The 288,358-nt window shown below is 40.0% G+C and overlaps 3 protein-coding genes across 5 annotated transcripts; 1 reads left to right on the plus strand and 2 right to left on the minus strand.

The window, feature by feature from the left end:
* The first annotated feature begins 46,259 nt into the window (after positions 1-46,259).
* Positions 46,260-173,765, plus strand: EXOC2 (exocyst complex component 2). 2 transcript variants are annotated; one of them, XM_082046630.1, is made up of 28 exons: positions 46,260-46,465; positions 59,605-59,745; positions 64,027-64,203; positions 65,646-65,772; positions 76,241-76,354; positions 81,123-81,247; positions 93,073-93,153; positions 97,024-97,169; positions 97,281-97,362; positions 97,859-97,961; positions 100,774-100,892; positions 111,556-111,681; positions 115,474-115,598; positions 119,563-119,631; positions 119,882-120,039; positions 123,071-123,192; positions 126,120-126,181; positions 128,853-128,933; positions 129,862-129,921; positions 130,824-130,885; positions 131,789-131,855; positions 133,726-133,842; positions 137,912-138,053; positions 162,108-162,163; positions 165,469-165,591; positions 167,874-167,935; positions 169,298-169,357; positions 171,565-173,765. In XM_082046630.1, exons 2-28 carry the CDS (start codon positions 59,628-59,630, stop codon positions 171,656-171,658), a joined length of 2,778 nt encoding a protein of 925 aa, XP_081902756.1. In that variant the 5' UTR covers positions 46,260-46,465; positions 59,605-59,627; the 3' UTR covers positions 171,659-173,765. The 2 variants fall into 2 exon arrangements, with proteins under 2 accessions (XP_081902756.1, XP_081902757.1); XM_082046631.1 differs by having other exon boundaries at positions 46,260-46,455; positions 59,590-59,745.
* Positions 173,766-199,633: 25,868 nt separating this feature from the next.
* Positions 199,634-214,637, minus strand: IRF4 (interferon regulatory factor 4; the record flags this gene model as incomplete). Its single annotated transcript, XM_082045998.1, is given in 10 exon segments — positions 199,634-201,486; positions 203,535-203,647; positions 206,796-207,149; positions 208,452-208,559; positions 210,340-210,481; positions 211,044-211,132; positions 211,948-212,134; positions 212,592-212,889; positions 214,436-214,604; positions 214,607-214,637. Coding segments are annotated over 10 exon segments (1,635 nt in total). The 3' UTR covers positions 199,634-201,342.
* A 20,656-nt stretch (positions 214,638-235,293) lies between these two features.
* On the minus strand, positions 235,294-284,766 carry DUSP22 (dual specificity phosphatase 22). 2 transcript variants are annotated; one of them, XM_082045999.1, is made up of 7 exons: positions 284,172-284,766; positions 274,153-274,186; positions 265,585-265,667; positions 249,529-249,578; positions 244,289-244,363; positions 241,835-242,006; positions 235,294-238,958 (listed from the first exon to the last, which is right to left on the minus strand). In XM_082045999.1, exons 1-7 carry the CDS (start codon positions 284,229-284,231, stop codon positions 238,773-238,775), a joined length of 660 nt encoding a protein of 219 aa, XP_081902125.1. In that variant the 5' UTR covers positions 284,232-284,766; the 3' UTR covers positions 235,294-238,772. The 2 variants fall into 2 exon arrangements, with proteins under 2 accessions (XP_081902125.1, XP_081902126.1); XM_082046000.1 differs by lacking the exon at positions 284,172-284,766 and adding an exon at positions 280,265-280,549.
* Positions 284,767-288,358: the final 3,592 nt, after the last annotated feature.

Raw genomic sequence — 288,358 nt, forward strand, 5'->3', positions numbered from 1 at the left:
TCAGTTCTCAAATAATAAAGACCCAGGCTGTTTGAATTAATACAAACTGTCTTGGGTAAAATTAAAACAAAAATCTGACTACTTTTCCTACCATCACATAGTTGTGGGGGTTTTTTTGGTTGCATTTTCATGGGGGGTTTTTTGTTTGTTTGTTTGGGGTTTTTGTGTGTGAGTGTGTGTTTGTTTTGGTTTTGGTTTTTCTTTTTCTATGTATAACCTAATTTTGTTGAAGTTAAGCCAAAATTAAACTGTTGCAGGGCAGAAAACGTGTTGCCCCATCCTTGTGCTGCCGAACTCCTGCAGTGGCACTTATAAAATCTGGTTTCCCATTGCAACAGGGACTAGACAGGCAACTGTATCATATGGTGTGAACTTTGTGCTGGCTGGCTCCAGCTAATCAGAGCAGAGGCTCTTTCCTCCTGCCTCTTCCCTGCTCCCCAGGAAATCTGTGCCTGTTGCTGTTGATACGAACTGCTGCACACTGTGCGATAAAGTCTCACCTGTACAACAGCACTGGAAATGCCAGCACAGCAGAATTCACTCCTGTTGCTTTTAATAATGCTTTCCATCTATTTAGCACTGTCACAGATGGCTGTTCAAAGTGGAAATCAGAGGAGAAGGAGGCATCTTGATACGGTTTAGGTTTGTCTAGGTTCAAAAAAAAAAACCAAAAAACAAACCAGACACCAGACAGTAAGTTCTTTTGCTAGTTCAGTGGTCTTCATGGCATGATTCAAAAAGGCAAAGATGGAGGACCCGGGTAACTATAGACCAGTAAGCCTCACCTCCATCCCTGGGAAAGTGATGGAACAACTTACCCTTGGTGCGATCTCAAGGCGTATCAAGGATAACAGGGTCATTAGGGGCAGTCAACATGGCTTCACCAAGGGGAAGTCATGCTTGACCAAACTCATAGCCTTTTATGTGGACGTAACCAGGTAGATAGATGATGGCATAGTGGTGGATGTGGACTACCTTGATTTCAGTAAAGCATTTGACACAGTATCCCACAGCATCCTTGCAGCTAAACTGAGGAAGTGTGGTCTGGATGATCGGGTAGTGAGGTGGACTGTGAACTGGCTGAAGGAAAGAAGCCAGAGAGTCGTAGTCAATGAGGCAGAGTCTAGTTGAAGACCTGTATCTAGTGGAGTGCCTCAAGGGTCGGTACTGCGACCAGTATTATTCAATATATTCATCAATGACTTGGATGAGGGAACAGAGTGCACTCTCAGCAAGTTTGTTGATGGCACCAAGCTGGGAGGAGTGGCTGACACGCCAGAAGGCTGTGCTGCCATCCAGCGAGACCTGGACAGGCTGGAGAGTTGAGCGGCGGGGGAAAATTTAATGAAATATAACAAGGGAAAGTGTACAGTCTTGCATCTGGGTAGAAACAACCCCAGGTTCCAGTATAAGTTGGGGTATGACCTATTAGAGAGCAGTGTAGGTGAAAGGGACCTGGGGGTCCTGCTGGACAGCAGGATGACCATGAGCCAGCACTGTGCCCTTGTGGCCAGGAAGGCTGATGGCATCCTGGGCTGTATTAGAAGGGGGTGTTTAGTAGGTTGAGAGAGGTTCTCCTTCCCCTCTATTCTGCCCTGGTCAGACCACATCTGGAACATTGTGTCCAGTTGTGGGCCCCTCAGTTCAAGAAGAACAGGAACTGCTTGAGAGAGTGCAGTACAGAGCAACAAAGATGATTAAGGGAGTGGAGCTTCTCCCTTATGAGGAAAGGCTGAGGGAGCTGGGGCTCTGTAGTTTGGAGGAGACTGAGGGGTGACCTTATTAATGTTTACAAATATATAAAGGGTGACTGTCATGAGGATGGACCCAGGCTCTTCTCAGTGACAACCAACAGTAAGACAAGGGGTAATGGGTTCATACTGGAACACAAGAGGTTCCACTTAAATATGAGAAGAAACTTCTTCACACTGAGGGTGCCAGAGCACTGCAACAGGCTGCCCAGGGAAGTTGTGGAGTCTCCTTCTCTGGAGACATTCAAAACCCACCTGGTCACATTCCTGTGTCCTCATCTAGGTGTTCCTGCTCCAGCAGGGGGATCAGACTAGATGGTCTTTCGAGGTACCTTCCAATCCCTAACATTCTGTGATTCTGTGATACAATGACTGAAGCTGGGAGTCTAGATGTGGTACCATGCCCACTTTGGAGAGATGGGCTCCACCTTCTGGGATCTCAGCTTGAGCATCCACCACTCAAGCACTGTGAGATGTACTTGGCATTAGACACAACCAATTTCCAGCAAAGCACTTTAGCATATGCTGAAGCACGTGGGTGATCAGGGAAGGATTATTAAGATTTTAGGTGCAGTTATGAGCTGCTTTGAATCAGGTTGCTGTTTTCCATATACTTTTTTTTTTTTTTTTTTTTTTTTTTTATGAGGAGCATATAGAGTCTTCCTACTTTGTTCAGTTTGAGCCTGAGAGCTTTTTAGAGCTGCTGAGCACTCCTCCTTGCAGGAGGATTCAATAGGAACAGCAAATGCAGAATGCTTTAAAAAATTATATATTTCCAAGAAAACAGCAAAAAAGAGATGGCATTTCTGAAAACTTTTATCTTTAATGTGTAAAACAGAAACTGGAAAAAAGAATTCTAGTGAACTCCACTCCCAATATACCAACACAGTGTATCTGATTTCAGCCAGGCACAAATAAGCATGAGAGGATACAAGTTTCCTTCAAACTGATTTAGGATAGCAAGTGATTTATCACCATCTTGAGACAGAGTGGACTTGAATGAGCTTCCATGAGTCCAGGCATGGTTTGGACTTGACTCAGGGCCTGCTGAGCTCAGGGGAAGTCTTACTGACCCTCACCAGGCCAGGTTCTCCTCCTATTAATGTTAATGGGAGTTTTGCCTGGATTTATGTAGGAGCAGGTTCAGGCACAGACTTCTTACCTATACGAAAACTCTGCCACACACGTATACATCATACTTTAAATACGATACAAATATTAGTGAGTGGTTTAATTTCAATATATATTTCCCAACTCTCAAACAATGGTCTCGTAAGAAATAAGAATAAAAAACCCTAATAAATGACACATGGTTTTGCAAATACATAAATAACATGCTTAAATTATTCTTCAATTGTGTTTTAAGACTTACTTTTCCTAGCACCCCATCTTTCTAAGAGTGTTTCTCAATTAATTGAAAAGGAAGGTGGGGTACAGCCCCCAAAATCTTTTGTCCACTGTATCCCACCACTTTCCACCATCACAGTGATAATCATGAGCCCCAGATGCTGAGCTGTACTGGGTATGTTTCCCCAACAGCAACATCTGGATGTCTGGCAGAACCTCACAGCCTGTTGCACTGACAGCTGTTAAGTCCCTTGGAGTTGCTTCATGCTCCAGTAGCAGTACAGCTTTGCTATTCTTGGTCTGTCTGAGCAACCACGCTCCCACGGATGCTGTTTGCCTTTGATCCTCATAGCTTGGATCTTGGTCATTTTCTAATTCTTTAGAGAAATCCAGATCTCTTATTAGGATTCTTGGGCAGCAGTTGTAGCACAAAAAACATGCCAGCAGTCACCAAGTACATGGTGTAGTACCCTCTTTGGTAGGGACTCATGGCTCAGCTCCACAGGTGGGGTATTCAAACACTAGTGCCACTTTTCTTTCACAAAGTCCAGATTGCCTGGATAAAGGCACAACTCCTTACCCCAGCCCTGGGCAGCCACAGAGTGGGGGTGTCTTCATTGGGATGCTGGGAAGCAGAGGTCAGTCTGGAACAGGGTTTGTTTCAGGAATGTAGCTAGGAGCACTGACAGCAGCAAAGGAAGGGAGGGAAGTAGGCTAGCAGGTTTTTTTTTTTTAATACACACAGACACACATGAATGTACATTTAAATTTGCCATGTGTGCATTGCTATAAGCTAGCTGTGTGCTTCTCTGTCCTCCTGAAGACTTTGGGTCACCTGTGCTATTGCCTTGAGCAAAAAAAATATTAGAATTGGCTGATATTTTCTACCTCAGACTTTGGCTGCATTTTTTTTTTTTCTTTCAAAGCTTGAGAGGTACATTTGCAGCTTCTCTTTCCTCACCATCTCCTGTTTGCAATGAGCTGTAACGGGGGGGGGAATATTACAAGGAACAGGAGCAGTGCTGGGTGTGGAAGAAAGGGTTAAGTGGGCTGAGGTCTGAGAGGAAAGGTGCAAAGGAATTGGAAGCACAGTAATGTGGAGAAGAGCCAGCTGAGTTCTCCAGCAGAAGAAAAAACGCATAATTTTTGCCATTAATGACTGGTGTGTCTTGTACCGTGTTTGGAAATAGAGGCACATGGCAGGCAGCAGATAGAACGTGCTCTACTCTCATAGCACTGTTGTGACCAAGCAGTTAAAATAAGAAAAACAAACTTTCTTCTTCTAGCATTCAGCCACCTCTGAACCCTGTTACAAACCCTGTGCATAGCAGCCTTGTTGAAATCTTGCTCTGACACAAGTTTCTAGTTTGGCTCCAGTCCTCCCAAATACAAAACCTGCTTAATTTTGTTTGAAAAGTCCCTCAATTTTGAGCAATTTCCTATGCAAACAGTGATTCCCAATAAAATTTTGAAACTTCCCATGGAGCACATCCCTCTAAAAGTATTCTGGTCATGTCCCTTGCCTTTGATGGAAAAAGGCTACAGCTGTATAAAAAATACCAGTCTGATTTGGAACACATTTGAGCAAACCCACGTGCTAGAATTAATCAGCACAACTCCACTGAACGGGCTTAGCCTCTTCTGGAAAATATAACCTAGAACTTGGTTCCTCACCATTGCTCCTAGCAGTCAAAGATTTAAAGCAGTGTTCCAAGAATATTAGGGAAATGGACCACGGTTTCAAAGTCTTGCCTGCTAGAGCATGAGATGCCCACATTTTCTGCAGGGGTCGAGAAAACTAAAGGTCATGCTCTTCCTATGGAAATTTGGAAGAAATTCACTGCCTTTACTTCTATAGATGTGTAGTACATAGACATCCAATCCACACATGTACAGATACAGAGACATCAAATGGAGAATGGCTGTTGAGGAAGTCTGAATTTGCAAATATTACAGTGAGCTGGATGTAACTTTTACAAGTGATGTTGCTGCACTTTTTAATCTATTTAGTGCCATTAACTTTGAATTTATACCCAATTTCAACAGGTCAGTGCCTGATCTAACTAACCCTGCCTTTACATTGGCAATTGTTACATTGATAGAATTATGTCTGTGAATTGTCTCCAATCTCCTGCATGTTGAGAAATCCTGGATATTCCGTGGGCTGATTCAAGCTTAGATCATAACCATCACCCCCAGGGAAGAGGCAGAAATGTTTCTGAATTACAGGCATTCTATGAGCACTCACAAAGACAGATCTTCATAATCTGGAGGGCATCTTTTGCTAATTTTCAGCATTGAGGTAAATAGTTCTACAACAATTATATGACTGGTGTTCTAGTTGAGAGAGAATAAAGCTGTAACTGTGTTTTATATCGATATGATGTTGTTTTATCCTGTACAAACAAGCTGTATAGCAACAAATGTTATATTCAGAGTAGGTAGTTGCCACTGAAAGCAGGAATGTGAAAAAGTTCATTATGTTGCAAATGTCTTATTATATTTACAGTGCTGTTCTATTTAATAATAAGAACGGTTTGTATCACAGCAGGAGGGAACACATAAATGTTCTAAATTATGGCAAAACATGAAAGTAAATTGTTTTTTTCCAAGAGTAAGCAATTTTAGATCTGGTCAGAATATTAGAAAAGTATTTTTGTGCTTATTTATTTATTTATTGAGTTTACTAGACTATCATAAGTATTAACTGCATTATTGTATTTGTTCGTCTGATAAAAACACATTAGGAAAGAAATCCCTCCTTTAAAAAAACATTTATTAAGGCACAAAAATATATGTGGGCTATGTTTATAAGTGTATATTTTCTTCACATGAAAAAGAAAACCCACTGAATATTAATTAAAATATCCAGATTATTAAGATGCTCTGATTATTACCACAAACACTGGCCCTGGTTCAGGATAATTTTTAAATACATGCAGGTTTATTTTTTTCGGTGTCAGGGACTTTCCTGGGTTGTAGTGTGTGTGCATAAGCATTCTTCCCAATTTCAGATCCTCTCTTTGAATTAGCATTGGAAAAATCTTGTCTCCACATGCAAAGAAACCCAACATTCATAACACAGGTTCAGTTACAATACACAGTTTCTGTAGTCTGATTCTGCAGCTTCTCAGGGAATAGAAGATGTAGATATTTTCATATTATGCAAAGCTGCACGTTTAACTCACTGTTGTTTTAACCCCCCTGGAAGCTTGAGGCTGAAGTCTGTTTCCTTGCTGCCACAGAAGCTTTTCTTCTCTATTGTGTGAGTGTCCTGGGTTGTTATTGTAGGGTTGTGATCTCGGGCTGTTTGGCTAGCTGTGTTTCTTTTTTAGTTTCAGTTCAGTGAAGCATTTGATCTGAAACAAAGCAAGCTATATATAAACTGAATTAATAGAAGCTCAAATTCGTTGCCTGGTACCATTATATCTACCATTTCTGCATAAGGTGTTGGACCCACTATATCCATAGTTTCTACATATGTTTTTGATCTAAAGATGCATTCCCCACACAACAACTTTGAGGGCTGGTGAAGTTGCTTCAGTCCCCATTCAGCCCGAAGAAGCAGCCTGAAATGCCTCTTTCCTGGGAGTTTGAAGATGGAAAGTAAACTTTGCAGCACTGTGTGGATGAGGTTGCAGTCCCCTAGTGCACAACCTGAAACCCTAGTGAGCGGATACGCTCAGCTCATTAATTGCTACATGAAGAGACTTCAAGGGCTGCGTGTATAGTCCGTTACGGTGTCCCCGTGCACGCAACAGCCTGAGAAACACTCGTCAGAAATGTTTCCCAGATTTGGCAGATGTGAGGGAGGGCTGGCTTATGACAACCGGTTCAGCGGGAGCCCGCCCGCCTGGGGCGCAGACCCCGGGCCGGGGCGCGGAGCCGCCCCACTGCCGGCATTTTGGGGAGGTCTGGCCTGACCCCTACCGGCTGCGCGGCCGCGGCCCCCGCCCGGCCCTCGCCTTCCCCCCGGCGTTGCAGACATCTGCTTTGTGTGTCGCCTTTCTCTCCCCTGCATCTTAAGCAATTCTGGATCTCAGGATGCCGCTTCACAAAAGACGACTTAGAATCCTTGCGCTGCTTTTTGTTGTCCTGATGGAAGAAAATTTTTTTTTTACATGTTTGTGTTTTTTTAAGCGTTTGAAAAACATTTATTTTAAAAATATAAGCAACGAAAAAATATTTAAAATCTAAAATAGTGTCCCTAAAATGCATCACAGAGAAGTTAGCAATATAACATGTCTCCTCTTAAGAATTCCTGTTACATAAACTTGATCATCACCTTCTCCCAGGTTTTCTTTGAAAACATAGTAAAAGTGACTATTCGTTGCTTTTCAGCACATCTAACCTTTTTGACTCTCCAAAACAAAAGCTTTTAAGGTTTTCAACAGGTATTGGTTTGGGGTTTTATAAGAACACAAAGAAAACTCTGTCAGTGGAAATCTTTCAAAAGGAAGAAACCGATTTTTGGGAAGTCCAAATTGCTTGGATCAGACTGACACTTGGTGCCCTGAAAAAAAAGGAGGCAGAGTAACAGAGCAAGGAAGACAAAATTAAAAGGAAGAGAGGAAATGTAGAAAGAAGTGAGAAGATAAATATATTGATGCTAGTATTCTTTTTTCTAAAGATGTATTCTGAACAATCCTGAAGTATCTGTTTCTGTCTTTTTTTTTTTTTTTTTTCTTGAGCAAATTGGGAATTAATGGCATTACTCTACATATTATGTAGTGCTATATTACACAAGTGCTTACAGATCCAGTTCTGCTCTGGTACCCAGGAACTGGACACATCTTACATGCGTAACACTTGGTTTTAGTCTCGCATTCACTAGCTTTGGTCGATTTGCCATATGACTTACACGATGCGTGTGTAAATGAAAGGAGAATTATCTCCTTTTTTTTTTTCTTTCCCCAGTTCTGTTTTTAATAGAGAAAATCTGTAGAACTAAACTGAAGCCAGTGGAATAACAGTGGATTTGCATTGGTGAGCACAAAAGCAGCATGTTACATGTCCGGGAAAAAGAATCTCCCCATTCTGGTATAGATTTCCATTCAAGATTGTCAAGATATATCCAGAACATGTTAGGAAGCCTTCCTCATCTGAATTAGCAATGTCATATTTGTTATGTCACCATCTCTCTCTACTTTTGAAGGGACTTGCTGAAAAGGAAATCCCACGTTCTTGTCACACATATAAAGATAAGTAACGTTTCTGCTGGATTCATAATCAAAGAGCTCAGTGAAGTTGTATTCCCACAGTCTTATTTCTCCTTCTAATGTATTCCAAGCTTTTTTTTTTTGGTCTGAAAGTGTTGTTTACTTTTCATGAGACCTTTCCGAACAATTCCCACTAAATCAGGAGGGTGAAGTGAACGTATCTGGCTATTTTACAACCTTCTCCTAGTGGGCCATTTGCAAGTCTCTGCATTTTTCATATGAAATTTCTAATTGTGCTAGAACTGCAGCACTGAAGTTACCTGATTTCTGTGCTGAGTTTTCATGCAGCCACAGCTGCCTCTCTGACGGAGAGTGATTACAGCACAGCAGCAATGGGCTTAAGCTGCAGCCTCTGATTCGGGACCATGTTTTCACAACCCGTGTAAGCCCAAGTCAGGTTTCCACCCCCTCGCTGATGCCACTGAAAAGCTTGAAGTGTTTGGCACATGTTCCCATATGGAGTGCTACCTGCTTCTTGCATGCTCTGCCATTTCCTGGCCAAGGAATTCTTTGTATACACACTGCAAATACCACTACTGGTTACAGAGGTGTAGTTGGTTCCAGAGCAGGGCTACTGGCCTTGAAGAGGGGGAGAAGCAGGACTGTGCAATATGTACCCACAGAGAGGTAAACCATCCAAAAAAAGAAACCAAAAGATCAAGCAGAGGTTAGGGGATTTTTTTTGATGCAGTTCTTTTGCCTTTTCAGTCATTCTTCATGCTTTCTCACCAGTTGTCTCAACACCAGGTGTCTCTCAGTAATTAACTTAATCCGTAGTGTTATATAGATATAATCTAGATGTATTCCAGAATTATACAGAATCACAGAATGGTTGGGGTTGGAAGGGACCTCTGGAGATAATATAGTCCAACCCACCTGCTAAAGCAAGTTCACCCAGAGCAGATCACACAGGAATGTGTCCAGGTGGGTTTTGAATGTGTCCAGAGAAGGAGACTCCACAACCCCTCTGGGCAGCCTGTTCCAGTGCTCTGGCAGCCTCAAAGAAGTTAAATTGACCCAAAACTATTTAAATAGATAAATTAGAAAAGTTTGTTTATTATTAATTGCCAGGCCTCCCAGCTGGGAGGTTCCAACTCAGTCCCTCTAAAATGAGTAGTCTCTTATCTCAGACATCACTTATGGGACATCACACTCATATTGCACAGATATACGGGATATTTTTGGGCACTAAAAATTCTATTTTTATGGCACCTGCCTGTCCTTTGCTTTTGGAGGATTATAACCTTTGATTTGTAGTGCTGTGAAATGTGTTGCTGTGATTTGATTTTCCTTTATAAGGTAAGCTAAGTTCCATGAGCTATACCTTTCTTTAGGCAGTAAACATTTTGCCATTTCATACCTGATGCAAACAGGGCTCTTTAGCTTAAGCAAATCTAAAGCTGCATTAGCAGTATGATTGAGTAATAGAGGATGTGGCTGCATATAAGAAGGATGACCTTCAGGTCCTTGTTAGGCTTCACCAAAAAACATGTTTAACAAAGCTGTGCTCTGAGGAAAGTGAAGGACACAACCAAAAATGACATGGTTCTCTTTGCTCCCCATTTTAAAAAAGTCTTTAAATAGCACAACTGTTTTCTCTTTTTCACTCTTGTAAGCAGCAAAAGTGTTTTGGATCTTAAAAAAAATCCAATTCAGATCTTATTATGTGAGTATCTATGAGGTATGGTATGAAGAAGGTCAGCCTTGGCTGACTGAGGTGATTCCCTCCTGGCTCTAAAAAGTGTGAGAAGTTGTATGCTCCTAGTGAACCTTGATGGTGTTGATGAATCAAGTTAATAGAATTTTTAATAAAAGATACAACCAACAGAACTGAACCCACCACTGGTTTAAAACATGAAATAGATACTTACCTTATAAAGCTAGAAAGTGTTTGGTTGGTAGCCATGGAGATTTACAGGTGTTAAATTAGCCACAATGGGGTTGCCTAGTTCCCTGATGCAACAGAAATATTTTGAGACTTACAATGAAAAAAATTAATAAAGGCCTACAATATAAAGAGTATAAAGTTCAAACAAGACTGGAGAGTGCAAAGTTAGATCCGTATTTTGATGAAATTTCATAAAATGGGATTTTACACTGCATAATACTACCTGCTGCTTCAACTGAAATAAGGGACTTGGTTTGATATTTTCATTAAATGCAAAGTATTTGTGGATACTGGTGGCAATTAGGTGTTGCAAATGCAGTCACCAGTTTGAAACTGAGCATATAAAAAGTATTTTAATAAAAAATACAGTCACCTTGGTACCTGAATCTACCCTTATTGTATTGTATGGCAGACACTCTATCCATTAGGCTGCAGCCACAGGTTAACAAGAAGGGAAATTTCAAGGCATAGAATTAGCTACAGGAAAGCTTTCCTATTATTGAATGAATGCAATAAAGACACGGCAAAATTTACAAGGAAAAATTTAATCAAATATTGACTATAAAGGCTACAACATTCTATGTCTGTTCCATAGCTTATATCCAAATCTGTGTGTTGTTCAAAAGTCCATGCAAATTGGACTTAATTTACTTTGCATTCTCCTGCTTCAGGGATATAAAGCGAGGTCAATATTTTTCCTTTATTTTATCTATAAATGGTTTCCTAAATGGGAGCTTATTAAAAAGGAGGCAGGGTCAGGCTGTCCAGGACGTCAGAGTGATTATATCTTGGCAGCATCCGAAGAGACTGAGTCCAAGGGCCTGACTGTTCGTTAGCATCTAGCCAACACCCTGGATTCTGAATCCCCTTAAGAAACATGTGGACAGTGACAAGTGGACTCTTTCCCACTTCTATTCTCATCATTGTTGACAGCTGCCAACTGACAGTTTTTGGTATGTTACTTACCTTTGGTTGTGTAGATTGCTATTGGAACTGCCATACCTAACTCTGTCAGGGATCCCCAAGTTTCTCTGTTATGTTTCCACATTAACAAAAAAAATAGTTACTTTCAGTGCATATGTTTCTATTGTGAAATAAGAGAAGAAAAAGGAGAGAGTTTCTACAGGAGGCAGTGCCTTCTGTCCTTTTTCCCAGAAAGAGCTCTCAAGATGTAGGGGACAAAAAAGGTTGCTCTCTAGACAGTTTTTAAGAGTGTAAAGGTCCAATCCACACACACAAAAGCTAAACCAGTTTCATGTCCTGTCTCCCAGACATATAATAAATTCAGCTGGCTGTAGTTTACCAGTTGGAATGGTATTGCTTTTCCTATTGCACTGCATAACTATTCATCAGTGTGACTTGGACTGGAGCTGGTTGTGGAGATCCAACTTTGCCAGGTCCAGCTGTGCACAGAACCACTCTACAGCCTGTAGCTGTAGTGGAGTCTCCTCCTCTGGCACTCTTAGGAAGGGATACACCAGCACGTGATAACCTGTCAGTTACATTATTGCAGACACTTAAACCCTGACCCTGTAACCAGCAAATATGTATACACTTCTTGAGTGCCTAAGAGAATTCAGGTAAAAAGCAACAGATCCATCCAAATCGTCCCAGAGAGGTCTGGATGATGTTCTTATTAAAGATTCACCCTGGGTTTATCTCTGATCACATAGTTTTCTGGAGGATTTACATATCAGGGGACCTGCACTTAAATCATACCATCACAGGAACAAACTTGCCAACTCAAGAGGGAAGATGTATTAGAGGTAGCGATAGCATCCATGGGCCAGGTTTCAATGTCTTTTTTTCCAGAAAAAAAATCCCTTGGAAGCCAAAGGAAATTTTTGGCCCAAGGGAGACACTCCACATGAAGTGTTTTGCATGCTTTGATTTCTGCAGCGGTTTATAGATGAATGGCAGAATAATGACACAGGAAGGTATATTACTTAAGTGTAGACTGATGCAAATGCTTCTGAGACTTATCTGCTGTCTTCTTGCATCCTTGTTATCCTGCAACCCATGGTGGTCCACAGTAAGTTTGTCTGTATCCTGAGCCACTAAACAAAGTGACTTCTATTTACTTTAAAACCTGTGGTGTTGGTGTGCCAGCATTGTCAGTGACTCAGGCAGTGATTAAACACAGAAGTATTTTTCTCTACATTTATGAAACATGAAGATATTTGTTTTGATTCCATCACTGTCACCTCATTAGGCACCAGGAAAGTAAGGTTATACATTGAATCAGTTTTGCACTTGGTTTTGTTTACTTTTCATAAATTTACATGGTAATTCACCATAATAAAGTTCTTTGTTTGCACAAAGATATCAAAAGGCATCATCCATTGTTCTCCTTAATGTTACAGCTTTAGAATGTGCAGTGAAAATCTCTGCTTATATTGCAGTTGCATGGGGAACTTACCACAGTGTGTCACATCCCAGATATGCTCTGCTTTAAGAAACAGCAGAGAAATGACAAATAATGAGAAAAAAATGCAAAAATCCCTCCCCAAACCCTACCTCCTCTATTAAAATGTTTCCCGTCTTACCAAATTACTTCTCCTAAACTCTGTCTCATTCCATTTATGTTCCTTTTTCTTGGTCTAGCAAGTATCAATGAGGTACACTCCTGTAGGGCTCAGCCTTCTCTTGCCTATTAGCTGCAGTGTGCAAACGGGCTGTGCACAGTTGTTAGAGCAAGAAACATCTGCAGTGAAGACAACACAGAATTTGGACAGACTGTGCACATTTATCATTGGCAAACAACTGATCCTTTACCATTGCAAAGCACAAAGTGCCCTTCAGTCCCACTGTGCCTTAGCAGGTTTTGCATTCTGGGTGCCCTTCCCTACTGATTCAAATTGCTTGAGTTCTCTTAAGTGAAAAAGGTTTGTTCTGCCTCTAATTTCTGATACTGTTTGAAGTTTGCCAATATGTCATTTCTTTCTGCTATATAACTGGTACTGGATTTGCAGGCTATAGACAAAATTGTTCCGCTTACTCACTTCCAACATGTGGGAGTGAGGTATTGAGAGCAAAACAAAGCTTAGCTTAAGCTTCTGTTTCTTCTTTTCTCTTTCCTTTTTAGGACTGTTTATGTTTGCATGAGCTGCAGGGGGCCTGAAAGTACACTAGCTGATCTAGCGAGGTAGAAACCCCCCACAAATATCTGTGTGTTTTATTTGTGTCTCCTCTGAACTTTTTTGGGAAAAAAAAAAAAAAAAAGACAGATGACATTCTAGCCTGTACTTGCACCGGTCTCAGATAATTTCAATGAATGAAGAACACGTGGCAAGTGACATCTGGCCATGCTTTGCCATAGCGTATAACAAAAGCATCCGCTAAAAGATATCTTCTTCTGTGCAATGAGCCTGTGATAATTTTTAACCAACTATTCTTTTCTGGGTATTAAAAAAAGGCTTTCAACATTGATACTTTGAAAAACAGCAGGGATATTTTGAAAGTCTATTTTTCTTGAGAGTTCAGAAAATTTTTGCGGTTTTATGAGCAGGTATGGAACATATACTGTTAGGAATATGTAAAAAAATCTGGCGGGTTTAATTTGAGGGATTAAAGAATAAACATTATGGCATTTAAAAATAGGCTAACAATTAAACCTTCTAAAAGATACAGAAATCTTATATCTTTTGTGTACTGATGGATGGCATGATGACAAACAGTAAATTTTCTTAACTTTAATATTATACTCGTTCAAGTTAAGGGGTAATAAATTAACTATGTTCTGAAATCAATAAGATATGGAAAGATTTATCACACCATTTTCAACATGTGGTTTGTGGAGCATTGGTTGTACATCAATGACTTGCTGGTGGTCTTCACCCAGCAGACTGGATTACAGTGTCTGTAATGCAGGATGGATCTAACTCTTACAGTAGGCAGGAGTGGATACAGTGGATGCGGTGGACAGACCGAAGCCCTGCAGTGGAGGTGATCACTGCAACTACTGCAGCCCTGCCTGCAGCACAGGCAAGGGGTTGAACTGTGGTGCAGAGGGCAGTCACTTCAAACAGATCTGAAAATTTCAGCCAAGTTACAAAATCCATGGAGCAAGAAGTATCGGGATGTTAGGGTGGAACCATACCCAGGGAAAGGTCTTAGCACAGAACAGGGATGTTTTGGCAACCTCTCTTTCTGGAAGGAGCCTCCCTGTCCCAAGGGTCATGTCCCCAGGCTGGCCAGAGGCACGTTCACAGGTGGATGGGGCTGTCCTCCTTCACCCAGATGTTCGCCCTCCGCTCTCCCACTTCCAGAGGAACTTTCCTTGCCATCAGGGCTTCTCGTTGGACTTGATCCCAAATCCACAGAGTTTATGGAAAGATTCCTGCTAAGATCAACAGCCTTGATTTGAGTCAACTGCATGGAGGCAGTCTTGAACTTCAGGGGTTCAGAGTGGGGTCCTGAGCCTCCGTCAGGTGTCAGAGAGGTGACATAGATGGTGACAGGCACAGCAGTGCTTGTGAAGGGCCAGAGTTGTTTGAACTTGCTCTCTACCTTCCCTCTCTTGTGTTTTAGGGATTCTTATGGAAAACACATTTGTAATGTATTCAGTTGCATCTATGCAGGGGAGAATTAGATTGGCATAAAGGTAAACAACTGGCAAATTATTCATAAGTCAAAATCTGCCCCATGTTTTTTTGTTCCAAAACTTTAGAAATTAGAGACTGCTCACCAGATGTTATAAAAGAAATTACTAATTTAACTGCTAAACTGCTAAAAGGCTCACCCTGGTAATATTTCCTGCAGAAAATGTCTGCATCTTGTTAAATGTTTATTGAATACTGTAATTATATTACATTTGCTGTTAAACGATATTGACATTTTTGAATAAAAAGAGGGGGGTTTGTCTTTTTTTTTTTTTTTCTTTAAATCCAGGCAGGTTTTATAACGTGAACATCTGGTTGCAACCTAATGTGTGGCATTGAAACAAAAAAAACCAACTCCTTGCCCTCAAAGAAAAAAGCTTTCTGCCAATGCTTTTCTCCGTGTATTATTTTTTCAAAGTAGCTCCGGCTTTTGTAGCACCAGCTATGATTAAGTACCAGGACTTTCTCACTATCAGCAAATATTTAAAGGCAAGTAACCAGCAAAACTTCAGCAAGTTGATGGCTGGTGAAATAAGGATATATTTAGCAATGAAACAGCTGTTTCTTGAGCAATAACCCAGCTGTTAGGCTAGGAGAATACCTGTTAGAGTTATTAATCATATTAAAAAGCAGAAAAAAAGCCCCTGACTCTGGAAGGCATGAAACAGACATTTTAAGGGCACTTTTTTTAATAAAAAGGTAAGAAGTGTAAGAAAAACAAAAGGTGGAGAAGGTTTGGGAATCTTTTAGAAGTATATAAGTATTTAAATAGATGCACGTAATATTGCTACCAGCTACCTATCAAATTACTTTTCCTCATTCAGTGGATGATGTTCTCATAAAACACCTGCAAAATGCTCTGTGTCATAGTCTTTTCTGTATCCAGGCGCTCGACTAAATCTTTCTCTTGAATTACTGGGAAGGGTTCAGATGTGATGTTGGCTAACTGCACCACTCAGCGTACATTTATTTTTTCCCATTTCCCATTGGGTAACGGCAGACAGAAATTTGGCTCCCTTCAGTCTTGAGACCTATCCAGAACTAAAGGAATGTGATTTCTACTGGAGGTTCAAGTAAGGAATATGTATAAAATTCTACCATCTAGCCAAAATGTTAAAGACCGACCTTCTTTTACAGGGTTTCCTGGTCAGGCAGTAGATTTAATTAAGAGGACCAGTCAATTGCAGTATGCTTGCACCAAACAGATGTGGCACACAGCTCAAGTATTTAAATTGCAACTTGTGCTATTCATAAAGGTGTTACTGGCTGAGAACATCTTCAAAAGCAAAAGTTTCCTTGTATGCAGGTAGGACCCAATCCTGGATACTGTATATGCATAAGAAGTAATTCTAGTGGCTCCATTGTTATTCCAGGTGGTCCTACACTGCACAGCTGGAACCACCACAAGAAAGACTTAGAGACATACAAAGCACATGCTCTTTGGATAATGCATTAACTCACTAAACAGTGGACAGATACATTTCTTCTGGCTCAATTTTGGGGATTTTCTGACTGAGGGTATTCAAGTTTTCTTCTGCTTTATGTATCTTTAAAGAATAAGTCAATGGAATAAAACTCAGATATTTTAAACATCTTGGACCTGAGCTACATTTTTCAGCTGAAACTGAACATTGTGCTGTTTTTCAATCAGAATGCAGTATTTTGAACTGTCAAAATGAAATGTTTCCTATAGGGGAATCTGAATCAGAGTAGACAATGTAGTTTTTATACTCTTTTATTTCTATCATCAGTTTTTCTAAAAATATCCATATGAACAGAAACGTATCAATGTCAACAGTGAAAATAGCTCAGACTTCCATCAAATAATTAATTCATGCATTGAAGGCTACATGAACTTTCATAGCTAAAATCTGCTCCCATTTATCATGGTTTACATTTTTTGTATTAGAGTAATCTGCTTGATGTACTGCAGAATGACTCGAGGGTCTGGCACCGTTCCCTCCCAGCCTCATGTGATATAGGATGAACATGCATACTTTTGCCCTTGGACTGAATATACACCCCTTGCCTCACTGGATACCTTCCTTAAGAAAGCTTACCTTTCTCCTTGCAATCTTGTGACTTCTCCACACTTGAGAAGGTTTTGGGAAGGAGGCAATTAGGAGAGCACGTCATGAGCCCTTTTTCGGACACCACCAGCATTAACCTATCGGTGACTCCATGGCGTCTAGCAAATATATCGCTTCAGCAGCTAAGCCTATGATAAAAACGTTTGAACTCAGTAAATAATATGCCAAGGTATCACGTCCATATACACACAAACAGCTCACAGTAAGACAAATCAGCACTAATACTAAGATAACTTAATAGATAATAGATAATTCTTAGCTTCCAAAAGACATTTGTGTTTTCAGATTCTCTTTTTTGCCCAGAACAACACCATGACCTAACTTGCAGTTCTATTTTCACTTCAAGGGTTTCTTGCAACTCAAAGAGAAGACAAAGCTTGCATTGCAAGCAATACAAAAGCCCATATTAATTTCAGGCATGTGGGTGGGTGGAGTTTAAATCTGGTCCTTATGTTCCGGATGCCATAGTGTCACAGTTTATCCCATAGTGATTTATACACACTGACAGTATAGTACCTCACATAAAGCTAACATATATGAGCCAGGGAAAAGGGCTCCATAGAAAAGACACAAGTCAGTGAGGAGTAAATCTTGTCTCCATCACACACTGTGTTGCTCCACATCCTGTTTCAGGGTTGTGCAGTTTCATCCAAGGCTGTGGGGCAGCTCTGCAGGGAAGTGAGAGGGGCAGAAGACAGAAGACATGGTTTCACAGTGGGTACCAGAGGCTCTGGCAGGCTCAGTGTGAGTTTCCCACTGACTTCTGGAAAGGGCATCAGCTACAGGAATAGCAACACTGGTCACAAGACACCACCAATAGCAACAGATCTCATGTGTTGACTGTTTCGCCATTTTTTTTCTCTCTTGGAGGAAAATTAAGTGCTGTATATGATTTAATACATTACACTGTGTTTCTGCTGCTCTAAACTGGATATGGGAACATAAATGGCTTGGAAAAATGTCATCCCTTTCTCTGCAGGTAGGTGTCCATCAGCCTTGATATTGTGCAATGTTTCTCCTGGATTGGTAGTGGAATTCAAGATGTGGTTTGTAAACTGAAATTTGTCATGCTGAAGGCTTACCAGTGAGGTTTTGACAGCCACTTGGGACTGAATGGTCTTAATGATAAAAGTAATTTCTGAGATACTGCAAAGCTTCACATCGGGTGGTGGGAATTAGATGATCTTCCAGGTCCCTTCCAACTCAAACCATTCTATGATTCTATGATTATCCAGCAGGGAACTGAACTATCAATTCCTAAAGACTCTCATCTGATGCCTGCAGCAGGGCAAGAGAGAGGTGTGAAGTGGTAGGTCTGAAGTACAACTATGCTGACCAGATATCAGAGTCTGTGAAGTGGACCACATCACATTGCTGCCTTAGGTTTCTGCCCTCTGTGTTTCGTAAAACTAATAGGAACATCATTGTGAAATATTGGATTGGATTGGATTGGATTGGATTGGACTGGATTTATGCTGGCTGGGGAGTTATTTGGATAGAGGGAAGAAGGAGGACTGACCAGACAGATAGCTCATCCCAGAGGCTTCATTTCTTCCAGATGCCTTGTTAAAAATACTTCTCTAATTTCAATGACATATAATAAACATGTACATAGATATGTAATATCATAATTTCTTGATAGATATTTAGATGTATAGGGAAAGATACCATAAAAATTATATGCATATAAATTGTATTATAATAATATTATATTATTATATCACTATTATTATTAAAACCATAAACATTATAATAATTACTGTATTATGATTGTATTTACATTTGTGTAAGTTGTCATTATATTCATATATATGGATATGCACAGGCAGGCACACTATGAATGTGTGTATATATACTACAGAAAAATCTTGCCAATATTATTTACCTAATTTTTTTAGAAAAAAAAGTTAAAAAGAAAATTTTTAAAAATTACTTTATTTCATAAGTGTAATCCCTGAGAAAATTCTTTGTTTGTTGTTTCTGAGTCCTCTTCACCACTCTGGAGGAAATGTAGATGCCCTTTTCTTTTTAGAGATTATATGGTGTGTAAAAAGTTCTCGAGAACTTTTTAACCAGCCAAATCATTGCTGAGCAGCTATGCAATGTGCCAAAGGAGAATTAAGACATTTGCCAATATGTGAAACACATCTGACAAATACCCTGCTAGAATTCCCAAAGGAACCTTTCCTAAGGGCTGTTCAGTCTTTCTCATCCATCATATGGACAAGCACAAGCATATATTGTTATATCAATGTGGATGTTTCCTCTTCATGGGACAGATCCCAGAATTAGAGGGGAGTGTCTGTTCTCATGTCCCATCCTGATGCTGCATATTCTGCAATAGTCTGCATACATGCCAGTCTAAAAAGAGACAAATAGTAAAAAAAGTTGAGTTATTGCCATAATATAATATTTTCATTGTATGTAAGATGTCATCTTTTGTGAAGTTAGGCATTTTGGCAAATTAGCACTGTATTAATCCACAAGAAAAATTTGAAACAATTAATTTATCTGTAGTTTTAGTCCCTTTTTGTCCACAGATTTCTAGGCTGACCACAGCTGGAATGTCATTTTGCAGAGCTTTATATTTGTGCATTAATTTCTGATGCTCAGCTTTTGCTATTCACCTTCTTTTTTGCTCATTGCTGGTCAGTTGAGGGCCTTGCTTCTGTTGCCTGGCTGGATTCATGCACAAGAATTGCTCATGAAATACTTGTGAACGCATCTCTGTTCATGACATTAGAATGGGAACAGAATAGTATTTGAATGATGTACTTTCATTTTTAAGAGACTGTACCTTAGTAGCATTTATTAAATACCCTCATCTACATACTAACAATGTTTCACTAGTGTTTCTATTTAATTATGCACTTTTACAGAGCAAAGATACAAAGCTAGGCTTCAGGACTCAAAGCTTTGTTTTATGTAGTTTCTAAGAGCAGCTGAATCCAAGGAAAAATATACTAGAAAGTAGAAGGTGCCAGCTGTTAGTTGCTGCTTTTAATTGGATTTTTTTTATTCAAATATATTTTTCTTTCCATGAAGATTTCAAATGTGCTTCTTTGAGCAATGCCATCTGCAAGCTTTCTAAAGACAGTGATTTTTTTTTCTTTCAGATCTCAGTTCTTCAGAGACAAATCCATCCTAAATGTTACACTTTGAGTTTGGTCCCATTGACTTAAACAGTCAAAGAGGTAGTCAGTGGGGTTACAGTGTAAAGTCCCTGTTTGCCATCCTTTGCCAACAAATGCATGAGAAAGATGCACTGTGCCATATGAAAGTGTGTTACTTACTAGCAAGATATCTGTCTGCCTCCTAGCTTCCTACTGCTGGAGCAAAAGTCCTGTCAAAAGCAGCCTGCTGCACATGACACTGTGAAGAGAGAGGAAAAAAACAACCAACCAACCAACCAAACAAAACTCCTGTCCCCTTCAGTCTCTGGGCATAACATCTCCAAACTTCTGAATCAGGAATCCCAGACTGGGACTCCTCTTGAGTGGTGCAGATGACAGACAGGTTTCGTGCCTCTTTCCCTCTTTCCCACTGACCTGTACAAGGGGGTCAGTGACCATAACCTTGTAGTTCATCTCTTTCCACAGTTTAGCTTGATGCAATCAAGGACGTTGTATTCTTCTTACCTGAAGAATGATTGCATGCTCTAAATCTTCTCTATGTCTTCAACCGTTTCAGTTAGTCTAATAAAATATAATACCTCTCTCTATGCACCTGGCCTTGGTTATACCCTTAGACCATTGTAGCTACAAAATTACTTATTAAACATAGTGCACCTAAAAAAAATAACACATGCATTTTTTCTTTTAATTTTCTTATAAAGTTGAAGTGTCAACATTTTTATAATCCTTGAGTACTGTGAGAAAAAGCAGGATGTAGAAATGCTGGTGGTCTGATCCCTAATCGGTTTAAAAGGCAACAAAGATAGATTGTTTCTTTTAAGATGCTCCGGTCAACTTCTTTTCCTAACTCATAGTACTAATCTCTCATAGCAGCAACATTTCTGTACGGATCTGACTCATTGAAAAGGTCCTTATAAGGCTTTGTAGCTCCAAAACAGCTTCCTCTTAGTACCTACTTGTTTCTGGAAGAATCTTTTTTGTCATGTCATGCAAAGCAAAAAATTGAAGTCGATTTCTCTTTTTAGCATTCTCAGTCATTGCGTCTGTGCACTAGGACCAAGACCATAGCATTGTAGTGTTAGAAGGAGCAAATGATACACAGTCTTCGAAGTCAATGGAAGAACTGCTGGAAGTCCGGAGAAAGCTAAGCTGTTTATCTATTTTCAGTTATTTTGCAGGCACTGGGACAGAGACAAGTTTGCATTACATAGAATAAATATACGTGAGACACGACATCAGAAAATATGGATGGAAACAACTCTTTCTGCCACCAAAGCTGGTTCTCGGAGATCATTCTGCTGAAAGTCCACATGTAAGAATTTTAGAATAGGGGTTGCTCTCTCCAGCACCCTTGCATTTGCTGGGGAGGCAAAAGCAAGTTGAGTCCGTGATGGGAGTAATAGGAAGTTGGTGGAGTTTTAGAACTTTTCTTTGAGTAAGAGGTCTCCATGAGAGCTGAAAAAAACCTGATTTTTTTGATGGCACTGAAATCAGGTTGGAAGATAAACTGATATCTGAAACTATCTCTGGTTTGGATGAAACAGGTGTAAACCAAGCCTACAAGGATAAATGACATGTCTAAGTCAGGCTAAGTTTATGCTGTAGCTGAAGCACTGACAGCTGACCTAAGGGTAGAATTAATAACATCCTCTCTGTTTTGGTATATGAACTTCAGTCATGAACACTAAATCTGACCTAACAACAGCCCTGCCTCCAAAGGTCCCATCCCAACCAAATCACTCTGTTACTTTAAGTACGATTTTCTCATGCTGTAGTGTCTTTTGCAATACTGGTGAGTTATAAAAATTTCCAGGTTACATACATTCTACATCTTGAGGGATTTTCTGCAACTTCTCATCTCCTCTTTTCTCTTGTTCCTTTTACTGCATATTGTATACATATACACAAAATAAGCACCACTTGAAATTCTTCATTGCTAGCATTATCTGCACATAGACAGCCATCTGCCAGTTATGCTCTTTCTTTATAGAAACACAACTGTAATCTTTCTAAGCTAACACTAAGCCTCATTTATTTCTTTCAAGAATTGGAAGGACTTATAAATCATCATAATGGAAGATAGTAAAGACCATATTAAGCCAGTATCAGCCTGATGTAAATACTTCTTCTACAGAGCCATCAACCCTCTAACCGTTGTGCTCTCTGCTTATCCTCCAGTAACTGCAAAGCTGTTTTGGCTAAAATACACAGAAAGCTGTAGAAGTACCTTTCACCTGATATTGTGATATCTTCAGGCTCTTATGTAGGAAGGTGGTCTTATAATTACAGCATGGGACAAGCAGACCGAAGAGATTGCTTAATCCCCAGCCCTCACCCAGAGTGTTCTGCAGGACTTTGAACAACTCATCAAAGCTGCTAGAACTGGATGGACAGAGTTGGCCAGAGCTCAGTATGCACAAAACCTGTGAAGGTAAGGAATGAGGGAGGCAAAATTTTCTCTACCTTGGGTATGTATTGTCTTTGCTTCAAAGTAATAGGATGCACTTTACTGTTTCTAAAGATGATGTTTAACTATCCCATAGTTCGGTCACTATAGAAAAGGAATGTTTCCTAGATTGCACTGTAACGGTGGCTTTCTATGAAATTCTGTAGATAACTGCATGTGCCTTTTCTTTGCCTCCCTCCCTCCCCCCTGCTTCTTCTCAAATTATCCAGGAAGCTTTCTAGAATCTTTAGACCTATCATTCTAAAATGCATTGCATGGTTTGGCATCAGAAAGATAAAATGACTGAATGCATCAAATCAACATTTCACTATTGACAAAATGAGCTGTATTGTTATTAGATATTTGCATGCTTATTCTTTACTATTTCTCGCATAAATATATATATATATATTTTTTTTTTCCTCAGTGCTTTTATAAACCTCCAAATGATGTTAATTCCTTCTGCTGAGAGACGTAATTGTAGGTGTACTTTCTCCATGGAAACGATGAAAGCCATCTAGAATTACTGCCGAGTGAACTAGAGCAATCCAGGATTATGATGAATGGGAGTAGTGAATGACCAGTGACTGATGTAAGCACAACATTATTGAGTTTGAAGTGCCTGTAATTGGAAGGACATGATACTTCAACTGAACATTTCCATGTCAAACATGGGACCAATATGATATTCGTCTTTAAACACTGAAAGCTTTTGAGTGCGAAATCAGGTAATCACAAAATGGCATGTGGTTCCTGCACAGCAAGGCAACTCATCCATTGCATAGCTTCAGCAGAACAGGACTCATTTACATCAGGGCTGAATTTGTCAAGAGAGAACTAAAACATTGGGAAATGTTTCTTCAGAACTGGAGTTGACCGTTGTCACATAAAGTCCTCCCATCCCATTACAAAGTTTCAGTCTTATAACTAATCAATAGGTGACCATTTCTCCTACAGCTTCTCACACCTGCTAGATTTCACTCTGATATACATCATAAAATATTACTCTGTGCTCAGGTTGCTGCTTTGAATTTGAATTAATAGCTCTTTATTTTCTTTCTTAGCCCAGTAGAAGATATGGCTCACAGGCTACAGGGTGGCTACATCAGGATCTGTCAGGCGGCAGCTGGAAAGTTTGCCTCTAAGGGTAGTGTTTACAGAGCTGATGATCGTACTTAAAAGGATGTGACCCATATACAGGAAATCATGGAGATGAAGAAACCCTGTTTTTCTAGTAAAACTCATTTCTGGTGAAATCTAAGAGTTTCTGAGGCATAACTCAAACCTGATTGTGAGCAAGAGTAGGTAATAATAGAACATCACTTCAGGAGGATAAACCAAGCAGGTCAAAGTAATTTGCTTTAATTAGAGGAGATGGGAAGTGGAGACAATATTGATTTTTGAACACAGGACATCAGGAGTGCAGATCTTTACCTCCTGTACAAAGCAGTATGTATAATCAGAGTACTGGTGGCATAAAGTGGACCTTAGGTTCACCTCAGTCCTCATTTCCTGAGGCTCTTTTGACACCACTGAAGTATATTAAAGACAATCTTCTCTGGCAGTATTTCAAGAGACAAGGGATATTATGAAATACAGCAAGAGCAGAGAAAAATAAATTATTATCAGTAATGTCCTTTTAACACTGTGTGTGTAGAGGGGGAGTGTGAGCGTGTGCACACATGTAAGTAATCGGGATTTAAACTGATTTTAGATTTTAAATGCTGTCAGATGCACAAAACTAATATAAAAAATATTTCTGTTCTGCATTGCCCACATTTGGGTAAGCTTGGCTGGAAACAACTATGAGTACAAAAAAAAAGTATTAGAAGAGAAATACATATTGGTGCTGTTCCTTTAGGAGTTTCCAACTGGAAACTGGTTGTGGCATTTCATACAGGCTTTGTTACATCACTTTTCCTTTGCCTCCCTAAAGGAAAATAGATCAGAGCCAGCACACTGTATATATTAGCAGGTTGACATACTGGGCCATACTTGCACTTTATTGTAAATGTTTTTGGTACTTCTTCTAAGTCTGTGTTTACCTTGGGTATTTTCTTAGTTCACACATGTGAAATAACAGCTGGGACTTGCCAAAATAGAGCAGTCAAGTGCTGTACATGTAGTAGCTTTAAAACTAACACAGGTGTCCTAGATCCCTTACACAGAATAAACAGAAGCACACGATCAAGAGTGTGTCTAACTCTTCTCTTCTGGAAATGACGTGTCTTGAAATGCTTGATCTGACAATTACTGTGGTCTGTCAGGAAAGATGTATCACACGGGTAAAATGCCGTTGATTTCTACAAACAAGTACACCATCTTTTATTTTTTTTGGTTTTTTTTAGTAGAAATGTGGTATCATAATCTGCATCTACTGATTTCCACCCTTTTTCTTTTTTTCAAAGGAAAAGCAAGTACATTTAATGAGCTCAGTTCACTCCTGGGTCACACCAGAAGCGGAAGGACAAGACCTCCGTCACTGGAAAGACCACCCAGAGAGGAGAAAGCTGTGCTTGCCCAGGAGGGAGGTAAAGCAAGAAGGTCCCTACGGTTTTCCTCCAAAGCCCAAACCATGAGTTCCAGCAGAAGCCCAAGGGGCCCTGGCTTTGCAGAAGGGGCCTGTTTCTTTTCAGTGTGAATACACCTCATTTCCTTTGAGCTGGCAAGGCTGTCTGCGAACAAGAAAATCTACCACAATGAGCCACTAAGTTTTTTTTATAGTGGCTTTTTCTTTTGTTGGGAGTTTTTGTTTCTGTGATTTTTCATTGTGTCGCTGTTTCCATATCTGAAAGAGAAATAAAATAGGATATAGTACAGCAGCTGCAGCTACTATACACAGAGGAGGAACTTGTCATGGGTTTGCACAGCTGTAGCCAACTGGGATTGAGTCAACACTCAAGAATCCCACTGATAATGCACAGAATGAATGGAAATTCATGACAAAATTCAGGGAATTTTGTTCTCTGAGAAGGTTTGGCTCCACAAAGATGACATACGTAAAAGTTATGTGCCCGTAGGGACACCTGTGCCATCTTGTTGCCTGCATAACTGACTGGAAGCAGATAAACAAGCTAAGACACGTGCAAGAAAGAAAAGCGGCTGGTTGCTCCTAGCAAAGTGCTGTTTCTTCACAATGATACCATCCAGAGTAGCATCCAAAGTATTATAAGTGAAGACACTCACTTGGCAAGTTCACTTAAGAGGAAGTTGCATTTTGCATAGTAATTTCATTGATCTACGCTTTCTCACGAACGTATATGATTCATATTGTCTGTAAAGATAGAAATAAAGCTGTCGGAAAAGAACCGTCAATTCTCTGGAATCAATGTACTCAGTTTAAGAATTTTTGAGACTGTACAGAAGTTTCCAATACTAAAAATATAGCTAATTTTGACAAATACATTTACATTCTAGCTCTAGCATACGAGATCCTGTGAAAGTATCTGGGGGTTTGCAGTCACAAAAATAAAAGCTGTGAATTTATTTCTACTTACATTATGAAAAGGTTTTTGGTAAAGAATAGAGAGTATACAAAAATTACCTTAGAAAGGGTTAATTATGTAAATGTCTAATGCCAAAATAACTTGTTTTCACTGCAGGGCTGATCTAAACTAAACTTCAGATGTTGTCCATAGCTGCACTGGGTCTCTTTGCCTGAAAGGTTCTCTGCTTTTTCCAGCTGTACCAGTTGATCTGATGAAAAATATTGCTTCTTTCAGCTTACCTTGCTTTTTTTGTATGTATCACAGCTCAGTAAATCTTAGTGTTTTGTCATGACCTTTCTGTAGAGGTAAATGTGTCTTGGATTCAAACCTAGATTCCTAGATACTTTTCTTGTAGATAATGTAACACATTTAGTTTTCTACATTGTGCCTGGCCAGGACAGAATTAGTATGGCATTAATCAATTGCAGGAGGATCAAGAAAGTGGATTAGAGCTGCTTCACAACCAAGAAAGTTGATGATCCTGAAGGTAAACTCCCTTACTTGGTGACATGAGAATGCAAGATTTAATGAACTGCTTTGAGAAAAGTGTAAAGCCAGGCTGTGTCCTGGTTACCCAGTATATTCCAGTTATCCCTTGGGATAATTTTATTTTAATACAATGCCAGCTTTCTTTTTAATATGATCCTTGAAATTTCTTTTAGGCCACCTAAAATGTTATGGTTTTTTTCCTTCATCAATCAAAACATTTTTTTTTTAACTGCAGGATGTTTGTTCAGTAGAGCTTGCTGTTTTTCTTTCATTGATTTTCTTTTTAACACACGGTTGTTGAAAACTTAATTTTGAGTTTAGTCAGCTTTGTTCAAGATGCATTGCTATTTCAAGTAGGATTTGTGGTATGTTTTCTACAGTCCAGTGTAAGGGGTGTACAGCATGATGGATGGTGTTTGGAATGAAAAGCTGAATGAATACAGGCATTACCAAAGCTGCTCTCTTGATCTGAAAAGAGAGATCACTTTTTTTGTTACTTCTTGATAAGAAATTTATAGCAACACATTGTTGGAAAAAATTCCTTCTGAAAAATAAATGCAACTTTAGATTTAGCAGTAATATGCAGTTACATTTTTTTTGCCCTTTGTATAAAAACCTTGTTAACATAAAAATGTTTTCAAAGTGTGTGTGTGTTCCTGTTTTGACTTTGTGGTCACTTAGCTATCTTTCCATGTAAAATTCGCACTTCTTCCCCCAGAAGACCTTGCTCCTATCTATTTTCATGTTGCCCACCTAATGTTAGTAGCAAGCACTGGTTGTTGATACTTTTTATTCCTGCCTAGGAAAGATCATACAGTCCTTTAACACCTAACAGGTTAATTAGCCTTAGAGAATTGCATGTAGTGACCTAAATGCATGATGCCAAGTTTTCAGCAAGGCAATAATGTATTACTACCATCGGGTAACCTCCTGAAATTCAGTAAAGTGACGATAATCTCTTTTTCTCAGCTGGGAAAAAAAATTACCATCTTGTCCTACATTAGGGTTCAAGGAAATGTGGTCTATGAGCAGAGGGCTCTGCACTGTGATAATACCAGAGTCTGTGCATCCAAAGACATGGCAGACTACTGGCCAGGACTGAACCTGAGTGATCAGAAGGGGTGCAGCTCTAGCTGCAGGATGGTGACACATAGGAACCTGTACATGGAGTTCATTTTCTCAAAGCTCCTTGTCAGTTGTGTGGGTATATTTGGCCACAAAAAGCATCATGCTTGAGAATAAAATATACTAATGAAGCAGTATCTTTCAACACCACATCAATTTACATGCTTAATTTGAATACCGTGATTGTCTGCCTGGTGGCTTCATTAGTGTGGCATGAAATTAGCATGAAAAACTGCCAAGTCCTTGGTGTAAAACAATGAAACAAACCACCTCTTCCCACAAGCTCATTTTTGTTATAACTTCAAGAGGCTAAATTCTCAGCTAGTGTGAACCCTCATAGCCTCCCAATTCCAGATGTTGTCTTACACCAGCTGAGAATATGTCCCAAATATCTTTATGCTTCCTCCCCTAATAGTCCCACTTGGCAAAGAAGTGATAACAGCATTACGTGAAGGCAAAGCCTTCATAAGGTCATAAGGTCTCAGAGGAGAAAATACAGCCTTCCAAGCAGTTCAAAGGCTGGAGAAGTAGAAGTACACTGATCCAACAGCATAATCTTGAAATTACAGTGACATGTAGGAAAGTTAACTAATAGTTTCATCCTGACTAGCTAGGCACAGTCAGATTTGGTCTCCACATCTGCAAAATAAGTTGTTAGCCAATCTGATTATCTTGCTGATAACACGGAAATCTTGTGAACCCTCCATCTCACTCGAAGGGGCAACACGAAGAGTTTCCCAAAGGACCAGCACTAGTGGCTTGCTAGAGCAGCTCCTGTCACTGATTTCAGGAGATCCACTGCTGCTCTCCAAGAAACACATTTCTAGCCCTCATGGTTGAGGAGGAAAACCTTAAGACCTGGCACCCCAGCAGCTCAAAAAACAGAGGATAAATGAAATTAACCCTATTTTTTAAGTCAAAGCTGCTTTGGTTTTTACTTTCTTGCTTTCCCTCCAGCTGTGGCTGAATCCCAGGGCTGCTGTGCTCTGAACAAGAGGCAGGTGCCAGGGCCAGCAAGCGGATCTGGAGCCAGCTGAGCCTTCCTTTCCACTTCTCTTCCCTCTGCTCACCTCACACCTGCAGGCAGGGGACCGGGCAGGAAGACCCTCAGAATGACCCTCCAGCTGCAGTGAGTTGAAGCAAAGGATGGGACAAGGCTTAGTGCCAAGCTGTGCACACCAGCGTGATGAGGGCTGCACAGATATGTCTGCGTGCACTTGGCTGGACATCATCAGACTCAAGAACGTGCTGTTTGCCAGAGGCGCTTTTGACCATCCATAAGTAAGCCTAGTGCCTGCTTTCAGAAAAGGCTTTCAGACAGACGTACCCCTGAAGAGGAAAAAGGAAGTTTTGAAAGGTGGGATCTGAGGAGAGGAAGTGACTCATGGTCTCAGAGAGAGATGGGGCAGGGAGCGACAACTGGCTGAAGCAGCAGAAGTGATCCCCAACTGTGATGAGTCGTGGGAATGGGGGTGAGGAAGGAGCTATAGGCTGGGGGAGCCAAGCCTCAGGAACAGCCACAGTCCTGTTTGCCTCCTGGGCACAGGATTTTTAATGCATCCCACCATAGCGAGCTCCCCAGCTTACTGGGGTGTCTGGCTGAGCCATGCATGTAGGTTTGGAGGTGACTCCAGCCACCCTGCCAGCCAGCAGAACCTTGGTGGGTCCCATGGGGTGCCAACCACCGTGCCAAGAGCACGGCAGCCCTGTCTTCCCCTGCTGTGTGGGCACACACACCATGGCCCACTGCAGCCTCCAGCCATGGCTGCAGCCCTTCCCAGGACAGCCCAAGGGGGAGAAAAGGTGGCTGCGATTTGGGTGTAGAACAAGAGGCTTTTGCCTTCATTTTACATTTTCCAAATATCTGTCTTTTGACACTTTAAAGCAGTAAGAGCAGACATGGTTTGGGTTTATGGGGGCTCATGAGGGATGTGACATGGGAGTCATGTTTGGGACTTTTGCACTGGCACCTTGCAGAGCTTCTTTGCCAGGGCGGACTTTCTTCTACCAATGGGATGCCCTTTTTTACCTGACTGAGGCATGAGCTCTTTTCCTGCATCTTCTTCTGCACCTTGTAATCTCTGTAGCCTCTGGCAGAACAAGCCATCTCTCTTAATAAGGAAGCTCTAACAGTCAGGACTTTGTGAAAACTAAATGAGGAATTTCCTGGCTTTCAAACAATTTCCCCCCTTAATTATGATGTTCTAATAATATATTCTTTTTTTTTAATTAACTGATCTCTACTTGATCCCTCATGTGTGGAATACTCAAATAATAAACTGGCTGAAATTCTGTACTCTGTCTCTTACAAAGGAAGTAAGGCCACAGATAACATGATGTTACCTTTTGTTCCTTTTATTTATCTATTATTTATTTTTCTTTAACGAGTTGTCCTATGGACCAAGTAAGGTAGATCAGATGAGAGTGCTCGTTTTGGATGTTGAACTGGACCCTTTTTTGCTGAGAGCAGTAGCACTACAGGACTCACTCATCACTGCAGTGGAGATGTGCACTGCAGGAATATTACCAATCCAAGTTTTACTGTCTTTTGCTTTGTGACATTGACTAGTCTATTTGTAATGTGTGCGTAAACAGAATTGCATATTAGTTGAGCACTTCAAGCATTATTTAAAGCGTCTTCTTCCCCAGAGGACTACAGAGCTAGAACTGGGAAAGAACTATTTCCTCCATCGCTGAGGTCACAGGAGTGGAATTAAAACAAATGGTAAGAGTTTGCTGTAAAAACTGAAAATAACGCTCTACAATTACATCTGAAAAAGTTGCAGGTAATTATGTCCTGTGCACCTCCAGAGCCAAAGTGTCACAAAGACACACAGCTTCTTGCAGACAGCCTTAGGCAGTTATTAGTTGAAGCCTGGTTTGAAAAAGGTTGGAATGACTATTCGTCAAGGGAAAGATGTTTGCAAGATGTCTTTTCTTCTATGCCCGGAAAAAGTTTAGTGTGTTGTAGAGCCTCTCCTGAGAGTTAGCAAGTGTTAAGATTCAGTTCTTGGCTACAGCAAATGGAGCTCATTTAATCTTCATTAATTTCACTTGGTTGTTTAAAGAAACAGTGGGTTTATGTGTCAATTCCTGCTATCAAATCTTACCTTTTGTCTATCTTCCTTTTTGGCTTTTCTGTACTTTGAACTTTTCATGTTTTCCCAGATCTAGAAAACTAGAACTTGCATCCTGAAGATGTAAGTCAAGGGCAGACAAACTATATGTTTTCCCCAGTGACGACCTTAGCCATCAGCACTTCCAAGGGAGTAGACCCTGGCAACTATGTGCAGCAGCCCTTGAGGACAGCTTGTAAATAACATCACTTGTGTTTTTGTGCATCAGATAGTGTTACACAGATGCAACATCAGAGCTCTAAAATATGTTCCTAAATGCTTACATATTGTATGGTATGTGACTAACTACATCATTTCATCCTCACCTCTAACGTGTGTCTCTTGGCGTGCTAGAACTATTATAAGTTGTATGAATAATTGTCAGGATCAAATTTAAAAGGCTCTTTTAAAATAGTTCGGTATGTATCAAGTGTCACTGTCCAGAACTTGTACATCTATGTGGAACTTGGTGAATCAGCAATTGACGTATTTATTTGAAATCCAAAGACAACTTAATATTTAATCTGTTTTTTCATGGCCAACTCCAACATGCCCTTACTTAGATTTATGAGAGGTTACGAGCTCCCTCTGCTGGTTTTTGAAAACAAGAAAACTATTAGAGGAAAATAAATTAAAAAACCAGTAGTTTTCTGCATAAATTGTTGATTGTTTGCAGAAGGTTATATGCCTAATTCCGTCTCTGCCTGTCACCATACTTGTTTATAAGATGAGATAATTTTTTATTGAGGCATTTTACTGCAGTGATGTGTTTTGGGAGAGGAGAAATGCATATTGATAGATCACAGAGTGATGATGTTAATTCTGCCAAAGGGTTGTGATTTCATTAACAGTTCCACCAGCAAAACCTGTATGTGTCTGTTAGTACTTCACCTCCTTCTACTAGTTCTTCATCTCCTGCTACTGTAGAAAAATATATTTAAATCATTTTTTCCTTGGTAGCTGTTGTGGAAATTAATGATAATGTAAATGGAGAGTCAGACTCCACTCTTAAATAGCCATTTTCTCATTGTAGTATTTGTACCTGGAGGCTGATGGGGAAAAAAACAAAAATAACAAAAGAAAACAAAACAGAACCACAAACAAACAAACAAAACAACAAACACCACCACCACAACAACAACAACAAAAAAAACCACCACACATTGACATCAACAAGTTTCTCTTTCTCCCCAGGCTGAAATATATGCCCTTTGCTGGTGAAAAGTGAAGTCATATAGGAATGTTCCACATTAATTCACAGCTAATTACAAACATACTGAATATGCAAGGTGAAAATTGCTCCTAATCATGTTCTGCTTCTGTGGAAGTCAGTGCTGGTTTGCAGGAGGTCTGGCAGTGGGCTAGAGTTTCAGTGCAGGTGTGTGGGGGGGGTCAAAGCCCAAACTCTGCCAGGATGCTCAGATGCTGGATGTGCATCTGCTGCGACTGCTGCAGGAGCGTTTGGGCAGGTGACTATTGCAGCCCAGGAACGTATCTGGGACAGTCCCCTCAGCTTTTTTTGGATATTAGGAAAAGGCTCTTCCCCCAGAGGGTGGCAGAGCACTGGAACAGACTCCCCAGGGAGGCATCACGGCCCCAAGCCTGACAGTGTTCAAGAAGAGCCTGGACAACGCCCTCAGACACACGGTGTGAACTGTGGGGTTGTCCTGTGCAGGGACAGGAGTTGGAGTCGATGATCCTTGTGCATCCCTTCCAACTCAGGACAATCTGTGATTTACTATGATCACCTCCCAGGTTTTTTTTCCCAGAGTAATTGCATGATGGGTTGAAGAGGAAATGGAGAACTACCTTTGATCTGCAGGAGCCCAGAGGTATGGTTACCATTTCCTATAGATTTTCCTGCCTTCCATTCTGTTTGACATAAGCAATAGTTGTAGGGAAGGAGAGAAGGGAAGAAGACTTAGAATTGAGAGAGTTTTACTTGTGCAAAGGTGTGTAGTTCAAAATACCTCTGAATTTTTTTTTTTTTTTTTTAACTGTAATTTTTGGCTGACTAATTTGATCCTGCTGTCCCATTTGATTACAATTCAGGAAACAAATCAGTTGCATTAAAATAACATGACTTCCACCTTTTTTATTTTGATTGTATTAAGCAGATATTATTGGATAATTTGGTTACTGGCCATAGGAAATTGCCATTTAATTTAATATTAGAGTCAAATTTGGAGTTAGAAGAAGGTCCAAATCAGCCTATGTCATGTAATAAGGGATGAGCAAAATCCCGGCCCCATGACAAAAATTACAATGCTCCCATTTTCTTCTATGGAAACAGGACTTTTACCCAAATGGCGTAACTAAAAGTCTTGTTCTTCAACTCTACGTGTATAATTATATTTCTAAAATTTGTAGGTATTTCCCGTCAGGTGGCCCTCTGCTTCTGAGGGAAACTTACAGGTCTTATTTGCATATTACAATTAGGAAATATACCCCCCCACCCCTTTTCTTTTCATAAAAACTTTTACACCACCTAAGGATTTTGTTCAAAATTTCTTTCCTGAGCAGCAGCAAAGGGTTCAGTCTTGCAAGGTGCTGAGCACTCTGGCTCCCATCCAGCAAGACACTTAGGTATGTCCTTAATTTTAAACATGAATCTAACCTCCAGGACTTCACCCAATAGAAGCTAAAGAGCTCAGTATCCTGCAGATGCGACCCCCAAACCTTCTCTCCATTAGTCTTCTGCAGAGCTTCCATAGTTTTGTTATAGTAATATGGTAAGAATTAAGCCAATGGCATTTAAGGTATTGTTTTAAAAATACTGCACAAAGATAATATATGCTGTATTGTACAGTAGATCAGTTTTCAAACCAGGAAAATGAATTTTTCTGCAAGCTTCATCTCTTTTGTTTTTTCATACAATAGAGAACACTCTTGTAGCATCTTTTGTGGTTTTGATTATAGTATTTGTGATTCTTTAAATATTTATTCTTCAGCAGTCAAAAAACTTGGTGAAGGAGAACTTTATAAACATTTATCATGGATCAAGTGTTCACGTGGAAAGGAAATGAGGCTCTTTCTTCCTATAGGGAAGAAGTATCTTTTCATAAAAGCTGTGGCCTTAATTCGATAGAGCATCTTGGTTCAGGATTATGATTGAACATATACCCAGACTTACACACATGTTCAAGTTCTGTAAAAGTTGTCCAGACTCCCCAAAACACATAAATACTGCTGTGATTTGGTGCCTATCCCACTTAGCTGCCCACAGATCACTTCAGCAATATTAGATGTGCCATTTGGCATTCACAGCACGCAGCTCACCAGAAGACAGATGAGTAAACTCTCCCTTCACCACCTGAAGGATTTGTTTGCTTTGTGGTGACTGGCAGTAGTGTTGTGTGAAATACCACCAGGCAAATTCCATTTGATTAAATAATTATCTTGTATAACCAAAAAATGTACCATTATGTGTGAAAACAAATTAAAACTCCCCAAATTCCCTCCACTTCCTTCCTTGCTCCATTAATTGCACTTTCATAGGCAAATGACACAATCACTGACTTTAAACTAAAAAGGTTCCAGGGTAGGTATGGTACTTGGAACTTACAGTATTCTGTGCTGATTAAGATTTTTATACAGTTTATTCAAAACAGCTTCACCAAGAAGAGGTGGAAAGTGCATCACTCAGTGGACCCCAAACAGTTTTCAGCATATTCAGTCCCACAGAACTTTTCCAAGGGACAGGCTGGAACTGCAAGGAGATTGTTTCTGCCTCCTAATGCAGATAATTAAGGTCTCTTTTCGTGGCCCAGTTTTTTCCAAGCTCTATCTGGGCAGAATTCCCAGTGACTGTGGTGCAATTTGGACTGTTAAGGAGACTCATAGGGTGGCTTCCAGTTCTCTGAAGAATGACAGACAATGAAAATGGTGTGTATCTCATGAATAAGATCAACCAGGTACAGGCAGAGCTGTTATTTAAATGGGTGCCTGGGAGTCAGGGGAGCACAGCTGGGCAGCTCTGGCTGTGTGTGCTGACATGGGATCATGCCCACACAAGTACTGGGGTAAAAACATTATTAATACGCCCTGCTGATATCAGGATGGATACACAGAGAAATCTTGGCCTCACAGAGGCTGGTGGAAGATCCACCATCTCTTGCCCACTTGGACTCATGGCTGCACTTGCTTTGTGTGCTCCTCTGCTAGCCACACTCTGTAAAGACAACGAAGGTAACTGGGTCTGGCTAGTGGGATGAGGGTCTCCTGTGATGCTGCAGTGCCACCCTCAGCTGACAGCTGCAAAATCAGTTGGACACAGTAAAATAGGAGGACTTTTGTGGAGAAAGGTTGGCTGGATTCTTTAGGTGCATGGTCTTTCTCTTTAAGTTTCTTTCCTTTTTAATTTCATTCAGGATGAAGGTCTGGCACAGATTCTTCTGTCCTCAATGGGAGCCCTTCCTCCGATTTGCAGAAAGAGATGCAGTACTGTCTTTTGTGCTTTTTAGTTTTTTATTTTCTCAAGTGCTTTGTCCAACTCAGCCCTCAGATTTCTTCCATACACTACTTTGCCTGTAAAGGCTGTGCTAAAAGAAAAGTGTCTCATTCCTGATGCTGTGCAAATTTGCTTGATCGGGCAATATTTCTGGATTCAGGGCAGATTTACTCTGGAAGCGCTAGTCACTCCACCTTGGTTGGTATCTGTTAATGGTATCACTCCAGACAAGTCTGACCTGTTGAAATGTAACGTTTCTCATACTAGTTTCCCAAACTGGGGAGGTTGTTGCTATTTCAGGTGGTTTAAAAATATGTGCACAGTTTGTACTTTGAATGTTTAATAAGCTTAAAACATGAAGTATATAATGCAGCTTGAACTTTCTAGTGTTATTTCATCACCAAAAAAGCAAGGTCTTGAGGCTCAGCAATTGCCTTTGTCAGAATGTAAATTCCAGCATGTAATACCCAGGCTGTATGTTTCAGGAAATCAGTATTAACCTATTAGCATGCAGTTTTCCTTGGAGAAGAGCCATCTTCACACTGAGCCTGTATTCCTGCTTCAAACCTTCCTGTCACTGTTCCGTATCCACGACCCAGCCTAAGGCTGCCTTTGACGGTTCTCCAGCCATTTCCTGCATACTGCACTAGCACTAATTGAAAATTTGGGTGGCCTTGCTTATTTATTTTCCTGGAATGTAGTGGGTTATATTTTCATGGCACTTTCTCAGCAGTGCAAAGTTTCAATTTCAAAACCGTTGCAATATGAGGAAAAGTACCCCCTGAAATTAAGAAAAATAAAAAAAAACCAAAAACAAACACACACACACACAAAAACCCAGCATACCTTTGATTATTTTTTTACAGTAGTTCTTTTGTAAAAATACATAATGGAAAAAAAAAAAAAATCAGTGTTGCTTTTGTCTCTCAAGATCAGAGGCAAGAGCACCAATTTAAATATATGTACAAGATGTTCACATGCAGGCGCAATGAGGCATGAAACTTTAAATGTACAGATGCCGTGGAAATGAAAAGATAATATAACATGTATTCTTTGCAAGTCTTGCAGAGTTCAATAGCTACATAATGTGTGTGGAGGGAAGAGAGAAGCAGCCCCCCTGCACTCTCCGGGAAAATTCCAACCATGTCTGGATGTGCTGTTGGCACTAGCACCGTACTTTGCCTCCCTGGATTTCTGCAGGAATGTAATCTCACAGCAGCCAGGGTTAGTGTGTCACTGGTACCTCTGTATTTGTAGGTGCATGTGATTGGGTATGAGGGTCTGCATTAGACTTCAAGTTTTGATCAATATTTTCTCTGGTCTCTCCACAAAATTCCAAACCTACTTAATTTTTTTTCATTTCTTGCCTAATTGTTTTGTTTTATTGCTTGTGTGTGTGTGTGTGTGTGTGTGTGTGTTTTAAAGGTTGGTGCAACCAAGTCATCGTTAACCAATAGTACCCTGTTTGATCTTTTCCTGAAGATTACCCCATTTCCTTCTTCAAAAAGCCTAGATGTCCCCACTGGGGAAGTTCAGACTTGGAGCAGGCCTCTCCAGCCTGTTCCAAATACTATTTCCAAACTCCCTCGCTATACAGTTCTCACAGAGAAGGTTGATTTTGGCAGTCAAAAATGCCCCAAGCAGTCTATCAAAGTATCTCTCACGTGTGTACACTGTGCCTCATTACAATTAAATGTGAATTCTGGTTCAACTGGATGTTACAAGTTCCCTGAAGTGTAATGCAAGTGATTAAAGGAACAATTCCCTTTAAATTTATGGCTGGTTAGTTTTGCCTTGTAAATGTGAGCAGTGATCAATTAGGAAAAATGGAAGATGGTGCTCCCCAGGCCCCATATCTCCCCACTGAGGGTTCTTACCCTTTGTTGAGGGTGCAGCCACACCACCTGCTTGTCACTTGGCACTGCTGAGTCACAGCACAGAATTGCAGGGACACTACGGTGGGCACAAGGGGCCTTTTTAAAAGTGGGTTTACTGCCCATAGAGGAAATTCTTGTTGTATAACCACAGGAACATAATGTGCTTTAGAAGATCTTTCCTCCAGGCTTTTCTTTTTTTTTTTTTTTAACTGCTGTTGAAGATGGCACCAATGGGGTGTTGGGTTTTGGTGGTTATGTTCTGGAGGACAGAGCAGATACTGTAGCTGCCGGCTGGACCTCTTACAATCCTGGACAATAACAGTGATCACATTTGCAAATGACCATCAATGCTCTGATTTTGGTTTTGTATTTTTTTCTGCAAATATTCCTTTAAAGAAAACAGCAGAATTTCTGGTAGATCATGACTGATGTTGTCTTTAACTGCAACTAATAGCTTTGGGAAATGGAAAAGGGAAATAAAAATTATTTTAGTGAGTTTTCACATGCCATCACATGGGTTTTTTTTTCCTGTTGCTAGAAATATCTGCACAACCCAAAAAATTGTCATAACTGAGTCATGACACAGATCCTAAGTGAGCAAATCCAAGGGTGTCACCATAGAAGGCTAGCAAGTACATAAAAAGAGCCAAATATAAGCCTGATACTGATTCTAATGGTTGCATGGGGCTATAAGGCATCTTATGAACTTACTCAGTACATCCTGCCTCTTAAGGAACGACTGACTGCAGCACCAGGAATAGCATCATTCCTGTGGGTGCTTTATCTAGGCAGTTCTTCAAGGCTTCCAGTGAAAGAGGTTCAGTCTGTTTTCTATACCAGCATTTAATTGTCCCTGGTGTTACAGTTCTTCCTAACACTTCACCCAGGTGCTCTTTGCTGCAGTGTCTCCTATTTATGGTCATGTCCCTCTTAAGACATGGAAAACTGATGCTTAACCAGTACTGTCGGACTTTTATCAGGCTTTCAGAAGTGGGTGAAGGGTGCCCAAAAGTTGGATCTGGATGTGCAAAATACAATAAATAATAATAACAAATAACAAGTAGAAACGTGACAGAATGCTCATTATAACTGTATTCAGATATTGACCATAATGTATATTTTAAAATGTAAATCTTAAAGTAAGTTCTGAAAGTGTATCTGATGACCAGTCTCACTACCTCAAATGGGCAAGTCACACAAATAAAGTAAGTCAGAGTCTTAGATGTGGGCAGAACAGTATGGGGGGATGAATAAGGTGGAGTCCGATAGGCTACAGAAGTGCATGCTTAATTTTAAGTATTAGAGTTTAGTTCTTTTGGTAAAGTGAATAATAGACATGAATGTGTTTTAAAGTTAATAGGAATGCATAAGTGCTTTCTTGGATCACAGCCAGAGTGCTCAGCACATTGCAGGGCTAAATACAGATTTAACAGTCTAAATTTAGGCTTCTATGTTTTAAAACACTGACCAACATTCTTTTCAGAGATTTCTGTGGAAATTGCTGTAGATCTGAAGTCAAGGCCAAGTACCTCTCTCACATAAATGTAATTCTGCGTCTAAGAATAAGTGTCAATTAGAAACATTAAAGACTGGAACTGTAGTTCATTAGAATCAAATATTGTCAGGTATTTAATGGTTTTCAGATTAAGCTGTCTGATCTGGTACCTTTGATTGTACATTTAGGGCATAGATCAAAATCCACATATTAAAGTTAATTGCTTGTTTTATATATTAAAATATTTTTTGTCTCTAAAAGGAGCTTCATAATTATATCTAATTGATGTAAAATGCAACCTCTTGCTAATAGCATACAGTTGTGATACTAATTGGAACATAAACTATCTAAAAAGTTTGGTTTTGAAAAAAAAAATTATACTTGGCTCAGATTGCATAGTTTAACCAGGTGTTTTTTGCCATTCTTGTTCCCTTTTCCCCAGCCCTATTTTGTAATTTTCCCTTCCTTTTTCACCACATGAGAATTAGAGATCAGGAGGATGGCAGGTAGAAGAGAGGAAAGGAGAGTCTGGGAAACTTAAGAAGAAAGAAAAAATACAGTCAAGAAGGAGTTTAGAAATAGCTGGAAACCTTATTTATAATATTAAATACAAAACCCACTGTATAATTTCCTTTAGAATACATATGGTTTTGCAAGTTTGTGGGTATGTGATACACTTATTGTATTATCAGACCTGACTATGTATTGTTATGTATCAGTTGTCAAAAAACAGTCCCCCTTGTACTACATATTAAATAGTTCTAATGGCAAAACAGATCTGTCCCCAAAATGTGTGTACAGTAAAGCCATGTTCCTGCAAGAAGTTGCACATACACATCAAATTACAAGCTGATAGCTTGGGCAAGCAAACACTGGTAGTGGCAAAACCCAGCCGACCTTGGGCTGCTTATCACATCTCTCTACAGACACGTGTCGCAGAGCCACTGAGTGGGGCAAGTGAAAGAAACAACTTGGTTCCATCAAAATTAGACTGGCTGATAATTAAATAAATAGTTCTCTGTTAGTCTGGCTGATTTTCACTAGGATGCATAGGGAGGCCCTGGTTGCTCCTGGAACAGAGGTTTGCCCACTTCCAGCAGAGGGGAGCTGGTGTGTGCAGGCAGCGATGAACTGTCCCATGGTGTGTATAGTTCAGTTCAGAACAGGAGATCTGGTCTCTGCCCACACTCAATACAATTTCAGGAGTCTGTGAAAAAATATCAAATGAACAGCTTTTCCCTACTTATTCTTTAAAGCATGGAAATGAAAGCAGTCATGCCAGAGCTTGGTCTTGTGGAAAAGAGGGGTGGAATTTCACCTGGAATTTCAGAGACAAAATCTGTCAAATGGTCTTTGGAGCATTGCATTTGTTTACTTGTTTGTTTGTTTTCCCTTTGAGAAAGAAATGTGGTAAAATTTGAAGTTCATTTAAATTTCAACTTTTTACCTCCTATCTACTGTTTTAAAACACACACAGTACATGAAGGTTGGTTCCAAGACATATTTAAACTGATGCAACTTAGTAGTGACACCCTTGACAGAGCTGTGGTACACAGCATTGAATATTTTTAGCTGCACAAAGTAATTTAATAATTTGTTTTGTTGGTGCTGTTTAGAGAAATTATGCCTCTGGGTCAGTAGTGCACAGATTCCTTGGACAGGCCTTGAAAGGGAAGAATTAGTGTGGTGTTAGCCAAGAAAGTAAAACAGTGAGAGAATTTTATGTACTGTTGGAAATGGTTTAAAGTGCAAAAGACTTTATTTTTTGTTTGATGTGGAAAAAGTGACTGTACAAGTTCTGGAAGAAAACTCAAAATATTGTGTGCATTAATTTATATGTTGTTTCTCTTGAAGCATACCAGAAATCATCTGAGGAAAAACACTGATCAGTAAGCTGTTTCTTTCTCTCTCGCCTTTCAGCTAAGATAAATACATTTCACTTAATAATGAAGCTTTCTGGCTTAAACTCCTGGATAATGGTTAAAATGCTGCCAAGGTCAAATAACCTTTTTCTGTACTTATTTATTTCAAAAAGAAATAGAAGCATAAGATTTAAGTAGATCACTTTCTGGATGTTGGTTTGACAACATGGATCCAGGTGATTTTCAATTTAGGAGGAAGCAGAAAGCAGCTGGTCTTGGATGCGTAATACAACACAGGAAATCTGCCTGGAAACTGAAATATCTGTATGAATTTTTCATAAAATGTATGGCTGCCGCTAGAAGCCAACAGGAAGGCAGGAGGGCTCTGCAGAGGGATCTGGACAGACTGGAAAAATGGGCTGATTCCAATGGGATGAAGTTCAATAAGGCCAAGTGCCGGGTGCTGCACTTTGGTCACAACAACCCCCTGCAGCGCTACAGACTGGGCGCAGAGTGGCTGGAGAGCAGTCAGACAGAAAGGGACCTGGGGGTACTAATTGACAGGAAGCTCAACATGAGCCATCAGTGTGCCCAGGTGGCCAAGAAGGCCAATGGTATCCTGTCCTGTATCAAAAATAGCGTGGTCAGCAGGACAAGGGAAGTGATCCTTCCCCTGTACTCTGCATTGGTGAGGCCACACCTGGAGTATTGTGTTCAGTTCTGGGCCCCTCAGTTCAGGAAAGACATTGAAGTGCTGGAGCGAGTCCAGAGAAGAGCAACAAGACTGGTGAAGGGACTTGAGCATAAGACCTATGGGGAGAGGCTGAGGGAGCTGGGGTTGTTTAGTCTGGAGAAGAGGAGGCTTAGAGGTGACCTCATCACTCTCTATAACTACCTGAAGGGAAGTTATAGCCAGGTGGGGATTGGTCTCTTCTCCCAGGCAGTTAGCAATAGGACAAGGGGGCATGGGCTTAAACTCTGCCAGGGGAAATTTAGGCTTGATATTAGAAAGAAATTCTTTACAGAGAGAGTGGTCAGGCATTGGAATGGCCTGCCCAGGGAGGTGGTGGACTCGCCGTCCCTGGAGGTTTTTAAACTGAGATTGGACATGGCACTTAGTGCCATGATCTAATAAACGGACTAGAGTTGGACCAAGGGTTGGACTCGATGATCTCTGAGGTCTTTTCCAACCCAGTCGATTCTGTGATTCTGTGATTCTGTGAATGTTCCATCAGCGGATCAAGAAAGGAAAAGGAAGTGAAACCAATGAGGTGAATAAAGGTTGTACAAGGATTATATCTTTGTTAGAGTCAAGGACGAGTTTGGCTTCTTGGCTCTGCTCCTAGTTCTACTGTCATGGCTTTAGTGGCTTACGGATCTCCAGTTCAGAAGACACCTCTCATGGCCATGGAAGCAGCCCTCTTAATTACAATCAAGCTTAAAGTTAAGTACAGATAGAAAAAAAAGAAGGAGCTGGTGAGTTATAGATCAGGTTACTTCAGTTTGTAGAAATTATCGAGCAAACAATGTGTAAGCATAGAAGACAGACAGGCAAGTAACAATGAACATGGATTTGTGAAGAACAAATCTTAGTAGACCAATCTGATTTCCTTTTACAATAAGGTAATAGGTATTATACAAAGGAGAGAAGTACTAAAAAGTCATGTATCTTCATTTCAGTAATGCTTTTGGCAACTTTTTCAAAAATAAGCAAAGACAATATGGTCCAGATTGAAAATCCCATGTGGTCAGAAAAAGCAAGGCTGAAGAAGACTTAGCAAAATGGGGCTACCATCAAAATGGAGAGATGTACTGAAAGAGATTTCTCAAGGATCCGTCCTCTATCTGATGCTACTTATAAAACATGTGAGGAACAGAACAGAGACTAGGTTTGTTACATTTGGAGAGGACATGAAGAAGAGAGCAGCTAGAAGTGTGTTACAGAACACAATTAGAATTCAGAGGGATTTTGTCAAACTGGAGATTGTTTTTTAAGAAAAACACAAAATATAGTATTCAATATGTGCAAGCGTAGTCTATTAGACATAGCATCATCAGTTCCCCAGATACAGGAAGGGGAAAAGTAAACAGGATTACAGATGCATAGAAAAAATGTAGAGTGAATCACAGGCTAAACACGAGTCAATGCTTTTATACTGTTGTAAAAGGCAAATGCCATATGAAGGCAATAGAAACAGGAAGACAGCCTGTAAAGTAGGCATAGTAATTATTTTGTTCTGCTAACACATGATACGACTTCCATTTTAGTTTTTGCCTTTTTAAAAAACTGTTTTTCAGCTGGAGCATGCTTGGCTTGGGGCACTGCACTTCCAGAATGACATTGAGTGACTTGAGAAGAGTGCAGCAGAGATCAGGATTGATTATCAGTCCAGAAAACAATAAGTATCAGGATACTAACGGAACTGTTTGGATTAATGTGGAAATTAATATATAGGGTGCAGAGTCTTTAAATATGTAAAAGACAGCTACAGGGACGAAGCAAACAGTCCATTCTCTGAGGTCAGTAAAGACAGACCTTTCACTAACAGACTGAAATTGCGGCAGGGGACATATTCAGAGTACACATCAGAAAAAAGACCTTTAGTGATAAGGGTAGGGAAACACTGGAAAAGATTGCCTGAGGAGATGGCAAAAGCACCATACTGGGAAGACTTTAAGAACAAGATTGAAAAAACAGTTATGTTATAACAAAGGAATAGTTGATCCTATCTTGGGGCAGGGGAAAGGATCAGAAAGGGTGATTTCCTAAGGTCATTTTCAGCCTTCTGCTTCTTTGCTTTTCTTCTCTTCCTTTCCCTGGTTATAATATTCACCTCCCAAATTCAAACAGAAGTAGGGAGAGATCTGCTTTGGACGTTGACATGTCAAAAAAGTAAGGTGATAGCTGTAAGCTTGAAGACATTCAGAAAAGACAACAGTTCTGGAGAGGCCGTTATACAGTGTAGAATCAAAGTTAATCCATACAGTTTATCAAGCGAAGGTGAAGGAGTAAATCTGCTGTATTTTACAAACATCTTCAAAAGGAAGATCTTTCTGTTAACAAGAAGCAGGCTTGCAATGGACAGATGCTGCAGCGAGATGAATTTACCTTTCCAAACAACATTTATATTTCTATCAGTTAATTTTTACATGTTAATGTTTACATGTTAGGGTAGCATGGTATGTGTTAGGGTAACCACTGAGAAATCTTCAAAAGCACAGTGATGGGTTTGCCGTTTCTCCAATGCTGTAAAATAAAATGAAGTTGTCTTCCTAAGAACAACTACAAAAAGATCTTGGTGTGGGAATGGCTGGAGGAAATTATTCTACAGCTTTCAATATTCAGGGTAGACAAGATGATCATAATAGTCTCTCTTGGCTTTCATATCTGTTTATCCAACTTTGTAGAGAGATGTAATGCTTACAGATCACTGTCAAATCTGCATAAATGAATTAGAAAAAGGCATGAATGAGCAATTACTCTTGTGACCTCTATGAGGTATAATACTTACTATTTACCAGGTCATTATATTGCAACTTGTCATTTCTTTCCTCAGTTTTAAAAGCAAAGATTAATCTCTTTAACAGCATCTGGAGTTTCATGGAGTAATATATTTATATTAGCAGCATTATATATGACAGCAAATATATACTATATATTATGGTATATACATTGCAAGCTATATATATGAGATAGATATATGTATATTAACAGCACTAGTTTTCCTCCTTTTGTTCTAAAGAGAAGTGTAGGGTGGTGTTTCTTTTCTCCAGCGGGTCAAACCTACAGTTAGTCACCGTCAGCTTTGTTCTAGAGTCACTGAAGGGGTAGGTGATGGTTACCACATGGTCACCACACACCAGCTCGGAAAACCACCCACAGTAGATTCAACAAAGTACAGCATACAGGAATTTCTTCATCTACAATATTATCCAGGGCCCCTGCAGATCATAAAAGTCCTGGATGTGGCTCTTGGCAATAGGAGGATTTGCCTGTGTGGATGCTCATGATGAACCTACATACACCATTTATAAAATTTCTGTCATTGCAGACTTCGGTCTGGTTGTACTGTTCCGACAGGTTCCCCAGGACCAAGATCTGGATAAAGCCACTGCTGAGCAGCTGTTTAGAAACAGCAGGTTAAAATCTCTAAAAAGGGGGGGCTAGGTAATACTTCCGGAAGCAAAAGGCCTCACAGATTTTTCTCACTTCAGCTAATATTGGAGGGGTGGTGGGGGGGTGTCTCCTCAAGTTCAGGCTCCCTCTTCGTGATGATTCATCTCTTTAGGGCATTTGCACTTACAACAGAGACGAAGATGCAGCCAACTCCACAACAAGACTTCAGTCTGGCACTGAAGTTTGTCACTTCAACTAAAATTAAATTCATGCTCGTTTATTATGAAATCTTCTGGGTAGACAGTTCCCTTTATGGACCTCACTACAGTCCATGGGCTTTTGGGGCACTGGTATCCACTCCCAGAGGGCATCAGGCAGGCCTGGGATCCAGGTATGTAGTGTGCTGGATGGGGCCCTCTTTATCAACCAAAACTTCCAAAATAGGTGTTTTATTTGGTACATTCGATGACAGGCTTTTAATAAGAAAATGCAAACAAGATGTCATAGAGGAAAAACATCATTTTGAAATGGGTGGCAAATAGTTACACTTTTTTTTTAATGTCATGACAACTTTACTTTTGTTGGGGGACTGAAGAGCTCTCTTTCTGCACTGGATATTAGCAGACAACTGCAGAGTCATCAGTAAAAACTTTGGAGACAACTAGAGAAAAGACAGGTACTGGATGCTCTCATTTTTTTCCCCAGAGACATGCTGTGTAATGTTTTACAGAGCCTAGAAGAAAGAGTCACAAAAGTGCTGTTATTCATGTGACAAGATATTACAGCCTACTAATTTAACTTGGGTGTCTTTAACCTCTGAAAAAAAAGTGAGGAAAAATATGTTTCTTGGCCATAATGCTTCTTATGGTGCTTAAGTTCTTTGAGGTTTTAGGAGAAGTAATTTGTTTTCCCACTAGTGTCCAGCTCTAAGTCTCGTTTTGCAAAATTGAGGAATTGGTTCTTTCCTCTGTTTTCTCTCTCAACACTTTTCCTCTCCTTCCCACAAAGACTTTGCCTGAACTTGACTTTTGCAACTGCATTTCCAACAATCCCAGCAAAAGGGAGAGAGGAGATCTCCTGACCCTTTTGAAAATGAAAAACAGTCTCTGTTCAGAGGGCCCCTAGGTAGAGAGCCAGTTTGGTAAGAAACATTTTTACTTTTTTCACTGGAAAAGGAGAACTGATGCGCATTACTGATTGCTGAGAGCACGTGCCTGGGCCTTTCTCCATCACCCTTCCTTTCTCCACCTATGGAGGTGGCACCCCCAGGCTCTCCCCTTCCACCACAGCACAGAGGATCCCCACGCTGCCGCTGGATGAGCTTCAGCCTGCTGGGACCTCAGTAAAGTGCTCAGCGATGGGTTTATTAACATTATTATCGTTGTTGTTGTTGTCATTATGCTTGTGGTTGTCCAAATTGTTTATTTTATTATTTTATTTTATTTTAGTTTAGTTTAGTTTTATTTTTATTTGTAGTAGTGCTTTCCCTTGCTCCTCTTCCACCGGGGGACCTGACCTCGGTACTCTCAGCACCTTTATCAGCGTCCCTTCAAGGGCTTGATGGATGGACCGGGAGGGAGCAGGCACGCAGGGCGGTGCCCGTAAGGGGGCGGTGCCCGTAAGGGGGCGGTGCCCGTAAGGGGGCGGTGCCCGTAAGGGGGCGGTGCCCGTAAGGGGGCGGTGCCCGTAAGGGGGCGGTGCCCGTAAGGGGGCGGTGCCCGTAAGGGGGCGGTGCCCGTAAGGGGGCGGTGCCCGTAAGGGGGCGGTGCCCGTAAGGGGGCGGTGCCCGTAAGGGGGCGGTGCCCGTAAGGGGGCGGTGGCTTTTCCCTTCCTCCTCGATCGCTCCGTGCTCCATCGATTTTCTCGGGCAGCGGCTGGAGGTGCCTGTGCCCGCCGGACGCGGAGGCGCTGCTGGGAGCGCAGCTGCCCCAGGTACCGGATACGGACTCGGCGGCGGCCGGTGAGTGACAGTGTCTGGCCTCCCGCCCCGCTCTTCCTTCGCCGGGCTCTGCGGAGCCGACTCGCAGCGGGGCAGCTCCGGCTCCTTCTCCCCCCCCCCCCCCCTTCAGCCTCACCCCTCCTTCCTCTCCCGCTCCCCGCGGAGGTCGAGGCCCTCGCCCACCGGGCGGGGTCGAGTGTCGCGTCCCAGGCCCCGCCCCCGCCCGGGGAGCTGCGGGGGGAGCGCGGACGGGGCTGTCGTTAACGGCCGTTGGGGCGAGGGGGAGCGGCGCTCGTGTCTCGGTGTCTTGCGCTTCGCGGCCCCTCCTCAGCCTCCCTGGAGGCACCTGCTGGCCCCGCCCCGCGCGGGGCTGCCCCGGTACCGCCCCGTCAGCGCCGGCACGGGCCGTCTCCCACCCCCGCTCGTCTCCCGAGGCCAGAGGCTGGGGCAGGACGGCGGATGGGCGCCGGGCCCCGCCGAGCCGTTTGTGGAGAGAAGGAGGTGGTCACTTCCCGGCTGCAGCAGCTCGTTTTCCCTCCTTCTGCAGCCCCACGACGGCAGACGGGACACGGGTTGGGGAGGGGCGATACAGGGTGTCCTGTCGGCGGATGGGAGTTTGCTGGATGAGGGTGGCCCTGAGGGGTTGTGCTGGGCCGTGGGTGCGCTTGTGAGGGAGCCGTTCTGAAGCTGGCCCTGCGAGGCAGCGGGCGGGGCGGAGGTTCAGTGGCTTTTGCTTTTGTTTCTCATCGCTGACAGCGATGTGTTCAGAGCTCCCTGGCTGCTGGTTCTGTGATGAGACAAGGCTGGGCTAGAACGGTCTTAAATCTCAATGAAGTGTCTATGTGTGTGTGGCCCCAAATGACAGTGTACTTAAGCAAGTATGATAAAATACTACGATAATAAGGAATATGAGGAGAATCTTTTGTACTTTGAGGGTGCCAGAGCACTGGAATAGGCTGCCCAGAGAGGTTGTGGAGTCTCCTTCACTGGAGACATTCAAGACCTGCCTGGACACGTTCCTGTGTGATCTGCTCTGGGTGAACCTGCTTTAGCCGGTGGGTTGGACTAGATGATCTCCAGAGGTCCCTTCCAACCCCAACCATTCTGTGATTCTGTGAATGTGGAACAAATAACATATACTGGTTTGAGGTGATTTCTTTCATTGATACCCAACTGGAAGTGTTGTGCTACCTCTGTATTTTTATCTTTTACTTTCCACCCAGTTCTACATTTCTTCCTTATTTGGACTGTGTTGCAGTCCTGGAGAGTCCTGAGCTGGTTGACCAAACATCATTCCTCCTTCCCTCTTCAGTGTCTTAATTAGCAACCTGAAAAGGCTCTTATCAAGGGGAGTAGCTGTCCAAAAATGGGGATAATCGTTATTTCCAAAGTGGAGTTTCTCATTCTGTTCAGTTTTACTGGTTTTCAAAATAGCATTCCTTCTACACTTCCAGCTTTTCCTTCTTCTTCCTCATCCTGCCTCCCCACCCCCACCACTGCTTTTTCTATTTCCTGCAGTTTGCATGCCCATTGTGGATTAACAGCTTCCAGCCATATACTTTATAAAGTTTTGACTTGAAAGCTCGTGAAGTATTAAGCCATTTTAGCTCTGACAGAAAGTCAGATTAAATCTAAATTACAAATATTCTTAAAAATTTAGTCTGAAATCATAATCTCACTTCAATTTTTGAGGCTTTCTGATCATTCTTAAAATAAGTAAACAGTCTGTTTTCACCTTTAGTGAATTTGAACATATTTCATTACTGTAAACTTTGTTTTGTTTTTGCTTTTGATAAAGTTGTCAAAACAGTTAAAAGGCTTCTATTTGTGTGTTTTTTTTAATGTAAACTGCAAATAAACAAATTAGTGGCTTAGCAAAACAGGTCTGTTTTCTTACTTTATGTGTTGTTCACCTGAAGAAGTAAAGCTCTGTAATTCTTGGTTCCCTATTTCTATAGTGTCTATCACGGCTTGCACAGAGCCAGCAAGAAGTAGCAAAAGGCATGTCCTGCTGCTGATTTCTTTCCTGTGGATAGCTTAGTTTACAATTTTTGTGGTTTATGTCCACTCTCAGACAACAGTGTGTTTGCTTAGGTGGGATTTCTGCTGTCTTAAACATAACTTAAAACAGGATGCAATGATTTTCATGATACTGGTATTACTTATCTTAGTGAAAATATGATTAATTTATATTGTAATGGTAAGGTGTTTTTCTGATGTAGAAAACGTAAGGTTTTTTTAGTGTGCATCAGAGGTGAAATTATTTAATTATAAGCATATTACAGATTAGACTTGTACTTTTTTTTAAACAAAATACAAAGTTGTATTGTGTTTTCATGGCTGTCATTCAATAAATGACAATATTTTTACAGACTTGATAGGTTTTTTTAAAATACTGTAATTGCTTTATCAGATATTATTGATTAAGAACAGTCTAAAAGACATTTTTAGAATTCATTTGAAAATCTCTTAATGTTCTAGGTTATGAACTTATGTATTTTACTTTAAAGACTTTTTTTTTAAGACCTTGCCCTTTGAGCACTGGATATTGTGCAGAGAAATTGCTTTATCTTCACTGTTCACTAAGTATTTTTGAACCTGTAGTATTCAGGTTCTTTCTAAATTGTAGGATTTCTTGTGAATGAGCAGATATTTTTTTTCTTTTCCTAGCTGTTGAAAGCACTTCAGACAAAAATGGACAATAAAGTTGTTAAAATATGTAATCCACCAATTGTTTTCCCACGGTCCTACTAAAAAGAAACTATATCCACTCTGTTTTTTATTATGCTCTTCAGCACAGTGAAGGTGGACTAAGGCAAAATAAGTGGGTTGACTAGAAAGGCAGAGGCCACCAACCTCTTTAAGTGATGAAAACTTTTGGATATGTTATGTTAAACCATCCTTCATCAATTTATTTCAATGTATTGTTCTGTTTAGCTGTAAATCCGATAAGTCTTAAGCACTGTACTTAAAACTAAACATCAGTATTGAGTTGTTTTAATTTTGTTTATTCTGTGCTTTTCTGCTTTCCCTTATAAGAAAAAAAAAATAAAGTAACATCTTGATAGGATGGTGCCGGAAGACTAAATAGAAAAGGTGCTCTTACAATCATGGATTCTGACTTCAGAAAGTATCCATGAAATAATCTATGGTTACAGTTTTGTCCTGTGCTCCAGGTCAAAACAGCATCTGAAGCACAGACAGACATCACCTGCATAGGTTCTGGACGGCTGTACATCACTACTCAGCTATGCAAACAGGCAGAGAAAGTCTTCCACTGGAGTGGTCGGTAGTACTTCATTGCACAGTGAAGGACTGGAAAATACTACTCAAATGACTGTACATATTGCAGTGAACTTATTTTCTGTGTGGGCTTTTCAGTAAGAGTGGAATTTGCTGCTGTACTTAAAAGTACACTGAAGGTTCAAAATCCAAAACCGGCTAAGTTCGTATCTTTTAGCTGAAGTCAGATGTTGGTTCTTCATCTTAACTTTGACCTCATGTGTCTTGGACCACCTACATTCGGTAACTCTGTGCTGTGCAATGTTGTCTTTCAAATTACTTTTCCCAGGGGAGAAATATGGTGCTTAGTAACGGGGGAAGTCTTGTTTGTAAAAGTGCTGGTAGAATGAGGGATCTTTAGACAGCACATGCATAACACAGTCATGTCAAATTGATGTTTCATCTTCTGCACTGAACATGAAAGCAAAGGTCTGTGTTTACAGCTGGCAACATATCAATTTAAAAATAAAGCTGATTTAAATTTTTGTACTTTAACATGAAAATTATTTTTTAGTATTTGTGTCAGTGTTTCAGGGAAGTGCCTGAAAATAAGGATTAGTTATGTGATCGGTATGTTATACGCTCTGCATAGGGAAAGATAAGCTACGAATTTCATATTCTGCACAACACTGAATCAAACACCTTCCCTCTCTCCTATGGAGAAATTGTTTGTAATTGGATTTTTTGTATTATTTTGGAAGTATTTAGTGTTTTTTCTTCAAAAGGAAATTGATCTGTGTAGAAGTATGATCTGCAGACAGTATGTTCAGCGGTTTCAGTAGAAAATATTATGATTGCATACAGTGATGGGTGTGAAAGCCTGTGTTTCCATTCTAATTTTGTTTTGTTTCTAAGGAAAACAAATTTTCTGAAACACAGAGCTCTTAATGGTCCTGGTTTTCTCTTGGCCTTAAGAGAACTACAGATTCCAAGATTTTCAGTTTAATTCTCAAAAGCAGACCTTGGGCTATATTGTGCAGAAGCCAGTGTGAACTCTGGCAGTGTAAAAGTGTCTGTGGATCAGATTACAATATAAATTTTTAGATATATTTAGATTTGTATTTTTTCTTTCACTTCATGGATAACCCAGAAGCAATGTACCCTGTATTTGTAACCCTGTATTTGCAAGTTAATCAAAAAGCCTGTAGTAGTTTAAGATTTAGGGCTATGCTGGGCTAAAGTTCCTTTTTAAATGCCCACTTTTATATTGAGGACAAACTAAACTTTTTTTATTATTACTTTTCAAGATAATCTTAAAATGTTTCAATTAGAAAAGTGATTACCTTAAATTTTTTCTTTAAGAATTCTGTGACTCTTGTCTCCATTTCAATCTCACTGTTTTGTTTTGTTTTTTAAATTTCTGCTTTGCTTCTTGCTTGAAAACTGACCATTTGATTTTTGGCAAAAAGTGAAGGAGCTATGTATATAGCTGATGGGATTTTCTTCTGTTTCATTTTCATCAGCACAGAAAGCAAGGGAGCTTCTCTTTCTCACAGGACTTCACTACTCTGAAAGTGTGATAATTCCATACAGGACATGGGATTTTAAATGGATGAGTGGAAATGAAGACTGAGAGTATGTAAGGCAGAAGCAGGCTGAAATATGACAGAAAAATACCTGTGCATACAGGTTCTCACAGTGAAATACTTGAGTATGTGTTTGATGATATGAATAGAGAAAGATGCTGTAGTGTGTGGCTTGAGTACTTCCCAGAGCAGGGGCCAGAAAGTTGTGTTTCGGAGAGAACATGAAAAATACAGGAGTGTGAGTAACACAAGTGCATGTCTCATCCTTTAAATATTTTTGAAGCAAAAGGAACCACTGAAGTCACACAGCAAATATTAAACTTAGTGTTGCAGTCCTACCTACAAGCACCCAAGTTAAAACTTCAACCAGGTGATCTGTGTAATTACAGTGGTTGTATAATGTTTTTATAAAGAATAGTTACAGGGCTTAGAAAAAAAAAAAATCTATGGTTCTGTAGGAAAAAAAAAAATCCATCCCATTGGAATTTATTTAGTTTATTTTTATAAACTTCTGGATCTTTCTGAATGTATTTGCATAAACATATTTGAAAGGTTTTGATGTCTGAATTACTGTTTTCAAATTTCTGCCTGTGAACAACATGAGACAGAGAGATGATGAGGGTATTAAGATTCTTTACCATTTTCTTAAATTTCTGTGCATTATTTAAGATATTATGGATAACTTTAGAACAACAGAGGGATGAACCTTTTAATTGGTGGACAGTAAGGAAAATGACTTATAGACGAAGCAAATTTTGCTGGATGTTGGAAGTAGAAGAGATGTAGGAAAGCACATGCTCTGCGAGAATTTAGAAATTAATGGGAGATTTATGGCCATCTGTGATATGGTTTTGTGTAAAGCTGAGTTGACTTTTTTCTCTATATATGTTTATATAGAGATGTTTAAGGCTTTTCTTCACAACGTTGCTAGATTATAGCGATGTGTCACATAATAAATACAGAAGCTTTTAACCAAGTAGATGACTTAATATCTGGGGAGTTGTAATGAAATTTATAATGAAAATAGTGGAAATTTCGGGGAGAAACATCTGTGTACAGACTTTCTTAAATTACGTTTTCTTCTACACTATCGCCCTTTTCTAGCCAGTTCAGTACGATCAGAACAGATGTTCAGAAAACTTAAACTGGTTTGACTTAAGTCTTGGTAATGAATGGGTGCTGTAACATTGAATATTCTAGCAAAATTGTTCATTCAAGAACTGATATAAACCAGCGTGTAGACCAGATTAATAAATTGGTGTGAAGTTATGGAACTTTAAAGGTAACTTTAAAAAAAATGTATTGAATAAGGTGAAACATATTTAGGATTTTTTTCTTGAGGTTTTCCCCAGCAAAATGTCCTAATCCAAGTTTATAGGGCTAATATTGATGTTTGGATTATTGTGATATTGATAGTTTTGTGTAATAGGGGCACTTGGAGATTGTCATTGTCCCTTAGGTAAATAGATTTTGAGCTGAGGTGAAAATGTTACAGTGTGTTTCTCGGCTGTTCAGACTGTGTAGGTGGATTAAATTAAATTCATGTGCTGGTGAGTTTGATGGAGGAGGTATGTGTGTTAAAAGTAGCAGACTGGAGGGAAAGGGTTGGGTTTTTTTTAAAGTAGATTGACTAAAATAGATTTTTAAATTCTTGAAACGTTTTATTCAGCTTTTTCTGTTTGAATAGGTGATAAAATTGGCAGATGAAATGATTTTCTGAACTAAAGGAACCAAAGAATTCCCCACACAAGTCCAAATTTAAAATTCTATTCATCTGTATTATAGATTAATGTTCTTTTGAATCTATTTTTAGAGGCTTGCTATTTTTACTTTTTGCTGATAGGTCACAAACCCAGTGTCATATGTAGGCTCATTAATTTCCTTCAGTTTGTTTATGGTGTAAGATAGTAATGAACAAAGCTTCATTCTACAGTGGAATGTTTGTAGAAAAACTCAGCATATTGATGTTGTAATGGCATTTGTGCGGTTAATTGTTCTTTGCAGGGAATCTCTCCCCTCGCCAAATAAATAACCTGTCAAAATTCCTGATGTAAAAATATATCAGTATATAGGTATGCAGTACGTCACAACTGATAAGATGCTGTCATTTAATATGTACAAGGAAATAGATTTATACTGATCTAGATTTTTTTCTTTTTGACATGTGATAGATAAAAGGTTAATTGATGTTAAATGGATGCTTTGTTAGCCCTTCATCAGCTACTAAACTAGTACAGGAGGAGTGCAAATCATTACTACAAAAGGCCAAGACCAGTATATGTTTTCTTAGTGAGGTTTATAGGTCTTTTTTTATCCCTCCCTTCTTTCCCTCCTTCCCAACCACACAAAACATAACCAGCTGTAATGATAGGAGAGGAGAGCAAGCAGCTTTTTCTAAACACACACACACACACACACTCTTGCACTCCTGCCCCCCTTTTTCCTCCTCGTACCTCAGCAGAGTGACAGCTTCGAGATGTTGCGTGCGAGTGAGTTCAGCTGGTGCTGTGTGGTCCCGGTGTGTGGTCTCCGGCTCAACCCAGAGGCTGCTAACAGGGTGGATGAGAGAGAGCACCACTATTTACTTTAATTTATTTCGGATGCCGGAACTGTGCCCGGAGTTTCTCCTGCATTGGGTTCCCCAGTTAGTGCTGTCAATCCCTCGCAGCTGCAGCCCAGGCTGTGTCGGGCGCTGAACTCCTCTGCCGAGGGCTCCCACAGCATCTGCCTCAGGTCCAGCCTTTTAATCCCTTGTGACTCAGAAATGTTAATGGTATCGCTGAGTGCTGTGATTATTTTGCTTTCGCTCTGTCAAGATGTATAGCCATGAAGATGTACCTTGCTGGGTTAAGGAAAGCAGGACCTCTGAGATACTGATGAAATATGGGAGTATGGCTGTTGTGAAAGCAAAAGTGCTGCTCTTATTCCTTGGCTACCCTAAAACTAAATTTTCTAGTATGCCTTTCATGACTGATTGGAATATTCAGGAGCCTTTTTAAAAAGAGAAAGGCATGGTATTATGTCATTTAATACTCGCAATCTTTTTTCATCGTTTACCCTCTCCATCTCAAAACTTGCACATCTTCCCAAATTGAAACTGATTTTGGCATGTGATGTTGTCCTGTAGGTTAACATGTTTGTCAGTGTTAATATTGGCTTGAATCAACATGCCGGATATGACAGGCAAGACAAATGAGGCTTTGTTATTTCTGTGTGACGGTGAAATTACCCCCTTTTTTATGTTTGTTCATCTTTTCATTATAAGTAGCTTAGCGGTGTTTTGAAGAGTCTCCCCCCCCCGCTCCAAATATAAGATTCATGAGCACTTCTTGTTTAAATTGACAAGTCTTCTTTTATTATTTAAATAAACATGCATAGATTCTTAATATCACTTGGAATTTCAGCATTGTTTAGCTTATTCACTTCCCAGTCTTTTCTGGCAGGCTTGCAGGAATGGACTTTGTATTATTAATGCAGTGTTGAAGGCTGTGGAAATTCTAGGGCACTGAAGATCTCCAGAGGGGTTAATAAATGTCAGTTATTTTCACAATGCTGCTTTTTGGGTGCTTTTAAATCTTGGTTTATGTAGATTGTCTGTCTGAATTTATATTGTTGGGAAGATAAAACACAGCAAAGGTGGCAATAGTGTTTTTCATCATTTTGTAATGGGTTTGAGAACAAACATGTAGGAAGCTTTTACTTTGTCGTCCTTCTTGGGGTCATTTGCTGTGTCCCTTCACTGATTCTGTCATAGTGTGTTTTACTCAGGGTACTCTTTGGGTTTTCTAGTTAAAACAAATTATTAGATTTCTTTGGTAGAAGCACGAGTTTGTGTAGCTTAAGGTGAAAGGGCCATCATCTAGGTTCTGCAATCTGAGTATTTATTACTTGTTTAAAAAAGGGTGTTTCATAAATCTGTTAATTCAAAAAAACATTTAATGCTGTGATGTTAGTGTGACAGGAGTACCTCAGCTACTGGTTTCAGGCTCGTTTGTTTTTTTTAAAAACAACCAACAACGTCTGAGACATACTGTGATCTGAACATGACCAATGTCATTCCAGCTGCTCCTGCCTCAACATTTAAAAAATTGTAATTTGTCACATATATATGAGTGAGAACAAATAAATATTTGATACCTGAGGACTTGTGTGCTTGCTTGTAGCTTAGACTTTCCCAGCCATAACAAACAGGCTTTTTCTTTCCTCCCTTCCTGACAGCCTAGATTCCCTTTGCTAGATGACCATGGCATTTCCATTGACCTTGAGTCTGTCTGCCTCCAAGAGAGGCTGTCAGAAAGCACCACTGAAAACTTTAACTTGATTTTTGAGACACTGGAACCAACTTGCTGTCTTCTTTTATAAGTCAAACCCCGCTTTTTAAAACATTTCTACTGCTAATTTTTCCACTGGTGAAATTTGTGAGGTGGCACCTGATTGTTACTCATCTTCCAAAGTTATATGTTGTCCCGATGTTTGTAGTTTTCCTTTGAGATTTGAATTTACCAGCCAATTTAGTATCCTTAAATTCTGAACTTCTTTTGTTCACTTATTTCATATTCTGGTACATCTTCCAGAGCGGTAAGCAGTGCGCTGCTTTATAGCACAGATACAGTAGCTGTTGGCGTTTTGTGTTTCTTCTCTGCTCGCCATTGAAAGTTGAATGGGGAGCCCTATTTAAGAATTCTTGTTTTAAACCAAATGCGGGTTTACAAAAGCCAAAAAGCAACTAGGCTTAGATTTTCCCTTACATTGGGCCATATTTCACTTCTTCATTATTTGTTTATAAAGTTGCTTTTTTTTAGGATAAAGAATGAAGATGTCGCCTCTTTAGCAAGCTTGTAATGCTCAGAATTGTCTGGATTTTTTTTTTAACCAAACCTTCATGAGAGGACAGTTTATTTGAGCAGCTCATGTATGAACAAAGGTGATGTTTACGAAAGGCATATTTCAAGATGGCTTTGTAGTAGGTGGTCTTTGCAGAGGCTTTCTAACTCCTTGCGCTTTCATAACAAGAATTATGACAGAATAATAGAGAGAATAATATGAGCAAGATCATGAAAGCAGTCAAACAGATGTCATCCATGTTAAACTGTTGCAGAGATACTGTGAGGAAATGAAGTTTTTAAAAGAAAAGGGGCGGGGTGGAAGAGGAAAAGGGATTTCTGTTAGCATACAAAATTGTTCATTGCAAAAAAATAGTTTTGTTAACACTTCTTCAGTGAGCCTGGCTCCTTTGAGAAAATGTCTTGTGTAGAAAACTGTCTTTATGCAATCTTCCCTAGTCTGAAAAGAACCAGTCTTTCGGTAAGAAGGCTGCTTTTAAAATATATTATTATTTTATACATAATACCTATTTGTAAAGAATAGAACTTCTCTTCAGGGCAATGCACAGAATTGCAACAAAAGCTCTTAATTATATTTTCATAAAATGAAAAATATCATTATTCTTTCACCTTTGCCTTAAAGACATTTTAAAAAATTAAAAACTTGCTGTGGGCCATGATAGTAGACTGGCTAGGCTTCCCAATAAACAGTTCAGTCATTTTAGCTATTGACATGGTTCCCATAAGAAGGAGGAAAGGAAGTGCTATAAATGAATTGAAGGCTCCCAAGCATTTGTTTGATATTTGTAATAAGGTTAAATTCCATAAGACCCTTCATTTATTCTTTGAAATAAATGAAACCAAGTGCTGTTTAAAAACAACAACAATAATAATAGAGAATCTCAGTGCTGCAGTGCTTTTGTAATGTGTTGAGATTTACTGTGGTCTTCTCATTCCAGTGAGGTATTTTAAAGCAATTCTGCAGTAAATATGGAAATACTTTAGAAGAAATATTAGACCTCAGGAGGCTCAGCATTTTTATTACATTTATTCAGCTCATCATGAAGGGAGATCTAGTGCCAATTTCTGAAATCCAGAAAAATATGTTGTAATATTACTTTTGAATTTTGGTGCTGATTCAAACCAATTACCTGTGTGCTAGGTATTAATATTTTGAAAGAAACAATGACTGCAATGCAAGGGAACTGTAAGGGGGGAGCAGGGGGAGTGGAGCATAGAAAATCAAACAAATAATGCCAAAGTAGCTTCTGTTTTACTTGTTTTCCTCAAGATGTCTTCCTCTACCTATTACCACTGAGCTCCTGAAGATGGGTTTTTACATCTGTGTTACTAATAACACTTTACTAATAAAACTTTATGAAAAAATTGCTCAGAAGTTGTCTTACCGGTATCTGCTGCTTCCTGCAGAAGTTGACTAGGTTTGTGTGGGTGGTACAACCCCATTGCTTCTTTACAACTGTTGTTAAACTTCGAGCTCTGCTACGGATCTGTGACAAAAGCTGCAAAGACTACATAGATAAGATCATGAGGAATAGATGCAGTTTGTCCTCCATGTTCTAGGTAAACTTAGACACCTGATTCTTCTCTAACATCCTCTTTACATAGGACTCCAGAGGAAACTTCAGATTCTGAAAGGTCTGAACTTCTGTGCATATGCATCTTGTATAGGAATAAGCAAGACTTCGCCTGTAATTTTGGATTCTGATTGCTCCAGTATTAGGTTTAGCAACAGGAAGTGGGAAACTTATTTCTGTTGTGCTGCCCATTGTTTTGTCAGGCGATACTGTGGTAATGTAGCTTTGAATGCAGTGCAGTTGAGAGGAGAGCTGGGCAAGCCTGGTGACTCCAGGACTGGGGATCTTGACAGAACACTCGGTCTATCATTTTCTCCTGTGGCGAGGAAGTGGATCAACAGTAGCACAGGTGGGCTGTCTGGTCAAGAAGGCTCAGGGTAAGGAACAGGAGGTAAGGAAGAGGAATTACCAAGGTATCCAGATCTGAAAAGAGAATTGGGTTATTAACACCCCTCTCCCTCCCTGCTTGAATTTATGGATAAGAAGTCAGAAGGGAAAAAAGCAAGACTAGGACCTGGCCTCAGTTTTGAAGTGAGGTGAGGGGGAAAAAACAGTTTGGAGAAAAGATATAGGAGTAGGGCAGGAGGGACGGGACTCTTCTTGTCAGAGCACATCCTTCTCCTTCTTAGAAATAAATACATTTCCTGTAGGTTATTTTTGGTTCTTACCTTTCCAATGCAGATGGCTTCCTATTATAAACTGATCATAATAACTTTTTGAAGTTCCAGAATACCAAATGATTTTTTTTTTACTAGGAATTTTAAAGATGTTGTTGTGTCTTGGTAGAATTATTCAAGAGAGGTTGTAGAATCTCCTTCTCTGGAGACATTCAAGACCCACCTGGACACATTCCTGTGTGATATGCTCTAGGTGAACCTGCTTTAGCAGGTGGGTTGGACTAGATGATCTCCAGAGGTCCCTTCCAACCCAAACCGTTCTATATGATTCTGTGAAGGGTCATGAAATGGGATAGGTAACGCAGAATTACCACACAAGTCCTTACAATAAATGCTTTTGCCACTTCTATGACTTTTGTAGGACCTGTCTATTTATGAGCAGGCTCTATGTTTAGTAAGTGTCGAAATGCGGAGAAGTTGGTGGGAGCTAATGTGTTTCAGTTTATACTAATCTGCTTGTAGCTACAGAGCTGCACTAAGGAAACTTCTGATAAGCCATAGGAATTTGTGATCAGTTGCACAGTAAACTAAATATAGGCTGCATAACATGTCTACCATATTGGTGTTTGTATTACAGAGATTTAACTGGTTTGAGTTGATTCCTAATGTCAGGTGCAAAGGAATATTCTTCTGGGAGTGCTTGGTTGATAATTTTATTATTGTTTTTGCTGATCTGTTGAGATATTATTTGTTGATATTCTTTGCTAGTGTAGTGTCTGTAAGTAATGTTTTGATTTTTCTCAGTTTATGTAAATGTTGATGCTTTATAGAAATAAATGCTGGGGGCGTCTTCCCATGTGACTGACTGTGCCAGTAAGTCTAATTTTGATGGGGAAGTTGTCCCAATATGTAATCATAGTCTATTCCTTAGCTTAGAAATTCTAAATTTTCCAAGGAATACAATAATAACTTTCTAATAGAGGATTGAATAGGCTGATTTGAATTCTGACATAAGTGATTTGGAATGTATGTTTAGTTTCATTAAGCATTTTGAGGGTTTAGTATTTTTTTGAATATACTTTTTCTTTACAGTTCAGAACTAGAGGTATACTTAATTAAAAACAATAGAAGTACAAAGAAGGTGTAAGTATTCTTTATTGTTTTGTGACTACGTGGCAAAAAAGCTTTGAGAGTGGTGTTCCATATTTACATTCATGTTTTGCTACCATTTTAGAAGAACGGCTTAAAAGGTTTTAAATAACTTTAACATAATGTAATTATTGTTTTTAAATTACTGTTTCTTGCTGAACAGATAAAAGCAACTCAGTTTTCAGTAACTGAATAGTCATCATGTCTCGAGCACGGCAGCCCCCACTTGTAACTGGCATCTCTCCCAATGAAGGCATCTCATGGACAAAAGTGACAATTAGAGGAGAAAATTTGGGGACTGGACCTACAGACCTCATAGGTAAGTTGGAAAAAAAAAACAAAACACCTTTCATTTGAAACTGCAGGTTGTCACATTTAGGATTTGATTAGAGATTTTTTTTTTTGCGTGGTAAAGTCCATGTTGCATGGTATGAGAAATGCCCTTTTCACAAGTAGGTGCTTGAATCCATAAATTGAGGGATGCTGCCCAATGGGTAACTAATCAGAAGGACCATGCTCTGCTAGATGAGCCCTTAACCTGACTTAACATCCCATGCTAAACAGTAAGAGTGGATACCTATGAGAGTGGAAGAGATGTAATGCTCCTTTCTTACTTTCCCAGGCATCGAGAATTTCAGCATGGAGACTTTCCGATCAGAAGTGTTCTCAATGTATTGAGAAAGTTATGACAAAGCAGGTTCAATGATTTATCTTCACATTATGTGAAGAACCATTTCCTTCGCTGCCTTGATTTTAACATGGTAACTTCATTTGAATTGTCATAGCTGTGGCATTGAAAGAGGGAACAAGTAGTTTTCTCTGATTCTCCTGACCATACCCGTCTTGATTATCATTTCTCTGTTGCACCTTTCCCAGGCTAAAAAGTCCTAGCACATTTACATTTTCTGCATGTGTCTTTGACCTTTCTTGTTGCTCTTCAGTGAATCTCTTTTGGTTTTGCTGCCAGCCGTGGGTGAACATCATCTTGGTTACATGCACTATTGAGGATGTGAATGCACCGTGCCATAATACTGTACTCTTGCTTTTGTATTGAATTTCTTCCATAGGATTCTGTTTTCTGTATAACTCCTACTAAGCACTGAGCTGATGGGTTTTTATTCTATTATAGTCCCATGATTTAATGCTTGAGGGTTAGTAGTCTGTTTGAGGCTGTCGTTTGTGAATTTAAGGTTTTGCCTGTGTGCATCATGTCTTTGTTCACTGAATTTCAGCTACTGTTTTATAGCATCTACATTATAGTTCATCCACTCAGTCTCATGAGGTCTCTTCCAAATTTTTTCTATTTTTTACAATCTTTACATTCTGAGTAAATTAATATCATCAACAAACATTGTAGCCTCTTTATCTTGTCATTTATGAATATATTGAACATAAGTGATCCCAGCATGTACGCTGTGGAAACCTTCCTCGGTGAAAACACACCAGTTACTGTCGCCCTGTTTCTTTCTTAACAAATTATTTATCCATTTAAGGCCCATATCCTATAGCTGCTTAATTTTCTTAAGCCTTTCAAGAATGACTTTGTAAAAAATTCTGGAAATCCAAGTGAACTATAACTACTGGAATTTCCCTTATTTCTTTTGGAAGTTAAGCGTATGTGTACTCCAGTATTCATGTTAGAGACAATTTATCTAATTTGTTGTGGAATCATGACTCCTCTGAAGTCCATTGGTATTTTGTTTGGCTTTGCTAGAAACAATGTTTCACTTCATGGCTATAAACCAAGATTCCGGAATTCCATTCTTGGCCACCACAATGAACTTTATAGCCAAGCATAAGCTACTACAATTTTCCCCTTCACTTCAGTTTGCTGTCTCTCGAAACGGGAAGTAGTATTTTCCTGAGCTGCTAGACAAGAGTGCATTACACTAATGAATTTTTGTTGAGAAAAAATCATCTGATGATGTTAGAGGTGAGTCTATTTCTCTGTATTTGTGTGGTTGATGGACTTGGATAACCTTAGTAGTTCATTGGTATGATCCTCTTAGAAGTCATCCGTGCTAGGTTCTTGGAAGGAAGACATCTCTTGAACTGTGCCTCGGTATTATGGCTGACCAACTATTTATATAATTTTTTTTTAATTTTTTTTTTTTTTTTTTTTTTTTAGTATCTCTTGTAACACATGGCTGCTAATAATCTCGTGCTTTGAGATTAAAAAAAAAAATAGATTGCCTTGTTTTTTTTCTTAGCTCAATTTTAGTCTTTCTTCAGTAAATGGCTAAGGACCCAAACATGGAAAAAAATTCTTTTCATGGTTAAATTAGACATGTAAATATTCCCTGTGTCTTGAATAGAAATACTTGCAAAAGTGAGCCTTTGTAGGTATGAGATTTAAGCAAGTTTGCATGAGAGTTTTACAAAGTTTAGTCTGCTGTTTGAGATACATTAGAGTAAAAGGAAAAGCAAGAAACTTTATATATATATAAAAGGAATATCACATAATATAAGAATATGCCTTTCTGTTTCATTTTAAGAGAGACCCTTCTGGTAATCTCTTTGTATCTTTAACAACAAATATTTGTTATTTGTAACTCTATAGCTCATGGTACAAAAAGTCAAATCCAGGATATACTGGTAACATTTATGCTCTCAAGGTTTAGTTTGTCTTTTAAGATGATTGCAGTTCTATTTTGTAGGCATTGTAAAAAACTTAACCAAAATTGGAAAGTCTCAGTAAGATAATTGGTTGTGCCTATTTATTGAAAGGCACATAAAGGCTAGAACCCGAGTATTACGTTCTCAAAGGTCTTTGTACCATGCAACATATTAAAATGAAATTTTATTTAAAGGGAAGTTTTTTCTTTTTGGTGAAAAAAAAAGTTGTATCTGTACCACTAAAAGGTCTCACTTAACATGGCTTTGTTTTAGAAATTGTCTTGTGCCATTACTGTATTTAGTGTGGTATATAAACTGTTAATAGAGACTTACAATCTTCTGTGTTTTCAAGAGACAGACAAAGGCTGTTCCGCTTCATTTCAGAAATGTCAGATCTGGTGATCTTCTTCTCTTGAGAGCTAAAGCTCGAGAACCTCTGATGAGTAGACAGTAATTGATACAAGGATCTCTAAAACACTTGTTCAAAAAATTTTACCCTACTAAATTGCTATAGCTCAGATGTTGATTGTAAAGTAGTACTTAATTTAAGCCTGAAATCAGGCCTTTGGGTGAAAACCTCTTTATGAATGGTTCAGACAAATTATTTCAGTTAGTCTTCTATCCTACTGTGATCTTTTTTTCTTTCTGAGAACTTGCTACCATAAAACCAGAAGAGATGTAATAGTATAACGTGAGGTTAAAACTCACGCATCATAATTGTGTGGGGTTTTTATTCCCCTCTGAAAAGGAAAAACTGGCGTTGTTAAAATGTTGCAAATAAATAAAAACCAAAAAATGTTTTTATTTTAAGACTTTTTTGTGTGTGTATTCTGTTTTGTTCCCCATCCCCCACCCTTTATTCAGGCATCTTTTAAGAAAGAAATCTACTGTCTTTGCTTAAGTAAAATTGCTTTCAGTTGTAATAAGATTCAGTCCCTATCTATTTTTTATTTTTTGATTTTTATTTTCAAAATAGTTTTTGGCAGGGAGCAAGGCATTTTTACATCTGACAACCATGAAAACTGCCAAATTTGTCTGCTGTGTAATGTCAGGGACTTAACTTGTGAGAGAAAGTGTGAAGCTTTGGTACTGAGCCACACATGCTGACCCTCTTCTGTCTGTAACTATTTTTAAATTGGTCAGAGATTTCTAGAAATTAAAAACAAAAGCCAGGCCAACAGGGGAGGATCTGCTGTGCCTGCCTAATTTATACTTCACTATAGCCTACACACTAGTATGGCCTTGATGTTTTGGACATAAGGCAAAATGTTTCTAGGTAAGGGTATAATTTAAGAAGAGCCCAATGAAGCTGTTTTGCAAATCAATACTATAGAAATTAAGATCTTGCCAATTCTTCAGGGTAACAAAACTCCAGTTCAGAATATGGAAATTCTTGTTTGAGATCTAATAAACAATCCATCTATTCCAGCATCCAGAGTCCTGATCTGACCAGTATCGGTCAGATTGATCACCTGGTCAGTCTGATTTGACATGACATTCCAGGGAGCCTTGGACCTTATATTAAGGAGTACCTTGACTCTTAAGGGATTTTCCATTCCCCTTCCCCCCTCCCCTCCTTCATAGGGAGTGAATTTATGAAAGACTTTTTGCACACAGTATTGATAGGAAGTTTCATGTAAATGCGGTACTGAACAGCAGTTGTCTATGTGTCTTGCAGACAGAAGATGTATTGTACAACATGAAGTAAAAGCTACAGTAGCCCATAACTGGTGGAAGAGATTAAAATAAGCTTCAGGCAGCACTGCATGTGTCTCATGAGGTGTCACTAGAGAAAAAGACCTGAAGCCACCTCAGGAACATCTGAAAAATATATTTATGACTCTCACTGTAGTTGGCTGTAAAGGACTGGAGAAGGGGCATATATTTATGTAAAATATATGAAGCATCATAAGTGTGTTTGCGTTGCAGAATTTCAAAAGATACTTCTATTCACAGTAAGGTATTTCTTTTTTCTTTTTGCCAGGCTTAACAATCTGTGGGCACAACTGTCTGCTGACTGCTGAATGGATGTCTGCCAGTAAAATTGTGTGTCGAGTTGGACAGGCTAAAAATGACAAGGGAGACATTATTGTCACTACAAAGTCTGGTGGCAAAGGGACTTCAACTGTTTCCTTCAAACTGCTTAAACCTGAAAAAATAGGTATTTTTCTTGTTCAAATTCACATCTGTTTTCTTTGCTAAACAAATGTATGACCGAGTGCCTCTTTAAATAAAATGTATGTTTAAAATGGATCCACCTCAGGAGGATCTTCAATTGTCTAGAAAAAGCAGAGTACATCAATAAAATGTGCAAATATATATATAAAATAATGGTAGATGTGAAATTCATCTGACCATTTCAATGTCCTGATAAACCCTCAATGACTAATGAAAAGTAGCCCTTTATTTTTCTGTAGCTAGTAGCACTAAACTTCTAAAATTTTAAAAAAATTCATAACAGATCCAGTAATTACTTTAAAGTGTACTAGATAAATACAAAATATAAATCAGCTCATGAGCTTTATACCTAAATCCTGAGCTGACAGCTAATCCTTTAAAGAAAGTTGAGTCCTCAGTGCCGTTTCTTATTTGTAATTCAAACCATCCTGCAAGACGGAAAGTCTTAAGTATTTCTCATGAGATGCTTAACCATTAAAATGATGTTGCCAGGCAGTCTAGGACCTCTGCTTAATCTAGAATCCAGCCTAAATACCCTCTGGATTGAAAATGTTTCTTTCAGAACACCTCATTGATGAAGCTGGATATTTATCTTTTCTAACCTAGAGGTTCCCACAAGAACTGTTTTAGGCTTTTGTTCTCTGAGATTCAGGGACGGTTAAATAACACACAGTTTCTCCCAAGCTGTACTAAGATGTTAATAATAGAAAAGTGAATCAAGTGCATATGTTACACAGTGAGGCTTTTGGTGATGGGAGGGAAGTGATATTTAAAACAAATGGGTGAGAGTGGGGATGGGGTAATTTCTGGTGTTGAGTATCTGATGGGTGTGTTTAAGAAGGGGATGGCCAAGAATATGGCTGGCTGCATTTTTGGCTGAGAGTCAAGACCTATTGTGCCTCACCTTTATGCATTGTCTGTGCCAAGGCTTTGGGGGGGGAAAAAAAAATGTCGGTCCTGTGTCCTTTGAGTCACTGAGCTTGACATGTGGACAAAGTTCAATTACTTTTTGGTTAGAGAGTGGCACAGAAAAGGGCTGTTGTCTAAAATATGCAAATAAGAAGACTGTGAGGTAATTCATGTTTTGAAAGTAGTAGATGATGGGGTTTGGGCAAATACCGAAAGACTTGGAGAAATTAAAAATACTAATAGTTTGTGATCAGGAAAATGCTCTTAATGTACATGAAACTGGGCACTCTGTAAGAGGGTAATGTTTGATGCCCGGCCATGAATACCTTTTCAGCAGCTATAATAAAATAATTTAGCCTAATTGCATCCAGGTTGTTTTGCCATACGTCTTGCAGTATATTACCTAGGCATGCATTTTATATTTATCAGGATTTTTCAAATTAATTCAGTATGTTAGGAGTTGATGGTGCTGGACCGCCCTTGTTGTTTTAAGGATCTGCGCTTTGTTTTCTCTAGGTATCTTGGATCAGTCTGCTGTCTGGGTGGATGAAATGAACTATTATGACATGCGCACTGATAGGAACAAAGGGATTCCCCCCTTGTCCCTACGTCCAGCTAATCCGCTTGGTATTGAGATAGACAAGTGAGTATCAAATGCCTTTAATCCACTTTTTTACTGGTTTTCACTATATGTGCTTTTGTGAATTCCAGTTTAATGTTTAAAGTTTAATGGTTTACAGGGCAGGGAAAGATTTAAAAATACATACATATAGTAGTGCTTGGTATGTTATTTGCTACTCAAAACAGTTGTTGGTGCACGTTCTAGCCTACTTCATAATCCTCATTTTTGGATCATCAATTAGAACTGTAGATAATCTGAAAGACTGATATATAGAACCCCAGTGATGTTTAGATTTTGAGGATTGATAAATAACCTAAGGCTTTGGGTACATTGTCTTTATGGAATAGTTACTGTTGCATTTGAGTTTCATGGGGCTTTTAAGGATGTTTAGATTGCTATCTGTTGGTAAAATTGCACTGTAAAATGTGATTTATTATACCACATCAAGTAGTTTATTTTATTGAATTTTTAATACCGTTTTCCAGCCCACAGACTTCTTTACTTTGGTTCATAAGTATAGTGGAATTTATGACATTTTTTTCTGAAATAGGAACTTTATAGTGAGTGAAAAATGGAATTAGAGGGCTTTGAGTGGGACACTCTTAGAGCTCCAAACCTGCCCAGCTCCTACAAATAGCATCAGAAATGATATTTCTCTTTATCAAGATACCAGCTCTACCAAAACCAAAGGCTACTTAAGATTAAATGATTACTAGGGGTCTCATGTGCTGAATACTCTGTGAGGGAGTGCACATTGGAGAAAATCTGCAGGGTCCATTGTTACCTTGTTCTGATGGGGAAATCGCACTTTCCCAAAATCCGTGTTGGATTTCTAGTGGATCCCTCATCACCTTCCATCTCTGGCTGTGTATTTTTTGCCTAGTTTGGATATATGTATTTTTTTTTTCTTTTCAAAGTATTAAGCTATTTTTTGTAATAAATTGAAGATTTTTGTCTCTTTGTAAGTATTTTTCTCTAGCCTCTTGTGTAACATCTGACAGGTACATCTTTCATCATCTCCACTTTTCCAGCCCTGATAAAATGTGGACTCTAGGATTGCGAACAGTATTCCAGCATCTTACTAGAAGACTTCCTGTCCCTCCACCACAGTCCCTATCCCGTTCATAATTAAAAAAGCAAACAAAAGAAAACCACAACACAAACAAAAAAACCCACAAACAAAACAAACACCAAGAAAACAACCAACCAGAAAATAATATTAAAAAGATAATCCTTTTTACCTTAGTGCTGCACTGGTAACCAGTAGTGAGTGGCTTGTTAGCCAATTCTCTTGAAGTGCTACTTTTTGCAGCTGGCATGGTTGCTCGTTATTGTGTAGGGATGGCTTGGATTCCTTTATCCTAGATATATCTTTTTATATTTGACTCTTTCCCTCTGTTTGTTGCTTCCTTGATAACTCTGTCTTCTCAGTCTACATGGTAGTCTTTCTTCTTAAGGTTTTTACCAACTAATTATAAAAAATTAATGATTATAAAGTTATTTTATTGATGATGATGCAAATACTGATGAAAGAATAACATGGGCTTTAGTAAAACTTTAAACTTTACCTACAGTTGTTCTGTTGTTCTCAGGTTTGTTTCTTCACTGCCTTTTTTTTTTTTTTGTGGTTCTTTAATCCATGTGATATATTCTATTGGCATTGCACAGAACTAAGTTTTTAATCAACCTTATGGTAGCAAGTCTCCTTTAAAATGATGATATATTAATTTTGTCCAGTTACTTTTTCAATTAAGCACTTGATCTCAAAGCCCATATAATATGTTCTCAAACACTGTAAGAAATAGTTGTGACAGGCTGACATTAAAACTAACTTTTGCTGCTTTAATTCTATGTTGTTTGAACCCTGGAACCTTTTCCAATATTTAATCTGGCATTTAAGTCAAGATAACTAGTTCTGTTGCGTAGTGCTCTATCTATAGGTTTTTCACAATACTTCTTTCTGTAAATACCATGGTTATGACACAGTTACTTTTAATTTGTTCTTTTTTTAACAAAACTTCTAATGTGGTATTTGACTTCATAACCTAAATATATAGTTCTTAACTTTAAGACAGTGTCATTGTGATAGATTAAGAATTATCTTCTAGAAACCTAAACAGCATTAGTTTAATATTTGTTTAATTTACAATCATCTCTTTGGATGTTTGTTAAATAGGAAACCAGCTGTGCTATATTTTAAATGTTTCATCTGAAAGCATTAGAAAATATCATGTTAACGAAACCTCAGATTTTGTGTGGAAGAAAAAAAGTCAGAAATATCTAAATACAGATAGGAAATAACCTCTTGGTGGGTGGGAAATAGGGAAATCTTTGGGCAAGCATAATATCAAGTCTAGTTTGGTGATCCCCAGGTTCACCTCCAAGTTCATTGGAGGTGAAGCATGAAGATTATGGCAAGCACTGCTGTTGAAAATGACCAGTTTGAGAGAAGGAACACTAGTTAATATAACAAGTAATTGTGTAGAGGGTTTCAGGGGTAAGTTGCGGAGAGGGGAGAGAGGGAAAGAGAGGAAAAGCCTGGTCTACCCTTGTGCTGTGAGTGACAGAACGGTGTTAATACTTCTGACTATAGATGGAACATTCTCTGTTTAATTACATTCTGTGTCTCCCCAATGGAAAAGCTTTTGTAATTTAGTTGAAAATTTGAAGCAATGTGGTGATTACTTTTGTAAGATAATCTCTAACACCATATAGTTTAATTAAACTCACACGTTTGCAAGTGCTTGATGTGTGGGGTAGGTGAGTTATTGAGCAGTTGTACAAGGCAGTGAAAACAGGCAATTATAAATTAACAAAGGAAGTGGATAGGCGAGATATTACCATTAACCATGACTAGACATGGGAATAATTTGTCACTAGAATTGATAAAAATTTTTAGGATTTTGAGATGCTTTAAAAGAAAAGAAAGCCTAATCTGATGAAGAACAGTTGTGTATACAAGGACATGGGACTCTGCAGCATAATGGGTTGCTACTTTATTATACCTTCGGCTTCTTTAAACTATTTTTAAATGTGTGTAAATTGGGCTGTATTTTAACTTTGAAGCTGAAGTGTTTGTCATTGATCTGACTTGGTGGGAATTACAACCCTTGCAGCACGATGGCTAATATGGAAAGGAAGGCAGTGACTTGTATTGATTATGCAAATAGTGGTAAACAAATGAAACATTTAAAGAAAGAACCAGGGAGAAAAACAGATGTGAGAAGATAGGCTAGGGATAAGCAAGATGGGAGCACACTGAAGAGAAGGCAGGAAGTGTGTATACTACAGACTAAAAGAGAGAAAGAAGTCTTACCTCTGTCTGTGGCTGTCAGTTGTCAGCAAATTGTAGAATCATGGAATCATTTTGGTTGGAAGAGACCCTCAGGATCATCAAGTCCAACCATAACCTAACTCTAGCACTAAACCATGTCCCTAAGAACCTTGTCTAAACACCTTTTGAACACCTTCAGGGATGATGACTCCACCACTTCCCTGGGCAGCCTGTTCCAGTGCCTGACAACCCTTTCTGTGAAAATTTTTTTCCTAATATCCAATCTAAACCTCCCCTGGTGCAACTTGAGGCCATTTCCTCTCATTCTGTCACTTGCTTCTTGGGAGAAGAGACCAACCCCCTCTATGCTACAACCCCCTTTCAGGTAGTTGTAGACAGTGATCAGGTCTCCCCTCAGCCTCCTTTTCTCCAGGCTGAATAGCCCCAGTTCCCTCAGCTGCTCCTCATCAGACTTGAGCTTCAGGCCCCCCACCAGCTTTGTTGCCCTCCTCTGAAATCTTTCCAGCACCTCAATGACTTTCTTGTTGTGAGGGGTCCAAAACTGAACACAGGATTCGAGGTGGGGCCTCACCGGTGCTGAGTACAGGGGAATGATCACTTCCCTAGTCCTGCTGGCCACAGTATTTCTGACACCAACTAGAAAAGACAATCTGCAGCATGGGAAAGAGTGAGATCACCTATCTGTTGTGACATTATGATTTTTTAGTATGAGTTATGCTTAGTTATAGAAGTTCATTTTGTGGCTTTTTAAACATTGTTTATGTTACTTCCTCCAATTAAAATGTGTTTAAAAATTAATCATAGCTTTTGAATCATTCATGTGGGTGTTTTTAAGGTTTTACAAATGGGACATTAAAATACTAGAAAAAAGATCCTGTAAGTAATGAACAGAAGTGCTTTAGTACAGTGTTTCATTAAATTATTAGGCAAGCACAGGGACAAAAAATATTTACTCTGACTCAGTAGACTTAAGAGTGGAGTTTACTTGGGTGTGACTGGGATTTAAGTGAACAAAAGGTTTGAACGGTAAATTAAGGGAAATAGATAATAGTGGGTCTAACATATTCTATTAATAATTGGAATACTGCCTGTAGATTTATCATAGGAGTAATATATCTACTCAAAATATGCTCTGTAATTCTCTTATTCATATTCAAATGTTGCAAGGATGCAAAGCAAGAACTATGGATATACACTCATCATCCTGGTTGTTTTCTACATAGGCGTAGGCAAGGTATTTTAAATGTTATATGTATACACAATGTGCAAGCCATCGTCTTTCAGCCTGCAAGTTTAACATAATTTCTGGCTGATAAGTTCTTAATTTTTTCCAGGCATTAATTGTTGTTTTTTTGCCATAGAGCTAACTTAGAATCTCAGTTACTAAACAGTAAAATCATTTATATTGTAGTGAAACTTGCTGGTTATTATGTTTCAGTGATCCTGTAAGTCACAAATGTATTTGTACAAGAGCATTAGCACACATTTGTTCTCCTGCCTTGCTAATAGTTGCTTGTTCATCTTTTAAATTACAGAACTGATCCAATTAGATGAGGGGTTTTTTTTACATTGCTGTCACTTAGTGCATATTGTGTGTGTGCTATGAAGTTTTTCATTCACACCAGAAAATAAGTATTTCAAATATTCTTTGAGCTCTAGGGGTTTTTTTAATTTTAAGAATGGAGCGAAGACTGATAGAAAGCTTTAGTTTTCTGTCACCATTTTTATGTTTGCTTTAAGTGCAAAGTAGAACTGTGCCACTTTCCTCCCTGTGGAGTATTCCTGGCTGTGCTATTACGCAGATGTAGCCAGAAGCTCTTACAGAAGGCTTAAACAGCCTGCAGGAAGAAAAAGTATATACGGAGTAGTCACCTCAGTATGAGGAATGTGGAAATTTGATGTGAAAATGCTAACAATAACAGCGATGTTGCAGTACTTGGGTTGGTTTTCACAGTTTAGAGCTGTTAGAAGAGCAGGTTGGTAACAACATAAGATTGTTCACAATTTTGAACAGTTCTGGGAGAGAATATGTGATGCCTGTTTTGTGAAGGCACTGGTTGAAATCTGTTGGTGGAAAATTTAGATCTACATAAGACTTGTGAATGAATTGCTTGTTCAGATGTGTCACATACTTTTCCCCCCTGCAGAAGCCCTTGTTTAATCAAAGGTTCCCTACTTTCCCTGCCTACTCTGTCTAAGAAAATCCATTCTCTGCAAAGCAGTAAGAACAGTCAGACCTAGCGGTGCTTAGAAAATTTTTGAACAGTACTTGTTGTTTTGCATGTAGCAGAGGTCATTGTGGTGGATCCATGTTGTACATGAAAGCAAATGCTGACATGCTAAGTGCATTCCACATACTTCTGTATCCACCCACTCGACACAGATGCTTCACTCTTCCCACACCAGCTTCCAAAAGAGTTGGTCTGGGAGGGGGGAACAAATGATCTTGCGCTGCCACCTAATGGTAAATATCCACTTGCTACCGTAAGATGGGAAAAGACTTTCTGGAGGCTTTGATATTTATTTAAGTGGCTTCTATGGGATTTCATCCTTGAATATGATGGGCTTGCAGAAGCTTTTATCACAGAGATGCATGCAGAAAAATTGTCAAGGGAGATGCAGTATATAGTAGTATGTAGTCCTAATTTTATTATGTTTAAAAATACATTAATACTTACTGCTTGTAAGGCTGATGCATCAGTGGCAGCTACCAGCCTATAATCTCTTCGTAGATATCTCGTATCACATTCTGCCATTTCTCAAATGCAGTTGTTGTTTTGTTGTTTCTGACAAAGCCAGTGCTACTAGGGAGGAATTGCCAGGGTCCATCCTTGTCTTCTTGCTGTTGGAAAGACCTTTGTTAACACCTTCTGATTTGTCGTGTTTAGTCTACTCCAGGGTCTCTTATGTGTGTCTTTTGCGTGCATTATTAACACAGTACAGCTGGTACAAAGCCTGCTTCTTGGGGTCTGGTACCAGACAGAGAGGGGAGTGTACAGCAGCTCTAGCTGGAGCTTGTTTATGCTGGTTGCTATTCAGAATCTGTGTTTATTTAAAGTTGCTCCTTTTGACCTACAAACTCATGTGGAATTGAGGTTCAAGTTACCTTTGGTGACTGTATCCTGTTTTGGGACCTACCTTTAATCTGCAAATATGGTTATGTATGCTGAAAAGCATACTACGAGATCCTGAAACTCTGGGAACAAAATAATCTTTACAGAAAAATTAGAACTTGCTAAGCTGTATTCATAGTTAGACTCTGTTAGTATCCATTGTGTTCTGTTGCTGTTACTCAATTTTGATTGCTTGGAGGCTGTAGTTTACCCGTGGAGATCACAACTGATCCTAAACTTCTGGAGAATATAAATGCTCTGTATATGCACAAGTTAAGTAGCAGGATTTGTAAGAGCAAATATATCTATTGCAAATAGATCTATTGAGTGTCAGGCTATACGGAACCTAAAGTTTGGGGTAGTGGAAGGAGGGACTTGTATTGATAGGTACATGCGGCACACGTGAATTGATTGCACCGTATGTATTTGGAATCCAAAGTAGATACATATGATCTTTATGAGAAAACAAAGACCACTACATCTAATACTGCATGGCTTTATTAGATACACTCAAAACATGTTTGAGGGAAGTGGAAGTGTATGGTGGCCTGAAACCCAATTTATTTTTATTGTAGTTCTCATTGATATAAATAGTATGTGAAATCTTAATTACTTTTATATTTAAATTTGTTGCTGAGGGATGAATAAGACTACTTTAAAATGCTTACTATAAGTCTAGTACCAGATCTGGTCCTGTTTTAAATAAAATCATCTGCCTAGCAGAAAGTTCTACTATATAAATCCAATATGTGTTTGCCAAAGTTGTAAAGGGAGCAAAATGTGTAGAGTTATCATGGATGGTAAACTTCTCCCTTCTTTTTGTGAGGTTTTCTGCATTGATGTGTGGTTCCCAGTTTCTTTTACAGTAATTGCTTTTTAAGCAATGATTAAGTATTTGGAGTTGCTTCCTGAAGCTACTTTTATATAATGAGCAAATCAACAGAAAAATTATCAACAATTTCATTGCATGTCAGCATGACCTCAGCTTTTGCTACTAGTTCAAATTTACTCTATAATGTTGAAATGAGTAAAACAGAAATGCTTTCTCAAGTCACATATGTGCTTGTTTATAAGTAAACGGTAAGCAAGTTTTCATGAGAACAACTTCCAAGGACTTATTTATTTAACTTACTAATGGAAGTTAATGAAACAAACTTGTGCGTTTGTGGAGTCAGTCTCTTTTTAGATACATCTGGCCAGACATTTTAGAAATACAGTTGCTTTCAGTTTGAACTTTTTAATGAGCAGCTTGTTGTGAAGACAGCTGTGGCAAGTCATTCCAAGCTCCCCATATCTGTTAGTGGAAAAACTACTGGAAAAATTTATGATAAAAATAAGGATACTACACCATAGAGTATAACATATTGTTAACATACCGCACACATTCACATTCATGTTTCTACTCTGTTGTGACTATGTCTAAAATATGTCTGCACAGATAAAAGCAGCCATAAACGCATTGCTAATTTATGGCTCTGTGCAAATACATCTGCTGGAAAAAAGCTCCTAATAACTTTTCAATGCAGTCAAACATCAAACTGAAGAAAACCCTTCACTTCTGTCCCACTGTCTGTGGGCAAAACTCATTTGCAGGAATTTATTACATCCCTAGCTGAATTATTGGTCTTTATCTCAACATATATGCATGTATTTATATAAAATAGTGAGGTTTTTTTCCCCACCCCTGGGGAACTGTATAGCTCATACACAAGCTTAAGCTATCATGCTTATATCTTACAATCTTGCAGTAATAGGTAGCGTTTGGTAATGGTATATTTGTTGAGTGTGTGTGCTTTTGGTGTCATGTCTGTTTCTTTCGGCTTTTGAGAAAAATATACTGAAGTTCTGAAAAACATGAACAAAATTCTGTTTTGTGGCATGCACTTAAAGGGCTTGCACTGGAGTTCTGAATCTCTTCTGAGAAAAATGTAAAGTTTTTATTGGTTTTGTTTTTTAGCATTAAAAATGTAGTTGTCCACAAAGATGCTACCATGTGTGGATTTAATAAAAAGGTTTTATGGGCAGCTGTGCCATGTAATATATGTGAAGTACTGTTCTGTAAAATCATGTGCCTACTATGCACTTTCGACTGCTTTGAATGCAAAATAAGACATCTTAAAATTTATTTAAAGGAAGGATAAATTGAAATTTTCTTCACCTTCTTAGTTCCATCAGCATTTTCTGCTCACTAACTGGCATTCATGAAATTCAAGGCCATTGGTAATGCTGAATCTCACTACTTTTCTTTATAAATTTTTATATTAATGTTATAGCTTTTTTGTTGAACACAGAGAAATGTTTGGACCCTCAGGGGTTTTTTGCAACATTTGTTTCTTGCACTATTTTCCCGGTCTCTCTGCTTTCCATATCTGTCATCACTTTTCCTTGCATCTCATTTGATTGTTTTTGCTTATTTTTAAAAAGCATTGTTTCATGCCCCTGCTGTATTCAGGTGCTACTGATGAAATTCTTCTGTGCCATGTCATTATGTATGTAGGTCCTTTGTACCTGCTTGTGCTGATGACCATTTAGATATGAATAGAAACCCACAGAAAACAACTCTTGTTTCTGTATAATTGTACTTTTAGATTTGCCTCACTTAATCTGCTGTTTTCTTTTTGTAATAAAAATGGCTTTAGCTATCTTGAAATATGTTTATATTACAGAAAAAAAACAAAACTAATAAGTAATTGCTTTCGTGTCCATTCAAATGGCTTTTCATATATGCGAAGCGTAATTCCAATAACTGACTCTGGATTGCTACCCCCACCCACAATTGATCTTAAATGCAAAGTACAGCAGGTTTACATTTGTGTACAGTGTCCTTTGTATAGCAGAATTCATCAAGCTTGTGAGGATCAGAGAGGGATTTTTGACTTTTGAGGTTGATGGTGTGATCCAAGAATCACACAGTAAATTTTTAGAACGGAATAGTATATTTAATTGGACGGGACCTACAATGATCACCTAGTCCAACTGCCTGACCAATTCAGGGCTGACCAAAAGTGAACTTGTTTGCCATGATTAGTTTCTGAAGGTGAGATGTAGCTGGTGGTAAAGAATAGAGTGGTGAGTGCACCTGGTGATGTACTGAGGATGTGTGATGGCATGAACATGGCTAAGCATTAAGTGTGTGTCTGGACTGAGGGATGAAGATTGCCATGTTTTCCTCAAAAAGTGCTGTAAGTATTTTTATTACACCAACTTAAAAATAAATGCAATACATTTTCTGTAGGAGTAGCTTAGAAACTACTTGTGCTATTGTAGAGAATCTGCTTTCACAAGGAATTAGCTTGCATGCTATCTTTGTACAGTGTAGGATTTAATAAAAACAAACAAAACACACTGTTTCTAACTGAAGACATACCCACCTTTCCTTATGTTTTGTGTACTATAAACAGACAGATCAGTGTATTCTGTTTTGCAAGAGGATGGTTTTAACTCAGGATTTATTTCAGTGTTTGTATATAATAAAAGAATGGTCCATGTGTCTTCCTTCATGTTTCTGTGGGACTTATCCTGCATGTGAACCAATAGACAATGATGGTGTGAGATCACTTACAAGCTGTCAACCTGGTGATGTCCTGTTGCCTTACAGTTAGATAGATACTGGTTCCTGGTTTATAGAGAATATTGTGTCTTATTTTACTTGGCTTGGTGCACTGATTTTCTTGTTTAAAAGGTAGAGTTGACTTTGAGTACATTCAGCATTAGTGGTCCTGGATTTGAATGTTAGTAGTATCATGGTGAGTCTGTCTAGTCCCATTTTCTGAAGGCAGCAGTTCTTTCTTTAGAAGCATTTTGTATGGGCAATACTTCTGACAAATGTGTAATGGTGAAAACAAAATGGTAAAAGTAGTTTTACTTAGATTAAATTTCAGTCTTCTTTTTCCCAGTCATGCTACATGTGTCTGTAATACCAAATTGAACGTCATGGTGAGATACAAATTTACGTCTTGCTGGAACGTGATTTGTTTGAATTGCATTTGGGTTTTTGTTTGGTTGGTTGGTTTTTAATGTGACAGTTGTAATATGTTTGCTGGGATATGTCTCACTGAAGAAATGAATGTTCATTTTTCAGAGGCAGATTTCCTCAAAAAGATTTAGAGGCACTGTTTCCTGGCATGAGTGCTGACTTCACTAGTGAAAACTTTTCTGCTGCCTGGTACCTGATTGAGAATCATTCAACAACAAGGTTTGTTGGTATCATATAAACAGTTGTTTTAAATGCAAGTCACTTGATGTTATTTCATTTTACACCAGATGTGTCGTTGGTGGTTGATATTTTCAGTAATAGACCTGTAGTCTCTACTGCCTGTGATATTTCTGCTTGGCTAGACACTTGAATCAACCAGTTTGCCCAATGTGGTTATGAGGAAAACTTCATTTTTAACCAGACCTAATTTGTGGCTTTACCCCAACCCCCCATGTCAGATGGAAATTGTCTTGCTTCATACTGGAGCCCTTTATGAACCAAGAAGTTAGGAAGCATGGCCTTGACTGGAAACTTCAGGTGTTAAGTCATGGCTAGAAGCTCGGTATAAGAGCACTGAACAGATGACAAAGAGTAAAACTGCTAGTAGGATTGGTTAGCTTTTAATCAGCTCCTGTGGAAAATGCTATAGTCGAAAGAAGTTTGACAAGCAAGTAAGATCTTTTAAAATCTTGATCGTTAACTTCTTCATTTTTAAATCTGGTTTGTAATGTGCACTTACATTAATGCGTTAGGTAAATATATTTTTTGCCTGTATAACTGAGTTCTGTAACTTCTGTCTGCTGCTGTTCAGATAATACTAGAAACTATTTTTAGTAGAAATGATGAAGCTTTATTGTCCTTTGGTTTCAGCTGTGTAATCTGATTAGCATTTTGAAGGGAAATACCACTTTGGAAATTTAATATTTTTTTGTTATCTAGTGGTTAGCAACAGGTGAGGGTTGGTTTTGGTATTTTGTTTTTTGGTTGTTGTTTTTGTTTGGGTTTTTTGGTGTGGTTTTGTTTTGTTGGAGGTGGGGGGAGAGGACAGTGGTGTTTTGAGGAGCTCCAGAAATAACCATTAGTCTGCTTGGGAAATACTTTCATTTCCTCTCAAAGTGATGGTAGATTGAAGAGCTAAAACAACAGCAAGAGAACACCATTACCTAATACACACCTAATGACAGTATCTTTTGAAATCAAGTAACTAAAGGAGGAGTGATTGAAAATGGATTGTATCTGTCACAATCTGATAACTTTGGGTTTTTAAAAAAAGCTGAAAGGATAATAAAGTGCGAAAGAACAAACGGCTTTTGATGTAACTGTTTAAAAAAATTTGTTATGTTTGGCTCTTGGACTGTTGCCATTTTGTTGCTCATTCATGTGGGCACCAGTGACACTGCCAAGAAAGGTGTAGATCAAGAGAGATTGCAAACATCTGGGGACAAAAGTGGAGAACATAAGAGCCCTGGTATTCTCTTTGATCTATGGGTGAAGAGGAAAGATTGAGGTAGTAGTGGATGCATAGCTGGCTGTACCACTGGTTTCACAGACAACATTTTTACTTGTATAGCCATGGATCCATTATTAAAGAACAAGGACTGCAACTGAGAAGTAGAAGCCATTTGAAAAAGTGGGGCAGGAGCATCTTTGCCAGCAGGTTTGCAATTTGACAAGGACATCAAATTAGGAATATCAGGGGTTGGTGATAACAGTTTGCAGTTAAATGAGGGGACAGAGATCAGAGGCCTGCATGTGTGGTTCAGTGATGGGGTTGAGAGCACTGTAGGGAATTACAAAACCCCTTGTAATCGGCCAACCTCAAGTGCCTTTACAGAGCCCCACATGTGGGATTAGACAAGCATCTCACTGTAATAAAGAGGGATTGCTCATCTGCACGGAGTTCTGTGATGGATTGGAAGAGGCTTTCTGAGAAAGATAGCCAGGAAAAAAGAGAGGCACTTGACCTTTGTGTGAAGGAACAGCTTCAATGTATGGCCTCTCTTATGGAGCAGATGGCAGGATGGTTTAGAGCTTGTTCAAGGAGGTGGAAAACCTGTCATGGTGGTATGAGGAAGTAAATGAAGTGTTTCCGCTAGCAATTGCCTGAAAAGGCAGTCATGAAATAGTTGAGTGCAAGGCTCTAAGGGCTGTGGGGGAGGCAAGCAGCAGAGTACACACCTGGGGTTAGACAACAGTAGTACAGAAGACAACCTGGAGTTTATAATGTGCCATAAATACCAGTTGGCTGGCTGTACAAATCATCTTCTGGGGTACATCAGCAAGATATGGGGATAATTATTCTGCTTAGTGTTATTAAAGCTGCAGTTGAAGTGTGCTGACCAGTTTTGGCCACTGCTTTAAGAAAGTTGGGAGAGTTGAGTCACAAAAATAGGAATAGATAAATATCTGTGGGTATACAGCTTGAATGAAATAAATGCTTAGAAAAGAAAAAAATTATACAGAATGCATGTTCTAAATATGTAGTGGGCAGTGCAAGGATAGCCATCAATTGTTCTTGGTTTGCTAAGAATAGAACAAACTGTCTGAGTATGCAGCAGGGGAGGTTTAGGTTAGATGCAGATTAAAAACAATATCAGATTGCTTAAGCCCTGGGACCCTGTAACTTGAAAAGCTGCAGAATGACCATCACAGGAGAGTGAGATTTGATTTGATGGGTGTCTGTCATAGATGGTTTAAGTACATTTAAGGGTGCTGTGGATCCAGAAAATGAATTAAATGACTTCCTTAGAACTGCTTAAATAACTCTTTCTATCACAATTGCCATTGAATATGAACAACAGTGTAATGTAACGGTTATAGTTCTAATAGAACAAAGTGTCAGTAAGACACTGATTTTTCTGGTCATCAGTACTATGAATTGATAACTTAAATAATTACACCAGCTTGCATGGCCCCTTTATAGTTTGTATTATGCCTATGAGTCAGTGCATGAAAGACCATTCTCATGTCGGTTTGAAGCTTCCTATTAAGAAAAAAACATTTTAAAAGCTTTGTCTAGTATCTACTTAAAAACTTACTCTTTCTTTGAAGAAAATTTTAATCAATTTCTGTCTTTGTATGTCAGTAGTTTCAAGTCATAGTCCCCTCAGTGCAGTGGAATAAAAAGTATTAATGTTTGGTTTTAAATTAAAGCTGGTTTTTTGTATGTTAAGATTTTATTGGTTTATAAAATCTAAATCTTAGCATTGAAGGTGCAAGAACTGTCTGAAACTCAATAGGAAGAATGGCTCAAAGGGTAGGGTGAATCCAATCATGTTTTGGATCTAATTATAAATAGCTTTTTAAATAAAAAATAAGCAAAGCTGATTTTTTTTCTTTTCCTTCCTACTTCAAAATATGTAGTCTTAGAAATATTCTGGAGTTGTAGAATTATCTGCCCCATATAGTTTTTGCTGTTTTTCCGGAAACACACAGCAGTCGTTTCATTCTTGTCCTCTACATAACCTCAGGTACTGGGAGTGCTAAATGTGTGGAGCACTGATGTTTTGGTTAGCTTATGCCTGCTTTTTTCCCTGAAGGAAATTCTTTTTAAGCAATCAAAATAACATCTTTTTTATTTTTTTTTTTTTTACCCTGACAGTATCCTGACAAATATAAATAAACTAGTTAGACCTACTATTAGATCATCAGATAACATGAAACAGTGCTTAAAAAGATAACTGTACAGATTTTTGTTAGTTTGAAAATGCTGCTAAGTACTTCTTGTATGCCCAAATAGACCAATTGGCTATTGGCTAATGTGATTTCTGACCAGCAGATTGAAATAGGAAAGGAAGCAAAATGTTGTGATGTCATCATTATAAAAAGGACAGTGCCTGTAAGTGCACTAGTGTTTTTTGTCTCCCAGCAGGTGGTGATAGTCTTCTCACTACATAAGCTAAAGTTTGGTTTGTTCTCTTAAAATGTCTTTTTCTATCACTATTTAAAATGGACAAAAGCTGCTGGGGAATTTCCTTATGTCTTAATTTCCTTACTTCATTGTTTGCCTCCCCTCTCTGAGGTATGGTACGATTTTTGTTTGATTCTTTTGTATTAGGGAGATGGGTTTGGCCTGCAGGTAGGAGAAGAGACTTTAAGGATGAAAATCACGTGTTACATTTGTATTTCTGGGCTTGTTTGTGATAGTGCTTTTATAATGAATCTAGTAGCGTAACTACTGAGATCATATTCATCACGAACAGCAAAAAAATGCTATACAATAATTAAGAATTAGTTGTGACATATCACTTCTAAAGTAATTCCAGTCGCTTGCAAAATAAACGAAAAAGTGAAATTGAATGTAAACTAGCAAAAATCCAGAAATATTAGGAAGCTAAGATAAAAAGAAACCTGCCATACAAACAAGAAGTTGGGGATTAAAATTTCTTCATGAAGCCTCCTTCAAAAACAATTCCATGGACTACATGTGAAAAACATACTTTCATCAAGCAGGAATCTGTTCAGTGTTTATTTTTGCACTAATATTGTGTTCAATTCTAAACTGTATGTCTGAACCAACATAAAAATATTGAAGGAGTTCAGAAAGTGGAAGTGTGAAAGCACTGTGAACTGTGCTGCAGAGTTAAACAAATGTCATTATTAGAGAGACTTCTAACATCTCAGTAGTTAATCCAGTGTACTAAGTGTACTGGATTGTACTATTACCTATTTAATGTAGTACGGGCAGTTAGCTAAGAGCAATATTGCATGTTTAGAAGAAATTTCTTAGCTAATTTGTATTATAAAGAAGTCTATTCCATCACAAGTTATAGGATCTCTCAATTTAGGATTAAGACTGAAAACCAAAACGTTTTTGGACTAAGAGTGAATAATTATTGTCAAGAAGCACACTTGTTAGCAACTACTCTGTCCTTAATAGTTGTGGCAAAAGTAGCTGGTTTGTTTTCCAAGTAGTTTGTTTTGTTTGTTCATTAGGTGACATTATTCGTTGTTTGAATGTTATGGTGGTTTTCTTGTTTGTTTTCAGTTTTGATCAGCTCAAAACGGCTGTTGTGAACTTGAAGAAGCAAGCTAATAAGAAAAATGAGGGGAGTCTAGCTTATGTGAAAGGAGGCCTCAGCACATTTTTTGAAGCACAAGATGCTCTGTCAGGTAAAGATGCTCTCCGATTCCTATATACAGTATAAAAGAAAAGACAAGATCTGCATGTATGGTTGAATTTAATATTAAAAATATTTTCTTTGCATTCTCTTCTAAAAGTGTGTAATGAGCCCAAAATCTGTATTGTACTGGTCACTGGGACTGGCTAGGTGATTGTTGTGGTATATTTGCAAAAGCTGACACCAAATGTATCTGACAGGAATGGGAAGGATTTGATGCATCCGCTTAGACCACAAATCCAGAAAATACAGGAAATGTTGAACTGGAGATGATAGTAAGAGGACTTACAAACTCTACCAATATAAAAACCTGATTTTATGATGCCTTATCCCATAGTCAGACTCTATGACTTACATGAATGTTCAGTAAACTCTGACTTCGGAAATCAGATGGCCTTTATATTCTACTTGCCATAGGGAAAATGCAACACACTAGGGAGATTACCTTAGTTGTCTGTGATATTTAGGTATATATATATTTACTTAAAACATAAAATTTCTCTCTAGTAGAAGCTCATTGTGGGCTACTGTAGTCCTTTCTAATTAGGAACTGTACTGGATAAGAAAGTGACAGTGCTGGGCCATCCCCAGCAGGTTTGATATTATGTGCTGTCATCCATGGTTATTGTATATTGCAGGATTATCATTCCTGATCGTTGATCTTGTGTTATGGGTACCACAGTGTAAGAAAACTTATATCTCCTCATAGCCTCAGCCACACTAGCACTTCCATTGACTTTAGGAACACTGCTTTAGAGAACAGTTTTCTCATGGCCCACTTGCAGGTTGCTCTGATAACCACTTCCACGTGTGAGGGAAAAGGGAAGGCAGCGCTGTCTCACCTCGTTGTCCACCCGTATTCCTGCCCCAGGCAAATAAACCTGTCACCTGCCCTTCTGATGACAGCGTTTTCAAAAGTGGTTGATAGCTTTTGGCTGCCTGCCTAATTTTTAAGAGAACTTCTACTACAAGTGTGGACATATGTGTTGTGATGGGGAAGACCTCTTCTGGAGACATCTTCAGATTCTTCCTGTGAAGAATCTTAACTCCTGAACATCTTTATTACTCTGCCCAGAACTGACCTATTACTGATCAATTTTGGAAAACCTTGACCTAAATCTAGATCGATTCACTAACAGAAGGGAAGTATTAAAGGATTTAGTGGAAATACTAAAGATTGTGGTGATAGTTGTAGGAAAAGACACTAAGACAAATCAGTATTTGGCATTCTTCAATATTTTTAGGCAGAGTTTTTATTAAAAGTTAGGAAAAATGATAATGGCCTATTTCTTTGTAAGTCTTAAAATCTTGAAAGTACTGAAATCCTAATTTTTCTTAAATAGTTCAAACTCCTAAATAATCCTGAAGAAATATTGGAAGGTGACTTGTTTTTCACAACCAAATCTGCTTTACATATACAATATCAAGTGCTCTAAAAGGTTCAGAATTCTGATTCCAAACAGTTACTGCTATGGATAAAAAGTAGTGCGGGCAGACATTTGTGTTATCTTGTAAGATTACTTTTTGGACTTAGTAGGATTTACAGAAAGCTAATGCAAACCATAAATGTTGCGAGGTTTTAGAAAGACTGAACACAACTGAGTGATTTCTTTTTTTCTCTTGTCCTATCAAAGTGTAGGCTTCTTGCCTTTGGAGACTGGTTTTCTGATAAATGGAGAGGCCAGAGAGCTACTAGGAATGTGAAAAATACTAATAAAATAATGATAGGGAAATCAAACTCATTTATTTCACTAAATACTGTGTTCTTAATTTTTTGAAAAAATCTTAGAGCTGCAATATTGGTTTACATCTCTTATCTGTATCAGAGTGGTGTTTTTACCTAAAATCAGAGTTTCAGTGCAGTTCTTTAGATAAACTATGAATTGAAAACTTGGGATGACTCATGTGGTTCTTGGTGCCACTTTTCATCTGTAACCAAAGTGGCTTGTTTTAGTTTTCTTCCCAGTGATCCCCCTTAAGTACTCAGAAGGAAGCAGACTTGTAGCTTGTGTTGCTAGAAACAGTGAATTACAATAGTACTAAGAATGAATGGCCTTGATGGTGTTGTAAAAGAAAATGAAAGACTTGAAGTCTTAATCTCTTATAAATTCAAAGTTATAACACTGGACTTCAAAGGATTTATCAATACAATATTTAGTTTTTAAATTCTGAAACCAAATTTTAATGAGAATGCAGTGCAGGTCACAGCTGCCTTATGTAGCATTTTAATATGCATTTCTCTGTTGAAAATTCCTAATAAATTCACATGCAGAAGCGTTTTTGATTCTTTTCAATTAAAAATAAGTCCCTTAATGCATATGAATTTTAGCTTTGTAATGCAGAACTGCTTATTTGCCCTTTCTTTCCCCCTTACGCAGTACATTTTTTGAGGGAATGTAGATGGAAAAATTGTATATCCTTGGCAAGACTTGAACCTGTGGTCCGTGCAATCAACAGCTAAGTTTGATGTGGAGAAGCTTCCAGTATCAGCAAAAAAAAAAGGGTACTTCTGACATCATCATCCTGCACTACTGTCAGTTATCAAAGCTTTTCTTCAGAAAACCAAACAAAAACAAACAACCCCCAAACAAACAAAACCTTCATTCATTTGTAGGCACAAAATTATGAAATTCAAGCTCTTTAACAGAAGATTAAATTAAAAATGCCATTATACTGTGGCTATACAGTGTTTGTGCACAGTGATATAAGGGCACATTTCTGTCCTTACAAATGTAAAGGTGAATTTGTGTTTCTTATTTTTTCATTTAAAAAGGTGCAACTAGAATTTGTGTGCCTTTAAACGAAGGTACATGAAGAACAGTTTATATTTGAAAGCTGAAGGATTGTTTCAGCACGAAGTATTACGGACATAGCCTTGGTTCTGCGAACTTTCCTAATTTGCTGAGCATACAGCAATCACAGATGAAAAGTGACTCGGTGGAAAATCATTACTGAATACTGTTTTCCAATATGATTTCTGTTTTCCTGAGGTGTCTTGATTTGGCTTGGGTTTTTTTAATTCACTTCCTCTGAGAAGATTTCTAAGATCTAATGCATTTTCTGAAGATACATTTTTGTCGGTGGGCAAAAAGGCACTCACTTTTCCCCTTCAGATATCCTAGAACACAACTTCTAGCACCAGTGCTTTATAAACTGCAGGTCTGTTTAGTTGTAGAGTGGAGCTATCTGTGTACAGTTATTTCTCCTGGGTCTCCTGAAATTGATGCAGGATGTTACTTTTTGTAGGAGGCTAACTTGAAGAGGTATAACACTTGCTTTACCAGGTACTTCATCTTTTTGCACATCTGTTTATACCTGATTTTTTTTTTTTTTTTTTTTAACCCATACACTTGTTTTAACAGTGTTTATTTTAAATACGTGAGCTTGATCTGGAAGACCCTGAATTACTGATTATGGTGTAGCTTTTTCAATTAGCTGGGATCAGTAAGATCAGTCTGATCTTGAGTGTGCTATCAGACTATATGACACATTTAAATGAGTATTAAAGTTTTCACAAGTAAGCAACAAAAACCACAAAAAGCTATCCTGAGATGTTTATTGTATTTGTTTTTTAGAAACAGTTTAGCCTATTTGACCTCCTATTTCCTTAGTAGAACCCTTGCTTGTTTGGTTTAATTTCTTGGAAGATAGAATGGCCTTATCAGATCCTCCTGTCTCTCTGCCCGGTAGCTTGGCTGCCAGTGTGACAGTGACTTTGCTACGGAGGAGCCATTCAGCAGGAAGTTTGTTTCGTCAGCTGAAGGCAGCTGTAAACTGAGCTGAGGGGAACTGTGCTCACCTCAATTTGACCCACTTGTCGATGGTGGGGAGTTCAGCTGATTTATTTCCTGTCATTCTAATTGCAACCTAGACGGTAGCATTCCTGAAGGGGCTGCTGTTTATGTGCTTGTAGACAAGCCGTGTTTAATTGTCATGAACAAGTCATGTCCTGCACAGAAGTCTTTGGAGAATTAGCAAATGCATTTACTTTGAATATATTTTTTTCAGAAGTGCTCTTTACAAAGAGGCTTATGCTGCAGAGTTTCTTTTTATGTAAGGGAAAGGAAAAAAAAAATAGGGAAATGACCACTTCAGTCACTCAGTTGTGCAAAAAACATGCAAGCATGACATCTGTATTGGCAAGTAAAGAAGATGTTGTGTTGTCTTTGAAACACAGCTACATTGAACAAATTTGAGATTTAGATTGAACTTGCTGATTTGTCATGGCAATAGTTCTTGTGCAGTTACAACTACAAACGCATTTTACATTATTTTCAGGAAAAAATATGTACAAAAGAAGCACTGCTGGCTATTACAGCACTATTCTTTTCTTTTCCTCTTCCACTCCTGTTCAGATATGTGGCTTATGCGCATGCTAGGATGATGGAGAACTTGGACTATAGTTGGCATTTTATCTAATAACTTCATTAAATACATAGGCTAGGCTGAAATGATCCTATATCTGGTCAATGCCTCTCCTCTGCCTCTCTCTCTTCTGCCTTCCTATAGAATATTTTTGCACTTCTTTCCCTCAGGCCCATTCTAGGATGAGCATGACAGTGATCCTGGATCTGATTCAGTATTCAGCATTCTGTTGCCATTATGTCTGTTAAATTAGTTTTTTCTGAAACTAAGACAAAATAAACCACTAGATCTATATTCAGTTCTGAGTCAGACTGACAATTTGAGAAACTAAAAACTGATGCTTGTCAGTCATAGAAGTGTGCCTTTACTTCTGGCTTTTGAACAGTTATGTCATGTTTGAATTTGAAGAGAGTACATACAGCAATTTTTTCATGAGCGATTCTAGACTGATGACTAATCTTGAAGTGGTTTTACATTGCTAGCTCCATGACTGTTTTTGCTAGGTAGTACGGCTTCAGACTGTTATACCAGGCTTTGCTTGTAGCACATTCCTTTTTTCTAACATATCTAATTCACATTTACCCAAATAATATGAATTTTTATTAAACATATGGATCTGAGTAAATCAAATTCAAACATATGATTACTACTTAAATGTTATGCACCTGACTTAAAGTAGCTAGAAGTGCTCTGTGTGGTGTGTGTCTGTTAATCTTGTCTTCCTCATCTCACTTCAAATGATAGAATATAGTCTTTGCAGGGTAAGAAGTCTGCTATTATAGCAGGTGTATATGGTAATCCATAGAGGTTAAGAAAGAACAGGACCGTGGAAACAACCTGGCAAGGATAAACTAAGATGTTCCATGTATTGGCCATGTATTTAATAGTGTATCGGTCACTTCAGAGTAACAGTTTACATGTGGGTCTGTGCCCCACAGTAGATGCAAGTTAAGTTTAAGAATTAAGGTCATGCCTCCAAGTTGTTGTGAAGCAATAGCTGATGCGCTCTAAGCTCATGGTCTAGCTTTCCAAGTGGATGCTCATGTCTGAAGGTTTGAGGTATCCTTGTGCAACACTTCTATGCAAAAGCTGAATAAGAAGCTATTGCTCTATAATTGTTACATATCTCGTCCTTGCGTTTATGGGCCTTCTGATGTACGCACAATGGAAAAATAGACATGCTGATTTATTTGCTTGTTGAGAACTTGTGTTCTGAGCTTGCAACACCAGATAACAAGGGGTGCATTGCAATGAGCAATGTATGGTGAAAGAGACGTCAACTGAGAAAGGTTTGAGTGCTGGTAAAGCATCTAGGTGATGGTGCAGGTAGTTTAGTCTCAGGTGGATGCTTCTTCATGCAATGTCTATGATCTGTTTCTGTAGCAGACCCATTATTATCTTAAGGCAACTCTAAAAGGCAAAGTTATGTGGTCATGATTGATAAAAGGCTCAAACTTTCATGCAGGTTTTACCGTAGCGTTGTCGAGGGGGTGGTTTCTTTCAGTGTCTCAAATAAAGAGATGGTCTGATTTGAAGAAGTGTGAAACAGCAGGAGTTGTCTCAATCCGTAGTGAAATTTCTGTGCCCAAGCCTGTACCTGGCTTTATGCTGTCTGCTCAAATAACTTCTTTTAAATCAGTAATTGTTTTAGAGATGCAAGCTGATTACTAGCAGAATTTCCATAAATGCATGCAGTCATGGTAGCTTTTAGTTACTATGTGGCTGTCATGCTTTATGAATTCATGTTTTTCAGTTAAATTGTTTTGTTCACATCTGAAAAACAGTAAAGCATCAAAAATAAAGGGGTGTTTTTGTTTTTTTTTTTTTTTTTGCAATTGCATTTTTCAAGTAGGAAATACTGAAGTTGATTGCAAGTGTCCAAAAAATTACTTATGATTAAATTTGAGCCAGACTTCACCTACAGCCATGAAACCAGCTTGATTTCATATTACATAATTCCATTTTGATTTCCATACCACTCTTAAAATACATGCAGCATCTAAAAGCTGCTTTTATTTCTACCATTAGCTATCATAGATCCAGAAGGTTAGCACTCCATTGGTAAAAATTCAAACATTTTGATGTATACTGGTGAGGACCTGGATCCACCCCCAGAATTTTTAGTGGATCCATAGCAGAATAATAAACCCTGTTTTCCTGTCTATTTCTGAGATATTTGCCTAGAAACATCACACTTGCCTTAATACAAACCTATGTGAGAACAAACTTATCAGTCCTTGCAGTGTTGTTAGACTACAGTTTTTCTCTCTTATTTCCGTAAAACCTCCCTTCCTAGCACCATGCCTTAATATTTTTATTCATTTTAAGTATCTCATATTTTCTTTTTTTTTTCCCACTGTGCTGAGTAAACAGCTTGAAAAAATGAATGCTAGAGAAACAAAACACAACAAGGCGATTAAAGACAATACATTTACTTCAGTATTTTGTAATTTCTGCTTGGATTAGCAATGTTTACCAAAATAAAGCCAAGTTTGCCATGCAATTTGCAAAAATATCTAGAAATCTTAAAGGTAAAAACTTGACACAAACCAAACCAAAAAATCCTTAGCGGTATTGACTAATGGCCTTAGTTACAAACTTCAGGTTTTTTAGCTTCTCTTAGTGTAATGTATTACCAGCTCTGCTCAGGACACGCTGCCTTATGTGTTGTTTTTTGTTCATTATTTATAGTTATGCATTCCTGTTGAATCCATACTTTTTTACCCTACGTAGGGGTGCTGTCCTCATCAATAGCCATCTTATGTTTTGTTCAAATTGTTGATCTTTCAATAAAGGAAACCAAAGGCATAAATCCTAGAAGCGTGTTAACATGTATTCTTCATCCCTCCATATCTCTGCCTGGGTGCCAAGTTCTTTATAGTTACCACATCAGATCTTCAGAAATAATTTCCTGAGTCAGGTTTTCCTTTTTTTGTATTCTTCCCCCTCCCCCCTTATTTTCTGCATCTGACTAAAAGGATTTGACTCATTTCAGGTACTTTATTTTTCCTCTCTTTAACCATATTTATGTGGAAATGGGTAAGATTTTCAGGTCTACCAAATGCATTTCTAGCCACCTTCAATCAGAAAATAGCAGAAAGCTTGCTTCTGTGTTAATTTGACCTGAGTTAGGCTGAGGAGGTTTTGAGAATACCACTCTTGGTGCCTATCTCAAAATGTGTTTTTAAAATGTCTAATAAGTAAATCAAGAATGAAATTTGCAAGTCAAAAACTGCATGATCCTGGCAAGTGTGGTTTAATTTGTTAGCTTTATGGTTGCCAAGTAGAAGACTGTATCCTTCCTTAGATTAAATAAAATCGTTTTCCTCACAAGCAGCAATGTATTAATTGCAGTTTATTTTACTGCAAGGACTGTACGAAGGCTTATTTGCCAGATTTGAATTTGTATGTTTTGACCAAAAATAACCAATCTTGTAATATTTAGTCACAGTTTAGAGACTGTGAGCTCTAAACTTAGTCTCTTCACTATTATTAGTTAGTATCTCACTGCAGCTCTGAAGTTTGCAAGCCTTTGAAATATTCTGACTTAGCTGGAAACTTGAACACTTATCGGCGAAGATAATACAAAATACAGTTAATTTTCTGTCCTGAGTTGAAGTATCTGGACCTGGCATTGCTATTTATTGTATGCTTCTCACAGTAGAGCTCCTCAATAATGGTAAACAGACTCTCCTAGATTTCCAACTGCTGTTTCAGCTTGTATAGCTTGTATTAGGTAAGTCCACGTTAACTGGCAATTCAAGAAAAAAAATTCTGTCCATCCTTTATTTCAGGTCTTCAAAGACCTAAATTTTTCTCCTTGCTCTTCTTACTGCAGCCAGTGATGAGTTGAGGATATGAAGTTGTGTTGAAGTTAATCTCCACTGCTGGCTACTCTGGGAGGTGTAGGCTGGGTTTCCACCTGCCCTTGGCCATCTGCTCCTTCTTCTTCCATTGTATTGCAGTGGTGCACCTGGGGCAAGATTTAGACAAGGTCACTGGTCAATAAAGAAAATCTCTTACTTACTGAGTTAGTTTTCCACCAAATCATCGCACTATGGCTGCCCTGCAGCTGTTTGATTGCTAGATCAAATAAAAAGATGCCTGTGGGTGCATGAGAATGGGGATTGTCCCAAACAGCACCATCTCACCATTACATGGGTTTAGTGCTCTACGATAAAAGAATAATTTGAGTATCTCTGGATTCCTTCCAGTCAGATTAGGTCTACGGCTATTTTTCTTGACTGCACATAGTTTTGCTTGTCTAAACTTCTAACTTGGAGACTTCTTGTCTGGTCTCCATGGAAGGGACGTGTACTTAGCTTTTTAAAAATCTGTTGCTGCATACAAAGTAAGGTTAGACTTTCTGATAAAGTATTTTTCATAACATTTTTCACTATGAAAACTTGAAACTTTGTTTTTGTAACTCTACTTTGGTATTCATATGGATGTACTTATTGCAAAATCTGAATATGTGTAAAAATAGATTCTGTACACAAAGTAGCATGTTAAACAGGCAGAAAGATATACAGGAAATCCTATTGTGAGTAGAGAGTAGTTTAGGTAGGTCTACACTTCTTCAATATGTCCTAAAATACTTCATTTTAGACAGTGGTTCAAAAATACCTTTTTGTTTACACTATCAGTTACATATGTTTAATATACCTCTATTGTTACTCCACAGTGCTTTCCACCTTTCTGGAAATCGATACCTTGTATTATTTTTATATTTTTTGCCATTGAGGTGTTTTTCTCTGCCTGAACACACCTATGAATTTGCTTAATGGAATTATTCTTCCTGGCTTTCCAATACCACTATTTCCAAGCTAAGAATTTAAAATACTTTATGCCAAGCTGCCAACTTTAAATTATACCAGTGTGAAAAAAAAATCTAGTCTTCCATCTTCTAGAAAGAAAAGAAGGGAACAGTACTGATATTGTATATTCTTATCTAAAGGACATGAGAAAGAGAATTGCTTTGGAGATGTGTTTTAAAACTTTCAGGAAGTGGTTAATGATCAGACAATTTCTAAATAAGCTGCTGTCAGTATAAAAAACTACAGTTTATGACTTGGCATTTTTGAATGTGCTAACATGGTAAATCTTGGTGTTTCAAAACTTCTTGTTCTGTACATTAAAGGAGGTCTTCATCGTGTTTGGCATATACTGGTGATAAAAGGTGCTTTGATATAGCGATTTAGATGTTCTGTTTTGGAAATTCTTAGGTGTGTCCCCTTCAGGAGTGACATTATGTAATAGTTAATTGGTCAGCAGTTAATGCTAGGTAATGAATAGTTCCAAAATACTAAATTTTAAAAAACTTTAAATGCAGCTTAGTTTTTTATCCACATCCGTTTAGAAAGTATCTTTCAAAAATATGCTTTGTAGAATATTTTCAGAATATATAAATTCAAATCATTACACTTTGATGTGGTTCCAAAAGTACTCGCAATATTTGGTTTTATGTTGTGGTTGCTATTCTGATGAAATTGCCTTTCAGTATGCAACATTAATTGCAGTTTAGTAATTGGCTGCTTGTGACTGAAACCAATGTATATAAATGAAATAGTATCATTAAAACCTTTAATGTTTTTGTTATAAAATTGTAGAGGTATTCTTGTAGGTAGTGTCATATATACAATATGTGCTATGGTTAACAACACATCATATTTTAAGATAGACCTCTGTTTCTTAAAATATGCAAGAATCTGTTTTAATTCATTTCATTTAAGTGTTGATTGGTTTAAGAAATATGGTGTCCTAAATTAGGTTTATTTTTTCCCCTCTAATGACTTTAATAACAAAGACAAAAAAATGCTTTTGCCTTTTCAAAAAAGCAAAGCTGTTTTAAATTCTTTCTGCTGGATCTATTTGAAGGGTCAAACTTAGATGTTTGAAAATAATAGAATTTTCCTTTTTTTTTTTTTTTTTTTCCTTTTAAATCTCTCTCATCCCAAAACCAGTAGGTGATGACATCTGAATGTGCACATTATAGGCAGTTTGGGCTGTACTTTAGACTAGTTCAGGTACCACCCACTGAATTGAATTCCAGGTATCTCCTGGAGCACATTAGATATACTCATGGAATGCATCTTCTAGTTTTGTTTCGTCTTAAAAGAATCCAGCTGAGGGACTTGGGTTGCTCTGCCATGCAAAGCAAAGCAAAACAAGATAAACCGGGACTATTGGGAAACTGGTTTCAAAACTGTATTTGTGTTTTGAGCTAAAATATGTCATTGCTCACTTTCTTCAAAGCACTGAACATCACTTTTTTCAAGTGTAGCTTAGCTTCACTTCATTCTACTGAGAATCAGCAGGAAACTATGAGGTTTTTTAGGGCCTTAATTTTGTCTGAAGCAACAGGAACTGATGACTATTTCATAGAGAGGATTTTACATACGTTAACAGATTGAAAATTTAAATTGCAAATGATATTTTAAAAATTGTTTCATGTATACTCTATACATGTATACAGAAATGCTGCCTTCAAAAAAAAAATCTATATGATCTATGCTGGTTGTACTGAACAGAGAGGAAGAGGGAAGGAAGAGTGTGTAGGAGAGAGTGAGTAGAAGAAAGGAGTATCTACAAGGAGTATCTGCACTCCATTTACTGTTCCTATATCCAGAGTGGTATGGTGTAGTTAAGGTATGCTGGTAAATCTCCCTTTTCCTGAAAAAGAAGATATAATAAACCAACAATTTAATGCTGATAGTACACATTTCATGTCCTTTAGTAATATGATGTGGAAACGAGTCGAGGCTCTTGGCATTTTAGGACAGGAAAAAATAGCATCTTCAAAAAAGAAAAAAAAAAAGGCAAGCTCTCCTCCATTTTCACATGGTTTTGAGCAAAGGCATTGTGATACTTCTGTGTAATGGTTCATGCAGTGTGTTGCTACAAGATACTCATAAATTGCGTGTTTTGAGAGTACATTTTTAGAGATGCAAACAACTGGTGAGGGAGGGTTTTAGCACTTGATTTTGGGATTATCCAAATTACCCATGACTCTTTTTACCCTTTAATTATTGCTGATCTCTTTTTGGTGAGATCAGTGTAAAAGCTCTGGTCTACAAAGCAAAAGTATTTTGTGTTTTAATGATGCTTACTTTTTAAAATACTAAATTGAATTAACATTTGTACTGCGTGATTGCTAATTGGGATTGTTCTTTCCATGTGTTGCCTTCTTTTTTTTTCCTTGAGCGTTAGTGTCTTGTTCAAGAAGATACAGGAAGTCTGTGTTAAAGTAATGGTTAAAATTCTGCAATGTCTGGCTCTAAGCCCTGTCCTCCACTAGACTCTGCTGCCATGAAGCATGTTTGTATTTTTTATGTCTAACAAGAAAAATAACGCTTTATTTTTAATTTGTAAAATGTTTAAAAGTGTCACTTTGATGTAATGTATTCCCACCTATTAAAATGTTCTGCATTTTAACTAGACACTTTATTCCAGCAATCCATCAAAAACTGGAAGCGGATGGAACGGAAAAAGTAGAAGGATCCATGACGCAAAAACTGGAGAATGTTCTGAACAGTAAGTTTTGTCCTTCCAGCAGCAACTATTTATGGACTTCAGACTTTCTAACAAGCTTTACTATATTCCCAGGAATATGGTAGAAAGTAGAAAATGGTACAGTGTCTCCTACCTTTTTCTGTCTGATGGCAGTGATTTCAGGGTGTGATAGTACACCTTTTGAAATAAGTAGCAGCTTTTGCCAGGACTTTCAGCAATGTTTGTGATAATAAAGAAAATAAATACCAAAATAAAGATGTTCTAGAGCATTTACTTGAAATGAATTTTGGTGGCATCTCAATTTTGAATGGAGAAAGAAAACAGGAGCTGTATGGATAGACAGAACTGTAGAAGGATGAGCAAAGCTAAATACCAGGATTGTAAGAAGTCTGAGCAAAAGAGGTAAAAAAAAAAAACTGTTTGCAATAACAAGGTCTATTAACAGAATCTTTATCACTTAATGTGCTGCCATTTAGACTACTTGGAATTAGCATTCTTTTAAGAAACTTTGAAAAGCTGTCAGTTATTTTTTTACTGTTTCTCTGTATTAACTGTAAGGTTGCACTGAGAGAGACGGCTTGAATTTGCTGCATGTCGGTATGTGTTTCATCAGATCAAAAAAGTTACTTTTTTTTTCATTCTGGGATTTCTGCCAAGATAATTTTACTTTGTTTCATTGTGATTTTTTTCACAGAGGAAGGGATGTTTCCCTTAGTGCTGTATCAATAAGCAGGAATGACATGCAGATAGCTGACTCAGTGTTGGAAAGTCTGAGTGTGTTTTATGAAATCAAGAAAGTGACATGGAAGTTCACTGTTTTTCTTCTCTTGTATGAAGAAAGCAGTGACTGTATGTGTGTTTTTGTGTGGGGAGCACAAAGAAAGCAGGGGGTGTGTGAACAGCGCTAGCTCTTCTCAGTAGAGATTCATTAATGCTCACAATAAAGGTGTAGCTTGAACATTGTTATTCCCCAATCTTGTTGTCTGGAATGCAAAAAACCCAAGCACACACAAAAAAACCTCTCACACACACTACATATAAAGATTCAAATGTGTCTCTGTGTGTGCAGAATATTTGATACATATAGGACAGGAGAAAAAAAGCATTTGCTGAAATTTGCCAGTGCAATCCACAATGCTCTGTGTTCTGTATTTGTGCTATGTCATGCACCAGGCACAGATTCGTTGGAGAGCACTTTCCCTTTGACAGAATTGGATGACATATTTTAAATTAAAAAGCAAGATTTTAGGTCTGTGACATTTTCCTACACACTAACATGAGACATACCTACCTGTAATAGCTGTTTAGTTTGATAAATGGTGGCTAAAATCTGTATGCAGATAACGCAGACTGTCTTTTTCAAGCTGGATCTATAGAGGAACTTGTGCCAGGAGCTTCAGAGTGGTATTATATTAAGTTTGGTTCTGTTGTGAAAAGAATTGGCCCCTTTTCCTCTTGATACTTTGCAAGTCATGATGGGTGGGAGGGAAGTAGGAATACAGGGATTTTAAAAGAGTAAATAATATTATGCAAAGTAGTTCAGGATCAAAGCTTTGTTTCTTGTCTGACCATTGAAAAGCTTCTATAATCCATGAGTAACAGGACCGGCTTTCAAAAATGACTTCAAGTCTGTAGTTGAATTTTACATTTACTGTAAGTGCATATTTTGAGAGACAATTGGCGTTATGAGCTTGATTACAAACTCCAAAGAATAAGGATGTTTTTCATGGCATCCGAATGTGTGTTAAGAGTGTGCCAAATTATTGGATTGAAATAGCAGGGGTTACTAGAAGCATGGTCTAGTGTTATAGGCAAAATTATAAATGTTTAGAGTTTTTGCTAAATTTAATTGCTAAACAAGCTATTCAATATATATTTATAAAAAGTATATGGTGTGCTATAATGAATTTAATGAAGAATTGTATCTTAAAGGAGGTCAATCATATTCCATTATGTTCTGTAATGTTCTATGAAAGACAACTGTTGGATAACAAGAGCTTTATTTTGAAGTAAAAAAAAAAATGCACATAGAAGATAAATCATCTGTTTTGAAAACATCGTTAGTCAATATAGGACCTGAGTTTTTATCCATGGACTTTATTTAGGTTTAGATTATTTGTCAGTAATCAAGATACAAAGATTGTTAATGTAGAAAGGATGTAAAGGCGTGAGGAGGGAAGAAAATGTATAATATTTTTTAAAGTCTAAAAATGCAGACCTATTTTCCATGAAGTACTGAATTTCATTAATTTCATTAATTTGATATATTTCAATTTCCGTGTAAAACAGAAAAAAGCGCCCATAGAAAAAACAGTAAAATAATTCACTTGACTTGAGGATTTCTATAGGAAATTAATTAATGAAGAGATGAATGTATGTAGTTTTAAACTAAAGATGGAAATCACTGTGCTATTCCTGCAGTTATGAATTGCCTTTTAAAAACATTTGCATTGAATTAAAAAAAAATTAGTTGAGAATATAACTTTAATTCCCAGATAGGGTACATTGCTTCTTGGCTGTTGAAAGTATGGACAAGAAACATATGAATTCTAACAAAAAAAAAGAACGTGTCACTTACTAGAAGGATTTACCAAACAAGCATTTATCATAATCTCAAGAGAAAAATTGTACTTTATCAGTGGTCTCTATTTAAATATCCAGCTAGCTGTTTTCATTGTGTATTTCTCCTTAATGGATTAAAGTAATCTATGCTAAATAGTATGCAGCAGAAATAGCTATCCTGACAAAACTTTTTTTACTTCAAGGCTTCAAAATTTCAACAAAGTTTAAACATTATTTAGATATAACAATTATTTTACAAAGACTACTTTTAACATGAGCAGGCCACCCACAGTGTTGAGTAGAGAAAATGGCATGCAAGCCACCCAGTGAGACTGATGTAATTTTTTTCATCTTTGCTTAAAGTATAGTCACTAGACCAGATAAAGTAGAAACTTCTACACGCAATGATCAAAAAGCCTAAAACAGTTCTACTTCTTTTTTTTTTTTAATTAAAAATAAGTCACAAGTTGAAAATGCAAATATTTTCATGCTTTGTAAATCTTCCCTACTATAAATTCAATTGTATTATTCTGTGTTAAGAAATTATCCATATTACAAAACAGAATGCTTTTTAGTCTGCATAGAAAAGGTTTTAAGGCTATATTTAATGTACTTACTCAAGAGTATTCCCAGATAGTGTAGAAACTTAACCGCGTGAAATCGTTGACCAAGGCTTGATCCTGTATGTGATGATGCCAGTAAGACTTTTAAAGAAATGTGAAGACAATTTGTATTCATTCTGTTAGCGTGACCAGCTAGTTAGATTTTTTTTTTTTTCTGTCATGCTATTGTCTGTGATTTAATCATGGGTACTTCTAAGTGACTCACTTAAATATAAAATGTTGTTAATGATTTTGAAGACTTAATTTGAAAACACAAAACCGGTGTTTGCAAAAGCCTGTGATAACTCTTAAAACTATGACATTAATTTACGAAATTATACTTTTGTGAAAAAACAAAAACAAAAAAAAAAAACCTTTCTATGGCTTTTTTCCATATCCTGAGATGCATAATTTAGTTGTAAAATGTGGATCTGGAGCCAAAGCAAACTAAAATATCTGCAGCAAAGTTAAGCATTTGAAATAGGAAAGAGTGATTGTTTTTAATTACACAGAGGTCTTACCACATTAAAATGCTAAGTGGTTCACTTGGAAATAGTATTTCATCAGTTGTAAAATGTTAACACAGTTGAACTAAACTATAGAAATGTAGCAATAATTACTCATTTGCTCTTAAAAAAGTTGAATGACTCATTAAAATGAGGAAAATATGTATGTCATTTGAACTAATTACTTACTCTTTCTCTTATTTTTGTCCTTTTTAAAATAGGAGCCAGTAACACAGCAGATACTTTATTCCAGGAAGTTCTGGGTCGCAAGGACAAAGCTGATTCAACGAGGAATGCACTTAATGTTCTACAACGTTTTAAATTTCTTTTCAACCTTCCTTTGAATATTGAAAGAAATATCCAGAAGGTATAATCCTTTAAAAATACTTTGCTATTTGCTCAAATTAGTCTGTTGCCCTTTTCTTTACAAATATAAATGTTTGTTCTTTGTGTGTTTTGTTTTGGTCTTTTTTTTAAGGGTGATTACGATGTAGTTATTAATGACTACGAAAAAGCCAAGTCACTCTTCGGAAAGACAGAGGTTCAGGTATTCAAAAAATGTAAGATTATTTGCCTCTTTTCTTTTTTTTCAACTTAAAGGCTAAAAAGCACATAGTAGTCTAAATAACTTTATGTGAGTTTTATTAAGGATTTTAATCCATAGAAGTTATGGATCTTTAGGAACCAATTACTCTAAACAATATTTCTGGCAAATATTCTGAGTAAAGTATATAAAGCAGAACATGAAATCATAGACGATTTTATTTATTTATTAATGCTTGGTATTAACTGTACATAAAAAAAAAAGTTACAGTGATTAAAATGTGTCTTTAGGTATCTTTCACTGGCATATTGTTGGAAAGACTTGAAAGTCCAGTTTTCTTGTTTTGTAGAACTGTCGTATACAAAATTTTCAGATGTGGCTTGTTATAAAATGAGCTATATTGATTTCCACATTAACTCTAGAGGTGTCTGATGTCCTAGAAAAATAACAGTTTTCAGTTCCTAGCCCTGCTGAAGGCACATATTGGATTTATTTCCTCTCCCTGCCTCTAGATTATGCTGAAGTTGAAACCAGAATTGAAGCTTTAAGAGAACTTCTATTGGATAAGCTGCTTGAAACTCCATCAACGTTACATGATCAAAAACGTTATATAAGGTAATAATCTGACTCGTGTCTTCATCAGACATATCATGTTAGATGTGTATTTAAATCTGTTTCCTAAATAGGGTAGTAACTATTTTTACTGTGGTTTAAATACTAATTTTAAAGCTGTAAGTGGAGAATTTAAGATGTTATGATTATATAAATAATGGCAGTGGATTGGTACTCCTGAGTCAGATAATAAGGAGGGTTTAATACAAACTGCCATTTAAATTTGGTTTTGGCTCGTTTACTACTCAGTCTAAATAGTGTAGTTCCTTTATATTTCATGAACACGAAGCAGTTCCCCAGTTTTCACTGAAATTCCTAGATTTTCTGCCATTCACAAAGCCGAAGTCTGTTGTAGGCCTAGTGACATGAGTTGACTGGACCTTCTTCTACTGGTAGACCTTAACTTGCTTTACAGTCCTTGAATTCAAACTTTACAGTGTTCTGGAACAAGTGATGGCTTTACTTGGTAAGCTTTTGAGTTTTGGATGTTACTAGGGCTCCTAGTGTGGCTTGACATTCTGAGTGCTTTTTTCAGTTGTCTTAAAAGATGTAGGCCAAATATGCTGCGTGTGAAGCATTCTTAAAATTCTAACACTCATGTGAGGTCTTCACTGTTTTGTACACTCACCAGGCACTGTCGAACAGAAGTGCGGAATTGATATATTAGGTCCCTTTGTGTTAGTTTATGAAGACAATGGCAGTGTACATTTATGTAGAGTGCTTCTCATTCTTCTGAGTGCTATATAAATACTGCCCATTTATTGGAATTGTGTTTTAAGGTGAGTAGTTAAGCATTTTGTATCTCTGAAGGAGACACTACTGTTTCCTTTCTATGTCAGTCTTGAAAACCTTAAAGAGCAGCTTCTTTATCTAAGCCAAGTCTTATGATCTCTTCTAAGGATTCTTTGGAAGAATCAGAGTTGAATATGTGTTTGATTATGAGTTTATTGTTTGTGGGGGTTTTGTTTGTTTGTTTGTGGGGGGTTTTGTTAGTTTGGTTTTTGGTTATTGTAGTTTTTCTCTAGGCCTCTTACCTTGAAGTATTGAGTCTTTAAATATATCCCAGCCTACGATAAAGCAGACTGTGTTAATGTAACTACCAAATGTATTTCCACATGTAAAATAATATAATGCGGGAGAGCAGGGAGTGGACAATTGTGAAACAATTTATTTCTAATGAATTAACAGAATGCCGGCATACAAAGCAATTAAATTAGTTTCACTACTTCAGATATGCTAATGTGTGCTAGCAGTGTAAATTTTCTGGAGGCAAAGTGTGAAGAAAACTTCCTTCAGAGCACTTCAGCTAAGAGGAAATTAATAAAACCCTAATTGTAAAATTATTTGCATAAACCCTGCTATTTTTATGAGGGTTTTTCTTCCTTTATATGTTTGTTTTGTATGTCTCCAATGTCTAAGACTGAGCGAGACCCAAAATACTGTGGTTTTACCCCTCAGATGCTCAATGTTTATCTTTATAATTAGACTTCAATTCATACTTTCATCTCACTTTATTCTGGTATTTACACTGATAATTATTTTATACTGTTCACAAACAGTTTACAATATCACTTAACAGCCAAGTAGATGTGTTTTTTCTAAGACCAGTGTTATTTTTCTTTTTTTTTTTAATTTTGTGTCTAAGCAAAGACTAAAGTCCCCCTTAACAATGAGGAAGGACATGAGCTCCTGATTTATAAATGTCACCCTGTCCAAATGGTGGGTTGTGTCATGTTCTTATCCATTCAACCCGTCCTACGTTGACAGTTTATTTTTTGTTCAAGTGATGCAGACAGTTCTCAAATAAGACAGAATTTTGCAACACGGTCCTAATTAAAATTAGGCATTATTGTAGTAATGCAGATTTTGTGAAGAAGTTAAACATTCCCTACACTACTTAAAATAATAAATAAGTCTACTTCACCTTCAGCATCTTGAATTTTTGAATCTGCCCTCAGTCTCATTAATGCAGAGTGGAAAGGAGCGCATTAAATAGTAGAGCAGATACTGCTTTTTGAAAATACTCTTTTGAAAGTACTGTTCTCAGATAGAGTTGAATGCCAAATGTTAGCCTATAATACTTCTATGTTCCCTTCAAAATCACAACAGCTGGTTGCTAATACTCCTCTTTCCCCGAAGACAGAGGGTATTTTTCTTCTGCTTATTAGAAGCCCCAATTCTTTTCATTATCTCTCCTCCCCTCTTTTTTTCCCAGACTGTTTGCAGATCCTAATGGGAAAAAAAACAAGAACAACAAAAACAAAACAAAACAAAACAAAACACACCCACAAAACAAAACACCACACCAGGAGCTTGGTTTACATTTGTTAGTGCATGTGTGTGCTTAATGAGCTGCCAAAAATTAATATCTTCTCTGTTTACTTGTTAAGGTTATGTGGTGATACAATCAGAACATATAAAGCAGGAAAAAAATACCATATTTTATGTGCTTGAGATGTCATCATTGATTCCAAGTGAGACATGAAGTACTGAACTGCAGCCTTGGCAGATAAGAGCTTGGTTTGCTGAGTACTTTACTAGAGACACACGGAAAATACATATTAATGTGCTATTAAATATACATGAATTTGTTTATTTCCACAAGTTTTTTTGGTGTAATTTTGCTACGCTATATGAAGAATGGAGCATGCAAAGCTTGTGTTTGCATTGGGTATGAGTGTATCTTAACAATTCTTGAATTTTAAAACTATGTTAAAAAAAAAGAAAAAGTAGTTTTTAATACATCTTTGGTCTGTTTTAATGAGGCCTTCAGTGTGTCAAGTCAGAACTGTGATTTTTGGACTGGGTTTTACAGATATCTTTCAGATCTTCATGCGCCTGGGGACCCTGCTTGGCAGTGCATTGGTGCTCAACATCAGTGGATTCTGCAGCTCATGCACAACTGTAAGGAGAGCTATGTTAAAGAACAAAAAGGCAAGGATATATTTTTGTTTTATGCATATATATATATATATATATATGTGACACTTAGGAATTTGGCATTGCCTTTTATTTGACAAGTTTTAGTGTATGAATGATATTGGGGGGTTTTTCCCCTCCATTTTGATAGCTTTTTACGAAGTTGAATACAGACTTGTATTTTTTTCTTCTATTATAAAAACAAAACAGCAGTTGGACTTTTCTTTTTGTTTAACTTACAACTTTTAAGCTCTTTACATGGGAAAAGCATTAAATTTCAATCATCTGAAGTTGACTGTCGTCTTGAAATTCTTCTTTGAGGTTGTATGAAGTTTGGATTGTTGTCTGAATATGCCAGTTAGATTTCTTTGTCACAAGATATGCCATTAGTATATGGATATGTAGGGCATTGGGGCATAGTGGAATAATCTGTATTTTCTTGACATGTAGTGTTTCTTGTTCTTTGTTCATGTGCAGTTTCAAAATTCAGGCTACATTGTTCAGACACAGACCTCGGAGTTGGACAAATTGGATATTTAGACAGGTTATATTAAGACCAATATGAATACTTAGTTGTATTCTGTCTTTGACTTTGCCAGTGTTGCTCCTTAAAGAAATGTGCACTTGTAGCTATTGTTTTCGGGTGTGGTAGCAATTTAGCTACCAGTTAACATGGTCTATTAAGTTAGAGTATTTTCAAAAGGCAGTAGATGGGAGGCTATTGGCCTGGCATTTCCAGTAGTAAAATCTGAAAACTGGATTTTTAAATTAGAAAGTCACGAGTAATGCCTTATTTCTCCAGAAGTCTTAATGAGTTTGCTGGTATTTCTGAAATGAGTAGGCATATTGGAATCTGGTGTCTCTTGGCTTATAGGTAACTCCCATGTTTACTACTGGTGTGTGTGTATCCCAAACCAAATAAGGTGTTCTCTTCTGAGAAACCACAGAAATCTTACAGAGTTGGAACTGCTGCAGAAATGTGCTGTAAAATTGCTGCAAGAGGCTTAAACTCTTGTTAGCAGAGGTTGTGACATCAGGTATAGAGTTCACAGGGTGCATCATATATGACAGTGATGTCAGTACATTTTGGCTTAAAGCACTCACCAACCGACTTTGTTCCACAACATGACGTGGAGTCCTGTGGGACCAGCTGGAACACCAGATTGGTTTCTTGGTCTTCTGGTCAAAATTCAGAATGTTTTCAAAACCTCCCCACCTTCTCTCCTTAGCAAAACCCTGAGCTGTGACCACCACCACCCGCCAACATAACAGCTGTCAGGAGCAAAACTCACAAAAATAACTGTGGTTGACAGTTCTAAGCTTGCTTTTTCTTTGTTCACTTGCAAATTGTTATATAGCCATCTCTCAGCTTCTTAGCAAGAAAAACAGGGGCATGAGGATACTAAGTGCTTCAGACCTTTTTGTTGTAGTGCTCTATGTAATTTTGAAGTGCATGCTCCAGTAAATGAATGGAAAACGTGTCTAAATTCCTAGGCTTGCCTTGAAAATCTCAACCAGTGTGGTGTTTTTCTTGCAACAAATCTGCTTACCTCAGCCTTAATATCAAAGGGGCTATTATGTTAGCAGCTTTTTTTGGCTCACAGAAGAGGGAATTTAAATAACTTGAATGCCCGGTAAATGTATGTATGAATAGTTAATAGTTAGTGCATATATGAAACAAATACTAATATATTATCACTTCTATTAAAGAACTCATCAAATTTCAGTAGTTTTCTTCCAGCCTTTTATGTGATCGTTACTAATGTAGTTTTAGGATACATTGTAAAATATTCAATAATTGATCTTAGTTGATAGAATTTCTCACTTAGTATCTGGTAGGACAAAGGGAGGTTGCTGAATGTGTTTTTTTCCTTTCCATAGATCTTTAATTTTGGCATACACCAGACAGGAGAAGGAAAAAATAAAACTTGGAAGAATTGCTATTAACTGCCAAGTAGAATAAAGGTGATTGTGACCAGAAGCATAGAATGTATTTTAATCTACTTCAATAGATGTATGCTTTTCAAAGAGGAAAATTGTGGGCTTTTACTCATAGATATAAAATTGATTATGCTAGACTTTGAGCAATCTAATCAACTTAAACAAGTCAGAAATGTGGTTTATGTGTTCATAAATTCACAGGTTATTTGTAAGAGAAAATAGTAATAAATTTTCAAACATTAGACTCCTCCAGTTCAAATGTGCTTCCAAAAAAGATTATTTTGTATATCAAGCATTTGGAGGAAGAGGCGGGTTGTAAGGTTGATACTCTGATGAAAAGGGCATTAAATCTCTTTCTAGGTTACCCTTTTCAACAGGGATAACAGACATTGTTTCTAGCAGATGGTAGACTTCATATTGTGTACGCTGAAATAAGCAGACAGCAATTACAGTTCCACCTTGAACATATCAACAATTCCTTGCTTTTCTTAGCTTCATTCTTCTTCTGACTGTGAACCTGTGCATTCAAACTGACTTAGTCAAAACTTTTCAGCACAGTAAACTTAAACCTCAGTAGCAGATTGTATCTATTTTTGTGTTTGTGCACGATTTTTCAAGTTTTGACTGAGTTTATGCCAAAGCATTTTGCTGCTATTTTATTAGTTTTCAATGCAGGGCTGTGCTGTGAATCATTAATGAATTTTACTACCTGAAATGGATTTGGAATTAGATGAAAGCCTTTGCTTTTCTTACTTGGAAAAGTCGTTATTGAAAACTCAGTCATTCTGGATAGGATTTTTGTAGCTGATTGTTAAAAAAATTATTCTCAAAAAAACTGTTTGCTGGACATGATGTATCCAGCAAGGGAAATTCATCTAAGTGAATTCTGAGGAGAACTTACTTCAAATTTAAGTCAGTGATATCATAAGCCAACTGTGTGCTCTCTGTACAAAACTGTCCCAGTTGTCTCCATACTAGTAGGAGTCATTACAAGTGAAATAATTTCATTTTCTTATAATAGAAATAGCATATTCTCCTATCTTCTTTAAGACATTTAGTGATGTGTCATCCCATCCAGCCCCCTAGTAATGGCAGTCAGGACAAATGGCTCTGTATAGCCATAGCAGACCTTCCTCATTTGTGAGGTAAAAAAAAAAAAATGCAGGCAGTTGATGTTCATTTTATGAGAAACTGTTGGAATCCAAGACTGTGTGTTTTAAAGAGTGGATATGTATGTATGATGGCAGATAAAAATTTCTCCTGCTCTGAAGTGCTCTGAAGTATGAGCAGCCAGGACAAAGAGACCACACAGCCAAAGTCAGAGTGGAAGCATGAGACAGTACAGGGGATGCCCAGATCACAAAGCTGTTCTTCTGCTTCCCTGATGGTCAGATTTTTTCATTAAAGGTGCAGCTGTAGATATGGGATTTATTAACTTTTTGTTTTTTTCTATTTAATATTTATCTGCATCACTAATGGAATAGGCAGTTGCACTCTCTTATTGTTTTTGAAACTTTTTTTTTTTATGGTTATGAAGTCATTTCCTGAAGCGTTGATGAATTCCCTTCATAAATCTGATCACATCCCGCTATTGCTGCCCCACTGCAAGGACCTGAAGTAGACAAAGCCACTTTGCTGTGGTTACTTAATATGTGGATGTATTAGAGAGAAGGAGATTCATGAGGCTGAATGGACAGGAAAAAGAGCATTTTGAAGGCTCTGAATATAAAGCTCAACATGGAAGAAGACTGTGCTCCCTCAAAACAAAATTTCTTACATCTCTAGCAAGAGATAGTTGAATGATGAACTGAATTGTGCTGGTATTTTATGCCTTGTATTGGCTAAAGTCTGAATAGCTTCTTCTGAACTTTGAATTTAGGATTTGTAGAAGTCTGTGGACATTTAAACATGGTACCTGGATAGTAAATGATTTCCTTCAATTAAGATTTTATGTATTTGTAATTTTTTATTTTACTTTGCAATTGCCTTATTATCGGGGCATGATTGTAGTTTTTCACTATGGTTTATGCTTCCCAGACTTGTTGGAGCACAGGAAACATGGGGGATATAATGACGTAAAATGACATGAAAATCAATGTAAATAAATGAGGTTTAGTTTAAAATTTGCCTGGGGCTCTAGGCAGATAGCCAAAATGAGTTAAGCAAGGAGATTCTTAACGTGAGTATCAGGGAAAGAAGCTGTGGAGGTTAAGACTCTTTTCTGTGTGGCCAATGGTTATTTGCTTAGACTTTAATAGTGCCTTAGGAGGTTTCATGATACTTTGAGCTAAAATGGACAGGGACTGTAATCCAGTTATCATCAAACTGACTGAAACAGTCTTAATTTCTTAACAGACCTTTCTGAGATATGTAACATTTTTTGCAAGCAAGCTATCTGTTTGTACCCTTTAGAAACTAAGACTGTAAATGGAAACACTAACACAGTTGTAGTGTGATCTTTCTGCTGCTCTTTTGTGTTGCAAGTTGTATAATATACAACTTATTGAACTTCCCAAGATAGAGACAGTTAAAACCAGAGTGTACTAGTTTGATCATTGTGATTTTTGTTGCAGTTCTTATTGATGGAAAAAAAAAAATGCAGCACTCAGAATGTGATGCACAGCTCTCCAGATATTGTAAAAAACTATGCAGAGTTTTGCTGTGCCAGAGTGACAGCAGCTGTACGTTGCGTGAAAGAGAGAGATGGATGCTTAGACCGCGTTGTTCTTTCTTATATGGCACACTGAGATTCTATTCACCTTGCAATGAATGATCCATCTTTGTTAGATCAGACAGGCCGGCAAGGCTTGTGTCAAAAGGGCCTTTTCAATTTGTTATCTTAGCAGCTGGTTCTCTTCTATTGCCTTTGCTTACTGTACATCTGGAAGAAGACTTCTTGCAGCTGGGAGCTATTTCATGTCTAAACCACATCCCCTGTCCGTAGCAGAAATACCCTTTTGACAGCAGATGTCAAGCAAACCCTTAATGGGTTATTAATTAAAAGAAAAAAATAAAAAGACTAAAAATTAATCAGTACAAATTTGACACTGGATTTGTTTTCCTTTTTATTACCCATATGTGTAACTTTGCTGTTATTTATAGTTTTTGGTACAATCTGACATGTTCAGAAGTGCAGGGGACATTCTCATTTTATATAATATTTTATATAATACTTTAATATTTAGAGTATTATTGAAACAGTAAATATTGTGATTAAAAAGCAGCACCGATAGTTTAAAATGAAAATTGAAAAGATTATTACTTCTGAAGATAAAGCGAAACTCTTCTGTGACCAGAAGTTTGCCTTGGTGTCTGCTCTAGTCTTTTAGTTCCTTATTTGGGCAGTTAAGTAAAAGCAGGTTGTTTTCAAAGTTGCTGATGTCCACTGGAGCTAGTGCTGGTAAAATGACGTCATTTTTATTTATGTACTGAATTGAAATGTTTGGCTCTTACTTCAGTATTTTTTTGGCCTGCAGGACGGACAATAAGGATTACCCTTAGGCTGTGAAATACTTAGAACACCACTGGATATAATAGGTCCAATTACCCTTTTTGTGGTAAACTGAAAAATAGTTTAATTATAAATATTTTTAGTATAATGATGACTAGCCTTAAGATTTAAAAAAGCATTAATTTAAAAATGTATTCCAAAAACATTTTTTCCATAAAGTGCAGCAATTTCAATCTTCTGCACTCTTCTGTCTGCTGGGAATACAATCCATTTTCTTCTCAATCATTGAAAAATGTCAGGTTCCTAATAAATGCACAGTTAGAAGAATAAAAGTCCTCAAGAAAAAGAATAAAATGCAGTCGTTCATCTGTTGAGCAGGTTAATTTTTCGGTAATTTCTCCTGCTTGTCTAATTTGTTGCCTAGACAAATTGAAATTCTCAATGCGGTGTCCTTGAAAGGAATCTCAGCCTGGTTGTGTCTGTGCAGGCTCCAGGCGCTGTTTGGTCAACAAGCAACAGTGGGTGGTCAGGCTGCAGCACAGGACAAGGACCCGCTGTGAGCAGGAAAAAATGTTCAAAGGTGTTTAAGGGTGGTAAGGAAGTCTGTCGCCCTTCAGAGAGTCTAGAGGCTATAGATCAGCCTTCCCTTGCTATTGTAGCCTGTGAGAAAATTCACTGTAGGGTATATAATGGATGAAAGAGTACACTAACTGTATTCACCTGGTTGCACATCTGTAGGGTCTTTTATTTCATTTAATCTTGCTCATATACACGCTGTCTATATGCATGCAGTCTGTGGAATAACTGGTGTTTGAATTACCATGGAAAATTACACTGAAAAACTATTCAGCCTGAGGCTGGTCACTTGTTAACAATTTTCTTTATCACTGCAAAAAATACTGGCACTATATTATCCCCTGGTCACCCAGTAAAAAGCTTTAGCTGAATGTCATATAAGTGATGCGCCGGGCTGGCGGAATTACAGTGGCTGAGGCTGGGTTACAGGAGGGAGGCGGGAGATGTGTGACTCCCACAAGAAACCTCTGCTTGTCAGGCTGCAAGGGAGGGATAAACAAGCAGAGTTGTGGAGCGATGGGTATTCCAGAACAATTTTTACAGTCGGTTTGGTAATAGGTTTAAAATATGAAAGAAAAGCTGCTTTTAAAGATTTAAATCATTGACTGGTTTTGCAGATCATGGAAAAACCTGATTTAAGCAAATTTCATGTTGATTGTCTCTTTAATGGAGGCTGTAACATGCTGCGTGCCAAGAACATACATGTAACATTCCAAAAAATGGGGTCATGGTATGTACATGAGCCATAAGTGCTGTCAGCATGTAAACACCCTGTAACAACTCCAGTACTGATAAACTTAGAGTAAACCTGCAATTAAGGGTCAGCACAGGTGACTTTTGATTTACAGAAAGTGAAAGCACAAATTAAATAAATGACCTCAAAAAGCATTGCACTTATTTTTTTAGATCCTTATATTGGTGAGAACTTACTGCGGTAGAACAGGTCCTGAACAAAGCTGTTGAGCTATTTATATTTGACACAGTATCTGAATGTTTTTATTTCATTCTACATGCTTTCAAAATATCTGTGCACAAAAAGTTGAAACCTTTAAAATCCTTTTAAAAAAAAGGCAATGTTAAGATTTTTAAAACTTCTTATTTGGTCTTCTCATGATTTTACAGTTGTAAATGTAGTAAGGCTTTAATTATAGTTCTGGTTTGTCATGACTGATAGAAGAAGAGAATGTGGTACATTTATTTTTCCTGTGTTTCTTTGGTTAAATATATACTTGGCACTGGAGTCACTGAAAGATATGCTACATGTAGATGCTGTATTTTGGAAAATATACTTCTGTAACTTCAAAGATGCAGTGCATTTAAAAAAAATGAAGATCTGTCAGGAATGTATTGTTCATGCTATTTATACAACATCTTAAAACCTGTTAGCACAGTAAAAAGTTAATTTCTTGAAACTTGAGATTGTTGCGGTCCTATATTTAGGATCTAGGAATGCAGAAATAGTACACAAATCGAATAATGAATAGGCAGTAAATTATTTTTTGGGTAGTTTATTTAGTTTTATAAATATTATTGTCTACAGTACATACTAATATTAATTCATTGTATTACATTATGCTGCTAAATTTAAGCTTCTGGCTCCAGAGAGGGAATGAGTTGGGATGGGAGGAAGATTGTTTGTAAGTTAAGTCTCACTTTTTAGAAGATTTATGTGTTAGCGTGCAGTCTTCAAGCGCTATCTTCTGGTAGGGTGAAAGCAAGATCAGCTTTGCTAATATAGTCCAGATGTTTATTAGTCCTGAGGGTATATGAGCTGTTGTAGTTCCCTGCTGCTGTGTTATACTTGCTTGTAATGCAAGACAACCAATTAAGAAATTAGTTCACGTTAAACTTTCTTTTCCTGGTATGGCTGCAAACTGATGATGTGTTTTTTCTGGTGGAACAAGAGAGTATTCTTTACATGTTTTCTGTTGCTGGTGAATATATAAACCATTTGGGTAGTGTGGGGTTAGTGTATCAGCAGAAATACAAAATTTTCACGTTTTCAGCTCCCTCAAGCAAATGGTTTTAATTGAGCTAATTCACATTAAGATGCTTTGGTAAGTGTGTCTGGTTTTCTTAATTCTGAGGTTTAATTGGCACTGTCATTTTTAGAAGAAATTCCTCATATTAACAAGGTGTTTGAAAGGTGAGAACCTAAATTCTATGTGAAGACATCAAAGAGAGAAGTTTTGGTGTATGATTACTTTTTTTAATCGTAGTGTTTGTAAAAATAGCATTGCTGCACTCTTGGGGATTTTTTTTAGTGTATGTTTTAACTAGCAATGCCTGTAACAATTCTGATTTGCCCTTTTTGGCATATGTTTTTGGTGGGGTTTTTTTGGCCAAATAAAACAGAGATATGTTCTTAGGGAAGCCCAAGAACTATGTGGGGCACTTAAAATTTCTCAGGGTCTTCTGTACAATTTTATTTTTATTCTGGGTAGAAACTGTAAGATATTGAATGAGTGCTTTTTTATAATCTGGAGAAGAATGAATTTGTTTTGGTTTTACTTCATTATGTAAGGTTGCTGTAATGCTTTCACAGGAGTTAATTACTGCAAATTTACAACATTTAAGATACGTTTTAGAAGTCATCGATGTTTAAATCATAAGTACTGCTTATGTGTGACCTTACACAGGTTTCTGCTGTGTATAAGTATTTGCATAATACAAGTCCATAATTAACTCCTTTCACTTGCCGCATACATACTTCAAAAAATTCTGAAAGCTTTAGGTTTTTACTTTTCTCATTATTTGGTATTTTTAGCTTGTTCAGAAGGAAAAAATCTTTCCCCAAATTCTTGCTCAACTCATTGTAGATCTTGTCTGTGACAGTGGATAATACACTGAAATCACTGCAGTGGATTCCATATTGCTGAAAACTCAACAATTTTAAAGGTGTCATAAAGATTAGGTTTTTTAATAAGTGGTGTAGGAGTTAAAAAGTGAACAGAATCATAATGCAGGCTAAAGGTAGCATGGATGGGTTCACCAAGTCAGTGTGTCTGCCACAACTGTGAATGATGTAGCAAATTGGATCCCTTTACTTAGGTGCATCATAGTATGAACAGTACTAAGATGAATGGAGGAACTAACAGCTCAGTAATGTCAATGCCACAGTGATAGGCCACAGGAAAGCTCTTTAAAAGCCATTAAAGAATTACGGGAGGAGGATCTTCTTTCAAAAGGAACTAAAACCCAATGCTGTCACCTATTGGAAGTTTGTGATAAGCTTCACAATACTTAATACTGCTCTTTAAGCCCCAGCAGCTGAAGTGACTAGTATATCTTTATATACTAGTGAAAGTACATCTTTACTACCATCCTGGTCTAAGAGCAGCATAAATTCGGAATAAATATTCTTCAAATCCCAATTACTTCGTTTTATTCTTGAATATAGGTATTGCAGTGTTGCAGCTGGTGCTCTTACTGTGTGGCCTTCCTTTTGTGAATATGGGTACTGATGGGTACTTCCTGTTGTGAATATGGGTACTGATGGAAGTGATCAAGCAAGATAAACTCAAATGCTGAGATTCTCACTACAAAACTCAGCATGAATTACCAGGAGAGGTTTCATCTCCATATAAGAAAAGTGTTGGGGGTTTCTGTTGTTGTTTTTTTTGTTTTGTTTTTGGTTTTTTACTGTGAGAATGATCGATCACTGAAGTAACCTCCCCAGGGATGTGGTAGAGTCCCCATCACTGTAGGTTTTCAGGATGCAACTGGACAAAGTGCTAGATAATCTCCTCAAGGCTCCCATTCCCACAAAAGATTTGACCAGATGATCTTTCGAGGCCCCTTCCAACCTGGGCTGTTCTATAATTCTGTGAATTGTGATTCATTTAAGTTTAGCTGTTACAGCTCAGTTGGCCAATGCCAAAATAATTTTGATGGTTACTTTCAGAAATGTATCTGCAAGGTGAAATGCATAAAGCAGCAATTAGTCTTTAGAAGAGGCACTGGCAGTGTCCAGAACATTAAAAAATTTTCATGGTCTGCTCATTATTGTATGGTTGTTTTCCAAAATGTATGTTAGACTCTTAATTATCCACCTGCATCAGATTAGATCATTGCTTAGGACTTGCTTATAGTGATCGAAATATGGACAGGTACCTAAAGAAAAATATAATTATTTGATACACTGGGAAATATTTTGCGTGTCTGTAGATATGAATAAGTATGGGGTGTTTTACAAACATGCACAAGCATACAGTGCCATTAGTTCATGTGCTTCATGATGGATGGACTCTTTCTACCTGAACTCTATACAGGTCAAACAGCTAAGAAGTAGCTGAACGCTCTGCCCTTTACTGCTTTAGCTGGAGGCATAGGAAACATTTGCTGTTGAAACATACATTTTGGTACACACCAGAAAAAATAGTGTGTGCTGTGTCACTAGTGGCATAAATACATATTTGTCCATGTCTTTTAAGGAGCTAATTGTAGGGCATTAATTAAAGTAAAAACAGATAAACATACAAACCAAAGAATGGTATTTCCCACATGGTACTTGTGGTTTTGGCTTTGTTGCAGGAGTCAATAGTGGTGTTATTGAGTAGCATTGATGTAGATGAACAGTCTAAATAAGTAAGGTTAAGAATGTTTTTGCTTGATAACTTTTGTCTTGTATCACATCTGAGTTAAATTAGAATTCTGCATGCAGTCAATTGATGTACAAAATCACTGTAACTTTTTTCCCTTTGTCCCTAGGCAACTCATTGCTCCACAGCCCCATGTTAGACCTGGACAGTGATGTGCGTCCATCACCGATTGGCCATCTCAGTCAAACTGCTTCACTGAAAAGGGGCAGCAGCTTTCAGTCTGGACGTGATGATGGTAGGCATCTGTTTCATTTGGAAAAACAAAACTGCAGTTCCCTATGGGTGTGGTGTAGTCAAAAAACACAGAAACCCATACTCTGTGTGTTTGTTTTGGTTTGTTACCAAATTATTTCTTCTGATGGGTTACTATTTTATACTAAAGAGATGCTATATGTTTTTTGCAAGTAACGGGCAGTTCATAGCTGAAATCTTTCTTAACATGTAGTAGAAAGTAATAAGAGTTGTCTTACTAGAAAACAAGAATTTTTGTTTTGGTTTACATAACCACCTACTGGCTACCACCTTTTGCTGTTGTTATATCTTTTGTGTGTGTGTTCGCTAAGATGGCTCTCCTTGCATTTGCTCCTTCTGTGACTTCTTATATCTGGTCCTTGTTCCCTAATTCCCTAAACTCAGGGAAACAAAGTGTGTGATGAAGCTACATCAGTATGTCCACAGCCAGCTGAGCCCTTGTGTGCCGTGTTTTCAATACCCTTGTCCAAACAACTTAATCTCAAGAGTGTTTCATGGTAACCACAGGAAGCAGAAAACATGTTTTTCACAGGATAGGTAATTCCTTACCAAAGTACTTTTTTTTTTTTTTTTCCAGAAAGTGGGGTTTTATGAAGGACTTTTTGGCTTTGGTCTGCTTTCATGTTAATCTCTTCCCAATTCCATGGACTTCCTTGGGAAAAAAAAAAAAAAAAAAAAAAAAAAAGAAAAATCTATAAATACTGGATTTTTTTTTTTTTGAGCAAAAGGCAGAATGAAGGGAATCTTTCAAGAATCTTTCAAGAACATAGAATGAAGAATAATGAGAAATGCACATTCTTGTGCTGCTACGGTGTATCTTCACATGCAAGACAATTAAATTGTGTCACAGTTTGAAGTTGAATGTATTTCAAAATGTAAATTACACAGACTCTTCAAAATATACATGTATACCAAGTAATTACATTACTGTGTTACTGTTACCTTTGTCCTTCCTCAGCCCAAAACCTTGAATGAAGTTGATTAGCAAGTGTTACAGAGCAAAACAGTAAATTACTGGTTGTTCTTGGATACTGTCCACTAACAATACACACACCATGCTTAATGTAGCAAGCAACATCCAAAATCCAGTTTATTTTTTCCTTGTTTGAATGCTTTTCCATGTGTGTCTCCTTAAATAGTTGCATCTACGGAAGGCAATTCCAATTCAATCAATTATTTTTGCTTTTAGAGTCTTAGTTATGGATCCATAACCTTTTACGAACTGGAAAAGATAAATCTTCAGCAAGCTCTGCGGATATTGTAGCTCCCAGTTTAAACCAAGATTCAAAGGAAAACTGAAGAATCAGAACATCAAAGTAATCAACTGCAAAGGCCACAGAGTTAGAATGAGTTGCCTCTGAGTTGAGTTCATTGGTACTTGGGTGCAAGTGCCCACTGTGAGCTTAGTTAAAAGCTCCACCATCCTTGCATTTCTCTGAGTGAAGAGCCAAAGTAAACCAACTGCTTGTCATACTTGTGCAGGAGCTGCCATTCCAAATATGCCATGATGGGCTCTGTTTTCAGGTTGCTTGTGCATTCTTTTGTTCTTTAGCAGATTTGAGGATTTTTTTTTTTTTTGATGTCTTGGTGTGTTTTTTTCACCCATGTGATTGGCAGTGATTGTCCATGAGGTGGTTTGAACAAATGACTTTGAATTCAAAACTGCAGTATTCAAATAAATTCACCTCTTGCTTGAGCATAAGTTCACGAGAATATAGAAACAGTAGCTCTGGTTTCATCTTTATGATGTTATAGCACAGATTATAGTAGAATAAATTTTTTAAAAATTTGCTTTGATATAGATTGGAGCTTTCTCTAGCAAAGAAATCAAAATATCCTGAATTTATGACCAGAATATCCTTTTGTCATGATGTGAAGTAGCTTAGTCTAACAAATATCTGCTGTCTGCAGGCTTGGGATTAAGCCTGAAATATGCTTCCTGGAGGGGAGAAGAATTTCATACATGAAGTCAGTCTTGCCAGTGTGTTTCCAGTTAGGAACATCCCTGGTTATAACCTTGGGTTGTTGCTGGAGCTTTTGGCAAAGATGAAATGATTACTTGAAGGAGCTGAAATCTTTTGGTTAGAACTTGAGGTTTGTTGGTATTATGAGGCTCTGTTGCTTTAGCAGTGTTGGCACAGCTTTCTGACGTAGTCACAGCTTATGTTAATAAGAGGAGTTTTTCTGCTACTGGGTCTAGACCAGTTCTCTAAACCAAATTGGCAATAGCAGTGCTCTGGCATCTGATACATGTCTACGCTATGAGCTCTGCTAGTTGAGCTTTGAAGTTTTCATGCCTCCTGAACAGATGCATCACTATCAGCAGTTATGCTTATGTCAGAACCTCTCTCCAAATTTTGGGCTTTCATTGTGAGTTTTTGGATTTTCAAATACTAATTCAGAGTCCCTAAACTTTTTGGCTGTGAGGAAAAAGAGCATATTGGGTAGTGCAAATTTATCCACCAATATTTGACCTCGACAAATGGATGCTGCGGAAGGCATGCTGTACTTCAAGGAGACTGAAGACTGTTTACCAACACAGTAAAATAGTGAGGCTCTGGTGAAGTTTCCTAGTTACCTAATGTGCTATCAGGCAGCTACTTTTACCTGACCAGTGAATTCCTGTTCTGTGTATGCAATATTCTCTAGCAGAGTAAAGGCAAAAAGTGCTAATCTACCCAATATTTTTCTACATTGCCACAGAGTTATGTAGAATAATGTAATGTCTTTAACTTTCTCATTTATAAAAACAGTCTATACACAAAAACACCCCATGCAACAAACACAGACATTTTTAAGGTGTTTTATTTTGTGGTTTTTTGGTTGTTTTGTTTGTGTTTTGGTTTTTGTTTGTTTATTTTTGTGGGTTTTTTTTAATTTGCAATTTCTTTTTTGAAGTGTTCTGACGTAGACTCTAATTCTTGAGGTGAACTATAAGCCTCTTATCACTGTTGTACCAATGCCCTGTTTTGTTAAAACATCATAATGGAGAAAGTTTCACTGGAGAAGGGAGATGGTTATAGAAAGTATTTCACAAAGAAGTTCTCTTTATTTTCTGTGTTAATTAGTGCTTCTGCCCCTTTACATCTTTCTCTTTACCTCCCCTGCCAGCCTCCCTTTGCACCATTTGATAAGAAGCTGAGAACAGTTATCTGCTACCAGTATGTAGCCTATTTTCCTGATGTGTTTTAATCGCCAGCGTACCAGAAGTGTAAGTGGGTTCATGAAGTGAGAGATGCTGCAGGTTTTATATTACAATTGTGTTCCTCATCCAGGAATCTCGATATATAATTAGTGATAAGTTTCTTGAGTTTTAACAACAATCTTGGAATCTCCCCTGTTTTTCGGATTTTACTAAACAAATGAAAATGAAGATGAGAGGTTGGCAACTTGCCCCAAGCCACAATGGAAATTTTTTTAAGCTGGAAATAAAGCAGATCTTCCAGTTTCCATTGTTTGCCTTCACTAGCCTGTCTAGCAACCCTCTTTTTTCAGCATCACCACCTCATTGTTTGAAACTTCTTATGTCTTGATTGTTTTCACGTAACCTTACCTTTTAGAGTGGTTTGAAGACAGAATACAGCCAAGTGGCTTGTTAGGTGGATTGCATTAGCCAGCCCTCCAAAGAGGGCCTACTCTGTATATGTTGCCATAGTGCTGGCATACTGTGTAGTCACTTGTGTAATATTAAGCAGCATCAAGCTAGTAGTACGTTTTTCATTATTAATTCAAAGTTTTTTAATTTTGCTTTTTCCTTTGCCTCTTCCCCTTTTAGCTTGGCGATACAAAGCTCCTCAGCAAGTTGTATTTGTTGAAAAGTTGACAAAACTTGTTGTAAGTCAGCTGCCCAACTTCTGGAAGCTCTGGATTTCTTATGTGAATGGAAGTTTATTCAGTGAGGTATGGATTCTTCTATATAAAAGACTTTTAAGTAACAAAGCTCTATAATAATTACATTTGAAATATTTCACTGGAAGAAGTGACTGGACTTATTTTAATCAGAGAGGTTTATAAAGCAATATGTAGACTGTTACACACTTGAGAGATGCTACCTTGACTAGTAGGTGTCTTGCAATACTAACCTATAGAAGTAGGTTTTTCTTTTCATTTTTTAAATAATAAAAGCATACAGTGGAATTACTTAGAATTCTTTCAGTGTTGTGTCTCTTTGTGTTCCAGATGCTGGAGTCAGTATCTGTGTAGTTTCACCTCTTGCTCATAGCTGGCCAGCTTCCCTTCACCGGTGATCTGAAGAAATAGCAAATTGCATGATGGACAGAGATATGTAAAACACAAAGTCATACAGAAAAAAATTGTTTCCTTTCTTTGGAACAAGAGTACTCATTTCTTGAGCTGTAGGTATTTGGAAGTGAGGACAGGTTTCAAGACGAGTGCTGCAAAATTGACCAAGGCCGAGAGGTATACACAGACATACTGTAGGGAGTCTAGTGTGGAAAAGCAGTGAGCTGCAGTCACCTGTGCTTTGAGTCCTTCTTGCTCAAATGATCTATTTGGGGTTTTTTACAAATTATGTAAATATAATCTTGATAATCCAAGGAGCAGGAAAAAAAATAAGTAATGATTTATGGCCTGTGCCATTTTTATATGCACACTATTAACAGATTTTGAAAGGAAACATTTAATAATTAATTTGATATGGGTAGTATACAGCTTACCATCGTAATTGTTACCAGATAAATGCAATAGCTTTGGGATTTGTGTTATTGCTGAAATTCAGTCACAGAATTACAGTATATTTTACAGAGTTTGCTTCTGTCCTCAAGCCATGTTTTTTCTTATCCGCAAGAACTGTAGTGATGGTATATTCCCAAGGAGTAAGTCTGACAAACACATGATTGGAGTGGAGTGAAAAGCAACTCTCTGTTCCACCAACAGATGATAAGGCACTAGTTCACACCTAATTCACACAGTTATCACTGAGAAGTCCTGCTGACTGCAGTTTGGACTCTGGGTCCTAAAAAAATGAATACAAGGTCCATAAAGAGAGGTAGAGGCAGAATAATATAGAGGGAGTAGAAAATAAGCAGGCTTTTGGACAGGCATATTGTCAGCTTCTATGTAGAATCAAAAAGTTTGTGCATCTAAAACTTCTCTGTTCAACTGTTGAGATGGTTTTTATCCTGCCATACTTACAGTATCCTGCTGTACTTAAATCCTTAAGTCATCACAGCTACAGTATTCCACTACAAAATTATCCCTGAAGCAGAACTGCACCCATAGATATCTACTGTCTTTGCAGCTTTAGTAGAAACTAAAACAAAAACCTTGGGAAAAGGAAATTTGGAAGCTTACTTTGTTGTTTTCCTTTTCTCTGACTAACTAAAGAATTAATTTCTCAAGCGGTCATTCTATTTATTGCCACTGTCTGTAAATAAGCATATCTTCATATAATAATACTAATAGGTGTACTGTAGCATTTTATATGTTGAACACAATATACAGAGCATTATAGCTCCAGTGAAATAGGTTCCATCTGTGATCCTCATTTTACATTATAAAATCAGAAGAAAGATATGACATTTACTCATAACATTCAGTAAAGGAAGTGAAGTCAAGAATAAACCTTAGTACTGTTGACTTTCACAAAAATACTTAATTTCATAAGGGAAATGACAACCTTTATATTTGACAACAGCACCACTGGAAATTAGACTTTAGAAATTCACCTAAGTTATTGTGATGATTTTTTTTTCTGAGTACAATGAAAAGGAAAGCTATTTCTAGAGAAACTGAGACTTGAACTGTAAACAAGGTTGAGAAATTCTACTCATGAAAATAACTGCAAGTGGAAAATGCAATGATCTTATGTCATGTCTGAAAAAAAACATTGTTTCCGTGTATTTAAAAAAAAAAGTAGGAGGAGGTAATTTCCCTGTTAGTCTTTAAGGTACATCTGCTCTTCCTCTGTTGGGCTAGATTCTGAGCTTTGGATAAATTAATCCCCTCACATTTGATTTCTCTTGCTCCTTTGGTCCTTATGGAAGCCTCCCAAATTCTTGGGGAGAGAGGGGGGATGGTTCCCTCAGTTCCTTTGGTGTGTTCTCATGTAACAATCAACTGAGAATGAGTGGGAGGAGGGGGTGGCATAAGCTAGAAGACTTCCAGAACACCTAAGAATATCTGTCACCACATCACATTCGAGACTCGGGTCTATATGTTTTTCTTTCAGAAACCATATAGATTTTAATTGTCCATGAAAACGTTTATTTTGCCATGTTGCTTGCGATTTGTTGTCATACAGGGAGTGAGGTGACTGCTACAGTTTTTTAAGAAAGGTCCTGTGAAAGTGACATAAAAGGTCATTTCAATTAGCTTATTCAAATCTTCAAGATATTTTAAAAATGTGGAAAGAAAATCCCCACATATTAATACCAAGCTGTATTTTCTCTTGTTCAGTCTGTAGCGTTTTGGGAGTTCCAGGGGGGGTGTTCTTTTTAGTTCTGAAAGGTTAGCTTTGTGCTTTAAAATATTGTCAGTTAAAGGTTTACGTGGTATTTTCAACAGTTTTAAAAGTTCAGTTCTTTGAATCACTCTAGTTGAAGTCACAAATGTGAGTAGTAACCGTTGGTCTTACCACAAGATAGTTTTGGTCTGTCTATACAGGAAAGATTTAAGATTGGTCTTCAGCAAAACCACTAAGGAAAAAAAAAAGAGAGATGTCAAAGATCTGTTCATTTTTTTTGTTGTTCTTTAATCCAGCTGTAAAACAGTGTGAATTTTCATTTGATACCTGAGATTTAAAGGATTACATCTTATTTTTTTTTAAGGCATTAGAAGGGAGAAAAAGATACTGTATGCAGCAATAACTCAAGTGCTGTTCTCCTTGTCTGAAACTATATAATTCAGAACTTCAAAGTACAAGAATTTCATAGCTATGTATTTTCCAAAATTGCTAAGCAGTTTTATTTTTGTCTAACTTTTTATCACTTCAGATTGTTTTACATTAAAAACCTGAAATGCTTTAGCTAAAGAGGGAATTTGAAATACACAGCATTTCAAATTAATGACTTGAAAGTAAACTGATTTTGAGAATACTCTTGTCATGTTATTGCATTTCTTGTCCAGTAGATGTTGCTGTACATACATAAAATAGAAGATTTTCTAACTGTAAGATTCTACATCTGCACTTAGTATTTGAAATAACTTTTTTGGTGTAATTTACTGTGTTCTCAGTAGACTCCACAGAGGGCTAGAACTACAAACAGGAAGACTGTTAGTCAAACCATGTTTTCTTCAACTGTAACTGTCTTGTGCAAGGTGTTCTCTTGTTCCTTTGTTTTCAGAGATGTGAAGTGTCCATGAGGATGCTGATTATTTTGCAGAGTCTCTTTCACAGTTAGTTGAATTATTTAAAGAGCATTGTCAACAAAATGCTGTTCCTAAAAACAAACAAAAACACCTCAGTTCTCCCCCTCAGATGTTACAATTCCAAATTGCCCTGAGTCCAAAAAGTATTTCCCACCTTCTCTGGGCAGCTTACATGCTGAGAAAATAGTTTCCTTGCATAAACTTGAGGCACAGTTGGATTATATATGTTTTAGCTCTCGGTGAGAAAACTGTGACTTCATGAAATTAATATTGCTAGAGTTAGTCTTATGCTTGTCTCTTATTTTGTCTTAAATGCGAATTGTTCCTCAGAACTAAACATGAGCATGCTGACCTACAGTGAGCAGAGTTAATTGATTATATAGTATTTTGTTATTCAGAAGCTATGAGAGAGTTTTTATAATTGTATCATAAACTCATTGGTTTTCACTTCTTCACTTTGAAAACCCCTTTTTCAGAATTATTTCAACAGTAGCTATGAGACACTTACGCTTTTCAATTTTCTCATTTTCACAAGACTGCTGAAAAATCTGGCCAAATGGAAAGATCCAAGAAAAATGCTAGGCAAAGACAAAATGACTTCAAGGTAAGGTACTGGGGAAAACATGGCTTTCTTTCATTTGTCCTTCATAGCAAGATACTTTAGTTTCGCCACCTTGAAAATGAGATTTCTTAAGTCATCTCTGTGCCCTTATATACCTCCTTCTCTACTTTCTACTATGTGGAGCCACTTCTAAATCATACATTCCAAGATGTTGTGTATAGCAAGTACATGGCTACTTAAACACATTGATAGAGCTTTTTGCTTCATTTTTCTTTCCCTTCTTCTGATGCAGAAAATGATTCAAGAAGTGATGCACTCTCTGGTAAAACTTATCCGTGGAGCTTTGCTTCCATTCAGCCTCAGAGAAGGAGAATCAAGACAATATGGTGGCTGGGACATGAAATCTGAACTCTCTGGCCAGTGGCTAACACATGTTATCCAGACTGTAAGGTAAATGGATCTGTGGACCTACAAAATTATGCTGCTCGTGGAATATGTGTGCCTTAAGACAAATAGTTTTGATAATCGCGTTAAATACCCTGAGTAGTAAAAATCTTAGCATTTTCAAAACTAGGATTACAAAAAAATGACTGATGGCAGATGTAGGATTCTATGTGCAAATGTAATTAATAATGTCTCATGATATAGCTTCATACGTGATGATATATTCCTTTTTTCCATAGCATTTTATGGAAAAGTTAGAATAAAGTATTTGTCTGGCACAGCATAGGTGCTCCGTGAATGAAACAGGATTTGATTCTCTGGGGTAGAAAGCAATTATCTGCCTCATTTACTACACGTCTTTCCATCTCTGCCACAATGGGTGAAAATAGCATGCTTCTGACTGTAGTATAATTCTTAAATCATAATTTACCTTAACAGCTGTTTTGTGGAATGTGATACTCCTGCTTATAATGTCATTCTGCTTATAATTAGGTTTGTTTATAAACTTAGTAATGTGCACGTCATTAATTACAAAATGTCTCATTAATATAGAGAATTTGCTTCCATTTGTGTGTGGAAAATTTAAGAATTGTCATTTTCTTTTTGGAAACTTGAGTAATACCTGGATATGAGACTGTACTTTTTATGGGCAGTTTTCAAAATAGGTAATAAGCAAAGCACAGAGGAAGAAAAGGATATAATCATGTACTGATATCCTTATTGTGGATGGAGCTAGCAGTGATACGTACCTGTTGACAAGTCTGCTTAACACTTTTCCAAAGTCTGTTGACAGTTACATTACCTGTACTTTTAACCATTTAAAAAAAAAAAAAAAATCCATGTGAAGCCTCTTATTCTGGCTGAATTTCATGGAAAGCTTCCATTTGAAAAAGGAACTGACTTGGCATTTGATGGAAAGATATAAAGGGGCGAGGGAACAGGCTTTGACACCAATGTTGCCCCTTTATGAGAAGCAATCCAATTTCACTCAGATTATAAAATGATAGAATTTAACACTTGCACACCTGTAATTTGGCTTGGAAATTTAACCAACAGATTCTCTAAAGGTTGGTTGTGCTTCAGAGTCCTACCATCTGAGGTATGATCCAGGCTGAGGTTATAGGGTATATGAAAGCTCTTTTTTAGACAATCTCCTCTTGCTTTCTGGCCACTGCCCTGGTAATGAACAACTGAAGTGGGAGCTGGGGAAATTCTCTCTCCCTTCCACTGCTTTCCCCATCTCGTGTTATTACTGATGCTTGTGCTGGCACTTTACTAAAGTGAGCCAGACTCTGATGCAAAGCAGTCTAAAGAAGAAGAGGAGAACTGAACATACCATGATGGGGTACCAACCAGTGATAACCACGTCAGAAGTTTTAGCAAGTGCTGCAAGTACTTTTTGAGCCCCCACACTTTGACAATCTAATAAATTCTTGTGACTCACACCAACGATGAAGGTGGACACTTCTCATGAAAAGCATATACACTTTGCATAAAAGCCTTATTTATTGCAAAGTTATGTAATAGTTTAAGTCTCACTTGTATCTTTTCTGAGAAAGTCCTTATGAAGCATATGATAGAATTTTATTCTTTTCATTCATGTCATACATGATTTACCATTTTCTGCTTGGATTAATATTTAAGAATGCAAAAACTTACATTATCTTCTTGCAATCTAATTTTGTATCTCTGTGATCTTAATTTTTCTGCTTGTTTATATGTATCACACAGCTTAAGCTGGAGTGGTTGCATGGTCTTTCTCTTGTACCCAGTTCTGTCATTGCCTACATAAATAGGTTCCACAGGATAAATTAGAGCTATTTGATAAATTGAAGCTGTTGTCAGCAAGACATTTGCATTATTGTAAAGATAGGAAGGTATGTATTTGTTAGGGTGCGTTATATGAAGGAAAAGATGATCTTAAAGTTGTGACAGCTACATGTTCCCTTAGAAACGGAATCAGCTCCAAGTACAGGACTTCTGTGCAGTCTAAAGTCATTTAAACTTCTCACAGATGGGTATTCACATCCTGTGTTTCCTTGATGGTGAAGATAATGCAGATTTATGTAGTCTGCTAATTCAGTTTTGGTGGTTTATGTCCAACACCAGGGGTAAGGAACCAAAGCCTGCAGGTGGATGATTGGAAATATTACACTTATTGATCAAACCTGTTTGCTTGTGCCCTCCTACTCCTGTTCTTTGGCATTTTCTAATACCTATGTTTTGGTCAGTATTAGCAGTAGGACAAATGACGATGACTGCATTTGAGTTGTCCTTGCTTAAATATCCAGGAGTTGGATAAAAGCGGTGAACCTCACTTTGTGCCCCTAACTAAAGTCTAAGCACAACTGCAGCCTTTTAGTTAAAAGCTGAAATGCTATTCCTTGCAAGCAGCTGCTGTGTTACTATTTCTAAAGGAAAAAACAGAAATGAATGTGCCCATCCTCAGCTATAGTAGTTGGTGATTTGTGCCCAGTCAGACCTGGGAGCAAAACAGTGAATGAATTCAGTCTTTGCTCTGCAGGTGATGCAGTACCTGTATTTTTGTCTCCTTAAATGTGTATACTCTTGGTAATCTGAACCGCAGCCACATCACCATTTATAGCAGCTTGGTGGCTATTACTGTTGTAGTGCAGGTAAACAATATCTCAGAAACCCTGTGGTGGATCTAGGATTTGATCTAGGCATTCACATAAAAATCAGGGGGTGGAGAGAGAGGAAAGCAGCTAGTTCTGCTCCGAAAAGATTATTCTTAGAAAGGCAGGCGGCGAAGTGCAAGATGGCAGTGGGAAAAGTTGGCATGTTTCTATGATGGCATTACAATAATGTTACAGAAAAATGAATCTGCATTTGCAGGCTTCTGAATTAAGCAAACAATTAATCTTCTCTGAATGGGATAATCAGTTTTCAAAGATAAACTGTGGATGGAGTTACTGTATTCACATGCACAGAAAATATCTAAAAAATTCAATGGTGTTGTATCATCTTGAAAAGCCCTGCAGATTTACTCTCCAATCTTACTGTATTTACTTTCCAGGCTTAGTTCTGAGTCTCTTACTGCACTCGAGATACCCAATGATATGCTTCAGATCATCCAGGATCTTATTTTGGACCTTCGTGTACGTTGCATTATAGTGACCTTACAACACACAGCTGAAGGTAAAAGAAGGCTGCAGGTCTCTTTGCTTACTGTCTTTTTTGGGGTTTTTTGCCTCTGATTAGGCTGAACCATGTTCTGGAAGATAACCATGTTTGTTGCAGATATTGTAGTGGTGGTGGACTCCTCTGAGTTCCGTAATATCTCACAAGAATTACTCAAGTATTTCACTTTGCTGACAGAAATGTCTATGAGTCCTTTCCTTAGTCTAATGAATGCAGCAGTTTAGATCTGTTTCCTTTGGGCTGAGACAGTTTTACAATGCAAGTGATTTATCTCATGATGCAGCTATTCATTTCATATTGGAAATATAGTTTATTTTCTTTTTGAGCTCTTCTATAAAGTGAAGAATTAAATAAGTAATGCCCCACCCCTAAGAAAAAAAATCTACTGTCCTTTATGAAGTATTGTAGTTGTGTGTTTTCTAAGGCCTTTTACTAACATCGAAATCCACTGGCTTCCTTCTGTGTACACAGCTTTTGCCATAAATGTCTCGATTGTCAAGGCCAGTAACACATTCTCTAATGTGACTCTATGTGCATCAGAGGCCATTCATCTTACCAGCTTGTATTCAACTCTGAAACTTAAATGTGAAACAAGTAAATCTTCCAGAAATAAACATCTCTCTTAAAATCAGGGCAGACTGATCTACTAATTCACTTAGAAGGGTTTTTTGCAATAGACTAACTAACCTCAATGTTAAAAAAATTAGTTTCTTAAGTCTTACAATTTAATCAGTTTTTAATCCTTCACATTTGATTTATCATTATTTTGTAGGCTAATGTGAAGCTAAGTGTTTTACCCAAGCCCTGAGTGTGCTAAGCTCAGGTGGCTACATTAAGCAGAGTTTCTGCTTTTTACGTCCTGCTTGCTGGCCACATATGTTCTGTGCAGGAAAAATTCTTGTGGTAGTCTCTGCCTTAAATTTTTTTAAAAGTAGTTTTCCCAGTCTCTGTGTGAATAATTCTGAATTTGATCTGAACGTCTTTATTCATATTTTTGAACCTAGAGTTCAGATCCCCTGAGATGCCACTATGTTACGTTTGATGGATAATTTTCTCTCTCTCTCATCCAGCCAATAGCAGCAGCCCTCCTTGACTGCTACTTCCAGCCCCTGTCACTGAAGCAGTTCTATGTATTAGCTGTAGCATCAAGCAGGAGAAAAGATGCCTCTTGCACTGTGTGCCTAATCTATGGGACACTTTTCTTTGTTTTCTTTTACCAACTAAAGCAAAATTTTGCATGTTTAATGTGTTTAGATAGTTTTCCTGGACAGGACCAGGTCAATTGAGCTTTTGGAGAAGCTGTTCTTTTTAGGGAGCCAGTGAAAGAGCAATTAATGGATATTCTAAGGAGCCATGTAAATGGATCTCAGATGTGGTTATACCTGTAACATATAAGTCAAAAAGGCTCTTCCTGGATTTCAGTCTTACCTCTGTAATCTCTGAAATGTGAGCTGTGTAGACTGCTCATCTCTGACCGCATCTTTTAAGTTGGTAAAGGCATTCAGGTCAGTTGAAATTTTTAATAGAGCATGCTACCATTAACTATTTAAATAGAACAAATCTGCCCACACACAGGGTTTTCTTGTTGTCGTACAGTAAAGACCATATTGTGATGCTGACACTGAGAAGCAGTCTGTGTTCTTTCCCTTGCATATATGATCACTGGTCATAAAGGTCATGAAAGCCAAAATATGTGAATGCCAGACTAGACAGGGGGTTTACATGAATGTAAAATGTAATTGACTGGAATTTGGTGAGCAGTGAAATACGAGAAAAGAAATTTGTTTCATTTGTATTAGCTCAGAACACAATGCAAAAGCATTGAGTAGCCACAAACACATGTCAAGGCTGACCAGTGCAATCTGAAGTCTTGCAAGAATATTGGTTGAATTAAGAGGTTTACTAAACAGGGCACTGAACAGAGTAGTTATTCTGCACAGTCCCTTAATACATTTATCCTCATTAAGCCTATACTTCCATGAGATGTAGAATTGCAGGGTATGAAACCATAACCAAGCTTCTTCATTTAGCTAATTAAAGCACCAAGGGTAGGGAAGATACCTTTCAGCATGCTCCTCTTTTCCTGGATTTTTGGGGAGAGATGGTAATTAACCAATTTTTTTTTCATTTAAAATAGTTTTGTGATGTACAGACAGTTCTGATATGCAATTTTTGTGTGCAAAGCTCTATGTCAAAGCCCTCACAAACTGGACACAATTTATCTTTATTCTGTTTACAAGTTGATTAAGCCCCCCCCTCAAAATGATGATGCAGCATGCATGTGTCCATAGAAGAATTTTGTCTAAGTGCATGAGCTCCTGTTAGCTTCAATAAGCATATAGAAGTTGGTACCTTCTAGGTAGCAGAAGAGAGTGTTTTTTGCATGTGCCTTCAGGTATTTTTGAAGAAAGGCTAGCACCATGGATTCTTGACACTGAGTGGGTACTCTGAGCCTCTTTTATAGTTACTAAATATGAATTATATGCTCTTCTTTTTGTCTTTGCTAGAACGCTGGGCAGCTGTTCTTCTATTTTTAATTAAGAGCTGAAGTATAATAAGCTAGAGGCTTGGGTTCTTAAATGCCGTGTTTTATGTTGTGATTAAAAATTTAAAAAATAAAAACAAACCTGAAGCCTTCACAATGTTTCTTTATTTTAAGCTTTCCAGTAAAAGATGTGCTTCATGCAAGTCTTGCCATGTATCACAGAGACACTTCTCTGTGTGGTGTCACCAACATACCATGTATGAGTGCCATTCTTAGTCATTTTAGAATGCAGAAAGCTTTGAAGCTTGTAGAGCTATTTGCTTGTATGCCTAGTCATTGCAGTCCCAATGTCTGTGGTTTATCTTTTCAAGTTCAAGGAGTTTTTAATAATGAAAATGAACACAACCTCCCTCCCCCTCACCATTGCTCTGTCTTACAGATATAAAGAGGTTAGCTGAAAAAGAAGATTGGGTTGTTGACAATGAAGGTTTGACATCGTTGGTAGGTATACTTATGTGTCTTGTAGGCCCTTTCTTTGGTGGATTTTTTTTTTTTCGCAAGTGTAATGAAACTGGTTTCTATATTATCCAAAAACTGAATCATTTTGGACTTTGTCTATATATGTGTATACTGGTGTCTATAATTAAAATATTAAAATATAGGAAGATAAAAAAATACAGGGTTTTTTGTTTGAATGGTTACTTATTCACAGCACTCTTAACAAATCCCATCACCAAATACAGTTTATAATTCTTAAACTGTTATGTCTGAAGTAACTTTAAGTGATAGTGATAATAATACTAGTTAGCAATATTTTTGAAGGTGCAAAATAGGGAAAAAAAAAGCATAAATAAGAGCTTTGCAGATTTGTGCCATGTATTGAGAGACAAAAATAAGAATCAGGCATCATATGTAGCGTGACTTTCTGCCCTAAGTAGGGTTATTTAAATGTATCAGTATAGTAACTGCTAACCTCTAGAATGATTTTGCTGAGATAAACAATAATAACTTTCATAGTTAAGCATCTTGTTTTATGGATGGTTTACTGAAGTAAAAAAATATTTTTGAGGTCACAAGTTCAGTTCACATCAAAATGCTTCATAACTTAGACACTACCATGGAATTGGTCTGTAGCTAAATAAATAGGTCACTTAGTAGGTTATAGTGAGAAACTGAACTGTAAAGCAACTAATTTAGGAGAGTGCCTACACACAGACAACGAATGACTTGAAACCAAATTCAGATAAATTAGTGAGATGCTTTCTGGAAATAAACAGGAATGAGTAATGCCTAAAACACAGCAAGCACGTTGTAGGTGTGACTTAAAAACAATCTGCGAAAGCAGAAAGGGCCTGTGGGAGGTAGAGTTGCTTTGTGTATATTATCTAAGAGAATGCTCCGCAGACTTTTTTAGTTTTTCTTATTTGCTTCTATAAATACGCATTTGAAGTTGAGTAGGAGGGCATTAAACAATCACAATATACGCATTGTAGGAAGGAGTGTTGTTGGGCAATTGTAGTGTTATAACCAGATTTACAGCTTCTGGTCTTGGTTTCAGTTGCTGCTGACTTGGGCAGGTCCCTTAACTTTTCTGGTTTTCGCTCTATTCATCTGTAAAATGGAGGGAGGAGGAAGGATCTGCCCAAAGGGCTTTGTTTCTTTATGCTTTTGCTGTATCCTAACTCATCTTTGTTTAAATGCTGCTTAAGTCTTTTTTTGTATTTAGAAATCAGTCATTAATTCCTTGTATGTAGCATTTCCCTAAGATACCTGTTGAGGTGTGCCAAGTTGTAATGGTAGCAGTTTACTGTGTTTTGTCATAGCAGGGTTATTTATCTACTAAAGTAGAGTTAATTGTGGTAATATTAGAAATTGTCACAAAAATTAACCAGTATAAACAAGAGCCAGGCAGTCTCTTTGGGGATATCTTAGGCTTAAGATAGAAACTGTATTTTAATTTTGTAGGAAATACCAGTTGATAACCACTTTAGCATTTATATTCCAAGTAATAGATACAGTAAGACACAGAAGCAACTTCCTCACTTTCATAATATCTAAAGAATAACATATCTGAACAGCTTTCTTCTCCTGAGATGTGATGTTTTATTATGTGAAAAAACAAGAGTAGCACTTTACAGCTGTTCTTTTTCTTTTGAGTCCAAAAATAATAAATACAGATTGTCTTAGTGGCTTTTTTCATGATTTTCATGTTACTATGCAGCCATCAGTTTCATGATCCACCTCCACCTTAGCATTTACAGAAATAAAAGTTACTCCTAAGTCTAAAGTTAGTGATATGCCATAAACTACCTGCTGGATGAAGAGCAGGTTTACATGGCTTAGCAGCTTTTTTTTGTCCACCTCTTTGACCCAAATCCAATAGGATGATGTCCCTCTTTTCTAGACAGTGACACGTCTCTGCTTCATGTTGCCCTGTACACCAGCTTCCTGCCTCAGAAAAGAAGGCAGCATCTTTAAAAAAAAAAAGTGCTGTTTAACAGGGAAGTGAGAAAAACAAGGAAAAACTGACTGATGACTGGTGCTGTGAACTCGTTTGCACTTTCAGAGTGAAATTGATACATACATCAAGATATTCATACTTCAGGTTTGGAAACCTGAAGGTACAAAAAGACCCCCAAACCAGTGGGTTATTTTCCTCCATGTGAAAGCAGTTTCAATCTGTTTTTCTTAAAAACTTTTTCCTGAAATATATATGCAGATATCCCAAGTGAAATTATATCCCAACTTAGATCAAGATGTGGACAAGGGAGGGTGTCAAAGGCATCTATAATGTAATTGTCAATATATTCTACCATAAACAAACTATGAAACACTTTCATGACCCTCTAAAGGAGGCTGCTTGGTATAGAAGTCTCTCATTCAGATTTTAAAAAAAGTGCATTGATCTATGGTAATAATTCTGTAGATAAGTACAAAAGTACATCACTGCAAAAGGGTCCTCTGGTAATATATTAATTGATATTAATTTATATATAAAAATAATAATTCTATTAATTAATATATGTTTACTTTATTAATTTTGATTTTTTTTTTCCTTATTTATGATAATTTGGAAATAAAAAGCTTACCATATGGCATGGGAATTTTTATATATTTTTCTAGTATACATTTGACACGCTTATCCAAAGCTAACAAGTCATTTGCCTTTCAGCCATCCCAGTTTGAACAGTGCATTATCCATTCCTTGCAATCCCTCAGAACTGTCCTGGACTGCAAACCTGGAGAGGCCAGCGTAAGTTTTGATTTATGCTTTTATTTTGATTCATTTTATGTAAATTACTATTGGGTTTCAGAACAAGAGCTGTCAGAGAATGATCCAGGGGTTTAGCTTTCTTGTTTATTTTTTCCATGCACACCCTTTTCACTACTGCTAGCTTTTAGAAATCTATTTGTTTCCTTTGTTAGGGGTAATTGTGTGTATGGGGCAGATTGGACCCATATTTAAATCTTTATAGCTGTTCTTTTGGAAAAATGCTACTAGTGTATTTTTCAGATATCAGTAGGTCTTACTTTATTTACATGAAAAGAAAAAAAAAGGGGGTGGGGGAGGGCCATTCCTAGGAGTTACTCTTCACTCAGTGTTGCATCCAAAATACTTGCAGAATTTTAAATTCAGCTTTTTATTTCTGTAAACTTTATTCTAAATCCCGAGTCCCAATTGTCCAGGTCCACTTAGTACCTTGAGGCCCTGATTGGTTGTGATACTGATGGTTTTTTTCAGGTTTCATGGGTATTATTTTACTCTCGTCCGTTATTTTAATGTTTATGGCTAGCTTGTCTAGTTTCTTAATGAACATTACTCAAAAGAATCTGCAGTGCATGGTGAATCCTTTTTGTTAGGGTGCAAAGGTCTTCAAATATCCTGGGAAATTTTGCTGCAATTCCGTTAGCCAGTGATATGTATCACGTGTACTAGGCACCACAACTTCTTTCCTTTTAGTGTTTTATTTCCTCAGGCTTGTCAAACTGTTTATTGGGACTTGTAATCTCTCTACCCATTTTAAGGGTGGGGAAAAATTGAAATTGATCAGTGGGAAAACAGTGTCCCAGCAGCCATTCCTATACCTGCATCATCTCTTTAGGGGTAGGTTAGTCAGGACTTCCTTGAGAATAAGGCCACTTGAAGTTGTTCTGCTGAAATAATATGTCTGCATCTTCAGGTTTTCCAGCAGCAGAAGACACAGGAGGATGTGTGCCAGATAAGCATTGGGATCATGCAGGTAACTCGAGCACTTTTAGGTATGAAATTGTGAATACAAGTGATCAACAAAAATGTGTGCTTTGTATCCTGCCCACCTCCCAAAAGGAAGTTTAAGTTGATGACTGTGTTATTCCTCTGATATTCTCTGGGATACTGAGAAATGTTTGACTTCAAAATTATGTAGAGCTTACTAGCTGAATCTGATTATATCAAATCCTCAGATGGTAAGTGACATATTCCAGGATTTTACTGGTTGTGACTCTTCAAGATTTTTCTGATGATTGAGAGATACTGAGCTGATGTCATCTAACTTCTATATGCTACAGTAAAAGGACTGATGCTGATTTTCATCAACTGAAGACCTAGCTTTTAAATTTTGTATCAGAAACCAGTATTTGTAAAAAAAAAAAAAAAAAAAAAAAACAAACAAAACAGGGGAAAAAAAAAGTCTTGTTTTCTTTTTTATATATATTTGAAATTAGGTAATAGCATACTTTAGGCCTTAGAACCATTTTTATAGTCTTCTCAAGTAAGAAATCCCAAGCAAAAGAAAAGACGGATTTTAAGGATACTTCTGTGATGTTTACTTGGGACCAACTGTTCAGACTGAGCAGCTGAAAACTATTAATAATGCCTTCTTTGCAAATCAACAGATTATCACTGCATAATTTTAGCCATGCATGATGAGAACCACTTAGCAGAATTAAAAATTCCTGTGTTTTACTACAAGTAAACAGTGATGCATATGAAATTAAAAATACACATTCAAAAGGTGTAACTACAATGTTACTGTATTAATGTATGTAAGACTTAAAGAAATATGATTGTTCTGCGTCTATTGGCTGTAATAAAAGTGAATTTAAGTTGTTGGGTTTTTTTTCTAGTTCTAGCAGAAAATATAGATCTTGCTTTGTTTCCTAGGTCTTTATAGACTGTTTGGAACAACTGAGCACCAAACCTGATGGTGACATAGATACAGCACAGTAAGTAAAATAAATATGACCTAGGTGTAGTATTCTGAAATTGCAGGTGCAAGTCTCAAATTTCAGTGGTGGCGTGGTTTTATCCTCTCTAGTATTTCATATTTCTTGTGAATACTTTTGCCTCTTGTTATTGATGCTTTGCAGTAAGAGTAGATACTTTTTATGCCAAATAATTGAACGACATCATGTAGTAAATATTGTACAAAGTAATTAATATGGTATTAGTTATATCTTTTTAAATTGATGATAGGAGTAGTAGTGTGCTACAGGTATGTTGTTTTTGACATGACCTTACATGGAATGAGTTGTCCTTGTCACCAAGTAATGTCTATTCATGGAGAAACAGCCCCTCACCTTTCTTCCCTCCCATTTTGATTGATTCTATTGGTGTTTCTGCTAAATTCTTCAAAGTTTGTTCCATAATTGCTCATGAGCCACTCATTTTAGAGACCAAAACAAGTTGAAATAGTCTGAATTTCCAAGAGTACCAGTCATTTCTTTGTGAAAATCCAGAAACTTTGCAAATGTTGGAAGCTGCAATACGCATTAGAAAAAGGCAAGTTAACTGTTCCTAATGCCACTTACTTTTTCTCTACTTGGAGGACTGTTGGCCGGATAGGTGTAAAAACAAATCACAATCTGTGGTAAACCAGAATAATCACAGAAAATGAAGACGCATTAAGAAGAAAAGGTCTGTAGCTAGAATAGTAATGTCTGTCCACAAAGCTCCTGCAGGTTTTGTGGACGTCTTAGGAAAACTGAACAATGTGGGCTGCTTTATTATCTGGTGTCATGGGGCTTGAAACAAGATTCCGGTTTACAGTTCCAACTGTTCATTTGAACCCACCACATATCAGATAATCGAAATCACTATACTACTCACCTTTTAAATTGTATTCCTAGTCTTTCAGTTGATGTTTCATCTCCAGATTTGTTTGGAAGTATTCATGAAGACTCGAGTCTTTCTTCAGTAAGTCTGGCTTCTGTTTCTAAAAGCTGATGTGAAACTTAATACCTCTCAAAGTTACACGAACGTGGTCTTGGAACAAAAAAAAAAAAAAAAAAAAAAAAAAGAAAAAGAAGAAAAAAAACCAAGTGTTTGTTTATGGTATCTTAGTAATACTGTCTTTAACTAATGAAGTTGTTTTTTTGAAACCAAGTCTTCATCAGAAACTAAAATGCCATCATTGAAATCAGTGAAAATAGCACTGCTATTAAAACAGTGGAGGGTTTGACTTTTCATTTATGACCTTCTTTTAAATGATAAGATCTGGTCTGATTATTAGTTACTTTTAAAGCCCAAGAAGATATAGATATTCAATAATGTAGGTTTAAAAAAAATGCTTTACTGAGAGAGTAAGTATTGATTATTTGTGTGGCTTGTTTGGGTTTGATTTGGTTGTTTATGGGAAGTTGGAAAAACGTATTTTAATGTTCTTGACACTTTGTCTTTGGTTAATGTACTTTGGTTAATGTCCAGTGGAAAAAATGTAGTTGTTCCCTGCGAGAGACCTAGTGAGAACCTCTTGTGAGGTTAATATTCCTTAGTACAGGTTTTGAATATTGTCAGAAGCCCAGCCTTGCCTCATGTACAAGAGCAATAAGCATTCCTGCTACAACAAAGCATCACAGATTGCCAAATCAGGCCAAGCTTCTGAATTGCAGACTATAATAATTAGTTCTTTATATCAACAATTTAAATCAACAGTTTTTGATGCCATGGAAACCAAACTTTGTTGTCTTTTTTTTTTTTTTTTTTTTTTTTGTAAGTCACAGAACACTTTCTCTTCTCTTTCCTGATTGAGAACAGAGAAAATGGGTGACCGAAGTGTAGGTTTTGTCACTGTATTTTTAAAATGCATTTTTTTTTCGTAGTCTCTATACCAACTGATTATAACTAGAAGTAGTAGGCAACTGCACATCTCAACACCAGTCATCATATTACTGGAATACAAAACTGTCAGGAGTTCTTCTGGGCCTGAAAACCGACATCATTTTGAATCAGATCTGCAGTATTATGATTATTTCTTCACCAAATATTTTTGTTTTCAAAATAATTGCTGCTGTTCATTTTGAACTTCCATCCAAGGTAGAAAAATATTTTTCCACCTGGGGGAAGAAGAGAAGAGGGAAGACCCAATCTGTTTAAATAATAGTTCTGTCTTGTTTGGTTCTTTGTCTCTTTGGAAACTACACCTTGTTTCACCAACATCAGGGAAAAGCAATCCTGGTATCTCAGCTCTGGAATGTGTTTGACCTTCTTGTAAATTTAAAAAAAAAAAAAAAAAATGGAGAACAGAGAGAAATTATAACCACCTGGAATTTTTTGCCAATTAACTACTGAATTTGTATTATGTCCATCTGAACCTTTTAGTATTTTGGAATGGATGAATGCATTTGTTCAGTACCTGTTTTGCTTCCCTTGTTTTAGCCATCTTCATGTGAAAGTGAAGATGAACTTCAGTTACATTTTTGTGGTGGTCATAATTCTTACTATATTTCTTGAAACAAAGTAAAAGCTAGAAACAGCTTCCTGGAAAGCTGTCCAAACCTAATTTTTGTAAAGTCTTAACCACATTTCTGTATTAGTCACAGCTATTCCAGCGAATGCTCCAGATCCCATAGAAAGAAGAAAAAGCATACGTGTTCAGTCATCATACCTGATGTTCACTCAGATTCTTGGTGCTTTATTGACAAAAATATTTGTAAACTCCACTTTATTTATCAGTGTGTTTTTCACACCAAGTCAATAAAATACTATAGATTTACAGTATTGGTCATGCTGATGTTTCTTTTTTTCTATCTATTATGTTCGTTCTTCTCTTAAAACAAATTTTTAGGAACAGAGGCTTTTAATTGCACTCAGCAACTGCCGGTATCTGGAACGTCATACCTTCCTGAATATAGCTGAACATTTTGAGAAACACGGCTTTCAAGGTGTTGAAAAAATAACTCAAGTAAGTGAAAGCACTGGAATCAAGTATCATTGCTTGAAGGAAACAGGCTTTATTTTTTTATTACTTTCTGTGGAAATTAAGTGCATGCGTTCACATAGCCAAAAGGACTCTTGGGTGAGCCTTCTACAGATGAGTGGGACTCCAAGCATCAGTTGGACACAACAACAAGAATATTGTTGTCTGTTTTCCTATAAGGCTTAAATAGCTGGTATAGGAAATGTGACTTCTTGTTCAGGGCATGTGTGTTCCATAGCAAAGCTTATCAGATTTCTTAGTAAAGCTGTTTAATGTCGCTGTGTTTTCTTAATGCAGAGAATAAATGATTATTATCTCAGAAATATACTTGATAAATTATTTCATCTGGCAATCTGTGTTACTGATAGCTGTTGTTCATAAACTAGTTCAGGTTTTTTTGTTGTGTTTTTCTTTTGGTTTGCCTTTTTTTTTTTTTTCAAAGAACGAAAATGTCAAAGTGGGCGGCAGTAGCTGTCTCATTTTCCTGCCTTTTTGTAAAGATTAATCATTTTTTATGAGAAATGTTGTGACTTAATCCTTAGGACTATAAAGCTAGTTTATTTCCAGAAACATTTGTTGGTTGGAAGTAAAATGTTATCTTTTCCAGTACAGAGTACAAGATTTCAGTCAAACTGATGTTTCTGCTATTTAGTACTTCCTTAGTCCGGTTCTGCTTGAATGTTGTTTGAATTTTTGTGGCTGAAGTAATTTTGAATAGTATTTAAATGGGCTTTATATGATTTGTGTGGTTAGTGCAGTATACAAAATTACTCTGGATATTGCCATTCTTTGCTGCCAAGACAACCAAGCGTTGAGCTGTGTACACTTAGTGTTGTCTATATAGGCAAATATAAGACATCTGTTGTGTATTCAACACTCTATAATGTACAGGCACATCAAAGTATTGCCATTATAAGTCCGATAGGTTTAAAATTACAAAATTTGAATGTTGAAATGCAGATTAATTTCAGATCTGTGTTAATCCTTTGAAAGCACCGAGTGGTGCTGTACTGCATGTACGGGACACGTCAAACAGTAATGCTAGCTGGGAGGATTTGGATAATTAGATAGTCATTTTAAGATGGCATTTTTTGAAGCCTTCATTAACTTTGAGAGGCTAGAAGACCACAGGAGTTTAAGGGGGTTGTTTGTTTCAGTTTTTTGTTCTGTCACCTAAATTTCTGAAAGTTTCCTAGTTTATTCAACTATTTATTAGATTAATAATTTGAAATTAAGAACTGACAAAATTTTTGAAAAATACAATGTTTTTATCTGAGGAGATGGAAACAAAACTATGCTTTAAAATTCTGTTAGCTTTATAAATTGAATTTTAAAGTTAATTTTGTTGTGTATATTGGTGAAAACAATCTGTTGTTTGGGAGATTTTTAAAGTTGCCTTTGTTAGAAGGGAAATCATTAGTTTCTAATATTCTGAAAATACAGAAATCAAAAATGGTAACTAAGAAAATTTCCTTACATTCTACATGGTTGTTTTTTCCGTTTTTTTTCTTAGCTTACAAATACAGAGTTACATGGAACTGCCAAATTTTACACTCTGCTCTAGCACATGCCATCTTGGCATGTACTTATGGTACTCACCAATAATTATATTGAATTTCTACATAACTTTAAGTGCCTTTCTGTGGCGATTCTTTAATTCAACTTTTTATCATCAGTTTAGTCAATTATCAAGTGGAAAAAAAAAGTATGTATCCCACAACATCCATCCTTGCTTACTGATTAAGCTTCTCAATACAATGGTTTCCACAGTTCTGATATTTAGATAAGGCAGAGGGCTTACTAGGATAGAGGCTTAAAATGGCTTTAATACTAAAATTGAAAACTCTGGTTACAGGGAGGTTCACAGCAGGAAGATAAAAATGAGACAATTGTATATTTTTATGAGCATCTACCCCACTTGAGAGTCAGGAGAATGGGTTTACACAACGGGTGTTGTTGAGGACTCTGCTCTGCTTCACTCACCCATCCTGGGCTCAAAATAACATTCAGAGGAATTGTTCATTCTTACTTGTAATTTTTCCACGAACTGAAAAACAAGGTTACCCACCACCATCCTAATTGTGCATTGAACTTGAAACAGGTTGAAGAGGACTTGCATGGAAAAAAAGCTTGTACTGAATATGCGGATGTTCTTTTGTATTGAATGACTGCAGAAGTGGAAGGTGGAATTTCTTAATTCTAAATCACTTTCTTAAGAACCACTGAAGCGATTGTTTCACACATTCTTTGTATGGGTGCATGTTTGCAGGAATTTCCCACTGGAACTTGTACTGTTTTTTCCCAGTAGCTCAAACCTAAATGGGAACGGTCTAAGGATAGTTATTCTTCCTGATCATAAGAAATTGAGGTGAAAAATGTCTTGAAACACATTCCAGGTTTACATTTCTGTGATCCTGTGTAAGGGGGAAAAGAGAGTTCAGTGAGAATTTTTTATACATTTTTTTAGTGTGTTTTTTCAAGTCTTGAGTGTCAACAGACTGTCGGGGAGAAGGGAAAGAAGAAGAAAATAGCCTTGACCTTCTCCTGGCATCAAATTCTCAGTGCCGCATGAAAATCTTCTCTTTGGGATATAGATCTTGTGACAAGCTAAAGGAGGTTCGTCAGGTGGAAAAGCAGGAAAGTGGTAGTGTCTCTCCTTTCGGAGCATCAGCTTCTCCATCCCAACTTTCCTGGATCTGGCAGCAACTTTGACCTCAATAATACATCTATTTTCCCTTGCACTTATGATCTCATTCCTGAAGGCTTGTCTATCTATTCCTGACTCAAATACTGCAGTTCCCTTTTCTCTTGGCTTAACACCACAGGCATGCCAGAGAAGAATCCAGTTTAGAGACATCCCTGCAGCGGATAAGCTTCATCCTGTATTCTGCAGCTTTCAGCATTAAATCTTTTGTCTTTCATGGGCAAAGGAGTGATATGGACTTGGTATTCTTGTTTTCTTTCTTTCTTCTGAATTCCTGGTTTGGTCTAGAGCCTTGCCACCTTCCTCACTTTTAAACTGCTTTGCGTCTGGAAAACATTTTATTTAGAGATATATATATATAGTATATATGTTTTTTTCCTTTAACAGTTGAGGAAAATGAGTAATAGTTTAAAAGTTTTATTTCACTATTTCTTAAGCTCCTACTTATGAGCATAAATACATTTAAACAGTAGTCAAATGGTATTTTCAGCATGTTTTATTTGCATTTAGCATCCATTATAATGCTAAAATACTGACTTTCTTCTTTAACGTTTTATGATACACATTGTGTTCCAGAATTATTTTAGAAGCTACAAGTGGTACCTGTGTTTAATAAAAAAGTTGTGTATAAAATCTACAGTTGCTCAGATACAATGAGAAAATTGTGTATATCTCTTTAGCTTTCTGTGTGGCTAAGTTGTATGAATTACTAAAAGTTGCATAAAGAGCTGTTAAATAGAAAATTTCTGCAAGTATTTGCGAGGTGCAGCTTATTCATCTATTGTATGGCAGTGCCTTGAGGTAGAGGAGCGGGAAGTTCACATGTACGCTTTCAGAAGGCAGAGACTCCTAAATAAATCTATGTATTTTCTAAGTGTAGAGCAGATGGTGAGAAAACGTAATATTACAATTAGTAGATTTTAAGTATTATATGAAAATCTTCATGTTTCAGGATGCAAATTGTTATGAGTATATTTAAAGCATTGGTAAAATTCAGTTGTTTACTCGGGGCAAGATCAAGACCTCCAGACATACAGAAAAAAAAAATCATGCCATTAGACAATTACAGTGTGATCTGCCTGCTTTGGCATTTCTTCGACCTTTCCCAACAACGTCTGTTGCTGAGCACAATCAGAAAAAAAGAAATTATACTGAGTAGGATGGACAGATAATATGGAAATTCCTAGGTTTTTATATATGTAATTATGAACTTTGTAAGTAATTGCTATGCTTTACAGAAAATTAAAGATGACATAATGTAAGTTTTTTCATTATGTGACTCAATTATTGTAATTAATGACTATTTATTATGTTCTTTCTCTTTTTTTTTTTGTTTTTTTTGTTTTTTAGGTTAGTATGGAATCCTTGAAAGAGCTGGATCAAAGACTGTTTGAAATGTACATTGAATTCAAGGCAGATCCAATAGTTGGGTCATTAGAACCTGGCATTTATGCAGGATATTTTGATTGGAAAGATTGTCTTGTTCCAGCAGGTAAATATCTGCTTATTAAACTCTGAAATGATTTTAACAGTGATTGATAGGAGCTAAAATATACTGTACAATTAAGCTTTTTTCTAGTCTGTGTGTTTAACTTTTGACATGTTCTTATTATAAGTTCTTTCTTACAGACTTTACTTAATTCCTAAATTTTTTTTCAAATACCCCAAATGATTAAAGCAGCTTTTATCATTGATAATCTCTTTAATGCTTGTTTCTTGTGATTATTTTGCTTCATTGCTTATATATAATAGAAGGAATTATAAAAGACATCTTCGCTATTTTTTTATGAAATTCATTGAGATTGTTTGGGACTTTTTCCAAAGAATCTGGCCACTTTTGTAATAGATGTAATTACAGTTCTGAAAAGGTAAAATTATGAGAAAATGCACACTATAACAGTAGTTCAACAAAGGATGTTAAACCATTAAAGAAGGGCAGGTGTAAGGTATTTGGAAGGACTGAGTTGTTAGGCATTAATTAGGTGCTTTAAGAGCCTCTCTTTTAAGAAAGCACAATATACATGACTCCTTTTTTTGTTTTAGGAGTGTATACTGTGTGCATCTTTACATTTAGGTTCTTTAAACATCTAATTTGTCATATCTAAAACTAATACATCTAAATCACTTAGCGCTTGAATACATGGTTAATACCAAGTAGAAATCAGTTGCTGTAACATAGTACATGGCATTTTGAAGGTGAACTTGTATTAATTTTTAGTAAATCATTGATTGGCGTGATAATTTGTACTTTCTTGGCTTGATTTTTTTTTTTTTTTTTCATAGAGTTGTGTATGGCAAACTTAGTAGAAATTTTGTAGTACTTTAAATTTTGATAGGGAGGTAATTAAAAGAAGCAAGCTTGCAATCTGTGAATCAAGAGCTGCAGTGCTTGCCCATAGGGCCTTAAAGACACAAAGATCTTAGGGTTTATTACTTTAAGGAGAAGTGTCTCCTTAAGTGTCTCGTTACTCCTTTTGTGCTCAGACTATGGTCTGATACAATTTATAGTGGAAATAACTTAGATTTTAATCTTGCAAGTTTGTCAAGTTTGTATCTACATGATACATAATTTACCGTGTTTCAAGTATGCATTTGCATTCCCACCAGCTAACAAAGGCAAAGAAGTTGTGTCAGATTTTGTATGCTCATTTCTTGATCTAGTACACTGGGATCCACTTACTAGATGCACATTGCCTTTAGGATTATTCTGTAGCATTTTTTCATTTAAAGGGAATACAGATGCAGTTAGTACTGCGGTAGATATGCTGTCTTTTCCTCTTAGAAAAACCCAAAACAAACAAACCAAAAAAGCTCTTCTTCAGAGTTCCTCTCCACATACAGCATGAAAAGTATCTACTTTATTAAACTAAAATAACATACACATGACTGAGAGTGGGTCACACTGAGTCAAACACACAGTTCATTTGAGGATTTCTTAAACATCAACACATTGATTTATTGAGGAAAAAAATATTTGTATGGTAGAAATTCTTTTCTTCACTAATCTTTATGACTGCAAAATTTAAAGATTTTATTTGAGTCATTTGGCTGGTTTGGATTTTCACATTTGTAGCCTTAATTTTAAAAAAGAAAAATAGTTGGTGGCATGGGCAAGGCAAAACATTTGGACCTAAGTTGTGTTTATGAATGGTGGTATCAGTGATGTGAAGTGTTGCATAAGTAAAGCTACTGGGTCTTCCTTAGTGGATATAGGTGTGCCTGATCACCAAGATATAATAGTTTGGGCTGAAGTTTGTTTTGTTGTTTGTTGGTTTTTTTTTGGTTCCTGTTGGTTCCTGCATTAGCTTTGAAATAGTACTGGTGACAGTACAAAGGCAAATTTTGACAAGAGCAGGTTTGGTTTTGTTTTTGTTTTTGTTTTTTTTTTTTTAATTAAAGAAGAGGGAAAAGGCATGAATTTGCCTGTGTGTAAAAGGTAAGATGTAAAGGCAAATAATTTCCCTGAAGCAGTCTGAAACTTTCAAGCATTCCATCTGGCAATTACAAATTTGACCAGAGTTTGGGCATGTTGATACCACGGGTATCGCTTTTGCAAAGGACATTTTGGAAAAATGTGAGTATGAAACCACTCAGGAGTTGGTTAGGAATAACATGAAGAATTTTCTGATGAGGAATTTCCCATGTTGGTGGTCCAGCTCAGAGATTCAAGACTGCAACTACTTTTGAACAAATGTTCTGGTCAAGCACTAGCAAGTGTTCCTTTCTTGATGCTCCCCCTGCTGTTACCAAGCAGAATGAAGAAGCTGGAAGACTGAATAAAATGCAGAGAACACCTGATCTGGACTATGGGGAAGATAATGCTTTTGGGTAGATGGAATTGTCTATGGGGAGGATGCCAATACTGGTGGAAAATAAGGTAACTGTAAGGTAGGGAGCAGACTCGAATGAAAAGCTTGTGATGAAGACTTGCATCAAGCAAGGAACAAAGGAAGAAACCAAGACTTGATGAGCAAGGTAGAAACATAAATTAGAGTGGACTTAGAATTAACACAGAAATGAATTGAAAGGTATTATTCAAACAGGAGACAGACTTGAAGTGGAAATAGAAGGCCACAGAGGTCTGATACTCACTCAATCATGAGCTTACCAGAAGCTGCCATGGAATCAAAGAAATCCCCTCAGCCTTGCACTTTTGTCCTGTAGGGATGACAGCCTATTAATGCCACTGATCACTTTCTTTGCAGAGCTGGCAGAAGTTATGTATATATTATACTTATAGTGCTACATGCCATATATAGGTAATATCACTGAGAAACACAACAGTGGCCTAAATGTTTTGGCTTTGCCAATGCCATCCACGTTGTTTCTTTTTTGGAATCAAGGCTACAAAAGTCAAGGTCTAAAATACCAGCCAAATTACTCAAATCTGTATAAATCTACTGTGCAGAAGGTACATGTATGTATTGCCAACTCTGTTGTTGAGCCATATAGATGAATGCAGTACGAGAATTTTCTGATTTCTATTCTGGCTTTTTGTTTGCTTTCTTTTCAATGTCGGTAAAAAAATACATACAGAAAAAAAACTACACAAAGACAATCAAGTATACTCCAGTCTTTAAATAATAATATCTTTTTCCCATATGTACATTTGACTTGTACATATGTGGGTACATTGACTTGTTTCATAAAATGGAGGCTGTTTTGGAGATAACACTGAGTTTTGTATTAAGTGGAGCTATTACAGATTTTGAGAAGTAGTGAAGTGTAATGTGGAAGGAGGGCAAAGTCGAAACAGGATTCTGTCTGTGTGTGCACAGGATTTGCTATGTTGTATAAATAACTCAAGAGGTTTTCTCTTTTTTAATGCTGCCTTTGACTCCTGACAGTTTGAGCATCCATGTTTAAGTAGACTATCTAAAGTCTTGTAATATATAGAATATTAAGAAAAACCATATTCAAAAACCTTGATAATCTTTTTATCCATTGGCAATTTTGCAGTCATGTGTCTGTAAGTACTGGGGGCAATACTTCGTTGCATCATATAATTCATGGGGAAATAGAAGGGAAAATAGATGAAAGAGAAGAACCATAATAAATGAACAGTCCTGAAGGAGAAATTAGAATGAAATTAAGAATCCTGCCATTTGAGCAAGCTTTGAAAAATACATAAAATTTTGTACCACGTTACTGTGAGTGTGAAAAAAGCATATGCCTTGCTCACTTAGGCAATTGTCCTGCAATTATCAGATATTTGTTTATACACATGTTTTTTGTTACAGTTTTAAATATAAAGAAGGGCAAATTGTTTGCATGGGGCAAATTTTAATTTAGCTTATGTGCTAAAACTTTTATTGTTCAGTTTTTCAACATACTTGCTCTTTTCGCTATGAAATTTCTGAATGTTAGAACTTGTACGCAATGTAATTATGCATTTGCCCTTTTATTTTGATCTAAAGTGTGACTGCTGGTGTTAGAAGGCATTATTATTAACTTAATTAGGTTTATTGTTAATAAATAACTTTCATTTAAATTTTCATTTTAATTTCAATGTCAATTTCTGAGTCTTTACAACAAAGACTTCCATTTTAACATGCAGCAAAAATGAAATCTAGTTTGGTTCTTTTTTTCTTGCTGGAAACATTGTTCTAATTTATTCTATGGTACTAACAGAATTAAAAGAGATGAAAGGAATAATGGGAAACATAATGTTAATCAGTTGCCTGGTGTATTTTTACTTTTTGTGTATGTGTGTATACCGGTCAATCCACTAGCTCAGTATACAAGGTTTTTTCGTTTATGTTCATTCTTCTCTCTTTCAGCAGTGTGTTGAGTTTTGTTGTTTTTTTTCAATTCTATTTTAAATACATGTATTTTTTTCTTAGTCACCCGACAAAATTAGACTCTGTGATCCCTTCTAGAAACCAAGCCTACAATCTTTTGCAGGGTGAATGAGGTGATTGTATTTCTCTGAATTTGCATATAAAAGATTTCTGTGTGTTGAAGTTTGTGCAGTAGAAGCAAAAGCAGTTGTAGTATGTGGGCATCCAATCTTTTAGATTACTAATGTGAATTTTTGCATGCAAATGTCAAATTATTTTTAATAACGTGGCAAGTTTCATTATTTTAGTTAGTTTACATATGCAACTGCTATAGTAAGCGTGGTTTTGTTTGCCACACAAAAAGTGGGAGTTCATTTCTTTTTCTGAAGAATTCAGAGATGCTGATCACTCTTCATAAATTATTTTTGAAATGCTGGCTGCAGTGCAGTGTAGCCAACATTTACTCAAAGTTCACAGCATATAGAGTTGCAGAGACTGGTCTAACAATCTCTTTAAAATATGTGTCTTCTGTGTTTCACTGGTGTTGTCAGATATTGGGTGGGGAGGGGTTTGTAGCATTTAGAATTTCACATTGCATTGAAAGTTTCAGGTGACTTCGCACATTCAGCTGGAAGTTGATTGTTTGTGGTTTTTAGATATTCATTCTGTACTTGGCATAAATTGAATATAGTAGATTTAAATCTTAATTTCTTCTTATTTGGCATGTTAAGGGAGTATTGTTTGAAACATTTCAAATATATCAAATGCTGCTCTTATAGTAAAAGATTACGTGTGTCAGATCTGCTAAATCAGATTTGATATACTTGTCACATCTGTTATCTGTCTAATTTAAAAATCTAATAAAAAAACGCTAATGGAAATAGCCTGATGATAAGGTGCTCAACAGTTAAAAAATGAAATATCAAAAGGCATATTTAATTTGTAGTTACACGGCGACATACTTGTCAACCCTAACTTTTCTTCTTTTGTTTAATTTGGGGCACCAGCACCCTGCTTACATGAAAGATGACAAGTGCATTTACATCTTTAAAACATTTGGATATAGTAGGAAAAAAAAAAAAAAGATAAGTAGGCAATTACTTTTTGACTGAAATGTGCAAAATAGTTTGGTTTGAATCTCTGTAACCCGTGAGATTTGTTTTAACACTTCAAATGGATGGCTTCAGAATTTTCTTACTAGATACAGATTATTTTGAATTCCAACAGATCTCAAACTATTGATGTCCTGTGTTTAGGAATTGTCTGCCTTTTTTATGCCTTAGTAAGCCCAAGTTCTGCTATTTTGGTGCAGGGATATAACGTGACAGTTATGTATGTGAACAGGAAGAAAATGATGGTTTTGCAGTTCTATTGCATGTAAGAAATAAATGCTATATTTTTTTAAAGTGTTCTGCAATAGCAGATGAACTTGCTAAGGGACTTGTCAATTGTGCTCACTTTCGTTACAAAATGACAGTTGTTTAACTGTTCGTGACACAGTCACGGATACATTTCACTAGGCAGGCATTTCCGTCTAGCTGCTGGAGTAGGAGAGGGCCCAGGCTGAAGCCTGACATGCCTTGCATTGAATGTCTTTGTATCTCATTTTCTTGCAGTGTTTCTCAGGTTGCGGTTCGGAGTGCACAGGGGATCGGCGTTGGTGGGAGTGCCAACATGAACTACTGGAAAGGGAACTTGGCTTTAATTGCCAGCAATTGTATGGAAGCTTTTGGAGCAGCAGAATGTTCTTATGCACAGCACTCTTTAAGTACTCCAGTTAAAATATGCTATCTTTCATCCAAACTAACTGCATTTGCAACATACATTAGTAAATCGATATTTTGTCATTATAATAAGGAAATATTAATATGTCCTATATCAACAATCAGATACTTATTAGGGTGAGTTGAATTCAGTGCCCTTAAATGACACATTCAACCAGCAAGTGTAACAATCCATCTGTTGCATGACTGCAGTTCTTCTATTTGGTTTACTACACATCATTCTTAACAGAGTAGAATCAAGTACTAAAATTTCAAAGTCTGGGGTTACCATATTGTAGCCTTTCAATTAATTTTGGAAAAAAAAAAAAAAATGTTGCTTGAGATATATGCACAAATTGGACTGTCTGTTTCAAAAATACCTTCTTTTGTGTTACTTCATTTTAACCTCAGGTTTTTCTTCAATTTCACTTTCAGACATTCAGGTTTCATTGCATTTCTCACTTCTGACAACAGTGAGATTTCTTTAACATATTGCATTGGTGTCTGAACTATGAATATTAAGAATCATTCTTGCTGGTGGACATTGTATCCTCTCTGTCCTTTGAAACAGTTGCAAAAGATGAGAACAGAAGGAACTGTTTCTCCAGCTTCCTGTAGTTTCTACTGACAGGTTATCTTTAATTTCTGACTATTATAGAAATACCAGTAGAAACTGTCCTGGAGAGACATTGCATTTTCCAGTCCCTACCTGCCACATATTGTGTTGCACTTGCATGTAAACTTTATTGGCTAACTTCTTGTGTTTCCACACACTTCTTGCATGCAAGATTTTCTGATGCTAATTTTGAATAAAGTTTGTTGTTTGGCTGGTCTCAGCAGACTCTAGACTTGACACATGCAAGCATGCAGTAGAAGTTCATCTGCAACTTAACTATCTTATTTCTTATGCTTCCTCTTGCTTTGCACGTCTGTTTACTCACAGTTCAGCTTTATAGCATTTTCTGCTACTAAGCCTACCTGTAGTTATTTACTAGACTGTCATCCATATATCTCCCACCTTTTCTTTGGCTTTACCTGTCAAAACCCTTCCTGTAATACCCTGTGGCATTTCTGTCTGTTCTTTGCTAAAGACTGTTAAGCTCCAGGGCTTAGGCTCCAAAACCATTTTTATCTTCAGTATCTTCCATTAAAAGCTGGAAAACTTGCATTCTTCTCAAACTGCAAAATTAAGTGGTTAGCAAATTTGTAAATTGTCTTTCTAAAGCAGGGTGTATTTTAAAAAAGGAAATAATATGATAAGGAAAAAAATCTTTCTTGTCTGAAAATTTTGAAGACCTAAGATGGGCTTTCTTTATTTTCTTTGAGAGACAGGAAGAGCATGAGTGAAAAAGCATTGCATCTCTAAAAAGAAGTCTTGCTGTGATTCCTTGGTCAGACTGTATCCTAGCCTTGTTGAAGAGAATTGTGTCTGTTCATGTACCCTTTCTAACTGATGGTATTAGAAGTCACTCTAATACCAAAACTCTAATACCAAAATGGGATGATAGTCACTGCAACGCCAGAGGATTTGCTTATCAGCAATGTCAGACAACTCGTCTCTTGTTGTCTAGCTAGCTGTAGGAAGTTGTACCATAGTTGTCTTCAGTTTGACATTTCAAAGGCCAGTTTGGTCTTTACCCTGGGTGAGGGTCATCACCTCAGCATACTCTTTGAGAATCACTTCAGCTATTTTAATATTATTTAGTATTTTTATTTCTGTCTTTGATCATAGCATCTGATCTCTGCATTGCTCAAAGCAGAAGATTGATTGGGGATTAGAATCAATGATAATGCATAGAGAAGGAGGAGTAACCATCATTTATTTCTCTTCCAGCACCCCTTATTACACGCATGTATGAGGGGATATCCACACTAATTTTGTATTGCCCCAACCTCTTCATTAAAACGTAAATAGTGATAAATAGTGTCATCAGCTGAACTATACTCAATGGTCTAACTTGTTGGCATAGTGAATGCTTTCATGTTTACTTTGCATTTGATAGGCATAAATGCCTTCTTAATGTTACCTGTTTGGTTTACTGATTACTTTGAGTGCCCCAGTGTTACTGGAATGAGGCAGGAAACCGTTCTGGAGCACTGGCAGGTGAGTTTGCTGGTTGGATAAGTGAGTAGGAATGAATGGATGGAAGGAGCAGGGAGGAAGAACCCAGTGATGCTTCAGATGGATTTGGGAGCCAGAACTGAAGACCAGAGGGTGTGGTAATGTCACAATATAAAAAAGCTTAGAACTCCAAGTCAGTAGTCACTATTATTTGTTTTTATTTTGAGTTTGATTATAAGCCAAAAAAAAAAAAAAAAAACAAAAAAAAAAAAACAAAACACCTTGGTTTTGAATGAGGTGTTCCAATGGGCTCAGTGTTAGACTGCTCCTTCAATCGTCACCCTTAGAAACTAGATTTTTATTATCTTGGTAACACTCAAGATAGTTTCTGCAACAATCTCTAACAAACTGTGATATAATGAAACAAGTGGAGTGGGGAAAGAAAGTCACCTGAAAAGTAAAATTCCCTGTAGTCCCAAACTGATACTGGGACTGTTCTGGGCTCCTTAGTTAGGCTTTTTAGCTTGGGCTTATTCTCTTCCCACAAAGATTTATTTCCACAGGTGTGTTCACTGTAGATGCTTTTCTATATCTCACATAATAGCCAGTTGGATAGTGTTTGCTGCTCAAAGATCTTGGGACTGCTCTCTTCCTTTACCCAGAACTGTTTTAAAGTCCCTTTGGCAATCTCTAACCAGATTCCAAAGGCATTCCTGCTTGCACTGCTGTTGCACAGCTATCAGTTGGGTCCTGGCCTTCTGTATTGACAGAACTGATTTTTTACTATGCAGCATTTATCTGCTGAGGGATTAAATGTAGTCTGAGGGTTATCTCTTTATATTTAAATGTATTTGCTCCCTTGGAACACTTGCATTTTTCACATTGCAGTGGTTAATGCACACAATTACATTTCCTGTTTTCAGGTTGTCAGTGCTGCAGACGGGATCCCATGGAAGTCAAGGCATCCATTTTAAAAGTTGGGTTCAAGGCAAGCCAATATGCTGTAGAAACTGTAGAACTTCAAACTGAGGAAGAGTTTATTAGATCATACTGAGGTCATAGTCACAGTTTCAGAAGACAGAGTATGTGGGGGGTGCACTGTGAGGTCAAGAAGCATTTACAGATCATGATTATATTTGGGAAACTTCTGTATGTTTTTATGTACTTATACGTGACTGTGGTGCTCATTAAAGGTTCATCTGTAATAGAGGTCTGCTGCTGTTTGTAGCTAAGTCATAGTCCTCTACCTCAAATTATAAAGGATCAGAGTTTTGTGTCTGGTATTTAAATGGGAAGTCCCAGGTTAAAACTTTGCTATTGGTTTAAGTAAACTCAGTTGCATCAAAATTGCCAGACTTGGCTGTGCAGGGACCTGCCTATATGGTTCCTCTAATTCACACTGTTGTGCTTCGAGGATGGTTTTGTCTTATTAACCTTTAGCAGGTAGGTACTAGTTAGAAACAATCCGTAACAGCGTGTCTTCTCCCCTGATAGAGGTGCTTAGTGTCTTGTGGTGGGGATTCTTCAATGGCTGTACAAAATCTAGCATTATAGTACCTCCTGTACCACCTGTGTAGATGCAGAGAATCATCTTAAAGTACCTGGGCTTTGTCCCAGACAGCTCAGCAGGGGAACTCCAAAAGCCTTGAGGCCATTAGTAAGCCCACCAGTCACTTCACATTCTCGGTTATGGTTTGAAATGCTGCACCGGCGGTTTATGGTCAAGCATAAACAAATGTTGAATTCAATATGAAAGAGAGAGATAAAAAATATTGTTTTCTAGTCCCTGAATGTGCGCAGTAGTTAAGGACGCTGTAGTTATTAACACTTGTAAAAGCACTGATGAAAATGCGATCTCCAGGACGCACCTTGCCAATGGACAGCTAACCTAGCAGAGTGGGAAAATAGCGGTCTGCTCAGTGCTTCAGTAATGCTTTCTATCCAGAAGTGGATGTGTTTAGTGTAACAAAACATCTCAGCTTTCTGTACAAAATTTCTATACAAATTTCAACCTGGAGCATATTCTCTCTGTAGCCAAGTTATCAAGCCCTTGAACTTACTTTTTAAGTGGGAAAATATGATAGACTTCTAATAGCACAGCAGATCCATTGTAATAAAAAGCATTTCATTAGCTTAAAATTTCTTTACACAACGAATAGCAATTTAAATTTAATGAAACACTTAAACTTTATTGATGTGTGGATGAAATTACAGTGTTGGACTTGTTCAGTGGTTGAAGTAATTCAAAATTATTAAAAGCCTTTACTTTGAACTGTGAAAAATCTTAAGCTTTCCAGTTGTGGGTCACTCCTGAGTCCAGATAGCTTCCAAATGTTAATTTTGGACTTGAACAATTTTTAAGGATCTATTGTTCAGGTCATGCAAAGACATTCTTCATTTTAAATTCATGCCCTTTTCAAAATGCTGTAGGGATTCAGTGAAACTTGGAAGTGAAAAACTATTAAATAGTTACACTGGAAGCCAGTGCAAGTTTCCACCTTCATTAATAAATAGGATACATATGCGATCTCACTGAATACTGTATGTGCCTTGCCACAATTTTTATCTAATTTTTTTTTTTTTCTAGCAGAGTAGAGGGCAGTAAGGTTTATTTGTTTTGGTCCAGTTGTTGGTTTGTTTGCTTTGGTAGGTTTTTTTCTTTTGCAGCAGCAGCAGCATCTCTAAAAGCTGCTGTGGTCTGATTACAACTCACTACTTATTTAAAGAGAGAGATTAATAAAATTCTACATGAAATTCAGCTTATGGCATTTTTTTGCTGTAAATTTAAGGTATACTTTTGGGAGTATTTATTACTGATGGTGCAGTTTTAAATACGTACATTGGTAGAAGTCAAAATGATGACTACCTCTACAAGGTCATTGCAAGATACCACGTGGGGGGAAGGGAGGAGAAAGGGAAAGAAAAAAAAAAAACAAACAAAAAAACAAACACCTAGATTTTACCATAGAACTCAAATTTGAGTATTTGGTAAAATGAAGCAGAGCATGACCTTCTACTATGAATCCACCACATCTGTGATCAAGGTGCCTTTCTTTGCTCAGATCTTTCCCATGCATTGACACTTCCACTGTGCCTACAAAATACTGCTACCTATTAGTGTTTGCTTGTAAGCTAATACCCTGGCTTTGATTTGGTTGTGATTTTGCTGAATGCAGTTACTAAGGACAAATAGAAATTCCATGTATCCAAAAATGGTACACAAAGCAATTTTGAAGTATGTTAAAATATTACCAGCCAGTCCTGTGGTTTCTTTCAGCCTGATGACTGACTGCTTGCATATTTTGAGTTAAGAGCATTCACAGACCTTTGCAGAATGAGGTTCCAGAAGTACTGGGATTTTTATATTATATCTGTGCTGCCCACGTGTTACCATAGTACTTCTGATATAATTCAATAGAAATAGCAACTTTAAAAAAAAATCATTATTAATCCTAACAAAACTATACCATAAAAGACAGGAAAATTGTGTATCTTATTGCTCCTAGTAATCTTTTTGCTCAAAGCACCACTTGTAAAGTTCCTTTCTTAAGAAAAACAAAATACCCTCTTTTTAAAAGTCCACACTCTACTTCGTTTTGTGATGTTTGCCTTTTCTTTTACTTCCCAAAGTATGTCTGTCCTAAGTCATTCTATTAAATGCAGGGCGTGTTTCACTGGTTACTACTTTTTTTTCTGTAGCTTGAAGGTTAGACAGATGCAGGACATAACTGGACACTAAAATTATTGGTGTCTGCATTGTTCCAAATACTTTCTTTGTGAAATTGGTCTCTTTTGGATCAGTTTGCTTAAATTTTCTGATTTCTTGTAATAATAATAATATTTGAGTGACAACTGAAGTAAATTCATAAATATAGTATATCTCTAAGCCCATTCTCCATTTATGAAATTGCTGTCATTTTGCATATGACAGGCTATTATTACAGTACCAGTGACTTCAGGAATTGTGAGAAGAACACACAGTTCCCTGAGTGAGTCTGTGTTTTGAAAGGTTTTGATAATTTTAGGTTTTATAAAATCATGAAAGGACACCTTCAGGGTGCCTTAAAAATGATGTGTTTGAAAGAAATAAATGAATATTCTTGCAGACTATGCTTGGTTTGTGTTAATGAAAGGAAACATTGCTTGAGATTTTTTGATTCAACCTTCTGTTTTGATAGTGATGTTGATTTCTACTGTACCTTACAATTAAAGAAGTTACTTGTTTTTCTGATTGAATTGGTCATTCTGGATCTTTATGGTGCATATAGATACACTCTTTTATCTGTGAAACACTTCAGTTTTTTTTTTTTTTAAATTGACACTTCTTGCCATAAAAACCTCCTATATTGGGATATCTGGGGGCTTAGTCTGTGTTGCTGACTTCTACCCCCACTGATACCACTGGACATGTGAGTGGACGTTAACTTGCACATCTGTAAAGCGAGAGATGTGCTGGGGATTTTTGATTGTTGATTTTTTAGAACGTTACATGTTGGTTAATAACAGGCTCTGGTTTATCCAAAGAAAATCCTTCAGCATTAAAATTGTTCTTCTACTGGAAATCTAGTGATAACAGGACATATACACATAATGCTATGATTATTATATTATGAAAATTATGGGGGGCAGAGGAAGGGAATTTGTTAAAAATTTTCCTTGGGGAGAATGAAGCAGTATTTGCTTAGGAAGCCATCCTATAGCTAGCTAATGGATTACTGGTAGAAAAAATTCAGGTAGTACTAATGCATCCTTAGATGTATTCATTTTCATGTCAAGAAGGAGGGTTTGTTATATCTAAGAATCTCACACATAAAATTCAGTCTTCAGAACGTATTTTTCCCACTCAGGAAGAACAATGGGTTTGTTTTAGATAGTATATATTATGTTGTAGTTGGACAAAATGTTTTTTCTCATACTGCAATTTTTTTTCATCTACCTCAAACTAGCTACTTTATCTGATAGTTGTGATTACTTGGTACTGTTGGGTTTCCCCTTAAGTCAAACATATATAGCCACTTAAATTCAACCAAAAAAAAACTGAACAGCCCCAACACTGTTAATACTGAAGTAGAAATGATAAGATTTGTTTTTTAAGTGCTGCTAAATCTGTAGGGCAGTACACTTGTTGTCTGTGAAGTGTTTGTAATCTTGTTCTGTCTCAGGGTTACATTTCTGGGTTGCAGCCACATGTTGTTGGGGCAACTGTGCAGGTAGGGCACCATTTAGTAGCTATAACTGTGCCAGACAATGTTGTTAATACCTAGAGGGCAACAACAAAAAAAAAAAAAAAAAAAAAAAAAACAAACAAAAGGTTTCTGTGGGTCATATATCTCAAGTACTGGGCTCAGCTAAGGGTGATCAATGTATTGTTTTACAAGTGGTGATTTAGGTGAGCAAATACCTGTGTATGCTCAGATGAAGAAGTATGGATGGCTATGAGCTCTGAGGTAGCTATTTTTTTACATTAGTGCATAGGCTTTTTGTCTGGTATAGAGGGTTTGTGGTTTTGGTTTTTTTTTTTCTTTCACCAATTACATTTCTTGTTACCAGATTAACAGATTGAAATTTGGCTTATTCTGCAATAATTCAAGTAATTTGAGAGACTTTGTGTTTCGATTCTCAGTATAGTATGCAGCATCCTTTGCTCATGACCTTCAGGTCTGGGTTGGTAAAAGGCCCCTTACCCTTTATGGGGTGTTTGATGGAGGAAATGAAAAGTAAATCCGTCTCTTAACAAATTCTCCTGAGAAAATACATACGTATCAATTTGGCCTTCAGTTACCTGCACGTCTTTTAAGTACTAGATGCTACCAAACATCTCTGCTTCCAAAGTGAAGCACTATTGGGCTTTGCATTTCCTGTTGTAGTCTTCAGCCTTTACAGGTTTTGCTCCTTATCTTCTTAATGATAAAACAGATTATAGTCTCTCCCAAGAAACAGTGCATTTTAATATGTGTGGTAAGGATCAGAAAGCAGCAAGTATTTGGGTTTCAGGCTTCTTCACCTGTCCCTCAGATCCTTCTGGCAGTTTGGATGGAGTAGCAGAAAGCAGAAAGTAGCAGAAAGTAGCAGAAACAGCCTCAGCAGCTTCTCTTTTAAAGACATCTTGGTTTGAGCTTTTCACAAGGGCACAGAACCAGTATTATTCTCTTGGTGTTCTGCTCTTGTAGACTGAAGTTCATGCATAGACAAAGGTATTAATCACATTATTGGCAGTGTTTAGAGCTCTTGCTACTCCAGGCCAGCTGAAACACAGAATCTTTCAGGTTCTTTGAACATCATGACTTAATTTCTATTGTTTGAATTTAAATAGTTCAAAAACTACAAGTAACGTAAGTCTTGAAAGCCTTCATGTTTAATGTTTTTGGAAAGTAGTTTTGTGGCTACTTGTGTCAAGTCACATTCAAGTGACATTCAGTGTGTTACATCAACATAGTTTCATGGCTGAAAATAGGAACAAGGCAACTAATTCAAAGATGTAGCACTCTGGCCTTCAGATCTCAAAATCTTTAGCTAGGTTCTGACTCTCAGCAATCAGGCTCTGTCCTTCCTTGCTTCAGAACTGTGCTTTGTCAAAGCACTTTCCTACATAGATTACCATTAATTTCTTCATTAAATTTCAATTATCGATAGCTATTTTTTTAGGTCACTATCAGTTCTTATGACTTTTTCTCTGATTCCTAAGGCACTGTATATTTATAATTGCCATGAGATATGCCGAGAAAAATTTCAAGGAAACACTAATCTGATTCACAATTCAATTGGTATGGACCTAGTAAGAACAATAGATTGTCAAAACATTTTCAGTTTTACCAAGAAAGACCTGCTAATGGACTATTTATAGCACACTTGTATCTATTTTTGTCAGTAGTCTAAGGACTGACTTAGGACAAACGGGTTAAAAAACAGGAAATGTGGTTAAATAAGTGGGTAATCTCTCCAGAGAGTTTCCAGTTTGCCTACACGTTCACATTTTCTTCTGAATGTACTCTCAAAACAACACTTAGTACAGTACCTTGAAATCCATCTCCGTTTAAAGAAGGGAATATGTCTAGCAATAGCAGGAAGTGGCCTAGTGAAAGATTTTACATTCTTGGTTAAATTCAAATGAGGTTATGGGTTCAATCTGTGTTTTTTTCTGCTTTAATAACATTGGAGGAGTTGTATGACATTTCAGTTGGTTCTGATGTATCACATGAATCCATAAAAGTCTGTGAACACTGTAATTGTATCTTCAGTTCTAGACTGGTTTTAAATAATTACTTTCATCCAACTTTATCCCTTCTTTTATGTGGGGCTGTGTTTATTTGTTAATATACTATACACATATTTTTTAAAATGTATACAATCATGTTTGGAGGTAGTAAAAGTAGTGTTATTAATCAGACTGCATAAATCTTGCTGAAAAGTAAGGAATTTACTGAACATGATGACATCCGTATTTCTTTCTTTGGGCAAAGCAGCAGCAATAACTAAATGAAAGCCGTTCTTTGCACTGCTCATTATTTGTTTTTCTGACAGCTACTAATTATTAGCTTTTTAAAAATCAACTTGAAAATTACTTATGAGTCAAAATGGGGAGGGAACGTTATAAGTAAAACAGATTAAGTGGTGGCAAATGTTATGACCTGGTGGAGTTGTTCCATTTTTAGAGCTACCACCTGATATAAATGCTCAGCTCTTAGCGTACTACAGACAGTTTTCTGAAAATGTTTTTATCCAGGGCAAACAACAAAGTGTGATAGCGAATACTTTTTTAGTAATCAGGAGCAAACAGGCTTGTCTAGCTACCTTAATTTAGAAAACAGGCCACTGGTAGTACCGGTATTTGAAGCTGATTTCCTCTCAACAGTCTTTGAAGGGAGAAACCTGTGTGCTGTTGTAAAGAGTAGAGGTGAGCTGCTTTGTTATGTCCATGGGGAAATTCCAAGTCACATCTCTTCTATTTTTTTTTTACCTTTTTTTAGAAAAAACATCTGCCGGGTGTCAGGTTAGATGATATCACTGTGTGGGTGGGGGCGCTTCAGTAAAATAGCATGACATACTCATGTACCAGTGGTGCAGGTCATGAAAGGCTCGTGTCTGCAAACAAGTCAGGTTTCTGTCTATTCCACAGTTAGAAGACTGTCTTGAATGGTATAGGCTTCTTGGAAATTAAAACACTACTTTTCTAAATGAGGTATTGCGTTCAGTATAGTAATTGCAAATAGTAGCCAGGTTTTAAAAATATTTTCCAGAAACATTAAATAATTTAGGGCATTTTCGAATGAGGCAAATATGGTTTGTTGTTCTAGAAACATTCATAATGGAATGTTAATTATTTCAGTTAAGTCCTATGTTTGAATTAAACAGATTGTCAGTCACATTAAATTTCCCCTGATTATAAATGTTAGATTTGCAGATAGTTTTGAGAGACAACACCTTGATTTTTAAATGCATTTTATGTAGCCTCAGGCATGCTCTTGGTCCTCATGGGTAGCTGATGCCACCCTGTTTTTCACGTCATCCTCGGCACTTAATTCTACATCCACATTGCTTGTATATTCTTTTCAAATCCAAATTGAGTGTTCTGAAAAAGTCAGTGAAAACATGTATTTCACATAGCTTCACAATACCAAAATAGTGTAAAATATTTTTTTGCTATGCATACTTCATAGTCCTGTAGCCTGAGTCTGATGTATTTTACATGTAAGGTATGTCATGTTTATTTGGAATGCTACATACTAAAAGTAAAAATATTTTTGTATTCATTCTAATTTTCACTTTTAGTCTGTGCTGCCTCTTGCTCATTTCTTGGGATAAGGTAGTTGACGGATAGAGCTTTGTCACGCTCTGGGACATGTCAGGCAGTCATCTGTAAGTATGAGAAGCCTAGAGCTATTCTGCAGAACTCTTAAAATTTGTGTATGACAGTATGTCTGCACTTTTTTTTTAAATTATTCTAGCAACTTCTGCATGCAGACAGTGCTGACTACTCTGCTGACCTGCTGTGACCTCAGACAATGTTTCACTCTTTAGTGCTTCTTCTCCCTCCCACCCATTCAGTCTTACCTGTTTGTATTTTTAGTTTTCAAAAGCAGATTACTTGATTTTAGTCGGAAGTTATGGGTTAGGTTAGACAGAAAAGTGAAATTCTGTGGTATGTGTCGGGCAGCTCGGCTTGTCGGGAGACATCCATCTGATCTTGAAATCCCCAAGCAGCAGCACAGGGCATGAGGTTGCTCACTTGGGGTACTACAGAGCGCACTGCCTTTTGGAGAGCTGCAGAAATACAGATAACAGGCTGCCATCCCACAGGGCATTCTGCTAGCTCATACTTCAGCTTCTGTAACATGAGTTTCATGGGGGAAAAATGTCTGAACCACACTGGAAAACATGCTAGAATAATTGTAGTTAAAGCAGTCGTTCAATATTGCTATTGCTTCAGCTGCGATGCAGCCAGAACCTAGAGGAAATTCAACAGTTAAAATCAGACTGTTTAAAGAAGTTACAGGGCTTTGTGGACACCATTCATTAGTTTCTTTTTTAATGTGCACTACACAGTGCTGATTAACGACTTGCAGTAGATGTGTGTGGTTTGTTGCTTTTTTTTTTTTTTTCCCGGTAGTTTCATATAGCCGATAAAAACTTAGAGGAGCCACAGGAGCTTAACTGACATACAGTTTAGAACACTTCGAGTGTGACTTGCTATAAAGTTTGGTACTATGTGTCTGAAACATGGAGATTAACATTGCCAATATCGATTCAGTTAAATATGGCAGTAGGGTGTAATGTAATTGTAAAGAATATATATCAAATAATTTAAAAAGCAGGTGCCTTCCTTAGAATAGAGGAGATGAATTAGTATTTTTTTCCATTTATCCTCCTTTGTGGGTTTCTATTCCTAAACTCTGTATCAGCATAAGCAAGTCAAACATCCAGGAATGGTCATGTATCAGTGCTGTGCAGCTAAATGTGAAAAATATTAATCTCTTTGGATCACCAAATTCTGTTTGTTTGTAATTTTTGAGGAAAGTTTTTATTAAAAAGTAATCAGGCAAAAATGTTTTCAGACTGATTGACTGTTACTGGCATGACTCACCAAACAGAACAATAAATTGTAAAAATATTGCGTACAGTTAGATGGGTTTAAAATTTGAAATTTTAGACTCCTGGGCATCAGTTTTCCTGGCTCTACCAAGTCATGTTCAAGCCTCAAGGCCAACAAATTTAGTGTTCTCTTTTCAGAGGCACTAAGAAACATTGCTACCACCAGCAGCAGTTGCTTGCCCATGCAAGCACTGGCCTCCTGCAGAGGCCAGAATGCTCTCTGTTGTTTCCTAAATTGATGGCTCTGTGCCTACCCAACTCTCATTTCTGTTTCAGTCCCTCAGAGCTTAGGTTTCTAATACGCGAGTTAACTCAGTCTTGAAACAGGTCTGGTAGCTTGGTCAATGTACAAAGAACCATTCTTTCCTTTATGGTGAATCCTTCTCTTTCTTTGCTTCTTTTTTTTTTTTTTTTTAAAAAAAAAAAGAGTGACAGCTGTCAAACTGTAGAACTTCCTGCATCTAGCATGGCTTTTTTAACTCCTCCACAGAAGAGCAGTAGCTTTTAATATTCCTGCCTGATTTTCATTTGACTGTGAATTTGCCTCAGAACTTTTTTTCTTTTGACCCATCATAGCCCCTCATCCTCATGTCTGGTGTGATTTATTGCCAATGAGCAGAGATACATGCTGACACCACCTACTTTCTCTGAATAGTTATGTGCTTTTATCCTCCTCTTTATACAACAGCCAAGCTGAAAGGCTTGTTCAGTGAGAGGCAGCAGCAAGGTTGGCTCCCCAGTTGTCCACCTCAAATGAGGCTCCATCTCACAAGAGCTAATGTTGAACCCAAGGTGCCTGGGTTAAATTTTTTGTTTAGTTCTGTTGTCCTAGCTGAACTTCATTCTTTGAACTTGAGTCTACAGAAGACAGAAAAATGTTTGTCACTCATATCCTCTCTCTCTCTGTCAAGTCACACTTAGAAGGACTGGGACATTTGAAGACCCGTGTTGACTTCTGTCAGAGAAGCAGCATCCTGATGAGTTGAGTTTTACTGTGCGTGCAGCTTTTGCTGTATTTGTGCATGCAAGCTTTTGTAGCTTTTTTTGCGTCTTAAAATTACACATATGGTATTGCAGTTCCAGCTCTTGCATGCTTATTCAGTCACTTTGGAGTTTCATAGTAGAATGCTGTCATCTAAGTACTTGGGGGAAACATAGCTCTGAGAACTACATGTGGGACAACTGGTAGCACTACGCCGTCTGAAGATCTCCTGAATGAGTCTTGCATTGGCAAGCTAGAAGTTTAGTTTCTGTTACTCCTCAGAACCACGAATCTTTTTCCCTTCTGCTTTTCCCATGGTTTACACAGTCATCCTTGCTACAGCTTGACTGTATTGTTAAAATTGCTTGTAAATGTAGATTTGTTTAAAAAAAAAAAAATAGGTGATGTAAACTGGAGATTAAATTTAATGGATAATCTTGCTAGATGTTTCACCAGTAAAAAGTACAGTGAAGGCCCCAAAACTGGAAGGTGCTGTTTTAAAATTCCTGTCAGCCATTGTGATAGTTGATGGCTGAAACTGTCCTTCATTTTTACATCTTCAGTCTTCCCATCCATTTTTCTTTAGAGCAGTATTGGCGCTTTGTTAGTGGCGGCTAGAATTCCAGCAAGTCAGACTCTTCAGTGTTAAGAAGAGAGTGGGAGTGGAATGCGTTTGTGCTGTAACAGAATAATAACGTTTTCCTCATAGAAATTGCAAGGGCTTGTTGAGACTTTCTTTAACATACTTCTGTCAGAAGCTATGGAAAGGCATTGTATTTGTGCTTCAGTATGCTAAATAAGAGCTATTTTAGACTTAAGGATGTTATGTTTCACTTGATTAGCCTAATAGTTGCAACCTACAGTTATATGGTGCATTAGCATTCAGTGCTGGATAAAAGGACTGGCAGCATGGTGTCCCAAAAACTGTAATTGCGTGGGCTGCTGAGCAGCCGCAGAGAAAGCTGCACAAAAATTCTATTCTAGATAGAATTTTTTCATTTTGAAATGAATTTCACAACAAATTCACAGTTGGATGCCACTGCTTGTATTTCCAGTGAATCATACTCCAGAAGAGTAATACTTTGCTTCAACAAAGCCTACCACAAACAGTGCAGTGATATAAATCAGAAATTGGATATTTTTTAATTGTAATTTTTCAAAATGTAGTATAGTTATTAACTATGCCTGCAGGTCCTGACATTCAGATATGTTTGGCTTTGTCTCCACACGCAACAATGAAAATCCTCCACAAATAAGAAAAAAAAAAGAAGAGCTGGAGGGAAATACAGTTTTTACTTATGCTCTATTCATGATAGGAAACTGGCTCCGTGCAGCAGTGGTTGTCACAACACCGCATATTTAATAGCATAGTGAGGGCAAACCTGTTACACAGTTACTTTTAATTTCCAGCCTAAGTTTACAGATGGTGGATTCATTTATACCTTTCTTTCTTGTGCCAGTATTGTTTTGCAGCTTAGCTAGTTCTCCCTTCTCTCCCTGTCTGGTTCCACTTACTTGCATGTTTGGAGTGCAATTGTATCTTCTTTCCATCTTTAGTTTGTTTAGCTTTCCAAGACAAGGTCTTTTAGACAGATGCAGTTAAGGAAACCATAGTTTCATATACTTGGACTGTCTCTACACTGCTTAACTTTGCACAGTTTATGCTGAATTCTTTGCTCTTAAGCTGCAAAACCTGTGTAAGAAACCGAGGAAATACTTGATCTTATACTGAGTCCCCTGATCGTAGCAGGACTGGACCTGCTGTGAGAGGTCAGGAACACCTAATTAGTGCAACCGGAATGGCAAGAAATTATCTCCTTTAAGGTCTCATTTCATCCATTTGTCCTTGTATGTGGAACAAAAATGCAATGTAAAATATCTCTGCTTTCGCTGAAGTTTAAGTTAGCAATGTTGTCATACAGCTGGGATGGGCTGGCAATGTACGATACTAATCTATTGTCGCTTCGTTTTTTTCTATAGGTTCCACCTCAATTCCATTTAGTCAGTTCATTTTGAAGTCTTCAGTTATAAAATCATCATTTACATCTGAGTCTTAGCTGTGCACCGCCAGGCAATGGTATTTAACACCTGGTGCTAATGTCGCTGGCATTAGTATTTCACATTTTGTAGAAATTAAGAGTACCTGATTATGGTATAGCAGTGACTGTCTCTTTAAGAAATACTTTATGGAAGGTTTCCACAGACACATTTGATAGGCAACTTTTACTAGCACAGTCAAAAGTTGTTTAATTTGGGTGCTCTCAGGAGCTTGGGTGGGATGAGTGGGAAATGAGAATTCTTCATTAGAACCACATCAGCCTCTTGCACAACTCACCTGCTTTGGTCTCTATACATTCCAACTTTTCACTTGCCTCCTCGATAACACCTCTTAATCTTGCGTGGCCTTTGTGCAAAAGTAAAAGCACATAGTTTCCACATGAAAGATGCTACTGTCACGAGATGAGGCTAGTAGGTAGTCAAAAGCTGAATACCACATAGGTTTGCAGACCAAAGTCAACACTTTGCACCCAGAGGTTAACTGCAGACCAGCTCCCAAATTTGCCCTGTACCTCTTGATGTGATTTGCATGCAACCATTTGGTGCCTAGTCAAGTCGTATTTGCTTGTGGGACATGATAGAAATTTTGTCCTCTGTTATGTGAAACTTGCAGAGGATTTAAACTGGGGTGAGTGAAGTAGAAGAAGGAAAACAGTAGAAGAGGAAAAAGGAAGGGGGTGTTACATTTCCACATGTACCTATGATCTTTTGGTGTGGTTCAAGTACTGGTGTGTGGCATTCTTACTTTGTTTTGCAGGTTACAGGGGAGGATAAAAAAAATGACGGTTTCATAAAATTTCTGGTATTGCTCTATTCCTCCCTCTCTTCCTTCCTTGTTGCAAAAAATCACTAAGATAACAATAAATTATAAGCTTTCAACCTAGTAAACTGTGCTGTTTGACTTGTTGTTGGCTTAGTTTAAATGGAAAGAGTGACTGAGATTTTTCAAGCAAAATAATAGAGACAGCAAGAAAAGGCATTAGAGGTGTTTTGGAATGTGTGGGGAAAGCCTTGTATTTTTCTTTACGTTTTTCAGTTATTTACATCTCTTCCAGAGTGAGAATAGAACATTCCTTTTATAAAGGTCTTGATGATTTTGTATTTTATGTTCAGAAACCAAACTGCTTTTAGTGAGAGCAGTAAAATCTGACATGTGCTTCTTTGCTATGAACTGTTTAAACAGAGACTCTCTCAATACACAGGCCTGGGTGCAGAGCTCAGTTACATCCTGATTGCAGGTTGGAACAGGACTCACTGTTCAGCTTCACTCCCTCCACCTTCCCCCAAGCACCCCAAGCTTCCCACAAGAGACCCCGATGCCCTCTGGGAAGCTCTCTCCGATCTGATCTCCAGGCTGTGTCACGCAGTGCAGACAGAGGCAATGGAAGTGTCAGTAACTCATGCAAGGGGGTCCTGTTGTCCTTTCAGCTTACTCTTACAAAATTTTCATTCATAATTGTCTAAGTAAGAAAGAGCAAGTGTCTGCTTTTTAGATCTTGAGGCGAGTTGTGGGACCAGTGGTTTAAAAAAAAATGAGTACAACTGAGATGGCAGTTGTGAGAGACTATTCTCCCATAGAATAACTCATTTCTGTGATCTCAGGTAACTCCTTTTAAAGCTATTTTTCATAGCAGGATTAAGCTGCTGCATCAGTGTTTTCTGAGGAAAGGTGGAGCAAGTGAGATGAACTGATTAAAGGTTCACTTTGTAATTTTTATAACAGAAACCTTAATCACACTGTGATCTCCGAGCTGTGCGGTCTCACCAGTCTTTGTCCACGATTCCCATCCTTTTCCGTTGATTGAATATACCAAAGAGAGTGATGGGTTCATGGCGCTTTCTCTGATTCATGCTGGAGTAATTGAAATTAGAAGTTGAGGTCATGTCGATCGAGTAACCCTCTCGTTACTTTATGTTGCACTTCCAACATTTATGCATACTTTTAATGAATGAAATGCTTTCTAGTTTGCCTTTGCCTACAAAGTGAAGTGCCCAGAAAAGTAAATGGGGCAATTTTAGATTTTTGATTTTTTTTTTTTTTTTTTTTGCCTGTTTTAGGTCTCACACAACTGAATTCCAGATCTGGGAAGTTACTCCAGAGTTACAGCAGCATAGGGGACTAAGAGCTTGTCCTGACTAAAGCATACCCTGTTGAATGTCCTGTTTAGAATTTCTGTTGTAGTATACATTGACAAACATTTCATATGCTTGGTAAATAAAATGCTTATTTGACTTCTCCATCCTCCCCAAGAGGAAATTTCTACTAAGGCTTGACATCTCCTATAAACTGTTGTGAGTAATATCTTCTGAACCTCTCTCAGAGAAACAAGAGTACTTGCTGTTTCTATCTACAGTAATTTGCAGTCAGAGAAGCTGATAAACTAGCAAGATCTTGCTGAAGACAGTTGTACGAACAAAAACCTTTGACTTCTCTGTTTCCTTAGACCTTACCAAGCAGTGGTGCATGTTCTGTGCCATCGTATGTGTATTCTACCAAGACATCCATAATTTATTTTTTAATAATGCTAGGTTTTTATTAAATTGCAAAGTTGGTGAAAGAAGAAGACTATTGAAACAGGAACCTACTGGCTTTTTTAACCTTTTGCTGTAAGGAAACGTGTCTTTCTCCATTTGATTTGAAAAAGGAAATAGACTGGTGGTGTGGCTGTGGAACTTTCTCTTTCTGCCTCTGATTGCAAAAGTACTAGTGAAAGAATGAAAAGAAAAAGTACAGTATTGAATGCTAGAATATTATGGCTTTGTTGAGACAACAGAATGAAAGTTTTTAATTATCCTGTTTGTTTTGTTTCAGGTGTCAGAAACTATTTGAAAGAAGCATTAGTGAATATCATTGCTGTACATGCAGAGGTGAGAAAAACTTCATGCTTGCATTCATATGAATAATTTCAGTATATTTTGCATGGCAAATCCTGGCTTTCATCACCCCTGAAAACTGTACCTCTGTTGAAGTGTCTCCATTATAGATGTGAGTGTTTTGGGTTAGGTTTAGCCAACTAAGTGTGCAACTGCAAACTTTAAGGGCAGAAGGAGATCAACAGTTCCTGTTTATCCTCAGCAACACCCCATTACACCTTCTTGTTTCCGCTATCTGATGAAGAGGAAAGCCCAAGTCTAAAGCTCAATTCTTCCCTTTTCATGCAGATTAAATATATATAGACAGAGATGTACAGATAGATAGATATGATGCTCACTTTCTCTGATGAACTTTATTTTCCACAACATAGGAAAATGAGCTTGTGCTTTGCTTTGGAATAAGTGTTTAACAAACGCCACTCGGAGTGCTGTATGTCATTCTTGTACATATGATAAAAGGTGGAAGCCTAAAACCAGAAAGTTGTATAGTCTCTGTGTAGCACAAATAGTGTTTTAAATACTTAGGTAGGTATTGACTTATAATAGGGAGTGAATATTAAAATACTATTATTAAAATAATATTCTTACCGAGCTGCGGTTATTTGGCCTTTTGTGATAATATGCAGGAGTTTTCTGTAGTCCTTTAAATTACAGCCTCTGTTACACATACTCCATCCTTCTAATCAACGAGAGTGTTACCAGATTACTTGTGGTCTTGATACAAGCATTGGTAGTAATATCACTTTTAACTTTCAAAGTAGCACAAGTATAGCTGCTCTGCCTTTTCCATCTACTTAAAATATTATGAGATTCACTTGAGGTTTTTGTTTATTTTATTCCTCATTAAATTACAAGCATTCATATAAATTAAAACACAGGGTGTTTCCAAAACGGGCCCAATTTCAAAGCAAAATTATTTCAAATTGGGTCCATCTTTTTGAAATGCCCTGTATTTTCGGAATCTTCAAATATTACTTGCGGTATTTTTTATTCACACAGAATCACATAATGTTAGGGATTGGAAGGGACCTCAAAAGATCGTCAATTCCAGTATTTACTTATAGCAGTTTTCACAGAAGCGTTGCTGATTCTTACCAGATGCTTTCAATAAGCAGCACCAAAGATATATACCAACGTGACATTCATTTTTAGTGTTGTTTTTCAGTCTATTAGAAATTAATAAAAATGAAAATGAGAGGTTTTGCTTTAAAAAATTCAAAGGCATTTGTGACTTATTGAGCTTCTCCTGTAAACATGCATGTTTGTTAAAATGCTGCAGCAGAAAGGTGCACTGCCGTGCTGACTTCTTTGAGACCGATACTGATTTTGGCCCAAATAGTGTTGCCTCATAAATTTCTAGATGTGAAATATTACGGAAATATGAAAACATGTGTCAAGATGAAACTCCCATTTCCACTGTTTTCTGGTGAAATTCTGTAAGCTGGGTCAGATTTAAGTTTAGTTAGCAAGGCTGCAAGTTTCTGGAGTTTGAAACAGCAAAATTAACCATCAGCTGAACAGCAAGCATGGACTGAAGTGGAAAGAAAATTGTTTCTCTGCCTTTGAATTCATATTTAACTGACATCAAAATAAGGGCTTCTTATTGCAAATTTCTGATGATTCACTGTTGCTGAGAATTTTTTTTTTCCTGGATTCTGTATAGTAACTTCAAGAGTGCTCGTTGTGAGCACAAATATTGTTTTCTCAGTAGAGGATTTTTGGGTGCGTTCCTGGTATGTTTGTGTTGAATTGCTCGGCACTATTTGCTGCTGAGTAAGATGACCCATTCCCAAATTGTTACTGGGTTTTTTTGTTGTTTTGCGGTTTTTTCCTTACTATATAGCTAAGTATGTCACTTACTTAGCTTTTGTGGGTCAAAAGAGTTAAAACAGGCTGCGTGTTTGAATTAGCAATAACAACAACAGTTGAGAGAGCTGACATATACGTGGTTGGTGTATTTAGCCTCTGGTGCAGACCTGCTTTTTGGAACAATCAGCTTTATGGGATCCCTGATCCGTAATGCATTAAATAAGTCACTGAAAACTGTGTAGGAACCTTGCATTCTTTTTTTGTTTGTTTGTTTTTAACCCACTTAATTTACTTTCACAAGTCTGAATGACTTCTGTCAATTACAACAATTCCTTATCAGACATGAGAGCTAAGCTTCACATAAAGCAAGGGTATTCTAGTAAAAAGTCATTCAACTATTAAATTTTTTAGATCATTTTAAAGCAGAAATTGAGGGTGGGAGCAGCGGCAAGTGTTTAAAAACTCTAAACTGTGCATTTGCCTCGCACCGCTCTAGTCACATCATCTTCAGTTCCTTGTGTCACCTTCTTCCCCAGCCCTGTGCAGTTTTAGTGCAGCTTTATCATCACCTCTAAGTCTTGAGACAAGTTTGGTCTGTCTAACCTATAATCTCACTTCCTCCTATATTCCAACCTCTTGGCTTGCATATTCCCCAATTCTATGTAGAAACATCATGCTTTTTTAAAAAAATTCACCAACAATTTCTTGCTTCCTTAAAGCTCCCTTTAAGGAAGATAGGTTTCTTCATGCTTTCCTTCAGGCATAGATCTAATGTTTAATTTTGTGTTTATGTTGTGTTGCAGTTGCTATTTTGAACCTCAAATGGAGGATCCAAGTACAACTTTAAAAAATTGTACAAATCAGCACTTTAAAATGTTTGTCTTGATGCATGTAAAAAAAAGAAAACACAGTAAGGTGTAATGTTTTTGCAAGGGAACTAATAAATGGCAGTGGTGGAAAAACGTAAATGGAAATCCGTGATGCTGCAATGCTCTCAAACCCTTTCAAAGGCTTATCTCTGCCACAGAGCATAAAGGCACCAGCCATCTGGCAGTGGTCAGATATAAAGGATTCTGGAAAAAATAGCAAAATATGTGGGTAAGAAGTGGCTGAATGTGTCATTGGTCAGTCACACAACCTGAATTAAAGGTGCAGTCTACCAAATAGCGCTCTATGTACAACCACTAGACCACCTGCATCCATCAGCTAAGAGCACATATTTTGATATTTTAGATTTTTTAGGCATTGCAAGAAAGTTGTCTTTATCACATAACATTGCTATTAACAGACATAATTATTCAAAGTACAAGGCAAGCACCAAAAGAAATGCTTCATAATCCAGTTGCTTTGATTTTTTTTTTTTTGTCCATTGATAAAAAGAAAATGATCTTTTCAATCAGTGTTTAATGTTTTTTCCTGAAATGTTACTGTATAAAATAATTCTGTTTATATAGATATTGTGCTCATGATTCTTCTTTCATAAAAATCAGGTGTTTACCATTTCCAAAGACTTAGTTCCTCGGGTAATGTCAAGGGTTGTAGAAGCAGTCTCTGAAGAACTGAGTCGACTGATGCAGTGTGTTTCATCCTTCAGCAAAAATGGAGCTTTGCAGGTACCCGAATACTTTGTATTGTCAAACATCTGAATCTAGAAAACTGGGAAGAACAGAGAGAGGTATAATCAATGTACTTGTTGGATTTATTGTAGCAGTGAAAGCAAGGAAATAAAAAGGATTACTGTACAACCTGTTTCAGATATATGGATTAATACCCTTTGTGATACTGGTTGTTGGGTTTGATTGTATTTTACTGTTGTCTTTGTGTCTGAGTGCATACAAAGTTAGCTGTAGCCTATGAGATAGAAAGCATCATAATAATATCTATTAGAAATGTCACTGAATACTGTCTTTGGTCTGTCATTAAAAAAAAAGAAGACAAAACAATTTTGTGGTATTTTGAGATTTTAAGATGTTGAAAATGTGATGCAGTAGGGTCTTGCAAGTCTTTGCAAAACTAGTCACTTGTATGTTATACTGTTTCTACATTAGCACATTGTTGCAGCATGGGTAGAACAGATACTCTTACACTGTCTTTTTCATTTATGGCTGGTTTTATAATTGTACTTACTATTGAGTAAGTTTTAAAATTATTGCTATGGCTATAACAAGCAAGAAGAGCGAACTCCTAATTTTCATTGTACATGGCAGCATTCTTGCATTATGATGGGAAAATAATTATCCAATTCTGAGCCTTGTTTTCCAATTGCTGGTAGCAACTGCGTTGGAAAGAGAATTAATGTAGGAAGATCACAGCCAAATAAAATTATCAGACTATTTAAAACTAAATCAATGAATAGCAACAAAGCTAACAATGTGTCATTTTTGTTGGACTAGGTAGCTCACCCTATGAACTTGCTGCCCAAACCCTTAATTGAAAGGATTTTCTCTCTTCTGTAAATTTGTCACTCCTGGTCGTTTTCTGTTCCTCTGAACACAGAAAAACCTGTCAGACAGCAGACAGCAGTGGTGTGAGAGTGATCTGAGTGTGGTCAGACTGATAAAAAAATTCCCATTCCTAAAGAGAAGCCTACATCTGTATTCCCACATCCCATGACCCTCAGCTTTGTAGGGTTTGCCATTCCACCATGTTTATATAGACTGTGGTACCTGAGAAAGTGACACTTTTAACCATGGTACTGATATGACCTAAAATACAGGGAAGACTCCAGAATCTTATGTGTAGGACTTCAAAAAGTCCAAGGCTTGGAGCACCACACAAAAAGTGGTGAAACACTGTGGTGAGAAAAGTGTAAAATTGGTGAATGGCTGTCTTGTATTTTGTGCCAGAAAGTTCTGGCACTAAAAAAGCATACATCTCAGCTGGCTTCCTATCTAGGCAACAGATGAGAGGAAGACCTAAAAGCCAAAACCTTTCATTAGAATTGGAATTAAATGTCTGTGTTGCATTATAAAAAGTTTTGTTTGGGAAGATTAATGTCGTATTAGTTGGGTCTAAATGTAGATCAGTTTCTGTATTGGCTAACTGGATTCAATTTTATCTTTATGATGAATAAGAACAGAATATGAATTTGGATGAAGTTCGTTTTCTGTTTTTAAATTAAATTACTTAAAGTATTGACCACACGCAGAATGTTTCTATTTCAGTTAAAAGCTGCAATGATAATGATTGCTTTTGAAACACTAAAGGACGATCTGTGAAATTTGTTTAATCCTTGAGTTCATTCTCCACCATAGTTTGCCTAGGTGAAAACTAATACCTAGACACAGTACAGTGCAGGAGTACCCTGTGTGTGCCCACCAGGTGACAGACAAGAAGCAGAGCACCACCATTCTACTTCCTCATCTGCTGGAAAAAAATAAATTCAACAGGAAAACCAAGAATAAAATGCGTATTGACAGATTTTTGTATTCTTGCGTTTCCTTCCTCCCTGGCCAAGCTGTACTGAAAGAAGCTAAGCTCACTGTATTTAATTAGAAATTTTTTTTAAAACCCCACACCGACAAAGACAAATTAAGGTTGTGTCCCTCTTTCTTTCTGTCACAGTACAGAAAAGATGGAACAGAACTGAAGATTTATTACTATTACTGAGAGACAAGCCAATGTTTTTAGACTGCTACATGGTGACCGTACAAACAGTTTGACTTGAATCACAAGTGCGAAATTGTTCCTTTTAGCTGTCTCCTGCCATAGCAGCATGGCAACAAGAAATACAGGAAACAAACTGTTAAAAGCCAAGTCTGCTTACAACTGCAATGGGCCTCTTTTTAGAGGCATATTTGCCTCTAAAAAAAGATGAAGCTTTGGTGGGACACTGGTATTCACTTGATGAAATAACATTGTGTCATTTTTTCAATATTTGTATTTCTGTCTTTAGGCAAGACTTGAAATCTGTGCATTGAGAGATACCGTGGCCATATACCTAACACCTGAAAGCAAGTAAGATGTGCTGTAATGTCTGTTTTTTCAATATAACGGAATGCTCGGTAAACATGCAAAAGGCTTTCAGTAATCTATCATTAGTGAGGTGCAAGACCAAAGATAAATAGTGCAGGACAGGTCACACATTAATATAAAGGGAGGAGAAAAAGCGTTAGCAGTGGTTGATGTAGCCAAGCATGTAAAAGCAAACTATGATAGCTGTCAGCAGTTTTGAGTAAAGTTGAGTAACTGAAATTTCTAGGTGATTATGTTGGAGGTTGGATATGGGCACGTTCATTCATTATTTTAGTTATCTACACTTCTTTTAGGACTGGCATGACATGTTCCTACACTTGGCAATTTGGTCATCTTACCTGATCAGCATTTTGTAGGAGAGGTTAGGGGGCTTGAGGGTCTAATGTGTCTTCATATTGTCACAGATAGTGTCCTGTGGTGTCACAGCATTCCGTTTCAAAAGGCTTGCTTCCCTACCCTGAGTGTCCAATAGTGATGAAGACCTCTAAATGAAAACTACTTGGCACTGGCTCAGATTGGATAAAATGGATGTGGCCTTGTCTCATAAGGGCAGAGCACCATGAACCCTGGGAGCTGGAGCTTCATAGCTGCCTTTTTATTCCTGGACATGTCACTAGCTATAGTCGCCAGAAGTCACCATATTTAACTTCTGCTGACAAGATTGTACCTATCTGTGCAGGTCCTGTGTCATTCCCCGCACTTCAGTTCCACATCTGTTGCCCAGAGAGGGGTGGAAACCCCATCTTTGGAGTTACTCCAAACCTGACAGGATAATTCCCCAAGATACCTCCTCTAACCTCAACATTTGCCCTACTTTGAGAGGGGGGCGGGTTGCACCTGAAGACCTCCAGAGGTCCCTTCCAACCTAAGTTGTTCTATGGATCTACATTGCCTCAGTGTGAATCTACTGTAGTTCTCTCTGTAGGCCCCCTTCTGTAGGGGAGAATGCAGTGACCTGTCTACTGAGCATAGAAAGCCAAAATGAATGTTTTATCTGTGCTTCAAACTCTGATGGTCACTTAGGTTGAGGTAGAAGGCAGATTGACAGCCATCTGTAATTCTTGAAGAGTCCCAGATGTCCAGCAGAGACTTAAATCAGCTGCTGATTTAACATTTCCTGTTGATGTATGGTATACATCACATTAGGAGTGTCAAGAGACCTTGAACCCATGACCACTTTATGTTCAATTTTCACATGGATGTCAGGTGTCAAGTTAATATTCTGTTAATTTATTGAAATAAGAATGGATAAAATATAGCACGTCTCCATGGAATTTCTGGAGAGAAACTGTGAATGCTGAGACTTGTACCAGTGGAATATGAGTATTTTTGTTTCCCTTGCAGCTCAAGCTTTAAGCAGGCTTTGGAAGCCTTGCCTCAGCTCTCAAGTGGAACTGACAAAAAGTGAGTATAATGCACTTTCTTGTCTCCTTTCTTGTCTCTGGAGCCATTGTTTTTTACTCTTCTATCAGAACTTTGTTATAACAGGGTTAGTGTTCACTGTATTTGACTCTTCTGAATTACAGAGCTGAAGCCTCTTTGGACAGAGTTGAGAATAAGCTAAGTGCTTGTTCATCACAGCCTCTTAAATTACACAGAAGAGCCAGTGGCTTTGTGGGTATCCCTCTTGCCCATCCTAGTACTGTCAGTTCAATGTAGCTCTGTATTTATTCTGTAATTTATTTTCGCCTTTCTTGTTAATCTTAAATTTTCTGTGGGGTACATTGTCTTACTGAATTTAGCAGCAATTAAAAAATGACCAAGGAACAAAGTCCAAGCTTTTGCCAGGTGATATATGGGAGACTCTCAAAACTGACTTGTTCCATTTTAAACACAAAGAAGAAGGGTCTATGCTTCTTGCTTAACATCAGGAGGAGGAATTTTTTCCCCACCATAGCAACATTTGACAACCAAGATGTGCTGCGTTCAACCTGGCATTTGGTAGTCTGTTTATTAAGCATAGCTTAATAAAAAGTAGTATGGTAAAACTAGGATGGATTTGTAAATTAGTATATTATTCTAAGTATAGATGTTTTGAATTTGAGATAGATTGATATTATTGTACTTTCAGGAACTGAACTACATCGAATCAGTTTGCACTTATCAGTCAATTTAGAACATTTTGTAGATATGTGAAGGGACTGTGCAGCCCATGGTCTGCAACTGTGCCTTCATCCAGATGTTCCTATTTATTCAAGACTGCTCCTTGCAAGCCACAACAACTCTCAAGATACCTCCTTGCTTTATTTAGCTCTTATGCTTTATTAAAGATAGGAATCAATTTAGTTTAAGGAGATTTCTTTCAACTCAGACTTTCTGAAACACCTGTAGAATTCTGTTTTTCCCCACTTAATCAGAAGCACTTGAGCTTCATGGGACAGATGAGAATCAAGAACTGTGTCACTTTTACATCTGCCTTGGAGTTGTGAACCCTGGACAGTGCAAAGCTTGTTCTGTTCCGCAGGTCATTACACTGTAATTGTCATTGTTCCAAGCAGCTCCTTGTAATCTACACATATTTGTGTAAAATGACACACTTTTGGCACTGATTTAGAGCTGTTCATTTCCGTTCATTCACACTCATTACTATGATAATACATATAAAGTGGCCATAGTCATCTTCCAGAGGACCTACTGAGGGAAGCAGATACTGATTTTGTGGTTCAAGTTATTGTTCTTGGGTTTGTTTGGGTTTTTTTAACATGCCGTATAATTTCTTCTGTTACTGACTATTCAATAGTCACAGCTTGCCAAAAAGTTGAGGTGATACATGTCTGCCTTATGTAGTTTGTTTTTGAAATAGAGCAAAAAGTTCAGAGAACACGTTCTCTAGAATACAGGGAAGAATGTAATACACAGGCAAGACTAGAACTTTGTAATGCATCTCCACTGTTTCAATAAATGTCTCGTACAACAGAGCCATCAACATCCTTGGTCCTACACCTGTAGTCTGTGGATTCTAATAGATATTATCCACTGCACCAAGTACCTTCTTGGCAGCTGTGCAGATGTAAATGAACCATTGTTATGCTCCAAAATGAGCTCATACATAGTTTGTTATCTGTGAAGGACAAAAATACATGGTTGCCAATGAATTATTATTTCTTAGAGCACTCATACTACTTATCTTTCAGCCATGATATTTAAGAGAAATCAACAAAATACCTTCCAAAGACAAGTTTGAGAACTGAAATTCACAATTCAACTGCACATGAAAAGCCACAGCCTTGACCAGGGATACTGGTTTTATGGTACATAGTTTGGCGGTTTCTGGATTTTCCTTGCTGGCACTCTTTGCCAGTCCTTTTGCTATTGTTTTCAGCAAATGTCTTTCTCTCAAGAAGATGGTCTTTATCTGAAAGGAAAATCATATAAAGGCCTATTTTATCACCTTGATAAAATCTCTGTGGCTGAATTGTCCTGTGGCCACAGATCATCCGGACACATTGCTATATTTCTAAATATCTGTAGTATTTAGATATTGGAATAGATCCAATTTTAAGCCCTTTATTTAAGCAGACAATGTCCTTGAAGTCACAGAGCAGCCAAAACTTTTGGTAATTGTTCCCTTTTCAGAATCTGCCAAAGTTGTAACTATTTTCCTTTTACAGGTTACTGGAAGAGTTACTAAACAAATTTAAAAGCAGCATGCACTTGCAGCTGACCTGTTTTCAAGCTTCTTCATCAGCAATGATGAAAACATAGACAACGACACAATGCAGGCAACTCAAAAGACAAATGTGCTTAAACATCACCCATTTTTTTCTGCATTTCTTCAATTTCTTTGAAGATTCTGAAGAAAACAAAAGGAGTTTCACCGAAACAGAAATTATGAGATCCAGCTCTTTGAGTAATGGTATGAGGTATACTGCTGAGTGAGACTTATGGTCATAAATAGCTAGAAGGAAGAGCACAATATGTCATTGGTTTTGCTGCTTCCTTCTTACTCCTTTTTTATTTTCTTGTTCTTATGGGCTTCCTACCACTGTCTTTCTTTTGCCTCCTGTTAGTCAGTCCTCTTTTCACCACCGGTTTCTGAATTTGTGTGGAGGGGAATAGGGATTCAGGAGGAAAGAACAACTTTACTGCCATTAAGATATAGTTACACAAAGATCAAAAACCATCTTTCCAGCAGGGAAGACTTGACACTGACTTTCATTCTGGAACTTAATGTAAGATGCAGGAAGCTGTAACAAGAGAGCAACTAATCGAAAATGGTCTTGTTTTGGGAGGTGAGGAATAAGTTTAATGTTATAACTGAAACCATGACTTGCAAGTCAATCATGCAGTAATAACATGTTCTTCATGTATTTACAGTCATTTTAAGTGGGACTTTTCAGAAACAGTGCACTGAGTTTTCAAAGAATTTTTCACTGTCAGCTGTTTTCTTTTGCCAGTTCAGTTACATGCTTTAAAAATAACAGTATACAGCTCCTGTGATATGAAATACTGAAGAAACACCTTGCGGCACATGTATTTACTCATTAAAAAAATTGTGTGTAAGTAGTAATAGTATGTTCAATTGAAGCTTGAAACTTCAAATATATGTCATTATTGACTTCCAGGGAGAATCATTGAACCTATGGAGCAATGTTGTTTTGTTAAATGTTGTCCGTTCTAAGCTAGATGTAGTCTCAGCTGCTGGTATTAACTGAAATTGTCATCCAGTTAGTTGAATCTGTTAAAGGACTTCACTGCAGCATAATAAAATGTTAAGAAAGATGGTCATAAACTCTCCTTGAATTCCTCACTTTCCAAGAAATGTAATTTTCTTGTGAATTTTGCAAGTCTACATTTCCTACATTTGTATCAGACATGTTCCTACATATTGAACACACATTTATCATCTTCAGGTATCTCTTTTTTGTAACATCATTCTCTTACTCATCTTCTGTTCCAACAACTTGTTGCTTGTCTTTAAATCCTGAAGTCAAAGAAGATTACAAAAAACAAGAAGTGGTTGGTGTGGTTTTTGAGAAAAAAAAAAAACAAACAAACAAACAAAAAAAAAAAACACCACGACTGTTCAAAGATACAATGAGGTTTAAAAAATAGTATTGGAAGTGGAAAAAGACTGGGAGACCATGCCCCATGCCAAAATATACTATCAGCTAGGACTTGTGGAGAAGAGAGAGGCAGCAAGGAAATCAAAGTAACAGAACTGAAAGGCCCTGACATTTAAAGCAAAGGTAAATGCTGAAAACAGTACAAGAGAAAATAAAGTTAATTATTATGTGAACTTTGAAACTCTAGAAAAATCTAAAATCAATACAGACTGGGAAAAAAATGAAATAAAAAACCTAGAGAGCTTTATTTGTCATTTAAGAGAAAAAAATGGGAAGTAGTAAGGCTGTAAAATATATCTTGCTAAAACTAGCTAAAGACTTCTGGGAAAATGTAACCATAATATGCTGTCTTGAGATATTCAGCCTCTGGAGATGTTAAGGCATTCTCCTACTATTGTATTTTGAACAGTCATGAGTAGTTCAGGAGGTGGGCAAAGAAACAATAAAAGGCAAATTCTGTATCAATGTAATGGAAGGGAAGGGACACAGAAAAAATATTTAAGTCCCCCAGTAAAATGATGGCGGAAAAAAAAGGGAAAAATTCATTACATGCCTGGATGTTAACTTAATGAAATAGATCAAATAAGTAGCATGAGACAATGAAGAAATTCTGCCCCTTCTCACCTAGAAAATGTTTATTTTTTAAATGTGTATTCTTTAGAAAATATATTTATGAAATATGCTTATAATACATCATTGATGAAGTTAAACACCTTCCTATAGCTTTTAAAAAGCCACTTAGAGAGTTTGAACCACAGTCCTGCTAAGTTTCATGCATGTGTTGAAGTTCAAGCGTGCCTGTCTTTTCAGGATCAGGGAAATTGTATTCCGTGGCCTAAACCTCTGCCATCTTCCTCTAGTTGCATAAAAAGACCCAGGACTCCAACCGGTTTAATTTCACTGTATAGCAACAGAGAAGGAAATGAAGTTTATTTCTGAAGTAATAGCGTGTTTCTGTGGCTCTATTGATAAGTAGAGAGATGCAGATAGAACAGAGCCATAAAAAAGTAGCATAATACTGTTCAGAGCATGAAGCTGGAAAAAAGATAAACCTAGATATTGCTTATTCTGATTCTACTTTAGTTAAAAATACTTCTACATATGTTCAGGGGGGAAAAAATACTTAATTGTTGATATAAAGGAAGGTGTAATGGCGATTAATGTTTAAATTATGATAAAAGAATTTTATACACAAATTTTATAAACAAATTTAACTCCTTTTTAACTTCAAATGTAGTGATAGGCATTTTCTGTTTCTAATCCAAGGGAAGGTAGAAAACTGCAAATTTCTAGGTTTGGCCTTGTGAAGAGGGAAACATCAAGACGAGTGTTTTGCCATGGTTACACACAGTCATCAGAGGTAATGCTACACAGGGGATTTACACCTTCAAACTTGCTGCCAGACCATATTTAGGTTAGCTCCAGCCAAATTCTTTGAACCTGTCCTGCTAAAATACTCTTGAAGCTGTGTGATTTTCCTCAGAATATTAATTGATACAGTATTGATTGTATCAGTGGATGCAAATACTGATCTTTGTGTCCAAACAGGTCTCTGGACTCACTAGCAATAAAGGGGTTTACATGTTTCACGCGTTTCGCACGTAGCTTTTTTTGCTCTTTTCAGTCCATAGTATCTCTAAAATTCAGAAGGAAGAGGTCTTTAACCTCATCAGAATTCACAGAAACTGAAAAATAAATGCAGTGCTCCTGCTGAAGCCTGAGATTCAAAATTCAGATCTGGGTCTTTAACATTGTAAAGCTCTGGATCTGATGGATTTGATGCATCTTATCCTGCAACAGGAAGAGGGACCCCTGAGGTCTGTAACATCTGCAGCCTGCTTCTGTCTGTTAGGCATTGTAGTTCTTGAATGGCACTTAAAATTCTAGCATCAGTCAGGAGTTAGAAATAGGCTGTGACTACGGTTAAAACAGGCAACAGCACATGTTGTTTAACTAGTAAAACACAAATATATTTTGAACTAGTCAGGCTTCCAGCTAAGTTGAAATATTTGGGGATTTGTTAATCATGATGACAGACTTCAAACAGGACTTTGGTCCTTCGGTCTGTTGGCGTTGCTGGCCTAGCCAGGTACCTGGGGGAGTTATGGGTAACAACGCTTACCCGAAAAAAAAAAAAAAAAGAAAATAAGAATAATTGTATTTTTTCAGTTTGTTTAAAAGATGTTTATGAGAGAATCTGGTAGGTTTACAATTCAAGGAAAAAATATAACCAAAAATCCTGCTTGAACATTTATCCCTAGTTACATTCTGGCCTGTCCATATACTGATAAAGAGATGGTTCAATTTACCTGCTATCTCCTCTTCAACAATTTTCCTATTCTTCTGTATTAGAAGTTAGTATTAAGTGTACACACATTAGGGTGTTTGTAGAGTTAAGACTGCTCTTGCAGTGTTAACTTATCATATTGTTTCTTTTAATATTGTTGAAGGAAGCCAGTAAAAATGCTATATGGTTAATTACAGGCAAAAATAATTTTGCACAAGCTGTGTTATGTGTTAAGATTCATGTGGTTGACAGCTTGTTTTCTGACCATGCAGTACCTACTAGAGGGGTTTTTTGGCAAGAGATAAAAGGGAAAACTGGGAATATCAGGGAACAGAGCTTCATTAGTGAACATGATAGCCTTTTCTGCATCACCTTATTTTAAGTTCTGTTTTTGTTTCATGCTACCATAGGTTAAAGAGTTTTGTGCAATTCAGCTCTCTTTATCTTTGTGTTGTTTGAGCCTCAGAGCTCTAAAAGCTTGTTTTTCATGAAGATATTAAGAGAGCATGTCCAAAATGGTATATTTATTTCAGAACAAGGTGTTTATCATGTAAATTATACGCTTCTTTCAATATTACTTGACAGCCTAAGGGGGCTTTCATTTGGAGAGCCATCAATGCACCCTTGAAGTCTTTTGAAATAATGTGTGTGGTGAGTAACTTAAATGACACAGTTTACAACATTTATCATTGCACAGAACAGTGAGGGGAAACTTACTTGCTGCTTTTGGAGTAGCAGCTCTAACAGATCTGCTGCACTTTATTTTTGCGATGAAATGGAGGAGACTGGGGGGGCTCCTTATTGCACTTTTTTCTAGTCTGAACATCCAAGATCTCTTTGTTTCTTTTCTCTCATGCCCTCACTATTTAAAGGCTTGTAATAGATTTTGTACAACTCTTCTGCAAGCAGCCTTCCTTGAGGTCAAGACCAAGTAAGGGAAATCTTCAGCCAAATTCCTTTTGAATTGGAAAATTTAAACAACTTGAGGAAAAAGTAGTAAGACAATGGAAAGTGGAATCCAGCCTTATTTGTAACAGATGCTATTAACACATACTTAGTTTTATAGCCTATTTTGGCACCCTTTGACCTCTTTCTTCTGAAATAACTTTAGTATTAAAAGTTCATTGCCAGTCCCAGGCAAAAGCACCGAAATAAAATGGGCTGATAGTCTCAATATAGCTCATTAAATACAAGTTAAGGGTTCAGAATTATCTTTTCCTTCATTCCTGAAATGGGTTTAGGGGCATGCAGGTAGGGGGAAGGACAACTTCGCTTGGCACTTCTGTGCATGATGACATCTGTGCAGTGAAATTAATGCAGTTGTGATGTGAGTGCAGATAAGCAGGAGGCTCTGTGTAGACTCAAGCCCGAAGCCCAGCATACCCAGCTATTTCTAGATACACGTTGATCTAGAAACAACCACGAGAGTCTTCGTTTCAGTGGCAGGGACTTTCATGCTGCAGTACTAATGCAGCAAAATTTTTGTGGCCACAGATTCTGCTTCAACCAAGTGGAGTACCTCTCTCGCTTTTCTTGGTTCATAAGCAGATTTTTAATACAGAATGTCAAATCAGATAATTTTTAAAGTAAAATTAGCAAGATGAGACAGTCTTCTTACTGCTCATTACTCATTTTTTCTGATAAATTTCACTCATTTAACTCAATCATACTTCTGCTCACAGAGGTGCTTCCACTTCCAGCTTATCTTTTTAGATATTCGGTAGATAATTAAAATTCAAAATGTTAACTGTGCTAGCTGTTTTTAGAACCTGGCATAAATATGGGCAGACATAGATTTGAAAATAAATGGAGACCAGTGAGCTCTGAACAATTGCTGTAAAGAATGTTGGTAGACACCCGTTGTAACCTTCTTTGGTACAGACTGGATGGGGAAGGGAATCTCCATCCATGCCTCTTGAGACATCTCTGCCCCCTGATGCTGGAGAGCAAGAGAAGGTGATACCTCAGCGCAGAAGGTGAGATGTTTCTTTGTAATAATTAAAGTGCTATGAAACTGAATAAAAAAAACCCTAGCAAAAATTTCTGTCTCACAAGGATAAAATCTATTCTATATTTAGAAACTTCCATAGTCAGCAGCACAATTGGGCTAATCCTGGTGCAGTCTCTGAGGAAAATATCTCTTGGAGGCACATTGCAGCCTTGTGCAGCAGCAGTGCCCAGGTTGAGCAGTTAAGCCATTTTTGAGCAGTTAAGTTGTGTGTCAAATGGCAAAGCTGATTTCTAGCTCACATAATCACTGACTGCATTACAACCTGGGTGGTTCACAGGTTAGTTCATGAGCAAAATACAGTTTTTCCAAGGGTCCTGCTTATGTCAATGTTGAATCTCTTTTTGAACCTGATAAACTCCACTCCTTCAAGACTCTGCGTGCCAGTATATTCTCTATGTATGTGTTTTATCTCCTCCTAAGAACACTCACTACAGAGACCCATCTGAATGGTGTTAATCCTATCATCCTTCGGTCCAGCCTCCTGAATGTACCCAAGGACCCTTTTCATAGCAGATCAGAACTTGTGTGTTTACTTTTCCAGTACCCATCTCTTAATTTTATATGCCCAGCTTTGCAAGCAGAGTTTGGCACCTCAGATGAGATGTGGTCAAAAAACAGCAGTTGAATCATAGAATCATTTCAGTTGGAAGAGACCTTTAAGATCGAGTCCAACCATAACCTAACTCTAGCACTAAACCATATCCCTAAGAACCTCATCTAAATGCCTTTTAAACCCCTCCAGGGATGGTGACTCCACCACTTCCCTGAGCAGCCTGTTCAATGCCTGACAACCCTTTCTGTGATGATTTTTTTCCTAACATCCAATCTAAACCTGCCCTGGCACAACTTGAGGCCATTTCTTCTTGTCCTATCACTTGTTACTTGGGAGAAGAAGTGCAACACTGCATCTCTTTGCCTGTGCCTGCAACCCCTAAATATTGTGGGCAACTGTGTTGTTACCATCACATTTGGGGGGGCTCTCCTGCAGCTGAGTACTGCTACAGGCATCATCCTCATGCCTGAAGTGTAACTGCAGCCATAGAGCTGAATTTGTCCTGTGCCCTCCTGCTGCAGATGCTTCACATTGATGTCACAGTCAGGATCTTCAGGAGCCTAGGTAGGACACGATCTCAGGAAGAGGGCCTCTGGTTTCATGTCCTCCCTTGCCGTTGGCAGCTATGTCAAAGCTCCTCTGCTGCAGGTTGTGCTGGGATGGGGAGTCCCCATCCCCATGGTTTAAGGTGGGCAGGAAGGAATTCAAGGTTTCTTTGGTCAGAAGAAGCAAAGTGGTGTTTAATTGTCTAAAGTGATAACTGAGGACAGGGAAAGACCTACGTTTCAGTTCACAGGATGTTAGGAATTGGAAGGGACCTCGAAAGATCATCCAGTCCAATCCCCTCCGCCAGAGCAGGAACACCTAGATGAGGTTGCACAGGAAGGTGTCCAGGCAGGTTTTGAATGTCTCCAGAGAAGGAGACTCCAGTTTTGGGGACTGCTGAAGTGTTGTGGGCAAGGAATATTTAAAGATGGACTCCTGACTAATAGCTCGTGTAGGCGACTCTTTGTTCACCTTATATGCTCTTGAGACACCTTGTTAAGGTGCTTTGCTTAAGGTATTAGGAATGGATTCTGCTGTGGGACTAAAGCATTGCAAACTTGGACACACCACTTCAACATGCACCTACAAGTGTGATGCTGCTGCATCACCACCCTGGTTCAGTCCTTCACCCTCAAATTCATCATTGATTGTATCAGGTTGCTCAGCAGATGGTTGCCAAAACAAAGGGCTGGTGCAAGGAAGAGAGCAGGGACAAGGGGCATATGGTCCAAGGCTAGGTGGGTTGAGAGCAGACCTGCTTGGGGTAGGGCAAAGTGCCCCAAGGGTCTTCTCTTGATATGAGATCAGCCTCACCTGTGATGACATGCATTGATGCCAGAGCAGGGACATAAACTTGGAAGTCCTTCTTGAACAAAGTCATGGTACTTCTGGCTGGCTAATATTAATACGCGGCAAGACTTTAACACTTCAATCGATACCTTCATGTGCAACGTGTGAGCATATTGAAAACTCACTTTACAAATCTAGAGTGGTATCCTGAGCCTTTGATCTCTGACTCCTGATGCATTTTGCAGAGATGACCACTAGAACCTGTGAAAGCCAACAGAAACCACCCATTGACTTTGGTAGTCCCAAAATCACGTGTCTGGTGCTAGCTAACTTAAAAAGCAGAGCTGTCCCACCAGATATGCCTTGGTCTCCCCAAGGAGGTACAGAGCTGGGAGGTGACTGATGCCCAGCCAGCTGGTGAGTCAGTACCAGCGGCAAGAATGGAATTGAGATATGCAAAGCCCTGCACCACTGCTCTACCCAGCAGACCACACCCTCCAAGGTTTCCTGCCAGCAATGGATTGTGTCAAGTTTTATCTGTGAGCTGGTTTTAAAAGAAAAAAGAAAGAAACCCCCCCCCCAAAAAAAAACACAAAAAAAAATACACCCCAGTTCTCATGAATGAAAATTTATCCAGGCTTCTAAAGCTTTCTCAGCTTTTCTGGGAGGAGCGTATCACTCAAATAACTGAAGAAATACTGTGCATTATCTCTATCTCTTAAGTCTGACTAGCTAGCTTCTACCAAGGATAGTAAGTGATTAACAGTAACTGTTAAAACAATTCAGCCTTTCTGGGGAGCCTTTTTTATCAGGTTGACCACTTTGGGTTGAACAGCTCACAGATTTTGGTCTAAGCATGACAGCTCCACTGTGCTACAGAAAGGAAGGATGAGTCAAAAACCCCCTTCCCCCTCTATACATGCTTATATTTAAAGAAAAGTAAAACCAATACAACACTAGGGCTGTTACAATCAGATTTGTACACAATATGGTCAGCCCTGACTGACCACGTGGTGGTAAGCACTCATCTGGAAATAGGTATTTGAGGCTTGCTGGGAGGTGTTATCAGTATTCATAATGTTACATTATCTATAACAGTGTGTTTTTCCCATCAGCCAGGTCCAAGATGAAGTGTGTTTGCAAGATCAGTCTGGTTGCTTTACCAATGTTGTTCAGTTTTTTTTTGTTTCAGCTTATACAAGTATGAGTGAATCTCACTAAATGACTCCCCTTTGAAAGTGGCTGATGGCCGATCTGCCATCAAGCATCCTTCCTGTGCTTTTATTGTGCTGCAGAAAGTGGGGAGGGGAACAAAGCCGCACAGGGCTGGAGGAGCATCATCTGAAGTGACTTGCCACACCACAAAATGTTAGGCTTTTTGGAATTATGCCCCAGGCATTTATTTCCTTCTGTTCTTCATCTTTTTCTGCTTTTTTAATTTCCCACTTTTCAGATCTGCATTTTGGTTGGGTTTTCATCTACTCAGTTCACCATGTTCAACTGAAAGACAATTCCTGTCCTTTTGTCAGAGTTTTGGGGCTGGTTGGTCCTTTTGGGTTTTGTGTTTCATTTGTTTTCAGTTTGGTTTAGTTTGCTGGGACTTTTATTAGGAAAGGGTTGTTTATGTGTTTGATTTATTGGAGAGGGGGGTTAGTTGAGGAGGATTTTGTAATGGCACTGTCTTTTTTTTTTAAATATGCACTCTCACCAATATATTTCCATTTTAACTTCAGCCTAACAAAGATTTTCTCTGACAAAGTGGAATCTGTTTTACAAGATCTCTTATGTGACACAAGAAATTGTGCTATTTTGACCCTGGGATAGAAGAGCATGTGCAGTGACAGCAACACTGGCAGGAGATAGGAGTGAACAAAGGCTCAGTCTCCTCAGGCCTGCCCTTGGTAGATCTACCCCTGCTCACAGGCACAAACACACTCTGTTTTCCTTTTATGTTTGCCCTGCAGGATGAAAACTGAGGCTAGGACTGCTCTAATAAGCATGATGCCTTCCCAAGCATGAGGAGTGAGTGCTCCAGCTTTATGTTTTACAGACAGTCCTTCCTGCCTACCTGGTGGAAGATTTCACTACAGCATCCCTGCAGTGCTTAATGTCTGCTCTAGATTGCATCAAGATGTTTTTTTCTTCTGCTGCACTGCAGTCCTTTACCCGTCAACACTATGGATGAGGGGAAAGGGAGCGACTTACCAGGCTTCTAATTTTTCTGTGGAGCTGTTGCTTCAGCAACACTTTGTGGCAGTGTGTCCACAGGTTAATGTTAGAGATCGCCAAGAAAGCAAATGGTATCCTGAGGTGCATTAAGAAGAGTGTGACCAGCAGGTTGAGGGAGGTTGTCCTCCCCCTCTACCCTGCCCTGGTGAGGCCACATCTGGAGTACTGTGTCCAGTTCTGGGCTCCCAGTTTAAGAAGGACAAGGAATTATTGGAGGGAGTCCAGCAGCGGGCTGTGAAGATTAGGGGTCTGGAGCACCTTTCTTATGAGGAGAGACTGAGAGACCTGGGTCTGAAGAAGAGAAGGCTGAGAGGGGATCTCCTCAATATTTACAAATATCTCAAGAGTGGATGTCAAGAGGATGGGACCAGACTCCTCTCAGTGGTGCCCAACAATAGGATGGGGAGCAACAGGCACAGATGGAAGCATAGAAGGTTCCATCTGAATATGATGGAACAGGCTTCTCAGAGAGATTGTGGAGTCTCCTTCTCTGGACCCATTCCTGTGTGATCTGCTCTGGGTGAACCTGCTTTAGCAGGTGGGTTGGACTAGATGATCTCCAGAGGTCCCTTCCAACCCCAACCATTCTGTGATTCTGTGAGATACTGAACAGCTACAGGTTTTTCCTCCTGCACTTACATGCCATTTAGACTATTATCCTAACCTATTCAAGGAATCACACATAAGAGTTTATCATATACAGTCTCATTTTTTTTTTCCATTGTGCGGGAGCGTTCTGGTGCTCACGGTGTGATCAAGCAATGCTGACCGCACTGGGGTGCTACCGTTCCTGTGCTGAAGCCTCCCCTCGTGTGTATTGGCCATTCCTAGGAAAAGTCACAGTGACCTTGTCCCACAGTCTCCAACATGTGCCTGATGCTTCCTGTCACTTGCCCGTGGGTGCCGTGCTGGTCAGGCTGCATTTCTGGAGGCGTTTGTGCTTTCTCATTCCGCAGGGTTGGGATTTGTTGCACATCCTTGCTGATTCCCACCCTTCCCAGCAGTGGTCCAGGCAGTAGCAATGAAGGGGAAAAGAGGTACTAGGATACAAAGGCAGGTTTATTGAAGAGAAAGAGAGAGAGAAAAGACCAGGAGGAAAGTGATGGAGGTGAGTCAGAAAGCATGAGGGAGAGGGAGTCAGCCAGCAGCCCCCAGGGCATATGCAGGTCATCCCTGGAGAGCAGTCCAGGGGACACTTTCCCTACTCCGGCCTGGGGAAACTGGACCCTTTGGTGCCCAAGTGGGGCAGGTAATGCTGCCCAGGCAGCCAAGCCTTTCCCTGGGAAGTCAGCAGGAAGATGCGTGGCCAGGATTGCAGCCCCATAGTGTGATGGGGAGGCAGCTCTGCTGCAACCTGCACATCCCAGGGCATCCTGCAGGCCCTGGGGAGGAGAAGTGGAGATGCTGGGATTGGACTCTGAATGTGGAGGCAGGCAATGAAGAGCATGGCAAACCTGTTCCTGGCGCTACACTGAACCTCCTCAGATGCCCCACCAGGTTCGCAGAACTCTGCCCCACCCAGCCACTTGCTCAGCCAAGCTGACCTGGATGGGACACTCGCTTGCTGCCCCGCAACAAGTTCAAAGACAGGGATGAGAGGCTCTCAAATACATTTCATGGAAGCCAACTCAGAATAAAAGGCAGCTCTTCATTTCAGGAAACCTCATTTTTCGTTTGTAAAACACTTTCATTCAGAAAAAAGGAGGTGGGGGGTGAAGAAAAGCATAGTGCTACTTGTTCCCAACCATAGCAAATAGACCTGCACAGCAGCTTTCATTCTTCGAAAAATATAAAAAGCATGTTTTAATGGGGTACCAGAAAATCCAGCAGTTGCCTGTTGCTTCCTAATTATATTTGCTTATAATGTTGTCAAATGACAGCTGTTTGGGCTAAAGTATCCCAGGCTGGAGTCTACCCCAGTATATTTTCTCTGTCTGGAAATTTTAAGTAGTTGCTGAACGTTTAGCTGGAAGAAAGTATGCTCTTTTATTTTTTTCCCCCGTGCTTCAAGAAATTTAGTGACCTTTTATTCATGCCCCCAGGCATCAGAAAAAGGACTTGAAATGTGGCAAGATTTTGGCTTGTGTGTCCGGAATGTGCTGCTTGCCTGCAAAAAACCTCCATCCAAATTTTTCCCAAGTTATAAGCCTCTGAAGAAATAAATCATTTTGCTCACAAGTGCTTGCTAAAGCTGGAAAGCTAAAAAATCTCCTCCTTAGCTTTATTCTAGCTTCATGACTCCCTGTGAGATCCCTGAGGTCTGCAGCTGAGACGCCCCCCATGTGAAACATGTTGCAGCCCTGGGGCTGAGGCTTGTTGGGGTCTCACCCAGGAGGAAGGTGCCACCACCATGAACCCCATTGGTGCCAAGCAGCAGCAGCCTGAGCCCTGGCACTGCCTGTGGCAAAGCAGAAGGAGCCAGAAGCGGAGAGGAGGGCAGTCATGGCTACGTGTGCCTGGTCCTTCCTTTCTCAGCTGTCCGTGAGCATGGAGAAGCAGTGACCAGTGGTAGTACCAGCCACTGGAAATGCTCCCTTCGCTGCCAACCAGGACAGCACCACCTGGACAAGGGCCATGTCTGAGGCTGTAAATTCCTTCCTACTTGGACTGCGCACCTAAAGGGCTGGTGACAGCAGCCCCAAGCCCCAGGGAGGATGTGGGTCTGGTGCCTAAGACCACAAAGGGGTCACTGGTGCAATTTCCAGCAGCTCTAGGCATATGACTCCATTCAAGAAATGCTGGCCATGTGTTGAGTCTTTTTTCTTTCCTCTTTTCCTTCTCTCTTCTCTTCTCTTTTCTTCTCCTCTCTTTTCCTCTCCTCTCCTCTCCTCTCCTCTCCTCTCCTCTCCTCTCCTCTCCTCTCCTCTCCTCTCCTCTCCTCTCCTCTCCTCTCCTCTCTTTTTTCTTTTCAAGTCTCAAAACTTCAATCTTTCTATTATCAACCCTCTTTGTTGTTTTTGTCGTTGTTGTTGTTTTTTATGGTGGTAGAGACCTACTGTCCCATTAATTTAGACAGGAAGCTTCTGAAGACAAGAAATGTCCCTTATGACGTGCTACTGCACCAGGTAACCTCATTTTGGTTTGGTGTCTAGACAGTAAAGCAGAGGACAGCAATAATAAAAACTGAGCATCCAGATACTTGAAACGTCTGTTTGACAGTCTCACAATCTTCTTCACTGAAGGTGAAGTCAAACCTCTGTATTTTGAGGTCTAGTGGTGGTTTGGGGCTCTGGGGGTCTTCTTTTATTCTGGCTCCAACATGAAGATGACCTGATATGTGTGCGTGTGTGTGTGTTTGCATATATGTGTGCATTGATTGTGCTCTGCTTTTATTAAATTTGGTAGGAAATTTCAGAAAGAGATGTACTGCTTTTTTCAGAAGTTAAGTGGTGTCACTGGAAGAAGAAAAATCAGGTCAGTTCTTTAAAGTGACCAATATGGAAAGATGTCCTTCACTTTTAAATTCCCTAATTCTGAGTACAGCAGTCTCAGTGTCTAAAAAGGGCCATTTCTGTATATTGCTGCTTATAACAATGTAGGCCAAAGACTCAAGCCTCTGTGAATCTTTTCTAGGAAAATACTTCAGGCTGCTCCAGTGACATCTCTTCTGGCTGTTATGAATCTGTTTACGTTGCCGCAGTTTTGTAAAAATGCCAAGGGAGAAAAACTGGCCTCCTACTTATGTGCGTTTCAAATTGTTGTCATAAGCAGAAGCCTTCATTCATCAGTTTGGGAATCCATGAAGTAAATGCAGCTCCAAATTACATCATCATGAGTTGTGCTGGGGAAAGGGTAACAGGAACGCTGCGGTTCCTCAAGACATTTGGTTGATGGATCTGTGGATCTTCCGAGTTGCAGATAAACTGAAAGCAGCTTTTTGCTGCCTCCAACGTCAAGTTGCCTGAAGGTAAGGACAAGCCACCATTGTTGTCTTTCCTTCCCTTTGAGTGTAGGTTTTGAGCTAACATGCTTCTTGGAGGTGTCATTGGGCACCTCCCTTGAAGAGACTGGAGGCTAAGGCAAACGCATATTACAAAGGCTTTGCATTGTCCGACATAGCAGGGAAACAAAGCTCTTAGTTTTGCAGTTTGGCTATGCTGCTTTAAAAAAGATAAAATAAATAAATAAATAAAAACCCAGCAACAACAGGAAGGAAAATACTAATGAAAATGCTAATGATATATCTCGGAGGAAAAAAGAAGAGACACAGGTTTCACCTTATCACTCTCTACAACTACCTGAAAGGAAGTGGTAGCGAGGTGGGTGTTGGTCTTTTATCCCAGGTAGCAAATGATGGGATGAGAAAAAACGGCCTCATGTTGCACCAGGGGGGTTTAGATTGGATGTTAGGCAAATTTTTTTTCACAGAAGGTGTTTTCAGGCATTGGAACAGGCTGCCCAGGGAAGCGGTTGAGTCACCATCCCTGGAGGTGTTAAAAAGATGCATAAATGAGGTTCTTAGGGACATGGTTTAGTGACAGTGTTGGGTTACAGTTGGACTCAATGAACTTGAGGGTCTCTTCCAATCAAAATGATTCTGTAATTTTATTATTTAAGATAACCTTATTCCCCCCACACACACCAACAACTGTGGTGGATGAAGGCTGCTCTCTGGCACAGCCCCTGCAGAGGGAACTCCCCACATCCAGCAGCAAACCAGCAGCTCCAGCTTGCCCAGCAGTGCTCAGTTGTCCCCGCTCCCCTCCCCCTCCCCACCACTTCTGAGCTGCGATTCATACAGTAACTACTGAAGTAAAATCAGGAGAAATGAGGACTATATATAAAAGAGCTGGAGTAAAGGCGAGTGGCACCTCCACTCTGCTTCTGAGTAAGTCTTCTGTTTTTAGAAAAAGCTGGGTCCTGCGCACACAAGCCCTGCGCTGGCCCAGCCCCGTGGCGCTGACCTGCACGCCTGCTGTGGGGCTGCTGGGCACTGCTGACCATACGGCACCTGGATTCCTGTATCTGTCTCTGGAGCCCTCAGCACAGGAAAGACATGGACCTGCTGGAGAGGGAACAGAGGAGGCCACAAAAATGGTCAGAGGGCTGGAACACTTCTCCTATGTGGACAGGCTGAGAGAGTTGGGGTTGTTCAGCCTGGAGAAGAGAAGGCGCCAGGGAGACCTTATTGCAGCCTTTCGGCACTTAAAAGGAGCCTGTAAGAAACATGGGGACAGACTTTTTAGAAGGGCCTGTTGCAACAGAACAAGGGGTGATGGTTTTAAACTGAAAGAAGAGAAATTCAGGCTAGACATGAGGAAGAACATTTTTACAATGAAGTTGGTAAAACACTGGCCCAGGTCGCCCAGAGAGGTGGTAGATGCCCCATCCCTGGAGACATTCCAGGCCAGGCTGGACGGGGCTCTGAGCAACCTGATCTAGTTGAAGATGTCCCTGCTTATGGCAGGGGGGTTGGACTAGATGGCCTTTGAAGGTCCCTTCCAACACAAACTATTAAATGATTCTGTGTTTTTCCCTGCAGCCCTGCCTGGCCACTCGAGCACCCAAAACAAAGGTCCTTTCCGATTCAGGGAGGAACAAGCCTGGCTCCCAGGGTGGCGTCCCCCAGGCTGGGCTTCCCCTCAGGCACCCATGGGGCACAGCCCCAGAGAGCTGGGCAGCAGGGGCGCTGCCAGCGGGGCTGAGCCTTGAAATGACCACTCTTGGTAGGGCTGAAGAGGTGCCCTCCCTGCCACTGAGCTGCTCCTCCACCAAGTTCAAATCTCCCTGGCTCAGTCTTGGCCACAGGCAGCCTTGAGATGGAGATGGAGGTGTTTGGGCATCCCAATGCCTCTGCTGAGCCACCTGCACCCCACACCAGAGCAGGCCAGTGACTGGGGAGACTGGGCTGAGCCAGCTTCCCTACTGGTGTGAAGTGCTGTCCAATCTTTTGAGTGGCTGCTCTTTGTTTTTTGTTTTTATTTACTTATTTTGTTTTGCCTTGTTTGTTGGAGGGTTTTTTTCTCCAGGAAAAATCTTAATGAAATTTTGCTTTCCCCCTACCCCTCAATGAATTAAAAAATAAAATTAAAAAAAAAAAGCCCAAACCTTTAATGTCACAAAACTCGCTGCTGCTTCTGCAAAACAGAATTCTTATTGTCCACCAGCCGCGACTTATTGACAGGCAGAGGAAAAGCAGACAGACCTGTGACGGCAGTGGAAAAACAAAACAAAACAAGAAAGAAAAAACACACAGACGCTCTCCCACATGGGATACAGCTCAATTCCCAAGACTGATGGTGCTGTTGCAAGCGTGGCTTGGGCCATGGGGCAGTGAGGTGCCAGGGAGTGTGGGGCTGTCCCACTGGATGCTCCCATCACCTGAGACAAGGGCTTCCCACATCCCACAGGGCTGGAGAGGGTTGCAGTGCAGTGTAGGGCCACGCAAACACCAGGTAGTCTCTTTTCCCTACTGTATGAGATGCGACCCGAAGCTAAACCAGCATAGATAGGGACAATGCAACTGCTGCAAAAAAATGAATGCCAGCAAGCCACCTTCCCTCTCTCCCTGCCCGAGGCCCCAGCCCTCCTCAGCCAGTAGTGCTGAATTGCAAAGAGGCAAAAGCAGTAAGTGAGAATGAAAAAAAAGGGTGGGGGAGAGTGAGAGGTAGCCCCATTCAAGCTGGGTACGAGAAAACAACTTTTTTTGCAAAAATCACTGGTGTGAAGTTCCTGATGCCAACCACAGAACAAAGGGAACTGCTTTTTTATGTAAATAAATGCGGTCAAGTAGCTGCTGTCTCTGTATGGCTGGTTCACAATGGACACAAGGATTTTACCCAAAGGTGAAGCATCCCGGTCCTGCCCCAATGGTGCCCAGCTCATACAGACCCCATTTCTGAGTGGCAGAAGCTGCTCTTACCAGGGGTGGGAATTAAAACCATTTCAGACAACTAAAATATCCTATACAGTCAGCTGTGGACATGGTTTGAGAGCATGGGACTGAAAAGCCCTGGAGTAGCTGGAGCTCTGCAGTATGGCTATGCACATCATATGGCCATGCTCTTGGTAACTTCGCTTTGGGCACAGCCTTGGGTTATGTTATTTTTGTAATATGAAAACACCTCAACGGTTACTTATTTTTGTGGTACTGAGGCATCTCAATTTCACAGGAGACTCTCTGCCTTTCACCGTTTTCCTGGGGATGCTCCCGCAGCTTGTGGCAGGGGCCATTGCAGAACACACTTGCTGGGAAGACTGCGCTCTATGGTATGCCAGCAAGTGTGTGACCGGTAATTTCCAGCAGACCGGTAATTTCCAGTTCTAGCAATGCTATTGCTTGACTGTATTTTTTATATACACCTTGCCATCTTATCCCAGGATGGATAGTCCTCCTAGCATGGCACCATACATACCTCCCAGCTGGCTCTGTCCGTTCACGGTGCTGAGTGACACAGAAATGCACATGCAGTGTACCGAAGAGCTTGTAGTCTAATTTGAACCAAAATGCAAATAAGAAATCACCAAAACCAGCATGGGTAGAGCAGGATGGGCAGGGGAGAGCCCAGAGGTAATGCCATTTCAAGCCTGATATTTTTCTAGATTTACACCACAGTATTCATCTTTGAAAAGACAGAGCTAAGTCCAGAATATCTTCACTCTGTTTAAATTGACAAAATATATTAGCCTACATATTTGGTTCTGCTGTTATGCATTCGAGGAGAAATGAGACCTATTAGAAAACTGAGCCTGACCTACAGCGAGAACTTCGGTACCAGTCTGGGTAGGTAGTTTTTGGATTAGCCTAAGAGCTGAGAGTGGGAAGGAAGGCAGAGCTGCAGAGGATTCCCTGCTCCAGTGCAAGAGGCACCATGTACTTGTCAGCTGGTGCCTCGTCAAGTACAGGCCAAATTTCTGTGCTGAGAAACTCCTACCCCCACTCTGCATGCACATAGTCTGTTCTCTGCAGACTTGTAGTAGAGGCATCTTCAGCCCTGACTGCTCCGTGTGCTGCTTCCACAGGGGCCTCCCTTGTAAAAGGGCGAGGGAGGTTTTGCCACCACCATCCACAGCATGCCTCAGTGCTGCAGGCCAATGCTGAGGAAGGCTCAGTCTTCAGGCTGCTGCCCAGTGCTTCCTCCCAGGCACATCACACTCCCCTCCATTGCCGTACGTTGTCATGTAAGCCCATGTGTCATCAAACCACGCTCCTGCCAAACCAGAGGCACCCGCCAGGCTCACTCCCAGCTCATGAAGGAGGGAGCCAACCCCTCGTTGTGGGGGCTTGTCAGGAACATGAAGCACCCCCTGTAACAAGCAAGGGGGTGCTTGTGAGCAAGGCCGTGCTCACTGTGACCCTCCTGCCTGGGAACCGCCCCTCTCTGGGCTGCACCTTGGTTCTATCTCTCTCTCAAGATGCTGACTGAAAGGTTAAGCCACTGAAAGGTTGAGCCACTGAAAGGCCCTTAATAATTTATGGACAATTTTCTTTTAAAGGGAGTTTCACTAAAGAAATATTTTCTTCTTATGCAAAGTCACCTGAGGTGGTCAGAAGGGAATTAACATCCTATAAGCTGTCCAGCGGAGTGCCCAGCACCACTACAGGTGGCATTTTAAGCTTAATAATGAGAGAAAGATGAACACACACAGAGAAGCAGAGATGGAGGAAGATGCTGTTACACACACCGTTGGGTTACCATGTCTGATGCGGCCATCAGGCAGAGAGTCTGATTCATTTCTGGAAGCACTCCAGCCCAACCCCGCAGCCAGACGGCTGAGCCCGTGGCTGCACCGTGGGCCTGCAAGTGCCGCAGGTCTGAAGTGAATCAGCCGTGCCGCTGGCAGCCTTTTTCTAGGTACAAGATGCCAGCTGGCAGCAGGCGGTAGGAGCCCAGAGAAAGAGAACAAGAGCAACTCAGGACTCCTGGCAGACAAACTACCATCTCCAGCATACCCTGTGTACAGTGATACTTTTTTTTTATCTGTTTCACCCACAGAGACTTTGTCTGAGTACCTGCTGCACACAGGCGTGCTTTGCAGGCAAGCACAGGGCGATGCCGCGGCAGCCCAGCATCCTTCCAATGGAGGCCCCTCATCTTTTCTTGTAAAAGAACCGATTCAAGTAAATTCTGACTCTATATTCCCACCTTTGCTTGACAAACAGAGCAGGGAAATGCCATTAACACGCAAGCGTTCCTCAAACCACTTTGTTTTTGCTAGTCGCTCACTGCCAGTCACAGTGGAAACAACACCACTTCCTCCCACATGCTGTCAGTGCCTAGACTCTAGCTATTCGCTTTTAATTGAATTAGCCAGCCCAGTGCTTTTTTGTTATCCTATACAAAGCAGCTACATTCTGCAAACACCTTGCTGGAGTGACTAAATCAGACAGTGAGATAATTATTTCCACCGCATCACTCACTTTGGTTCCAAATTTGCCATCAAAACACAGGTGGCTGTGAGGTTCATGGAATGTCCTCAGCAGCTGAGTAACATCACAGACCTGCTCCCAAATAACGGAAGTCACCTCTGTTTTTTAAAAACTCAGACTTTATTATCTGGGGTGAAATCTTCACCCACAAATAAAGTGGACTCAGGATTTCAAGCTTCCTTCCTAGCCCCGCTCCACTCCAGCTTCTCAGACTATAAGCATTTCACCAACACCTCCGTTTCCATTAAAATAATACTTATTGCTGTTGTTGCTAGTGCTGTCATCATTAATACAATTGAACACAGCTCACAATATTCCTTAGAAATAAAAGAAAACCTTTGCTTTAATTGTCAGCATAAGAAGTGATAGATGGCATGTTTTCTTTGTGTATATATCTTAAAACTCACCTGTTTCCAATGGGTTTAAAAGCAGATCTAAATAAGCTCTCACAAATAACCACAGGACTATTTTAGAGGTGGAAGGATGGCTTTGGATAGCCTTTAAGCATGGGGTTACTCTGGACCTGCCATAGACTTTTATCTGCTCCTTGGCAAACCTCACTAAGCATTTCCTACGAGGACAGGCAGAGAGAGTTGGGGTTGTTCAGCCTGGAGACGACAAGGCTCCAAAGAGACTATTGTGGCCTTTCAGTACTTAGAAGGGACCTATGGGAAAGATGGGGACAGACTTTTTAGCAAGGCTTGTTGCAATAGGATGAGGGGTAATGGTTTCAAACTAAAAGAGGGTAGACTCATACTAGACATGAGAAGGAAAATTTTTACAATGAGGCTAGTAAAACACTGGCACAGGTTACTTGGAAAGGTAGTAGATGCCTGGAGACATTCAAGGCCAGGCTGGACAGGGCTTTGAGCAACCTGGTCTGGTTGGAGATGTCCCTGCTCATTGCAGGGGAGCTGGACTAGATGAGCTTTGAAGGTCCCTTCCAACCTAAACTATTCTATGATTCCCTGCACAGACTGAGGGCAGGATAACCTTCTCTCTTGCCAGGCAGGAGACCTGGCCCCATGTTTGCACAAGACCCAAAATACAGGGGAGGGAGCTTGGAGAGGTTTTACAGGCACCACTGTCAGCATGAATCCTTCTGAAGCGTCATTTAGGTGCCCCTTGCCCTGTGCATTTGGCCTCTCCTCTCTGTCCATGCAGCAGAGGAGGGAAGCAGCAGGTTCGCACAGCTCGCAGGGTGGCTGCGAGGGGCTTGGGGGGAGAGGGAGACGCTCAATGTGTGGGGTTGGCTGCCTGCTTGTGGAAAGGAATGGAGTGTCTCTGCTGCTTCAGCTGGTTAAAAGCAATCCCATGCATGCCAGGTGCATGTGCTTCCTTGCATCCATGCAGCTCGCAGCGATGCCTTCTGCCAGCGCACGGCATTGCCAGTCCAATGAGTTGGCACTTCCAGGAAAAGAAAAAATGTTGACTAGTCATGGGAGCTGGTTTCTTAGTGTCATTGGCAATAAAATTAATTGAACGATTCACTGCTTAAAAATCAACCTTTCTGGACCATTAAATCCTTCTCAGTCTTGATGAGATTCCCTGGTGGACTGAGCAGGAATTGCTGACTAGACTCCAAAAATAATACCCTTTGCCTTCTCCCTCTGAACACAGAGCTGGAGAGAGCTGGGCAGGTGAAGGAGCACGTGGGTGGATGTGGGGAGATGCTTACATGAAGCCAAGGAAGCTTCATTTGACCTTGTTGAGGAACCAAGGAATTATTCAACATCCCACTTTCACTAAGGCTTCACCACATTAGGACCACTTGTTAACTTTCACTCCTCTTAAAAACATTCTTCAGTCTACTCGCTGCTCCTTATCTGATTTCTGGGCTCTCAGTTCCTTCTCTATGGCCACCTTCTCCTGTCCCTCAGCATCATCTTCTTGCCTCTCTACATGGCCTTGCCATGACCTCAGCTGTATCACTGGCTCTGCTGCTGTTTTCAGCCCCCCACTTTGCCCCTCTGCACAGCTAAGTTCCTTCAGGACCTCTCCAACAGCTTTGAGTCACCTGCATTTCTCTCCCTCTAGCACTGGTTCCGTTCTGATAAGCTCTATCATGGTTCAAGACCTGCTTTTTCCCATTCTCCCGGTGTGGTTGAAAGCCTCTTGGCAAGGCCCTCCAGTCACCTTCTTCTCCAGCTCCTCTAGATCTAGATACATGGCACTGACTCCTCTAAGCGCAACCAAATCTTTACTTCTGACCATCACCATCCTCTATCTTTTTCCTCTCCCTTCTTCCTGCTTGCCAGAGCACCAGTGGCTGCAACATCCCTCTTGCTGTGCCACCTTCTGTCCTTTCCCTCCATCCAACCTCTTCCTCAAGCTTTTTACCCTAATCCAAGCATGACCTGCCGTACCGTATTCCTCAAACTCTCACTCGCCCTCTGCTTACACCTCTATTTAGCAGCCCCATTGCTGCCTAACTCCTTGGCCAATGACTTTAACTCCCTGCCCCTTCCTGCATCCTCCAGGCTTGCTCCTGGCCCACTCCCTTGCAGAGTCCCCTCCTCGCCCCTCACAGACCTCTCCCTGACCCCATCACAGCTCTTATTCCCCCCACCCCATAATCTCTTTTCCCTCTGCAGCCACAAGCAGCAGCCCATACCTGCTCTCCTCTTTTTCCAGTCAGTTTTAGCTTCTCTCTTCCTTTTTTCGGTGGGGGAAGGTGGCAAGGGGAGACCTCTCTTTATGCATTGATTTTTTTATTATTTTTTTCATACCTTTCCTGCTCCCCACATCTTCATGTGCTGCTTTATTTCTGAGAAATAGCTGACTTCTCCTCCTGGCCAAAACCCACTTCTCCACTGCAGACCTGCTCGCCCCTTCCCTTGTGAAAGGCAGGGCTAATTCACTTTAGCAGCACGTACTAAATGGCCGCAGTGATCCCCAGCTAAACCTGCTAAGGAAACTGCCCTCAGCCAGCTGTCCTCCTCCACACTTGCTCCTTGCAACCACTGGGTCCATGCCTGCAGCCACCCTGCTCTGCCTTGTCCATCTGGAGATGGCAAATTTTCATGGGGAAAACGCAGTTTGGCTGGTTTGGTAAAGATCAATGTTGATAGTCCTTGTGTCCCACAACACAAATTTCAGTATCGGTCCATCTGCAAGGGTGTGCTGGAGAGCCTGGAAGAAGAGGCTGGAAGGAGAGGCTGCACACAAGCAATTGCCTTCGCCTGCTAGGAGTCAGGCCTACCTCCCCAGGCTCAAGGGGTTGGCAGTACCAGAGCTGCTGCCTTCATCCTGGGAGCACCAAGCATGTAGAAGAAGGAGAAATGGGTTTAACTGGACCCTTGGCATGTGTAGTTTGTTTTCTATAAGGCCTTGCAGGAGGGACAGTTTCAAAGCAGTGCAATTAGTTGCCTGTGAAGTCTCTGGGGTTTAATAAGGCACAAAGCATTGATGGACACTCCTCCACAGGTAGAGTCTAAGAAGTGAAGTCAGTAATGCACATTGAAAGCCTGCAGCAGATGCACATTCCTATGTGCCCTCTTGATCTTTCTTTGTCTCCTCTCCCCAGTCCAGCATTTTCATAAACCTTCTAGAGCATCATTAGCACCCTTTCCCTTCCTCACATGGGAATGAGCCTGGCCAAATGTGTAAAATGACATTTTAGAGGTGTGAGGGTGACTTGCTGGCTGCACACACATACATGCTGTATGCAAAAAACTTCATGTTTTACTTAATGATTCTGGCTTTAATATAACCTTTGCAAAGAAAAACAAAAATCAGCCTTCCTAAGAAAATGAAGCCGAGCTAAACAGCCTTGCTAACTATCTGCACCTAGCAGGCTGCAGAATGGTAAGCAGTATAGAAACTGTGCTTCAGATACAAAAAAAAAAAAAAAAGAGATAAAGAAAAAGGAAAGCCTTTCCCCTTAACTTCCTGCATTAACCCTCTTTGCACCCCCCGCACATCAAAGCACCCCCCACCACTGCCTCCCAGAAATGAGCTCATCAGCTTCCAGAAAATGCCACGCCATCCCCTCCCTGCAGCAGAGATCCCAGGTGCCCGGGGTGCCTTCAGCTTTTCCGTGGGTATGGGTGCCCCCACAGCACAGGTCTAGACCACCCACATGGGGCACATCCCTGGCAAGCAACAGCACATGGGTATGCATGCCAGGGAGCCGGGACAGGCACCACGGGTTTGGCAGCTCTGTCACCACCGTAGTGGATGGTGAAGGTTAGTCAGGGTCTCTCAGCAGCAGCCAACCTATCACCTATCAGCTCCAGGCTGATTTCAAACTTCCTTTTTGTGGTTTACGTCGCCTCGATTTATTCATTTCCTTGTAATTTACAGATAGACATCAATGCTTGCTATATTTAAATGGTGCCTCTATCTGTGTGGGGATTGTAGGTAAGCCATTTTATTCATAGAGTGTTGGTTTTAAAGGAAAGTGAGACTTCAGGGTCACTCTTCTGTCGCCGTCTCATGTGCAGGTACGGGTGACCTGCATTCGTGCCCAGGGACGCCAGGCAAAACTCCTCCACAGCCCACAGAGCCTGGGATGCAGCTCCCAGCTCCTCCTCTTTCCTGTCTCCCCACCATGGAGTGGCATTGTCCACCCCTCTCCCATCCACTGTTCAAAGCCCAGAGAACATCCGGGCTAATTAGTGCAAATGATATAATTGTTCAGATGGTGCAATGAAAACTTCCAGGATTTGTTATATTGGGGATGGGAGAAGCTCTAGAAGAAAAAAATCATGTTTTGTTTAAAAGGACTAAAACATTTTGCACTATTCCCATGGAAATATCTGTCATTTGCTTCACCGTTTTCTTTTGTAAAGTCCAAAGCTGGCAAAAGGTATTGTGACCAGTGCATTCCAGATGGTAACCTATGTTAAAAATCACACAGCAGCAACCACTGTGGATGGAAGGTCTCAAAATATTTGGGGAAAAGATGAGAAAAGGGATGAGGATAATATGAATTAAGACCCAGTCTGGGTTTTTCAGCTGTTTTGTGAAAAACCCTGTGCTCTTAACAGCTCTGACCTTTCCTATTTCTTGGAGATTGACGTCTCTACAGTGCATACACGATGAGGTCACTCACCCTGTTTTTGAAGTCTTTCTCTCTCACTACTCGCATGGGTTTTTTCTGTGGGAGGGGACAGTCATGAAGAGGGCTAAACCTCTCGATCATGTGTGAAAAGAGGAAATGAAAATGAGTTATTGGAGATGTAACTAGACCTGACCCATAACTTTGGTTTCTGAGGATATAAAAATCATGAAACCCAGGAGAAGTTTGAAAGGAAAAACATAGGGCATATACCTCTAAAAGCGATTTTATCTAAAGCTAGATGCTCTGTGCTAGAAACTGGAAACGTGTAGCCTTCTTTTGAGAGCCTTTTATGAGAGAATTATGAATGGCTTTAGCAGGAGCGTGAGAAACAATTGATTCAATCACCTCCTTGAGAAAAAGTAATTTGAATGTGGTGGCTCGTGCTGAAATCAGTTGCACACCAGCTTCCTACAGGAAAGCCTATGATAAGTGATTGCCACAATCATATTATGCTGAGCATTTTATGGTTTCTAGGGTGAGAATCACAACTGGCAAGAACCAAGAACATCCTACTCACAATTATAGGAATTGTGGTGTTATCTAGAGGTTCAGCTCCAAAAGTGGAGATTGCTACTAGATTGCTGCAACCACCAGTAAAGAAGAAAATTTTTTCGTGAGCATGTGCCAGGGCTGGTGCCTATATTAGACCAGGAGTAGAAGGCATAAGACTACAGGAAATAAACGGTCTCCTGATGTATGAGCAGGAGTTATCCATGGGCAGAGACAGGCTAATGCATTTTGGAGTCAAACAGCAGAAGTACCTGAAAGTGTCTGACCTCTGCCTGTGCTGCACTGGCCATTCCCAGCTCAGAGAGAGATTCTGCATCCTGCAGAGCTGAAGAAATCAGGGCATTTCTCTAACTGCCTGATCCAGATTTAAACACCTGCTCTTCACGGAGGAAGTGAGAAGGAACAGGTGGACAATATGGTGAGGATGCAACTAAATGCATTTCACACACATGGTGATGCACACATTGCACTAGTGCTGATACAGCTGAGAGAGCCTGGCAAGCATATTTCAGCTACTAAGGTGTGAGTATCTGCTCTAACCTCACCAGATTCATGTGGACATTCACAGAACCTTCTCTGGTAGGTGGTGTCATTGATACTACATGGAGACTGATTTCACAAAAGTGCCCAGTATACAGTCCCGTGTCTGTAACTGGAGTGGCAGGAGGCTGCCAGCTGGCCTGCAGAGACATGCAAGGCAGCCATGCTCCACCAACACTGTGGAAACAATAAAACATTTGCAAAATGAAGTCCCGTGTTTCATCTCTGTTGTTTCCCAGCGCACGAAGCTACTCCTGTCTAAGAGTTGAAGAAAATGGACTGGGCTCTACCCTTTCTTGACCACTGCCATTTAGTGAAACACCACCCTGTGCAAAGCCACTCAGACATCAGCTTTCAGGTCAGACTTTGCCAATGCAAGGTGGAAAAACAAATCCAAGCCCAGAACGAAGGCATTTGGTTCCCACTTAAGCACAGGTGATTGCCTTACCCTCCTGCTGGATGCCAAAAGGCCAACGGCAACTCATCCATTCCTAACCCAGCATGTACATCAGTTATTCCATGTCTACAGTTCAAGGAGTGTTATTTTGAGACACCTAAGTTGGCTCCTCCTTGACTGCCATCTCAGCACATTCAAGGTACTGAGCATTTTGCAGTGCCTGTGGGGCTGTGGGACGCAGTGGATATAACCACCCTGCTGGGATGCACAGGGGATGTGCGACACCTGGCCACACACTTGGAAGCCAAGGGCCTGTATGAGCCACACACCCGCTGCCTCCTCACCTCCCCCAGTCACACGGACCTGTCGGCTTCTCTTCGGAGACAACCAAATTCACAAGCACTTGGTCACAAATAACTCTCAGCCTCCTACTAGCCAGATCAGAGCTCAGATGAAATACACCCTGGCAATCTTTAAAATCTTGCCACCTGAGTTCAACTAAACTTAACATATAGTTCTGCCTGGGAAAGGAGGTATTATGACTGTTTCAAACTATTCGGTTTTTTGTTGTTGTTGTTCTTGGCAAGTACTCTTTCTCCCTATCTCCCCTCTACCCCTCTACTACATGTATACACAGACAATGATCTGAGAGAGTGCAAGAGAAAATGTTTTACTTTTTCCTGAAAGCTCTCTGCTGAAGGTGGTGTTTCCCCACCTCCACACTGCTGACAAATGCTGATGTAAACAGCATGCATATGCCCGTCTAAAAGGCCACAGGGGTTTTCACGTGAATCCTGTGTTTTTTCCACAAACCCTGTTACACTGTATTTCAGCTTAAAATATATCTCCTCATTTATGGTTAACCTACAATCCCTTTAAGGCTAATACAGTTTACAGCAGTAAGCAAAACCACTTAGCAGAACCAAATTTTGAATAAAGGTACTTCAGCTGCAGAGCTCTGGCACGAAACCCTTTAAAAAAACAATTCTAAGTGTGGATGTATTAAAATCAGAGAAGCCAATGCTGACACAAATGGCATGCTGAAATAATTCGAAAAAACATCAGCAATGCCGTCAGTGTTGACAGGAGTAAAACATGTCATTTACAACGCCACTGAAATCATAACAGGAAGGAAGTAGACCTCAGAAACTATAAACAGAAGTTAAGAGAAGTAGGAAGTACTTCAAATGCTTTCACGTAGTGACTGTAAAAAAAAATATACTAAAAGGAGAAAATGTTTTCAGGGTTTTTTCTTGTTGGCTTTTTTTTGTTCCACTTTACGTATCCATTAGTTATTTTGATGGGCACAAAAGTCAAATGCAACTTTAAAGTTCTCACATGCAATGTGACTTATGGTACAAATCAACAGCTATATTTTCCTGCCACTCTTCCCCTGTCCCAGCCTTCCACGATAAATATCTCAACCTCTTTGCTTGGCAGAATAAACTTTCACCTCACATCTCTCTGCATTCATACTAAAGCAAGTTGTGTTTGGCCAAAACGTAGATGGTGCTCTTCTCCTTCGCTCTTCACAGCCGCTGACTTTAAATCATGCTCCTTCAAGGAATATAATTAAAGCTCATTCCAAAGCCAACAATGATAATGCACCTCAACAGTCACCAGGAGCCTCCACATAGGGAGAAAATGCACCACCACCACGTCTCCCCCCCCCCCCCAGTCTTCAGACACTTCACAAATCTTGTAACTACTTTTCACACCTTGCTCTGCCTGTAAGCTACTGCACCCGAGAACATTTCTCAGGACCCTGATTTCCAGTAAACAGCAGCTGCCCAGTGACCTCCACTCCTACTCCCAACTTCACTAATTCAGTTCACTTGTCATCGTCCTCTTCACCCTTTCCCAGCTTTTCTCAGTTGAAAACACTATGGAAACTACAGCAACCAGCGACCATCACCTCCAGCCCACAAGCGGCAGGTCAGAGGGTCCCCGAGCACTGGGCTGGGCTGGGGGGGCACCAGCCTAGTACCCAGCCCCAGAGGCCATGGCGGGGCAGGGGCAGCACCAGATCCCCAGTTGTTGGGCTCTTCTGCGTTGTCCAAAGTTTGGGAAACCAACAGCCAAAGGGCAACACCCTTATTTTCCTTTCGTGGTTTTTTTTCTACTAGGTATAGCTAATATTGCAGACATTTTTGTAAGAAAAAATCCTTACCTTTTGACCTTTCCCTGCACTTTTGGCTTAGAAGACAGGTGTCCATAGACTCAGCCAGCAGTGCTGCCCGGGCTTACAGTGCAGAACCGCGCGCGTTAGATTTGCCCCACTACTGAAAACAACACATACGAATCGAGTTGGTGGTAGGGAATAAGGACTTTATTCTAAGATGTGAGCTGAAGCAATGAGCATCTGAAGCAATGACCACTAGAAAAATGTGAAAAACACATCAAATATTTGCATTGTACTAGTTCAGTTTGAACACAAAGGTCCCTTGCAGTAAAATGTAGGTACAGGCCAAAAGCATATGCAGAAGCCCTGAAGGCCACCTAGAGCAGTGCTTTTAATGTCTAAGAAAGAGGTCTCCCCTATGAAAATCTATAAGCCAGGAAAAACGCTTCAAGTAACAAAGAACACAAAAGTAAAAATGATCTGTTAATTCTGTTTGGCTCTGTGTAGACGGAGGGGGATAATATATCCCAAAAGAGCATGCATCTTTAAGATGTATAAATTCAAAGTCCCTAGAACACAAGTCTGCTGCCAGACCAAGTACCGCTTTTTCTTCCACAATTAGAAAGTCAAGTGAAGTATGTCTGTTAAGCATAAGGAGACCGTGTTCTGGAGTTAAAGCTTCTACGACCACACGGTCTGCTTGCCAGCAAGGAAATCTCACTGACATGCATACTCAACAGACTCTTCTATTTGTCTTTATAATGGCACACTATGATTAAAATCTGCAAATGGCATCAAATTATACTTCTGTAAAATTTCTGAAAACAAATATTAAAACAAGTATTTCCTTGATTGTCTTAATACAGGAGGCCAAATGCTGTTCTCCTTGAACTCTCCCTTCACATTCATTTTGGTACCACTGACAGGAAGCTGCGAGTGCACATGAAGAGCAGAGCTGGCTCTGTATAAGCCAGAGGTGGTGGTTATTTTAACCTGGCTCATGCATGTGACGTCAAAAAAGGGCTAGCAGGACCATTTCCATGCTATTTTCAAGGTCTGCCAACTTAATTCTAATGCATACATACATATATATATATATATATAATGCATAGTACCTTTCAATTATAAAACATAATTTATTTTTAAACCTGCTCTTTGGGACTCTAGAATTTGAGTGGTTGATCCACTAAATCCACAGGTAATATGAGCTGAGTAACCTCTTTTCTTAACATAGTACCATAAATGCATCATCTTAAAAACTAGTATTATGGGGGTTAATCCAATAACAACAGTGGCAGCAACAAAATTCATTGTCAGGACAAATGTCAGTCAGGCATTAAAAAAATATGTCTCTGAAGAATTCCATTGTTTTTAAAAAATACAATGAAATATTCTATACAAGAATATAGGCATCACACTTATGAATCTAAATTTATAACCACTTACATGTATTAGCTATTCTCAATAAACCATCTACATTTGCTACCCACCTATAGTAGCTAAAGCTTCAAATCGGGAACACTACAAATTTATGTATCTTCCCTGAGATCAGTAATCCAAAATAAATAGCTCTGCAAATGTAACAGTGTAAACTCCAGATTTATGTCTTCAGTAAGAATCATTCCTCAAAACCCAAGGAGAACATTAAGCAAAGGTAAACATAGCAATCATTTTGTCAGTTTTGAGTTATTCTCAGTGACAGTAGAACCTATGTGAGATGTAGCATCCAAACGTTGAAGACCCGTCATTTGTATCATACAATATAGTTGTCCTAGTTCACTTTCCTATCATTGAACCCCTGAACACATCCAACTGTGATATGGATCTCCAAATTGCGACCCAGAACTGCTCTTCGACTCTGCATAATCTTTACAGTGACTTTAAAAACACTCTTTCTGAGGATCTTATTCTTGAATAGAGGAATGGCGAATAGATCTGTGATAATCCTCTGGACTAGTCACAAGTTCTGGTAAATCATAGCCTCTCAGAAGATGTCCACTGTTTTGTTGAGCAAAGTAATACAGCTGCCTGGCAAACATTGGTTCAACCTTAAGAACAGACAAAACATTAATCAGACATGTGACAAAATTTCATGGTCCTCATCTTACTTATTTACAGTGATCTTAAGTTAAAAACAAGGCAGGACAAAACAGTTCTGCTTACAAGAATGGGAAAATAATTTCAGTGGTCCCACCAATCTCTGTTTTATGCTGAGGCTTGCCTGTTCTGCTGCCAAGTGTCAACTGCACCCACCCTTTACCTCCACAGCCTTTGTTTAGAGGGGTACCCAGTGACACTAATGATGTATTAGGAATTGCAGTCCCCTTAGCCAGCCCCTGGGTGTGAGCAATGCCTACAGGCCAGATACATCTATGGTCACTCAATGTGTTCAAGTGCATATACAAAGCACTGTAAGTCTCATCTGCATTGCAAAGCACTTTGAGGACTTAACTTTAAATGCTGGAGCCCTCAGGTAGACTGATATACATTGCCAAATGACAGTGTTTGAAATTAGACTTCATTCTAACACCAAGGTGACTCTCGTTTCTGTTCATTCAAGCTCTGATGAGGAAACCATTCAACCACCAAGAGGGATTTGTATTATTTAATGCTGCCTTCACTTCTGTCTCTTCAGAAACCACCCATCCCCCTCAGGGCTTTGGGCTCTAACTGCAAATATTTATGTTGCACATAGAGAACACCTGAAGCTCTCCTTATTCTTGGGAGATGGAAAGGTTGGACAACTCTTCTCCACAACCCTCTCCTCCTGGTCAGCCAGCCCCTCCACGATACCAGCATCATTTGGGAGGCAAAATACGTGTCTGTGGGTCCCACCTCTGGGAAGCCAGAGAGCAAGAAGGGATTGCTGCCTTGGAGCACACCACCAATCCCCCTTCCCTTTCTCTCATCGACATTCAAGGGCAGCTGAGCACCTCCTGTCCCACCATGCGGCAGACAGGAAGGCAATGGGGCAGGTAAGCCAGACAGCACCCAGCGCAGAGCTGTTTGCTGGGATGGTAGAGCCCCACCAGCCCATGAGCTGGGACATCCCAAGAGGTTGAGGAGCAACTGGCAAGGGGAAAGCAAAGCTCTGCAAAGAGCAGGAGAAACAGGCTCACAGAGAAGCTGCCAGGACAGGAGACGGATAAGTGGGCAAGAGAGGGGATGCTTGGAAGGAGGGATGGAAAGCTGGAAAGCCAAAATGGGGATAGAAGAGTTTAAGGAGAGACAGGGGTGGAAAGCTACCTCTAACCAGCCATTGCATAGCTCGGGATGGATTTGTGAGCTTCCTGCCTTCCACCTCAGAGACACACTGAGCAGCGGTGTAGCAGTGTGAAAGCTATGCAGCTAAGGGGAGGCCATGGCTTATGACAGAAGTCTGACTTAGGACCCATGCTGCTACTGAAGGGGCTGTTGAAAAATGGAGACACCTGTTTTCTTCCCAAGCATGCAATAAGCTAAGCACTGCCACTAAAGTGTGCATGATCACCTCTCTTGTGGTTTTATGGGCCAATACAGCCAATTTAGAAAGTACCTGCTCTCGGTCTCCGTCATCACCCTCTCTCAGATAGCATCCCGAAACACTAGCTTTGAGTGTGTGCGAACTGTGGTCAGTCAACCCAGCTACCTTAACCCTGAAGCTGCACAGGCAGACCCTGCATCCCAGTAAGGGCTGAGGTCTCCGAGATGCAGGTTGGGATCTTGGAGCATCTTCAGAAGCAGCAGCTGTTAAAGCACCATGTCCTGCACTGGCCTGGCAACCCAAGGCCACCACAGAGTGGTGCACCACAGAGTCAGTGATAACAACATGGCCCAGATCTTCCAGGTATTTCTAGCTTTAGGTTTTGAAGGTATTTGTAAGAGATCATGGATGACACTTAAGCTCTACAGAGAGGGATATCAGGTGCTCTGCCCTACTGAGCGCTACCAGTCAGTCCTTGGCAGATCTGGGGATTCAACCCTGCTCTGGATGGTGCTGCATTTTCAAGAATTTATTACTTCCCTCACAACCTACACAAGGTAGAAAAGCCTGACTGGCAGATTCCTGTCCTCCAAGGAATATGTTTCTTTTAGGTAAGGCAGAAGTCTTACTTACATGGGCTGTAATTAGCTTCCTCTGCCTCTGCGGATCTGGAAATTCCTCCCCAAAGCACAGAGCGACCTGGTATCTTGGCAGCGGACGTCCATGGTGAGCAAAGGCTTGGAGCTCTGGGAAAAGAGGAAGGACTGTGTGGGTTAACCCCAGCAGGCAGGCAAGCACCATGCAGCTGCTCGCTCATTCCCACCACTTGTCTCACAAGTCATGTCATATGCACAAACCAAGATGTTCTTCCAAACAAGTATTTTTATTGGGCCTCAACAGCAGAACCCAGGACCCACTCAAGCAGGCACCCAACAGCAGCCCTGAAGCTGATGGCTTAGTAGAGCCAGAGACTCAAAGTGCTGCCAGCCACAGAATTCAGCCTCAGACAGACACAGTCATGGAGCCACTGTCATCCTTGTGCCTAGAGGAGTGTGCGGAGGCACAGAAAGGTGAAGGACCTAATTTAAGCCATGCACTGAGCCAGCAAAAGAGCCTGTGTCTGCTGCACTCCTGTAGTCCCTTCACTAACCTGCACCCTTGTACAAAGGGAAAAAGGTTGAATCATACTATTACACTAATACTCAAAGTGGCCCCTATGAAAGATAGAGGGGGAGGCCTTTACCAGAGACTTCCACTCAAATGAAAATCACTGTGTTATGTTTTAGACACTGTATTTCCTTCCAGAAAAAAAAAAAAAAGAGAACTGCATCTAATACATTATGCTCATGAAAATCTGCATTATATGAACCATTTCTATAGAGTTGATTGGTAAAGATTTCATCTTAATTTATAACCCTGTTCATGCATTCTGGAAAAAAAATGAAATTACCATTAAAATCGATGTCTTATAATGAAGCACGCCCTTCTATACAGGGAAAGGAAATTCTTCAAACTTGGCATGACCAATGCACCTTTTCCCAAAATGCACCCCTGCCATTTCTACTCTAACCTCAAGCTTTTCAGACCAGAGTGCCTACCACAATAAGGTCCCAGCCGTGGCTTGGGACTACTGGTCTTACTGGGAGGGTCAGTTATAAGAGTGAAACAATGGGCAGCTCACTTAAAACACAGAGTAAAGCACGGTTCTCCCCAGGGTCTGTCTCAAACCCCTGTTCTTCCTTTTTCTTTTTCCCCAGTTTTATTTGGCTCCAGCATTTCTCCAAATCCTGAATACCTGTGGGACTGCCACACAGCAGCCCGTGGCATATATCTGGAGAAAAAAACCCTTTCTTTCCCTCCAGCAGGATAATTGAGGCTTGAGGTCAGCCTCATGCTTCTCCAAAACCCTCCACTTGTTCTGTCTTCCTTTCCAGACTCAACTGACTCTTCCTAAACTGCAGAGCTCCCCATGCTCCGCCCCAAACCTTCCCCATCTCCTGCTACTCTGGCTTCAGCTGCCCCTCCTTCTGCCAAGCCAAGTCCCTTCCAGGTGCCACCCTCACACTCTCAAATTCTCTTCCCCTATCCTCCCACTCTCCAACCAGCCCAATTTACTGCATTTATTATGCAGTAGTCCCCAGAGACCATCCACCTGGTTTCTAATTTATTGCCATTTGAGCCTTCTCAACAGCACAGGCCGCTCAACATGGGCCTCAGTGCTCCAGTGCAGTTTTCACTGCAGCATCCAGCTCCTCAATGGGGTCCTAACTGTGGCCCACAGCAGTTTTACTTCTGCTCCTTTCTCCACTGTTCCAGATTTCCTCTCCTGGTAGAGGTCTCCTGTCCCTCTTCCCAAGGAAGCCCTGGTTTCCTAAGCAGAGAACCCCAAAGCTTGCCTACAGTCTGGGACCTCGCTATATTCAATTAACATGCAGATGTGATACACCCATGGCAAGTCACTTACAAACCCAGCTGAGCATCCACACATGCAAAAACTCACTTTGCACACACCACAGACTATGACTTCAACCACATGCTTGGGTTTGTGCAGGCATTGGTGCATAAGTAATTTAGGAGGGGAAAAAAAAAACTATTGCTTGAGCTTATCTTTGGGGTTAGGTGTCTAAAAAGAGATGTCCTGTCAACCGTTTGGAAGAACCCAGAGTACATCTAAAAAACCACCTGAGAAAAGGGAAAGGGATTTCAAAACCATAATCAGAGGCAGAATTATGCATCTTTAAATTAGCATGTAATTGAAGCCCAAGCCAATAACCTGACCTCAAATTCCCCTTTCTAACTGTCAATTTTCACATCCATATGACATTTCTCTCATTAAATCCATTTCTTGCTTGACCACTCTGCTTGGATGGCGCATCAGCATTGGAATATAAAGCAGTCTAAAGCTGTTGGTTTGTGGAGATTTTTTTTTTAAATTTGCAAGGCTTTATTCTCCTAAGAAACTCATACCAGTGCTGATGCCCTGTTCTATGGGAAAACACACCAAGCCACAGGCACTCAGTTCACCTGTAGTGATGCCACACAGCTCAAAAAAGCAGCAATGTATTCCTGCTGCTCAAGTTGTCCTCTGCAGCAATGACCAGCTCCCACCAGTTTCTCTGAGTGGACAAATTTCCTCCTTCTAACTGCTCAGAAGTGCTGGGAAGTGGGGTTGAGGCTCTGCCTCTTCCCTCCACGAGCTGGAAGGAGAAGGTGTCATGCTGAAGCGTGTCCTTGTCTCTGTACTGATGCTGCCAACTGCCCTGTGCAAAACAAGACCTTCCCACATTGCTCTGGAGAGGTAACTCATCTTCCTGCTTAGAGCAATCCCTAAACTCCAAAGCTTCTGAAATCCTCTTCACCTCCCAAATGTCTTTTAAACACTGGCACAGACTGAAAAGGAGGCTTTCTACTGAAATTCATGCTGATATTTGTATACTCTGAGCAAGATTTCAGGCTCGCTCTGGGTCAGATTGAGAGCACCATGAGTGCAGACCACAGACCTACCCAGGACTTAGACTAGTAGATCCAAGATCAGGATCCACTTTCCTCTGTCACTCAAATACACAGAAAGATTATTTTGCTAGGTTCCTCCTTACGCTTCTTAAAGAGATGTGAGGTTTGGGGTATCACCAGCTGAGCATCCATTCATTCCTGCTGGTTTGTGCAGGGGCATTGAATGTGCACAGAGAGCAGAATTTGACAGGATTATTCAGGAGTCAACTACCTCTTATTCAGGAGTCAACTAGCCCTTGACTGTGCTTTCCCAGAAGAAGTGAGGAGTAATTCTTACTGTAACTTGAAAGGTAAGACAAAAAGAGCACTCTGGTAAAGCCAGCATGGAGAGTGACCAGCTGACATCTCCAAAAATTATATCAAAGCCAAAGTGGGAATTACCTGCCAAAAACTGCTGAGTATCGAAAAGCTTGCATGTTTGGTCCCGCTCCAGCTTGTTGGGTCGGTCACTGCAGAGCGCCAGAGGCCCATCCCAGTAGATCCTGCTTTGGCAAAGTCTCTTAGCATAGAGGCCATCAGGTGCCATCCACAATATTACTCCTCGTTCCAGGTGGTTCAGTAGTTTTTCTATGTTCTTCCTCTGACCATTATCCTCTGGATAAGGGAAGATAACTTGCTCCAGGCTGCTGACCTCATAACTTTGGCCATGGGATATCCTACAACCTTCAGGACTAGAAGTTGTCACTTCCTTTACCAGTATTTCACGGTAATATAAGCAGATGTGGAGCCGACAATCTACAAGGAGAAGAAAAAAAAAATCACTGTGATATATTAGTATGAATGTTTTATGTTTCAGATCTGTAGTAAGGCCAAGAGACAGGTTTGTGTGACATTTCCAAACCTGGTGGTCACAACCACTCAGATGACAGGCTCACATTAGCAAAAGTCATCTAAAGAATATAAATACTGAAACTTTTGGGGCACAGTAGCATGAATGCTCTCTTATCTTAATTAAGGGCTACCAATGTGGGAATCTGGTAGGAACTGATGCCCTGCAAACTTCACATTTCCATTTAAAACTCTGCACACAAAAAGTTGTTATTTGTCACATTTTCCAAATTCACGTCACAATTAAACCCACCAGCTTCGTACACTTCCTCAGATTTAATCAGGAAGTAGCTATATTTCTCCACAGATTTTGAATAAAAGAGGCTTCTGCACAGAGAACCTGTGATCTTGCATTCAGCTGCCTCAAGAGAAGCAACTGTTGGCTCCAGCTCCAACAAGGCTGCACCCAAAATCCCCAGCCTACTTTCAAATGGCCATTCAGTCAACTTGGCTGACACATAAGAACTCACACAGCCTGAATATATTTATATAATATGTGTGTGTGTATAATATATGCTTATATATACATATACATATACATATACACAAACACACACAGATACATGTACATATAGACCCTGATTCAGGAGAACGACCCCACTCAAGAAACATGCCAGGCATCACATTAAATGTTTATCCATTATTTCTATGAAAAGCACATTACCACACCTTTTCCTAGAGTCATTCAGAAAGTCCCCCAGCATCTGGATGTCTGCAAACCTGGCTGAAATAACTTTTCCTTTTCTTTCCTGAAAGCCTTTTTTTCACCAGGAATAATGGAGCAGGGCAAAGCCAGATGGCACCAGATGGAGAACAGCAAGGTACCCAGGGATCACCAGCTTTTGGGGTGGCTCTTCCCAAATGAAAAAACTGAACTCAAAGTCACTGACCTCCCAAAATTTCCCAGCTTCTCTGGGAAGGCCTGATTTGGTGGCTCACCAAAGCAATCCGGCACAAACACCGTGAGCACTTCCATTAAGTTTAACCACAGTCCCTTGATCGCTTGGAGCTGCGGCTACAAGTGCTTATGTATCCTAGCAAACAAAGGTTTAAGCTCATACACTGATTTCATTAATTAAAGAGGTTTGTTTGGGTTTTTTTTTTCATCTTTTTTCTTTTCATCAGAAAGGAGAGACATTGCCAGGGCAAGTCAGAAGTGGGAGTCTCTTGTCAAGCTCCCCAGAAACCCCGCAGGGTCACGAACCTTACCTGACAGGGCGAGGGCTTCACCAGACCTTATGCTTGGCTCAATCGGGATGCCAGGAGTCTGGGACTCAGGAGGGGCACAAGCATAAAAGGTTCCTGTCACCTGACAACCTGTTTTCACAAACAAAAGTCAGTGACAGCTGCCTAAATCCTGAAAGAAAAGCTTGGGCAGAGATCACAGCCATGCAAAAACAAGATTTTCTGGGTCCCACCAGGAACTCTCTTCCCCACTTCTTGAAAGAGTCTTTTTTCCCTGTTCTTCCAGGTATGCCAACTCTACCAATTTCTTCAGATGTTATTTGGACTGTATTTTTATTTGGGTCTGCATAAAATACTCTCTTAGCATTTCAGCATTCCCCCTAGTACTTTTTCCTTACCTAACATGTTATTGTATTCTAGAAATAAATTACATTTTTAACTAGACCATAGTGCTCTTAAAAGTCACCTGCATTAAAAAAAAAAAAAAGGAATTTTATTAAAGACTAGTATAATAATAAAGCTGGAATTAACACTGTTTAAAAAGTAGGTGAAGAAAATTGTGTTGCAGGAGGTTATTAGGGTTTTATTACCAGAACTATTACTAGACTGTTCCAAGAGATGCCTGTCAGTAAGTGGATTATCACACAGGCAATCAATGTTTTCCTCTTGTTTCTTAATGTCAACGGAAGTCTCAGGAGGCTGATGCAAGTGACTTGCAGACAAGCACACACTACCTTTCCCAAAGGCAGAACCCAGCACCATCAGGAGCTGGAGCGATGCAGATACAAAACACCCGTATCTCCTGGAGAAATCTCACAGCCCAATGAGAAACCCGATACCAGCCACTAACATCTGCCTCTAAATTCAGCAAAGTGTCCGAACGTATGTTTAGCTACTGCAGGGGACGTACTTCAGGGCAGAGTTCATTCAGCTTGCTACCTCGATTTTTTATTAGCAAACAGCTTGAATGAAAGCAAAAGGATTCTGCCTTATAATTCCAACAGACTGCCAGCAAAAGTTGCAGTGCACTGAGCATTTACTTTTTAGCAGACCTAAAGAAACAGAAGTTTATTTCTCCATACCAAACCTCTAGAGAACTGTCCTCAGATAAAGTAGGATCTGCTCTAAGAAGTCCCTCCTCGCTTCCCATCCTTTCCTGCTCTTCTGAACCAGCTGCTTCTCCTTATGAAGCAAATGCTTGTGTCCTCAGGTGAGTTATCCTGCAAGGGTCTACGGCAGACAGTTCCCTTTCTCTTATGTTTTATGCCCTGCAGGCTTCAGCATTACCAGTTTTCACAATTCAGGCTTTTTCCTAAGGATGCAGAGCTTGGAAAGCCATAATTATGTGAGGCTCTGGTACTGCAAGATCTTTGGGGAAGGGAACATCCCTTCATTCTGTTTCTGTGGTACCAGCCCCAAGAGAGACTCAATCCATGACAAGTTGTCCTATTGCCACAGCACTAAAATAAAGTAATAATTTCAGCTTTCCTCTTGGGAGAATAGTGCCATTCTAACCCACAAGGCTGGAGAGAAAACCTCACTGATGCATGCCTCAAAAGGTCCAAAATCAGAAAGCAAAGATAAACAGCACATGTTCCCATTTGGGGTTTTGGAAGGGGTTGGTTCCCTTCTTTTTGCTTAGGGCTTTTGAGACAGCTGAGGACTTTTGGAGGCTGACTTACATCAGCTCAGAGGACTGCATAGCCCCACATCACTCATATGATGGCAGTGAGAGCAACAGCCAGGACAAAGGCTCTTGCCAGGGGCCTCATGGCTCTCTTTGAAGAAAGCCCAGCACTCCTCTCTGGCCACTACTGTTAATTCCAATGAAAGCCATGAATAAAAAACCTGAAATCTGCGGTCCTTCTAGGTGATCAGCCTCAGCAAGCAACACTAAATGGCAGCATCTTACCATTTTCACAGCCAGGCCCTTGCCAGTGATGACTGCGAGCTGTGAAGGGGACGCTGGCACACGGGTAGGGGATGTCGGGATGCGGCTGCTCCGGGGCAAAATCCCTCCAGTTCCGTTCATGGGGCACCATGTAGTTCGGTACCTATTAGAGTTAACAACATATTATTTTACTCAGCAGCTGTCAAAATTAATTCTACACATTGCATCAGCTTTCACATTTCAGGTCCTTGATTTTCTCTGCCAAAGCCCATGGTGGTCTAAGCATCACCCAGGCTACACAAATGGCACTTCGCCACCACCACCAGTGAGGCTGTCAAATGAACTTCTCACCACTGGTGTAAATAATAAGCAGGGTGGAATAACAAAAGGCAGTCAAAGCATTGCTGGTAAATGTCTGCTTGGAAGAACAAGGCTTCAGTGGGTGCTTACATTCTGGAACCAACAGAATGGCAGTGCACTAACATCTTATCGCCCAACAGAAAAGAGCTATTACTCAGGAATAAACAACACCAAGGGAAACTGACTGCCCTGTGGCCTTACATGACATTAGAAAAGCTGCTTCTCGGTTTCTCAGTTTTCATAATAAAGTTTCTTCCCAGAGAGAACTAGAGAGCCACGCCAGAAAATACAGACACAGCACAAAGCACAAAAATGATGCTGCTCAATGGACAAGCATCAAGCAAAATGCATAACTAATGTTATACCTGAGATGGTAGTGAAGTGTAAGGAGATGTTATTGGAAAGGGATGGTTCATCATTAATGGCTGTTCCTCCATGCTGATCTGTTTTGCACCTATGCTCACCAGAGGAATAAAAATAAATTATGTCAACCACATCTTCAGGAAATCTGAAATTCGCACATTAAAGACAAATCCATACAATCTGCGTTTGTACAAGCAGAGGACTAAAATGCACTCTAGCACCTGTTTGGGACAGGACTCCCAGCCCTGCACTGCAGGCAGCTCCTGGAGGCAGTCTGTCCTGCTGGGGTCCCCAGAGTCCCCCAGGAAAGCGCAGCCATAGAGCCATAGCTGGTGCACCATAATGCCCTGCCCGGGCCCTGACAAGCCTTCGCCTCCCTCAAGCCCTGCCTGGTGCCAGGGACTTCTTGAAGGGCAGGTGCTGCCCCCAGCCTCTGCCCATGGGGGCTGCAGGCTGGGCATCCCTCGCTCCCAGATCTTCCCCCTGCAGCAGTTACCTACTGTCTGGCTCAAAATGCTTCTGCTTTTCTCTGTATTCAAAACCTAGATCCAGCCAGCAATTTTATTTTTTTTTGCCTGTTCCTTCAGCTGCTTGCTTGGCTCTCTCTGCACATAACTGGCAGGGAGGCTTCATCTAAAAGAGCAACTCCTCCAGCGATGTGCAGGGCGCCTGTCTGCATCCTCTGCAAGGGCTCCCTTTCAACGCTCTGACTCAAATGCCAGCAGTCCTCCCGCAGACGCAGCCTCTTAAGTCATCAGAACAAGCTGCACTTGAGCCCTGCATTTCGGCTCCTTAAAAGACTTAAAAAGACTGCAGGGCCATTCTGGAAAAGCACGCTTCAGTCCTCATATGCTTACAATGAGACATATTCACACTCTGTTACACAGGGAATTTGAGATGATTTACCTTTTTTAGCTCCTTCTGGCACTATTCTGTACACTTTATAGGGATCTGAGATGTCCAGCTGGCTTCTCTCCACTAGTTCTTCAAAGTCATTGCTCTTGTTCAAAGCACACCTTAATCTTGTCTTCCAGGTAGGGGGATCTGGCTTATCAATGCCCTCTCTGAACTTTCCTTTAAAAAGAGCCCAGGCCTGGAAAGATTTCAAATAATCAAAAGAACAAGAAAAAAAAATCAACTACAAGCTATGAGTCCACAATGTTTAAAACAGCATATATGTTTGTGCTTATATGTACATGAATTTACTCCCTACAGGTTTAGGCTGAGAGCAAAGCAGCATGGTGGGGTAGGAAAAGAGTTTAGCAGGCACAAGGAAAGGGAGAAAATGATTCAAGATTAATGTGGAAACAGATGTGCTGCAGTCCCACAAGCATTTAGCTCCACATGGAGAAGCGGGAAAGGACGGGCTGTCTCATCCTGCAAACACAGGGGACACCAGGACACAGCCAGGTCCACCAGCCAGGCAGCAGTGGGCACTCAGCAGAGCCAGCCTGCAGAAGTGGGGATGGCGAGGGGCCACTGCAGCTGCCTCCAGGCATCCCCCCTGCTCTGGCTAGGTTCCACAACCCTGACCCTGGGCTGAGACCTACCTTAAAAAGGGCAGCATCCTCCTCGCGGTTGTAGTCCTGCTTGCCAGCATGCTTCCAGGGGATGCGGAAGATGCTCTTCTCATCATTCTCCCACACCAGCCCCGGGTACTTGCCACTGTCTATCTGGTCAATCAGCCACTGGCGGAGTTTCCCATTGCCGCAGCTCACCGAGTTCATCCCGCACTCGCCTGGCTCCAAGTTCATGCCACTTGTGTCAGGAGTTGTGCGGGGTGGGTTTGGGGGTGCCTCAGCAAGCCCACCTCTCTGCACACACACAAGCACCGGCTTCTCTGGGAGGCTGTGGAGGAGGGGGAGAGAGGCAGGATGGGGGAGAGGAAAACCCACAGGTCATGAACCGGCTGAAGTCCCTGTGTAGAGCCCTGCCTGCAGTCCCCTGTCCCCAGTGCCACACATATCACACCAAACGACAGCTACGGGGACAGCTACGAGGATGGGGGGAGTGCGGGAACCACGGTACAGAGCCTCAGGAAACCAGGCACAGCCCCCCACCAACCTCCGCAGGTACCGCTCATGCTGCAGACTTTGACAGACTTCCCCCCTGTCCCGACACTGTTTTGCATGAACACACATGGGTTGTTGAAATTTTCATCGCAAGTGACTTAGAGCAGAAATTCCCCATCCTGCTCAGAGTTCAACTGGGTACTTACTTTTTCACCAAAGAAAAAAAATTGCATGAAAATGTATTTGCACATGACAGTGCACATATGTAATGTTAGATACATGCACAGAATTTGAGAGCTTCACATGCAGTTATGATTTATACAGCATCTAACTATAACATCAAAGTAGTTTTCACAAGCTCATTTAAGCAAGACACATTTGAACACGATGTCCTATACATATCTACCTCTCCAACTGCTCCCAACACACATATATAGTAACATTCAAATCTATACATTGCAAATACCTAAAAGTGGAAAGACACCAACCTACAGAGCCTGGCACTGACCCACAGGAGTGTGCAGACAGCCACACAGAGCCCCAGCTATACACAGAGGTGCAGACACGCACTGGAGTGGATGCACACCTGCTGGAAAGGTTCTAAACTGAGGAGACCGACACCAGTGATGGGGATCTGGCATTAGCTTTGTCTCCCTGACCTGAAAAAGTGCTTGAATGTCCAACAGCTTAGTTTGGTGTGGTTTTTTCCCCACATCACAGCTAATAAAAAAGTCACTCCTCACACACAGTCTTTGCCTCTACACACAGGGAGACCTTGAGAGATCCCTTGTATGACAGGTGCACACAACTGTGGGCAAATGGGCAGCTCCACAACCCTTACAGCCCTCTTCAGCTGGCAGCATCCCCTCAGACACCAAACCCATTCCCCCAGATTCTCCCCTCGCCACAGTGAGGTAGCCAGGGACACGGCTCCCCTGCGCATGGTCTGCTGAAGTCCACGGAAAGACCCCCCAAAAAGTCCTTTTCACCCATTAGACAAAGCATGAAGCGGATCCCCTCTACCCGTTGCCATGACCCTCCCCGGGCAGGGGGAACCGTCAGGGCCGGGGGGCGGTGTGCGCCTTCACCTCGAGAGCAGATAACAAGGCAGGTTTTTTGGTTTTGTTTTTGTTTGCTTTAAATTAGGGAAAAAATATTGTTTTCCTCAAAAATAAAAAAAAGCCAAACGGCTCGCTCAAGTGCCGACAGCATCAAGAAACTCCCAGACAGGGAAAAGCCGAGGTGCCCAGAGCGCCCACCCGTCTCCCTCCCCAGCCCGTCGGGTCCCGCGGCGGGGCCGCTCTGCCCGGGGGGGAAGGACGGAGCGCTGCTGCGGCCCGGCGGGCGGACGGGGACCCGGGGGCTCCGCCGCCGCCGCTTACCTCTGTCGCGGCGCTGGGAGCGGGCAGGGAGCGCCGGCTGCCGGGGCGGCTGCTGAGACGGGGCGCACCGCGACTGGGCCGGCGGCACCGGGAAGTTTCTTTATATGATGGAGGGCGCCGTGCCCGCGCGGGGGGAGAGGCGGGCCCCGGCCCGGAGGTGGAGCCGCCGAGGGGAGCGGGGACTTTGCGAGCTGGAAAACATCTGAGGCAGTGACACATGCCCATTGCTGGTAAACATACGCCGCGGGGCGGGGGGGCGCACAAGCCGGCGCCCTCTCTGCGTCCGCGTTGGTATTTTTTTTTTAATCTATACATACAGACACATACACATAAATAGCATGGGGAAACTCCTACCTATGTTAGCCAGGCGGCTTTTACTGTAAAAGACCCAGCTAGCTACACCCACCAGAAACGTACTAGACGGCGCCGGCCGAGCCCCCGGTCGGCTCGGAGAGACGGCGGGGGCATCCGCCCACCCACGCTCTGTCCGGGCCGGTACCCCCTGCCCGCCCCCCCTGCGACCGAACCCAGCTCTGCCCGCGCCGCCGAGCCGGGATCGCGTAGGGTGATGAGAAACGGCCCCCGAGGTGAGGACAACAGCAGACGGCTTTGGGGCTCGAGCGCTCACCCGGCGAGACTGCCCCTGCTTTGCAGCCCCTAAAGTGTGAAGGTGGGGGGACAAGGCGGGGGACAGCGAGCCGGAATGGGGCGGCAGCAGCCGGAGCCGGACGCAGCCGCCAGCCCGGGCCGGCAGCGGCTCCCGCCTCTCTGACCTCAGGGCTGCTCCCATGGCAAAGCCCGTCTTAAATACCGGCACCAAAGCCGGGGCTGGGTGCTGGGGAACCCAGTCCCTCGCCGGCCTGTGAAGTTCCCTGCCCTAATGTGGTGGGAGCCGGGGGGGATGAAGGAGCGAGGTCCGGGCTTGCATGAAAGTCTTTCTTACCGCCTTTCGGGTTTCAAACACGTGTTTCATGCCACGACACTTTCTTGTTGTTGTACGGTTTTAACGTCTCCAACACACATCCACATCCTTTCTGCTGTAACGTATCAGATCAAAAAACCAGTCATCGCGCGCTGTGCTGGCAGGCTGCCGGTGTGGAGGGTACACGCAGAGTTTAGGATATTAATTGCAAATCTTCAACGCCATCTTCTGAAATTTAAATGTAATTATCGCCACATTTTGAGGGAGAAGTGAGAAATGCAGGCGTTTTTAGATATCAGGTTTATAACACACCATCCATCCTCTAAAAAAAAAGAACTGGCAGTGCCTCTCTGAAATCTTTTCAGTCACGAGTCAAGGCACCTTCAAAACATTAAAATATATCTCTGAGATTGGAGGTGACTGCCATCATAAATCAAGCCGAGCAACCACGGCTTTACCAAAAGGCACCTGAGAGTCTCTCTAAAACTCCAATTTTGATTCCTAGAGGAAAGACTGTCTGGTATTCAGAGCACCAACTGTAATTTCATTAAGTATAAAACCATCTTGAAATGTATCACTATAAAACAAACACTTTTAATGCCTTCTCTCTTTTGCAGCTTTTCAGACAGCAAATTCTGGGCCAGTGTGAAATATGCAGATTTGGTCGACATTAGGTCAAACCCTTCAGGTGGAAAAAATCATCTGTCTCAAATGCTGGAGAATGTTTTTTAAAAAGTAGTTGTTCTTGTCCAAAGAAATCCATGTAGAGATAGAGAGGTAGATAAGTTAACATGTTCAGAAATCTTTAAGAGAAGACAAAATTAATAATAAAAAATCCAGACAGTACATATGTGGGAAATTACCTGGCTGGGTGGTCAGCTGCTGTCTTTGTGCAGCAAGAACTCTGTTACAAAACTGTCTCCAGTTGCCTAAATTTTAGAGGGGATGCTTAAAGCCAGACGCCTACATGCACACTCCAACTTTGCAAATAAGTCTTCTCATCAGTAAGACATGCTAATCTCATTAGCTTTGCTGACTTCATTACTCAGGGTTTCTGGACGTCAGCCATTTCTGTTTAAAATGGCAAAAAAATTTAGGACCACCATTTTAGTTTGTGAAGTAGAAAACTCTGATCGATAACACAACTGTGGTGTCTCCATTAAATGCTGCAGCAATGCGCTGGTAAACTTTCGTTGGGTGCTTTTTGCATCTGTGAAGAAATGATTCCTCCCTAACCAGCCTTGCTGGTGATCTAAACATTGACAGTACCTCAAGCCTGTTCATTTTTTTCTAGTGCTTTCCACACCACTGTGAGTGCCTGTGCCTTCAAACCTTACCCAAAAGCCTCGCTGCCTTCGTGGAAGTTTTCTGTGTCAGTGACCAAATTGAAGTCCTCTTGTGAAAGCACTCTTGCTGCTGTTTAACCACCGCAGTCAGCGCGGAGCCCCCTGTTTTTCACGCTCTTAAGGTCACGCTGACTAAAGGCATGCCAGGAAAAGTGACTGTTTCTTCTCAACAGTGGCTTGCAAGCCCTCAGTGCATAGAAAGCTGGCTTCTGCTTTCACCAAACCCCTCTGAAGTCCCAGCTGACTCACCTGGGAATTGCACGCAAGGCAGAAAAGCAAAGAGACACCAGCTCAGTCCAATGGCTGGGGGCTCTCTGAAATGGGTCCCTACAGAAAGGAGCAGTGCTGAACCAAAGGGCACATGTATTAAATGCTTTTGCACTCAGGACTTTACTCCTCCTTTCCTTCAGAAAACTTGCCCTTGCTTTGGGTGCAGTCTCTCCTGCCTCACTAAAAAAAAACAGCAGATGAACCCAGTCTCTAAACCAGAGGAGCCTGTTTGAGATATGCAGGAGGCACTATGCATGGCAGTGGAGGCTCTCTGAGGATTGCTGCTCCTTCAGGGGCTGGTCGTGTACTGGAGACCACAAAATCCCCCTGGGCACCAGCACAGGAGGAGTTCCTCTGTGCAGAGAAGCAACCTGCCAAGAAGGAGAAGGGAGCGCCTTGCTCCATCTGGGCTGAGAGGACTGCACTGGTTGCTCTGGCCATCCACCTGCCTGCAGCTCTGGTGGGAACATGCTTGTGATGGCAGGTGGCTGCAGCCTGAGCGCAGGACGAAAAGCACTTAGTAGCTGAACTGGCAGCCAGCACAGACCCACCAACGAGCAGGAGCACAGCAGCGAGTGAGCCCCTTCCCCAGCAGTCCAGCTCTGGTCTTGGGTGAAGACCCTGACCAGGGCTCTTCAGGAAGACCGTAAAGCTTGTGTTGGAGCCCTTGACAAATGACACCAGAAAATGCATTTTCAAAAGCAGATTAAGCCCCTAAAAGTGGTTTAGAAAAGCCCAGAAATGTCTGCCTACAATCTTTATCTGCTCCAAAACCCCTTTCCTAAGATGGAGGTGTTTGAAATGCTAAGCATCTTGCTGTTGGCACCCATTTCCACTGGGTGCCTTCTTCCCCCAGAAGTCCTTGCAAATCCCTGGCTGCAGATCCCTGTGAGATGGTGCCCGTCCAGTGCCCAATGCAGCAGTGTAGTTCAGACCCCAGAAGCAGCACTACTACAGCCTCACAACCCCACGCTTCAGGCAACAGCTCTGAGGCACGGGGCTGAGTTCACAAGTCACACAGCAGAAAGACCTCTGTGGATGGCGTCAACAGAATTCAGAGACACCGTGGAAATTTGGGGGAGATTCACAATTACATTGATTTATTCCAGCAAATCACTTGCTCTATAAGCAGTCTAACGTGAGTTGCAATGGGTGACTTTAAGCATTCTCTGTTGTGGTAACTTCTGGTGTCATAAGCGCTCCCTTCTCATTTGGGGAGGGTAATGCAGTTCCTCCATTTAAAACAGTGAATCCTGAATTGGTATAAGTCTATCATATATCTTCCATTTTACTAATTACACAGTCATTTTAAACTGTTAGAAATAAAACAAACCAGCAAGCGTGGCTATGTCTCTGCAGTTTTAAGAAGAAAATTCTCATGGTCCAGTTGTGATAATCTTGGGTGAATTCGGTGTACATTTTATTTTCTTTTCACGTACTTCCCCTCCACTTCATAGCCAAGAATATTTCAAACTGCCTTTCGCTAGGCTGCCTTCATGCCTCTGTACATCACCCTGTGCCTGGGACTGAAACAGCCTTTCGCCACACATCCTAACACCTGAGATATCCTGCAGCTTTCCTTTGGAGGTTGGAGTGTGCATCCAATCAGTGGAGCACACAAATAGAAAGGAGCCCTTCCCTGGTGTTGGATCACCAGGTCAGGAGTTAGAAACCCTGAGCTAACACCTTTCACACCTGCTGACCAACAGCAAAATTTTTACGGACTTCCCGCTCCTCAGGGCATCCTGGTTGAGCAGCAGGCTCCTTGGGCAGATAGTGTTGGTGATGGGCAGCTAATGGTGTTTTCTTTATAAAACAGGGACTGGAGGGCTGTGTTGCTGGAACTGGGGGGCAAAAGGCTTCAGCAGTGTAAGCATCACCGCCTCATCCACACCTGCCAGCTGTGCCCCAAGGGCTTGGGTCCCATCAGGCACCTGAAGGGAAAGAAGGGTCACACCATCACCATTGCACTGCCAGAAGTGAGAGCTCTACCAAGAGCAGCACTGCTTGCTGGGTGCTGGAGACTGTTTTGATAATAATGTAATTGATATATTTACATCTAATGGCACTTCCAAGCATTAATTTACTTCTTTTTTTTTTTCTTTCCTCTGGAAACCAGAGGTATTTCCATGCTTCTCCTCCCTCCCCTCCCCCTTTTTTTTCTCTCTTTTCACATCTTTTCAGGGATCTCTGGTTATTCTTGGATCATTATTAACCCCCTTCCCACCAGCGCCCCAGTAACATTTCCATTTTCCCAAACACCATGCTGAATTGCTAGCTAAGATCCAGAGGGGTACAACTGAAGAACCCTTTTATGACCTTTCTCTGATGCTTTCCAACACTCCACATGTTGGCTGGGAAAGGAGATACAAGCAGAGTGTGTCTAACAAGCAGATTTCTGAAATGAGGAATAACTCATATTCAGATTTATGGACTATTTTCTTCCATACACAGAAATGTGTGAAAAGCTGTATGACTTGGAAATAACCATCCTAAGATTGCGTATCCTTGAGGGCAAAAGCTGCTGGAGGGTTGCTAACATAGATTTGTTTCTATTGCTGGTACAAGAGGTAGTTAATAAATACCACTGGCATCTGAGGAAAATACCAAGTGTCCTGAGCTGGCACAGAGAAGCTGAGTGTTAAAGAAGGGGTTTTCCTTTGGGAAGACAAAGGAGAAAATAGGAGTATGACGGACAGGAGTTGGGTACTGCTCCAGTGTCCAAACTGCTTGTTGTAGCCATCTGGAACCACAAAATTTGAACATTTCTGGGCTAAAACCAATGGGAGCAGTGGGCTTTACTCTTGAGGTGTTCTAGGTTTTATTAATTTTGTAAAGGAGAAAAACACTGGATTTTGTGTGCCTTCACATGCACTCACGTGTCTGAGTTTTGCAGGGTGCTGGTAACAACACAAATTTTGCTAATAAATATTTTTTAAAGCTCATTCTGCACTCCTTGAAAAACCACTGGGCAGCTCTTGGTCAGTGCCTGCTCGTCATCAGTCCAAGCACGACAAGGTGGAGCTCCCTGAAACTTCAAGAAAAAATCACCTGCAGTCAGGTTTGTGCTGGATACACAAATCTGATGATCCCACCAACCTGAGGAAATGAAAACATGTGTGAGAGTGGTGTTGTGACTCAAATCATCAACATTATGAATAAAAACAATATTGAGAGTTTGTTGCTGCATGAGCAAGAAACTGGACTTCTTGTATGGCAAGTTTGGATGTGAAGTGCTTACCCCAGAGTGGCATCTTTTTCCCATTCTCTTTTCCCGCATTAACTCAATTTCTGACAATGGTGTCATCCTCCCTCCCCATCTCCCCAAAGCAGTTCAACTTATGCTAGTCCGGTGACTTTCATCAGCAAGCAGCAGCTATGCATCTAAAAAAATTGAAAAATTGGGGGAAAAAAAAATAAAATGTAAGTAGTTTTCAAATTGTCCTGGTTTTGTTAAAAAACAAGTTTATCTTTCAGTGAATTTTGCCTGTCAGCTGAAGCCTTCATATTAACTGCATTTTCCTGGAGAACCAGACACATGTTTTGGTAAAGCTAGCAATGGAATGCAAACTTATGGATAAGCATGGATGGACATCTTGCGAGAGGGGCAACGAGAAACCGGTGACCAAGAAACTGACCAACTGTGTATAACATTCCATTCACGTGAATACTTCATATAAAAGTGGGAGATCATGAGGATCTCGTCGCTTTCCCTTTTTCCTTTTCCCTTCTGCTTATGGCTGACATTAGGAGAGGACCTTGCTAGTCATCCCTGCGAACTGAGGCCTAGTGACAGACTGAATCCAGCTCCGGTTGGCTGCGGAGTCTAATCCAGGACTTTGGTTGCCGGCTCTGCAGTTGCTGAGACTTTCAAGATGGGTTTTGTATATTTTGTATATTTTCTCTCTTCTTATTAGTAGCATTAGTAAAACATCTTTAATTTTTTACAACTCTCTTCTCTCTGTCCTTCTTTCCCTCCCCATCACCTGTCCTTAGTGGGAAAAGGGGAGAGGGAGGGGCAAAAGGGGGAAGTGGGGGGGAGAAGAGGTTAACGATACATCTGCCAGGGTTTTATTGTCACCCCGCAATCTAAACCCTCGACACAAATATAAAAGGTGGTTGCCATCACTTAATAAAGTGGATTTCTGAAAATTTCTGAACAGATACACAAATGTATTTGTGAAAAATATGTTCACTTTGTCTTGAAATACTGCATTTAATGTATTGAAATAATGCATTTAATTCACAGGCAGTCATTGCATATTCGTTATTCACTCTCACCGTTTGAGCAGCTGAGGTGTTGATGAGTTTCACCTCTCTTCCAGCTCTCCCCGAGGAGTTCAGGTGAGGGAGGGAGCCCTCTCCTCCGAGAGATGAGCATCACAAGGACTGCAGACAGTTTCTCACCTGGTGCTGAAGGAAAATCTCTGTTCCCATCTGCTTCTGCTCTTCCTCATTTCTTTGCTTGTTGGCATTTGGTTGAAGAAACCAAAAGGTACCAGCTTTGTGGAAAGGGGAAACACTCATATTTTTAAGAAACTCAGCTTTTTACCAGTCACCATTTCCATTCTTTAAAACATGTAATAATAAATAGCAGTAAGTACCAGTACCAATCCCTGTTTTTTAAAGGATCATCCCCCAACACAAAAGCTTTGGAAAGATATCCTACCTTGATGAAGTCTGGGGAGGGTTCTGGCCCTTAAAATAGAAACATAAAGCTGAATTTGATGTATTGCTGCAAGAATTTAAAATTCACAATAAAGAAGAATCACCACCGTGGAGAGCAGATCAGGAAAAAAAGCCAAATCTTTTCCCTGACTACTTTTAAAAAAGAATAGAGAACTTATTTTAGAGAAAACATCCAACCTTCTTTGGAGTAAAAATACAAGGTGGACAGGGGTTTAGATTTCAAAGCATATACCCTCCTGGCCAGATTTCTTCAGCTGTGTCATGTCCTCACAGCATTGCTCATAGATGTAATTTACACATTGCACTTGGCTGTAGATATCTTGAATGTGGCTGTCACTGACAAAACCCTTTATTGCATCTTAATCACAGACGTTAAACCAAGCTGGGGATGATATCTCACTGGGATGGAGAAGCAGGACCACTCCAGAGGTGGCACCCAAACTAAATGTGATTTATTACGCTGAAGGACAAGGGAAAGGCTGAATTCATGCCCTTGGAAAAACTCCCTTTTTGGAGTGCATTTCCAGACCGAAGGATATGCAGGGAGGGTCTGGACCAGCTGTTGTGGGAGTGGGACAAGGATGCAGCTGGTGATGGGGTGGCTACCAGCTGGGCACAGGGGCTGGGGTTACCTCCAGGATTGCTCTCTTGAGTCCTTTCCTCCAGCAAAGAAGCGAATTTCCAGGGATCTGGGGAGCGCTGAGCACTGGCTGGCACGTTGGTTGATTCCTGGCATGTTTTGGGCTTCTCAAGGGCCTGTGGCTGGATGACACCACTACCAATGGACTTCCCATCACGTTGTGAGAGCCTCATGCCCAGTGGAAGGGAGATTGCCAGTGTGACCACTTCAAATATTTTTGTTTAAACAATCTTTGCTGGCCTTCATACCAGCATAAGGTAAGTGTTGTGCTTGGGTTCATTTGTATTTAAGTTCAAACCCACATTGTTTCCTGGCTTCAAAAGATCAGCTTGGTTTGTATGTTTTGGGGTTGAGGTTCCACTTCAAAGAAACTGAACTGCAAGGAGCCCAGTTAAATCAGAAAATGACTTGGAGAGGGAAAGGATTAGGGTGATGCAAGAAGAAAAATCACTGAAAACTAAACACTGAACAGTAAAAAAGTTTCAGTTTTATGTCCTTTTGAATTACAGCATATTTGTGAAAAGCAATGTAAAGAGGCAATTTAGATGATAGAGAAAAAGACTCAGAAAGCAGGGAGCTTTGTGAAGTTCCACAAAAACCATAGATGCAGCTGCCACTGAGATTTTGCTGCTTTAAAGAAACTGTGAGTCTTTCCCGTTATCTGTGGCCATTGTAGGGCAGAAATCACTTGTGGCACATAAAACCTTTTGGAAGGAGATGTTTTACAGACCATATATATAGCACACCCTGTACAATTTCAAACATAATTTGATTTCATCCTATCTTGATTAGTGAGGGGTAAATCCTCAGCCTGAACTTACCGAGCAGATGGTGATGAGATGCAGATGGTTGTGAGAAGGAGGTGGTGGCAATGGTCTAGCAGTTTGTGTTACCTTCTTCTTTTTGATAAACAAAAGAGGAACTCACAGCCCCAAAGGAAAAATATTTAGTGAGCAAGGGAGGCTATAATTTAAGGTATTTAAAGGGGAAAAAAAAATTTCACTTATGAATTGCTCTTCCTTAGGCAGCAACACAACCTGCCTGTGTTTTTCTGTTGAGGAGAGACCTGACTCGTCATTCACAGTGGCACAAGTCAAGTTTGGCTGTGTGCTAGCGGGAGTGAATGTGAGCCATAAATGAATGTACAGTGGTATTTCACTTTGAAAAGAAGTGGGTCGACCTATTAGATGGTCAGAAGAATGATTTAAAAGGAAACAAGTCTTTGTAAACAAGGATTTCAGTGGAGGGCGAGAAGGGGGGTTAGCAAGTACATCCAGTCAGAATCTCTCCTGCTATCAACGATCAGTCTAGCACGTACATAAATCAGTGAACGCTTTCTGAAAGTTTTCAAAAACATGAAACTCCTTCATTAGCTGCAGCATCACATGCAATCAAACATCACCTTACAGCACTGTGCCAGATGAACTGCTGGGTCCTCAGCGGTTTCAGCTCCTGTGCTCGGATCATGGGGCAGCACAAAGCACTCAACAGGCCAGCTGACCTGGATGGGGGCTTTGGTACAAGCTCTTGCAGGAGTGAAATCATCCTTCTATGGTCCTGTGACACTGGGACATTTGTGTTGCAGCCCTCCTTGCCAGGTGCCTTTATAAATGAGAAGGAATGGGAGCATGGAGGGTGCCTGATGCTATAAAGTTTCGATAAATTGCTTAAAGTAACCTGTCCCTCCAGGGAATTCAGTGTCTTTTGGCTTAGAGCTGCTTTGGCATTGGTTTTCCACACCATGGAGCAGGTGGAAGGGGCACCATAACCAGGCTTCTCCTTCTGACTGACGGTTGATCCCCCCAGGCATGGGGCCAGGTGGAACAATGACGTTGTGGCGGGGCTGCCCACAGCTCAGCTTGTGTTGTGCCTCATGCAGGAGCCAGCCACATGTAAACCTGCCAGGGAGGAGGTGAAAGCTGGAGGCGCAGGTGGTCTCCATGGAACAGGCGTGTTGCTCCGAGGAACGTGCTGCTGTGGCGAGAGCGATGGCTGCATCGCTCCTCAGCTGGGCAGGAGGCACATTTCTCCCCCACAGTCAGTAAAGCCTGATGGAGGGAGGCTCGGGGATGCTTCTCCTTCCTCAGAGAGCCTGGTGGCACAGTGTTCATAAAGCCTTATTTCCAAAGATACTGAGAGTATACCATAATCTGCGAAGAGTAAGAAAACACCTGGGTGATGGAGGATAAAAGTACTACATGTGAGGAAAAATACACAAGAGCTGAAATGTTGTCAGATGTCAGCAGGAAACTTCACAATGTTGTGTCCACTTTGGAAAAAGAAACTTGGCTGCTTTTGGAAAAGTCTCCTAGAACAGTGAATATATGAAATTATAGTAACAATACGCTATTATACTACATAACCTCCCATCTTTCTCCACTCCAGATCAGAACAGCTTTGGGTATCTCCACATAAGGAAGGGCCGTGATAATTGGAGCACTGCATCCATTATGATCTTGTCAGGAGAATAACATTTGAGACTCAGTGAAATTTAGGTAGAAGAAAATCTTACACCAGGTGCTAGTCTGCATAGGTGCTAGCAGGGAGAAGCAGAAAAGCCCTGCACAAGTGTGAGTGTGTGCACACATGTCCAGAGGGTTTTCTATGGGTACCATTTGGTTTTATACCAACTTGCTTCACAGGGGTTGAAGCAAAGTACTTTGAACAGCAAAGGGGAGATTTACAAAGGGAGGGAGGGAAATTTTCAGTGGTGGTGGGGTGCTGCTTACTTTTTAGTGGTATGGAAAAACTCCCTTTTTAAAATGTGTAGTCCAGCTCACTTTTTTTTCACTTTATCTCAGGAAAATTCTGAATATTTTCTGAATTTTACCTGACCATTGATGCTGGCCCACACTGCCTTCTGAGGAGTTAACAGCTGCGGCAACTGTTAACAGCTGATGCAGCCTGGATGGCCTCTTGCATTAACTTTAGTACCAGGTTGCTCTTTTCTAATGGTGTAAAAAGAAAAAAGAACTCTGCATGCATGGGTACCCTGGGTTAGCACGAACAGGAAGGATATTCTGAAGGGTGACTTACTAGCATGGGCAAATGCTTTCCTTTTGAAGCAAAATAAAGGTTTTCACGTTGTCACTGATGCAAGCTTAGCCGTGCACACTTCCACTGAAGGTGCTGCATGCTAGAAAACACCACGAAATTCCCTCACCCACTTAGCATTACTCATTTTATTACGTTTGTTTTTTTGTTTGTTTTTTTTTTTTTTTTTTGCTGTGGATTGGGTCAACAAATACTGTGCCTGCTAAAAAACAAACAAACCAACCAACCAACCGAACCAAACCAAACAAAAAACCCAAACAAACAAACAAACAAAAAAACCCTGTCTGTTGTACTTCTTTATAGCAAACACAATTCTGGCTGGGAGTGAGCGGGAAGGCACAAGGGACTACTGGTCAGGGCAAGAGGCTGGCATGGGTAACTTGTCCCTGCTTTTCCTGCAGCACCTCGGGCCACTGTGGGACCGTTCATCCCTCCTCATTATCATCTCTGGAACTTTCGACCTGGCTGACTTAAAAAGGCCTCCAAAATCCCCTTGCAGTGCTCCTAAGCTCTTATTGGTAGAGAAGCATACAAATCACTCCCAATGGTTGCCATAAAGAGCGTATTATCAAACCTGCAACATTTTAAAGTGTTTCTGACAGTTTTCTTTCACAGACATTTTGTCCTTGCAGATGGGTGAATTTATTTGTGATAGTGCAGTGGTATGAGATGTAACGCGATTTCATCTTATATAAGGCAAAATCCTGTTACATCCCTCAGTTACTACATTAGCCCTTCCACCATGCTGGTGCTGCAGCTGGTCACCTGGAGAAGCTGGAGGAGAAAAAAAATAAATAAATAAATGGCCACTTGGTGGCCTTAACAAACTGCTACTCAAAGCACCGAAAAAAACAGATTCTACTGCTACTGAGCTCCAGAGGAGTTTCCCCACTGGCTTCACTGGGGGCAGAGTGTCTGGGCCAGGAGCTGCCTGTGACTGATGGACAGACAGTCCCGGTCCTGTCAATGCAATGTGCTGCCTGCTGCTATACTGCCCAAGCAGCTATGAATTATGAGGTTTCCCTCCCCAGCTGCAAGGCAATGACTTTTTAAGAGACTTTTTGAAAAGGACAAGCAGCATCATTTAAAGGGATGTGGACAAAATTCCCTGCTGGCACAGTGCTTCTTGAGTAATGGCAAATATTCTGCATAAAATGACACATGTATTGGGGCTTCTGAGGCATCTCTCGGATAAGGATTGTACTGGCACAGTTACTTCCAAGCCTCCACAGCCCTGGTATTACTAGCAGTAGTCACAGGCCACAGTTTCAGTAATGTTATTCCTTATATACCTAAACTCCAGGCTGAAACCAAGGCCAATATCCATTTAATGTGTAATATATCTGAATATGTCAGAGAGAACAATGTCCGTATACTCCAATAATCCTATGTTTGGGATAGGTGTGTGTTTCCACATCAGACAGTCAGATCAAGTCCTCTCTACTAAGGACCAGGGGAGCTCCGAGGACTGGTACTTAATTTTCGTAAGGCAAATGAAGATCATACAGTATTGTTGGAGAAGCAGCAGTATAAGTTATCTTCATTGGGGAAAGAAAAAAAGTAATAATAATTAAAAAAAAAAGAGAAGTGTCTGACAGAGACAGGGAACTCAAGAACATAATTATTGCCGCCCGAGGCTCATTTGGGAACCCATATTACCAGGGCTGCTCCATCTCTGCATGGGACCAGTTCTTTCCTCTTCCCTCAAAGGTCCCCTTGAACTAAGTTCCCATAATTTTGACAGTCGCCAGAGGTTGAAAGGATCCCTTTGGGAACTCCTAATCTATAAATTTATGTTTTAAAATATTACCTCACATTTCCAGGGCAGAAAGAGACTGTTCAAGGAAAGTCCATAAGGCAGAATAGGATTGTTTTAGCATGGAGAAGTAATACAGAGTGGCACAGAAGCAGGGAGTCACCTCCATCTTCAGTTTCTGAACGTGTGAAGCAGCTGTGGCACTCAGAACACGTGTAGGTGCCTCCAGTGCCCCAGGATGAGGATAACTGTTGGTGCCACTAAATAGCACAAAAAAAGGAACTATGTTATACTTGTAGAACTCAGAAAAATTATTCAACCTAGTGCACACTCTAATAAAGCTCTGCAGAGCTTAAGGGAGCAGAGGTTCTCCACCTGCAACATCATCTTTCAACTGCATTTTTGGCTTCTTTTCACCCCTCCATGTAGGCAGTACTTTGAAGTACAAAATATCATGACAAAGAGCAGAAAATTGGGGCTAGCTTCCCACTGCTCAGGAGAACATGAGAGGTCAGTGTGGTCTTGTGTAGTCTAAGTCTGCAAGTCCTAAATCTTCTCCACCAGTGCATCCGTGTTATGTCCTCATATTCCCACTCCTCACTAGAAGTATTACAACAGTGTTGTAACCATTGCACCACCAAGTACAGTTCACTAGCAGCCAGTTTGTCTGTACAATCTGGACTACAACCATTAGTTTGGTTAGTCATAATGTTTTCATTATTGGGGTTTTTTGGTGCATTGAGATACAATAGCCAACGTAATTCTTGAAGGAGTCTTTTTTCCTTTCATCTTTCTGTTTGCGTGCAATATTAGCCACCTTTCTGCCCTCTCAGAAAATCCAGAACAAAAGCTTAACTCTACCTCACTGTATCTTTCTCGAGAAACTTACGCAGTTCCTGAAAGTTCCTCCAACTTTTCCTTCCAGCTCCCACAGGTGCCGCTATTTGCTTGTAGAGCTTTTTCCTTGTGATAGAGCAGCAGGAAACCAACAGACCAAAATCAAAGCCCTGCTTGGATTTCCTTTAGAAACATTATTATGCTTTCCTTTTACCTCCACTGAGCCAGGCCACTGCAGACCCCATTAAGATCTGGTTACCTGTTACAACCAGGTCTTAAGGGTGCACCATGACTGTGCAACACACCAACAGTGGGACAGACTGAGAATTATTGGTGCAAACCTTTAGAAGACTGCAGGAATAAAGAGAAAATTGATGGTAACCCAAGGTCATACAATGACTGAAATATTTTCTTTTCCATTACATTTTACGTGTTGCTCTCAAAGGTGATCACAGCAGACATCTGCGTAAGTCAGACAATTTGTTTTGTATTTTTGCATTTGTTTACTGTTCAAGCCAGCAGATGCCAGAAAGATTTTAAACACACCACCTTGCTGGAAGTTCTTTTGAAACCTTAAGTTTAGGCAATACTCCATCGGTAGTCTTGTTTAAATGAATAAATTACTCATCTCTAGAATGTAATCTTCATAAAATCTTCCCTCACCTAATGATTATTGACAGGTAGGAGGAAAGATATATTATAAGAGAGGTCTTCCCTTCTCTGACTGCTACAATTTCCCTCCAGGAATGACTTTGCATCTGCAGGACCTAATAAAAAATCATCCCTGAAATGTGAAGTTCCAGTTTCCTAAAGCTGCAAAATCATGCAACAGACCAAGAATATTGATCACCCCCCTTTGAAAGGTGGCTAACAAACAAAACTGCCCAAAGCATCGTTGACTTCTGAAAACGTGCATTAAAGGCTTATCTTGAGATTGCAGTCAATGTTTAAAGCTTCCCCTCCAAGTCTCCAGGCTGATTGTCTCCCAAACAGAACACGCTCAATATTACCAATGCACAACCAGCCCCCAATTGCCTGGGGTGTGGCTTATCCAGTTCACCAGTAATCCATGCCATGGGTCTGTGCTCAGCCCTGGGCTGGCTCTGTGAGTTCAGACCCGGCTGTGCCTGAGCTCATGAGCCGTTGGGAAGCCAGGATATGTATGGAAGCACAGAGCCAGCCGGGGCACACAGGCAGTCAACCCTCAGCACCGTGCAGGTTTTACCAGAGGCGATGAAGACACGACCCTGTTTATTACCATTTCCCAGGAGAAGATGGCGGTTACACTCAACTTCATTGTCAAATATTTCCTTCAGCAACCGTCTTGGTTGCTTCTATTGAAATAGGGTTTCTAATGTCTCATCCTGTTCCTTCTCAAACAAATGTACTCCTTAACCGCAATCTAGCACTACTTACAGAACCTTACTTTAATTGCAACTGCTTACTTAAAATATCCACTGTCCATTTGCCCTCCCTCTTCCCCCCAAAATGCACATGGGTGGAAATTCTCTTTCTCAGAGGTTCACAGGATTTCACGAAACATGAAATTAGAATATGGCTTGTTTAAAGCAACAACTAATGCCTTTCTTCTGTGGCCCACAAAGCATTCTTGTAACTAAAGCCACAAAAAAGGAGGTATTTTTAAACAAGCCGTGCGGATTGATTCACTGATTACTGTCTCCCTCCCCATTATTGTTTCCCATCAGAGCTGGCAAATTACTCTCAGAGCACTAACCAAACCATGCTCTCTCTAATCCTACCTCTGCTTTTTCTGCATCCTGGCCCTCACATAGGCTATTTTCAGCTAAGTGAATCATCTATTAGTTTCTAACAATCCTAATATACAGGCTTCAAATTCAAAGCAGATGAAACTGTTTGACTTTGTTGAACAAATGAACAGCACAGAGTTCAGCAACTGTCTTCGTTCGATCTGGAAGGGAGGGAGAGAGGCCTGGAGCCACTGAAACAGTTCTCATCACCCAGCTTAGTGCTGGAGGCAGCCGTGGAGAGATCAAGGAGACCTTGGTCACCAGTAGAAAGACAGAGGTTTCTCCAATACACACTTTGCATCTACTCTGACTGGAAATTAAAGGGAGTTTTCCTTTTTAACTGGGGTGCCCCCAGCAGGAGCTGCAAGCTCCCCAGCCCCGGTTGAAGTGTTTCAAGGCACGGCAGTCCCCAAATCACTCAAACTGAGGAACAGAGGGTCAGTCCCCATGCACTGACCTTCCCCCAGAAATGACTTGAGAAGTGGCACTGACTGCATTCTGGACAAGTGCAATGCTTTCAGAGAAAAAACAGCTAAGTCAAGGGGGAGTCCCTTCCTCTGCTGCCTGGAGTTTCCAAGCTGACTTTGGAAATGAATCAAATTCATGTCTTCCATGAAACAGTCCAAAAGTAGCAGCAGCAGCTTGGCCAAGGAGGCACTAATTTTGTTCCTCCTCCAGTTCTCATCTGCCAGAACAACTTTTATTGGATGTGTTTGCCATATGCACTTTCTTTCCAGAACAAGCCTAGGGGAAAATCAGGACATCACTTTTTTCTGTCGTTGTAACCACATATCCAAAGTACAGGAAACAGCAGAGATTCCTTTTCATTTGTTTTGCTTGCAGACTCTTTCCTGGAGTGCATGGAACGTATCTCAGCACATGTATCACCAGCCCCTACTATGTTACCATTAGGTATTACACTGCTTTAATTTTTTCCATATGGTATTCCCCATCATTCTTGACATCACAGGCACATTACATATCCCTACCGTTTAATTTTTACCTGAGATTTTATGTCCAACAGATGGACCTGTGTCATGAATTTTGTCTAGGGCAGTCACAACTAGAATTGCTCTGGACCTGTTCTGCTTCACTCCATCATTTTCCATATAGAAATGACATCTGGTTTTTATGCAATGCACACTGAAGTACAACAACTGGTGCCTGGGGAATCGGACCTTGATTTTTCCCTGTTCCCATCAACACCCGACCACCATCCTGAACAGCATAGCACTTCCTATGTGGCTGGGACCAAGGTGTTGAGAATAAGCAAGAAGCCACCACAGCTCCTTGCCCCACTTCAGAATCTGTTACAAAGGCATTTTAACACCGCTCAGACACAACCAACACTGATGCTTTTCATCGCGTACTTTGCAGAGTCATACTAAGGAAAGTCATAACACTTCTTTCTTCCCCATTTTATTGGGAAAATGAAGCAAACCCGAACTGAAGGAACTTACCTAGTCACACAGCAGATTGTAGGAGATTTGGGAGCAGAAGCTAAACTGCTTCTCAGTCCAGCATTTTACGGGTTGGACAAATGTGTCTGCCTCTCCATATGCCTTCTTGATAAGCCAAACCCACAAGACTTTCCAGTCAAAAAGGCCTATTGAACTTCCAGCCTGTCTTACTGCATCACAGATGCTCTTGTAACCCTTTCTATGCCATTTTGGAAATGTATGTGCCTTTCAGGAAGGTACAATTCTAGGGGAGAAAAACCCTGCTATAAATGAGTGAAATCTCGCAAGACAAATGTTTCCTCCAGCAAAACAAACCCAAGGTAAGGTGACCACCATGGTGAAATGAAGGTCAACTCTAAACATGTTACAAACCCTGCCTCAGTCCCTTGAAAATAAAATATGGTTAAGGAAGAGAAGTATTTAAGATCCTCTTAGTGACAGTAAAGTCCAGAGTACACTTGCAGTGAATTTGCACATTACTATAATATACCCTAGTGGGTTTTGTGACAAACTTTTTCCCATTCCTCCCCCAAACTTAATACTGATGATTAACAGTCATACAGCCTTACCTAGCTGAGAAACGATAGACTTCTAACTTGCACAGCCTGCAAGATTTGAAGAAATGCAAATGGTATTCAGTATTTTCAAACAAAAGAGTCATTTTTTTTCCGGGGCAAATGGTAGCACTAGCCAGTAAAAGCCCAACCAGTTCACTTGTACGCAATAGAGGCACCTTCCATATCTTGGAAATGGGCCCCAGCCGCAGACTTCTGCAAAATGTGAAACTTTACTTAGAGGACACAAGCTGTTGCATGACATCCCGTCTTCCATAGGCATGGAGATCTTTACCACGTGTGCTAAAAACCTCACTGCAAACCAGACATCATTATGTAAAAAAGCTACCTAAGAACAGAAGGATCTCATGTCTAAGATCTCAGGACTTGACCCAAGCTTGCATCACACTCAGGTTTTCAGGTTTGGAGTGGTTTGGGGATTACATAAGCAGTTTTGCCAGGAAGTTACATGCTGCAGACTTACTTGCAAAGATTTCCAAAATGCAATCCTCATGAAAATATGAAGCGAGGATGCATAAACACAGCCAGAGTTCTGACATCTCCAGCATGTACTTTCTCTAAAACATGGCAGTTTCACCTTCTTAAAAACTGTCAATGAAGTCCGACCTTTCCTTAAAAAGCAAGGAATACAGAAAATCAAGCAAAACACTGTTTGTAATCAGTAACCTGCATATGATGATGGTCCACCAATAAACATTGCTTTTTGGCATACAAATAGAAGTTAAATATCCCTTTTTATTTTTAAAAATGTCAGGTTCAATACTGTCAAGGATCAGTGCTGTTTTTCCAAAACATCCAGTGGTGTACATGAGCCAGGCTGCCACAGAAGACGACAACATCCACAGAAGTCACGGCACGCTTGACAAACCACCACCACCATAACAGGGCAGATGCACAAACAGCAGAATTGTATTTTTTAACACAATCAATTAAATCAGAAACCTTATAAGCTTTTTTAAATTAATACATATTTACAGGAAATAAATTGTTTGCAAGCTACATACTGACATTCATTTATCCTGATTCCGGAGTTCTGGGATAAATACCAGTTATTTAAAAAACCAAATATTCACACACACAAAAAAGGAAAAAAGATGGGAAGGAAGGGAAGAGATTTAAAAAATAGTAACAAAAATTGCATCCCTCATATCTGACAAATTAAATAAAAACTCACTCGCTTTCAGAGAAAGAAGGGAAGAAGAGGAATCAGACTTTTAAAAAGGTCCATTTGTAAAGGCATCTGCCCAGATCTAAAGCTGTGCTTTGCTAATGCCTGTGTGAACATGCGACCAAGTGATCAAACAACTTAAAACCACTTTGCACTTCAAGTAGCTTGGATGTCTTGGTTCTGATCTCTCTGCTCATAGTTCAATGCATAGTGAAGGGTACAAATCTGCACATTCGTAATTGCCTCAACTAAAATGGAAACTGGGTACACATCTGACTAAAAACCCAATTTTTTGAGAGTGCTTGCAAACGAATTTTACTCCCAGTTTACTTACTGCAGATGTGTTCCCCTCACACAAGTAGAACTGTGTCTCCTACAAGGGCAGAGCTAGGCGGTTCAGTGGCTAAAAGGCATCTAAAAGGCATCTCCTGCTCACACTTCATTAGATACCTACTCCTAATAATTATACTAGAAACTACATGGAAACTACAGGAAGTCATCTTGCTACTCACAAGCAACTCACTTTTGGTAAACTCCGGTTTGCATAATTCACTAGAGCAAAGCACACATTCAAACACGTATAAAGAAAAATTTGTTCCTTGGTGAGGGCAGAATACTACTGCTGGACAGCAGCTAAATGTAGCAATGAAATAGTTAAACACATGGGAGCTGAGGCACATGGAAAACGAGAGCCACATTTAAAGCTCTGCTGAGAACAAAGTGTGAAAATAGCCATTTCTGTCGCATGCTTTGTGTCTCCAGGGATTTCTACAGAAACGCTGTACAATGCGATATCATCTTCTTCATGCTGTCTAGTATTTTCTAGAGACCATCATCATTTTCCCTCCACCAGTACAACCTTCTTGAGGGAATGGAAGGACCTCCAGAGTCTGCTGGCAAAGCCCAAGCTCTGGATCAGGTTATGAGCACAGCTAAGGACATGCCAGGTTTGCCCTCCAGTTCCCCGCGTTTCCTGCATGGTGGGACAGGGCTATATGAATCAAATCAGAACTGCCATTTTTTTTGAACTTGCAACAGTTACATACAACATTGAATCAAAGGAGATGAAAACTTCGGAAGAGTAGCATGGCACCATGGCTGCAGCACAATTTTTACATGTAATTTGGATAAAAATTGCCCTTGAGAGGTGTTACGTGGCCAAAAGGAAGACAAAGCAGGACTGCATTTTTCCTTTGAGGGGAGGGAAAAGCCTCCTCTAAAACTTAAAGGGATTTTCCTGATTCACAAGGGATTATATTTTAAACATGTTTTCTGTCTCATCAATGCTATAGCACCTATATCTAAGACACTGCTGCAGATGACAGAAGGAGGTAATTACACTATTAATTCAAGCTTCACATAGCAGGCTGCATTAAAGTTTTTTCATAGAAAAATAGAAAAGGGACTGAAACACACACAGATAACAGCAGACCCATCCCACTTACACTGAAGAAGATTAACTGAAATACATTACCAACAAGGTGCATCCAGCACAAAGCTGTCACAGACCCATTAACTTTATTCTAGTGAAGGATATTATCAGCTAGTTGAATCCCTGAGATCCCTTAGGAAACTTCCACACCTTCCCAGCAGTCTATAAACTAGCAAAAGGGGGAGGAGAAAAAGACCCAAAACTGATTGTGCCTGAGCATCTAACTTTGCCTTCATGACCAGAGTCCATCCCACTGCAACAACATAGTTCAGCCTTTAGCAACAACTGAAGTGGCCATGAGATCTGGCTACTTAAGCATGACTGATTATACTTTCAGGTTGGTGGGCTTGGGGTTATTATTTTTTTTTTGATTGTTCAAATGCCAGAATTACCCTCTTAGCAGAGACAGTGTCAAACCAGAAATTCAGTGTGTTATCTGTGGGAATTTAAATGGGGGTTTTCCCCCCCTTAAACTGTAAGTGTATTTTTTTTCTTCCCCAGAAATGATCATCTGCTACTTACAGCAGTTTCCTCTGACAAACTGCTACTGAGAGCCTTGAGTCTTGGCAGTCTGTACACCAGCTAAGTTTTACAGCTAATTAAGCCCTAAACCAGTGTGCTATAGAAAAAGAATGCATTTCAGAAGAATAAAAAATTTGGACTCGCCACATACCCTGTTGCAATGATGAGTAAGAGAACAACATGCAACGTCCTCCTGTGTGACTACTATCAAGAGGTGCTGGTGCTGCAGATTCTTGAACTCACCTGGAAGAACTTGGTGAAGAGAGGGGAAGTCTGAAGAAGTCTGAGTGCAGGATAAAAATATGATATAAATACCCAAATAAGTTTGTCTTGTACTCTTACTGTACCTGCAGGGATACAGAGAGTGAGTAGAAACCTTCCAGAGACTGTTATTTATTTCAAGAAATACACAAGCAGATCAGATGTTAACATTTACTTTTATTTATAAAAAAATTGTAGAACTTATTAAATACAAACATTTGGAAAAAGCAATCAAGGCTTTGCTAAGATGCCCAGGAAGAGGAAGACAGTTAATCAAGAAGCTCTCAAAGTTTAGAGTTTTTAAACTAGCTGAAATAATCACTATAATTTTTCACTGACTTGTTTGTAGGCAGTGGCCATTATAGCAACCAATGTTATTACTGTCCTTTTTAAAAAACAGAGATATGATTTGCCATATCTTCCCACTCAACCATAAAATGTACAGAAATAACTCTTTCCAGGTTAAAAATCAGGGTAATAAATACTAATGCGTTTACCCATTACCTACGTTGTATAACACTAAGCTTTTGCTTATAACCACACATGGATATCAAGTTTAGCCAATAAATCAATTATACATTTCAAATTTGGATATCCAATAAGCTTTATACATTTTCCAGTGAACATCAAAATGAGGACAATGTTTTGAAGTACAGAAACAAAAAAATTGAGTGCATCACCTACACCATGAAGGCCAATGACTAAGAGGTGGACTGGGGTCTAGTCATGTTCCAGATTGCTGGAAAGTCCTACAAACTGCCACCAAAAGGCTGGTTGGAAGACAAATCACGTCACGTTCTCAGTCTGTGTTAGCTCCTCTTCCTTTCTAAAAGGCCAAAGGTGAGAACTGTAGCTACTCTCTCTTCTGCACCTTGTGGTAATAAAAGAGAAAACTATCATGCTACAAGGAGAAACCAGATTCAAGTTTTCTTAGACTGCTCTTGCTCTTTTACCACACTTAAATGCAGTATGCAGTACATATAGACCGCTAAACAAGATGTAGACGCAAAAGCCTACAGAAAATACCTCTTCTGTCTTTTAAAAAGAGAGAAGAACTTCCACTTGCTGACAATATGGCACACCCTCTGTCTTCCTGCTTTACCCTGTATCTGCTTTCCAGTTGCAGCATAATGCACATTGATATGGCTTTATGGCCCTAAAGCCAAATTCAGTTCTAACAACAAAAAAATATCCTATTTGTGGGACTGACTCTATGGGGACAACCAAACTACTAAAAAAAATTCGGTACAGAATTATCTTGGACACACAATCATTAACAGATGTCTCCCATTCTGCCTTGTATTTGTCAGAACAGAAAAAAGAGTTGTCGTCCGGTTACCAGCACTCACAAGATCACTACTGCAAGAATGAGAGTGCTGGGGGCATTACAGGATCCATAGCACTGGCAGTCAGCTACAGGACAGACTGACCAGATACCTCCAAGAGCACAGGCAGGCTACTTCTGATGAAGCTGCCCACTGCAGGCAGGCTGAAGTTGCACCACAGATCCTACAGTGAGGAGTGGGCTGAAAAAATGGACTAATATCCTGAGCACGTGTCAGACCCTGTCACCGAGGGAAGCATTTCCCAATTGCCACATCTGCCCTCGGAGCAGAGAGGGGACTGCCCGTGCGGGCACTGCTGTGTTGGAGTTCCTAAACAGCCAATTATTTGCAGATCAACATATTTGAGAAAAGCTAAATACTTCTCTTAGCAGGCAAACACAGAGCAGTTGCTGGATATCCCAAACAGGTCACGGTTCATTTAACTACAAGCTTGAAAACAAGTTCAATTCCAGCATGATTCCCAAATCCAACAGCACCACTTACTGCAACACAGACACAATTATCCTGCTCTCACTGTGTTCAGTACACTTAGAGCACATAGTGCAATGAGAACCCTGATGCAGGCCTGGACTTAGCTGAAATGGTCAGGTCACTTCCACCCCATTCCCTTTTTTCCTTTTTGGTAATTATTGATATGCAAGATCTATATTCCACAAGCCACAATATATATTTTTTGGAGATAATAACAGATATTTAACAGCCAGATGCTACTTGACCCCAAAAGCTTTGCTCCCATCCAAAGAATTCACTGCCACCCCAAGCAAGCAGGAAATCACATGAAGAGCAAGGGATGGGAGGTCAGAATACTTGAATCTTCAAGAAAAGTAGGCCTTTCGCCCTCTGAGTCAAAGACAAGAAACTATGATCTTGGCATCAGTGCCACCCCCCCTTACACGATCAGAAATCAATACACTGCCCAGCATCCCTGGTGACATATTTTGAAGTTACAGTCTTAGAGTACACTTGAGTCAGGCAATGGCTCCATTCCAGAAACACACAATGTTAACAGAGTATGGCCCCTAGTTTTAACTTAGTTTAAAATATATTTTACAAATGCATTCCTACAAATCTGATCACAGAAAAACATGTAGTGGTTTTAAAGTGGCAGAAAGTTGAATTCAAACAACTCAATTTTTAAACCAGTGAGAAATATGAGAAGTTTTAAAAGAAAACAATGAACTTCTCAAATACAGGCATTTATGAAATATACATGCACGCACACACTCACACACACATGCGCCCACTTCACTCAGTGTCAGATTAAGATTACACAAGGCAATTTTCAAGGTTGCATTTACAACCACAATGACAAGAACAGCATTTTTGAGGTAGCTGAAGTCAAAGAGCAAACCACAGCACAAGCAAAGAAACAGGTGCTCACACTCACACTGAGCCCACTCTTTGGAGACACGTTATCATGTGCGCAGGGGCAAGTGTTGAAGAGGCACGTGTTCCACAGGGAATGAAGTTCAGCGGCACTGGAGACCAGATAAACTATTCTCCAGAGAAGCTCATGTTGGGAAAGCAGATGCACAATCAAAGGACCCTGACCTAAATCAGTGCACATCAGCTGAGCTGTGGTAACAGTCTCGGTGCTCTTGGTCTGTGGCAGTTCTACCAACAGCTCTGTCTCACGTGCACTGAAGCAAGTACAGCTGTGGCAGTTGAAGATGTTATTACTCAGAGCTGTCTGTCCCACTTCTCTCCTAGATGCTACTGTTGGTAGAAAGGTACATGTACCCGTATCTCACCTGCTCCAGTTTGCAGCCTAGCTAGCATTCACGTTCAAGCCCACCTCCACAGTGCTACTTGACAATGGACTGTGAACAGGAGCAGCGGAGACACGGACCCGAGTCTCTTCTTCAGGTGCAATAACATCTTTGCCACATTCACAGTGCAGAGATGTCAAACTGCCACAGCTTGAATCACAAGACTTCACCTCTCAGAGCGCTTTGCTAGCCTACAATGAAAGGAGTCAAGCTAACCTCACAGCAAATGCCAGGCAATGTGGGCATACGGGGATAATAGCTGTGGCTGCCTGATAAACGGGCTAAGCCACAGCAACTGGATCACGTCTCTGGGCATATAGAGAGCTTGATCCTGCCCAGGTTATAGAACTGTGTGAAACACACTCACAAACACACACACACACATAATGTAGTATTTTCATCAAGAAGCTTTCTACAAATCAACTGTTTGCATGATTACTGCTGAGAGTCTTGAAGATGCGATGGAAATTACGGCAAGATGTTTTTCAAAGGTAGAAAGAAAAAAATTCAACCTCCTACGATTAGGTCTCTGTTGTGTAGTTGCTGTATGAGAGAGATGGCACAGATGAGAAGTTGTTATTCCACTGTCTTCCTCCAGTACTCTGATGCAACTCTGCCTGCTCTTTATATTTGCTCAGAAGATTTTTAGCTTCTTGCAGATCCTGAGAAGAGTTTTCCCCATATTCTTCTTTCAGCCACTGCCTGAACTGCAGAAATGGAGCACACGTATATGAGATGATGAAAAAATAATATAAGACCGATACAGAAATAATACTCCCTCCCATCCTACAGAATTTCAAGAGCCATCAAGAACACAAGTAGTTTAAAGAAAAGCACTCCAAATATTGCAATGTCCTTCAACAGTGGCACAGGAATACACATTTGAAATCACCAAGATTCCTCACGTCCTCTACAATGACACACTTGCATAACAGCTGGCTGACAAGCAAGGACATCCTGGACTTAAAGCACCCTCCTCCTGTTGCACATACAATGATATGAATAAGCAGGGAAGCTTATATGATAAGCCAGCTTGCTCAGGTCACAACAGGCCTAAAGAAGGTTGAAGATCAGAAAAACTAACCACTCATATGTTTTCCAATCTGAGCCCACAAACACCAGTAGTAAAGATCAGAAAAACTAACCACTCATATGTTTTCCAATCTGAGCCCACAAACACCAGTAGTAAAAAAACCTGTACTGTGGATATCTGGAAAGGTATCTGCCAGGAAGAAAAAGACCAGGAGCTTTAAAAGCTATAGAATAGGACACTATATGTTACTAACACAAATGACTGAATATATTACATGGTAACAGAGGTACCAGGTCCAGTCCAGCTCTGTGTCCTGGTATGAGAGTACTAAGATGTAAATGCCAAGGAAACAATCAGGCAATAGCAGGGCAATAATGCTGGGACCTTTTCCCTGCTCATTTCCTCAGCGTCCAGAAATTTTCAGCTCAGGTACTTTCAGAGGCTTAGGCAGTATCTATCTGTTTGATAGCAACAAATGAATTTTTCTGCCATGAGATCACTTTCTGAATCCACAAATTTTTACCACAAGCTCCATAAGTACAGCTGGTATAAAAACCCCTCCTTTTCCTTGATTGGGACCTTCCCAATTGATAGCTCCATCTCATGTTACAGAGACGAGTAGAAATCAGACCTGTTCACTGCCTCTCTTCAACTCAGCTTTATTGACCTTTAACACATTCTCCTCTGTCATTTCTTTGCCAGCTGAGGAATTTTAGTCCACTTAGTCAATTCTGCCAATCTAGTTGTTGTTCTTTGCAGAAGCAGCAAGCAGACACAGACTCCAGCTGTTCTGTCCCAGTGGGAATGATATTCCTGTGGTAATTTTTCAAGCCTTAACTTTCACAGATTTTTTTCTGTTTGGGGCTCGTGCACAGCTTTTTCTATAAAGACCATTTACTAGGACAGTGGGAGACAAGACCTCAACATAGTTACTCCCTCCCATTCCTAAAAGATCATAAGGTCCTGAGTGAAATCTGAAGTCTCAGGCTACCATGTGGAAGTTTGGAATTGGTATAAACCATGTTGTGACCTTAGTGACTAAACCCCTTCCTGTAAGACCAAGGCCTAAAGGACCCCAATTCCAGAAACCCCACAGGATACCAGCCTGTTGTGGCACAGCAAAAACACCCCCATGCTGCTGAAATGAGAAAAAAGTTCACGCCCTTGGCAGATGGCATTATTCCCCTGAAATCAGGTGTGTAAACAGACACCTGCTAAGGATGTGGCTGCTGCTAAGAGACAGTAGGAAACTACAGCCCAGTCAGTGACTACAGGTGGATATTTCTTTTTGCAACCTACTGCCTCCCCCTCAGTGAAAAAAAAGGCAGAATGTGCCGTCCATGGTGGATGAAAAAAGAGAGACGTTACTGTCTTTATCAGCCTATTTGCATATAGCCTTAATTGTCATTGCTGTTAGCCCAGACCAATTAGAGTAGAAATGACTGTAAGGGAGGAAGGAGACAAGTCTGGAAAGTCCCGCTCTGATTTTTGTCTCTTAAAAATCAGTTACTCTACCATTTAGACCAGTTCCAAACGATCCAGGAAACATTCAGTTAAATATAACTAAATAATAAAAAAAACCCCACGCAAATATTTAGAGATGCAAACTGCATCACGCAAAACAAATGGTAATTTCTAGACTCTGAGCTTTCTGCAGCAGAATGACAGGGAGGGAATAAAAAAAAAAAAAAAAAAAAAACCCCAAAAAACACAGCATCCTTTGCCTCATATATTTTACTTTCCGATTTTCATTTGCCTCTGTTGTTGTTGTTGATTTTTAATAAGCAAAATAGGCACAAAAGCCCAGAGAAGAGTGATATGCTGAGCAATGGAAAACAGAGGGCACAGCCAGAGTAGGTTGTTAACATCACCCACAGGGAGCAGGTCTTTTGCGTGGGATGGTTCTTTTTAGGGGTAAAAAAAACCTAATTTTTGTTTTATGAAAATCACTTTTCAGTCTTACTGTTCCCTCAGTTCTCCTAGTCCTACAAAGCCTTCAAAGGTTAAGAAGGGGAAAAAAAAAAAAGGTCATATTTGAGACTGTTCTACACATCAGAAAATTTATTAAGTCTCAGCCACAGAAGGTGCAGGGAACATGACGCACAAGTCATAACGAGAACTTAGTTTAATTCCTGGATAGCAAAGATTTCTGATTATGATTTCTTTCCTTCTTACTATTCCAAATGTGTTCGGGGGAAGCCAACTATTTTTATGCAACTGGTACTTATAGTTGGTCTTTCTGAGCAACTCACTCTTCAGTCTTTATCCCTCTAAAGGTGTCAGCCTTGTATTGTGTCTTAGCACACATGAAGCAATGACTGGATTGAGAGCACAGCTGGACAGGAGGTGTTTAGATGTTGTGCTTCATCTCTTGTACTATCCGGCATTCCCCGAAACCTTCAGTTCTATCCGCACCTCCCAAGTGGAGCAGGCTTGGCCAAGAAGCCACTCTCTCAAAGCAAAACCACTCAGGCAACAAAATAACAAGAAGCAGCCCATGATCTGGCTTGGGGTTGTGTTTTGCAGCTCACTTGTTTGTAGTTCATTTACCTGATTAACATCATGTTTTTCAAAGTCCTGTAGCTGCCTCTGGAAGCCCATGTTGGGATTGGCACAGGATCTTGCTGCGCGGACAACAGACAGTGCATCTTCCCAACCAAAGTCTGTGATTGTCATGATGTAGGCAACCACCAGTGTTACACTCCTGGAGACACCTGCAAGGCTGTATGAAATAGGAGGCTCAATAAAGTGGAGTAGTGCTGTACTTCATCTATCACAGTTAAAAACATCACTTCCCAACATCCCAGCAGGCTATAGTTTTGCATGCCACGAGGAAGAACTATTAAAACACCTGAGTCAAAGGGGTTTGGTGCTGCTTTTTGAAACGTATCAGAACAAATCTAAAACAAGACTGAGAAAGTAGGTTCTGAGTGGTAATTCATAAGATACTAAAGCAAGAAATAAGTTTTAAGTCTTCACAAAAGCAGGGGACAGTGCACACTTTCTAAGTTAGATTTGATTTTTAATAAGCTAGAAATAAGTCACCCACTTTCTTCTGCTTATATAGATCAGAGCAGTGAAATAAGACCATTCCCTCTCCACCATGACTAAAGGCTTCAATTTCATGAGGCCAAAAGGAACTTTAAGTGAACTGTTAAAGTACGTATGTCTGGTTGCTTGAGCTCTTTTCCTCTTTCTGGTGTCCATGCACTATGCAACTTCAACTCTAAGGACTCCAGTTTCACCAAATGATACACTGGGATAAAGTAAGAATCATCCACCATTACTGGTTTGACAGCACTGGACAAAAAATTCCAAACTATTACAATTTTGATTATAAAGAATTTATTTTGAGTTACATTTGTACCAGAGTCTTTCGCTGGGCATTTGAGAATGTATTGTGCTTTTGAAATGCTTCACAAATTTAAATATACAGATTTTAAAACTATCAGAATTCAGATGAATTATCCCTCTTTTAAATACATGGAGACTGACCAAGGGACTCTTGCACATTTATGAGTCAGTATCAAACTGAGGGTTTATGCTCAGGGTCTGTGTGCAAGTCCAGTACTCAAATCATGAGATTACTCCAATTCCCAATATGAACTCAAGATATGTCAACTTGGCCATGCAGCACAAAGACTAGAGCCAATAGCAGAGAGCAAGAAAAAACAAAACAAAACAGGGTGGGATTTCCTTTTTTTATTCTCTACAGTCCCAGGACAGCAAATGCAACATTTGAATGCTTCAGCAGTTTAAAGAAAAAAAAAAGGGGTGGGGGGGAGAAATCAATTTATGTTCAGAGGAATTTTTTTTAACAACTCTAAAGTCACCGAAATAGCTGTCATAGAAACTAATCAAATTGTTAGGATTTTGGAAATCGTATTTAGAGATACAGTGGTTAAAATAACGGGATATAAATAACATATCTCTAATCAATACATCTCTGGTCAAATCAATCCTACAAAAAGGTTTGATAAGAAGAGAAGGTCAAGAATAATTTCTTGGGCTCCTTTTATCTTCAGGCAGCTGCCCAGCCCAGGGACTCAGAAGTCCTAGCATGAGGCTTTAATAGCATTTGGAATTCTTCTGGGGCTCTTCAACTGGAGAGTTGGGCAGGGAAAAATTTAATGAACTATAAGAAGGGAAAATGTAGAGTCTTGCATCTGGGTAGGAACAACCCCAGGTTCCAGTATAAGTTGGGGAATGACCTATTAGAGAGCAGCACAGGGGCAAAGGACCTGAGGGTCCTGGTGGACAGCAGGATGACCATGAGCCAGCACTGTGCCCTTGTGGCCAAGAAGGCCAATGGCATCCTGGGTTATATTAGAAGTGGGGTGGTTAGTAGGTCCAGAGAGGTTCTCCTTCACCTCTATGCTGCCCTGGTAAGACCACATCTGGAATATTGTGTCCAGTTCTGGGCCGCTCAGTTCAAGAAGGACAGGGAACTGCTGGAGAGAGTCCAGTGTAGAGGAAAGGCTGAGGGAGCTGGGTCTCTTCAGCTTGGAGAAGAGGAGACTGAAGAGTGACCTTATTAATGTTTACAAATTTGTAAAGGGTGAGTGTCACGAGGATGGATCCAGGCTCTTCTCGGTGACAACCAATGATAGGACAAGGGGTAATGGGTTCAAACTGGAACACAAGAGGTTCCACTTAAATTTGAGAAGAAACTTCTTCTCAGTAAGGGTATCAGAACACTGGAACAGGCTGCCCTTGGGGGGGTTGTGGAGTCTCCTACTCTGGAGACATTCAAAACCCACCTGGACGCCTTCCTGTGTAACCTCATCTAGGTGTTCCTGCTCTGGCAGGGGGATTGGACTAGATGATCTTTTGAGGTCCCTTCCAATCCCTAACATACTGTGATTCTGTGAAATAAAGGGGGCATTTCACTCCAAGAGGATTTTGCTATAAATGCAGATGAACACTAACTTATTGAAATGATGAACATCCAAATTGAGGTAGAGAAGCCCTTAGGTAAGTTTTTTTAGCCAGTGGCATACATACCAATGAACAAGGCAGCCTTCACCTGTAAGCCGGCACTCATGGATAAATTTGATGCTCTCTCTGAAATGCCTTGCCCTGAAAACAGAAGCAGAAGGGGAATAAAGAAAGTGCTCTATTTAGTAAAATCACTACTTAGAAAGAGAGAAATGTATCCGAAAGCTCGCTTAACACTGTTTCTAGAATTTAGAACTGAATACAGGTCTTACAAAGTAAAAGTTAGTGTCTAACAATGAAACACAACATTCACTGACACAGTTATCCTCCACTCTACCTGCAAAAGAAACTGGTATCTTAAGAACTACAGTGTGGTAAACATTAACAAACACTTTATTCTGATGACTGTCAAGTCTGTATTTCAGTTTGTGTTTTATTCCCCTTGAAACTAGTAACTTGACCTCACATGTCTTTGCATAAGCTCAGATGTCAGCTGAAACTCCCAGGGCTACATGAACAGTTCCCAAGGTAGACTGTCTCTCACAAAGAGGCATCCACTACCAGCTACCCAAACTTATGCTGAGCTTTGACTTCACCTCTTCCTTCAAGCCAGGTACTAGGGCATATCTAATCTAAATGTTATGCCTTTCTTCTTTGCAACATGAAATCTCTCCCTTTGGTGCTGCTATGAAAAATTTCTCAGTTCAAGTCCTGGCTTCTGCAGTTCCTTCCAGTCTCATCCTCTGAGACTGCAGTACCCCTCTGCCTACCCTCAGTGTCAGCCAACCCCTGCCTACAGCCTACCTTTTTCAAAGCAGGAGGAGAAAATGCGGAGAAGATAAAGACTGAGTTTACAAACCTCAAGGTCTGTACCCTCATTATCCCTTACACATGCCTCTTTATTTTAAGTGGGGCAAGTCTGAAGGAAAGTAACAGGGAAGCTGTCATCATCTCAGTCAATCTGCAGCATTACCTCTTTGCACACCAGCAGAAGTTGCTCACCCTGCCTCTGCCTTTCAGAATGCAAAAGTTTTGGGGCTGCCTGCAATTTATGGCAGGTGCAAGCAACACCTCTTAGTTCAATACATCTGAAGTTCACTGTGGCCTTTGAGAGCTCTTGCAATTTAAGCTCGCAAGCAGCAGCAATGTGTGCAACATACAGGTAAAGGAGGGAGCTTCTTAAAGGGTAGTCAGTACTAGGCTTATTGGCAAAGACAAGCCTGAAAGCACACTGCACTCAACACTCACGAAACACAACGTCCTGTATTCAAGATGTTTCCCCTCTCAGGATGAATATTATACCACAAGGGTAAAAGAAAAAACCTCAGCCCAGCACCAGCAGCCACACAAAAATCAGGAATACCCACATAAAAGGAAGCTTCCCGTCCTGCTCAACAGTGCAGCTGCTGCTACTATAAAACACTCAAGACCTCGAGGAGGACAAGAGTGATGCGACAGAATGACAATGCCTGTGGAACTTGCAAAGGTAATGATGTCTAAGCTGAAGTATCCAAAGAGGGTTCCCCAAGCCCAGGACTCCCTTTCCAAATCAGTTCTTCCATTGCTGGATACAACATGTAGAACACACCTGGAGAAGACTTCAGTGACTTATTTGGAAAATGTCAAGGCACAATGGAATCCCAAGCTTTAGGACAACATGTCAGCTCAGGATTTATGTTTCTCAAGAAACTGACCAAGTATGTAGGATGAGTAAAGAGGAGGGACAAAGCCTTACAAATGCATTTTCACTCAGACTGTCACTCCAAAATATCTTCACCAGCTGAGTGCTAAAAAAATCACAGTGCTCAGGTCTGCCTGCGGAATACAAGCAGCTTCACACAAATGAACTCAGAGGACAAATGAGATGTCAGGCTGTGTGTGCAGGTGTTGCTATTGCACAATGAAGGAGCACCTAGCCAAGACTAAGATTCAGATCAAACTTGGTTAGGGCTGGACTGACAACAACCCCATCTTCTCATGCACCCATATTTTCTTTTTCTCTCTAGACCATCTGGCCAACAGCGCAGTTCCAAGCACCAGTGAATTCACTTCAATGGTCTAGCACAAATTTCAGTTAAACACTTCAATGCTTTGGTTTGATAAGTATCTGTGAATGAACATAACACCTTTGCAAAGTACTAAATATAGCTACCAGCCAACTCCATTGACTCAGTTTTATTCATCCTTCCTTATTGCTGACACTTGGTCTGCTGAAACACTGTCAAGTCTAAGTGTTTATAGGCATTCATGAAAATTAGAAGAGAAACAGCCAAGTTTAGAATTAGTGCTGCTCTGTAGAACCGTGGCCCCTCCTCACCTTGAGTCAGAGAAAAGGAGAAACTTATTCCTCCACAACCTTACAGTATCAGGGTTTCTGCTGGCTCTAGCAGACAGCTATCTAAACTCATTTTCAGAATCACAGAATGGTTATGGTACAAACAATATTTACCTGAAAACTAAGATTAAGGACCAGTTAAGCTGTGTGGCAAGTGCCGGACACAAAGAAGAATGCTAAGTCTTACATTAACCACAAAACAGTTGATTATCATCTGTAACAGGAAAGCACTTGATAAATGCATTGATTTGCAGCCTATTTTATGGACTGAACAGTTACTTTAAGACAATTTATTACATGATATCTGGCTTTCATATCTCCCAGTTTAAAGCATCTTGATGTTTCTTTCATTTGGTGATGTAAATGCAACAAATATCCACTTACATTTATTTTCTTAATAGTTTATCTGGCTTCTGTATTATCACCACTAACAGTCTGACCATTGGAGGTTAGTTCCATAGAAACACGTAGCCTAAGACAATTAGCAGGAACAGGACAGAAAGGGAAGATTTGATTTCTATAGAATTAACTTTTTAGTAACAGGTTGTAGAGGAGATGACATTTCTGGAGAAGTCAATATGCCAAGGTAAAATTCTCATAGTCCAGGGAAAACACCCATTTAACACCTAGGAAGCACCTTGAGTCTCAAAAGGAAGGGCTTGATTCCTACGCTTGGTAGGGGCAGAACGTGGAAGCAGAAGCAAGCTTCTGAGCCACTTTGATGAACACCCACATGTTAACAGGGGAATCCTTGCTGTATTTCCCTGGCAACTCATTCTTCTGAGGAAGGATGCTTCACTACACAAGCTTACTAGGAGTAAATGTGCATTACGTGCATAAGAAACCAGAAGTTTCCCCTCACAAAAAGTGAGCTGAAGTGAATTAAGAGCTTGCAGTCCCAAAATTCAGTTGGACTTCACCAATCTGCCAAAGCACAAGGACCTTCAATACAGCACACTGCCTTTTTTCTTTTTTTTTGTTTTTTCTCCTGACACCACCAGAGTCCCTCTTTTGCAAGAAGAGGGTAGATATGCAAAGATACTGCAGAGGGATCAACTCCCTTTCCTGTTCCCCAGCTATCCCTCTGCAGAGGACACGGGCAGCACAGTTAACCCCTCCTAAATAAGACTCTGTCAAATCCTCACAGACTGAACAAAGACAGCTTCCTCTTGTTTTCAGATTGTATGCACAAACCAAGCAACATTGCTATTTGTGAGCATCGCTATTTGATTTTACTTGAAGATCTTGACTGTCTAAAGCAAAAAAGAAAAACTCGTTACTCATCAAGTTTTATTTTAAGTGCTAAAATGTATCAGTATTAGAAGTAATGACGTTTGCTTGCAACCACCTGATACCAAAGCAAGTATTTTAGATGCCTGCAGCGTAACAGAAACAATACTCATGCAAATATTGTATCTTACTGAAGCTCTAAGAGCTTTGGTACTGTGCCAGACAGTTCAAGCACTGGAGGTGGTTTTTCAGTATAACTCCTTCATATTTAACAGTGAGGGAGGGGCCAGATTGTTTATTAACATTCATCACAAATGCTGTCCTTTGTTAATAGAGATCTGGATCACATGGGAATGGAAATGAAAAGGAAGCAGATTTGAAAAGCATTTTCAGAAATGCTACACAGATCTCAGCATACCAACAAACAACATGACAACACATGAATGTTTCCCTCTCATCTCATATTTTTTTCCCCTTCTCAAAAGAACTTCTAAAAAAATTACTGATTTGTATAAATTTGAAGAATTATGGCCACAAAAGTTGCCCATGACAAAAGCAGTTATCTGTCTGCCTCCTCATTACAGACCCATCTTGAAATTTAGGGGTTCGGGATGTTTTTTGTTTGGCAAGGGGTGAGGGCATATGTTTTTTCCCTTCCCCTAAATCACGACAGAAACGCAGAATGAAAAGGCAAACCACCACGTTGGAATCTTTCTAGGGCAAGAAAAACACATATTCTAAAAATATCCCCTGAAAGTATGAGCCGGAATATTGCTGTGATGTGACAGAAAAGCAGTGCTGCATTTCCTTCCGTACCTACCAGACCTCTTTTCAGCTACTCGTTTCTCTACAAAACTTGGCAGCAGGATGTGGCTGAAACCCCCCTCACCTCTCCCCAACATAAACACTGAGCTCTAGAAGAACGAGTTGGTCACCATCCAAGTTCTCTTACAAAGCCTGTTTTGATTCCTCTTCGGAATCAAGACTTGCTATGCTCAATGGCTCAAAACTTTAAAACCAAGGGCAAGTTAATGAGTGTTTTGTGAACGTTAGCGGAGATGAGAGCAAACAAGGCTGGGACACCCTAGTTTCACTACATATATCCTCAAGGCAAGAGTCACCACAGGAGAGAAACTCCCCACCGTGCCAGTCTACTACTAAGCACAGCAGGGCCTTCTAAGGCAAGTTCAAGAAGTCCAGAGTAGATAGTTGCAGTAGTTTGTACACTGGGACTTTATCTCGAAGGCCCACTGTGAGGAATTTATTTCTGCCCTTGAAGCACCAGGCTTCATACCTCTTTCAAATATTTTCCTCTTGTTAATGGCTGGAGATAGTGCTAACAAAAAAAAAAAAAAAAACCAAAAAAAACAAACACACAAAACAAACAAACAAACAAAAAAAACCCACAAAAAAACCCAGCCAAGTAAAAAGATTTACAAAAACAATGGCTGAAATAAACTGGGACTAAATTAGGAGCAGACTCACTAAGGAATTCCTGAAGTTTAAGTCCACAAAGACTGTTTACGTACTGACCCTCCTACAAACACTTACACACAAAATGCAGGGTCTGAATCAAAGCAGCTCAAATAAAGTGTTACTGTGTTTTCTTAACAGATTAAAAACCACATTTGTGTAATACTTGTGAGAGATCAGAATCAGATCTTTCAGCTCATGGCAAAACAGGCATCATGGTACTGAGGGATTTCTGGAGGTTTGTGTTTTATTTTTAAAGAAAACTTACAAGTTCTGCGAGGGTGAGTCAGCAGCAGGAATGCATAGATACTTCACTCCCTGTATAAAGAAGCAAAAAGGAATGAGAAGAAAATATCCAAGTTAAATACATTTACCTACCATGGTCCAAGTCTGCCCTAGACTGGTGCAGTTTTATTGGCTTTGAGGAAGGCACACCGTTATTCAGACAAGCAGAGATCATCTTTATGCAGCCAGATTTTAAAACACTGTTTTCACATCTGCTTTGTTGCTAAGGCACTAGCACATAGCTTAGTCAATGCTTATCCCAAGGCCCAATAGCAAGCTTTTTAAAATAGAATCATCTTTACTAAAAAGGTATAAACTTCTTTTTCAAAAATCTCATTCTTCTTACATTTCTAGTAAAACTAAGTTGCAATTTCTCCTGCCCTTCCCTTTCTCTGAATAGATGCTACAACTTAAAATTGTGATAAACAATTTATTTTGATCCCATGCAATCATTTTTCTTTACCTAGTTGATAAAGCAAACAAAATGCATTTCAGAGAAGAAACATGTTTGTGGTATAGGTCTTTTTTTTATTTTTTGAAACTTCAAGAAGGACAACCATAAAATTCATACTTTGCTTTCACAAAGTTAGCCTCACTTTCTTAGTCAGCTATCATAGTAAGTTACAAGATCAATTAGGGAAGTTAGATAACCATTTCTGATGCATTAAAAATGTTACCGGGTATATTTAAAACACCACTATAATCATACGCTACTGCTTTGCATTGTCAGCGCTCATTTTAACTGTCTTTTTATTTTCAAAGCTTGTTTTGCTCCTATGACTGTTAAGAAAACGAACACGTCTGAAAGCATTTTTAGCTAACTTCTCAAATAGGACTTCCAAGAATACAGGTTGCAGCTCAGACACACGAAACCTAAATCATTCACTGGACATCTTTCAACTTATCTCAAATGCAGAGTTATGAGTTTTTCAGATGTACTTGTAAAGAAAAGGATTCACAGGAAAATTCCACCATAAAATGCACCTTAGTTTATCTTTCTGTAACAATGCAAACCCCTGTAGCAACCCTGCATGTTCAACAACACACATGGAAGTTCACACATTTATCTGTAAGAGATCCTTTGCCAACAGGGTGGAACACAACATGCAACTACCAGGCATTTCATTTACCAGCTTGGGAGGGGTGTGTGGAAATTTTGGGGAATTTTCATTGCTCAACTGTGATGGCTACCTGAGGCAGCATCTTCTCCAACACCACTTTTGCTTTGCTGGCTCAGAAACCCCTCTTTAATTTCCCCTACACACAGTTTGTTACTTCACTTGCCATCTTACAACAAAGGGCAACCCCTTTTACAAGAGGTACTGACACCTGGCACCATGGTACACCATGATGTTAATCACCACTATGTCAGAAAGGATGTGGTAATACCTCACCCCCATCTCTTCACCATCACAGACACATGGCACCAGCCATTTTCTCAACCCACCAGAATCCCTCCAGCCAGTGTCTTCTTCATGGCCACACAAATTTAAGAGCCCTGTCCCCTCCATGCTTTTCTGGACTTCCTTGCTCTGACAGGCCATCCCCAGCATGCCACAACTGGAGGAGAATTGCTACTCTCTATGGCCTTCTGGTTTGGGGAAGGCTCTGCAGACAGTCCTAAGCATGGAGATGGTGACAGCGCCTGATGAGGGACACCACCAAGCCAGTGACAGCATGTGGCATCGTGCATGAGAGCTGCAAGGCAAAATGCAGCTGAGGTGAGAAAGAATGAGCAGTCAGTTTGCAAACCAAAGCAGCTTGCTGCTGGAGGCAACAGCACCAACAGGTAACAGTCCCTCCTACCCTGCCTCGGGAGAAGGGATGCCCGCAGTGGGAGACCAGGATTGCTCCACAGCCACAAGCTGATCCACAATGGCTTGCACAGATACATTCATTTAGAAAGGTGATGTAGCAGTAATATATACATTGGTAGACTGTTAAGGCAAGGATGACTATTATATTGTGGCAGATTAATTACGATAAGCATCTTGTATGATACATCTGAGAGGTTTATCTCAGACACTGGTATCACTTCAAGTGAGTCACTCCAGTAGAACAAGAGCCTGTGACCTGAAAGTAAATTTACATGCTAGTCTCCACACCTCTAGAGAACTCCATGCCAAGAATACCGCACCACTAGGGAAAAAAAAAAAAAAAAGGAAGAAAACAGAAGAGATGGGTTAACTCCAGTGCACTATATGCTAGAAGGTTCACTCCTCCAGCACACACTGATGCAAGTTGTTCCAGATTTCAGAAGCTATGGCACATGCTGAGTACATTTCACAGGCTGAGTGCAGAGGGGCTTTCAGATCATGTTCACTTTAAAAGCAGAAGTAGCACCAGCACAAGTTTAAGACCCACAATGTTCTTTTTTTGATATGGCTGGCTAGTTCCCACTACCACAAGCAAGCCTGAAACTACCCCTATGAGAGACCACACAAGGTACTGAATGGTACCTCCGGAGTTGTTCAGCACTTACAACTTCCAGCAAAGCCCATAGCATTCTTTTTATTACTTCACTTGCAAATGCTCTGCATCAGCCTATTAGCCTTATTAACATAGCTTCTCAGACAGGAGATGGTTAAAGTTACTGGAATTTGGTATTTTGACCGATGCATGTCACTTGTATGGGTTTTTTTTTGGAAGGCTGTGGTGATGGACTCCTCCCTGGGAGGAAATAATCACACACTCAACTCAGAAATAGTTACAGGTGGGATTTCAAATGTACTGTGCAGTGATCTAACCTGACTCCCACAAAAATCAACAGTGAAACTCTCAGCAGCTTTGACCCAAACACAGTTTGGCCAGAGTTGGTAACTCCTGAGAATCCCACCCTACCATCAAGTTTTACTTCTCTTGGTTGAAATAAGAATGATAATAACAGGATCAAATATAATTCATTGTAATCGGACACCTGAAATACAATAACACAAGATTGTATGGGGCAGGTATTAATAAATGAGACTTCAAGGGATTTTCGGTGTAGATATTTATATGCTGATTGCCAGAATTAGCTTTCCTCACATATGCTGGATAGACTTGCTTTTTTAAACATACTGGCAAAAGGAAAATACTTAATTAATAAATCCTGCTCTCTGTGACTGTTCTGAAAAAAAACAAACAAAACAAAACACTAGTCAGGGTTGTAATATTATTTGTATATTTGTGCCCCAAGACACTGTTGTCCTTCCTGCGCTCATACCCTGCAGACAACATCTAAGAACTGTCCCAAAGGGACCTTTCAAAGTAGAACAGTTTATGCCAACTGAACAAGTAAATACCTGCAACATTTTAGATGCGGTACTGGCATGAAAGAAAGATAGGGACATCACTGTTTTATTGCCTAGCAGTTTGTTTGCCATTCTGAAAATGGAAAGCATAAGATGTAAGTAAGAAAGCAATCACGGAAACAGTGACTAAAACAGAGTAAGCTAAATCAAAAGATTGTTGAAGAGTCAAACAGACCAGCTCCTAGTGAAAATTTCAACAGGCTCCAGATCAGTACTTAGTTTGCAGTTTCATTCAATAAACTTAAATCTGGTTGCAGATGCAATATACAAAGTTGAACCAAACTTGCATATTAATAAAGGTGGGAAGACAAATACAAATTTGATGTCAACCATAGGGAAGTTTTTTATTTATGAATTTATTTTAAAATCAACTCTTTTGTTGCCTAGGATTGACAATTCTCTAAAAATTATTCAGTGGAGGAAGGACAGAACAACTCAAAACAGGTATTGTACCACTTCACTGACACACACTAAATTAGGTTCCACAGAACAGCTTCTCATCCGAAAACTCGGTATTTGTTGAAAGCAAAGAGAAAAGCTTGCAATTATAAAAACTGATGAAAAGAGAAATACTATCTTAAATCCTACGTGAATATATCCACTTTATTTATTGAATACTGTTTAATGATATACTGTTATTCAAACATTTCTTCAGCTGACATCTGTCAGTCATGTCTTACCTCTCCAAACAAGCTTTTTCCCAAATTACCCATTTAAAAAAAGAAAATAAATAAATCCAACCTTTTCAATTAAACAGAAATTAATGTATGCTCTCATGTAATAAAATAGTTCATACATACAGAATGTGGTCAAACTCAAGCTCCCAGGCCAATGAGATGCTGAACACAGCTTTCTTCTGCTCATCTCTATATGCTATGACTCGCTACTTGTTACTTTTAAATCACTGCTCACTTTCCTTTCTCCAACAATCATCTTTATCAAACACCTCTACCCACTAATACACACACACACACTTCTCTAAGCTTTTTCCTTATTATTCGCACAACTATCCTAACTGACGCCACCATCAAATAAAAGCAGAACTCCCATTTCTCTTGGTGTTTTAACCTGTTAAGATTATCCTCAAAAAATCAGTAAAATAAAATATAATTTACTTTTCTGTTTTCTGTTTCAGCAGACAGAGTAACCACCAAAACTAGATTGCTATGTCTCTAAGGCCCTGAAACTAAATGCTACAGTTAAACCGATACAGTGAGAGCTAACAAAACTAGAACAAGTATTCTGATTTCAAGATTGGCAAAGTTGAAACAAGCGAGAGTTAAGCAAAATTTCTAAAATTCACTGTTATTTGGGAAATGACAACACTTGCACAATTTCATCACAGATTCTAGAACTAAGTCAGTTCTGCTGCAGTGAATATCAAGGTATTAAAAGCAAAGATTTACGTGCACACATATATGCAGAGTCTTTACACTACAGTCAATAAGGTATTCATGGAATTGCAGTTGTTTTCAAATTTCTAATTATTTTAGAGGTCAATCTACTAATATTGTAAACTGAACAGTTATCTCACATTTGGAAAAGTCACTAAGATTACAGAACAACACCTTCCTAATACCACTGTCTTTTAAAAAAGATCATTAAATCTTTGTTATTAAATCCAGTTTTTTCATTAAATGCTCACGAAATGCAGCAGTCCAATTTAAAGAACACCATTTCTATTCTACTTACCTATAAACTATTTTTAAAAGTCCAATTTCATTTTAACTAAACTTGTAAAAACTGGCACTTGTGGTTTTTTTAGTAGAACATGTAGAATTTTGCAGCAGCAAAATGACACATCTACAAGTGCTACATGCCAGATAACGGGTCAGTGACTGAGAATAGGATCCCTAAAGAACACACAAAGTTAATCACACAATACCAAGAAAAATTTTGACTCTGAACAGGATAAGGTCCAAAAGTACTGTGAGACATACGCGGTGCTTATGAGGATGTTTGCTCCTTTGTAATAACTGAAGATGTTCTGAAGTCATTAAGAATTACGTTCTGTTTGATTACATCCTAAATCATACTACCATATGGTTTATCTGTGAAAGAAAACTGTCCTGCCACTTTTACACAACTGAGTACTCTAGCAAAACAGTATGCATGAGAATAAAAGGAAGGACTTAAAATGCTACTCATTATTTCATGTTTAGTGGGTTTTCCAAGTAACGCTTTTTACAATTGTTCTTCAGAACATTGGCCCTACCTAATGCTATACATACAACATTTCTGATATTCTAGTTAGCACTGGAAACTTGAATCTAGAATTTCAGATGTTAAAAGGCAAAGAGGGGGAGAAAGAACCTCAAATTACAAAATTTCTGTTCTCCAAGGGCAGGGGTGGGGGACAGGGTTGTAAAAAAGAAAAAAAAAAAAACGTTCAAGAAGAGCTGGATTGTATTTTTGGCATTAAACCTCTCTATTTAAATTTATGTAAAGATACGATCAACGACTTCCAAGAAATTTTTTTTAAACCTAAAACCCTAAACTTAAATTTGTGAACCCAGATGCAAATAGAAAACCTCCAGCACCTGGCAAGTTCTTTCAGGTTAGTCAAAAACCATGTGTTAATTTGAGTCGTCACATCAACAGACGAGGGCAGGACGACTTATTTTTGTTTAGGGGTATTTCAGAAAAAAAGCTAAAGTGGGAAACAACGGGCACGAAGCTTCTTCAAGCCAAACCAACAAGAGTTTATCTAGGGTTTTGTCCAGTAATGCACCAAACTGAACCTGCTAAACTGAAAACGGTTTAACCGTTTGTTTGTCCTTTCAGTTACCTTCTGTAGCAATCACCATTGGTGCCAATTTTATTAATGACTCAGTGAAAATACATTTGTGCTTCAGCAAAAAACAACCACTAATTGACTTTAGGGAACAACACACTCAGGTTTGGTTTTGAAAAATATTATAGATGAAATTGAAATTACATGAAGAATGTGAACCACAGAAAGCAGGATGCTACTGCAATACAATTTATTTGTTCGGTTTGTGTTATCTTGAATAATACAATAGCTTTCACAAGTCAAGGGTTTTTTTGCAATGTTTATTCATAGTTTTCTTAGGAAGTAGTCTCAGTGACACTTCTGAAAAGTCCCTGTCATTAAGGCTGGAATGTGCCAATCACAAATATAAAGCGGCCTTTTAAAGCTCTATCCCATCTCAACTCTATCACCCCTTCTAGAATTATAAGCGGGTGAACAGTGAAGGATTTTACTTTACTTGCACAGAGCTGCACATATTATTTCTAATCCTAACCCTGAATTCCAGTTCTAACCTGGCTCATCCGAAGGAATGTAGACTGTGAGAAAACACTAATGAGTTTATACTAAATTGTGACTGATCTCCTTTAGGACACAACAAGAATATCTACAGGACTACATACTTCAGCTGAGAGAAGGACCTTGTTAGTCCACCTTGATTAGATGATTTATTCAAGCCTCACAGGCATTTCAGGGTGCATCAAACATCTGAGCACTACCTATGGCACTTGGTCCCTGAACTGTGAAGGGGTACTCAAGGAGTGCTACAATAAAATAATGTATCCCACCTGCCTCTTTCTTTCAGGGAATGCTGGAACATGATTGCTACACCTTTGGAATATGCTCACATTACAAGCATGGATTAAGGCACTCTCGATATCCTCTCCTCTACACAGAGCAGGTCAGAGCATTTGCTCTGTTTTGGTCAACACTGCTTCCAAGCCACGAGAAACAAAGATTCACATGCACACATATATATGCAGAGCTTTTACACTACAGTTAATAAGGTATTCATGGAATTGCACTTGTTTTCAAATTTACTCTTTTGCAAACAGCTTGCCATTGAAAGCTTCAAATGGTCCTCATCCTCCTCTCCTTGCCATCTGCCACCACAGGAACGTACTTCCCGACATGGCCAGTGTGTGCTGAGCAAGTCAAACAGGGAACTAAGTCTCAGTGCATCACCACAGCAGCCTCTGCCAAAGATACCTCATGATGAAGGCCTGGCATGACACGCTTGAAAAGCTGCTTTGTAGAAGTCTCTTGTTGGCTTCTTAGTGGGCTACCGATGTCATTTTTGAAAAATTAGTCAGAGCTCCCAACTTCACCACCAGAGCCAATGCCAAACGGGGCATTACTCCAAACTAGAGAGAATCTTCTGGTGCCACTACACCTGAAAGAAAAATGGTAGCTATTTTGCTCAGCATGGTCTTCTGAAACATCTCATGAGGGGAAACCCTTACCATGAAAAGGCAGTAAAACATCATAGAAGAAAGTTTTTTTTATTAGAAGAAGCACTTGTATACTTCCTTAAGATGGTAGCACAAAGCCTGAAAATTCACAGCTTCCAACACTGGTGATATAAGAGCTTAGTGCTACACATGGAAATGCAACAGTCTGACTTGACCAAACTATTAATTTGCAGAGGTAATCTTTATAAAACAGCAATGACTTTGCAATATGATATTAGCAACTGATTTTGAAGGCTATCTTGCCATCTTCCTCTTTAATATTGCCCATAAGTCTTTGGGCTGGATACCAAAGACAGCGGAGGCTATGCAGAGAACACGTTGCCCAACCACACCCAGCAGGGTCTTCTCCCATCATATCATTAAGATGCAATTTTCATATATGAGTGGCCTCCTACAGCTCAAGACTTCATATGCTATCCAATATTGTTACACATTTTTAATATAGTAATTCTCAGTTGCTCAGCAGCATATGTCCAGAATTAGCACATGCTTTTTTCTTAAAAAAAAAGGAAAAAAAACCACCCAAACAAAACCACACACACACCAGGGCTGATTGGTTTCCCATTATTTCCCTATTTAGTTATTTTGTGCTGAGCAGTGAAATGCTTTTGAGTCCAGACAAACTCCTTCTGGACTGGTGTCTGTGTGAGGATACTCCTTTGGATTGCAGAACCAAAGAAGAAAGCACTAAGGCAGCTTTCAGCACTTCCCGAGTTATCAGCTAGGGGAGCTGGGGGCATGACACAATAATTGTTTCTTTTGTTTTAGCACAGGGTAATCCCTGCTATATACCCCCTGCCAAAAAAAAAAAAAAAAAAAAGTCAGTTCAGAATATGCAACCACAAGAGAAAGAAACAAAATTTCTACAAACTGGTGATGGAAAGAATAAGAAAACTAAAAGAGGCTATTCACCTTCAAAGCTTCAGTAAAAGCTCCCCCGTAGGAAGCCTCATCACATTAAGTGGTCAGAGTGGATATGATAGGTTTCTATAGCAAAAACCAAACTAGGTGGAAAAATACTATCCACAAACTATGCTAAGTAGATAGATTACTTGCATTGTACTAGAGTTGCCAGTTCAGTTCCTCTATAGCTTAGATTGCTTTCTTTTCTAAAAAACTGCACATGTATAGTCTGAAGATCATCTGTAAGCATGCAAGACTATAACGTACAGCTAAAGCTGCATTAAGATTTACAACATCAGCCAGGTTTAAAAAATATGAAATGAGATTTCAGATCTTAACGCAAGCCAATATGAATGCATTATCTATACTGGGTCTGTAGTCTATGACCATTCAATCTTAGAAACATATCTCAGTTTTTGATATTTCAGTCATTTAGCTCTTCCCTTTCCTTAAAAGGTCTGGACTCACACTATTTTTTTTAATTCACAAATTTGATCCATCACTTCCTCTTGTGATTTCCCCAGCTGCAATTTTCTCACCCTTAACACCTCACAAAGCAGGAATATCACAGCACTCAGCAGAGAGAAAACTAGTGCAGAGAAGTTATACAGCTTCTCCATAACGTTCTTATTTTTCTACAACTTCTAGTCCTCGCACTTACTGGTTCTGTTCCAGTTACTGTATCTTTTTATGGCCTGTATTCCATTAATGCATTTGGCTGTTCACTCAGGGAGTGTGAAAGGTTGTTCTAAAAGATCAACACTGATTTTTTTAACTGTGCTCTTCTCTTTGCGTTCAGCTTCTTAAATGCTGAGTATTTGAAACCCGATTTCTACCCTGATTAAAAGTTAAAATTTGCAAGCAAAAAAAAAAAAAAAAAACAAACCAAAACAAAAATTCTTTATAACATGACCTGGCCTGTGAAGTTTTTCATTTTCTAAGATACTGTTCATTTAAGTTGTGCTGGCTGTACAAGCTAAGACTGGACAAGAAAGATGCTTAGTTCAGTCAGGAATTAGCTCTTCTCTACCTCCCCCATCCCTCCACCCACCTACTACATCAACACATATTTAGGTACTCATCAATTCGGAAAAAGGGGGAGGAAAACCACTACTCTGGACATAGCATGTAACAGATAGTGATGACAGTGTTAATAGCATCAGAATACAAAGAAATAATAATAATAACTGTCCTCTGCCGATGCTCTGGTTAACTATGCAGAATGAGAGGGAAAAGCATAAGCTATAAAGCTAATATTTTAAGAAAGTCAAAGAAGAGCAAGTGTTCCATAGGCATCACAGCATATTTTCTCAACAATCAGAAGACATTACTGCAATATTCAAAAATTTCCATACAGTGCTTTAAGATCACCCCTCTGTTTGGAGAAGAAATCCCATAAACAAGTAAGACTTGAAACAGAACCATATGGCTCATGAGTATTGCAGGAACACAGATCAGCCATTCGCATGAAATGGAGATGCCTAAAACTTAGACAGCTTTGGTACCGAGCAGAAAGAAAATTACAACACCCCCCAGGCAAAAAAATTGTGTGTATTTTGTTGAGATTTCATTTACTTGCACTTTATCCAAATGACTTTAATTGAAACTATCACATACACTGACAGACTCTTTCCTCATCTGAAAAACAACAACAACAACAAAAACACTAAATAAAAGCAAAATAAATATTCTGTAACAACAGAAAACACAGAAAGAAAACTGACATGCATATAGAAGCCACATACTTGCAAAAGCCTGCTCTTAACGTAATTTGTCATAAACAAAATGAGCAGTAGAAAGCTTTTGTGGCAGAGGACAGTACAAGAACGCCCAAGTAATCTCCTGTTGATTTAATATCATAATGATCACGCTAATGTTGATGTCTCCAAGATGAGTGCAGCACACAGTGCTACCTGCAATGCAGCAGTGGTCTGTCTGATAATGCAATAAATAAATTAATGCTGAAAGACTCTACAACCACAGGTGACTAGTAACAGGATTCATACATTTACTAGATCAAACCTCGGGTGCAGGTCAAGAGCAATAGCAAAATTAATGGTAACTGACGTGTGGTGGACTATGTGAAAGAAGCTGGTAGTTTCAGTCCCTTTCCTGATTGATGGACAGGTGTCCATGATGCACACAACAGTCACAACTGGCACCTCAAAGCATCTCAGATGGACCACGGAGAGTGAAATGTCCTGACTGTGAAGTGCAAAGCTCAGACACCCATGTACCACAGCCTTACTTGAACCAACTTCCACACAAAAAAAAAGGAGTGTGTGAGAAAATACACTGTTGCCTCTGGCAATATACTTCAGCAATTACTTACCTTCACAATTCTAGTCTGAATCTGTGTGACATCATCTGTTAGCCACACATATTGTGCTGTTAGCCACACATATTGCACTGTTCTCTGAGGTGGGTTCTCTGCCTCTCTTTGGGAATAACACCTCCCTGGGACAGGGCTTGACTGGCCAGCTGACTAGAAGACCTTCTAGCACCCCTTTCCCCTCCAGGGCTCATGCTGTGCTCTTTCCTGCATTACACACAGCAATCGCTGCCCAAGGCACTGGAGGAAGCATTCTGGTTTTTGCCAGTATTTCAGCATGTGTACAAGTGTGTGGTTGAAGGGGCCAGGAGGGGAAAGGTAAGAATGTGGGCTAAGGATGTTAAGGATGCTGCAAGTTCAGCTGTTTGGACATAGCTGTCCACCACAGCATGTACTTTCCAGGATGGGATGCAGCAGTCTTCAAGCAGCAGCACAATCCACATCAACATCCTATTTGGTTTGGGCCCACATTCATCTCCATGTAATATGCCCCAGAACAGGGTCAAACACCTGGAAACTCCAGAGAAACACTCTTAGCTTCAGTGGACTCACGACCAGATTTTTATAGGCAAGATTAACAAGATTTGCCTTTACCTCCTTCACTTAGGTCAACTGGCACAAAACTTGTTAGACTCCAGATCTTTTTTTAATCCAGATGTTTTACAATGAGGGTGGTAAAATACTGCAATATATTGCCCAGAGAGGTGGTAGTTGCCCTATCCCTAGAAACATTCAAGGCCAAGCTGGATGGGGCTCTGAGCAATCTGATCCAGCTGAAGGCGTCCCTGCTCATTACAGGGGGGTTGGACTAGATGACCTTTGAAGGTCCCTTCCAACCCAAACCTTTCTATGATTTTATGATCTAATGCAGCAGAATAACACCTAGCTGGCATCCTTTGAAGCAACATCGGGGAAAAATTGCTCAGGATTATTTAAAAGTGCTTCCACATTCTCTGTGAGTCCTGACTGACTGCACCAGCTTGGTTACGACCTGGCTTTAAAAAGGAAGTTCTACCAAGAGATCCAAAGTCACTTGCAGATATGCTATTATTTAAAGCACACTCTGAGATATGTTTCCGCATCTGCTTTTCAGTGTCTCTCAAAATCCGAACAGAGATTTTAAAACTTGAACTAGCTGAGGAACAGATTAGAAAGCAGGTGGCAAGAAATCAAATTATTCTCCTCTGTATAGGGGTTTTGTGTGGATTTATAAAACATCTGTGAGTGTTCCATGGGCAGCTGTCCAAAGTGCTCTGGAGGAGCCAAGCTGATTCACCAGGGCTGTGCCTCTGTGCCTCCATGGGAACAAACATGATGCTGTTGGACATGGCTCTTACTCAGAGGTGACTTCTGCGCATCTGAAATAACAAACCTCATTCCATGCTGCATGCAGTCCTTTCTCTTTGACATGCCAACAGCTACCTATAGGGTTTTTTTTTCTGATGGATTTACAAACATGCATCTTTAAACTACAAAATGCTTACCTAAGTGATTAAGGTTCTGTAAAACAATGGTGTACTTCAATGGAACAATAGCCTTAGGATGCTCGCTAAATATAAATTAATTTCAGGCTTGGTTTTATTAGAAAACTAATTTCCTTGAAACACTTCATACAAAAAGAACTAAGGATCAATTTTGCAGTATAGTTCAGGCCAGACATCGGCAAATTTGTTCCAGTCTAAATCACCTGAATTCTTACAAAAGAATTCTACGTCTTGTACTTAATGCAGGCTGCCAGTGTCTAAAGGTAAATGTCTTAGAATCCAACTGATTTTTAAACTTACTTTTTTCCAGTTATTCCAGCATGAAGGCATGCAATAAGTTAAGGCCAAACTTTGATTATGAGCCACCCATAAAGCAGACATCCACAAGGGTTTGTACCTGATCATCAAGATAATGTCTGAAACCAAATTTCATTAAGTTACTTCTCAACAGGCCCACACTATGGCACCTAAACAGATTTAATAAATAGGTTTTTGTGAAACTCTTCAATCATTTTCTACTAAGTCGGCAAGCTATGAGGAACTAAAGCAACATATATTCAAATCCCGCAGTATATAAAAAGCACAGTGGAAAGCATATTCTAAACAGAATCAAGTAAAAATGGTCTGTAACATCACAGAGAGGGGAAATGCTCTAAGTTACTAAAGTAGAAAATAATTTTACAATCTGTAGCAAGTTGGTGTTCACCACATACACTGATGCTTGCTTTTATTCCTTGAGTATTGCATTCTTGGGTACGGACAATGAATCCAGCTTGGTCATTTTTGCTCTCTACTCACCACTATCAGCTTTAAGTACTGTATCAGAAGTGCATTAAAACAGTTATTACCAAAACTCCAAAATCTGACAAGCAAGGTGTGGGTAATTTGTCACCTCTTTGAGAGTTATGGTATGCATCCATATTCGTTTGTTCCAGAGACAGCCAAAAAAGGCCAAATCCTCTTTGACAACATGTTACTACAACACAAATGAGTTTTCAAAATCTAAAAACACTTATTTTCCATGGCTTGCACAGACAGTTTTAATTAAATATTTGTAGCTTTTCCTATAGGTTGACGAGGAAATACTTGAGATAAAATATTGTTAGTAAGACAAATGCAACTACCATAGTCCAAGAAAAGGCAACTTTTTACAGATGATCAACATCTACATATATACACACATACAAAACAGAGAACCTTGAAGGGGGGGGGGGGGGAGGGGAAAGATTCTCCTACCACTGCAATTCCACGTTTACAGGTCTGAGTAACATTGGGTGGATTTCTGAACACAGATGTAAGGCCTCACCTTTCAAGAGTGAAATCTGAGGGGGAAGGAGAAAAGGGAGACACATTGGGAAAGCATTTCCTTTTGACTTCAGTGGACTTGAGAACAAGCCCCAAGCACAGTGGGGATACACAAGCTGTAAACAAACCTACCTACAACCTAATATGTTCCTAGGCCCTTGTTCCTAAGCAGAAGTATTTATTTGCAAACAAGCAATGCACTAAGACCATGAATGATAAAGTAATTAATACTCAGCTCAGCTCCCAAGCAAACTAAACTTGCAATCCTTCCACTACTTTAAGAACAGGATAAAAGTTTTAACAGTTGTCTTCAAGATCACCAGCACACAAAGGAGCATACTGCATGCTGAGAAAACTCTTCTTTTAGATGCAAGGGTGAATAAAGCAAGTCCAGCTTCAATCAGCCACTACTTGTTCCAATGCCACTGTAATTTTTGAGACACTATTGCAAACCAGATTGGGAACAGATCTGGATAAATATAATTGGTCATTTCTTCTGTGGGGGTAGCTAGAGGGAGAAATGGTGACTTGGTTATATTTAACTCACAAAAGCTCCCAGATCCATTTACCGTGCAGCCCCACAAACTGATGCACCACTGCAAGCAAAGAGGTGGCATGTGGGCTGCTGAAACTGTCAGTCACCACCACAAGAAACACTGGCCTGAGGCTGCAGCTGATCTGTGCCATAATTAGTCTTCCTACTTTTCTAGTCATGATAATAAAACAAAGCAAGCTTCTATTCATTTTCAAGAACAGCACCATAGAGGAAACATTATATGTCCCTTACTCAGTACAACTATTTCTCTCTTCAACCAATAGCAGGTTTGAAATTCAGTATGTTTCAGACATAACAAGCACCAGGCACAACAGAAGTCAAATGGATAGTACAATAAAATCAACAGCTAAAGCTCTGCTTCAGCACACTTCTCAGTTCAAGGTCAACCCTGAATTCACCATTAACTTGATTTTGGTTTTAATCATGGCATACTATGGACATCTTTTGTTCAGCTTACCTACTGACTTGCCTAGGAGAGGTGGAAATTCTGTAGTTTAAGGACTGAATTCACTAGATACTTTTTACATTAAAAGAATGAAAAGTAGAGATTCCCAGCAGCATCTGAGGGACAAAACCAGCAACTGCCCTACCCACAATTTTGCCATATGGAATGCTGAGAAGGAACAAACAGATTTAACGGGACAACAGTTCCAAACACAAATCAAATAGCAGGATTTTAAGGAGTAGCAAAGCCCAGCCAGACTCCTCTCCCTCCAAGGTAAGCTGGCATAAAGAAGAAAGCACAACAGTCCATCACAGGAGACCTGCAGTCTGGTCCCAGCTCTTTCACTGCTTGAGACACAGCAACTCAAGTCATTTCAGCTCTTCAGATCAGCTTCCCTTCAGTAAAATGGGGAATAATACTTCATGTTAAATTGTTGGGGACTTACAGATACTCTGCTATATTAGATGTATCATATGAGGGAGCTCTGGAAAAGGACTGCAAACCTCTTACACAACCATTTGTTATGAAGATGCAAGAAGGGCTGTCCTAGTTTCAGCTGGGATAGTTAATTTTCCTCCTAGTAGCTGGTACAGCACTGTGTTTTGGATTTAGTATGAGAAGACTATTGATAATACATTGATGGTTTGATTGTTGCCAAGCAACGTTTATACCAAGTCACAGACTTTTCAGCAAGAAGGCTGCAAGTGCAGAAGAATCTGGGAGGGGGCACAGCCAGGACAGCTGTCCCAAACTGGACAGCTGACCCAAAGGGATATTCCATACCATGTGATGTCAAGCTCAGTATATATTTTGAGGGAAGAAAGAAGAGGGGGATGTTTGGAGTGATGGCATTTGTCTTCCCAAGTAACTGTTACACACGATGGAGCCCAACTTTCCTGGGAATGGCTGAACACCTGCCTGCCCATGGGAAGTGGTGAATTAATTCCTTGTTTTGGTTTCCTCACGTGGCTTTTGCTTTACCTATTAAACTGCCCTTATCTCAACCCACTAGTTTTCTCATTTTTGCCCATCCAATTCTCTCCCCCATCCCACCAAGAGAGAGAGCAAGCAGCTGTGTGTGGCTTAGTTGCTGACTAGAGTTAAACCACAACATGGGCCCAAGTACAAGGAAGGTTTGGTAGTGAGGAAGGGGAAGAAGGAATGTTGTTGTTTATCTGATGCTTCAACTCCACACAGAAGGAAACTTACCTTTACTACTAAATAAATAACACAATCCCATTATTGTTACATTGATTGACACTGTAAGTGTCTCTTCCTTTGCCAGTTGCATTTCTTGTTGTTATAACAGGAGCAACAACAAAATCTGTGACTGGATCTCAAGACTACAGCTGTCAACTATTTCAATAAGAAATTCAGTCTCAAAACACCAATTGTACAGAACAAAAAAATTAACTGAAGATGACTATAAGAGTCAACTGCAAACTAAGGATTTACCATAGAGTCCTCCACACATCTTACCTCAAGCATAGGACGGGCACTGTCGTGGATTGAAAGAATGTGCGTGATGTTATTCTTACTCAATTGCTCTACATCTCGGGCATCTGCAATAAAGGAAAAAAAGGAAGATAATTTCTTTAATCGCCTGAAATAGCCCACTCCCCTTTCCACTGTGCATGTTGCAAATCACTCATCATTGGTACATTTATTTTTGAAGCTTTGTGAAGTAAAGCAAAACCCCAAATGCAGCTGTTCTAGAACACCGTAATCAGAGTGGGTAACGGGAAGACACATTTCTAACTCCAAAACAAATTATATACTATATAAAGAACAAGTCTAAGTGACTCAGGAATGTGTTCTTAAGTCAGAAGTTTCATGTATTTTGCATCTGAAATATAAGCCTGTGTATGCCTGTGTGCAGGTGACAGCCACTTGAACAAGCAGTCAGAGCTTTATAGGAAACAGCTTACCTCCTCTCTACCCACAAATTCCCCTTCAGGAGATATATTTTCACTTGGGAGATAGACCTTCTGATATCCAGGTCTGAGGAGTAAACTCAACTCTACCACTTGAATTCAGGCACTAACAGGGAAGCCAAAAAAATAAGTAGAGTCTTATTTCCTGTGGACTAGTAGGGAAAAATGTGCATTTAGCCAATCCATGCCATAATTTTAAGTCTGAAAAGAGACAAAGATGATAAGGATATCAAAACGTATGAAAAAGCAAAACACTAGATTAAGGAAGCACAGTTGTGAAAAGGTGGTTCCTAGACCTGTAACCAAGGGGTTTCAGACATTCGAAACTGGAAAGCAAACTGGGGCGACCGAAAATTTCATGCTAGATATTGCAGAAGTATAGGTTTGTTTCTATGAGAAAGAAGGTAAAATCGATTACCTGTCATCAGTGAGCAACTCTCCCTATACTAAACCATTAGCATACCAGAAAATGACCTCAAAGAACCACTAACACAGGTAAAAGTTAGTTTGCATCCATTTACTCTAGAGCTTTTCGCTTGAGAATGGCACACCACACCATGGCAATTACAGCAGTGGTTTTGTGATGTGAACACCTGCCCGCCAAATCTGCCCATATAATCTGTTCACATTAGCCTGGTTGCACACAAAAAAAGAGCCCTGACCACAAAGGTTTCAAACCGGTTCTCTCTAGGTACAAAAATAACAATAGCATCACCTGTACATTCTTTATGTATGTGCGAGAGTTCAATCAGTATCTCTTGCTTCATCTTATTCCACTCTATTATAAAGTTTCAATGCCCTTTCTACGTCACAAAGAGGAATTGGACATTTAATTACATTGCCCCATAGACAAGAACCACGTGAGCACAATAATGGGCAATAAAATTTAAATCTAATCCAATTATGAAAGCTTCTCTAAGGCTAATAAAATGGAGAGAAGAGTCAAAAGTACATTGATTTCACTTGCTAATGGTCAAGCCTGCACAACTAATACAGATGCCTAATCCTTCAGGAGAGAATTAACACAAATTCCGTCTGAAACAGAATTAAGGTCTAGCTTCACAAAACAGTTACAATTTCCTAAAAAATCTCAGAGTGAGCATTTCAGAGAAGAAACACCAATGTTTGCCAAGAGAGGCCTTCTAATCCACCTGACCTTCAGTTTTACTAGCAGTGTGTAATACAGTCTTGATTCCTCAGAGAACACTTAAGCAGGCAAGGGTTTGGAAGCTCAGAAGCCAGTCTAAGCGCCCCGAAAAATCACTGCCTTCTGTTCTCCAAAGGCTAAGGACGGATTTCAGAGCCTGCTGGCTGGAGCTCATGGTGTTAATGCATAGCTAGCACAATGAGACTCCAATCGTCAGTATGACCCCCATGGTAAGAAATGGCTTGCCATACAAGGCAAACCGCTCTAAAAAGAGATATGGTCCAAATTAATGTTGGCTCCTTTGAACCAGTCTGAAAGGCCTAATGGACACAGTACAACTCAAAAGGACTGAGAAATTTTAATTATTCAGATAACCAAGGACTTAGGCTAAAGGAATTTCAACAAATCAAAACTATACAGAAAGACAGTGAGATTTCACATATTCCTAGAAACAAGCTGGAAATGGCTATCCCAGATCCACATGCCCAGGCAACCAGCAGGTCCTCAATGTATTTAGGAAATAACCTAATTTGGTTATTTTGTAATCAAATCACAAAAGCAGAGGAGAAAATGCCTCCCAGACAATGACTGTATTATCTCCATCTAAACTTTAAACTGTTTACAAAGGGGAATTTCCCCTGGTTCCCCAAGCACCTGCCATAAATCTCTACAGATACTACAGACAAAGCTATTTAAACAGCAGTACAAATGAGATACCCTGTCACTCGCCATCTCATACCATAAGCTACAAAAAAACTAAGGGGTTATGCAAGGGACCACCAAAGTCAGAAGAATCACCATTACCACAGCAATTCTAACTTCTTTACTGTAACACCATGCTACATGACCATATACAGGCTGACAGTTTGAAATCACAGTGTGAAACACCCCATTTCCAAATTTAAAGATGAGAAAAACCTGGTCCCTCAAATGTGCTATTATTCTTCACAGTCAGTTGCCTAATATTGCGTTTCATACAGCAAAGCTCTTCTCAGCTGATATGGACTTTTGAGTAAAGCCTTCAGGAAGCTCTTCTCACACAAAAGGACACAATTTACACTGGGGAAGTTTTCTTCTCTCTCTCCCACACCCATATTTAGCTTCTTTTCCCTCAATTTCAACCTATGACTCCTAGCTTAACCTCTACTCATATGCAGAGAGCTGCAAACACTTAATTGCAAATGCAATGGCAAAGTCATCAAAACAGCATGGTGTGGGGGAGGGGGTCATAATTTGTTTCCCTGCAGCACTGGGAAGCCTTACTGTGTGGCTGAGGAGCAAATCACGTCACATGTTGTGCTTCCATCCCTCATGTGGAAAAGGGAGACAATACTGCTCCGACCACTCTGATTAAGACACATCAATGAATGAAGGGCTCCAAAGCTAGAGTGATGAAGTCTCAAATACACATACAACCGTTCTCTCTCTATTTAGTATTTTAGTACCTCCATAGAGATGCAGGGTGAGGAATAAAGATTTCTCCTTTTGTAGAGTTAGATGGGAAGAAACAGCTGTAGAGTCTTTCCCACCTCTACTGCTAGCAATTAAATACAAAAGCATCCTGTCAGGAACAGGGGAAAAAAAGCATCACAGTGATATGGGCCTTATCTGCAACGTTTAACCACAACTCACCTGTGAATTTAGAAGATTAAATATCTCCACAAAATAAGTGAGATTACTTTATTTTCATTTTGTCACCTTTCTTCCCATTAGCCACCCAACCTAAACTAAAAACATCCTCCCCTTCTTTCTCTTCCAAAGCCAGCATTTATGACCTTGTTGTTAGTCCGAAAAGACAGACATGCTCCTATAACACAGTATACTAATAAGTATTTTAAGTTTCCAGTATAAAATTTTAGGCTATGTATGCAAAAACAAGGTAAGTGTTTAGAGAAGGCAAGTCAGCCCAGTACATACAACAGTATTAAGTCTCAATCTACAAATGTAGAAAGACTTCGGTTTCATCATCACTGGATTTACTATTATTTTTTAAATAAAACAAATTTTTGTCTACACTTTATTTTCTGCTTTAGAGAGAACTAGAAATAGACACCTAAAGGAGAACCTCCTCTCCCACAGTTCTGGGCACTAAGAGCTAATACTGAGAATGGTTTCCCATCCGGAAAGCTTTGTTCCACAGTCCAGTGATCCGCACTTACAGAGACACACACAGAAACTAAGCACACAAACAAAAACTTCACATCTCCTGTTCCCACTTCACACAATGTTCTAGTATATATTCTGTCCCAGTCTCTCAGAAGGACATTTTTGGGGTGTGAGAAAGGTGAGGAAAAGGGTCCAGTACTCTGTTTAATGAGAACATCTATAAAATGTCTTCTTCCAAAAGATGACTCTGAAAAAGGGAATAGTATCGTCACCCTCTCCTGTTTTCAGTACCTGAAATAAATCCTTAGAAAAGGGAACTTTTCCCTCCCCCCAAAAAAGCAACTGTTAACAGGAATTAACTGGATCTAGAAACACAGCAGAACTACTTAGAGGGCACTGCCTTTTTATATGCTGAGTTATGGGAAGGGCAGAAACTTCCCCAAGACTCTTCAGCTCATCCATAGCAACACTGGACTCTTTGGGGGGAATTAAACCTCATATTGTGGCTTTCCCTTTGAAATCAAAAAGCCCCCAAATATACCATTGGAAAAACTTGAATCTTCCAGATATGATTACAATCAAAGAAGGACACGAGCTCTTTAATATTCAAGGTAGGAACACTCTTCAGTCTCTGGTGGTTGCTACCACTACACCTTTTGATTTGGAAACAAATAAGCACTCATTTAGAACCCCATAACAAAATAAATGGTATTTTTTTCTATTTGTGCAAAAGCTAAAAAGCCCTGTCATATCAGTATCTCAAGGAACAAAGTACTTATTTTCATCATTAGCACAGGTGCCTTTCAAGGCACATCATTTTTCCAGTGCAGAAGGCACGTGGGCATGCAACCCCACAATAAATTGTCTTTTGAGAGGATTGAATTTCATCTGTACGATACAACTGGAACAAACCAAAATGAGCCCCAAACTAGAGGCAGGAAGAAAAGTTAACTTCCTCTTTCCCTTCCCTCATTTTTCTATCCTAGCCTCCCACCTTCAGCTTGCAAAGAAATAACTCCTCATCAGCTTTCACCAGAGCTCTGTTTCCTTCTAGGCTTTCAGACCAAACTCAGTCTTGGTGTTTTGTATGGACATCTGTGGTTCTTCTTGAATTTTTCTGCCCTCTAGCTGTGCAATTTCAAATACACTCAGGAACACACCACAGATTTAATGTACTAGTGATGAGTAGCATCGTGCTTATAGATCTCATAATACAACAAGCACTTAAGCACATGCCTAGTTCTATGCTTTTCCAGTAGAGTTTCCAGAGACATACTCAAGTCACATAGACTTAGTGGGATTTCAGCATGTACTTTGGTGCTTTCCATAATCAGGACTACAAGCAACTTTCTACCCTGAAGGCCCTAGGCTGGGTACAAAAAACTCTCTCATTCTTTGTGCCTAGAGGTTTGCACAGCAGCAGCACACAAACCAGAAGCAGCAAGCTCAACTCCCATTTCTGCCACAGATTTATTCCATGAGATTTTCTTAGGCCTCAGGTCATCTCCCAGTCAAATGCAGAGGAGTCTGCACTTCCTCAGTCAGGGACTGTTTTTAAGTTTATTACAGGTAAAAAGACATCAAGAAACCCTATACTTAAAGTAGAAACATCGTTGAATATTGAATAATAATTCTGCAAATGGAACAATTGCCTAATGCCTTCTCCAGACAATGGCCCTCCAGGATTAGGACTGGGAAGCTGCCATATAATGAAAGGCTGAGAGAACTGGGTTTGTTCAACCTTGAGAAAAGAAGGCTTAGGGGAGACCTTATCGCCATGCTCCAGTATTTAAAAGGTGGCTACAAAGAAGATGGAGACTCCCTTTTTACAAGGAGTCACAAGGAAAAGACGAGGGGTAATGGGTAAAAGTTACTCCTGAGGAGATTCTGATTGTACACAAGAGGAAAATTTTTCACAATGAGAACAATCAAACATTAGAATAATATCCCCAGGGAAGTGGTGAATTCCCCAACACTGGACACCTTTAAGATTCAGCTGCACGGGGTGATGGGCCATTTTGTCTAGACAGTGCTTTTGCCAAGGTTGGACCAGATGATCCTTGTGGTGCCTTACAACCTGGTGTTCTATGATTCTATTATTACAGTGTTTAACATCCTTTAACGTCCTGCTTTCACTCGGCAGGGAGTCACCCATCTGGGACAACTGTGCCTCTTTCCAACCGGTCAGTGTCCCCAGAGGTCTCCCATGTTGCAGGGAGACAGGAGTGTGCATAGAACGGTACTTTTACAACTGCGATATGGAAACCCTGCCTGCCCAAGTTCACCGAAGAGTGACCAACTCAGCTTCTGGAGAAGCTCCCTCCTCTCCATCCCCTGCACAGAAACCGGGAGGGTACCACAATGTCTCAGGCCTGTGTCCGGGCAAGATACACAATGCCAAGGATTCAGTGTTATTCCTCTTACTGACCAAATGCAATCCAAGCTATTGGTCTCAAGCTGAAGAAATAGGAAACTGCCCAAAAGTGCATTATAGGAAATAATTTTGTAAATCCATGTCTTTAAAAGTATCTAGACATTTCAGCTGCCCAAATCAGGATATTCCAACCAATCCCAACTGAATATGTTGCTGAGTATTTCTCAGTCAACAATCCCCTTTATGGCAGTCTCAAAATTCATTAGTCACGTTTTGAAAAAGTGCCACAAATCAGAACATGCTCCAGGAACACGGTAATCAAACTTCTTCAGAAAACTACACTGGTGATTATCCATCAGCCTGTTCCTAAATGGGATTATTTTGCTGCAGACAGCTTATTGCTATTGCTCTTAAGTAGCTGGGGGGAGGGTGTGTGTTGGGGGCAGAAGGTGCAGAAAAATACAAAATCATCAAAATTTGCTTTTGTATTAGTGAAGTACTGTAACACTAATCTTTTTTCCTGTGCAAGTATGGTAGCTAATTTGAGATTACAATAACAGATACAATGGTAGAACATAATCATTAAATACAACGTGAGCAAGGGTCACAGCAATAAACAAACATTTTGTTTCATTTTAATAGATTTAAAAACAAGACTCTGTAACACAAACACAGAGATTAACACTAACCCACCCTCAATCTCTTTTGTGGAGGTAGCTGAAGCATTTCAGCCTCTGCTTTTTTTCAGCTAGACTCCCAAAGCCACTGCCTACTCACACCACCTTCACATGCTCACCTCTATGCTTAGAAGTGCCCAGACATGCCATTTAAGGACCATTTGCAAGGGACACAGCTGAGCGGACAGGGCAGCACGAGCGAGAGGGTCGCGGGCCCTGGCATCAGCACAGATTCTGACTCACTCCACAACCTTGGCCAACTCCCCTCAGCTGGCCAAACTGCTCATCAGCTGAAAACAGAACTGCACCAAGAAACACATGCTCCGGATGAGTTTCGCTCCCCCTGGGTGGCCTGTCAAGGGCTCACTAGTGGGGCTGCCAGAGAGAGAGGGGCAGGCCGAGAGATATGATCCCAGGCTCATCTTGCCCACCCTGCCCAACAGTCTGAAACCTAAAGGACTCTACTATCAAACACCTTCCCATCCTACCCCTCTCCTAAATTACTTGACAGGAAAAAAAAAAAAAAAATACAAAATGAAGCAACATGGCTGTCAGTTTTGTCGCTGAGTCATGCAGTGGTTCATGCAAAGTGTGTTCAAAATTATCCTCTTCTCTTTATTTTCCTTGTTTCCTGCTTTCTTTTTTCTCCTTTCATTACCTACTTTCACCAGTATAAGGTCACCTCCATCCTCTGATTTCCCTTACCATGGTATGATTAACTCCCTCTCACACTATTGTACTTGTGTTTCCATCCCAGTGTGGCAAAAGTCAGTTTTTATCTTCACATGGACCTCTGGGCTGCCTCTCAATGTGATTGGCTCCACTTCCAAGCACTAGACTAGCAACATGGTTCAGCAGGTCCAGAGACTGGTAAATTACGCAAAAAACACAGAACTCACAAGTTTCGGGATGGAGGGGAAGATATGGTGGGCATGAGGAAGACAGGAGGTGCAGCACCACCTAAATCCAATGCATACATTGTCAAATCTTAACAGACCAGTTGTGGTATCAGGCAGACCAGGAAGGTCAGTATATGGCAGCAGCCCCTATTAGTCCAGCTTTGCTGTTGTACCCAAGCATAAGAAACACAAGATCTACATGTATCAAAATGAGTGTGCAAGCATAACCAGTTTACTTCTGAGTAGGGACAATCAGCTGGAACTAACATTAACAGAGTGCTTTGAGAACAGGTCATTTATTTGGATGTCTCCATAAAGTTTCCTGTGTTTTCAAAATATGGTTCTGTTTTTTTCTACACACACATACAAAAAACAAACCTCATGCAAACAGGAAAAAAAATCCAGAGAATCTTATATTTGCAACACGGACAGCACAAGTATCAGGGGTCAGACAGCAATCTGCAGACCTATCAGTCTCACAAGTAGTGATAACAGAACTCTTTAGCAGTTGTTATAAATAACCAAAATAATGAAAGCAACGAGCAGGAGGCATACTAAGCCTTTACTTATAAGGAGGGCTTGAAATATGCCTTACAAAGAATCTGCCCAGCTCACAGGCTTGCCTGCCAAGCACAGGAATCATTTCAGGCAGGTCAGTGTTTAGGAATTCCAGCTGAAGCATGCTCCAAGGAGATGGCGTTCATTTTTCTTTTCTTAAAGTACTTGCAGCACATTGCACGGATGACAGAGCACACAAGTTCTTCTTTAAGTGCTACCAGGTGAATCCAGAAATGAAGCAAGATGGCATTAAAGAAGCTGTAGAGATGTCAGAGAATTCCATAGGCCTGCAAAACAACACCTTAAGACCCCTACTAAGTAATCTTAGAGATAATGATAAAACTAATCTTACCTTTAAAGTTGCCAATGAACAAGCCAGGCAGAATCTGTGAGAAAGAAATATAGTATCAAATATAGATATCTTGTGGTAAGACAATTTGACAAAGTTTAATTTGCATACAGGATGGAACATACTACTTTAGCAGACCATTGTCAAATGCAATCTAAAGAGCGCTGACAACATTTTATGCCTCTTTGCAACCTTCTCAAACTACATCGCACTAGGTATGCCGCGCTTTGACAGCATTTGTTGACAGCTGAGGGGTGTTAATCATGCAGACTTGCACATAATGGAGGCTCTCCAAGGGTAGCAAAAGTGGTTTACTAAAACAAAGTGGGCCTCACAATGTGCCACTCCCCCTGCCTCCCCAGCAGGGTAAGAGTTACCCTCATTTAACTAATGATGAAACTTCATACAAAAAAGCTGATTTGCCTAAAGTTGCTAAGCAAGTTGGACAAAGCACTACAAAATGACAGCCTTTGAGTCTTTTGAAGTGCAAAGCCACACAAGGCAAGGCACAGTTCTTTGACAGAGGAAATCACTGCAAACAAGGAACAGTGTATTCACATAGAAAGAGAATATAGGAAAGTCCACCAGTTGCATGTTTCTCTCCCAGATCTACCCACTCAACCCAACACTCCCAGAAGGCTGCACAGGTCTCAGTTACAGGACTTTCTTTAACTGGGGAATTTCAAGGTCAGCCTGAGTACCAGTCTCCGCAGTCTGAGGACACGTGCAGCCACACACAGAGGCAGATGACACTGTGGTTCTACCCCTCCCATCTTCTCATAACCCTCCTAACTTGGGAATAGCAGTAAGGACACAAAAAAACCCCAGGCACAGCAAGTACACACTTTCTGGCCAAGAATTTTGTTCACTTCCACCTGAATTCTTTTGACATATGCCCATATCCTTTGAAGGTATCAGAACTGTGGTGGCGAAACTGTATGTATGATCCATTTTTCTTAAGTGCATGCAGCACATACCACCAATACAGATATGTCAGCACTGACTTCCTAAAGCCTTAGCAACACCCAAGTGTCACCACAACACCAGCAACAGTCTCTCAGACTCAGCTATTTAAAGGGATAACTCCACCCATTTTGCTCAGTCTGGCAGCCGTCAAGTTCCGAAAGTCATGAAGGACTTTTCATCGGGAATTATCGCCCCAGCCTCCGTTTCACTGCAGCCTTCCTGCTGAAAGGCAGCCCAGCTTACCAGGCAAAGGTTAGCAGGCCAGCAGAAGGGCTTGCAAAATAGCTACTGATCTGCCTTAAATTCAGGGCTTTCATCTGATAAAAACATTGTGTTCACTGTTATGTATCTAGCCTTGCAGAAAACAGAAGGGCTGCAGCACTCCCCACGTTCTCTGCAGCTTTGGTTTGTGCAAACATTCCTACCTCTGAGCTTCGCTGGGTGATCTCTCTCCCCCTGCCACATCACGCCAGCTCTAACCACAAGGCTCGGTTCTGCCACCAATACTGAAAGACCACTTCTCTGGGACCCTTGCTGTACCCTGCTTAAAAATTAAGGGCTGCTTGACAACACCAGCTAGACAAGAAAATTGTTCTTCAGTCTAGTACAAACATGCACCTGTAAATTTTGCACAGATAAGCTCAGACAGCTTTCTTCCATTGCCTTCCCTCTTCGTTTGTACAAATTTGACATTCCTACAAAGACAGCAAAAATCAGCAGAGCAGTTTCCAATGCCAGGGTATGAAGTAGGGAAAACAACCCTTCCAGCATCCTGCTGTCCCTTTCTGCATGCACAAGACTAGTGGTTTCACAGACAGAATCATTATTTTAAGCACATTTGATGACTCTGCTAGAAGTGCAGTCCAAAGGCCACCATCTCAGGCCAGGAGTCAGGAGCTCGTAGTTGCTCCAGAGAGCAGAGTACCCAATGGCCCTTGGCAAGGGCCAAAATTCTGCAAACAAAAAACATGCCCTAAAGCAAAAGACAGCCAAGTTATGACCTAATTTCACCAACTCTATCACCCCAGCCAGGTCCCTCAACTAAAGCCCAGAAAAAAAAATAAACACCACAGAAAAAAAGCTTTTCTGATTTTCGTGAAAAGCTGCCTGGTATTTCCTATCTGCAGCACATATCTCAAATCACATCACCAGTACTGTAGACTATACCATTTTAGACTCCAGGACATTATTGCTGCATCAAATATGTGCTCTCAAGAGAGGATAAAAGCTTAAATTCCAGCCACAGTCATTAAGGTTAGACATTATAAAAACGGGGGGAGTGGGGGGAAGGGGTGCAACAATGAGGCTTCTTAGATTGCTGTTGCCAAAGGAAGAAAAATCCAGAAGTTAGCATTCGTGCATGATAAAGCAGCACTGTATGCTAGATAGGAAATTAGGACACCGTGCAACCAAGGACAGATGTTTCCCCTGTTGTCCTAGTCATTCTAGAAGCAAGAAACATTACTATGGGTGAAAGCTACCTGGAAAGAAGTGAATCTTCATGCCGTGCTGACTAATACTTCGGCACTAGACTACGGCTGGGAACTTTCAGCTGTGTCATCTCACACTGCCTTCAGTAACTGCAACTCTGGGCCCTGCAAAATGAAGGCCGATGGCTGCTAGGGGCGTGAGAGAGAAGGGATGAGAGTCAGAAAAGAAGAAAAATAAGGTGGTTGTTTTTGTGAACTTTTCAGCCACTGCTTTATGAATAAAAACAGTAGCCGCTTTATATCATCCAAAACATTGAAAAAATGACCACGGACCAAAATAACAGATGAAAAGTGCACAAGCAAGCAATAAGAACAGCAATGCCTGTCTTTGTTCCTGTCTCACATGAGAACAGCTCATGTTCTCCACTTCGCACAACACCAGAGCCCTGCAATTGACAGCAAATGCTTCTCATCAGTCCTCACGCAAAATGTGCCTCTCTAGAAAGCGGCTTAAAGAGCTACTTTGCTCCCATTTCCTATATAGACACTTACAGTAAAGCACCTAACTCCTTGCCTGATGCTGCTTCTAGATGCACTAGTACTGATGGGCACTCTGGCCAAGTTCATGGGGCTTTCTGCAGAGACAGCCAGGCACTGCAGATGAAGCAGACATGCCCACCTCGTCCAGAGGTACAGGAGATCGGTACAGGTCAGGGGGGGGATTCGCCACTGATGCAAACTGGTGCAGCTTCGCTGGCTTCCACAGAACTGGTTGCATCAGCTGCAACTATCCACACTGATTTTACATTTCTTATTAATCAGCTCCTACAACGAACATGGCTTATCTGCCCTTTCTGTAGAGATAACACTCAGCTCACCCCTTCAGAAGAGTCTGCATGAATAACAGGCAGCTAACAGGACGAACAAGAACTAATACCCAGGAAAAACTCTTCACTAAGCATAACCTGTTCACAGATAGTTAAGACCTCTAGACTTCAGCTCCTGAAAAACACCTTTGTAATTTTCAACTACAGACTTCAACTTGAACTTTGAATACATGTTAAAGTTAGCCATTAAGCGTGAAGACAAATCAGGCAACCCAGATAATTTCCTAAGTCGGACCCCATTACTCATCCTGTACTTTAAAAATATAAAGAAAAAAAAATCACTGAAAATTATTAGTAACTAAGCCAATGAATACTCATTGGGCAATTCTCCTCTGAGCAGAATAAGAATGGTATTTATGAACCAATGCTTTCAGTTTAATTTGGGAAAAGTCAGGAGTCTTGGATGGGCTTAAGAAGAAGAAAAAAAAATAAAAAGGAAGCACAGCAAATTTTAGAGAGAACACTAGCAACAAACGACAAAATCCATCTAAAAAGAATACTAGGCCTCCAGCCCTTGACCAGCACTAACAGCCACATAAAGTCAGGTGTATTTGCTGTTTACTATGAAATACATCAATATCATGTGACAGAAAAATAGGAGGGGACCATGCCACTGAGAAAGGCTCAGCATCCAAGAGCAGCCACAGCAGCTGCAGCAATCTCTGGAGCTTTTTCTTACCATACCCGTTACAGGTCACCACTAATCCTCTTCCCCTGGCATTAGTACAAAGAGATTCCCCAAATTAAATAATCCACCATTGGATAAGCTGCTTATTTTCTCCTACTGTCTGCATATAGCTCTACCACAAAAAACACTCTTCAGTTGGAAACTAAGGCAACTTGTACTGATAGCCCACACTGAGTCAAGCAAATACCCCCCAACATTGGTGCTAATGACTCCAGGCTCCCCCTTGCCCCTCCAGTGTTCACTGACCGATGAGATCAAAAGGAACAGATGATATAGGGACACATTCTGAAGGTGGCAAGCACCAGACCTACACACAGGACCCCTACAAAAATAAACCCTGATGGCCAGGACCCAACACAGTTGTAGCCTCCTTAAAGGAGCCAGCTCCTCCCGAACTGCTGAACATTTCATCTTCATGGATACAGCCATAAAAAGGAAGGAGAAAAATCAAAGTGGCGCTATGCTTGTCCCAAAAACTCCAGTTGGTACATGTCAGGGCAACACTTGAGAGAATTAAAATGACCAAATTGCCTGGAGTCACAGATTGCTGATTCCTGCCCACACAGTACCACAGGAAGATGTAATGCAGACAAAGAATGCTCAGCTTCAAAGGGCTGAGAATAGTCTTTCCCACCCCGCCACCAGATTGCAACTTTAACATCCCATATCCTGTCACTCTAAATGTTTTGATAATTTAAAACTCTCCCAGAAAAATACTACAAACATACTAGGAGTCCACAAGAAGTTTTTCCAGCTGTGTTTCTTCCTAACTGGCCTGTCCTAGAAGGTACTTCCAGGGACTGGTGACATTATCCCCAGGCTTTGAAACCAAAAATGGAGAGAAGGTCCAACGAAGGTTCTACCTCCTACCTGCTATCTTGGTTGGAATAACCAGCCAGATCTTTCCCCTACCTAAAGTTTCTATTTCAATGCCTCTATCTATAGGATGAAAAGGCTTCACCTTCCAGGTGGCACACTAAGCATTCTGGACGTTCACCAATCTGACTTCCAGGGGCAAAGATGTCAGGACTTTGACAACTTGTGAGCTTTGTCAGAGGCCACACTCTCAGCAAATATACTCCTAAAGTACTCAAAGCAGGATGTCAGACAGAAGAAATGACTCAACTTCTGTTCCTTATAGCAAGCTATATATAAAGGGCTAGTTACCACCACAGTTTCAAACTCCGGTTTAAAACAGAGGTGGAGATACAGAGAAAAAAAAAAAAAAAATCACAGTTGTTCCTTGATAACCACCATGACATGCCGGGGGAATGGGCACTCAGGATAAGCCCCTACTGCCAAAAAGCCAACACCCTTTGCAAAACAGATCCATCTTCCTTCCTTGCTGCCATCTCCACTGGGGACAACCACTTTCCTGTCCCACCAGCACCGGGGCCAGCCCTCCAGCCCGCATCCACCAGTTGCTCTGTGCCCTCGGAACCTGCACTGCCCGGCGCGGGGGGCGCGGGTCAGCGCCCACCATCCTGTTTCAGGGAAGGGGGAGCAAGCCACGGAGAAGTTAAAACGATTCGATCCCGCGCTCGCTGACTTCGCTGGGCTGACAGCCCAACGCTCCGGGTGCTGCCGCAAGTCCGGGGGGTGCTGGCTCTGCCCCAGGCCGCCCCGGGGCACCCCCAGCAGGGAACGCAGCCGAGGAGGGAGGCGGCCCCGGCCCGCAGCCCTGCGGCGGGGAAGGGCCCGGCGTTGCTGCTGACTGAAGCACAGCGCCGGGGGGCACGGCGGCCGACAGCGGCCGTTAGCGACCGTTGGGGGCGCGGGGCCGCCCCCAGCCCCGTAATCTCGTTCCGCCCGGGGAGGGGAAGCCCGGGCGAGCATCACCGAAACCAGGGCCCCCCTCCCGCCTGCCCGCGCTGCGGCTGCGAAGGAGGCGCGCCCCGAGGGAGCGGTGCAGCCACGGCCTCCTTCCCTCCCATCTCGCCCCGGGGCGGGGGGACCCCCGAAGTTAAAGGGAAAAGCCTTTCCTGCCCTGGCCTTTGTTCTTATAAGCGGGCGCCCGCAGACCGCCCCGGCGGCAAAAGACAAAGGAGGGGGCGCCGCGGGAGGGACCGCCACCCCCGGCCACCGCTGCGCCTCGCCCGCCCACATGCACTCACGCACAGGAACAAAACGAGGAGCGGCGTTACCTTGTTCATCCCATTCCCCATGGCTTAAGCAACCCGCACGCCAGCACCGCGGGAGGAGCCGTCAGCTGCCGGCTAGCGAGCTGCCGGCGGCGGGTCAGCGTGCATGGGACAGTGCTTGCCGGGGGTGACTGGGGACGAGCTAATTGTTAATTAAAGGATGGCCGCGGCTCGCCGTTGTTGGGAAGGGTGAGGCGCATCTCCCCCCGCCCTGCCCGGGGCTTTCTCCTGGCGGCTGGAGGCGGGTTTCCGCTCGGCCGCCCCCGGGAGCCGCGAGCCGCGGGGCCGTGCCACCAGGAACTGCCTCCCGCCGCCGCCCCCACGTGCGGTTAAAGCCCCGGCGCGCCGGCCGCCCTGGGGCTTGTAGTCCGCGCCGCCGCGCCGCCCCGCCGCCGCCCGCCCGGCGGGACTACACCTCCCAGCGGCCCCCGCGCCGCCGACCTGCCCCACCTGTAGCGGCCGCGGCACCCGGCGCGCCGCGGCCTCGCCCCATTCCTGAGGGGGTGAGCAAGTGACGCCGGCTGCGGCGAGGTCGTCTCCTGCGCTGACCCGCAGATCCGCGTTGCGGCTTCCCGGCGGGAGCTCCCCCTGCGCCCGGAGAGGGCAGGGCTGCGGCAGGCGGTGCTGGAGCGGGCAGGTGCTGCCCGCCTCTGCCATCCCGAGACCGGTTTTGTTTCGGCCTGGGGCGGGCCATGGCGGCGTGCCTGACAGCAGGCACCGGGCCTTGGGCGCCGGAGCTGCGGCCGCAGCCCCTTCTTGGCAGCCCGTCCCTCTCCGGCGTGCGGTGCCCAGGCGTCGGGCCGAAGGGAGGCGCTTGGCTGCAGGTGTGAAGCCTGGGCTGCACGGAGAACAAGGCCTGGCCGAGGGACCTGTGCCCTGCCTTGGCCTCCTGCTCTTTGGTCTCAGCCACGCTGCAGGCACGGCAGGTTGCCAAGTACACGAATGACATTTGTGTCCTTAACTGAGACGAACAGAGAGGAAAAAGCAATTAGTTTGAAGCGAACATCACAAAATCAGGCTGGCAGAGGTGGGACGGGACCTCTGGAGGCCATCTGGTCCAATGCCCTTTCTCAGACAGGGAAGGATGCTCACTGCAGCGTCTTGGCTGGCATGGCTTCAAAGCCCTGCGCAGTCCTCCCGAAACCGCGCTTTTGCTTCCTAATGCACAGTTAAACATAACATGATACAGCCATATCCCTCTAGCCACAGGGGTGTTGTTTTGGGAGATGACGATTGAGGATTTGGTGGTTAATGAGGGAAATTTACTCCAAAGAGTTAATGTAATAAGGAACGCAGGCAGGGACTTAAGGGACGCACAGTTTAAATACATGGGGACAGGACACAACTATGTAAGATCTCTCCCATTAACCAGCCCAATAACTTCCCCCAAAAAGTAGAATTGTTAGTGGCTAAAATGCAAAACAAAGACAAGAGGGATGTTACTCTGTAGCCACCTTCACGTTCCCTATGCATTTATATATGCATCAGAGTGAAACAGGTATAATATTTTAGAGAAAAAATACCCCACTGTGGACAATTAGGTCTTTATTCTCAGCATAACATATATATTATATATAGCATATATATAAATAGTATACTGGGAAAAAAATCAACAAAATATTACACCAGTATTCATGTGTCACGTGTGACTTGAAGCTCTGTCATGTCCAGATGTCATTTGTTGGGCACACTTCAGTAGGACTGGACAGGTCAGGGGCAACTGCAGCCCAAGACAGGCAATGGAAAGGGGAAAGACAGAGAAAAGGGCAAAGCCAACAGGCAGCAGAGCCAACTATCAAATAATTGATGGACGATATCTGAAATGAAGAGATAGATGAAAGAGGATAGATTTAGATTAGATATAAGGAAGAAATTATTCACCGGGAGGGTGGTGAGGCACCAGAACAGGTTGCCCAGAGAAGCTGTGGGTGCCCCATGCCTGGAAGTGTTCAAGGCCAGGTAGGATGGGGCTTTGAGCAACCTGGTCTACTGGAAGGTGTCCCGGCCCATGGCAGGAGGGTTGGTACTAGATCTTTAAGGTCCTTTCCAACCCAAACCATTCTATGATTCTATGAGTGAGGAGGACTGCTACAGAGGCAGCAGTTGCCAGTACAAGCCCACTCTAAGAGGACAACTTCAAAACCTCCAGTTGCAAACACTGACTGTTGCCAAAAAGGCAGTCATGTGTTTTCCATGTTACCATCAATGGCACAGCTGTGACCTCTTCCTTAAGCAGCTCCAACAATTGTCTGACCCAACACTGAACTCATTCAGAGAAGTAACCCCATATAAGGCTGGGGGGTGACAGCCGCTCCCTTTGGGGTCAGAGCAGCACACACGGAGACAGGGAGCAGGACCACCTGTCTCTGCAGTGGCTTCTCATTGGATGGCCACATCTTCGAAAACCAGCACTGTTCCCACAGAGACTAGTGACACACTTGAAAGCCAACAGAAGTTAAGCCGTCAGTTTAACTGCCTGAGAAGCTGGAAAACTCTAGCCTTGAAACAGCTATGTCATCACCACAGATGCTTAATTTTCCAGGGAAAGGAGCACACCTGAGAGCAGCGCTGCTGGAGGAGCACAGCCTGGGGCAGCTGAGGCAGGACGGGCTCCTGCGCCATCCGCAGCTGGTTGGCAGCTTAGCACCAGCTTCTGTGACAGTGGTGTGTGGAGTGACGGGCAAGGAGGCAGGGTGCTAGCAAGAGGTTTGACGAGTAATCTTGTCCTGGTGTTGTAAGAAGAAAGCAAGCAGCAAGCACTGCTGAAGCTTGGCCACTTCTGCTCCATCTGACCTAGGTGGCCGAGGGAGCATTGCTGAGCTACAACCCAACCCAGGTTAGGGGAGACTCAGTATGAGCCATCCGCTGCTGCTTTCTTCCATACCCCATGGAACCGTGCCAGCAGAGCAGTAGGAAGCCAACACATGCTTCAGTCTGGATTGTTTGGCGTGAGGACCTTTGCTTCAGCTCACCACTCCCTTGCCCCCAACCTCTCAGACCAGGCAGTATGCCTGCTCCTGCCTCAGCTCACAGCAGAACAGGGAAACACTAGGGAGACACTGATTTTGCTTTTGAACAATTTCAGAACTTACGTCTCCCTTAGTTCTCTGCAGATGTTGGGGGCTGTATCATGTCATCATCAGCCTCAAACACATCAGACTACTCTCTCTGTAAGGCCTGGAAGGGTTGCAGCTTGACTTAAGGTACTGCACTTCCCCCTCCTCTCTGCTTCCATACTGCTGGAAAACATAGCAGTGAGCTTTATCACAGATATTTGCTTAAATATTTAATTGACAAAGCTCTCCAGAATGTAATTTACTTTATTCTCATGCTGTGCAAGATACGACTGAGGTCCAAAAGGTATGAATCACTGCTTGCCATAATAACTACTGAACACATTGTGCCTGCATTCCTTGTCAACAATCTGGCAAGTAGTTTCTTTTTGTGAGACAAGAGGATAAACAATAAATAATATTCCTGATAACTGCAGGGGTCTGTGTTGTGCTAAGGGGTCCATAATAACTGGAAGGCCTTGTGCTTATTATGCTGGAAATCTGGGCTTGTCGAGTCAGTTGCGCATAACTTGGTTTCTCTATCTGTAAAATGCAAATAACAATATTTCCGACCTTTGAAAAGTACTGTGCATGGGCAATTCATGTGAAATCATATTAGGCAATACAGATGGAAGACAAGTATATCTAACTTATTATCTGACATTTTTCTGAATAGGAAGTGCCACACATTCACATTCTTCTGAATGGGAAGTGTGATTCTGTTTTATTTTCAAGTTTTGAAACTCCCTTCAGGATGCCTACTTCAGCCTGCAGTACTTTCCCTTATTAGAATGTTATTGCATGCACGCAGCTTTTTAGAGCGAAAGCAAAAATTAGAGTGGGAGAGTGTAACATACCAAAATCAAATAGCAGTGGAAGGAAATCAACTTCTGTCTTAAACATTTACTGTGATGCATAGTATCTCCTTTTCCTCCCCACAGGTCTAGAGGGGGAATTCCAATACTGTTGCCAGACCTGGCCCTCTTGCCAGTTATTCCAAAAACTGATTGTTTTAGTTCTTTGGCTGTTGTTTAATAAACTACGACATGATGCATTTATGGGGGCAGGTCTTCAGCAAGCCTAAATCATCATAAAATGTTTATTCATTGTCACTTCTGAAGATCTTATTCCTTGTGCTTAGCATCTGTACTGTTTTTAATATTTTGAAAGTCCATTTTAAAAAGCAAGCTATCCTGAGATGACTGGACTGAAAAAATGAACTCGGAAAATAAGACCAAAAAACTCTTGCTGAATCTCGTAAATTTCAGTACCCCAAAAAGAGAGGTCTCTTTAGCATGGCCTGTAATCCTACAAATCCAGGGATTTTTCTACTTTGTGATGTGGGCATGATAAATTGAGTAATCCCCACTTCTTGACTTCGCACGCAAATGTATCTGGCGATGCTAAGTCTTCAGGAGCAGCGATCGTCTTCTAGGCAATTGCCTGAAAACTAACAAACAACTTGATACCGAAACTGAACCTTCTTAAAAAGATTAGACAAAACTTCTGCTTTGACAGTACGTTGAGCTTACTATCTTAAAAATAAGTAAGTAAATACTCTCTACTGCTTATCTTCTGATCTCACTTTCTGTGAACCCTGAGCTGACATTCAGCCATAGGCAGAAGGCACGTCAGCTCTCCATGATCTGTCAGGAACTGATAAGACCTGGGTTGGGTTCCCCTGAAGCAGCGTCACAACTTAGTTCTCAGAGATGGCAAGAAGGGAGATAAAAAGGATGATTGGTCAGAAATAGCCAGTGGAATGGTTTTCCTCTGAAATAGAGTGATTTGACAGAAAGGAACTGTTTCACCAGAAATAAATAACAAAACCTTAAAATTCATAAGTAGCACTGGGCTTGTTTTCTAACTATGCTAAGAGGGAGGTCAATGGAAGGGAAAGAGCTTGGGGGACTCATTGCCCTTTATTTTAATATTTCTACTTGGTAATAAACATTGCTAAAGCATTTCAAAGCCTGTTTTCTGGATAGAAGAGATAGCACCCTGATATACTGCCACATATCCACAGAGCAGAATTCATTCGTCATTTGATAAATTCACTGTCTCAAGGCCAAATTTGGCTTTTATTATGTCACCATGAATCTGCAGTAAATTCATCAACATCAGTGATGTTGCAGCAAGCTTTAAGTCCTGAAACTGAAGGGAGTTACCTCTGTGGTTTACTTCAGCAAAAATCAGCTTTCAAGAAGCTGCTCTCAACAAGCAGAGTAGCTGGAGGACCATCATCTCCTTCTGCCTTGTACTCTTCCTGCTTCCCCTTCATTAATTGATAATATCAGCAGAATAAGTGGTACCCCAGGGCGAAAGGGCTGAGCCAGCAGATGAGGCCAAAGTGGCACAAATTAGGGCTTTGCGGAAGACAGGTCTCACAAAAAAAAAAAAAGGAACTGACAATGCAGGCAGGAGGAACAATGCTAGAGAATGGCTGAGAAAAGCACACAGGATCATTTAGTTGTAGGTTAGCTGCCATGGCAACCGTGTGCCAAATTACTGCAGTTGTGTGTCTCTAAACCTGCCAGCAGCTACTTTGTTTGTATGTACTTCAGGCTTCGAAAAAACGAATCCACCTTAAAACTCATGACATTGCAACTGAAGCGCAGATACTGGGATTGCTGTGGGGTGCTTGGTTTAAACATTTAGAAAACAGAGACAGAGAAAATAATTGGCCTTGAAAATTCTGATTTCACTAAGTGGTTAAAAGAGAGATAATTTCTTTAACATTTATAACCTTAATTTATACTCCTTTGACTTGCACATATTTACCAGGTCAACCTGACACCTTTACCCCCAATTTGAATATAAGAAAGAAATTGGTCCTAGCAGCAGCACTATCTATTTTTCAGTGTGAGAACTGCCATGTTACAAAAAGAGTAAGACATTTTCTTTTAATGCAGGATTCTTTGGAAATGTGGTAAAATATGAGATCCCTAAGGAACAGAAACAAGGCTATCAAAAAGCATACTGCGAAGCACATGCGTATTATTAGTTACTAAGAATAGTCCATTGCTGAGTGTGAGTGAAAATATCCAAATGCGTTCCCTTGATAAGCTAGGTATGTATTCTTTTCTTTCAGCACACGTCAAAGTGTCCTCAAATGGAAAAATAATGTTATGATAACCTAACCTCAGTTTCCAGTTCATATACATATAATCCTAAGGGAACACAGCCTTCACAACACCTCTCTGCAGGAAGCCAATAGACCATAATATCCCTTTGTCTTCTCCTATGTGGTCCATGAAAACTCTTCAGCGTAGAAAGAGGTGAGTTTTGAAGTTCCCATTGAAACTTGGTGAACATCGCTGAGATGTTCAGCTGTCAGCTGAGAGCCATGAGGGTGTGACCTGCCAAAGTCAGCAGGAATCTTTGAATCACCTGTAGAGCAGCTGTGGTCAGTGCCAGGAGATAGTTCCCCATCCCTCCACCATCACATGATACTCAGTGTAGACTCTGGTATTTGGTAATCACGACCTGCCTCCAGCCGAAACTCTGGGCAGGGATCTTTATTTTGATGACATTTTCCTAATAGCTTCTGCTTAATGGGAATTGTCTTAAGATTTCCTGTGTTTGGAAAATTGGAAGCAGTTAAAGCTATGGTTCTCTATCCAAATTATGTTTTCTCAGCCAAAATCTAAGACAGTAGCCCTTAAATACCCCTTGCAAAAAACACAATCCAAATACTTACATTTCCAATATATTCACTACATTCTCCAAGAACATTTAGTTATTATTGAGGGCCCTGCTTGTAGTGGTGGCTCACTCTTCATACAACAATATTATCATCCGGAGTTAGTTATTCAATTGTCTTTGCAGAGTTTTTGCTTGGTTCGGTTATTCTGGCCTGTTGCAGTTATCTGTGTGACCTTGGTGACTGAGTCCCTCCAAAGCTGCCTCCAAGCTACTTGGTTGCCTTGAAAGTCTGGCAGTATGTCTTCAGTGCATCAGGGATTCTGCATGTCCAGGACACTTCAGTCTGTGAGTGGTCTGCAGGGCAGCTGAGAACGGGAGATGAGTGGGAAGCAGAGCAGGGAGCACGCTTACAGCAAAGAAACAGGCCTTATTGGGTGTATAGGTGTAAGCCATTAAGACATCCTCAGGTTAATAGCAGATTCAGTGCCCCTTGCCTGCCTGCCATCTGTAAGTAATACTAAAAAATGTGTTTTCTCTCTAAGTATATGGCCACCTGAGACACCCTGGATCAGTATGATTGTAGCTGCTCTCAGCAACTGTTTAGTACCTTTGGGGATGTGAATGATTTCAAGCTGAGGAAGCAGTTAACAATGCCAGGACTTCAAATTCTGCTGTTTGCCTCTGTGTCTGTCTCCCCGTACTTCTGCGAATTCCCATTCTAACATCACCTCCTGCTGAGCAAAGTATCAACTGCTGACTATTCCACAGGTGTGGCCCAGTTAAGTACAGATTAACATCTGATGTTGATGTGTAAACCTGTATGCCACTGCACATGGTATAAATTCAGGGCCATTGAACTAAAGACATTTTCAGACATTATAATGTCCCATATGCCTTATCCAGCACAACAGGCACAGTCATCAGTAAGGTTATGTCATGGAAGGTAAGAATTACTAGTCTGGGATGTGTTCTGTTTGCTTTCAGGTTGACAGCTCATTGATCTTTTCAACCAGTGTCTTTTTCCAAGGGAAGAACTACTGGAACTGCTGATCCTGTCTTCCTTGTATACACTCTGTTCACTAAGCTGACGTCAGTCTCTTTCTGCACCTACTGGACACCTTGCAGTTCCGGGATGTATCGCTCACACCTGCCTCTGAGCTCTTCCACTGCTTCCATGATGTTTTATTGTGGTATTTTAGAGTCTTGTTCATCCCCTGTGCTAAAGCACCAGCAACATCCAGCCAGCTTCTAACCCGTCAAGGGTTAATTCAGGGTCTCTTTGTGGGCTCTTCTGAGGCTTTTTGTGTTTGTTCTGATCCTTTGGTCCTTTGTCTGGGACTCGATTACGTGTACGACTTGAAACACTGGTTCTCAGGTTTTATACTTCTCTATAGTTTCA

Source organism: Streptopelia decaocto (genome assembly GCF_964273445.1).
Source record: "Streptopelia decaocto genome assembly, chromosome: 2".
NCBI lineage: Eukaryota > Metazoa > Chordata > Aves > Columbiformes > Columbidae > Streptopelia > Streptopelia decaocto.

What these genes read in the sequence shown, in the direction of transcription:
- EXOC2 (XM_082046630.1), top strand. Translation starts at nt 59,628, where the DNA reads ATGTCTCGAGCACGGCAGCCCCCACTTGTAACTGGCATCTCTCCCAAT. An exon ending in GGTTCAGGTATTCAAAAAAT is followed by an intron (nt 97,363 to 97,858) that starts GTAAGATTATTT and finishes CCCTGCCTCTAG; the next exon opens with ATTATGCTGAAGTTGAAACC. An exon ending in CTTACAACACACAGCTGAAG is followed by an intron (nt 123,193 to 126,119) that starts GTAAAAGAAGGC and finishes TCTGTCTTACAG; the next exon opens with ATATAAAGAGGTTAGCTGAA.
- DUSP22 (XM_082045999.1), bottom strand. Translation starts at nt 284,231, where the DNA reads ATGCATCACAGTAAATGTTTAAGACAGAAGTTGATTTCCTTCCACTGC. An exon ending in GTTCATTGGCAACTTTAAAG is followed by an intron (nt 265,668 to 274,152) that starts GTAAGATTAGTT and finishes CCTTTATTGCAG; the next exon opens with ATGCCCGAGATGTAGAGCAA. An exon ending in GTGCCCGTCCTATGCTTGAG is followed by an intron (nt 249,579 to 265,584) that starts GTAAGATGTGTG and finishes TTCTTTATACAG; the next exon opens with GGAGTGAAGTATCTATGCAT.